Here is a 288358-nt window from a genome sequence, read left to right on the forward strand (position 1 = left end):
TTGAAAGCATCCTTTCAACTCCAAACTTCCAAAACCCTCATGTCCCTCTCCATGACTTCACCGACCCCTAGGTCGTCCACGACTTCTTCGCCTTCCACTTTTCCCCCCATCAACCTGAGTGCTTTGCCAATAAATGAATCTTTGACTTCAGTTTTCCTCTTTAGCTCGAAATATCCGATCCAGTCCCTAATTAGGCAAATTACGAGTAATATTAAAAAAGGGCAGCAGTCTTCAGAGCCTGGCGACCGAAGACCTTTAAAAGAGCGTCTTGCGATTTATTATGAGTGGGACTATTTTATACTCAATTTGGAACCAAGTCTGTCTGTTTGTAGTGACTCTACCACCGGTTCAGAAAGCAGATTCTACCGAAGCCAGCAATAAACTGAGCAGTTGCTCTTTTCCAACATAATTTTACAGATTAACAAACGTAATAGGGTAACGTAGAAACGTAAATCGTATTAGGGTTAGGAACACCAGAAAAACGAGATTGGTTTGTATGTCATAAACGGCAGGATTCAGAAGCTATCATTTGTATAAAACATGGCTAGATAATTTTAACCGTACATTATATTAACATTTTTATAAGAATACTATGTTACTGGAGTTTTTGCTATTGCTTATGTTTCATTGGAGGCAAACGTTAGTACCCTAAAATTACTTCTTTGATATAATTACTTAATAAAAGTTAAGTTTACATATGCTTTTATCTCGTTACAAACGTAGCTAGCTGTACACAGGATATAAATACATATTTATGTTACATACAAAACTATTTTATTTATATCTTTATCTTATTCAAAATTACAGAAATATGCCGTTATAATAAAATAAATTTCGACGCATAAAGTCGTATGTTATATCAATAAAAAAATACAGACATGAAAGTGTTGATAAGATATCCAAAAGATATATAAATTCAAGAGATTATATATATTCCAATGTGTTGGAATTATGACCCGACTAAAAGAAATATGAAAATCGAAGGAGACTAATAATTTTAAAATATATTAACACCATTTAAATTCATAATTAAATATTTTTTTTTAGTTTTTTACGATTTTATGCGTCAAGGAATAAAAACCATTTCGCCGTTGAAATGTCTTAAAGTAGAACAAGATAAATTATAAAGGTAACATATTACGAAATATTTAAGTTTGTAAAACACATTGTACATAAAGGCACAAATAATTTAAGTACCTAAGTAAGTTTAATCAAAAACTTATTTTATTTTATCTAATCTAAATGATACATACTCGTTTATTAAAATATAATATGTAAGTTACATTTACATTTAAGTAATTGATCATTTATTTATAACATTTAAATACGGAACAATTTACAATTGTTCGAACTCTCCTGGATTCTCGATTTAAATGAAAGCTCTTATTTGCTATAAGACTTGCATGTATTCTTATAATGAACATGTTGTCTACATCGGAAACTAGGACCCTTATTTGTTATGACATTTAAAACATAATACACTCTTTACTCACTCTAAGATTGCTAACATAGAAAATTGTACACGTATATTTTCATATACGTGCACTTTATTATTTTTAATACCAATTGGATACTCTAAATAACTCTTATTAACAATGTTTAATATAAAGGAACTATAAAGCTATTGCCATAATCCAATTTTTTTTTCTGTCTACTGTCAATAAAATTGTATCCCTAAGCTAATCTTGAACGTTTCTGAACGCAGCTACCATTAGTCACGTCAAATGTATATTTTGGATATGGAGGGTAGAGGTAAGGAGAGTCTTCTTATATGGGAGCAAAGTTGAAAAAGTGTCCAGTTGTATGCGCTAAATAACAGTTCAAAAATCCTCCACAATGGCGCTGGTGGATGCACAGGGTATATCCACCCTATACCCAGGGTATGAATGTAGCAATCGTAGATGAATTGAAGTATGCCGAGTTAAAAAATTTAATGTCATTATCGACTAAAGTAGTTAATTATTGAGAATTTCAACAACTTACGTTGTACAAAATATTGTGGTAAATATAACCTTACTTCCTTGTTTATTTTTCAAGCCTACTCTAACAATATTTATATTTGGCGCTTCTTTTAAGAGTTACCTTGATGCAAATGTGGCGCCATCCTAATTTAATACATTTTGACGACACTTTTTCATATACACAGATGATCCTCCTTACCTCTACCCTCCATAATTTTGGACGTTTGTAGTCCTTATTTTTTTTTTTAATCAAATGAAAATTGTTATGTGCTCACTGACGTCTGCATGTGCTACAAAAAGCACATAAAATAGATTAAATATGTAGGAATATGTAGGAACTCCTTTTTATAGGTCAAAGAAATACTCTATTTCTATTTTTAAAAGCTGGTACTTGTAAACAAAACCTATAGGTAATCTATGACAACAAAATTGATTGATTTAGTATGAAGGTTGATGTTTGGGAGTTAAAAAGTGCATTTCATATTAAAGCCAAAAAAAAGGGCCCATGTTTTGAAAGCACGCAAATATTTTTGGCACGCTAACGTATATTTTATCTAAATTCGTCTGAACTACATCTAACACCATAATAAATTCTTTTCTACAATTAACTATGTACATAGGAACAACTGTATTTTTGCGTGCGATTGATTCTTGTTTTAGACGAAACATTTATTTAGTTGTGTGAACTTAAAGTAAGAGGCTTTTGAATAACAATAGAAAGTTTGAATAAGACTGTAAAATGGATTTTTGAATCCAGACTTCAAAAATAATGTGGCCTTTAATGGGCATAATATGATTGTATATTTTTCTTGCATTTTGACATTTGTGTACAGTTTCTAATGATAATCGTACTGAAAAAGATAGATATTATTATTATAAAGTAAAAATTACTATACTATTCAAAATGTAAGTCGTACATAAATGTAACTGCTCCATATTTAACAAAACGTTCGTCTGCTCAAATAAAATTTGCATTACACCCATATGATACTTTGGAGCTATATGAAATTTATTTAAGAATCCAATTTATTTTAATGTTTTTACATTGATTACTACAACGGTAAGTAAAAATACTAAGTAATCATCCTCTAGGGGTGTGTAGTACCAACGTGCCGCGTTTTTGAAGTAGCCGACGCCTTTCATAACAATTTGAGCAAACGAACTATACCGATAAAAGTTTTCCAGTTTACGTCAACTGTCTGTTTTTAAGTACTTTATTGACAAAAGTAGAAAAGATTTCCGAAGTTTTTTTTTACAAATCTACCAATGTAAGGCAAGAATATGGTTTTCAAGCTGGTCCAATATCGCACACCAACGCTGTCCTGTCTATGCTGGCATACTCTTTCCCAGACCGGGGCCTGGTGACGTGCCTGTCAGCGGAAACATCGCAGGAGCTAAAAGATGACACTGACAGTGACTCCATGTAGTCCGAAGTGTCCGAAGCCCCGGAGGACGTGCTCTTGTTCGTCATCTGGCTGTGACGCGCCGTTGTATCGGTTTCACCTGGAATAAATGATATTTTTAAACTGTGACCCCGTGAAAACAACGTTACAACTCTCTTTATTTATATACACCTTACAGGACGTTTTTGTACGAAAAAAGCGAGGGTTCCAGATGCGCCCTGTGTCTTCCTGTCTCATATATATAGGACGTGAAAATGGTAGACATAATTATTTCGTGGCGCGCATTTTTGCCCTAGAAAATGACAGCAAAGTTCGACCGAACGAAAGATAAAATCGGTGAGAGGACTCACATGTATAACGGTGGTAAATGACGACGCAGTTATAAAAATGAATGACGTGATAAATCGGAATGGATAACCAGTTTGTAAGCTCATAGATGATGACTGATGTCCAGACTTAGAATAATTCTTCGATATTGAGCTCTATTAAAACGGCATCTTGATTTTAAGCAAAACTAAAAAAATATGCTTTGTCCACTTACCAATTCTTTTCTTCCTTCTTGTCAACGTGTCAACGTCACAGGAATTTGATTTGGCCATAATAGCAACTTCTTCGAACTGGAATGACAAGTTTTTCAAAGGGTCAGACGAATTGGACTTTATAAATGGCCCATGCACTGGGGTCAAAGTATTCCTGAATAGTTTGCTTTTATGCTTCTTACACGATTTGGCATTGGTGATGGGCATTTCGAATTCATTGAAATCTCCCTTATGATGCTTGAGAGATCCCGTCGATACTCCAGAATCATTCGAACTTGAGGAATCTCTATTTTTATCAGATTTACTCGGAACGCTCGACGATCTACGAATTTTTACTACATCTTTAAACTTAGCAACGAAAATGTTATCTGTCTTTGGTTCTGGCGATTTGAAAACTTTCTCCTTCTCAAATCCATCTGGAGTATTATTCCTCACTGGTATACCCTCATTAATGCAATCGTTTTTGCATGTTCTCCTTATGACTGTCGGCGTAAAGCAAACTCTATTATTCAAACTGTAATCATCATCATGTCTCTTAGTAAAGTCCGCTGAACTTGAGCGCCTCGTGCTTATAGTGTTATCTGTATCAGAATGTTGCGTAGGATCTGATACGTGACTAATTCGACTGATGTTATCGGAAAAGTTTTTGCTGTTACTAGACAGACTGCTTTCTAGCGCCTCCATATGCATATAGTTCATATGATCGTTACAACATTCAGTTGAAGGGTGGACGGTATTTGTCGTTGCTGTGGATATATCGTCATCGTGTTCCGGTATATCTTCCAAAGCATCGAGTTCTTCTTGACTGAAACCGGCACTACGTAAAATACGTAATGAACTTTCAAATTCTTCTAAAGTGGCTCGGTCTATATTAGCGTAATTGCTTAAATCTATCTGGGGTTTAATAGATGTCGGGGTAACGTTAACGTAGTTGGAGTGTTCGGTGTCATTGTTAACAGTAGTATCACATGTGTTGTTGTTCTCGTGAGTTTGGTTATCGTCATTTTTGGTTTCGTTCATTGAGCAGTCACATTGCTGCAAAAGACATTTCAGTTTCTTTGGTGTGTCATATAAACTTGCTGCGTCTGGGTGCTGATCTACTGGATGTTCCTATAAATAAGAATAAGTGTATAAGTATTGAACCCCCTTTTTTAGTTCACTACGAGACAGCCTTTCTACACCACCTAGTAGTAAAGTAACGGTGAGAAAATTCTTATATTATTCCCGCAGGGGATCGAACCCTGGATCTTCCACTTACAAGGCCTAGACCATCAGGGTCCCCTAGCACCTTGGGATCCCAACGTGCATCAAAGCTTCACCCACGCCACTTCAGCTTCGCGTCTCGTTGAGCTACGTCGGTAACTCTAGTTCTTCTACGATTCTCTTCATTTCTGATTTGATCACGTAAAGAAAATGTGAGCGAAACTTTCTCTATCGCTCAACTGTACACAGCCATTTAAATTAAAAAAAAATTATGACAGAAAATTTGGACACATTTATTTACTGCAAAACATTTACCTGTATTAAAGGCATCGGTGTCTTTGGCACGTCATAATTCTCATAAGGTCCATTAAACGTTTTCTTCCTGCAGCAGCAGGGTTTGGGTTGTTGCCAGCACTGGCAAGTGTTGCCAGTCTTAACTGGCACGGTAGGCGTGCAGCATGCTACCGGGCTAGCACGTTTCGAGTCGAAGCTCTTGTCAAGAAGACATGCGCTTCGAGGCACTGAGTACTCGGACGCACTCCCACTGGATCTGGAGTAGATGGACGCTCGATCTGAATCCGAGCGCTTCTCTAATATGTTTTCCATCGTCCAGACTGGAGACATGAGTGACCCGGGCGTGTGCATTGTTGACGACCTGGGAATAATTCATGAATGCATTTTTACTGAGCGCCACAATATGCATAAAATCTAAATAGAATAATACATGTATTAACTTGTGTTACTGATTCTGAAGCATTTAAATCTCTAAACTAAACCAATATTTATATATCTAGCAGTATCTTTTTCGTGTTAAAAATTACCTTTAAAATCTGTAAATATTTGTCATTGTAAAAACCTGTCAATTTCGTTTATTTAAAAGATTTGCGTCGCACAAAATTTCTATCATTTACAACACATTTCGGTTGTTGGGTGATAAGATTCAAAACTACTTTGTTAATCTGACGAGTTATTCTGATACTTTTAATTTGTGTGATAATTCGGCAGAAAATGTTAGCATACCTAGTTAGATTACTAATTTTCCCAATGCAGCTTGAACACCTCGGCAAGGATGTGGGTCTTCTAAATTTGTCCTCGTTACTGTCGAGGCTGGAGTCGAGGTCGGACAAGCAGTGCATGGTCTGACTGGCCGGGGCGCCCCAGGATGGCGAGACCGACCTCATCGACTGGTGGAAACAGTCGTCCATGCAGGAGCTGGTGTCAGAGAATCTCTTGTCGAGAACTGTAACAAGATGGTAACATTAATTCATCATCAACTGTCTTATTATACGCGTGGTGAATACTGTATTCTGATCAGCCGTCACCACCCGGTATGCAGGTATGCACAATAATACTTGAGAGGCTTAAGAGGTTTATTATTTACTGTCTCTGAGACTTATCTATGAAACCTATAGTTTTTGATTAAACCATTGTCATAGTTTTTACTGAAATAAATAAGATACAACCATAACAACACATGCAAAATTAAAATCAAGTGACTCCTGTGACTTTATTAGATACGCGTCGCGTAGCGTAGGTACTATGCCCGTGTCGGTCTTTTATCTTCAACAGGGTTGTCATAAGTAAACATTTATAATTAGTTTGTATGCAAAAATCAATATGCTTGTTTTGATTTAATATTTTTACATTCCTTATGAAATATACTTATGCACCCTTCCACAATATTTCGTTAATTCCGTTATACGTTGTATATACTGACCATTGAAGTATAAATAAAATAAAATTAATATTTATACATACATATAATTGTCGTCGTTTTGTTATACTTTTCTTTTTGTTCTACGTACTTTTTGTGGTGTGCAATAAAAGTATATTCATTATTCATTCATTCATATAATTCCAATTAGAAAACACATAATAATAATTACAAAATAACATTAATTTTTACAATAAATATAAGACGGCTAATATTAACTACGCCGTAAACTGTTCACTTATGGGCATGGTACCCAAAATGCTGGCGCTATTGCCCCTTTGAATTGCCGTTGGGCTAAATAAGCGCCAGCTCTTGGGTCAACAGACGACTAGACCAATTTTTGGGACGAGATGCTAATAAAATTTTTTCGTGTCCGAAGACCATCGGCCCAGTCTCAAACGCAAGCGCCGCAATAACGTTCTGTACCTTTTTAATGTATTCGGAGTATCTATCCGGATTTAAGAAATTGGACGAGTAAACCTCCGTGCCTCGCAGAGCACGTTTAGTCGTCGGTCTGGGTTATAACTAAATGTGATAATAGTCATTGAAGCCCATCATCCCGCATTGTAGCTATGCTTTAAACCATCATATGCGTTAATAAAATAGTGGTAGTTATTTTATGTGTGCATTTTCTTTTATATGGAATTGTACATTAAAGTTGACTCCCCCATGGGCCCGCCGCTCGTTTTCATATTAATGATTCGCATAAATAAAATTGACATGTCTGTCTGTGGTTTCGAAATAACTTCCCCCGTTTATAGCGCTCGATTATTTGAACGATAGCAAGACCAAATAACTAGTTTTAAATTTGTTTGTCTGTAGGGGATTATACAAGGAGTTGCATATGCTACTTTTTATTCTTTAAATCCATTCTTAAGGGGATGAGATGAATTGAAGAGAAGATTACCAGTTATCAGAGAAGAATAAACATATTTACCTTAGCTTCAAGGAACATGGACACAAAGTTACTAGTAATCTAGTAATACTTCTGTACGCCTACATTTTAGTTCGAGGTATCGCAAAGTGAGATTTCATCGCAAGTAAACTCTAAAATTTTATTTGAACAATAAAAGATACTAATTTGGTTTTTGTTTCATGATTTTCGTTTTTATTTTTTCATTTCACTACAGGTTAGTCTTTGTGTAAAGTGATGAAGCAGTTGAAGATGGTAGTGTGCTAAACTGTTAGGGAGTATGGAAGTCATATTCCCCTTATCGGTTTCTACGCGACATCGCATCGGAAAACTAAATCGCTTAGCGGCACGTCTTTGTAGGTAGGGTGGTTACTAGCCACGGCTAAAGCCTCCATCCAGACCAGACCAGAGAAAATCCAAACATAATAAATTCCCAAATTGCCCTCGTCGGGAATTGAACCCGGGACCTAGTACTTAAATTGTCGAAAAAAAATAGTGCCTATAGTGTAATGTACGGCTTATACTCTTAGTATAAGTATTATTTATTTTTTAAATACATATTTTTTTTTGGTTCCATTTACCTGATCCACTCCTGGAGGCGACACTAAGCCTTGAATGTGCTTCATGACTGTAGATGTTCAGGAGCTCCGTCAGTTCCCTACCCCCCTCAGCTGCGAAGATGAACAGGCCTTCTCCTTTACCACATCTCGATCCACCTTCAACACAGAACCTCTTGTCCACCATTCCGAACCTCCTGTGGACAAAGGAAATCTATATTATACTAGCGGACCCCAGCGCCATCTGACGGGCTAATTTGTGAATATAAACAATCCAGGGTGCCACCCAAACGTATACCAAAAAATTCATTCAAATCGGTCAAGCCGTCTAGGAGGAGTTCAGTGACATACACACGCACACAAGAAATATATATATATAAGATATAGCCTAGTCGGTAGGCTTCGGCTCCAGGTCATTAGGGAATTTTCTAAATAAGCTTAGAAAAAAAAATTATCATCATATCACGTATCAGGTTGTAGTCCACCACGCTCTCCCAGTGCGGATTGGTGGACAGCCCACGCATTTGAGAACATTATAAGAACTCACAGGCATGCAGGTTTCTTCGCGATGTTGTCCTGCACCGTTGAAGCAAGTTGCGTGCTAGAATTTGAACTCAGCCGCAGTAAAGTGGGGCCCAAGTCCTATCAGCATCAAAAGTGCCACCTATGGGCCTACTTGAATAAAATATATTTTTGACTTTGAATTTAACCACTTTAACAACACTAGGCTATCACCGCTTCTTTTAAAATTCTAATGTGTATTGGACAGAAGCAGGCGTTACTTTGCGGAAATCCCTAATATATTATGAAAATTAAGCTAAAATTGCTATACTCCGCGAACAGCAGGAGAATCTGTATGGTCAGTGGCGTGCATAGAGGGTATGCACAGGGTATGCAGATGATATAAAATGAAGAAAATCTATGTACCGAGTTATAAATACTTAAGGGTAGGCTTTTAATAACTCTTACAATGCCTATCCTTAAGTTTGTTATAACTTGTACAGGAGGTTTTCTTTATTTCATATCATCTGCATACCCTGTGCATACCCTCTATGCACGCCACTGTGTATGGTGTTATTTATAAATACTTCAATCCTTATACTCCACACCAAACAGATCCTCGGCAATGTACCCTCTACGCACGTTTCGCTCCGAAACCGGAGCATCCTCAGGAGATGTTGACTTTACAATTATTCATTGTACATTGCCGAGGATCTGTTTGGTGTGCAGTATACGGATTGAAGAAATTATAAATTACACCATACAGATTCTCCTGCTGTTCGCGGAGTATAGCAAATTTAGCTTAATTTTCATTCTAATGTGTAGTTAAAAATAATTTAAGTCTAAAAATTTGTGATGAAAATCGACTAATATCTCTCTGTGACTGTTCTTTATAAAAATAATTGGATTTCATCCCTGGATCCATTAAGCGAATTGCTTTTTATTTTCTAAATTGGCCCGTCGACATTAAGTGAGATAGACCACCCGTATGCCAGTAACAAGTAATTAATTTACTGTAGTAGCTCTTAATGAGTAATTGTTTTAACTGCTTCTATGATTGATGGTGACTGATTGTAGATAAACACATTGTTGTTTATTGTCATTAATATATCTTAGGCGGACGCTTCAAATATCAGGAGAAATTCTAGGAGAGACCATGTTCGCAATATTCATTTTTAATTTTTGTTTTTTTTTCTCTAGCTTGTCACGATCATTATATAATTAAACTAAATGTAGTATTTGATATTAAGAAAAAACATTTTATCAAATGAAATTATTAAAATAATCAAATAAGTACAACCTACTTGTATTTTAATTTGATAAATATCGAACTCGAGTAACTTCTATTAAATGAGATTATATAAGTTCGTATTTGTATTCCAATTTGATAAACATCTAAATAATTTTATCAAATAAAATTATTTCTCCTAGGTTTAAAGCAAAGTAATAAATAATAAATAAATAAATATACTACGACAATACACACACCGCCATCTAGCCCCAATGTAAGCGTAGCTTGTGTTATGGGTACTAAGACAACTGATGAATATTTATTTATGAATAATATACATAAATACTTAGAATATACATATAAACACTCAGCCACTGACAAACATTCATGCTCATCACACAAACATTTTCCAGTTGTGGGAATCGAACCCAAAAGTTCAATTATCCTTCGACATATGAATAGCTTTCTTTAATATTTAGTAATGTATGTTAGTTAACGATATCCTTTCGTGGTTAAATTAGTTTATCAAAATGTTTCCCCGTTTTTTTTGCTATACATTTTTTAATAGTCGTTAAGAAAAAAAACTTCCTTTAATTTATTACTATTTAATAATGAAAACAATGTTGTTCGTGAAAACGAAATGAAGATTTGTTTGACAAATAACGAAATATCATTTTATCAAATGAAAAATACAAACTGCGAGCAAACAATAGTGTTCTAAATTTAATTTCCTTCTCGCAAAGCTGCTCGGATAAGGGAAATTGTTTGACCGCGATGGAATTTCATTTCCGACGATATCTCTGCGCGCCGGTATCTCCAGGATGCCTGATATTCCAGCCGTGGGAGCGTCTTATTGTAGACGCTGAATTGCTAGAACTGTCGTCAGATAAAAAATCGAAAAGACAAAAGAAATGTGAAAAAATAAAATGAGATGAGATATTCTTTTTATATAATAATAAAAATAAACGAAAACCTTCGCAGGGCATGCAAGGATCACGTCCCACAAAGTGTCGCCCTATGTCCAGCAACCTGAGGTGTCAGTGTTAAGCCCACATCAGCCACCATGCCCCACAGGAATATTGCTTGGCTGCAATAAACATGGCAGTAGTTTGTCAAAAGCTCGCCTGCTTCTAAGATGTTGCAAGAGAGCGGGTGACGAAACTATTTTGTATAAACAACACAAATCGCGCACTTTATTAGTAGTACATACATTATTAATAATGGCGCGCGATTTTTTTTTTATATACGACACTTCGTTTCTTTTTATTGAATATTTATTTGTACCGTAAATTATTTAATTAAGTCTTAAAAATGGAGGACGAGGACGAGGACGTTTTAGATTTTATTTAGTTTTTAAATAGTTTATTTTAGGTTATAGTTATGTATTAATAAAAATTATATTTTAGATTAAAAAAAAAAAAAAACAAAAAAAATTAGAACCTTATTTTTAATTAAAGATTATTGGTAGTCTTAAAAATTATAAAAGACAATTTTATATTGATGATGTTCTTATTTATATCTAATATATTTGTTTTATAAATATTACCTCAAATAAACTATGTAAAACTAAATAAAATCTAAAACGTCTTCGGAACCACCGCAACGAGGCACAGTTCCTAATTCGTTGGCCAAGGTAACTAACTCGCTCTAGGATCACCGGTAGACTCGATAACCCTTTTCGATAATTCTTTGAAAAGAGCTCGTGCCTCCGGACCCCACGATCCCAAAGTCTCTACTCCAAAAGGCACAAAAATGAAGCTGCTATCCACGTTTTCATATTTACGCCTCTTGGCCTTTTCGGCACAAAAATGAAGCTGCTATCCACGTTTTCATATTTACGCCTCTTGGCCTTTTCGGCACAAAAATTAAGCTGCTATCCACGTTTTCATATTTACGCCTCTTGGCTTTTTCGGCACAAAAATGAAGCTGCTATCCACGTTTTCATATTTACGCCTCTTGGCCTTTTCGGCACTGGTACGCACCGACGTGCGTACCATTGCCGAAAAGGCCTGACGACGTGACCTGGATGTGTGATGCAGCTGGGGTATCGACATTGATGATTGATTTGAAAATATCCGAATAACTTTATCGATCGATCTCTGTTTATCATTTGTACTTAATTTTTATTACTTGTAATTAATTTAAATGTGACTAATGTGAATAGTTATTTATTGTTGAATATTGTTAGGATAATTAAGGACAAATTTTTGCACGCCAAGCTTGGCAGGATATGTGACACTTATAAAAATTAATGAACACCTACGTAAACATATTGCATGTATCATATTCAAGGAAATTAAAAAATGTATTGATTGATTGATCACATTTCTAAGCTCTCAATTTTACGAAATGTTCCACGTTTCGAACTATCCGATTCTCCTAAATATTCGGTTTGAATTTCAAATCAAATTATTCCATACGATTCGACCCGCTTTAACAACTATAAAAAAAAAACTATTTTCAGTACCGAAAATGCTTTGCATTACATGTTGTCCTTTTGGATCCGGCGGAAATAAACGATTAATATTACTATCCATTAAACTAAACAATTTGTTTACAGCTTGCACTATCTAGTTAACAGATATCCTTGCGTCCTTGTCCCCAGACTTGCTGAGTGTGTTCCGTATGAAACCTGAACCCGGCGGCCTGACTCCAGCCTTCCTGCCTTTTTCCTTTTACAAAATGAAAATTGAGCCATATCGAGACCTCGTACTTTAAATGGGTATCGCCTTTTGTGAATTTAATATTGTCTTCCATACCGCGCTGTCACTTGACACACAGAAAATATGATTCGTTTAGTTTCATGATTTCAAACGTTCAAGCATAGAGGGGTCGTCCCCTGTGGGTATTTGGTGGTTATTAATATTCATAAAAGGGTTCATAGTTTTTTTTTAATATTTTTTTTGGTACTAGTTTTCTTATAATATTCTTAATATACTAAAATTTTTATTTTTGAAAAACATTGATTCACTTCACAACATGCGGGTATCGCTACTTGATACCGTAGCCCATGTATCGAATGAGTGTCGCTTACATATTTCTAACTTATTCTATTTACTTAATATAACTTACTCTGCTTATATTTCTAATTTATTCTATTTACTTAATATAACTTACTCTGCTTACTTGAATAATATAAGGGTTTATCATGTTATAAGAGATCTTACGGTGGACCTCAACCGTGGATAATTTATATAAGGGTACTTGGAAAAGGGGCACTTATCCGATTGGGTATTAAAGTATCTACAAAACTTATGTTTCAAAACTATTAACTGAGATCGATACTTCTAGAGATACAAGTGTACAAAGATGTGAAAATTACGCCGTGACAACCATATCATAAGCTTTTCATTTGAGGTCGAATAGGGTCACCGGATTAATAGGGCAATAGCAAAAAGGTTATGGTCCTTGACATACGTGCATACGCACACACACACTCATACACACACACACACACGGACACACACACACACACACACATCCGTATATGTTCCGAAGCTCAGGCTAACCACTAGACGAAAGAGGTAGTAAAAACCTGTTATATCATAGAAGAGGTGTCTAACTTTTTCCTAATACCCCTTAAAATGTAAGATTGTTTATGGCTCGCCATAAAGTCTAAAACCGGCATCATAGGACAGTTCCGCTCGTAAAACGTCCGTTTATATCCGCGTTACGACTTTTCTCCAAAACCGAAGTAAGTATCACGTCCGATGTGTACATCGGAGACATTAGCCCTTTTAGCGTTCCGTAGCAAAACAAAAAAAAATTTCATGGCAATAATATACACTACTTAGTCGGGAGCAGGATTCGGCCGTGGCTAGCGACAAAGAGATGTTTAAATATAACTGCCTAACCTTTTTCAGGCGGTAACCATTACCATACCATTTTTGACAGCATTAACCCTTTTCAACAGGTGAGATTTGTTTTATTTTATATAACTACAAATTAGCCCTTGACAGTTACCTGGTAGTATAGCAGTTATATTTAACCCGGACCCCTAATCGGTTTCATCGCTTAGCGGCACGTCTTACGTCACGAATAAATTCCCAGATCTTCCCTGCCGGGAATCGAACCCGAGTCCTCTAACTGCGTCATGGAGGTCGACAAAAATATGTTGAGTTGTTATACAATATTATATCCGCGATAAAAAGGATCCTACGTCCTGTTACAGGCTGTATGAGTCAAATTCAATTAAGATTACATGTTTTTGAACATTATAACATACGTAGGAAATAAACAGACCCTTTCGTATTTATAACACTAGTGTTGATGTGTAGTAGTTCTTTTTAAATTTCAATGAATTCAGCACAATACATAATGTAACATATGTACACGCAGTTAGGGCGCAGCCATTTTTTTTAAATTAATTAATTTTATGAATTTCAAAACATAAGTAACAATAATAATAATACATATAATACGACAATACACATCGCCATCTAGCCCCAAAGTAAGCGTAGCTTGTGTTATGGGTACTAAGGTGACCGATGAATATTTTTAAGAATAACATACACAAACATTTTTCAGCTGTGGGAATCGAACCCACGGCCTTGAACTCATAAAGTAGAGTCGCTGCCCACTGCGCCAATCGGCCGTCCAACACCTCATATAATAGGGAAACCGATTTTATTGGGGATGCTCAGAATAAAAAAAAAACATTTACGGAATAAAAGCATTGCTCTAGAAGGTATTTTTTTAACATTTGGACGTGCACGATGTGCATGGATTAAGCACAAATATAACGACGTTATATAAATTACGATAAAAGAAAAAGTGTTGAGTTTACTACATCATTTTAATAAGGTATCAACGCCTTTTTAATGATAATTAAAAGGTGTAAGACTATTTAAAACGAGTGTTCTCTGTGCACTGCTAATTGCGAGCGCTAACGCTCAAATAAAAACAGCAAGAATTAATGACACTCTTTGTTCCCGGAAATAATTGGCTTTTCATTTGACCGCTGTTTATGGTTCTGTTAGCACCACTTCCTCGAGTTGCGGTTAATTGGTTTAAGGCGGAAGCGGCGGCCATTTGAGACTATTATAATAAAAAGTTCGTAGGTACTTTTATAGTGAATCCGTGCGTTCCTGGAGCCTTCCAGTTATATGCTGACCGTGGCTTTTTTTTTATACAGAGAAAATGTCTGACACATACCACTCCGTTGGGGGATACGGAGTAGTTATTTATTTATACTCTTTTATTATGTGGGACTTGCACCCACTAAAAACTGTCCCTAGATAGACCTATAAGTGAGAGCACGGGATTCACTTGCGTATTCACCGCACTCTCGCCAAGGTTTTGACCCCCCAATGCATGGCGGTGACCGTGGCTACCCGGAGAGTTCTTATGAAGAGGAATCCCACATAACTCCATATCTCCCCTAGGAAGTCGTGTATATCCTGAGTAACTTTAACCCGTTACAAAAAAAACAACTTGTATTGTTCTATTTTTTAAATTCTTCTACTCACGTTTCGCTCCAAATCCAGAGATGACCCATCTTTAGGACATGTTGACTTTACAATGAATAATTGTTAAGTGAAATAATTATTCATTGTAATATCAAGAGATGTCAAAGAGATGTCTCTTGAGTAGTAGAGTGCGTAGAGGGTACATTGCCGAGAATCTGTTTGGTGTGTAGTATAAGGATTGAAGAAATTATAAATTATACCATACAGATTCTCTTACTTTTCGCGGAGTATAGCAAATTAAGATTAATTTTCATAATATATCACGGATTTCCGCAAAGTCGTAACTTTGCGGAAATCCGCTTCTAACCAATATTGAATTCGCGGAGAATAGCAAATTAAGATTAATTTTCATAATATATCACGGATTTCCGCAAAGTCGTAACTTTGCGGATATCCGCTTCTAACCAATATTGAATTCGCGGAGAATAGCAAATTAAGATTAATTTTCATAATATATCATGGATTTCCGCAAAGTAACGCCTGCTGATAACCAATATTTAATTCTTATAGGCACCCTTGGAATATTGGCCATTAGTTTAGTAATGTGGAAAGGAAATCCATACTATGTACACACAAAATCACACACAAACACACACACACGCGCGCACACACACAAACATAAACACACCATAAACACCAAGACTACGTTCACCAGACACTCAATCGTTTTATTTTTATTTTATCTTGTTTTTGCTATGGAAGAGTAAGGCCTCCTGACACAGGTATTTTGATGCTTACTGGGAGGTCTTCACAACATGTATCATTTACAATGTAAGAAACGAAATAAACGATTTTTTTTTACGAATAATTAAACGCCAGTTCGAGAAACACTACTAAAGTGGAGTGGTTTTTGATGCTTTAATAGTAGTAGTGTATACGGTTTCCGTATGGTCTTAATTCTGTGATAGTTCCAATTTTGGATCAGCAGTCGGTTCATTTATATTTATTGCGATGTTAATTAAAAGGTGTGAGGGAATTTAAACAGGTGTTCGCAGTGTGAAGCATCTACGCTCTTAGCGAGTACAAAAATTAAAAAAGCAAGAATTAATGACACTCTTTGTTACCAGCAAATAATTGGCTTCATTTGACCGCTGTTTATGGCATTTTACGCGCCACTTACCAACGTTGCGGTAAATTCGTTTAATACAGAAGCGGCAGCTATTTGAGACTTTTATAATGAAGCGGAAGTGTTACCTACCAGGCTACCAGCGCGATTTCAGTTTTTATGAAAAAAAAAAAAAATTGGTTTGTAGGTGATAATTTGTAGGTACCCATATTATCGTGAAGGGGAAAACAGAAAATCGAAAAGCATTTCAGATCTTTTACGATGCAAAGCGCTTTGTAAGCGTACGTGGTATATCACGTAGTAATGCAGATCATTACGGTGCCCCGTCGTTCGATAGTAAAAATGTGAGGGGAGAACTAGATTTGGCCGATTGGGCAGCGACCCTGCTTTCTGAGTACGAGCCCGTAAGTTCGATTCCCACAACTGGAAAACGTTTGTGTGATAAACATTAATGTTTTTCAGTGTATTGGTGTTTATATGCATATTATTCATAAAATTTTTCATCGGTCATCTTAGCACCCGCTTACTTTGGAGTTACGAGTAGATAGCGATGTGTGTACAATACACACATCGCTATATAGCGTGGTTTATTCATTTATTTATTTATATCTTATAGAATACCGTAAGGCAGGCAAAAAATTTGTATACAATATGTACGAAGGACTGAAACTGATTTGAATTTTTTGGTTGTTTTACCTATGTTGCTTCTTAATCTGTTTTGTGAGTTAAATTAAAAAAAAAAAAAAAAAAGTTTAATTTAAAGGTTAGTATTCGTGGATAAGACATCTCTGACAGTAGGTACCATCTCCATTTCTCCACAATCTTAAGGGCTGTTTCATCAATCACGTCACGTACAACTTTTATTAAGGGCCATCTTATGAATAACGAACGCCATCGCTTTTAATCATCGCTTTAATGTGGCAGGAGTGACACCCTTGTTTGGTAACCAGCGTTATTACTACCGGGCTGTGCTGGGACTTATTACTTCTTTTTTTTTTTAAGTTATACTTCTTTAGCGGCGTTGGGAAATCACGGGAGTGAAATTAAACGATGTAACGAAACGCGCCCGCACATAATTACACGATTTTAACAGCATGAAGGTAGTTGCGAAACCGAGTGAGATTTGAATACATCGTCCGCCAGCTCGCTTTTTACGATGCGCGCGCACACAGTAAAAAAAAAACCGGCATGTGATAAATGAGATAAATAGATAATAAAACTTCCAATGTATTAAATAGCTTTTTTTCTATTGTCAGTGTCGTTTTCTCTATAAACGTAGTATAAGGCGTAAGATATAATTCTTAAACAGCGGCAACCGCACCCTTCAGACCGGAACACAGCATTGCAACAATGCTGCTTAGCGGCAATATTTTTTTTTTTTTAAATAAGCATGGCGATAGTGCTTCCCCGGACGAGCCCTATCACAAAAAGCCTTACTACTGCTACCTATCTTGTCTAACTTAAACCTATCTTCCATATTTCATATAGGTATATACAGGGTTTAATAAAAATACTAGAAAGCTGTCGCACTTGTTGTTACTATCATAGGAAATAACAACTTTTGTTCTACGACTTTTCAAAATTCATATTAATTTATTTCATAATAAAAAAAAATCACGTTATTTCTGTAAAGTGACATTACACTGTGAAATCAAATACATGTTCCTGCTAAACCGCAGCGAGCACGCACGATAGAGTTGTGGTCCGCGCGCTGTAGCCGATCTTACATTACAGAGTAGTAACAAACAGAGTATCTATGTTTAAATATTGAATATTTTAAAAACTTTCGAGTTAAAAAAAAATCGTAGAATAGTAGTTAGTTTTAATGTAAACAGACAGAGTGCAGAGAGCTTTTTTATTTAATCCTGTATAACTATCGAAAAATGTGGGATGTCCCAAGATCGATAACATTCAGAAATAATAAATTCCCTAATTGCACCTGGCGGGAACCGGACCCGGGACCTCCCGCTTTAAGCACAGCACTCACGGCTGCGCAGACTAGAATTAAAATGTATACTGTGTGTAAAAGTTTTTAAGAAAGTCTTTCATATTTGTTACTGGTTGACTAAAAACTTCATAAGATCGCGAAGAGCATAACACCGATACGAGGTAAGATATGGGGCTCGTTATGGAAGTCACAATCAGCCAATGTGTACACCGCTTAACGTTAAGGCGCGTCCTCGAGCGAAATAATCTTGAGCATTTATTACCTCTCTGCTCTCTACATAGCTAGGAAAACTACCTTTTTATATCTCTAGCTCTTTAGTGCTAGAATTATAGAGAGTACATCTTTAGGAACACGTCATTAATAGTGCCGACCTATGTGTCGATTGCTGCTTGGTGGTAGAAATAAGCAAGGCGCTACTAACTGTCGGGTAGGCAGTGCTTTTTTGCATGTGTGTGCGCAGTGACCCAGCTTTATGGTCATCGTAAACCGAACGCCGCAGATCACGGACGTCCGCGTCTTCAATCGTAAAGTGCACAATAAAATCTATAAAACCGCGACACCAAGTGGGTCAACTGATATTATTTTAAGGCTGCGCCACCCACGCCATTTTTCAACAGAAACGTGATGACTCTGCTATTTATTGGGTAAGAGTCTAAACTAAGCTACGCTTTGGTGTTTAATCTCTTAACATTATAAAAGTTTATTTATAACTAAATTGGCGGATCTTAACGAAGTGTTCTCGTCTTCAACAGGGAAGATTATGTAACGGAGCACTAATTATGCACCTGTCCTTTTATTTCTGTTACGAACATGTTGATAGTCAATACATAGTATATAAACAAAAGTACCTCATAGAATCTCTACAACATAGATTAAAATACAAACAAGGGTAATTTCGCAACTAGTATAATATTTACAAAAAAAGATCACTTATTGACGATTATCGCTAGCACATAAACACCTACTGCACCGTGATAGTTTGGAATTTGTAAAAAGTAAAATTAATGTAATAATCTTCAGGGGTAAAAAAATTGAAAATGTTGATGGGCTAATAAATTATTAGATATTAATTACAATTTGAACAGAAGGATAAAATTAAGACTTAATACTTAGTTACAGAATTTATACTTTTAAAATTGACTGTAGTATTAATTGGTATGGAAAAACTTAGCAATAACTATTCTTAGTTTGCCTGATAAAAAAATTATTATCTTACCCATTTTAGATCTAAATATCGCGCGTCTCGCTATCAAGTTTGCTTCTCGTAGAAGTCGTAAATGGGAGATTCAGTAACTCTATTTCCAACCGCTCTAACTAAAGACTATAATAGAATGGCCAGCGTACTCTTAAGGCTTCTTTAACAATTACGACCACATTTTTTATTACTCTACCCAAATAGTAAAACATTTTTGCTATTTGGGTAAAGTAAAGTTTGAAATGATTGTATATGGGTTTATTTACGAAATTTTTATATGGGAGAACAACGTTTGCCTGGTCAGCAATTTAAAAAAAATGGGTAACAGTTTTTAGTAATATCTCAACAACTTATTACCTGCTTGTAAACTATAGCTTATATAATATATATGAGTATAACTTTAACATCAAAAACGAATGCAATTCTAGTTCTTGCCTGCGACTTTGATGCGTAAACCGGTGCGATTCTAAGTCTGCTTAACTATCCTATGAAAAACCACAATGTCGATTGCTTGCTCTGCGAAAAACTATATAAAGTAGAAAGGCTACAATCTATCTCTGTGCTAGATTTCATCCCAATCTGTTCAGCCGTTCTGACGTTTAATAAATTACATCATAAATATATATACATAACAATACTTAAAGGCCAAGGCTGTGGGCTCGATTCGTACAACTGGAAAATGTTTGTGTAAACATGAATGCTTTTCAGTGTCTGGGTGTTTATCTGTATATTATAAGTATTTATGTGTATAATTTTTATTAATACATAACTATAACCTAAAATAAACTATTTAAAAACTAAATAAAATCTAAAACGTCCTCGAAACAACCGCAGCGAGGCACAGTTCCCAAGATGCTGGCAGCATTGCCCCTTTGAATGGCCAAACTAATTCGTGGCCTGGGTAACTGCCCGCTCTAGGATCACCGGTAGAATTGATAACCCTTTTCGATAATTCTTTGAAAAGGGCTCTTGCCTCCGGATTTATGTGTATTAATTGTAAAAATATTCATCAGTCATCTCGGTACCCATAACACAAGCTACGCTTTCTTTGGGGCAAGATGGCGATGTGTGTATTGTCGTAGTATATTTATTATATCCAACTGTCGCATTTATATCTAATATTAGTACAGAAATACGTATTTATAGATTGCCAAAGATCTCTCTTCTGTTATGTAGCAGAGCAATATTGTGAGTAAACAGGAGTTCATAGTTTACTATCGATTTATGAGCGTACCTCATCTGTATTTCCAAAGCGGTGCAGTCTGAGCAATTTCGCGTGCACTGAACTTTATTGAAAAACTTTATAGCGGGCAAATCTCAAGGGCAAATATTTCCATGGATAATGGTATTTTCCCTAGTGGGTTTTTTAATAAAGCAGGTAGGTCTATTCTTTTTTTAAACGCTTTATATTTGCTTCACTTGTATGTTTGTTTGTAACCGCGTCCTTATTTTATTTACACAACTAGCTGACCCGCGCAACTTTGTCTGCACCTAGAAAAAAACCTAGAAACTAATTGCAGCGCTACCTACCAGGTTGACCTGTTTTATTTCCAAACTATGTTATTCGCGGCCGTACGTGTTATTCTATACCCGTCGCAACTTCTAAGCGATTGATTCAATTTGAATATTTTAAAACTGAATTTGCAGGTATATAATCAAACTTAATATTTATATTACTTTTTATTTCTTTCGCATTTATAATATTAGTATATAGTATACAATTTCAAATAAAAAAAGAATTATAAAAATTCGTCGAAATTTGATAAAAATTGATAAAAATTTCATCCCATTTCCTAGAGGAAACTTATTGTTTATCGGGATAAAAAGTATCCTATATGTTGACCCGGTATATCAGCTACCACTATACCAAATTTTATTTAAATTCATTTAGTACTTTTCACGTGATGCCCGGACAGACAGACAAAAGTTAAATAAAAATCTGTTTTGGACTCAGTGTTGATTATAAAGCATCCCCGGTCAAAATTTTCAAAATACATTAAATGTACAGAAATCTTTCAGTTACAGTTTTATTTAAAGTATAGATTAAATATCACTTGCGACGTCGTGAAGAACCTGCATGCCTAAGAGTTCTCCATAATGTTTTCAACGGCGTGTGAAGTCCACTAATCCGTACTTGGCCAGTGTGGTGAACTACGGCCTAAAACCTTGTAATTCTGAGAGACACCCGTGTCGTGTAGTGGGCCGGTAAGAATGAATGAATTAATACACTTTTATTGAATTGACGGCCAATTGGTGCAGTAGGTAGCGACCCTGCTTTGGTCAAAATTTAATATAAAATAGTTGGATTTTAATTTATTCTAATTTTAATTCTAGATTTTAATTCATTACTGGTTTTTTTTCTCTATTTATTTGTTTTTAAAATCTGTCTTTTATATTTATTTTATGTTAACCTCTCAATTTTCTATATGGGTTCCCGACGTGAATATTTTTTTTTTATTAAAACCGTAGGTTCGATTCCTACAACTGGAAAATATTTGTGTGATAAACATGAATGTTTCACAGTGTCTGTGTGTTTTATCTGTATATTATAAGTATTTATGTGTATTATTAAAATAGATTAAAAGTGTGCCAAATAAACATATTGTAGCACGTGTACCTACTCGCACAGAACACTCTCAAATCGCTCTTGAATCTATTTTTATCGATTTGCTTACTTTTTTGTAAATAAATAACTTTCTCCTTTCAACTTTTTTTTGTATCTAATCAACATTTCTATTATTCGAAAGTATTGCTTTCCCTTCAGCTTAATGGAAAAAGGTGTTATACATAAATACAACCGGGAGTGGTGATAGCACAGTGAGTAGGACTTCGACTTCACTCTCCGAGCCGAGTTCGAATGGTGTAGGAAAACATCGTGAGGAAACCTGCATACCGGAGAGTTCTCCATAATGATTTCAAGGGCGCGTGAAGTCCACCAATCCGCACTGGGCCAGCGTGGTGGACTACCACCTTAAACCCTTCTTATTGTGCCCTGTAGCTCACTACAATATTATATATATTACTAGCGGATCCCAGCGCCATCTGTCGGGCTGATTTGTGAATCTAAACCATCCAGGGTGCCACCCAAACCCATACCATAAAATTCATTCAAAACGGTCCAGCCATCTAGGAGGAGTTCAGTGACATACACACGCACCCAAGAAATATATATATATATTAATATTATATAGGACTCTTCGTTAATGGGTGGACATGATAATGATGGACTATATATTTTTTTTTAATTCCACTGCAAATTAGCCCTTGACTGCAATCTCAGCTGGTGGTAAGTGATGATGCAGTCTAAAATGGGGCGGGCTAAACTAATACGCGACATCGCACCGGAACACTAAATCGCATAGCGGCACGTCTTTGTCGGTAGGGTGGTAACTAGCCACGGCCTAAGCCTCCCAAACCAGACCAGAGAAAATTGGGAAATTGCCTGCAGGGAATCGAACCCGGGCCCTCCTACTTAAATTCACAGCGCTCATCGCTACGCCAGGAAGGTCGTCAGAATATGGTATGTGGGTTTGATTCTGAAAATGGATGATACGAAAAGTAAATAAAAAAGTAGCGTCTTGCGTGGTAATCCATAGACACAGATCTATGCCGTCGAAGTAGGCATATCAAATTGAAATCGAGTACAATTAGATAAAAACTCGCAGATGAATTCCTAATGGCTTCAATTCGGAATAATCTTTTCATTCCGTTGAAAGTTAAGAGATACTTTTAAGAAAGGTTAATTGCTGGAGTATAAAAAGATAAAAAATTAAGCTCTCTCAAATCTTTTGCGTTCCAAGTTCTCAACTTTTCCATCGGATTGAATTTAGGTACGTACTTGAAGTCGAATCTCAAATATTTAACTTTGTGCCGGGATATCTTTTGAGATATTTCATTGAAGATTTCTTTATAATTGGCTTCGATATCGTCCGCTTATTATTTGAACAAGATTTCTTTAATTTTTATAGATTCTATATTTTGTTTGTTGCCCACAATTTTGTCCACGTGGAATTTGTTTTCTACTTTGACTTAAAGATTCATCATATCAACCCATTACCGGCCCACTACGGGGAACGTGTCTTCTCCCACACAATGGAGGGGTTAAGGCCGTAGTCCACCACCCTGGCCCAGTGTGGATTGGTGGACTTAATACGCCTTTTAGAATGTCATGGAAAACTCTCAGGCACGCAGGTTTCCTCACGATGTTTTCCTTCACCGTTGAAGCAAGTGATTTTGATTTACTTGAACTTAGAAAAGTTAGAGGTGCGTGCTGGGATTCAATCGCGGTCCCACGAAAGTGAAGTCGAAGTCCTACTCACTGGGTTATCACCAGTGGCGGATTTGCCCTAAGGCCCAGTAGAACCGGGCCTAGGGCGGCCATATGTTAAGGGCGGCAAATCGTGCAAAAAAAAAACACTGATGGAAAATTTTACTGGACAAATAAGTATCTAGTCTGTAACGATGTTGCTGAGAAAAGGGCTGCACATGCCGGTGCCTAGAGCAGCTAGGACTACAAATCCGCCACTGGTTATCACCGGTTCCAATGACTAAAAGAGTGCTCGATTGTTATAATTATATCTATAACAATCAAGCAATCTATCTATCTTTAATATCTATACTATATGTATAATAAATAAATATACTACGACAAATGACAATACACACAACGCCATCTAGCCCCAAAGTAAGCGTAGCTTGTGTTATGGGTACGAAATAGTTTTTAAAGAATAATGTACATAAACACTTATAATATAAATATAAACACCCAGACATTGAAAAACATCAAATGTACGCATCAAAAGTGCCACCTGTGGGCCTACTTGAATAAAGATATTTTTGACTTTGACTTTTGACTTCAGTCATTTTCATCACACAAACATTTTCCAGTTGTGGGAATCGAACCCATGTACTCAGAAAGCAGGGTCGCTGTCCAATGCGTCAATCGACCGCCATTATTTATTTGCTGTCAAATAAATAGAAATATTTAACATAACACAAAAGCCCCCTATCCTACAGGTTTGCGAAAATTAAGTGCGATTAAAAGTAGCAACCGTGATGGATGAGTTACGGGTGGCTTGCTACGCGCTGGGGAATGTCACGCCGAATGAGCATTCAACGGGAAATGTCCGGGTTCGTTACCTTTTAAAAACCTTAACTACTAAAAATTAGCAATTTATTCTTTATATTTAATTATTGGATAGAAGCAGGCGTTACTTTGCGGAAATCCATGATATATAATGAAAATTTTTAAAATGAGAATATTTTTAAAATGAGTGCAAAATTTATTTTAAAATCAGTAAAGATTAATTCACTTTCACTGATATGGTCTGTTAGCTCAGTTAAGCTGTGTTTGTATTATATCAGCCTTTGATTGACTTAACCATCCTGCATATAATAATATAACAGGACAGTCAATACAATTATAGTTACACAATAATTAAACAGTAGTTCAATATAGGATATGGATATGTCTCCGTAGTATCAACTGCTCCAATATAAAAGGCAAACATAGGAAGACAGCTGCTGCATGTTATATTATGAGCTCATAGAAACCTTTAAAAATTAATCAAAAAGATTTTAGATAAAAACAAATAATATAAACGGAGAGTGCTAAAAATTCTTAACATGAGTGTTGTATATTTATCAAATCAAATCTTGCGACCTGCGACTCTTTATAAATTGAAAGGAAACGTACAATTATTTTTTGAGGAACTGTAGGTATTTTTTATATGGTAAATGAAAATATGAGTCTTGAAAGATAGACACCGAATAACATATAAAAGAGATTCAATATGTAATGTCGCTTAGGACCATGAATTGTGAACTATTTGCAAATCACCTTTATGCAGCAGTGGACGTCTGTGAAGCAATTTATTGCCACTTGTGTTGAATATTAACATTGTGATGTTTGGAATCATAAAAAAAAGCTTTTATTCCAATAATAAGTGCAATATATGTTATACAAAATATTTGGGTATTCACGTCACATTGGCATATCCATAAGCCACGTTTTAGCGCCGATCTTATTAAAAATTTATTAATTTCACCCCAAAACTGTGTATGTATCAATGATCGATGTACCATGCTTAAATCCATTAAATTCCGCTTATTACTAAAGCAACCTATTATAAAAACATGATATGAAACATGATGACGAATATCTAAAATCAAAGGCTTAAATTATTGTATTTCTAGGTTTATATTTTGGTTTACTTTACATTATTTAATTTAAGGTTGACATTGTAATTTAATTTCATAATTTTTGATACCTTAATATTCTGACATTTTGTATAAATTGGAAAAATAATTTTATAATTAAGGTGTTATTATAATTTGCATGCCATAGAATGGCAGATTGTAGCACGTAACTTGTTATGTTTTAGTATAAGATCAAATTTGTTAACCTGCAATCACGCAAATAAAGATTTGAATTTGAATTTGAATTTGATAATTAAACAGTAGTTAAATTTATAACTACTTTATGGTGGTCCCATGTAGGTATATAGTAGAAACAATGAGTTTGATATCAAAGTGAAACATAAGCTGGCAGTTGCGCTTATTTCCAATAGCTCATTAGAGCGTTGAATAAAGGTAAAATTATAAAAATAAATTCTGAGACAAGATTTGAGTTATGAGTGAATACTATTCTCATAATAAGTGACCTGATGTCAATATTTATGTATTAGTGAACAGTCGACAATATGTACAGGATTTCAAGATTATTTACATATGTAATGGTAATAAAAAAAAATACATAATGAATAGATTTCTGTAGAACAACCTATTAGTTCAAAATAAAAAGCAATCTTATATTATTTATCAGAGGCAATTTCATTAAAATGTTAACTAAGTGGTATTTTAACTACATAAAACGCACATTACTTCGAAAAGTTAACTGTAGCGTGCTGGGATTCGAACTCGGCTCCCCGAAAATGAAGACGAGCTCCTACCCACAGCGCTATCACCGCTTCAAAGAAATAGTATAAATAAATACAGATTAAATAATGAAGTTAGTATGGTAAACCATCCTAATCTACAGCGTAGAGTTTCTTTCAGCTTCAATCTGAAATTTTGGATTGATTATTAATTTCTTGCGATAGTTTCCTTTAATTAATCCAATCAAAGTTAAGACAGTTAATGTTAATTACACGGCAGTTACTTAGTTAATCGATATCTGCGGTACAATCTATTGGTTAAATATCAAAGGCAAACATTGGCGAGTAGTTGCTCGTATTATTTCCCATAGGCGAGCTCATTAGAGCGTTTGTTTAGTTAAGGTATAGCTGTAGGCTCCGCCAAATCGAGGCTGTGGTGCAAGTCATAAACGCAGAGGCGTGCACTTCATACATGCACAAAAGCACTGCCTACCCGGCAACTTTTATATTACTCGTATAGGAGGATATTTTTTTCCACTTTAAGCCATATTTCTGCTTTATGCCTACACTGGTCAAAAGCCCTGTACACGCCACTGTATATACGTCTGTTTTAATGTACTGTACCTACATGTACTGAATCCGATTACATTTCTATAGCACCAATCTTACTATATTTAAAAAAGATTTTCACTAGTACAATAAAATTCATATATACCGTTTTTTTAATAAAAAACTCAGCTATAAATTTGGCAGCTTTCGTATGCATTCTATTATTTCTACATTTCCCTGGTCTGGTCTGGTGGGAGACTGACAAAGACGCGCAGCGATTAAGCGTTCCGGTACGATGTTGCGTAGAAACCGATTAGGGGTATTACTACCATACTATATTGCAGTCAAGGGCTATCAGGTAACAGAATAAAAAACTATACATTTGTTTCAATCTTACACTCATAGCCAAACGTTCTAATGCCTAACAGATTTCGAACTAAAAGGTGTTTTAAATAAGTTGATTGACTATATAACTTCTGTTTAGTTACCTATCATTAACTATGTAAATAATAAATGATTGAAGTTATGAAAGCACACCTCTTCTCTATGTTTTTTCCTTTTGCATCTTTGGTTGCCTGGAAGAAATCGCTATGTAGCGAAAAGGCCACCAAATTGTACTCTCTTGCTCTATGTGTATATCTTTGTAACTACTTGTTTCTTTGGTGTACAATAAAAGTGTATTCATTCATTTATTCACACTTAATCAATCTATAAATTCGATATATACCAACTTTGGACTGTTCACCTAAACACAAATCTGTAAACTTTTATAAATGTTTTATTGCATTCGGCCCTGGGACCAAAAGCTATATAGTACAAGCTGAATGTTTGTTATCAAAATTCAAAATCAACATTTTATTTTAAAACGCTACTGCTGATGGCTTGGACAACTGTCGGTCTGTAAATGCCTGTAATCCTGAGGGACTGGTGGTAGGCACGCGTGCTTGCCCTAATAATGAAATTAGCCCCGACGGCTGCTTTAAACGTCCAGCCTTTATCTGCACTTGGTCCCTCGGGATTGGGTTATACATAAACATACTCGTATATTTATTACAGCAATCACTACTACAGCATTTTTCCCGTTATTATAAATAAATAAATATGCTACGAAAATACACACATCGCCATCTAGCCCCAATGTAAGCGTAGCTTGTGTTATGGGTACTAAGATGACAGATGAATATTTCAATGAATCATCATCATTATCATTATACCAATCCATAACCGGCCTACTACAGGGCACGGGTCTCATCCCATAATGAGAAGGCCGTAGTCTACCACCCTGGCCCAGTACAGATTGGTGGACTTTAGAACATTATGGAGAACTCTCAGGTATGCAGGTTTCCACACGATGTTTCCCTTCACCGTTGAAGCAAGTGATATTTCAATTGCTTGGAACGCACATAACTTAGAAAGTTAGAGGTAGGTGCCGGGATTCGAACTCGCTCCCCCGAAAGTGAAGTCGAAGTCCTGTTCACTGGGCTATCTCCGCTACTTTTTCTTTTTTTGTAAAGCACGCATTGACTTGCAATGTTAGCAAACCTCTTATCATGTAATAGTCTTTAATGCATGTAAGTGAATATTTTTCTTATGAAAACAATACAATTTCTTAAACCGCCAGTGTAAATTACCGATAAAAACATCCAACTTACATAACACTTACAACTTAAACATTAAAAAAAATACACTTTCAGTCTTATATCTCGTGAAACTCACAGCCGATATTCCTCGATACATTTTCAAAGGACACGTTAATGAGTAACGTCGCAGAGGCCTGATGGATGGCATCGTGACCGGCTGCTCGACGCTCGTTATCGACGTTTATAGCGCCATTAAGCTTTTACCTATACCTGCTTATACAAGGATAGTGGAGAGAGAGTAGTATCATAGATTAAGTATAGTCATTGCTTAGTGCAGGGCTTCCTGGGCGCTACGGCTGCTTCTGTGTTTAATAGTTTTTGTGCAGCGATGTCACGGGCTTGTCCCACACTCGGAAAAATTGTGTGGAGTACACCAAGCTCCGCCATCCAACTGTTGGGGTAGTTATTTTTCCTTTTTTTTTAGTTTTTTACTTAGAGGAAGTACCGGTATAAATTTGTAATTGAATAAGACTAAAACAACCAAAATACTCACTAATATACGTAATATTATATATTATTATTTTTAATAAATAAGACATTATTTACGAGTATGTTTGTTATGGGTAGCTTTGTAACTATTTTATATTGAAAAAGATTTAGTGAATCGTGTAAAATAGATAATCATGTAGTCAGAAATATGTTCAAGGATATTATATGTATATTTTTTGCTGAAAAACTACATAGTTACAAAGCAAGCAAGCTAAGACCGATGAATACCATTGTTCCTAGCAAGTAAGTGGGCTGTCGATTTTTGTCAAACTCATACGAAAAAGTCGGTTCGCAAGCCAGCTCTTCGAAACACTTAGTTTCAGTACGCAAAAATGCTAGTCCCCACTTTCTATCGACCGCAAAAAAAAAAACATCCGTAACAAAGGCCCGACACCACTCGACGTCAAGCTATGACGGCTACGGGTGCGCCGGCAAACACTGGCCGACATGATTTATGGACAGGCCCTCGAAATCGACGACAAATTGTCGGTGAGTTGGCGTAAGGACCCATTGGACGGTCACGGCGCCCTTGATGGAAAGGTAAGTGGAGAGCTATAGCTGTACATATTATAAGTAATGCACCCTCTGTAACATAAGGGCTTATAATAATAATAATATAACAATTTATTATGAATGCTAGCTTTATTAAACATCTAATTTTAAGGCTGTAACATAAACTTTACTTTATTTTAATTATTAATTATTTATCATTGTTTTTTTTTCAACATTAATATAAGTGTTATAATTATATTTATAAAATAAACAATGTATGACGATCATAAGTTCTGTAACTTTAGCCTAAACTGAATAAAGATTTGATTGATTGATTGATTTGTATGCTACTTATAAAATTTAAGAAAAAATTCAAAATTAATTTATTTCTAGTAGGACTAATTTATAAGCACTTCTGAAACATCAAGTCAGTCTGTTTGTAGCGACTCTACCACCGGTTCGGAAAGCAGATTCATCTGAGAAGAGCCGGCAAGAAACTTGGCAGATTGCTCTTTTCCAACATCATTTTATAGTTTAACAATCTTTAGAATTTTTCTGTGAGAGATAAGAGCGGTGTGGCCTGCTTTCTAGCAGCCTTGTCGTTAAGGAATTCATCAATCGTGTAGTAACCACGATTGGTTAAATGTGTTTTAACATATTTTTTAAACTTAGGTAAAGGTAAATCTAATATTACCTTCGGTATCATGTTATAAAAGCATATACCCATCCCCATAAAGGATTTCAGTACTTTTCTCAGACGATATGCAGATATCACTAATTTATGTCCGTTTCTAGTAAGTCGACTGTTTATATCGACTTTTTGTTTATAATTACTTATGTTGTGTTTATAAGATTATATTATGTTGTATTACATTTACTTTGGAGGATCTTTAAGCTTCCAGAGTGCGCGAGCCTCACAACCTCATTCTAAGGGCTGTGCGTAAATTCTGCACGTCATGCAACCTTATTGCTAAATCACCGATATTTTTTTCTCTATTACCTATTACAATCTAGCCTATTTACTTTACTAATGACTACCTTATTTTTAACTTAAACTTCTACTTATAAATAGTAACAACTAAGATACAGTCCAATGGCTTAACTCAGTCTCTAACTATGCTATTTTAACGGCGTTCGCGTCGGTAGTTCGTTGCCTACTCACTATCGGCTGAGGCCAATGGGCATATGTGTACAACCAGTACACTCGTAAAGCGAGCTCTGCCATTGGCTAGACCAGATTTAGAGTAATGGTAGGAAAGAATGGAGTGAAGTAAGTTTGAGTGAGTGGTAAGAACGGATTGTATACACGTAGCGTACAATACGAGTAGTTAGAGGCCACTGATATGAATATATTTTATTGACAAGTGTTGCAGTAATTTTATAAAGTGGGTAAATATTTAAACATTTGATAACTATAAATTCATATTTTCAAGATATTTTATTAAATTGATCAGGGTTTTTACAAATACGCAAATAATTATTTATTAGTTCATAGTTACCTTTAAGGAACAATTAAAATTATATTTGATTAATACCCAATGTTCATGACAAGGAATTGGTGGGTATTTTGATATAAATACGACTGCATTACGATACACTGCAGTCCTACGTGGACTCGAACGATGCAAAGATACCTCCCGGTGTCTTAGTCATTTATCACAAGGGATCGACCTGTTTAGTATGTTCCTCGAGTGAGTAAAAGTAGACAAATAGCAGTAGAGAAGCTAGTCGCTTCCTCGCTGGCGGTAGAACAAGTGCCTTAGGGGAAGGTCGTTTCGAATAGGGGGAGTTGTTAATCTTCATACACTTTTGATTTATACGGCCTCCTAAATTTATAATCCTCATGGTATATTTATCTGAAGCGGAAGTTCAGATAAGTTGACCCTAATTCCACCCCGCGGCCTAAATCCATCCCCTAGCGCGTATCCTCCGAAATTATTTGAATTATCTTCACAACTTTTGAAAATTTGGTGAGACGGCGTCTTAATCTTTCCGAGTTTATGACTGCATACAGACGATCCAACTTGCACAACACCTACGAACCCAAGTACGATAGAGGCCTAATATATTTCCCTCGAGATTTTGTACTAATATCTAAAGATGCACAGTAACAAAACTTTGTTAAAAATTAGTAGGTAGGTAATTGTTAAGTCTCTATTAATTGCTATACTCCGCGAAAAGCAGGAGAATCTGTATGGTGTAATTTATAATTTCTTAATCCTTATACTCCACACTAAACCGATCTTCGGCAATGTATCCTCTACGCACGTTTCGCTTCGAAACCGGAGCATTCGCAGGAGATGTTGTCTTAACAATGAATTATTGTTGTTCGTTTTTAACAATTATTATTTTTTAAGAACAAACAACAATTATTATTATGAAGCAATTACGCTTTATTTTCATAGTATATTATGGATTTCCGCAAAGTAACGCCTGCCTCTATTCAATATCACGAATATTTTTTTGCATTTTATGAGATGATGATAACACGTGTTCTCAGAAAACTTAATGTAAAGTATTAGGATTCAAAACATGCCCAGCAAAATCTATACATACTACATTTAGTTTGCTGTCATGGCATTGGTTATTTAACGGCGGCGTGCAAAAAAGTATGTTCGTCTGCGTATACAGAAGTTGGTTACAGGTTGGCAAGTCTGTAGATGCTAATAGTAACTTTACTTTCCAGGCAATCCCGATAAAGTCAGCCAATGCAGTTGGTTCGTCTGTAAACAGCATATTAAGGGCCGCATGCTTGTGATGTGTTTATAACTTTGTTTCCGGGAAAACATTTTACATTTCCTTTATAAAATTGAAAAAGTTACTTTTGATGCAAGGTATTTTCGGAATCTTTAATTTCCGTACGGAATACGTTAATTTCGTTATAATAATAAGGAGTAAGTTTCATTGTCGATTATGAAACTGAGAGTGGAATTTGGAAATCCCAAAAAAGTTAGGAACACAGCTATTTATGAATGCTGTTTTGCAGCAGAAATAAGCATGGCGGTAGCACTTTTACCTCCCCGCAAGAGCTCTTTCACAAACAGTTCTAATACTATGGACGGCCGATTGGCGCAGTTTGCAGCGACCCTGCTTTCTGAGTCCAAAGCCGTGGGTTTGATTCCTACAACTGGAAAATGTTTGTGTGATGAGCATGAATGTTTTTCAGTGTCTGGGTGTTTTTATGTATATTATAAGTATTTATGTATATAATTCATAAAAATATTCATCAGCTATCTTAGTACCCATATCACAAGCTACGCTTACTTTGGGGCTAGATGGCGGTGTGTGTATTGTCGTAGTATATTTATTATTATTATTATTACAATAAAACAGAAAACAAAAAACATACACGTCCAGTGTACAGTGGCGTGCACGTCATACATGCACAAAAGCACTGCATACCCTAACATTGATATATAACTCGTAAAGGAGGAGCAGTTGTGCCGTTTTGTGCAATTTTCCTTGTGTATGCATACCCTGGTAAGAAACCCAGTGCACGCCACTGCCAGTGTAATAATATTAAATTAGCTAATTCAGGTTTTTGAACGTCGAAAAGTGAAAATTTAGTTATATATGTATCTATAAATATAGTAATATGTTCATTTTATTATCCTGCGACCAGTCCTAGACTATGAGCAGATGTGTTCATAGATATTTTAATTCTTAGGAGAGACTGGTTTAGCATTTATTTAGGTCTAGAATATTTTTTCTTTTAAACCGGCTGAGACAATTTGGTACTGTTAGTTGAACTGCCAGCTGCTTAGGATGGTGCCTAAGTCGTATTTGGTTTTTACTACAAAACTGTTGCACTTCTTCTTTTACGTTCCTGATCCTCAGATGCTCATGGATCTCGAGTCTTCAGCTCTTTGGATTATTTTGATGTTGGAATCGCAGGTGGAGTTGGACCCCAATGGGTATGAGTTAGCAAAATATATAATGAATAAGTGTTATTCTTAAGAATAATAAATCAGAACACAAAATAATACACGTTCATTGTAATAATATTAAATTAGCTAATTCAGATTTTCAAAGTCGAGAAGTGAAAATTTCACCGAAGTATGTACACCGGAGGGCAAATAAGTTATAAATGTAATGAAAAGCAAATTGTAATAAAGAACAGAAAACTAGCCCAATTTAACAATTCAAACAATAAGACCGCGCTCCAGGAACGAATCCTGAGGCCGGAGGGCAGATCAAATTAGGGTAAGACCAGGGTAACGACACGTAGCTCGACAAAAAGTTGTATATTAGTTAGTATATACAATAATAATAAATATGTTATATATTTTCAAATTATTTATGTATTAGTATGTACAAGTGGTTATAGCCCAGTGGGTAGCTCTAACTTTATTAAGTTATGTGCGTTTTAAGTATCACTTGCTTCAACGGTACAGAAAAACATCGTGAGGAAACCTGTATGCCCAAGAGTTCTACGTTGTTCTCAAAGGTGTGTGGAGTCTACCAATCCGCACTGGGCCAGCGTGGTGGACTACGACCTTAACCCCTTCTTATTCTGGGAGTAGGCCCGTGCCCTGTAGTGCGCTGGTAATGGGTTGATATGATTACGACGATGATGATGATGTAGAATCTTATTATTATTAACAAATATTGTGTATGTATCATAAATTATATTGTACTTATATTTGAACTATATAATAAAAATTAACTCACATCTTGGGGTGGCTAAAAGAAATCTCTTATAGAGATAAGCTTTTTTCCGTATACGCTATTTATTAATTATATTAGATTTTAAGAGTATGCCTGCCGCATATGGAGTCCTGCGTATCAAGTTTATACAAATTAAATAGAAAGTATTATAGTCAAAGTAAAATTATCAGATTCTTTAAACAAAAATGTCACCTTCCTATAACTTCTTTTGAAAAAAAACATGTTTAGATTTACACCTTGTGCCCCTTTATATTTGTAGAAACATTGCCGATGTATGTTTTTTATTGTTTTATAGGATTAACAGATACGGAATTACTTACTTTATTGTACTCTGACTCACGAATAACTAAACATAAAAAGATTCTACAGATTCAACTATTTTATTATCCGTGCTCCCTTGCCTTCTTAATTCTGTTTATAATGACCCTGCCATTGACATCTTTTATGAATAGTGTACGTCACAACATATTAGATAAACTTTCGCATGTTAGGTAAACTTAACTTTTAGGTATAGTTTGCTGAGTTTTTGCTGAGTTCTGCCAGTTACCCTTTTTTACATCGACTGATATTGGTTTAGAGTCAACTAATTTATAAACTAAATTGTACTGACAGCTTTGGGTTTTCCAATTGTAGAAAAAATAAAATTAAACGAGCCTATGTTTGTTTTGTTAACACAAATTTGGATGAGCAAAGCTAAAGTAAATGTAAAGGAAAATATATTGTAATAAAGAAAATAAAACTAGTCTAATTTCGCAATTCAAACAATAGACCGCATTTCAGGTAGAAGCCTAGAGGCCGGAGGGCAGATCAAATTAGAGTAAGAACAGAGTAGCGATATGTCGCGCGACAAAATACGAAATTAAATGCGTACAGCATTTTCAAATACAGGCTGGTGAGGTAGACCGGCCTTATTATCTTTGGTATTACTTCATCATCCTCAGCCTAAAAAAGCCTTTCTCTCGCATAAGAGATAGATAGATAGAGATAGAGCATTTAAGCAACGTGGAGAGTCCTAACCCCTTCTTCCCCGCTAAAGCAAGTGATATCAAATTGCTTAAAATGCAGATAGCTCCAAAACGTATCTTACCATCAATGGCCTATTACAGTCCACTGCTGTACTTAAGGCAACTCCCAAAGGGTTGGTGATCGCATTGTAGTAGTAGCGCAAATTACGCTGCTGCCTACCCACGGAAAGAGGACGGGTGGTCACAATTGTATTCTGGTCTTCCGTCACCACACGGCCAAGGCGTCATCTCACGGCCAACAAGTGCTTACACTAAGTCCATTTTAAAATGACACTGTCACTATTACAAATATCTGCAGGGTAAAATGATAATATGTCTCTAGTTTGGCCACACACTAAGGCTGTACTCGAGGAGAAACCCCTGAGGCCTGAGGGTAGATGAAATTATAAGTCTTGAGCGCAAAAAGCGGACGAAATACTAAACGGCGAACTAGAACAAGGGTCGTCAACGTTTTTGAGGTTAAATGCCGTATAATAGTAGTTTACGCGTTTACTCTTTAGAAAAAAAAGTGAACTTATTTACTCCGCTTAACCACCAACTAGGTAGTCAATTCGGTTGTTTTTTTATGTAGGTATGTTCGGGCATAACTCCGTCGTTTATAGATGGATTTGCAAAATTATTTTTGCTCGAAAGGGGTTAATTCCGAAGTAATCCCATTTCAATTTCGTATAGATCTGATGAAGAGTTTCGGTGACAGGTAATGGAACGCTTAAAAAAAATTACAGTAATTCAACCGCGATTGCTGCTATTCGATTAATACGTATTGTAGCGCGTGCAGAAGTTTTCAGTTTATCAGGGTTCACCAACATTTTCTATTGAAGCAAGCCGTAGTTGCTAGTTTATTTGCGACTGAAAGCTAGTTTTAACACATAGTATTCAAGCTTAATTTATACAAAAATGATTTTAATTTATTGATTTTGTTATAACATTTGTTTTACTACTAGGGTTCCGTGTAACCGATGAAAGCGTGATAATTTGGTTCAAGTTTTATCAATAGGAGGTTCGGAACCCTAAAACTACAAATTCTAACGATTAAAACGACGACAAGGATCAACATTACAATATAGAGTTTAAACGTGGTTTCTGAGTCCAAGGCCGTGGGTTTGATTATACTAAAATGTTTGCGTGATGAAAATGAATGTTTTTCAATATCTGGATGTTTATTTGTATATTCTAAGTCATCTTAAGCTACGCGTACTTTAGGCGAAGATGGCGATGTGTGTATTGTCAAAGTCTATATATTTATTATGCTAGTCGAGCTGGTGAGAATGAAGTCAAGGGGTTAGCTAGTAGTGGAATAAAAAGCACAAAGATAAACATTGGTTTATCAGCGACCAAATAATAATTGGCTTACGAAATTCATCGTCAGGACAACCCTGGACGGCCCAGCCGGCAAAGTGTGGAGAGAAAAAAATGTGCCGAAAGCGTAATATCGCCCGGAACGAGTCTTTTAACTGGGAATTTCAGCACCGTTGGTAGAACGCTTAGAGCAAAAACTCTATGTAACTAATTAAAACTTTCAACGGCACGCCGGTTACTGTATTAATATTACATAGTTTGAGTGGGATAAGCGGCCACTTGCCGAGGGATTTGGATTTAATAAATGTGTTATATCCAGTAAGGTAGGCGCATTTGTGAGAACTAGTTGAACCGCCTAATTATTTATTGATACAAAATATAACATACTAGCTGTACTTTGCCACGCTTCGCTGTTGCACATTGTGATTGAATGGTTGACAAAGAAAGATAAAAACAACCCTTGATCCGTATTATATACCATGCTAAAATTTCAGCTCGATCGGTGCAGAACTTTTTGAGTTTTTGAAGCGTACACAAACCAACATAACATTTTTATAAATATAGATTTAAACCTTTGTGGGGCTGAGTATATGCTTTTATAACATCGAAAGTTATATTAGATTTACCATTACATTAGTTTAAAGAATGTATAAAAAGACATTTAATACATCGAGGTTACTATACTATTGATTATTTTTTTAGTGACAAGGTTGCCTGGAAGCAAGCTGCACCGCTTTCATCTCACACAAGATAGAATAATGTTCGTTTAACTGTAAAATGATGTTGGAAGAGAGCAACTGTTGAGTTTCTTGCCAGCTTCTTTTCGGTAAAATCTGCCTTCCGAACCGGTGGACGAGTCAGAGAAGTGCTTATAGTAGGCATACTTGAAATAAATAAATTTTGAATTTGGATTATAGGTTCTTCGCATCTTTAAGTTTTGTCGACTTGTCAGGGTACCTACTGCACATTCCTCATAAACGACAGATTAGGTACTTTAATACTGAAATAAAACGAAACAACAGTCATCATGCTCGCAATGCAGATGCAAGAAAACGTGTAAAGGCCGATTGGCGCAGTTGGCAGCGACCCTGCTTTCTGTGTCCAAGGCCCTGGGTTCGATTCCCACAACTGGACAATATGTAGAAACATAACATTATGTAGAACTCTCAGGCATGCAGGTTACCTCACGATGTTTTCCTTCACCGTTAAGTGACATTTTAATTACTTAAAACACACATAACTTATATAAGTCAGAGGTGCGTGCTGGGATTCGAAGTCGGCTCTCCGAAAGTGAATTCCAACTGGGCTACCACCGCTTCATTGCTTCACCGTTTTATATGAACTAAAAATGATTTTTTTTATTTCAGGCAGCGGTCGGGAAACTTTAATACAAATTTAAAAAAAAATACGCTTCTTAGTGCCCAAAGACCAAAATGTTACCAAATATTTCGTGTTTCCAGTGATGACTTTATATTAGAGTTACCGACATGTTGAGCTGTGTCGGTTACTTTAATTCTTTGTGCTACAGATCTCCCCACTTCTAATTGATTACGGAGAGATTCTTCAAGCAAAGCTCTTGCAATTGACCGCGAGTGACTTTGAGCCTTTTCGGAGGATGCCGCGGTTTGACCTTGCCTGTATATCCCCAAAACAAGGTCGCTTATTAGGGCCCCTTTTCACGAAATCTAGGAATCACCTTAATCGGAGGCCTAGTTTTAGGTGATTCCTAGAGAAAATAAACGTTTTACGAACTACGGCTTAGTCTCAAGTTACGACGAAAAGTAAGTGAAAACCGGCATAAGGCTAATGAGAAAACAAAGGAAATATAGAGTATTTTATAATAGGAATCAATGTTTGCAAACAATAAACGGTGGATCTTTACCTCCCGGCTGGAAGTGGCGTACAATTTGAATGTCAAAGAACATTCGTGATGACGCGAAAAGTGGGTCAAAGTGAGAACGCGAACAAGTGCTGGCACCCTTAGTCCGAGATTGCAGTACTCGAAAGCGTCGATGGTTAGCTTGTATCGAAACAGTATTCATTATCATCATAAATTATCTTCAACATACGATTATATGTATATAAAGTTGATATTTACTCTGACTCGTTGTATAAGTTCAGAGATAAGATATTTTTATCATGGACCAATTGACCCTTATTTGCTGTACCTTGATTTATTTTTTAGTGTGTGAGATATGTTGTTATTATATTCTCATTCACGATACCTTTTGTTTCATGTTATGGTGTTATTGTATATTTTCATATACTTTTAAGAAAACATTAAATAGAATAGTTAAAATTTTAAAAACGGTTGTATTAGTGTAAGTGTTTGTAAGTAAACCTGATAAATAAATAAAAAATAAATAAATAAAAAAAAAAATCAATTGCCAAGTGTTAGTTTCGCAAGAACTCTTAAATGGCTCGACCGAAGTTAAATAGTTTTATGTTTCGTTCACTTCAATACTGAGTGGTTCAGAAAAACGGAATTGCGGGAAACCCAAAGGAACAGACCAAAAACCGAAAAAATTGAAAGTGGTATTTTTTTATGCGATTACTGTAATTGGATAGTGTTCGGATTTATGATCGCTTATGAATAGTTATCGTCATCATCATCATATCAACTCATTACCGACCCACTACAGGGCTCTCCTCTATAATGAGAAGGGGTTAAGGCCCTAGTCCACCACGCTGGCCCAGTGCGGATTGGTGGATCCCACACGCCTTTGAAAAATTATAATTGAATAGTTACAATCAATGAAAATTGGGATGATACAAAGTCTCATTATCATCACTTCAACCGATTGAAGTCCATGCTGGACTTAGGACTTTTGTAGGGAGTTCCAAAATCCACGGTCCTAGGCCGCTTGTTTCCAGTGGGTCCTAGCGAATCGTTTGATGCCGTCTGTCCACCTCGTTGGGGCCGACCAACGCTGCGTTTACATAGTCTATAATAAACAAACTAACAAAAGTGTTCGCAGTACTAAGGCTCCAGTCCTTAGCGCCTAATTAATACTTTAAAAGTGAAGTAATGTGGTGCGAGATTTCTTAGTAAATAGATTTTGTTTCTTTCTTATCTCTAAAATACATTTACTGGTAGAACCCGCAGCGAAAACTTTGAGTTATTATTTTGTACTGATGAATACGGTACAGTTGGATGGGATATAGGTATGATAATTCAGAAATCGAAAAGCAAACCATCTTAGCAAATGGTTTTCGTACTAAAGGTACCTACTGTAGTCAAATGAAATATTGATGCTGTTTTTAGAGAAAGTCGATTTGGAAGATTAGGGGCCCTCGACAATGGAGATCGACCGCTTTCGGTGCGGTTTAATCTCATAAAGGGTTATCCCATGCATATGTTTTTGCGCTTTGATGTTGAGGGTGGACCCATAAGGGTAAAGTATATGGAAAAGAAGGTGAAAGCGGTTGGATGTATTATACGTTTTGAGGATATTTTCGCTATTGCCCGCGTTTTTGTACGCGTTGCTTTGTTTTGTAGAAAAAAATACCATCCACGCGCCGTCTGTGATCTCGTAGGGCTTTCTTAAAAAATGGGGCATAACTACAGAATAAAGAACATACAGAAACCGTGTACCTAAATGACTCATATTAACTAAAAACCACTCCGTTTTAAATTGGTTTCTCGAACAAACGGTCCGTCACTTCATACCATTTAGCAGTTGACAGTAATTTTACCTCTAATGTTCTAAGCATTAAATGGGAAAATGGGAAAAAAATTATGACCTTGGGTGTAAAGTGAGACGTGCGTTAGGCGTTTTCTCTGTTATCTTTCTATTGGTAAAAGATAGGTAAAATCGGTCCAGTACTTTCAGAGCCTATTAGGTCCCCCCTGAAAATCTCGCAGAAAATATATGAACTTTCTTGAAAAATTATGGCGGGCTAGGTATGTCAGTATTAATTATATAGGGCCGTCTAAAGAAATTTTCATAAAACAACCGAAAAGATCTGACCTGAAAAATCTCACTTGCCAGACCAGAATCTGGGTACGCGGATGAGTATAGATATTGACATACCTCAACAACTTGATGTCCCAAAGCGCCAGCACTTCGGGAGGTCGGGAGGCGCAGAGTGCAAGTCTGGGTCCACACGCATGGAGCCTCACTGGGCCCGCCTTTATGTTGGTGCTGCTTGGCGCTGATATAATGACCGCTGCGAATTCCTTACTGCTGCCCAGGTTGTGCTGCATCTATAAAAAGAAAATCAGTAGCCTTACTACAAGATTTCGTAGTTTGCAAATGTTTCATTTTATAATAATTTGTCGTTTTCTTTTATTAAACTCAATACCATCAAAGTAAAATGGGCCTAACGTTACTCATTTTAGAGTATCAAATCGGGTACATACTTCTGACTTTTATTTTGCTAACTCGAAATATCAATAATATGCATTAAACTGTGATGTTTCATTCGCTAATAATTGTTTACAAATTTGACCAAATTCATTGAATTTTGTACAAAATACTCAAAACCTAGGTATAACCTAAACCTTGAATTACGTATTGTAATCTATATATTATATATATTTTTTAATATTAGGATATATCTTATCGTATATCTATCTTTTCGAATATCTTTGCATTTTTAATTTGAGCAATTAAAACATCACTTGCTTTGGCGGCGAAGGAAAACGTTGTGAGGAAACCTTCAAGCCGGCGAATTCTCCATAACTTTCTTAAAGGCGTGAGAAGTTTTCGATCCGCATTAGGCGGCCTCAACTTTATCATTCTGGGAGGAAAACCCCATGACCTGTAGTGAGCCGGTAATGGGTGTAGTGGGCCAGTAATGGGTGTAGTGGGCCGGTAATGGGTGTAGTGGGCCGGTAATGGGTGAAGTGGGACGGTAATGGGTGTAGTGGGCCGGTAATGGGTGTAGTGGGCCGGTAATGGGTGTAGTGGGCCGGTAATGGGTGCAGTGGGCCGGTAATGGGTGCAGTGGGCCGGTAATGTGTAGTGGCCCGGTAATGGGTGTAGTGGGCCGGTAATGGGTGTAGTGGGCCGGTAATGGGTGTAGTGGGCCGGTAATGGGTGTAGTGGGCCGGTAATGGGTGTAGTGGCCCGGTAATGGGTGCAGTGGGCCGGTAATGTGTGCAGTGGCTCGGTAATGGGTGTAGTGGCCCGGTAATGGGTGTAGTGGCCCGGTAATGGGTGTAGTGGGCCGGTAATGGGTGTAGTGGGCCGGTAATGGGTGTAGTGGGCCGGTAATGGGTGTAGTGGGCCGGTAATGGGTGTAGTGGCCCGGTAATGGGTCGATGATGATGATGATGAGAATTCCATTACGATGTCTCGTAAAAACCGATTAGGAGTAGGTATGGGTAATCCCGCTACTTTTAGACTGCCAGATGAGATTGCAGTCAACGGTAGCTAAATTTTTTTGGCCATTTTCTGAGACTACTGTCCTAAACCCCAAATCTAACTTCTCTTCTTCTTTTCTTGGGACTTTATACGTGAACAGAGCACAAATATCTCGCCTATGTCAAAGTAAACAACTGTGAACCAAAATCGCCTTGCTGTAGTGATAACGGATTGATAATTATGACGGAGCAGTCAAATTTGACTCTTACAAATAATACGCGGACGACATAATAAAACATTAGTCAGAGTGACGATAATATACCTTCACTCGCCACTGTATGAGGATTTCCCTGGTGTCGAAAGCGAGTACTGGTACCACATCTTCGCAAAGTATAGCCAGGGTGTTGGACTCCTTGTCGACGGTGAAGCCGGATTCGAAGCCCAGATACTGTTGGAGGGACAGAGACGCTTTCGTCTGCCCATTCTTATGCCGCTCCTTCAGGTCTTTGTAGAGCTGGAGGTGGACGCAATCTGGAGACAAAGAATACTTAGTCAAAACAGTGCTCTGCCAAATACCGTAAAAACTTGTTCAATCACACTTCACCCGCGTTTGATACCCGAATCCTTTCGAGTCCCGATCGATGCGCTGGGTCATTCAGTGGAACTGGAAGTGACAAGTCAATCAGTGAGTATTTTCAGGCCGATTCTGTATCTCAGTCTCAAATTAAGCTAGCCACTGTAGAAAGTTGCCACCAAAGAACCTGTTAAACCTATATTTTGCATTCTGCAACCTAAGTTTCCAACTGAGTTCATTTGAACTCGGTGGGCAGATACAATTGCGTTATGTATTTGAAGGCAACTTACAATTATGGCTATCTACATTCGGTGTCAAAGAATAGCCATGGTTCAGAAACCATGTTGTGTTTGGAAACTTCACTTAAAATAATTCAACAAATCGAATAAACCTCTTAATCTATGATATATTATTATTTTGCATTGAAGCGGTGATAGCCAAGTGGGTAGGAGCTCGACATCACTTTCGGGGGGCCGAGTTCGAGTCCCAGCACGCACCTCCAACTTTTCTAAGTTATGAACATTTAAAGTAATTAAAATATCACTTGCTTCAGCGGTGAAGGAAAAAATCGTGAGGAAACCTGCATGTCTGAGAGTTGTACATAATGTTCTCAGAGGTGTGTGGAGTCCACTAGTCCGCACTGCGCCAGCTTGGTGGACTACGGCCTTAACCCCTTCTTATTTTGGAAGGAGGTTTTTATGATGATGATGATGATGATGATGATGATGATGATGATGATGATGATGATGATGATGATGATGATACTATTGTCACACGAGTGACTAACAACGAGCTTATTGATATTTCGTTGGCTGCTAAAGTAGTACTACATTATAAATCAATGGACACTACTACACACAATTTAAATTTAACAAAGCAAACGGGGAATCACAAAGCCCCGAATAGAAATTACATTCGAAATTCAAACACGCTGATTAGAGCCGACGAGAGCCGAACACAGACGAGTCACGTCGCGCCAATTAGAAAACGGTTCGGAATTAATTTGAAAATGGAACGCTCGATTTTGATGTAGTGGATGTCATGTCGCCCTTGTTAACTCTATTAAGCAAACTTCAGTCTTGTTCGCTGTCTTTTAAAGTTCAGATTTTACTAACTTCAGGAAGATAATAGATAGAAAACAGAATGTCTCTTACAAAATGCTGTTTATGTAAAATATACTTTGTATATTATGCATAAAGTTTAAAATTGAATGTTGGTAACGAATTGTAATTAGTAAATGTGTCCTAAAGATTCATGTCTTTTCCGGTAGTTCATATCTTAATATTTTCGATAATAGGTATATGTATTTGACAGTTAATATTACGATTCCGCTTTTGTAAGGAAAGGTACTTATATTTTTTTAATTGAATGTATCTAGACATTAGGTACACAGATTTATCTGTGTTCGTTGGTTGTTGGCCGAATTGGGTGATTTACATTGAGTGGGACAGGATATTTAACTAATTTCAAGAATTTTAAATAAAATTATAATTTGGAAATTAATTTCTTTCGTGGAGACCGAGTTTGAGCCCCGACACGCTCAATTGGCTTTTCTGAGTTAGGTGCGTTTTTATTTTTCCGCTTACAATATTAATATGGCAGTAAATAATAAAGCTTCTTGTCATTTCTTTTTCCGGGAAACGTCCTTGAGCTTGAATTAGGGTACTTTTATTAATTATATTTAAATTTTGTTCTTGAGTAACATTCTCTGTTAAAAGACATTTTGACGATTCAAGAGAGCTTTACAAAGTTTACTTAGGTAAAAATGGAATGTTCTCAATTTTAATAAAGTTTATTTAGGTTGTAGTTCAACTCGCATGGGCGAACCCAGGTTTTGGGGAGCTGGGGAAGTGTATGCCTTGAGTGCTAACTTTTCAAACAACCGTTCACGGGACACTGTGCTAGGTGCCAGTGGCGTGCATAGAGGATATGCACAGGGTATGCAAATAATACAAAATGAAGAAAATCTCCAGTACGAGTTATAAATAAAACTGCGCTGTGGGCAAGCGCTAAAGTCGCCAGCCGCCGCTGTGGCGATGATGGTCAAATTTAACTTAACAATTATTTAACTACCTGCCTAGTAGGAACATGTGTGGCACTAAACATCATATAATATTTCATGTAGGTCTCTTTGTGAAGTATGATGAAACCAGTGACGTGCATAGCGGGTATGCACAGGGTATGCAAATGATATAAAATGAAGAAAATCTCCATTACGAGTCATAAAAAACTAAAGAATAAGCATTGTAAGATTGATAAAAAACCCACCCTTAAGTTTTAATAACTCGTACTGGAGGTTTTCTTTATTTTATTATTTTATATACCCTCCACGCAACTGGATGAAACAGCCGCAGACGTACGTTTATTTTATATATATTATTCTTTTTTGTGTATTAATAATATGTATGTATGTTTTTAGAACTTTGCGCACCGATTCATGTGCGTCAATTCCTCATAACGGTTGCCACTTAGAAATCACTATGAGTGATAAGGCCGCTTCGGTCACACAAATTTGATTGACGTTCTCACCTTCTGATCTGAAAATCAGACTTGTCCCCTAGGCCACAAGCTGGGTACGCCCATGTCAACTCATAAGACCAATGCGCCCTGGAACTCTTTATGTAAACTGTTTATTAATATTAATCCTTAACCGCATTCCTTCAACTAAACCGGCACGAACAACTTGAATATTAACTACACAAAGTTTCCCAACTCCCATTCCGTATTCAGCGGTCGCGGACTTCGACTCCGACTAAGTTGGCACGACGGAATGATTTGGGGCAATTCGCAAAATTGTCACGTTTGTATCAACTAGGAGGAGTCTGCAAGGACCTTGAGGCGGGACGGTATTTAATATGCATAATCTATATATATTTTTGTCTCTTACTTAACATTGTTAGAGGGTCAATAGATAGTCCGGAATTACTTACTAAGTTAGATTTTATTGTACCCTCACGGTTACCTAGGCATAAAAAGATTCTGCACGTACCCTTAACTAAAACTAAGAATAGATTTAATTACTTTGTAATCCGTGTCTCTCGCCTTCTTAATTCTGTTTACAATGACCCCGAAATTGACTTATTTTATGGTAATATGAACAGTGTACGTCGCAACTTAGTAGATAAACTGTTGCATCCTAGGTAAACTTAATATTTAGTTATAGTTTGCTGCGTTTTGCTGGGTTCTATCAGGTACCCTTGTTTATATAAGACTTATCTGTGGAAACCTGTTATTAGTTTTAAGTCAACCAATTTGTTAACTATTTAGAATCTACAACTGTTGGTTTTCTAATAAAAGAAAAATAAAATAAAATAAACGTGATAGCATATAGTTTAGGACCTCAACATCACCACAGTAAATATATTATGAGCTAAAGCAGTATGGATTTTTCTTTTTTTTTTTCCTCTGCAAGATAGACCGCTACAATCTAAGGCTAAGATGAGGGGCTCATTTGTAAGTGAATAAAAAAAAATCGGGGGAATCAACTTTGTCATAAACCTATAACTTTGCCTTCCAGCAATCCTACACTAAATATATATAACAAAGCCAATAAATATGCTTGAATCAAGGCTTTGCGAGATCTTAGTTTATACTCGTATCTAGGTAAATTCGCAAACTAATATATCAGCTTAAAGAGCATGATTTAAACTGACGCTAACTGGCCATCTACTAAACGGAATTACACGAACTTTTAGAAGATACATACAAAGTTGAGCGGCCTCACTTAAGTTACCAGTTACTAAGGTGGAATGATTTGGGGCGATTCGCAAAATTGTCACGTATGTCCGAAATAGCGGACGTGACTCTGAAAAGACCTTGGGATGGGACAAATTGTGAGATATTTCTTGGCGAATGCACAAAATAATATATCAGCTTTAAGAGTCATGGCCTATCATTTAAACTATGCTTTGACAACAAACTTTTATGCCAACTTGCTCGTTTATTTTTGATTCGGTTTTTTTTCTAATTATTAACTGTCCACGCAGAAGTTTGTGGAAGACCATCGCACATAAACTGAAATAGTTTATGGGCACAGAAATGCTGCTTAGTGCCAGAAATAACTAAAAGTATGACAGACGAGCTCTGTTACAGGAAGATCTGCTTCTATTTATTTTCTTACTAGCGTCTGCTAGCGTGGACTTCAGAATTTTGTCTAAAGCTTCGCTCGTTAACAATTTTCAATTTTCCCACATAAACTACTTAAGGAATCGGGATATATTGTAGCCCATATTCTTTTTCATGTCAGAGGCTAAATACGAGCCAAATTTCATCCAAATCCGTTCAGCGGTTTTTGCGTGATTGAGTAAAAAACATCCACATTTTCACATTTATAATATACTAGCGTACCCAGCCCGCTTCGCCGGGCTAGATTTTGCTTTATTTTATTTAAACAATAAACTTACATCATTAAATTTTTAATTTAAGTCTCATCATATATTAAATCATTTATTTCTCTCCGTATTCATTCTCTTCTATTCTCTTCTCGAGCGGGTGAAGATCATTATCTACACCCATGTACACCCAACAATAGAATATCATCATAGCAAATAAAAGCTGTATTTGACAGTTCAAAAATAGTAGTGCTCCGATCGTCACCAAACTTTATTCGCCAGGTCAATCCGGAGATTCCCTGAAAGTTTCATTGAAATCGGTCCAGCCGTTTCGGAGCCTATACGGAACATACCCACACAGTTTCTCTTTTATACATATATATATAGAGGTATATATAGTAGAATTTATTCACTTCATGGCACCCCAAAAAAAACGGCATACAAAAGGGGGACTTATTGCTAAAACATTTTCTACCAGCCAACCTTCGGACGTGCGAGAAAAACGAGTGATACTACTTAAGATTCTAAATTAATTTCTCCATCAATCATACAACTTTCAATGAGACTTTGACTGCGTTTTAACCTCATCATCATCATCAGTTCCGAAATCCACGGTCCTAGGCCACTTGTTTTCAGCGGCTCCCAGCGACTCGCTTGATGTCGTCGGTCCCCCTCTTTGGGAGTCGACCAACGCTGCGGGGTTGCCATTCCAGAACCTTGGGACCCCAATGTTCATCCGTTCTCCGAGCTATGTGCCGCCCTGTTGCCACTTGAGCTTTGCGACTTTACTGTAACGGTAACTGTGGTTCTTCTACGAACCTGCATATTTATGATTCAATCTAGAGATACTCCCAGCATAGCTCTCTCCATCTCAGGCTTAGTGACTTATCGAATCGTATATATAAAAATACTTTTACGTTTTTACAAACGACATTTATTCTTCACTTAACAGTAGGGGATGTTTGTATTTCAAAAATAAGTATACTGTAAATTCCTTTCCCGACAGTAGCTTCATATTGCACGTAACGCGCCCGTTTCTTTTTAATCCCCGACGCAAAACGACGGAGTGCTACAAGTTTGTCGTGTCTGTGCGTGTGTGTGTATGCTTGTGGCATCGCTTTCGAACAAATGAATCAATTTTGATTATGTTTTGTTTGTTTAATTAGTCCAGAGTGTTCTTAGCTATGGATGATGGAAATCGATCCAATATGACGCCACCGCAATATGGCGGATTACATTCTTTTTCACAACTCCCTCAATATTGGTATCCATTTATCACATGAAAGGGCAAGACTATATAGTAGGATGATGGACACTGTATTGAAAGCTGTTTTTTAATTAGATTTTTTTTAATAACTTTCATTTATCATAAAGATTTCTATCCCTAATGTCCCGACGTGCGTTAAGAAGATTCGATTCAACAAAGATATTTTTCGAGTAGCTTCATATCACAGGAAACGCACCCGTTTCCTTTGAACTTATTACTTGTTCGCATGTTTAACGAGCCCCGAGGAATATACAATTTGTCCTTTACTGAGTTCTTGACGATTTCCATTCGTAAACATATTTGTGAAAGTTTGATTTTAAAACGCTTTAAGCTATTTTCATTACCATTCTGCCTCACTGCTGAGTAGGTACAACCTTTCACTTTTATAGAGTATAGGGATTTAGAACTTCCCTTCACGACTCTCTCAAGATCCTTTAAACTGCACAAAAGTAGGTTGGCGGGCTATACGATTATTATCCACTTAAGTGATAACAAACGGTGGCCACGACATAGCAATTAGCATGCTCTCGTCTAAAACCATACTAATTTCCTAAATATGGTGTCGGAATTTCTTTATTGAAAAAACCTTAATAATTTAAAATCTAACCATTTTTTGCCTAAACAGAGGCTGCTTTGAGGCCTTGAAATCATGGTCTGTAGTCGGACATATTAATGGTGCAAAGCACATTCTACATGCCTAACAGGGCAAATATGAATTTTATAGTAATTGAAAATAAAACAAACCAAACCGATTTGGTTTTTCAACATGCTATGTATCAGTGGCGTGCATAGAGGGCGTGCAGAGAGTATGCACAGGGTATGCAGTTTTTATAAAATGAAGAAAATTTCCAGTACGAGCTATAAATCCTTAAAAGTAGGCTTTTTATAACTCTTACAAAGCCTATATCTTAAGTTTTTTATAAGTGGAAGTTTTCTTTGTTTATATCATCTGCATACCCTGTGCATATCTTCTATGCAGGCCACTGCTATGTACTAGTTTTATAGTATAAAGGTGAAATTTAACTACGTACCGACTAGACTTATCGTAACGCGTTAATGCATTTTCGACGTCAGTATGGCAGTACACGACCCGTAGTTAAGATTAAAATTCCACAGGCCACAGGGTGGGATTTTCCCCGACACTTTACTCGGTAACTTATAAATAATGTAAAAGTGAAGGTTACTGCAAAGCGCGCGCGTTTGTTGCAGTCTTTTACGCCGGTATGTTTACAATCTAAGCAATACGTACGGGTGCAAAGTCGACAGCATTTGGGTGAATTGACACAGGTATTAAATTGTGTTTTATGAAAGGAAACGAAAGGAAAGGTCGATGCTTTATGTTCATAGGGGCGTCCCATAAAGGATTCATATTTCGGAAGTAGGTGCGGAGCCCTCTTCGATAGGCATGTTATTGAACTGTGACAAACTCACAGATTTCAAAAAATATTTATGTTGAAATACTCATTCTCAGCCAATTAACGTCCCACAGTTGGGCATAGAGCTCCTCTAGAAAAGGAGAGAGGAATAAAGGTTATAAGTATTTCCGGGCCAGTTCCTTAAAGTAGAAGAGCTTCGGCGATTCTTATCACGTGAAGGTGATAATCATCACCACCATTTTATACTTAACGAACCAAATAAACAGCCCACTTATTTCCCCTGCAATCTTACCTGGTGGTGAGTGATGATGCAGTCTAAGATGGTAGCGGGCTAACCTGTTAGGGAGTATGGTAGTCATACCCCTAATCGATTTCTTCACCGGAACTCTAAATCGCTTAGCGGCACGTCTTTGTTGGGTGGTAACTAGCCACGGCCGAAGCCTCCCACCAGACCAGACCAGTGACAATTCAGAAATTAAGAATTCCCAAATTGCCCCTGCCGCGAATCAAACCCTGGACCTCCTACTTAAATTCACAGCGGTCACCGTTGCGCCAGGGAGGTCCTCACCTTACGTGAAGTGGTAAACAATCGCATACCAGAGAACATTTCTCAGACCATGCAAGGAAAACGTCCTATAAAGTGGCCCGACAGGTAATACCTGAAAGGTATTTGTCAAGTCTAATGTGCCTTTACTAACACTGTTTTTCTAAATGCTGCTTGACGGCAGAAATAAGCATGGCGCAAGCTATTACTTCCCCGGACGAGCCCCGTCACAAAATGCTCTACAAGTTCTATAACTCTATCACACAAGCCAAAAACACCAATTAATCGAACTCCAGGTTGGCTCAGAGAATCATAGCCCGTTGATATTGTGAAAGAGCCTTAAGCATCTTTATATTCCTCAAATCCTTATTCAACCGATCGGAGTACTCGGTAAATAAATAAAACACATCCTCTCACAAAAACACTCGAATAAATCCCTACAAAAGCAAATAACTTCATTTAAGCATCTCTTACTGAAAATCCCAAACAAAAAGCCTATGTACATTGACATGTATCAAGGACCAGCCGGACATTATTGACGTTGGATTGAAGTTGATTATTTCATTTTCTTTCAAGGATTCTTTCTTTTATTTTTATTTGTATAGTGATAATTGACGGACAAAGCATGTCATATGCTTTGTCCGTCCCCCGTTTGTAAGTGGTAACCGTCGTATATAAGCAGAACAACAAGTAAGTCGGTGAGTGAGAATGAAACTACCGTATAGCTCCGTAGCTAGTTTATTACTGCCAACTGACATTATTTTTCCGATGGACACTTGCCGATAACCACCTGAGGGGTTGCTACGGCGTCGATGGGGGAGTGGGGCGAGCACGATAGCTCGCCATGAGAAGAGCCCCAGTGCTCGACGACATCGTGGAGGAGAATGGGGGACGTCGGACCGAGGGTGCCTCCTGCGAGGGCTCGGACCTCGGCTAGGTTCGACGTTTATCTGAGTGTTGGTGGACTTTTGGACTAATCATTGTTTAATCCGAACGCCCCCGTGACCGTGGTATGGAACCATGTCCGCATGACGTCAGAAATAGGGCCCTCGTCTTAACCGGTGAAGACGCTGTGTTTTTTGCGAGTGAGTGTTGTTGGGACACGTTGTCTGTAGTTATTTTATCGTCAGGGTCGTCAAGGACATGCTTCGGACGTCGCCGCTTGGGCTCTGCCAACTGACACCAATGACAAGCATTATATACATTAGCAACACTTGGCAGGGTATGCGAGGAACACGTCCCACAAAATGACGCCCTGTGTCCATCACCATTAGGCGTAGGTATTAAACCTCATGTACCTGTAATTACACCGGTCAAGACACTCCTCAGACCCGGAACACAACAATGCTGCTTAGTGTTTTGTGAGTGGTTGCATTTTTCACAACTTAAGCCTTTTTAACCCTTTTGACGTGACAACGTCTTATAAATTGGTTTGCCGGGTGACACTTCAAGAAACTGCGTTACGCTCCGCTCACGTTATGCGCTCACAATGAGAGCGAGTGAGAGGCACGCGCCCGCCTAAGAGCGAGAGAGACAGAGATAAAAAGTGAAAGGCACTCGTCCCTTTGTAGTAAACGCTGTTTCATTGTACGCAAATGTATTGCAAGTTATTGTATGTATATTTGTTTATAAATACGTATGTATATGTAAAGGTAAAAATAAAATTTTGTTAATATGAAATTCAGTGCGAGATTCTTTGTATAAATTAATGTTTTAAATATAATTCTTTGTGTAAATAAATGTTTTAAATTGTTACTATTATTTCATCCTTCTTCCTACTATACGAATGAATATTCACATTAAAATTATTTTACCACTCAAAGTCGTTGTCACGTAAAACTTTCGCCCGTATACCGACTTTACAGGCAACCAATTTTTTAGAAAGGGCCGTGCCCTGTAGTGGACCGGTAATGGGTTGATACGACGATGATGAAGCCCTGTTTTTTTAACACTAAACTTTTGACGACCTCCCTGGCGCATTGGTGAGTGCTGTGAATTTAAGTTGCAATTTGGGGATTTAAAATTTCTGAATTTACTCTGGTCTGGTCTGGTGGGAGGCTTTGGCCGTGGCTAGTTACCACCCTACCGACAAAGACGTGCCGTTAAGCGATTTAGTGTTCCGGTGCGATGTCGCGTAGAAACCGATTAGGAGTATGACTAAAATTCTCGCTAACAGATTGGTCCGCTACCCTCAGTGCATCACTTACCACCAAGATATCCAGAAAGATGAGGATTCAAATAACTCCGACTCTTTGTTTTCAATAAAAAAAATATGTATATGACATGCTAAAAGGAAAACCGCCAAACTGAGAACCCTAATTTGGTTTTTAAAGTCGATTAAAAAGTTCAACATGACGTATTTTTAATCGATTTCAGTTCAATTACTCTCGTCAAGTAGAGTATATATTTTAATTATATGGTTAGTAGTTGTGATACTATGGAGAAAGCAACCTCAGTCTTCTTCTTTTTCTTCTTTCTTCTAGGCTTGTCTCCTTACTTGGTGGGCAGGAACCTTCTGTTGTACGTTGAACGCCGGAGCACCGTATTTCTATATATATATATCTATGCCTATGTTACTATTTTTCATACACAACTCATGCTAAGCGTTTGTGAATAAACTATAAAGCAACCTTCTTTAAAGGTGTACAACAATTCCCACTCATTCGTTTAAGAATATCATCACACGAATGTACTCGTTTTCATTGAAAAGATAAAGGTGAAAATTCTGCACACGTATTTGTGCTACTGAAGTGGTGGCCGTTATCTGAGAGAAATCCTCGGGGAAGCCGTTTTGTTTTTTCCAAAGGTCCGTTAAATACATAAGTTATGGACCCAGTGGCCATATTTGGGGACTTTTTACGGTAAACTACGTGCTTAGCTTTTTTGCTATATTTTGGTTATTTTCGGAAAATATTACGCAGCATTTATTTTTCCTTCGTACGGTTTTCGTGACTTTTTTAGCGAGCTTTGATAAGCTGTAATAGTTTCAAAATGTTGGGTATGAATTGCTCTAACTTCACGGCTCAACATTAACTAGACTGTGAGATAGATGGTGATAACAAAAAAAATACCTGGCTAAGTTTGTTGTATGCTCTCAGAGCGCTTTTAGAACCCTCCTAGCTTTAGTTTTAAGTTAACCATCACTAACATTAGTGTAACATGTTGTATGAACGCTTCATAAGTGCCTGTAATAAGGTCTACATGAATAAAACATTTTTGAATTTGAATTTATTAATTTAAAACCAAAAGTAACATATTAATACCTACAGAAATGCCACTTAAAAAAATATACACGTATATTGAAGTCGGGTCATTGTACGATCCTTTGCTCTATATGTCCTCTAACTTCAAAACACTAGGTCCTTTTTTTACTTGCCTTTCAAAGCGGATGTATATTTTTTAGATACGTATTTGTTTTTGGCCACAGACTTTGAAATTTGTAACTCCATACAAGACCTATGTCCAGCAGTGGACGTTCATCGATGATATGATGGTGATGGTATCCGTACTTATATTATAAACGCGATAGTGTGCGTCTGTATGTTTGTTACCTATGTTTGACTTAACCGCTAAACCGATCTAGATAAAAATCGGCACAAATGTAGCTTGCATTCAGGAGTTCGATGTAATACTTAACTCGAAAACCTGCTGAATAAATTACTAGTGGGATTTAAAAAATTAGGGTTAGCTACCTGTGTTAGGCTTTTGAAATTTTGCATTATATTGACATCCTGGGGACGGTCCCAGGAAAATAAAGGGAGTTTTCAAAAAACCCAAAATAAACGCCGACGAAGAAGTTATCGTGTAAGAACCCTCTCTCGACTAAAATGTAATTCCAAAAAACTACATGGGAACGTATATGTAGGAACAAATAATGTATTTCCCTATATCCGAGTAGCTTTGTCAGCGCAGAGCTAACCTGGTTTGCGATAGGGTTGCTACTCAATACTTACAATCTATATTTCATTATGAAAACCAACAATTTTTGTTTTTATGTTTATAAGGAATAGTTATGCGCAGATCAGTTTAGACCAGGGCGCGTTTGAAACCCTCGTAGCTTTAAGTTTAAGTTGGCGAACGAAGTTAACACCATCCCCTTACAATTATATGAACATATGTGTAATGTGTATGAACGCGTAATTGCCTGTGATAGGACTACATGAATAAAGAATTTTTGAGATTGATTTTTGAATTTGAAACCCTCTTAACGTAGCATTAGGGCAACAAAAAAAACTGCTGCTGGGCCTTCTGGAATAAAAGAATATCTAAGATAAAATTTACAGATCTTCATGGGTTTTATCCAAAGTACTAAAAAAATGAAAATATTGAAAGTGACACAACCCTAACGCGGGGCGATTTGATATTTTTTCCGCGTTACCCTCCAATTTACGGCTTAACTCTGCACCCAGTTGTCGAATGCTTTGTGTCGAATTTTGGGCATTTTTTCGCCTTGTGTTTTCTTCGCTGAGTTTTCTGACGGCGCCTTTATTAAGTTAAACGGCCGCAGGTAGATTTGACTGGGAAAGATTTGTGATTCGTGGAACGGGGTACTATATTGTGCCGCCAATGTGTGCGCCTGGGTTAACGACGTACAAACATTAATGTGGGTAAAGATTTTAAACTAAGAATTTCGTGGTTAATCAACAATTAAAAAAAAATAGTTCAATGGGTACATACTACGATATTATTATGGGATTTCTTGATATTTCGACCAAGTTGCATGGATCGTGGTCACGACGGGACGGGACGACGGGTCAGTCCCGTCCCGTCGTACATACCACGATAATCGAAATATCGAATGTGAGTCTAACAAATTTATACAAAACTCCTTTGATTTAAGTAACTACTAGCGGATCACTCTGGCATGCAGGTTTCCTCATGATATTTTTCTTCACCGTTTAAAGCAAGCTATTTAAATTGCTTAAATTGAAAAACGCACGTAACTCCGCATAAAAGCGACAACAAATCAATTGTGTATATCAATATTTGTCTCCTCAAAATTAATAAATCGATACTATAACTCATTCGGCTCGTAAATTATTTACAAACAGACCGATTTGAGCAATAAAAAATAGTAATTACTCAACTGTAAATGCCTTTCGCAACGCTGGCACGCACTTATCCATCGACGCGTGAAACTAACTGGTGGACAACCGTGACATTATTTGACTGTCTAATGGACAATAATATTGACAAAGTTATCTTATTGTTTACTAGTTTATAAAACTAAAGAGGTTTTTTTTTACTTGAACGCGATTATCTCAGTAACTACTGGTCGGATTAGAAAAATCCTTCAGTATTGGATAGCCCATTTATCATGGAAGGCCAATAAGGCATAGCACCAATGAAGAATATTTCAAAATCGAGTTTTATTCCTGAAATGTACGAACGGGCCAAGTAGGTGGGAAAAGTTAAATATGATTGTATTTGGGTGGGTAAAATTAATATGACTTTTATATTTTTTATATTGCCCGACAAAGTCCCAAAAGGCAAGTGATATGAATGTTTGTCAATATTATACAACGTGTAAATGAAAGCCGAAATATTACTTACAGGCTTTAGAGCTACATTATGTACTGCCTCTGAGACTTATCCTCTCTAAAACCAAAAACCTGAGTTTTTGATTAAACCACTGCCATAGTTTTTACTAAATGAAATCAGATACAGCCCTAACATCACATGCAAAATGAAAATCAAATGTTCAAAAAAATCACTTTATTTAGTACGTGTCGCGTAGCGTAGGTACTATGCGCGTGTCGGTCTTTTATCTTTACTAGGGTTGTCACAAGTAAATACTTAGAATGTTTTGAATTCGTTTGTATTTAAAAATTAATATGCTCCTTTTGATTTCATATTTTTATAGGATGATTCCTTATGATATATATTATGCACCCTTCAACAGTATTTTGTAATTCTGTTAAACTTACTATCGGGTGACATTGCAGTCAAAGGCTAACGTATAGTAGAATAAAAAAACTTGTTTTCAGAAGCACAAGGTTAAAATACCATTTGACGGCCCATTGGCGCAGTTTGCAGCGACCCTGCTTTCTGAGTCAAAGGCCGTGGGTTCGATTCAAATGACTGGAAAATGTTTGTGTGATGAACATGAATGTTTTTCAGTGTCTGGGTGTTTATTTGTATATTTTAAGTATTTTATGTATATTATTTATAAAAATATTCATCAGTCATCGTAGTACCCATAACACAAGCTACGCTTACTTTGGGCTAGATGGCGATGTGTTTATTGTCGTAGTATATTTATTTATTATTTATTTATTTATTTACAATCTAATTCCAGGCTTGTATTGACCAAATCAAAAACACAAGATCCCGGTCTAATCACATCAAAAAAAGCAAACCAAAGTCTAATTAAAACCGAAAGAGTTTGTACACGACGATCAAATTAAAAAATAAACGTCTTGCAGCGTCGTCCGTGGTAATTAAGTGAGTTAAACTCAATTTTAGTGGCGAGGGATAAAGTAGACGTGCCAGGGGCTTAGCTATTTATGGACTGCGGCTAGACCTAGACTTATTTACTTGGCCCCAGTGGCGTGCATAGAGGGTATGCAGACGATATAAAATGAAGAAGTATCCAATACGAGTTATAAAAGGTTTATAATAGGCATTGTAAGAGTTATAAAAAGCCTACCCTCAAGTATTTATAACTAATACTGGAGATTTTCTTCATTTTATATAATCTGCATACTCTGTGCATACCCTCTATGCACACCGCTGCTTGGCCCCCGAATATATGCTACTAGATATTTGGAACGAGAGCTTTTTGTGACAGAGCTAGTCCGGGGAAGTACTATCGCCATGCTTATTTCTGCCGCTAAGCAGCATTGTTGCAATGTTCTGGTTTGAAGTGCGTAGTTGCCGGTGTATATAGTCTTAACACCTACGCCTCATATAACTGCACACAGGGCGACATGTTGCAGGACGTGCTCCTTGCATGCCCTGTGAAGTGTAAAGCGATAGGGCCGCCAAATTGTAAATTATACCTTATTGTGCTATTGTATTTGTATCTCTGTGAATTTTCTCTGTGGTGTACAATATTGTATTCATCCATTAATTCCTACATTCATTCATGCAGGTTTCATTATGATGTTTTCCGTCACTGTGAAAGCAAGTGATCTTTAATTGCTCAATCGGCACTTCATTCCTAAAAGTTAGTGCGTGACGCGAATTAAATTGGGTCCCCGTAAAAGAGAAGCGAAATACTAAAAACTAGGCTTATATAGCTTCATAAATGTATGTCAATCAAGTCATAACTGTGTCATCGTCATAATTATTGCAAACATACTATGGTAGTCAGAGCTATAGACAACAAAGTTGTTAAGGAATTTTTTTATCTCATTCACAGAATTAGCCACATACAGAACCCTTTCAGCCATTTTTTCATGCAGTGCATTGTGTCCAAAAAAGCAAAAACGCTCAACACAAAACTCATTTCACAGTGTTGAAATGTTACTAGCTCACAAACTTTTCACATTTTTCTCATTTTATAGTAAACGTTTAGAACATTAGAGGTAAAATTGTTACTGTCAACTGCAAATGGAGTGAAGTAACTAATCGCCTGTTCGAGTAACACTACCAAAGTGGAGTGGTTTTTATGCTTCAATATTAATCGTGTACCTAATTCCATAGAATTAAGAACATACAGAAACCGTTTCCGTGGAATTGGGTCCCTGTGAAATGGAATGGAAGTACTAACCACTAGATTTACACATCTTCATAAATGTATGTATGTCAATCAAGTCATAACTTTTTCAACGTCACAATTGCCGCGAACATATGGTAGCCAGAGCTCTAGACAACAAACCTGTTAAGGAAAAATTAAATCTCATTATTTTCCTATCTGATTTCCGTGGTATAAACAAACGGACGTACTGTCCACCGATGCCGATACCAGATAACAATCACAGCAGTCGTTAAAACCAACACATGTCGCCTTCGCCTCGTTATAATAGTCGTTATCGGCGCGGCCACGTCACGTCACACGTGTTGTGGAAACTCACCGTGTTTTCTTTATTTACATGGGAATAGAACGGACGGACAGCAGCGACCTCTGTGCTCCCACTAAGCACCCATTTACTGCGATCACCAATACGTCCGTCTAGCTTGATGATGCTTTTATCGATTTATTATAGTAAACAATTTTCATAAACGTAGTGATTTTATACTATCTCTAAAGTCACATGAGTCATACTTCTTTGGCGCGACGCACGCAATGTGTTGATTGGCGAGGCGTATCTAAGATGGCGATTGCGGTTTGTTTGGATGGCAACTGCGGTTGGTTTGTCAGAGCCATTAGAATTTAACGAAATTCTCCATAATCCGAATTGTACGGATATATGTTGTCGACTCGAAATCAATATTTTTTATGTCTTATCTAAGGTTTCTATCGAGTCTACCGTACCCCTTGACGAAATTATTAATATACATAAACTGAATAATTTTCATTCGTAATAAATTATGGAACATTTCATTGGATTGGTTATTAATTTACTTATTTATTGTAATAAATAATGTTATTGTATAATGTGTATGTAGTGTTTATTCTTATCTAATTGCACATTTAATTAATGTTATTTTTTTTTTTATAATTTTGCAAATTTAAATTTAAATTTTCCCCATTTTACTGTAGGAGAGGTAAAATAATTACTGTCAACTGCTGAATGAAATAAAGTGACTAACGACCTGTTCGAGAAACAATACTAAAGTAGAGTGATTTTATATGCTTCAATATTAGTGTGTACACGATTTCTGTATGTTCTTAACTCTGTTGTCCTACTATTATAAGTAGGGTTAGTTCTATATATGCATTATATTTTCATATAATTTAAGTAAGTATTCTTAAAATACTTTATATTATTACAGGCCATCAAATTGGGCACTACAGTCATGATGGGAGCTACTGTTTTATGTCATTTATATTTTACGCTTCCAATTTCACAACAACGAAGTATTTATTCTAGGTGGCTAATGACTTTAAATGTTCTTTGACTTAATTCACTCGATCTCTAAACCTTGACCTCGTAGCGGCTTCATTTGCATACAATGTGGTCAGGGTTCAGGCGACGCTTGTTGTGACGGACCCACTTATCAACTCTGCTTACTTTGCATAACTTGAAACCACGATACTATAAATGCACTTAATTTTTCTCTAAATCGATACCAAGATTACAGAATTAAGAATACACAGACAACGTATACACGACTAATATTAAAGCATTATTAACCACTCCACTAAAGTAGTGTTTCTCCAACTATTCGAGAAGTACAGGTAATAGAGGTTACAGGTTGACTATGATACGATGTTACCAGTTGCCAAGCTAAAGTGGCACATGGTCCGGAGAACCGATGGAGGTTGGCGTTCTAAGGTGCTGGAAAGAAACCTCGCAGTTAAACGCAGCGTTGGTCGACCCACAACGAGGTTTGACACCTAACTAGACGCTGGAAACCGTTTGAAACAAGCGGTGCAAGATCAAAGACTTTGAAATTGACGTAAATCTATTTTCTGGGTGATGATCGATGATAAGTTAAAAATTAAATAAAAAAAAATCACCTCAGTGAGACGAAGTTTAACTCAGAGGTTTTCTGTTCCTTCATCCTAGCAATACGTACGAAGTCGCGAGTAGATATTAACTAGAGATACTGAATAATGAATGGGTCGTTACATAAAGACGTTATCCAATAGGGCGCGATGACGTGGCTATTAGGTTCCCGTTACTCGGCGGTTTACGATCCACGGAATCTATTATTTTATTAGATAACTCCATTCACGGAGGAATTAGGGGATAACGCCTCGGATTAATTTCGTAAATACATAAATAAGGTATATTATGAAAGTTAAGCTTAATTTGCTATACTCCGCGAAAAGGAGAATCTGTATGGTGTAATTTACACTTTCTTCAATCCTTATACTCCACACCAAACAGATCTTCGTCAATGTACCCACGCATGCACGTTTCGCTCCAAAACCGGAGCATCCTCAGGAGATCTTGAATTTACAATGAGTAATTGTTAAGATAAATAAGGTAGTTTTGTTTAATAAGAGATGTCAGGTCATCAGGCAGCTCGCTCTCTTTTCCTTCATCGACACTGACACGGTGGCAACTAGTGGTATGTGCCACAAGTTGCCATCATTTCGTTTGCGGTGCCTACCAATCTGGCAAAATAATTCCCGAGATGACACCATTGCGATGATGCCTTTTGGGCGTTGCATAAGGAAGACACCATATGTTCTTAGGAGATACCAGAACTTCCCAATAAGTGCCGAGGATGACTGAAGGGGTTCCAGTGGGTACAATCGTAAATCGTAATCGTAGCCCATCCTGCTTCTTAGGAAGTTGGGTTATCTAACTAGGAGATTACCCACCCGTAATAAAAAAAAATGAATGCAAGGTCGGGTGCTTGAGTGTTGTAATATCCTTGAGTGATGTTTTCCTTCACCGTTGAAACAAGTGATATTTTATCAAAACGCACAAAAATAAGAAAAGTTAGAGGTGCGTGCTGGGAGTCGAGCTCCTATCCAATGAGCTATCACGGCATCCGAAAAAACTTTCAAGCTTTCATAATAGTTTAAATTGCTGCCAATCTTGAAGAGCACCAAAACGCAAAATTAAGTGTTACTGTGATATAAACTACTGTCCATTGTACCTCGCTAATCGGCAGCTATCTCGCCATCTCGGTAACTATGGCCACCTTAGCTGGGTCATTGACCCGGCGCGTGACAGGTGTTTTGCATGTAAGTGTATGGGTTGAGGAGGTATGACTCATGCGTAGAGCGCGCTAGGACTTTACTCGCTTCGCCATCTCCAGTGACCTCTTGTTATTGCTTTTTATATTTATATGCAAGCGGTAATAGCCCAGTGGTTTGAACATCGGCTTCACTTTTGGAGGGCCGAGTTCAAATCCCAGCACGCACCACTTACTTTTCAAGTTACGAATGTGTGTGTGAGCGATTTAAATATCACTTACTTCAACGGTGAAGGCAATCCTCGTTAGAATACCTATGCATGCCTGAGAGTTCTATATTCGTCGGCCCATTGGCGCAGTTTGCAGCGACCCTGCTTTCTGAGTCAAAGGCCGTGGGTTCGATTCCCACGACTGGAAAATGTTTGTGTGATGAACATGAATGTTTTTCAGTTTCTGGGTGTCTATCTATATATTATAAGTATTTTATGTATATTATTCATAAAAATATTCATCAGTCATTGTAGTTCCCTTATCACAAGCTACGCTTACTTTGGGGCTTGATGGCGATGTGTGTATTGTCGTAGTATATTTATTATTATTTATTAATGTTCTCAAAGGCGTGTGGAGTCTACTAATCTGGTGGTAGTCTCATGGTTTGGACATCGGCTTCACTTTCGGGGAGCCGAATTCGAATTGGGATTCGAAAACGCTCATAATTTACCTTTTAATTTATGAGCGTTTTAAGCTATTTAAATATGGATTGCTACTACTGTAAGGAAAACATCACAAGGCAACCGGCATGCCTGAGAGTTCTCTACAATGTTATCAAAAGCGTGTGGTGTACACAATACATGTATATACATGTATTATAATATTAACGAATACTTTTGTGACCTTTCTTAGTTAGTATCTAAAGTTTAAAATTTTAAGTGTTATAGTAATTAGTAATATAAACTCTAAATATGTAAGAAAATTGCACGCCAGAAAGTGGCAAACTGTTGGAACTGTTCCCACTTACAACACCAAAAATATGTTACACACACAGTTAAAGCATTAAAAATGTATTCTATTGTATTCTATTCTACACCAGTCCGCACTAGGCCAGCGTGGTGAATTACGGCCTAAAACCCTTCTCAGTGTGGGAGGAGACAGGTGCCCTATGGTGGGACGGTAACGGGTTGATATGACGATGATGATTGCTTTTTAATATGGTTCAAACTCATATAATATTATAGAGAACTCTCAGGCATGCAGGTTCCCTTACGATATTTTCCTCTCCGTTGAACAAAGTGATATTGAAATCGCTTACATACATACTCGTAACTTAGAAAAGTAAGTGGTGAGTGCTGGGATTTGAACTCGGCCCTCCAAAAGTGAAGCCGAATTCCTAAACACTAGGCTATCACCGCTTTGCGAGGCGAATAGAAGATAAATATTTTAGTATTTGGAAATATGGCTGCCCTAGTCACTGGACCAATAACAATATAACGATGAGTGACGTCACGGTCATTAAGCTAGGGCCACACTAATAACGCAATGGCAACAAATAATTAATCTCCCCGCTAATAATGGGGGTGTAATACATCATTTTTATTGCTTCCATACCGCGCCGCGATAATAATGGGATATTATCATGGGATATCGATCTGTGATGAATCGGCCATTAATGACTTTGTTGCTTTTTGCACTTACAGGTTGTGTCTGTTTGAACTTTCGTTTATTACTCTTTATTCTAGACACTCCTGGTACCGTGCAGCGGTGTTCACTTCATACAGGCACAAAAGCACTGCCTATATCTTATAACTGTACACAAACGACTGCCTTGAAATTTTTGTATAGCTCGTGTAGAAGGAAGACTCTTCTATTTTCGTCGAGCTTCTATCCACTGCGCGTGGTACAGGTCGACTTCATTTTTGGGAGGCTGAGTTCGTATCCCAGCACCTCTGTTTTTTCGAAGTTATGTGCGTTTTAAGTAATTAAAAATATCACTTGCTTCGACGGTGAATGAAAACATGATAAGGAAACCTGCGTGCCTGAGAGTTCTACATAATGTTCTCAAAGGTATGCGGGGTCCAATCCGCACTGGGCCAGCGTGGTGGACTACGGCCCTAACCCCTTCTCATTGTGGGAGGAGACCCGTGCCTATAGTGGACCGGTAATGGGTCGATATGATGATGAATATTATTATAGTAAGATTTCCTCCACGAAAACATAAAGAAAAAAAGTATTTCCGGACAATGAAGTAGACGTCTACGTGAACAAGTGTAAAGCTACAATTCACCACAATTACGATCACCTTGAGCTAAATGAATGAATATCATTATAAATGAGTGCAACGCTCGTCAATTAAACGTATCAAACAGACAGACGTGCCTTTAAAGCGAAGCTGGCCGCCCACCAGCCTTTAATTGATCGTAATTAATTTGCACCGATCCGGTTACCATTGTTGAATTATGATCTGTAAAACAAAATGACATCTGTTTTTAACTGACTTAAAAAAACCGAGGATATTCTCAATACAACTGTCAGCAGGCGTTATTTTTCGGAATTCCATGATTTATTATGAAAATTAAACTTAATTTGCTATACTCCGCGAAAAGCAGGAGAATCTGCATGGTGCAATTTATAATTTCTTCAAACATTATCCTCCACACCAAACATATCGCGGCAATGCACCCTGCATTGCCGCGATATGTTTGGTTGAATACCAAAGAAGGCTCTTCTCAGACGTAGCTTTAGATTTAAGTTGGCGATCGAAGTTATCACCATCCCCTGACAATTATGTAACAAATATGTATGAACGCTTCATAAGTGACTGTGATAGGCCTACATGAATAAAGAAATATTGAATTTGAATTTGCATTTTGCACACGACTTAAAGCTGGTTTTTTTGTTCGTTTCCATTTTTTCTGAAAACTATTGGTAGCGGACATTGGAATGCACTTCATACATGAACAAAAGCACTGCCTAAACCCTATACCTCCCACTTGTAAGTCCAGCGCTGACTACTGCACCAGGGATCTTGACATAATAAATGGAAGAAAAGGGTGGGTATCGAAATCTGTTGGACCACTTATAAGACAGCGCTTCCCACTCCGCCTTGGAAGGGATAACAAGGATGTTGAACAAAATGTGAATTCCTTCATATAGGTACGGCGCGACCACTAACCGCAGAGTGTTAAACGAAACCAAGCGTGTGTAGCAAAAGTGTGGTCGGGTGTACGAGGAAGGTATTTCGGCATATACAAAGGCCTCAAACTAGCTTGGTCGGTTTTAATGGCGAGGAAATACTTGTAAATTAGAACACAAGGCTGCAGCTTTACGAAATACCTTTTTTTTTTTTTTTTCAAAAGATAAAATAAATATATAAATATACTACGACAATTCACACATCGCCATCTAGCCCCAAAGTAAGCGTAGCTTGTGTTATGGGTACTAAGATAGCTGTTGAATATTTTTATGAATATAATACACATAAATACTAATAATATACAGATAAACACCCAGACACTGAAAAACAGTCAAGTTCATCACACACACATTTTTCAGTTGTGGGAATCGAACCCACGGCCTAGGACTCAGAAAGCAGGGTCGCTGCCCACTGCGCCAGTCGGGCGTCAAACATAATGAGTTAATAGGTGCTTAATGAAATACTAGTGTTTTCTCCAGTGTCGCGCACTTTGTTTCTTACCAGGGTATGCATACAGCAGGATAATTGCATAAAACGACAAAAATCCTCCTCTTATACTAGTTATAATTTTTTTTTGGGTAGGCAGTGCTTTCGTGCACGTATGAAGTGCACGCCACTGGTTGTCTCTACGAAATGATATGAAAATACACTTTACTGTACACCAAAAAATAACAGAATAGATACCAAGAATTGCAATGAGCAAATATAACGTAGATAGGCGGCCTTATCGCTTAATAGCGATAGCTGCCAGGCAGCCTAGCAAAAGACCGCAGAATTAAGAACATACAGAACCCTCATTCAGCCATTTTTGCATGTCTCGAAACACATTGTGTCCGAAAACAGTGATAACGTCCAGCGCACGTCTCACTTCTCACAATATAAGTAACAAATGAAACGACTGTTAGAAAAATGTACACTACATCGAAAGACAGGGGCTGTTTAAATTTTTAATTTATATATAATAAATGTTGGCGCATGGGTAGTGACCCTGCTTTCTGAGTCCAAGGCAGTTGGTTCGATTCTCACAACTGGAAAATGTTTCTGTTATGAACATGAATGTATTCCGGTGTTTATCTGTATATTATTAGTATTTTTAAACATTCATAATTTATTTATAAGTTAACTTAGTACCCATAACACAAGCTGCGCTACTTTGGGGCTAGATGGCGATGTTTGTAATGTCGTAACATAAAAATCGTAACACAAAGATTAAAGCTACTAAAAATTACACAGTCCAGTTTTTCCTTGTTATAACAAGTCAAGTTTAATATTAACAAATAAAGTTTGGTTTTCAAAAGCGCAATATGTAGGCCAAGTTATTAGTCTACCTTTTTTAATAAAAGCCTCGAGGCGCACTACTGTGTTAATGATCACAATTTGGCATGTTTCCTAGAGGCTACACTCTGAAGCTGGTATGCAAAACTTTATGAGGAAGACTTGGCACTTCCGAGCTGCTTGCCATTAAGAGAGACAATGCACGGGTTGTTTTGGCACCACGCCTTTATGTGGTCCTGGTATTATTGGGTTCTGGAGTAAGTAGATAGGTTATACAGGAGTGTTTAGAACCCTCATATGGGTTTTAAGTTAACGCACCCGCTAACGTAAAGCTACAGTAATACAACTAAAGTTTAACAAATGTAAAAGATTTATATACAACTAGCTGTTGCCCGCGACTTCGTCTGCGCTTGATTTTGTTTTTTGATGTGGCATTAAATTCAGTTGTAGATCTAAAAAAAATTAAAGTATTCAGTATCGCTAAGCCTTAAATGAGGGGTTTGCTGCTGTCCCCTGAGGAGTTCTGTCCTCTATCTCTAACCACAGTTTGGGCGTGTAGGTGAAGTTAGCAGAGCATTTGCCAGCAGATCAAAAATAAAACGGAGTTCTCTTCGCATGCAGCTGAGTTCTAGAGTTCCTGATGATTTTTACGAATAGTTCTGGCGTTTTTACCCCCAAAAAAAGGGTGTCAAAAAATGATCTGCTAACTTCCGATAGCAGATCATTTTCGAGCAAATTAAAATTTGATGCTTGTTCTGGACGCATGCAGCTTAGATCTATAGTTCCTGATACTTTTTAATAATAGTTCTGTCGTAAATACTGAAAAAAAAATTCTAAAAGACAATAACCCTAAACATCCTATCGTACACAAAGACCTTTGAATAAAACATTTTTTAGACCCGTACTCTCTCGAAACTCTTTTCTTTCTCACACATCAGTATATAAACTATAATAAAAAAATATTAAAGTTCTTATAAATCAAGTTTCAGAGTCACCACAACAAACATGAAAATTTATTTTCTTAAATAATTACATAAAATAATACAAAACATTTGTTTTTGAAGACCCTACCTATTAAAGGGGTAAGAACTCTTTTGTTTCTGTTGAAGCATCATAACGCCTGAAACATAACATAAAACCAAGCCTCAAACACTATTATTCGAGACTGCATATCAGACGTCAATATTTTAAAACCAAAAGAATTATATGAGGAATTTTTTTTTTGAAAACCCTTTAAACCTCACAGCTGAGAACTCTTAAATTTCTGATAGAACGCTACTTACACTCTAACATAATTAAAATTCAAGCATAGAACACTCGTACTTTAGACTGCATATCACACGTCAATAATTTAATATCGATAAATTAGATTGCTTGAGTTGTATTTTTTTTAAGAGACCCATCCTACAGCCTAGAACTCTTTAATTTTCGATAGATCACTACTTACACTAAAACATAATTAAAATTGAAGCCTAGAACACTCGTACTTTAGACTGCATATCACACGTCAATATTTTAATGTCTAAAAAATTAAATAACAGAAAGTTTATTTTTTTTTGGCAACCCTATAGACCACACAGCCGCGAACTCTTTAATTACTGATAGAACACTTCTTACACTATATCACAATTGAAATTCAAGCCTAGAACACACGTACTTTAGACTGCATATCACACGTCAATATTTTAATATCAAATAAATTACATAACAGAAAGTTTAATTATTTTTGGCAACCCTATATTCCACACAGCCTAGAACTCTTTAATTTTTGATAAAACACTACTAACACTAAAACACAATTAAAATTCAAGTCTAGAACACTCGTACTTTAGACTGCATATCACACGTCAATATTTAAATTTCAGAAAAAATTTATTACTTGAGTTGTATTTTTTTTTCGAAACCCTTGACATACCACAGCCTAGAACTCTTTTGTTTCCGATAGAACACTACTAACAATATAACATAATTAAAATTCAAGCCTAGAACACTCGTACTTTAGACTGCATATCACACGTCAATATTTTAATATCGAAAAAATTACATAAGAGAAAGTTTAATTATTTTTGGCAACCCTATATTCCACACAGCCTAGAACTCCTTAAATTCCGATAGAACACTACTAACACTATAATATAGTTAAAATTCAAGTCTAGAACACTCGTACTTTAGACTGCATATCACACGTCAATATTTTAATATCGAAAAATTAGATTACTTGGTTTGTATTTTTTTTAAGAAACCCATCCTACAGCCTAGAACTCTTTTGTTTCCGATAGAACACTACTTACACTAAAACATAATTAAAATTGAAGCCTAGAACACTCGTACTTTAGACTGCATATCACACGTAAATATTTTAATGTCTAAAAAATTAAATAACAGAAAGTATAATTTTTTTTGGCAACCCTATAGACCACACAGCCTAGAACTCTTTAATTTTTGATAAACCACTTCTTACACTATGACACAATTAAAAATAAGGCCTAGAACACTCGTACTTTAGACTGCATATCACACGTCAATATTTTATTATCGAAAAAATTACATAACAGAAAGTTTAATTATTTTTGGCAACCCTATATTCCACACAGCCTAGAACTCTTTTGTTTCCGATAGAACACTACTAACACTATAACATAATTAAAATTCAAGCCTAGAACACTCGTAATTTAGACTGCATATCACACGTCAATATTTTAATATCGAATAAATTAAATAACAGAAATTATAATTTTTTTTGGCAACCCTATAGACCACAAAGCCGAGAACTCTTTTATTACTGATAGAACACTTCTTACACTATATCACAATTGAAATTCAAGCCTAGAACACACGTACTTTAGACTGCATATCACACGTCAATATTTTAATATCGAAAAAATTACATAACAGAAAGTTTAATTATTTTTGGCAACCCTATATTCCACACAGCCTAGAACTCTTTTGTTTCCGATAGAACACTACTAACACTATAACATAATTAAAATTCAAGCCTAGAACACTCGTACTTTAGACTGCATATCACACGTCAATATTTTAATATCGAATAAATTAAATAACAGAAAGTATAATTTTTTTTGGCAACCCTATAAGACCACACAGCCGAGAACTCTTTAATTACTGATAGAACACTTCTTACACTATATCACAATTAAAATTCAAGCCTAGAATACACGTACTTTAGACTGCATATCACACGTCAATATTTTAATATCGAAAAAATTACATAACAGAAAGTTTAATTATTTTTGGCAACCCTAAATTCCACACAGCCTAGAACTCTTTTGTTTCCGATAGAACACTACTAACACTATAATATAATTAAAATTCAAGCCTAGAACACTCGTACTTTAGACTGCATATCACACGTCAATATTTTAATATCAAAAATTAGATTACTTGGTTTGTATTTTTTTAGGAAACCCATCCTACAGCCTAGAACTCTTTTGTTTCGGATAGAACACTACTTACACTATAACATAATTAAAATTTAAGCCTAGAACACTCGTACTTTAGACTGCACATCACACGTCAATAATTTAATATCGAAAAAATTACATAACAGAAAGTTTAATTATTTTTGGCAACCCTATATTCCACACAGCCTAGAACTCTTTTGTTTCCGATAGAACACTACTAACACTATAACATAATTAAAATTCAAGCCTAGAACACTCGTACTTTGACTCGTATTTTAGACTGCATATCACACGTCAATATTATAAGGATGAAAAAATTTGACATTAGGAAGTTTAATTTTTGTCAACAACCCATAACAACCCACAGCCTAGAACTCTTTAGTTTCGAATTACATACATAACATTTTCATACGTCACACAAAATATTTTTTTTTATTTTGGATTTCTACGATTGTTTTACCAAATGTGATACAAAGTTCGTCTTAAGAACATAACATTTAAAAACTATAAACATAATTAAACTTTCTCTTATGTAATTTTTTCGATATTAAAATATTGACGTGTGATATGCAGTCTAAAGTACGAGTGTTCTAGGCTTGAATTTTAATAATGTTATAGTTTTAGTAGTGTTCTATCGGAAACAAAAGAGTTCTAGGCTGTGGTATGTCAAGGGTTTCTAAAAAAAAAATACAAGTCAAGTAGTAATTTTTTTCTGAAATTTAAATATTGACGTGTGATATGCAGTCTAAAGTACGAGTGTTCTAGGCTTGAATTTTAATTATGTTATAGTGTTAGTAGTGTTCTATCGGAAACAAAAGAGTACTAGGCTGTAGGATGGGTTTCTTAAAAAAAATACAAACCAAGTAATCTAATTTTTCGATATTAAAATATTGACGTGTGATATGCAGTCTAAAGTACGAGTGTTCTAGACTTGAATTTTAATTGTATTATAGTGTAAGAAGTGTTCTATCAGTAATTAAAGAGTTCTAGGCTGTGTGGTCTATAGGGTTGCCAAAAATAATTATACTTTCTGTTATTTAATTTTTTCGATATTAAAATATTGACGTGTGATATGCAGTCTAAAGTACGAGTGTTCTAGGCTTGAATTTTAATTATGTTATAGTGTTAGTAGTGTTTTATCAAAAATTAAAGAGTTCTAGGCTGTGTGGAATATAGGGTTGCCAAAAATAATTAAACTGTCTGTTATGTAATTTTTTCGATATTAAAATATTGACGTGTGATATGCAGTCTAAAGTACGAGTGTTCTAGGCTTGAATTTTAATTATGTTATAGTGTTAGTAGTGTTCTATCGGAAACAAAAGAGTTCTAGGCTGTGGTATGTCAAGGGTTTCGAAAAAAAAATACAACTCAAGTAATATTTATTTATTTATTTTATTTATTTAAACTCTTTATTTGTACACCACTACACAGTTAGGAAAATAAAGGACGAATAGAGAGAAACACAAAAAAACTGGAGTAGAATACAAAAGGCGGCCTTATCGCTAAAAAGCGATCTCTGCCAGGCAACATTAAGATTAGGAGACAACAAGAGCGAACACAAATAAAATTTTTCTGAAATTTAAATATTGACGTGTGATATGCAGTCTAAAGTACGAGTGTTCTAGACTTGAATTTTAATTGTGTTGTAGTGTTAGTAGTGTTTTATCAAAAATTAAAGAGTTCTAGGCTGTGTGGAATATAGGGTTGCCAAAAATAATTAAACTTTCTGTTATGTAATTTATTCGATATTAAAATATTAACGTGTGATATGCAGTCTAAAGTACGTGTGTTCTAGGCTTGAATTTCAATTGTAATATAGTGTAAAAAGTGTTCTATCAGTAATTAAAGAGTTCTCGGCTGTGTGGTCTATAGGGTTGCCAAAAAAAATATACTTTCTGTTATTTAATTTTTTAGACATTAAAATATTGACGTGTGATATGCAGTCTAAAGTACGAGTGTTCTAGGCTTCAATTTCAATTATGTTTTAGTGTTAGTAGTGATCTATCGGAATTTAAAGAGTTCTAGGCTGTGTGGAATATAGGGTTGCCAAAAATAATTAAACTTTCTGTTATGTAATTTTTTCGATATTAAAATATTGACGTGTGATATGCAGTCTAAAGTACGAGTGTTCTAGGCTTGAATTTCAATTGTGATATAGTGTAAGAAGTGTTCTATCAGTAATTAAAGAGTTCTAGGCTGTGAGGAATATAGGGTTGCCAAAAATAATTAAACTTTCTGTTATGTAATTTATTCGATATTAAAATATTGACGTGTGATATGCAGTCTAAAGTACGTGTGTTCTAGGCTTGAATTTCAATTGTGATATAGTGAAAGAAGTTTTCTTTCAGTAATTAAAGAGTTCTCGGCTGTGTGGTCTATAGGGTTGCCAAAAAAAATTATACTTTCTGTTATTTAATTTTTTAGACATTAGAATATTGACGTGTGATATGCAGTCTAAAGTACGAGTGTTCTAGGCTTGAATTTTAATTATGTTATAGTGTTAGTAGTGTTCTATCGGAAACAAAAGAGTTCTAGGCTGTGTGGAATATAGGGTTGCCAAAAATAATTAAACTTTCTGTTATGTAATTTTTTCGATATTAAAATATTGACGTGTGATATGCAGTCTAAAGTACGAGTGTTCTAGGCTTGAATTTCAATTGTGATATAGTGTAAGAAGTGTTCTATCAGTAATTAAAGAGTTCTCGGCTGTGTGGTCTATAGGGTTGCCAAAAATAAATATACTTTCTGTTATTTAATTTTTTAGACATGAAAATATTGACGTGTGATATGCAGTCTAAAGTACGAGTGTTCTAGGCTTCAATTTTAATTATGTTTTAGTGTTAGTAGTGATCTATCGGAATTAAAAGAGTTCTAGGCTGTAGGATGGGTTTCCTAAAAAAATACAACTCAAGCAATCAAATTTTTCAATATTAAAATATTGACGTGTGATATGCAGTCTAAAGTACGAGTGTTCTAGGCTTGAATTTTAATTATGTTATAGTGTTAGTAGTGTTCTATCGGAAACAAAAGAGTTCTAGGCTGTAGGATGGGTTTCTTAAAAAAAATACAAACAGAGTAATCTAATTTTTCGATATTAAAATATTGACGTGTGATATGCAGTCTAAAGTACGTGTGTTCTAGGCTTGAATTTTAATTGTGATATAGTGTAAGAAGTGTTCTATCAGTAATTAAAGAGTTCTCGGCTGTGTGGTCTATAGGGTTGCCAAAAAAAATTATACTTTCTGTTATTTAATTTTTTAGACATTAAAATATTGACGTGTGATATGCAGTCTAAAGTACGAGTGTTCTAGGCTTCAATTTCAATTATGTTTTAGTGTTAGTAGTGATTTATCGGAATTTAAAGAGCTCTAGGCTGTAGGATGGGTTTCTTAAAAAAATACAACTCAAGCAATCAAATTTTTCGATATTAAAATATTGACGTGTGATATGCAGTCTAAAGTACGAGTGTTCTAGGCTTGTATTTTAATTATGTTATAGTGTTAGTAGTGTTCTATTGGAAACAAAAGAGTTCTAGGCTGTGTGGAATATAGTGTTGCCAAAAATAATTAAACTGTCTGTTATGTAATTTTTTCGATATTTAAATATTGACGAGTAATATGTAGTCTAAAGTACGAGTGTTCTAGGCTTGAATTTTAATTATGTTATAGTGTTAGTAGTGTTCTATTGGAAACAAAAGAGTTCTAGGCTGTGGTATGTCAAGGGTTTCTAAAAAAAAATACAACTCAAGTAATAAAATTTTTCTGAAATTTAAATATTGACGTGTGATATGCAGTCTAAAGTACGAGTGTTCTAGGCTTGAATTTTAATGGTGATATAGTGTAAGAAGTGGTTTATCAAAAATTAAAGAGTTCTAGGCTGTGTGGTCTATAGGGTTGCCAAAAAAAATTATACTTTCTATTATTTAATTTTTTAGACATTAAAATATTTACGTGTGATATGCAGTCTAAAGTACGAGTGTTCTAGGCTTCAATTTTAATTATGTTTTAGTGTAAGTAGTGATCTATCGAAAATTAAAGAGTTCTAGGCTGTAGGATGGGTCTCTTAAAAAAAATACAACTCAAGCAATCTAATTTATCGATATTAAATTATTGACGTGTGATATGCAGTCTAAAGTACGAGTGTTCTAGGCCTTATTTTTAATTGTGTCATAGTGTAAGAAGTGGTTTATCAAAAATTAAAGAGTTCTAGGCTGTGTGGTCTATAGGGTTGCCAAAAAAAATTATACTTTCTGTTATTTAATTTTTTAGACATTAAAATATTTACGTGTGATATGCAGTCTAAAGTACGAGTGTTCTAGGCTTCAATTTTAATTATGTTTTAGTGTAAGTAGTGTTCTATCGGAAACAAAAGAGTTCTAGGCTGTAGGATGGGTTTCTTAAAAAAAATACAACTCAAGCAATCTAATTTATCGATATTAAATTATTGACGTGTGATATGCAGTCTAAAGTACGAGTGTTCTAGGCCTTATTTTTAATTGTGTCATAGTGTAAGAAGTGGTTTATCAAAAATTAAAGAGTTCTAGGCTGTGTGGTCTATAGGGTTGCCAAAAAAAATTATACTTTCTGTTATTTAATTTTTTAGACATTAAAATATTTACGTGTGATATGCAGTCTAAAGTACGAGTGTTCTAGGCTTGAATTTTAATTATGTTAGAGTGTAAGAAGTGTTCTATCAGTAATTAAAGAGTTCTAGGCTGTGTGGTCTATAGGGTTGCCAAAAATAATTATACTTTCTGTTATTTAATTTTTTCGATATTAAGATATTGACGTGTGATATGCAGTCTAAAGTACGAGTGTTCTAGGCTTGAATTTTAATTGTGTTATAGTGTAAGAAGTGTTTTATCAAAAATTAAAGATTTCTAGGCTGTGTGGTCTATAGGGTTGCCAAAAAAAAATATACTTTCTGTTATTTAATTTTTTAGACATTAAAATATTGACGTGTGATATGCAGTCTAAAGTACGTGTGTTCTAGGCTTGAATTTTAATTATGTTAGAGTGTAAGAAGTGTTCTATCAGTAATTAAAGAGTTCTAGGCTGTGTGGAATATAGTCTTGCCAAAAATAATTAAACTGTCTGTTATGTAATTTTTTCGATATTTAAATATTGACGAGTAATATGCAGTCTAAAGTACGAGTGTTCTAGGCTTGAATTTTAATTATGTTATAGTGTTAGTAGTGTTCTTTTGGAAACAAAAGAGTTCTAGGCTGTGGTATGTCAAGGGTTTCTAAAAAAAAATACAACTCAAGTAATAAATTTTTTCTGAAATTTAAATATTGACGTGTGATATGCAGTCTAAAGTACGAGTGTTCTAGGCTTGAATTTTAATGGTGATATAGTGTAAGAAGTGGTTTATCAAAAATTAAAGAGTTCTAGGCTGTGTGGTCTATAGGGTTGCCAAAAAAATTTATACTTTCTATTATTTAATTTTTTAGACATTAAAATATTTACGTGTGATATGCAGTCTAAAGTACGAGTGTTCTAGGCTTGAATTTTAATTATGTTATAGTGTTAGTAGTGTTCTATCGGAAACAAAAGAGTTCTAGGCTGTGTGGAATATAGGGTTGCCAAAAATAATTAAACTTTCTGTTATGTAATTTTTTCGATATTAAAATATTGACGTGTGATATGCAGTCTGTAGGGTCTTCAAAAACAAATGTTTTGTATTATTTTATGTAATTATTTAAGAAAATAAATTTTCATGTTTGTTGTGGTGACTCTGAAACTTGATTTATAAGAACTTTAATATTTTTTTATTATAGTTTATATACTGATGTGTGAGAAAGAAAAGAGTTTCGAGAGAGTACGGGTCTAAAAAATGTTTTATTCAAAGGTCTTTGTGTACGATAGGATGTTTAGGGTTATTGTCTTTTAGAATTTTTTTTTCAGTATTTACGACAGAACTATTATTAAAAAGTATCAGGAACTATAGATCTAAGCTGCATGCGTCCAGAACAAGCATCAAATTTTAATTTGCTCGAAAATGATCTGCTATCGGAAGTTAGCAGATCATTTTTTGACACCCTTTTTTTGGGGGTAAAAACGCCAGAACTATTCGTAAAAATCATCAGGAACTCTAGAACTCAGCTGCATGCGAAGAGAACTCCGTTTTATTTTTGATCTGCTGGCAAATGCTCTGCTAACTTCACCTACACAGTTTGGGCAAAATTAAACACATATTATATAGTACAAAAATAATTATTTAAATCGGTTATAATTTGTCGGAGTTATTGTGTAAAATCGTCAAACAGTCATCCCCTCTCCCAAAGGAACCGAGCTTAATATCGGGATAAAAAGTATCCTGTATTACTTTTAACACTTCCAAGAATATGTGCACAAAGTTTTATGAGGATCGGCTAAGTAGTTTTTGACATTTTGATTCATCGTTAAAGCAAGTGATATATATATTTTTTAATTAAAACACATAGCATATAACACCGTAAAGTAAAAGGTGCGTGCTGGGGAAACGAGGTCCCCTTGAAATGAAGCTGAAGTCCTAACCTTAATCTATAACCGCGTATATAAAGCTCACAACCGTTTAGTCAGAAATATGCCCAAGAATAGCATATATGTCTTTCGCTGCGAATTCCAACTCCATTTAGCAGCACCCAAATGAATGGCCTTGGGCATTGTACTGAAAACCCAGGTCCTATTTCCTCTATGGCTAAACTATTATAGGGACCAGTTTACTGGATGCGTGGATCAATTTTTGGGACACCAAGTTAATATTATGTGTTTCATGTGCGATGTCCAAGGTCAAACACGCATGCGCAGCTTTAACGTTGTTTTTACTCATAACTCCATATTTTTGTAGTCTATTTATCGTTCGTTTGGTTTCTTTCTTTGTTTATTTTGGCCCTTTTGTTTTATTACACTTTTTTTAGTATTAAATAAATAATAAATATTCTACGACAGTACACACATCGCCATCTAGCCCAAAAGTAAGCGTAGCTTGTGTTATGGGTACTAAGATAGCTGATTAATATTTTATTATGAAAATAATACACATAAATACTTATAATATACAGATAAACACCCAGACACTGAAAAACATTCCTGTTCATCACACAAACATTTTCCAGCTGTGGGAATCGAACCCACGGCCCTTGACTCAGAAAGCAGGGTAGCTGCCCACTGCGCCAATCGGCCGTCATTCATGTACTTTTTCAATAACATATACTGGAACAAAGTACAACATCCTGTATGCACGCGGGCCGTCAGTCGAGGCCGGTTATGCACTTCGGGCGCGTTCAATAGGTATGGCGAGCGCACGAACGTTTACCTAGTTCCTCGCCTTATTAATGAATTACCCACTGATGTACGAGACAATATTAATCCTCGTAATATTAAGAAAAAACTGAAGTCCTTCTTTTTAAGTAACTTGTGATCATTTTTATACACAACATGGTAAACTGGCAATAATGTTCTGTAGTAACGTACCTAGATTTAATTCTCTGTTAGCATATATTACAAACCTGCGTGGTTTTCTGATGCTAGCTATAAGTATTTTTTATTTTTTTTGGAAACTTTATGTAATAAATAATAATAATAATAATGTGCGATGTCCAAGGTCAAACACGCATGCGCAGCTTTAACGTAGTTTTTACTCATAACACCATATTTTTGTAGTCTATTTATCGTTCGTTTGGTTTCTTTCTTTTGTTTATATTGGCCCTTTTGTTTTATTACACTCATTTTAGTATTGTGTGGTGTTTGTATTCCAATACATGCACGCTGCATTTCCTTGGCATCATATAGGTCCTTTATAAAACAAATTTTCAGTATTTCACAAATAATGCAAAACAGATATGAGTAGGCAGCCCTTGGACCATAAAAATGCCAAATTGCTTCGCTAAGTTTTTTTTTATTGTTTCTTATGTTGTTTTTGTGTTTTGTTTAAGGTAAATACTTGTGGTTAATAAAGGCTTTATTTACTTTATTATCATCAATCCATTACCGACCCACTACAGAGCACGGGTCTCCTCCTACAATGAGAAAGGGTTAAGACCGTAGTCCATCACACAGGCCCTGTTTTTACTTATCTGCATAAATAAAAATATGCATGCAAACAAATAAAAGGCAGCATCTATATTGCCAATATATTAAAGCTAATTAGGTTGTTTTTAATTTTCGATTGAGCGCGCAAATCTCGAAATCTACCAGTAGGATTGGAAAAATCTTTTTTTGTTTAATTGCCTAATTCTTAAGGCACGTTATGAACATCTCACCACCACGAAACGATAACGCGATAAGTGGTAGCGCGGGCAGGCGAGGCGACGTGGTGGGTTTGTTTTTATTTCGATGAAAGTTTGTATGGCATAAAATTGCTTATATTACGTTGATTGCGGACGAAGTCGCAAGCAATAACTTGTTATTTATATTTGCATACAAAGTAACTGGTCAGGTTAGCGTACAAGCTACTGGATCGATGATTTCTACTCGGATCTAGACTGCGGTTCGTGGCGCGGTTAAATATAACCGCACTAACGCATGTGGCTGGAGAAATTGCGTACACGCTGTAATGGAGCCTGTGAGCCACGAACAGCGTGTTGCGCATATATTACATTGCACATCGATTTTGACTAGCTCTTTTACGCGACTTTGTTTGAGTTTGTTACGGTTAAAAATCTGGCGGTTACATTTCCTTTCCCGGATTAATAAGTATCCTATATATTCATGTATGCAGGCTCCAGGATGCAAACCATCTCTGTGCTAAATTTAGTTTTTTTTTTTTATTACGGAGATCGGGCTGCGGCGTCTGCTGTACTACAGCTGTTGACAGCGGGTTGGCGCAGTGGGTCTGCAGCAATGTTTTTCAGTGTCTGTGTGTTTATAAGTATTTATGTGTATTATATTCATAAAAATATTCATCGGCTGTCTTAGTACCGATAACACAAACTACGCTTACTTTGGGGCTAGATGGCGGTGTGTGTCTATCTATCTATATCTATCTACTATCATCTACAGCAAGCCTGATCTGAATTCGAGACAGACCACCCTATGACCTTATCTCGAATTCAGATACGGGGATTTTGAAAGCGAAGCGAGCACCGAGATTTTACTAAGGTAAACTGAGATCGGTTTACAAGTAATTACAAATCAAAATGTTTCAACTCAACCCAATAATATTATCAAACAAGTAATTTCGTAACTTAAAACAATCACCAAACACGCAATATCCTAAATGTACAATTGCTTAATACATCATTACTTGTCACTGCAACATGTGTCTTAACAACTTGTGATAAAGGCGAGGATAGCCAGATGAACTGTACAAATACATCTCAACCCTTGACATTGTATTATGTGTCTTATCTATTTGTGATACAGACTAGTATGGAGAGATGTGTAAAATATGGATTGTATGAACACATCCCAACTCTTGAAATTGCAATATGTGTCTTATTGCGCTGTGATAAAGACGAAGGTGCTGAGATGTGTTAAAGATGATGTACACTTGCTAGCACGAAGAGACTCCATTAAATTCAATTGGCCTGCAAGCGAGTCTATATGGATGGTGTTATGCAATAACGAGTCGAGTGAAGCATTTTTTAACGGATCTTTAAACGACATCAGTTATCTATTTGAACGATTCATAAGTGCATGTGATAGGCAACATACAGGAATGAACAATATTTTATTTGATTTATATTGAGCCCAGTGGGTAGGACCTCGACTTCAATTCGAGGGCCGAGTTCGACGTTAAAGGAAAACATCGTGAGAAAACCTGTATGTCTTAGAGTGCTACATAATATTCTCAACGGTCTGTGGAGTCCACCACCAACGCACTGGGCCAGCGTTGTGGCCTACGGCCTTAACCCCTTCTCACTGTGTATGTTCATATGTTTGTATATATGTATGGAATATATTTTATATTTTTGTACATATCTTTAATATGTTATGTTTAGTATATACTATGCTTTATGTTTTTTTTATGTTAATTTAGTTCTAAATCCTAATATTTAACTATGTTTGTTGTACCACCTACTTATTTCTTATAACATTTTCTTCTATGCCTTTGGTTGCCTGGAAGAGATCGCTATTTAGCGATAAAGCCGCCAAATTGTACGTTCTACCTTATTGTGCTGTTGTATTTGTATCTCTGTAAATTTTCTCTGTGGTGTACAATAAAAGTGTTTTCATTCATTCATTCATTCATTCACTGTAGGAGCAGACCCGTGAGTTGTAGTGGGCCGGTAATGGGTTGATATGATACATAAAATAAAGTTGACTAATGGTTCGAATAGCAAAAATCGTTTCTATATAACATCACGCTACGACCAAAAGTAGAAATCAATTCCTTTTGAGAGCTTCAGATACGTGCGATGCTTACACGGTTAAATTTACGACAGTACAATCTACGACGGAATTGTTCATATTCCAAAACTCTAAAAACAGTTAGCGTACATAAGTCAACTTTTAAATATAAGCATATGATCATGCACGAACAAGTCGCGGGGGACCGACATTGCAGCTTGCAATTCAAGTTAATCTCACAAAAGTCAAGGTCATAGTTAAAGTATTTTTAAATTAGGCATAAGAAAGAAAATAAAATCATGTCTGCCAATGTTAAATTTATCGACAAACATAATCTCAAAATATAATTTAGTTTTAACCATTTTATAAAATTACAGCAAATTAGTTAAGTGACGGTTAAGATTTTAGAAGATACATCGGATTGCCTTAGGTCACTAAGCGGCTAAAGTGCTGGTTGGAAAAGTTCACACGCTTTTGAGAACATTGTGGAGAACTATCAGGCATAAGGGTTTCCTTCACAGTTGAAGTAAGTGATAATAAATTGCTTAAAACGCACATACCTCCAAAAAGATGATAAGTGCAAGCTGGGGTTTAAACACGGCCCCCCGAAGTTCTAACCTCAAGGTATTAACCTTATGGTATTCATATCCCCTCCCACATCAGCTCACCGCTTCGTTTGAGAGATCGCGACACATAAAACACGCATCAAGAAAGTTGAAAAGAGAAAGATGGCAGAATTTTTATTCAAGCGTTTTTTTAAACCACTTTTACACTTGGAAATATCAGTTTTATAAATTTAAAATGCATTTCGCTGGTGTTCTCAGACTCATGCCGCGATTGCCAAAGAATCGCAAGTACAAAATGTACAAAGTGTTCTATGTCCTTTTTGTGGTGTGCAATAAAAGTATATTCATTCATTCATACAAATCCTGTCGTTTCATAATTTTTTATATGTATGTATTTTAAATTTATAAAGATTTTAGAGTCACTACAAACAGCTATGAGAGACATGACGATGAAGTATCACGGATATTGCAGGGCTTCTTTTTGAATTTTGTTTTTTTAATTTAAATAGTATTCTATATATTCTTAGCACTAGCACCGGATAGTTTAACTCCCTTTAGGTCGTGTTGCATGAAACCTTCTCACGGGAGATCAAAGTGGTTGTCAATAAACATGTAGTGTGTCCCATGTGAATGGAGGCTGTTTGACTTCGCCGCATAATTAATTTACGAGGCGGATGATTTGTTTCAATTTGTAACCGACTGAGATTTTCGTACCGTGCGAAGAAGCGACTACAATTAAAGCTGGACGCACATCTAACACACGTACCATCTGTACGTTTATAAATGTGCGTCAAGCCCTTTTCCAAGTACGCGGTAGACATTATAGTGTTCAAGTGTGTGCAACACATGTGCACTCTCTGTTCCCTCTTTGTCACAGTCTGATAATTCTGGTACGGACTAAAAGAGTGAGGTAACAGGACTGGTACTAAGAATAACCCAGTTCGGGGCTGCCATTCCCGCACCTTGGGACCCCAACGACCAACCTTTCTCCGAACTAACTGCCCGGCCTATTGCCACTTCAGCTTCACGACTCGTTGAGCTATGTCGGTAACTCTAGTACTTCTACGAATCTCCACATTTCTGATTTTATCGCTAAGAGATACTCCGAGCTTTCTCCATCGCCCGCTGAGTGACTCTGAGCCTACCTTTGAGGCCCATAGTTACCGATTATGTCAGGTCATTACTTACTTAACAAGAATAACCCAATACGATAATATTTAGTTGCCCGACCCGGGGATCGAACTATGGCCCTTGTGATCTGCAGGTCCAGTTGAATTGGTTAGCAACGGCCATTACAGATACGGCCATCAACGTCTCGCTAAATGTAGAATGTTAAATTGTAAATTACTTGTAAGCTGTTGTAAATAACTGATATTCTGTTTGCCTGCCTGGCGTAATGGTGATAGAGACATTATAGGCAGACTTGTCTTTTCAACTATTTGAACGTCAAAGTAAAATGAACCTTAACTATTCTGCAGTATTTGGGTTACTACAGTGAGTTCGCTAAATACAGTATATGAGGGTTTTTTTTAATGATATACTAGCGTACTCAGCCCGCTTCTAGATTTTGCTTTATTTTATTTAAACAATAAACTTACATCATTAAATTTTTAATTTAAGTCTCATAATATATCAAATCATTTATTTCTCTCCGTATTCATTATCTTCTCGAGCGGATGAAGATCATTATCTACACCCATGTACACCCAACAATAGCATATTCATCATAGTAAATAAAAGCTGTATTTGACAGTTTGACAGTTCAAAAATAGGAGTGCTCCGATCGTCACCAAACTTGACAGGATTACTTGCCAGGTCAATCCGGAGATTCCCTGAAAGTTTCATTGAAATCGGTCCAGCCGTTTCGGAGCCTATACGGAACATACCCACACACTTTCTCTTTTATAGAAAGAAAGAAAGAAAGAAAAATCGTATTTATTATCACACATTTGTGTAAAATGTTACATTTGTGAAATAAAATAATTGTTAAAGTATAAAAATAAAAAAAAAAAAAATGTGTGACAAAGGAGCTGGCTCAGTATAGCTGCAAACTAAAACGCGCAGCACTGGTTTTCAGCCAGCCCCATTATCTTCGTCGTCACTGAATCCTCGCAACTAAACAATAACAAAATAATCATAAAAAAGAACAATAACATAGAATATAATATATAAACAAACAAAAGATATTTTTCATTAAAACAAACTTATTTACATCGAGAAATACAAAATCATCAAAGAGGTAAATAATAAACAAAATTAAAAATTATGAAATTAATAAACAAATTAACAAACTTCATATATATACATATATAGATGGAGTTTAAACAGTTGAATTAGTTTATTCTATTGTCTATAATATTCAATGCATCCAAAAACCCATCTGCTAAGGTTTCGCAGAGGAGCTATGTGCATGGTCTTAGTTCGACGCGAATTCTTTAGTCATTTACACTTTCATTAGTGCATGTGCAAGTAACAACGTACGTACCAAAGCACGTGGACAAACAAAATAAGCCAGAAATGGACACAGTTTAAACACCAGTGTCTGAAACGCTGATCATTATTCAAATTAGCAAACCGATCTTTAGTTGTCCCTTGAATATTTAGTTTTTTCATACCTAAATTGCGTTTGCGTTGTTAGCTTGGAATTTTGATAGCGTCATTATATTTTGATCGCGATGCATAAAGATGAATAAAATCTCGTATTGTTGATATCGCGAATGCGACTGATAATCTGTGTTACTCAAAGAACATTTTTTTTTAAATAGATATAGATAGAGATCTTAATACCATGTTGGGTTGGACTCATACTTTGTCGTTACAGACGACAAGATAAACTGCTACCTTGTATCAGAAGCATTCAAAACACAGTAATTAATACATATATATTCTTTCATCGAGCAAAAACAATTGTCCAATAGATATGGCAAAAAAAAAATGAGATATTACGGTCTTAGGTGGTTTGGAAAGTTATCACAAGTTGATGCAAGGCCTATAAGATAGAAATTATAGCTATTTAGGTAAATCGTTAATTTTATTAAACTTTCAGAAACTGGGGGTTAGTGTTTTTTCGTATTGATCGTGGGTTTATGGCGGCGCCGGCGGCACCGGACAGTCTGTATATTCCCTTTGGAACCATTCAAAAAGGAACGCGGAGTCTCAACTACAGGAAGACGTGTCATTCGCAAGGTTTACCTTAATCAAAGTACTAGACCGCAGGGTCAAATAAAAATACAGGGAGTAATAGAAGTGTATGTCTATTGCTTTTGAGAATTATGACCTAAGATCCGAAGACCACGATAATCTGTGTGACACGTTTGATAAATGATAACTATTGCAAGTATTTTTACCTATTATATCTTCCAAATATGAACGGTAATGAAAATTCAGTATCATTACACAAATAATTCAGTAATCATCATGAGTTTAAAGATAAATGTGCTATGATTTAAAAGCATTTATACAAATTATTGTCTTGTTGGTCTAATAGTTAACATGTTCACCACTTTGTTCGAGTTTCGAGTCGGACTTGAAATCGTAATGGGTTTTCTGTAAAGGACGATTTCAGACAGTACCAGTCTGGAATCGCTTCAATCGGACGTAAACCCGCTAATCCGAATTCACAGCAGCAATGTGATTTAACTTCTGAATTCCTCTCACCCGTGGAAGAGGGAACCAGAGGTTTTATAAATAGTGGATTACATCAGCAGTGGGATAATTAAACTGTGGGTGATGATGATAACGGGTACATTCCCACGGATCACCCAGAAGGCTCTATCCGCTCGCAGACGCGTTACTCGCCAGAGATACGGTTTTACGACAGTTTGGCTGCGAAACGATGAAAAAACTGCTGTGCTTTGAATTTACTTTCATTTGCATATTTTTTGGAGTCACTGAACCCAGGACATATTTGTTTAATGGGCCGAGCGATTTTCGGTTCGAGAAAAGAGCTCCATTATAAGTCATATGAAAAACAAATAAGTTTGTAATAGTTATTTATGCAACTGATGTTTGTTTGTCACATGGGTGTTAAAATACCTAATTATCGATAGTGCATACAAGACTTTATCTACGCTATACTATAAATTCTCAATAAAAGATTCTGAAACAGTTAGCTTACTTCAAAGGTAAAAGCAGTAAGTTCTTAGTGACTTCGCGGCGATCTGAAAGTGAAATGCGCGTGAATGGCAATGTTATTTAATGTTCGAGCTATTTGGTTAGTAAAGTTAAATGAATGTTTTTTTTAAATACTTAGGGATGTGCCAGCATTTGAAGGTTTTGCTATACCATCCATTATATGATTAAGAAATCTCTGTACTTGTCTAGAGATTCAATGAATGTTAAGCTGAATTGGCTGTACTCCGCGAAAAGCAGGAAAATCTGTACGGTGTAATTTATAATTTCATCAATCCTTATACTCACACCAAATAGATTTTTTCGGAAATGTACTCTCATAGTTTTATTTGAAACTTTGGTCTACACATTTTTTAAGGAAAGCACTCGATACGAAATAGTTATTGCTAGGCAAGTAGAGTTTGAAGGATTTATTAATATGAATTCTACTTTTCCGCCCTCAACAATATTGTCTACTGTCCATCAGATGTAAGCATAAACTTAGCTTTAGTTAACTCCATTAATATAACTTTAAATCACTTTTATTATTAAAGATAAACTTGCTTTAGTCATGTCATAATAAAATATATAATATTAACCCCCCCGCTACCGAGCCCACAATTATGTCCTAATATATCATTGAGGCTAATTTTTAACCCGTGCCTGCCGTAATAATTCCATCCTAAGCTATTAATATGACCATATTTCTCGTGTGGGGTGACATATTTTTATTGGAGCATCGTTCAAACCAGTTAGGTTTACCATTTATGTCTATTCCGGATGTAAGATAATTCAAAACTTCAAAATTCATTTATTTCAAATATAACTACTTTATGAGCACTTTTGAAGCACTTTTCAAGTATGTCTGTTTGTTGTCCCTGTTCCATTGGTTCGGAAAGCAGATTCTACCGAGAAGAGCCGGCAAGAAACTCAGTAGTTGCTCTTTTCCAACATCAACAACATTATAAAACATCAGAAATTCTAATTAATCAAGTTCAAGAAATTCTCTCTTCAGGTATTTAAATTCCAAGTTATTCAAAGGAATGTCTTAATTATTTATTTATTAATAAAATCAGTGAGAATAAAATGGTTTGGTTATTTCATTTATGTTATTAAATTACATCTCCTTTGCGTTGCCTCTACAAAGTGAATGCAAATGATCCATTGAGAGGTTAAGGCGTGAACGCGTAACAATTGCAAACTATCATCAGGTTGAATTTATACAATTTGCGCTTATAATATTAAATAACATAATATTTAATAGGTTTATAACATATACCATATGTTAATTAATTAAAATGGAAAACGAACATTATCAATTTGGTTAACGAATACGTTACGCATGTTATTCACAGCTCTTCTCTAGCTTTAGTCCCACTTTTCCAACATCAACCATGGTGCGCCTACAAAAACAGTAAATAGTTTTTGTGACAAGAAAATATACACTTAAAATGTTATGAATAATGTTATCTAGTTTGGAAGTTGTACAGAGACGCTCTTTTTTGTTTTGTGAGTTACACTTGCCTTGGGAATACTTTCACATAACAAAGGGAATTGAACACTTTCATTCACCGTATTTGTTTTTTGACTGAGAGAATAAAAGAAGACATTTTTATTCATTCCCATTAATATTATAGTGATCAGAAACAGAGGGGTGATGACCCTTTTTTTTTTTTTTTTTTGGTTTGGTGGAAAAGCTTTATTGCTACCTCCCCTGGGCAGGTGGACTCCCCGTTCTAAAGGGGTATACCCAAACTAAAAACCACCACGGCATGTCCCTCATGTTGGCCCGGAACCCGTTGTATACCTCCCGGACGTCTACCAACCACCCCAACCGATTGTTGGGGCTCCCGCGCTAACGAGGAGGGGATCAGGACAGCTTCAACCCCACCCCAGACCTTAGAGAGGATTGTGTAGTGACGGGTAGCTAGGGAGGGGTGATGGCCTAGAGGTTAGAGCTACAGCCTCCCTCCCGATGAGACCGTGATGAATCCTCCGCACGCACCTCCAACTTTACTGAGTTACGTGCGTTTTTAATTAAAAGCATTCAAAATTCTAATTCCTTTAACGGTAAAAAACCTTACTTATTTTAAGCTCCGTTGGATACTTTGCTGGCCTACACACATTCAATGACAGGAAGAAAACTATGACGGTTGGTATCGAGAAGGGACAATAATAATTCCTATCTCGATGACAGTCCTAGCTACTGCTGTAGTAGTACTGTATTTAGTTATACGTTAAAGAAACCCCATATTCATATCTTACAACGTTGAATCGTTTAAATATCTAATTACAGCAATGCTTCTACTTTTATACGGCTCAGGTACCGTTTACAATGTTGACAACAAAACGAACCAATAATAATATTTTACTTTATTAGTTTCCGGTAAGTTATTTCACATAATATATTGTTATTATTATATTTGGAAAACATTAATTATTTACACAAGTATTATTACGAATTATATAAAGCAAAATAGAACTATTAAAGCAATTCTATATAAATGAATCTTGTAGTGACGTCACAACATGTTTATGGCGTCGCGTAGGTATCAGCCAGGGAGAGCAACCGCTAACACGTATTTGCATCATCTCTTACCATGATAGTTATTTATTTATATATTTAGAATACTTTATTTCACAAACTTAGAAACAATACAAGAACCACACAAGAAAACAAAGAAATAAGTAAAATAAAAACAATTTAAAAAAAAATATTGTAAAAAAGTTACATACTGTTGTGTGCAAAGGCCGCCTTATTGCAAAAGCAATCTCTTACAGACAACCCTTGGTGAAAGTAATAAGCGAAAACATGAAAGAGGGACAGTGAAAACATTGAAACATACACAGACAAGAAAAAATATATATATATATTTATACTACATACTATATAACACTAGCTGACCCGTGCAACTTCGTCTGCATCAAATCGGTTATTACGGGAAAACACGAATAAAATGACATTTTCTAAAAATGAATCCTAGCTAGATCGATTTATCGCCCCCGAAACCCCCTGTATACTAAATTTCATGAAAATCGTTGGAGCCGATTCCGAGATTCCAATTATATATCTTAATATATATAAATCTCCTGTCACGATGTTTGTCCGCGATGGACTCCTAAACTACTTAACCGATTTTAAATTAAATTGGCACACCGTGAGCAGTCTGGTCCAACTTAAGAGATAGGATAGCTTGGATCTTTAATTATAGTCGCAATTTTATTTTATTGCAAATTATTTGTCTATAATTAATTGACAGTCACGTGTTATATATATATAGATATATATACTACTATACTCATTTAAGGCTTAGCGATACTGAATACTTTAAAAACAAAATCAAACGCAGACAAAGTCGCGGGAAACAGCTAGTGTATTATATATACAAGAATTGCTCGCTTAAAGATATAAGATACACATATAAGAATTAATAAAAATAATAATTAAATATAATAAAATAAACATATATGTATTTATAAGTACATATAATAAACAAATGTGTGTACCTCATAGAAATACAATGTTATTTAGTGGAAAAAATAAAGCAAAGTCTACAAGCAACTTGTCTGTATACAAAACCACATTTGTACATAAATATAAACGCGTAATAGGTAATTTTAGTGTCCCTCAGGTGTACTTGCGTGGACTCTCCGCGGGCTAATTAGTACAAAGAAAACCCTTAATTAACGACGCGTGTAACTGCTTCTGCCTAAGATTAATCACCGGCAGTCGGCTCATATTAATTTGAATGATGTTTCGGGTGGAATTTATGTAAGTACGTTTAATAAATAGGCATAAACCAATCATAATTGGTTTAGTGAGTACAATAATTGTATACATATAATAAACCTGCTGATCCGAATTGCAGCGCTACCAACCAGGTCCAGTTTTATTGACGGCCCATTGGCGCAGTTTGCAGCGACCCGGCTTTCTGAGTCAAAGGCCGTGGGTTCAATTCCCACTATTAGAAAATGTTTGTGTGATGAGCATGAATGGTTTTCAGTGTCTGGGTGTTTATATGTTTTTTCTAAGTATTTATGTATATTATTCATAAAAATATTCATCAGGCATTTTAGTACCCATAACACAAGCTACGCTTACTTTGGGGCTAGATGGCGATGTGTGTATTATCTTAGTATATTTATTTATATTTATTTATTATATTTATTTCCAAACTATGTTGTTCGCGGCCGGGCGGCCCGCTGCATTTTTCTTGCTTTTTGCGTTTACTATACCCGTCGCAACTTCAGGTTCAATTTTTATAATTTAAAAAGTAATTTGCAGGTATATAATAAATATTTATTATAATGTATTTCCTGCAGGAAAATTATTGTTTATCGGGATAAAAAGTATCCTATATGTTGACCCGGAATACCAGCCACCCCCGATCAAAATTTTCAAAATACATATATTAAATGTACCTACATAAAGTTTCCAGTTACAGTTTTATTATAAGTATAGATGTAGCTTAATGATACAGAACACGAATGTATGATTGACAATTTTTTTTTATTTCACTATAAGTTAGCCCTTGACTGCAATATCACCTGGTAAGTGATGATACAGTCTAAGACGGTAGCGGGCTAACCTGTTTGGGAGTATGGTAGCCATACCGCTAATCGGTTTCTACGCGACATCGCACCGGAACACTACATCGCTTAGCGGCATGTCTTTGTCGGTAGGGTGTTAACTAGCCACGGCCAAAGCCTCCCACCAGACTAGAATCAACCCATTACCGGCCCACTACAGGGCAAGGGTCTCCTCCGTGGTTTAGGCCGTAGTCCACCACGCTGCCCAGTGCGGACTAGTGGACTTCACACACCTTTGAGAAAATTATGGAGAACTCTCAGGCATGTAGGTTTCCTCACGATGTTTTCCTTCACCGTTGAAGCAAGTGATATTTTTAAGTAAATTAACAGCTAGGAACAAATGTATAAATTAAAAATTCATATTATATGCCTTTTTATCAGTCTTATAGCGACTGTAGAATCATTGCAGTTTCGATATACTTTTCTAAGGTCCATATTACAATAAGACTCTATAAACAAGACTTACCCATTACTTTTTTTTAATAATTATATGCTATTACTACAAAAATACCATCGAGTAGCCGCGTGGCCTAGGTCAAGCCCAACCAAAAATCCTGGCTACGCAACCGTGCATCTATTGATAAAAATAAATTATAAAAAATAAAGCTGAGAGCCAGTAAATGTGATCACCATTTTTACAGACAGACAGTAAGTCCGGCCATCGATACTGCGCCGCATTACTGATGGTCTGCGGGCGGAAGCGTACGTTCGCGCCAATATAGCGTTATGTTGATTTATTACTGTCTGCCGAGGGTTTACACCAGACTTATGGGATGGTCTGCGAGCTTACATTGATTTTCGTGGCGACTTAATTGATGGATATACTGTGAACGCTACACTGCGTATCTTTTTACAGATTTGACAATGATAAAATCAAAAATAAAAATTCATTTTTGAACGTAGGCCTACTTTATAAGCACTTTTGTAACCAGTTCGGAAAGCAGATTCTACCAAGAAGAGCCGGCAAGAAACTCAAAGTTGCTTCCAACATCAACATTTACAATCATTTTTGTATCTTGCGGGAGATGAAAGCCAAGCTGGCTGATTCCAATCTACCTTGCCATTAAGAAATACATCAAATGTATAAGTAACCTTGCTGTATTAGATGTATTTTTACACATTTTTTAAATGTATGCATTGGTAGGTCCAGAATTATATTAGGAATCATGTTGTAAAAGGTTATACTCAACCCCAGATATTTAATTTATTTGTTACTTTATATTTTGTGACTTTTCTGGAGACGGTACTTAGCATCGTAAATGGCGACAATGGATGTTTTATAACTAAAAAGTATAAAAAGAAGTTCGACACATAATAAAAAAATGTAATCAGCCATCTTTTGGTGGCGGCCATCTTGGATTTGAAATTTGTCATAGTGTATGGAATTCTACTAGTCACTCTCTTTCTTTACTACCCCTTCTATTGAGAGAGTTGTGAAAATCGGCTATCTTGGGCCGATTTTTAACAAATATTGCTAAGAACACTCACGACTAAATCCCTTTTCAAACAAAAAAAAATCAAAGTCGGTTTATCCGTTAGTGAGCTACGATGCCACAGATAGAGACACACACAAACACGTCAAACTTATAACATCTCGTCATTCTTGGGTCGGGGGTTAAAAAACAACAACGGAAGACCAAACTAATGGGTTGGGCTTTTAAGCTCCTTAAATTGTTTTTACAGTGAATATGCTGGTAAATTTATTTAAGGTAATTTAATTGGTTTCACGTAATAATCCTTCATTATAGCAATAATATCAAGGTTTTTAAATAAATTCAAGGTTTAAAATGTGTGTTTAATAATTATCTCACACGTTTCACTTTTAACTGGCACATTAAACCGATATCGAGTGGTTTAATTAGGCAACATCTATGACCCAATAACTCCGTTTGATCGCTTCATAAACACAAACATAAGTGTTAAACATATTACCAAACCAGACGCGATAATCTCATTTGGGATGCAAATGTTTGTTTTTGATTTCATTACTCATAAACTGTTTTGATGATTTCGATATATTTTTCCTCACGCTGTTTTCTTTCACCGTTGAAGCAAATTATATTATTATTTTGACGACCTCCCTGGCGCAACTCTGAGCGCTATGAATTAAAACAGGAGGTCCCGGGTTCGAATTTGGGAATTTATAATTTCTGAATATTCTCTGGTCTGGTGGGAGGCTTTGGCCGTGGCTAGTTATCACCCTAGCGACAAAGACGTGCCGCTAAGCGATTATGTTCCGGTGCGATGTCGCGTAGAAACCAATTTGGGGTATGACTACCATACCCCCTAACAGTTTAGCCCGCTAACATCTTAAACTGCATCATCACTTGCCACCAGCAGGGCTAGTACAGACAGAAGACAAAAATTATATCCCCTGACAGGGGATATAATTAACGTGTCCGTAGCAAGTGCTAAAGCACGAGAACTTGGAATAGGAGAAGTTCACCCCCGTTTATTGTTACACATATATTATTTGGATATTATTTCCACTTGTGCGCCAATGCTCTGAGAGTTGATAAAGCTGTGGGAGACACATTTTTATCTTTTCCCCGGGTACATAATTGTCTCCTGCCCATACTAGCCGTGCTGGTGAGATTGCATTAAAGAGTTAACTTCTAGTAGAATAAAAAAAAACTGCTACAATAAAAAACGCACATAGCTCTGAAAATCCGATAGAGGTGCGTGTTGGGGATCAAACTCGGTTCCGGAAGGGCGACCGAAGCTCTAAGTAACGCTCCATAATAATATAACACAAAAGTAGGTAGGTTTTTGGCCTATATACATTTTACTATGAGCGTGTGTTCATAAGTTCGGGAACATAATCCGGCGTATCGCAGCTCGGCTCAACGCGTGTTTGTTCATATCGAAGGGCAAACATTTTTCCTACACTCGCGATATAAGGTTCAATAGCCGATTGGTAAATACGCATACGTACAGTATGTAGATTGTAGATATATATTATGGGTCTACTACTAGCTATTGCCCGGTTCGACAGCGTTTTCCATAAATATTACAGTGAGTGTGCTCAGGAACTTCAGAATCTAGTTCCTCCTACCCCGTTCTACCACAGAACAGCGAGACACCGTGAGCGGTGGCATCCTTATGTGCAGTGGCGTGCACTGGGTTTCTTACCAGGGTATGCATACAGTAGGAAAAATGCATACAATGCCAAAAATCCTCCTCCTAACGAGGAGGATCAATTTTAGGGTAGGTAGTGCTTTTATGCATCTATGAAGTGCACGCCACTGTGTGGCGTTATGTGGTTGGTATTCCATCAAAACGCACGAATTTTATCCACGTTTCTGATACGTACCTAGACAAGCGTGCCTACTAACTTACTAATATTATAAATGTGAAAGTGTGGATGATTGTTACTCCATCACGCAAGAACGGCAGAACGGATTTGGATGAAACTTGGCATGCATGTAGCCTTTATCATGGAAAAGAACATAGGCTACCTTTTATCTAGATTCCTTAAGATGTTCCCGAGGGAAAATTGAAATTGTTTACGAGCTAAGCCGCGGGCAGTCAGTCAGTGTGCATATCACCTATGCTATGGAAAAGGACATGTTTTTTCTATACGAATCTCTCAAATAGTTGGTATGATTAATTGTTAACGAAAATAAGCTTTAGGCCCAATTCTGAAGACCACGCAGACAAAGTCGAGGGCGGAAGCTAGTTTCTCATAAAAGCTATCACCACTTGACCCATTTCCATTTGATTGTTTCTAAATGACCACGTAAGAAAAGGATAAAAATGGAAATCTACATAAAGCTGGGAGTGTCACTAATGTACCGATCACGGGGTAACGAGGCTTCGGGGAGAGCGGCGCTTTTGTGAGGGGTTGACCCGCACCCTCAAGTATGGTCCAAGAATAAAAAACGAGAAAGTGGCGGTTATAATACAAACAATCTCTATAATAAATAATTTTAATTTTTTTGTTTGGGTTTAGCCGTGGCTAGTTAACACTCTACCGACAAAGACGTGATAAGGCCGCCTTTGTTACACAAATTTAATTGACTTGTACCTTTGTTCTCTTTTTTTTTTTTTTGTGTGCAATAAATTATTTTTGATTGATTGATTGACGTGCCGCTAAGCGATTTAGCGCTTGGGTACGATGACACGACATCGTACCCAAGCTAAACCTAACCAACCTAACCGATGGAATGGTATGGAATTAATTGGATAGAAGGATGCGTTACTTTCCGGAAATCCATGATATATTATAAAAATTAATCTCAATTTGCTATACTCCGTATAGCTACATTGCGGAAGAACTTTTTGGTGTGGAGTATAAGGATTGAAGAAATTATAAATTACACCATACAGATTCTCCAGTTTTTCGTGGAGTATAGCAAATTAAGCTTAAATTTCATAATATATGTATGGAATAAATATAACTGTCATACTCGTAACAAGGTAACCTGCATCGTCACTTACCAGCAGGTGAGATTGTAGTCAATGTTTTACTACAAGGTAGCCCACCTTGTGAGGAATAAAGAGTAAAGAAAAATGAAGATGAAGAGGTCGTTTGGTAGAACGCGCTAATCTCAGGAAATTCTGGTTCGAATTGGAAAGAATAAGAAAAAAGGAGTACCCAACACAAAAAGTGTGTTGGGTACTCTATTTATCGAGTAAGTTGTTTAATTCTCGAATAACGCTCGTCGTTTATAACTCGTCCCACAGAGGGATCCACGGTGAAAATAAAATGTCCAGAGCATTAAACCTGAAAATTCGTGCACACCTGTGTTTGGGACGTGCGGGCCAACGCCGCTAAACCGTGGGGAAAAACGAACCAACGCCAAAGGAGGCCAGTCTTTACAAGCACTCGTCACACTCGAATACATTGCATAGATATATAGATTAATATAGGTACACTTATTGCACCAATTCAACAGAAATAAAACAAATGAAATACGATAATAAATTTAAACAAACACCGAACAAAGTCTTCTTTAGCGTTTGCGCTTTTTTTTGTTTTTAAAGCATCGCGTAGGAACAGTTTATTTTCAGTTTTTCTACGGGATGAGTGCCATTCAATTAAGGTGTTGTTGTAGAGATACTTTTAATTTGCGTATTTTTGTAAAAAAAATAGGGTGCTGTTTTTAAAAGGAACTTTTTCAATTAAGTGTATCTCTAAAAATAACTGTTTTGCTTAAGCTCGCGATAAATTAAAAAACAACGTACGATTGGAATAAATTAAATAGTATTTTACTGCAATTTAAATACTCTTTATGATAAAACTATTTATTTGAATAAGAATTAATACTTCAATACTAATGTAACACACTTTTTTTTCTACCAGCGATTTAATAAAATTTAAGAACACAAAAGCTGACATTGCGGTTTAATTATGATAGTTAGATATATTCTCCCTTGGACTTTTTTGTAGGTAATAATGAGTACTTTAATCATTTGGTACATCATTTTTATGTAGTACCAATAGTTTTCTCAGTGCACACCAAGTAATTAATTTTATAGACAAAATTTTGCTACTTTGCGTTAAATTATTGCAATTTTATGAAGTGTCTCCTTCCGTGGGCCTTAAGATTCTTTTGCCGTGGCTAGTTTCCACCCTACTGACAAAGACGTGCCGCTAAGCGATTTAAGGTTCCGGTGCGATGTCACGAAAAACCGATTATGGATATTACTACCATTCTCCTAAACAGGTTAGCCAGTTTCTATCTTAAACTGCATCGTTATAATTTGTCTGGATTAACACCAAGCTGACCTGATCCACAAAATAAAAGTCGCGCAACGCGCTATGGAGCGAGCTATGTATGGGAGTCTCTCTTCGGGATAGAATTCGCAACGACGAAATCCGTAGAAGAACCAAGGTCACCGATATAGCTCAAAGGATAAGCAAGTTGAAGTTGCAGTGGGCGGGTCATGTCTGTCGTAGGACCGATGGCATTTGGGCAGACGTGTTCTGGAATAGAGACTACGAATCGGTAAGCGCAGTGTGGGACGACCTCCAGCCCGCTGGACAGATGACCTTAAAAAGGTGGCTGGTAGCGGCTCGATGAGAAAGGCAGAAGACCGTGTGTGGTGGCGCGCGTTCTTGGAAAGGCCTATGTTCAGCAGTGGACACTTGTGGGTTGTTGATGAACACCGAGCTTACTAAGAAGTACGAAGCACCCACTAGGCCAGATCAGCGAAAATTTAGAAATAATAATTCCCAAATTGTCACAGCCAGGATCGAACCCAAGACCTACCCCTTAAAAAGAATACTATACTACTAAGGTAGTAAGAACTGTGGAACTTAGGAACTGTGCCTCGCTGCGGTGGTTTCGAGGACGTTTTAGATTTTATTTAGTTTTTAAATAGTTTATTTTAGGTTATAGTTATGTATTAATAAAAATTATATTTTAGAGATAATCAAATAAATAATTAACTTGTCATTATAAGCATATAAAATAAGATCATACTAAGGTAGTTAGTTGGTTTGATATGAAAACACTGCCAACATACACAGTGTATCTAAAAGTACACACAAATTACCATTTTGACTTTGAAATCTGTTAGAAACTACCAGGGACACAGTCTTCAGACACTAAGCCTCAGCTCCACCTGTCGAAACTTCCTCGGTATTGAAATAGTCTTACCAAATAAAATTACCATAATCTCTACAAAGGGGCGTGAAGTTCCCGAAGTTTGCGACGGTTTCTACTTCGCGGAAAATCGGCGCGATTAATTCCCCTCCCTCTTCGTGGAAGGTTAAGATACTAAATTAATATCTAATTTGAAGGGTTGAGCAACCCCGATTTTAATTAAGAGGAATAAGGAGGCAAGAGATTGTTTTCATCTGTGTCAGTTGTAGATGCGACTTTAGTTATTAATGTTCGTCAACATTAAATATGTTAACACTCTTGCCTTCCTTTGTTTTGTTTTAATTGCACAGATTAAAAATTAAATTAATGCCTGGAGGCATTTTCTAACCATTAGTAATGTAGGTAATAGGGTTTTAATAATTATGAGTAGATAGAGAATACCTAAAAGGAAAGATGACAAAAGAAAATGAATTTAAAGATATGTAAGATTTGAGTAAAGTGAAGAAACACAGTAACACATACATAAAAACCAATACGAAGGAAATATAAAAAAAAAAAAAAACACCTATAGTACCCCTTAGGGACTATATATTGGGGCGTTTTTTTTTTAGAAAGAACTGGCGTACCCAGCCCGCTTCGCCAGGCTAGATTTGGCTTTATTTTATTTAAACAATAAACTTACATCATTAAATTTTTAATTTAAGTCTCATAATATATTAAATCATTTATTTCTCTCCGTATTCATTCTCTTCTATTCTCTTCTCGAGCAGGTGAACATCATTATCTACACCCATGTACACCCAACAATAGAATATCATCATAGTAAATAAAAGCTGTATTTGACAGTTTGACAGTTCAAAAATAAGAGTGCTCCGATCGTCACCAAACTTCACACGATTACTCGCCAGGTCAATCCGGAGATTCCCTGAAAGTTCCATTAAAATCGGTCCAGCCGTTTCGGAGCCTATACGGAGCCCACACACTTTCTCTTTTATATATATATATATATATAGATGTATTAATATTTGTTTGTCGTTAGTATAATACTTATCCGTGTCTATACCTCTATGCCAATGCATAATGATCTAAGGGATCGGTTTATTATTTTTTCAAAATGACGATCATTACCTGAAACAAATAAAAGAAAAATAAGTATGTACATCATAGACAAAACATATAACATATAGTAATTAAAATAATAATAAAATGTATTCGATCGGTCGGTCGGATCGGTGGACTTCGAACACCTTTGTGAACATTATGGAAAACTCTCACGTATGCATGTTTCCTCAGGATTTTTTCATTCACCGTTGAAGCTACTGGTATTATAATTGCACATAACTTAGAAAAGTTAGAGGTGCGTGCTGGGATTAAACCCCCCCCCCCCCCCCGCTCCCCCCATCCGAAAGTGAAGTCGAAGTCCTACCCACTGGGCTGTCCAATTTCCTTAAAGTAATGTAAAGGTTAGGTAAGTAAGCAAGCGGTGATAGCGCAGTATGTGAAAGCTCGAGTTCACTTTCGGAAGGCCATGTTCGAATCTCGGCACGCACCTCTAACTTACCTTAGTAATGTGTGTTTTAAGTTCACTTGCCGTTTCAAATATCACTTGCTTCAAAGGTGCAGGAAAACATCGTGAGGAAACCTGAATGCCTGAGAGTTTTACATAATGTTCTCAAAGACGTGTGGAATCTACCAATCCACACTGGGCGCCCGTGGTGGACTGCGACCCTAACCCCCTCTCATTGTAGGAGGAGACCCGTGCTCTGTAGTGGGCCGGTAATGGGTTGATATGATGATGATGAAATAAAAATATATATACTAGCGGACCCCATCGACATCTGTCGGGCTGATTTGTGAATTTAAACCATCAAGGGTGCCACCCAAACGCATACCAAAAAATTCATTCAAATCGGTCCAGCCGTTTAGGAGGAGTTCAGTAACATACACACGCACACAAGAAATATATATATAAAGATATATACTGCGACAATATATCTAGTATAGAAAATACATCGCCATCTAGCCCCAAAGTAAGCTTGTGTCATGGGGTACGTACTAAGATGACTGATGAATATTTTTATGAATAATATAAATTAATACATCAGACACTGAAAAACATTGATGTTCATCTCATAAACATTTTCCAGTTGTGGGAATCGAACCCACGGCCTCGGACTCATAAAGCAGGATCGCTGCCCGCTGCGCCAATCGGTCGTCAAAGTTGAAAGTAAGGTTAGGTGTAAGGTTTTAATTGTTAATCGGTTAAAAAGGGAAAATGATAAAGTTGTTTCATTCCCGCTGGCCACGTAAACGGCATCAAGTACCCACCGCCAACGCCCCCGCCACCTTTTAAAAAGGAATAAATTACGCGCGTCGCATGGCGGCACTCCCGCAATGACAAGCAATTTTTCTTATCACGACTAAGCTACCCTCCGAAATATTCCCCAAACATAGACGCGGAAAAACTGTAGACAGTTGAGAACCTATTTTAAATATTAAAAAACTATTTGAAGCGGTGATAGCCCACTTCGACTTTATTTTCGAGCAGAGTTCAAATCGCAGTACGTACATTGCACTATACATTGTATCGGTATTAGATACAAATCGCACATATTGTATCACGCGTTTTATAATGAAATAGTTTTTTACTTCGGGGGAGTTCGAATCCCAGTATGCACCTCTAACTTTTCAAAGTTACGAGCGTTTTAAGCAATTAAAATAACACGCTTTTCACTGGAGGAATTATATTGACTGCTCTCCTCAGACATGCAGATTTCCTCACGATGACAATATATTTTTACTAGATATATTTTTCATAATGTTCTCAGACGTGTGTGGGGTCCACCAATCCGCACTGGGCCAGCTTGGTGGGCTACGGCCTTAGCCCCTTCACGTTGTATGGGGAGATCCGTGCCCGTGATGATGACCAAAAACTTGCGTAGAAAAAAAAACCGTAGAAAAATTTATGTTATGTTTATAGTGTAATAGTACTGTTTGTTTCCCTTGAAAAGCCAATAAATAAATAAAACTAACGGTCCCTGCCGTGTTATTAATAACCGAAAAAAAAACACACATATACATATTCGTGGGCCTGTCGCCTACAAGACTTCAAAATTTAACAAGAAAAGAGAAACCATTATTTTTCTACAATCCTGATGAGTCGCTCTATGCAATTCTTAGTCTGTGTTTTATCACGGCTAAGCGGCCTTCGATGAATTTCGGTGGAAACGTTTCCCAAACGTCAATCGGGGCTTTCCCGCCATTTCTCACTGACAGCTACCGGATGGAGGAAACTTTTTTAAATAAAGTGCAAGATGTAAATTGAGGCGTGCGACATCCGGATATAGGGGATACCATTTTTTAGCGTGCGAGTCAATATCAATATTCTTTAATTTATTATTTTCTTATAATTTAAATAAAAGTAGATTGCGCAACGTTTTTGTTTTTAAAATAAATATAAGATGACTGGTGAATATTTTTTTGAATTAAATACATAAATATTTATGATATACATTTAAACACCCAGACACTGAAAATATACATGTTCATCACTCAAGCATTATCCAGTTGTGGAAATCGAACCCCCATGGCCTTGGACTCAGAAAGCAGGGTCGCTGCCCACCGCGGCAAGTCATTTTATCCTAAATAATATCCTATAAGTAGATACGTATATTATGTGTCTTTGACTTTTATATTTTTGTACAGTTAATTTTGCTACATGAAACGTCATTCCAATTGCTTAATACGTTTTACGAAACTTTTACTGGGACTATAAAAAATCCAAATAAATTTTCTTTTCATTATTTCTATCAGATTCTGGTATATCAATAAACACTTTTACGTAAAAGAGCATAAAAAGCAACATAGATTCCTTTTAAAAGGAGCATAATCCAAACAATACTAAAAAATATAATTAAACACTTAAGGAAGATTGAGATATGAAAATCTGGAGAGCTTTATAAAAATAAATTAAAAAACCTTCTTTAATTCCTCACAAAGAAAACGTAGCATTGATTTTAATCATTTACATAAGTACGGCTTTACATGGACTATAAAAAAAAAATTGATTTCCTAACAGAACAAAGATCGTGTTCTTAATAACAAAAATCAAGTCACACGAAATCATAAGATTGTACCCACTATACTATACTACGTACTACACTGTATAATTCTACTATACGTTATGCTAAGCGTCAATAGTCTTGCGCAATACGTCACGAGCATGTCGAAGTCATAAGTAACGCGAACCCATAGGTTATTCCCCCACCAACAATCGCTAAAAAAGTTTTTACCTTTAAAAAACGCATTAAATAACGTAGAAAACATAAGCAGGTATCGTGTTCAGTTAATTTTCCGGAACAATGCAGCACGGGGAAGTTTTGACGGGTCGCGTTTTATTCCAAAGCGCAATATCCATATCGATGTTAAAAGGGAAAGTCAATATCGCCTGTATTATACACGTAACCCAGCACGCGAGGGTGTCAAATGAGGAATTATTAACTATTATTATCTGTTTTTAAAATCGTTTTATGATGTAGCATGCAAGAACTAAGTTTGCTTGTTGCATTATACTATAATTAATTGCTTACAAGCTATATCAAATAGTCTATGAACGGACTTTCTAACAAAAAAATTGGTTGTCTGTAAAGTCGGCTTACTGACGATAGTTGAACGTGACAACGTCGTAAGAAAATACTGATGGAATGGTTGCATTTTTCAAAAGAAAATTTTAATTTTATTTGTTTGATAGATATTATCGTTGCTATAAACAATTGACACCACATTCACTTTTCACTGCACTTCATCCTTGCCGAAAACATGTAAATGTATTATTGCATAGAAGCTGTCCACGCGGACGCATCGCTCACTCAAGTAGGAGAGAGACAGATGTCGAACGCGGAGGCCGACTGTGCCTCTTTGTCGCTCGTTCCGCGCTCTCGCTTGCACTTCAAGCCTTCACGCACTTGAATGGAACGCCTCAGAGCGAGGTAACGCCGTATGTGTCATGTTTCTTCGTGCGTGCAGCCGGTTCCATTGAATTATAAGACGTTGTCACGTCAAAATGTTTTTTTCTACGTCTGATCGTGTATTGCAGGGGTTTCCAACCTTAAAAGCATCGTTGAACCTACAAGTTAAGATTTTATTTCACGGCGCCCGCCTAATAATCTAGCTAGTTAAAGTGGATAGGTACTTGTGAGTTAGGCTTATAGCATATGGACGGACTTTCTAACAAAATGTGTTTTTTTTGTATGTCTGATAGGAAAGGGCAGGGGCCCCAAACCTTGTAAAGCCGCGCAATTACAAGTTAAGATTTTTGTCACCCTAATCTAGCTAGTTAAAGTAGATATGTGGGTTATCAGTTAGGCAGATAAGCGCAAAAAATAACATTACCTTTATGGCTGAGCCCGGTGATCTGCACACAATTTAAAGTGTGGGACAAGCCGTTACACTTACACCGCTGTACAAAGACATAGAAAGATTTTGTAGGAGCGCCTCGCGGTGCTTTACTTTGTACGGCGCCCAGGTTGGCAACCCCTGGACTAGCGGTTAAAACTTCGGCCACCGTTTCGAAAGGACCTAGTTCTTTCTCCGGCACAAACCTTTAACTTTTCACAATCATGTTCATTTTTAATTCAAACAATAATAAATATACTACGACAATACAAACATCGCCATCTAGCCCCAAAGTTAGAGTAGCTTGTGGATGATTGATGAATACTTTTAACTTATATGCAGCTCAACCACAGCAGCGAAGTTGGAGAAATTTAGCACACACATAGCTTATATCTTAAAACTGGGCATAGAATGCTTTTGTTCTCGCAAAAGCAACAAATCAAATCAAATCAAATCGTTTATTTGCAGATTGGTATTACATTGTTGGTAGGTACACAAAATATAGGGACAAACAATCCGCCTTAGATGGCATGCAAAAAATATATATGATCGTACAATAATTCCTACTTACTATAATAATACTATCCTAAGTCAATCCACATTATTAAAATAAGAATAAACTTTAAGACTGATATTGATACAAAATTACAAATATCTAATCAATTCATGTCAAATTATAATCACTGTAAATGTTAAACCTATAATATTGTGTCTGTTAAATATTCTTGGATGGTATAATAACATTTCCCAATAAATAATTTTTTTATCTTATCTTTAAAATCTACAACATTTATATATCTATATTAATAGATAACGTTTTAAAATTGGATAAAAAAAAAAGTTTTACTCGATCGATTCCCCCGTTCGGAAGGCGATAGATAAAAAAACAAATGCGCGTTCTTTTACAAGATTTCCGTTAATCGTGACAGAAATACCATACGTATAAAAATGTGGTAATTCGATCGCGGCGCGTACGAATCGCGCTAATTCGTGCGCGGCAAGATCAAACGGCGCGGACCAATTATTTTGTCGGTGCGTACGCGCCGCTAAACGCTCCACTTGCAATGAGCGGGGTTCAAGGCACAGGCGGAAGAGGTTTGACTGCTTTAACAAGATGCAATCTTAGCCAGTAAGACTTGGGTTACATATTGTGCAAGATAGAAGAATTATTCTAAATGTTGATGTTGGAAAAGCGCAACTGATGATTTTCTTGCCGGCATCTCTTCGGGAGAATTTATTTTCCGAAAAAGAAGAATGAGGGTGGAAGAATCTCCACAGTCATACTTGACGTTTCAGAAGTACTTATACATAGCCCTACTTGAATTAAATGACTTTTGAATATTTTTGAATTATGTTACGTCGTTGCTAAGAATAGTTTTCACGACGACAATTCACGCGCAAATCAAGTGTCTAGAAACTCAGACATTTGATTTGGGAATTGCTTTAACAACAGTCTACAACACCAGAGCGTGTTGCACACGGTTCTTCGCCATTCTCATATAGCTGCTTCCATCCACCTTCTTACTGTCATTCGCCCAGCGTCGCGCTGTTGTTTACACTACGTTTACCGATTCGCGGTCCCCAGTCTAGAACGCCTCTACTCCAACGGCCATCGGTCCTACGACAGATACGACCCACTGCCATGTCACCTTGATAACCCTTTGGTTCCTCCCTTCGGTATTCCAACGGATCATAGCTCTCATCTTTCATGCTTTTATTTTTAATACCAAGCGATTATTTAACCGATTTTTAGTAGTGGTTCGTGACAGAGCTCGTCCGGGGAAGTACTAGCAGCATAGTTGTATTCCAGTCTGCAGGGCGTAGCGGTTCAATTAAATACACATGAGAATTCGTGGTAGTAGAACTTTTTGTGACAGAGTTCGTGCTTATTTCTGCCGCTAAGCAGCATTGTTGCAATGTTGTGTTCCGGTATTTGGGACGTGAGGCGTGGGGCTTAACACCTACAAATTGATGGACGCAGGCGGCATTTTGCAGGACTTGTCCCTCGTTTACCGTGCGAAGTTTTGCTCTGTTTATAGGCCATGGGTCTTTACTTACAATCATCTTGGTCCGACAATTTAAATAAAAAAAAAAGATTCTAAACTTATCAGTAACTTCTCAACTGTAAATGTTCTTGGACCACAAGCGATTTTTTGGTAATCGACAGTCTAAGGCCGATGTCGCAACATTTTCGTTAAGCTTGTGGAATTCCTCTTGTGAAATATTGTTTTTTTTTTAAACATCGCGTCTCTATTCTTTGTGCAGTTTGTGCAGATAAGTATCTCGAGTTACCGATCTACGCGACCGTTACCGACTTCCTGTAACACTTTGCAATACCAAGAGTGCTCGATCGGAAATTTATAGAAACTTTGTGTATGACTGGGCCTCGAAAGTTAAATCAAGATTTGTACTCTGAATCGGTGGATTGATAACAAAACCTCACTTCTACCTACCCTACTGGCGTGCACTTCATAAATGCGTAAAGCACTGCCTACCCAATTTTTTTTCTTTGTTTGATAATTAATAATTGATGGACCAAGCAGATAGCCCACCTGATGGAAAGTGGAAAACCATCGCCTATAAACGGGGCAACAGAAAACTACTTGATAGAAGCAGGCGTTACTTTGCGGAAATCCATAATATATTATGAAAATTAAGCTTAATTTGCTATACGCCGCGAACAGCAGGAGAATCTGTAATACCACCGAATCTGTAATGTACCCTCCACGCACGTTATGCTCAGAAACCGGAGTATCACCAGGAGACGTTGACTTTACAATGAATAATTGTTAACTTTAACAATTATTCATTCAATACCTTACGTAAGGTCAAGGTACATTGCCGAGGATCTGTTTGGTGTTGAGTATACGGATTGAAGAAATTATAAATTACACCATACAGAATCTCCTGTTGGTCGCGGTGTGTAGCAAATTAAGCTTAATTTTCAAAATATAACAGAGAACATATCCTGCAAAGTGCTGATCTGTGTCTATGAACCTGAGGCGTAGGTGTTAAGCCTCATATGCCTGAAATTACACCGGCAACCATAACCTTCAGACCGGAACACAGCATTATAAAATAATATAACTCGTATCGGATTTCATGTAATTTTCTTTCTTCCTGCTTACCCTGATCAAAAACTATATGGACGCCACTGCTTCTAAAAATCAATATATCTTATATCTTTAAACGAGCAATTCTTGTATATATAAATATATATAAATGGAATCTCGGAATCGGCTCTAACGATTTTCATGAAATTTAGTATACAGGGGGTTTCGGGGGCGATAAATCGATCTAGCTAGGATTCATTTTTATAAATTGTCATTATATTCGTGTTTTATCGATAAATATATAGAATATATATATATATATATATATATCTAATTAGAATGTCGTAATCGACTCCAACGATTTTCAGTAAATTTAGTATACAGGGGGTTTCGGGGGCGATAAATTGATCAAGCTAGGATTCGTTTATATTGGAATCTCGGATTTATATTGGACATACGACTATTTTTTTAAGTCGACTCATTCGCGGACGAAGTCGCGCAGGTCCGCTAGTAGTATTAAACAATGTAGCTTCCGAATGTCTGTCTGACGTCTGTCCCTATAAATTCCTAGATCTATTAAACTACGCAACGGATTTTGATGCGTTTTTTTTTTGAATAAAAAAACGCTCTAATTACTCAAATATTTTTATTTTAGGGATTCAAGGCAATTTTTACAAAACTTTATAATAATTACATTGTTTAACATTTGGTAATGCTTAGGAAGCCAAGAAACTGCTATTATTAATGCGAGTGAGTATGTCGGTTTCACGCAACAACTAACGCGTTAATAACGTTAGTAAAGAAGCAAGGAAATAAGGATACAAAATAAGGATACAGTTCACGCGTTCAGGCACATTTAAAGATACATTAATTTTGAAGCTTCGTTTCTAAAGTACATAATTTAAAAAAAGAAACTGAAACGCATAATGAAAGACATTCGTCAGAGTGAGAGTCAAGGTTTCCAACCCCCATGGGATTTAAAAATAACAGCATCCCCCCACAGCTGACGGCGACAATAACTTTAATGATCCAACACTTGGCTATTCTAAGATAATTACTTTGTAACGGTTCTTGAGCTATTTTAAACACTTTTACTGTTTTAAGCGGTGATAGTCTAGTGGTAAGAGCTTTGGCTTCTCTTCGGGGGGGGACTGAATTCGATCCCCGGAGTATTACTAACTTTTCAGAGTTATGTGCGTTTTATTTATGCAATTAAATATCACTTGCTTTAATAAAACTTGCACGTCTGAGTTTTCCAAAACGTTCATAAAATCACCACGCTGCTCTAATGTTGGCTTGACTATAGTCATAAGGGAGTTATAATAACCGGGACTGACGCGACATATTTACGTGCTCTACAAGGCACGTGTGGCATCGCTGGTTTCCTATATCCAGAAAAAAACACAGTACCTAGCAATTTTAGCCCGACGTTGTGTGTGTGTTTTTTTTCTGTTTTTTTTTTAAATCAAGTTAGCCCTTGATTGCAATCTCACCTGGTTAACCGATAATACTCCCGTATGGTAGTCATACCCCTTAATCGGTCACTAAGCGACATCGCACCGGAACACTGAATCGCTTAGCGGCACGTTTTTGTCGGTAGGGTAACTAGCCACGGCCAAAGCCTCCCACCAGACCAGACCAGAGAAAATTCAGAAATTATAAATTCCCAAATGGCCCCTGCCGGGAATCGAACACAAGACCTCCTACTTAAATTAACAGCGATCACCGTTGCGCCAGAGAGGTCGTAAAAATGATCCATAGTTAAACATGCTAGGTAATCTTTAGACCAACAAGGCACTAATTTCGTCAGTTAGTTTAGTTTAATTATTTTAGGTTACATTTAAGTTTCCACGCCGTTTTTTTTGTAGTAATTTGTCTGAAAGTATTTATGCCGTAATTACCTACTCGTACTGCAAATATCCTACCGGTACCTCTCCAATAAGCGTTATATAAAATATATATATAGTTTTCGATATTTGTAGGTACGTAACGTACGTCTGTGTTATTTGTTTTAGTTACGCGTATAATGAACAATGCAATGCACAGGGGTCAGATTTCATGAGTCGTGGTAACGTATGACCACGTTATCAAAGCTCGATAAGGGTTTGCGCATAATGGCTATTTTTTAGTTCGCTTTACATCAGTTTAGTCGCTATGCTATTTTTTAAATCTATCCAATCTGACAGATGGATAGATTTAAAAATAGGGTATATGACAGAAGGGTAATTTTTAACTCGCCAAATAGTGTTCAACACTAAAAAATGATTAATTGATGTACTAATTTACCTATGTAACCATTATTATCTATATATATATATATATATATATAAAAGAGAAAGTATGTGGGTATGTTCCATATAGGCTGGACCTATTTCAATGAAACTTTCAGGGAAGGTAGACCTGGCGAGTAATCCTGTAAAGTTTGGTGACGATCGGAGAACTCCTATTTTTGAACTGTCAAACTGTCAAATACAGCTTTTATAAAAAATTTAATGATGCAAGTTTAAATAAAATAAAGCAAAATCTAGCCCGGCAAAGCGGGCTAAGTACGCTAGTATACTATAAACCTATATACCACTTGTTTATTTACAACTTACTAACGTTCGAGGGAAGCTGGGAGTTATAATATTTTATCAATTTTTTTTTCAAATTATTTTGATAAACATTTTTCTTATAATACAAAATACGAAAAAAAACAACTGTCAAATTTGACGTTTTGATAGTTGTTATTACATATGTATTTGTTTTTTGTTTTGATATATTAGAATTGTTTTCAGAGACATAGAATCTATCAAATTTATTCTTTAGCCAGATTATCTACTATTTAAATTTAAGTCATTACTTTTTGTATACCTATAGAGAGAGAGAGAGAATGAGACTTAGTTTTGTCACTTGATATCTCTGTTAGCAATGAGGTTTTAGTTGCCTCTAAACTGCACTCCTGAAGGTATCTGTACCTTAAATATCACAAAGCAAGATATAGCTTGACTGGAAAATCTACTTGTGTTTAGAAAGCTTCAGTATAGTTAGACTTGCAGTTCAAATACAGCCTGTTAGCATGTAACAGTTGATATATTTGCGGTGAAGTTTGTATTTAGCAGTAAGTACCCAGTTCTAGTTAGCAAGACCACATGAGCTTACAGGCTCATTCTGCCATACACGTCTATTTCTAGACAAGGAAACATTGACTCAAGTGTTTGATATATAGGGTTGTCAACCCAGTTACAAAAATAAATGTTTTTATCTATGTTCATTTGTTCTGCCGTGTGGTGACAGCAGATCAAAACATCCACCAGCCCAGTTTTTATCCATGGGTGTCGTACGAGGCGGCTAAGGGTGTATTAGAGCGAAACGAAACGGTTATGGTGACAGTTGACATTGACTACTGTCACTAACACGATAATCGTGCCGTGTAATTGTATTAAAAAGCTATATTAAGTAATAAACAAAATATATTAAAAATAAAATAATATGATACCGACCTATTTAACTTAGAAACTTTCTCACTCCTTTTTCCTCCAAATAAGGGAATAATTTACGTATGAATGCTTCATGAGCCTGTGTGAAACATTTCCAAAAATAAGATTTGACTATATCTAATAGATTCTTTCAAATTGAAAGATTATTCAGTATAGAAGTGCAGTTACCGAGTTTCTTCACGTCGTTCGGAGATCTGGAATCTTCTTTAAGAGCAGGTGTTACAAACATAGACATGACCGTGTATAAAAATGCCAGTTGTTTTTAGGGTTCCAAAGGGTAAAACAGGATCATATTTCTATGACTCCGCAGTCCGTCCGTCTGTCTGTCCGCCTATCACCAGACAGTATGTGCTAGTTAGGCAGTTGAAGTTTTCACAGATGATATATTTGTGTTGCCGCTATAACAACACATACCTACTAAAAACCGGAATAAAATAAATATTTTAGGGGCCTCCCATGCAATAAACACACTCTCTCTCTCTGCCTTTACTCGGATGTTAATCTTTTTTTGTCAAAAAAGAAACGACATCGAACTAAAAAGCAAGAAATAAATATTTTCTGCATCATTTTGAAGCCGGCCAAGTATAATGTAGCTAACTACATTATACTTGGCACCGGCTTATCTAGTATTTTTTTACATTTGACTTGACAACGACTTAAATAATTGGCAGAGTAATCGCGTAACAAATATATAAAAAAATAAACATACATTCGAAGTGAGAACCTCCTCCTTTTTGAAAATGGGTGAATTATTGACAACCCTGACCCCAAAGGAACAGCAAGTTCCTCTCAGCCTCGATTTAGACTGAACAAAACTATCTGCGAATAACACTCGTTAGTCAATATTGTGCATTAACATTCAAGTTTGAACTTTAATAGATTGTTTTAAGACACATTATATATTTCCCGTTTCGAGTCTGGGATCGGAAACATCATTCCTCTTAAAATTCCTTTGACGATCATTTTATTTTGTCTGTAACATACTATTAATAAGTTGCATCATTATTGGCTTAATATTTTCAACTGTCTTTCTAAAGGAGATTATCAATTAAACGTGAATATATTTTATTGAAGCGTGAATAGTTCAGCGGGTAGGACTTCGACTTCACTTTCGGGGGGCCGAGTTCGAATCCCAGCACGCACCTCTAACCCCGTTCAAATCAATTAAAATATCACTTGCTTCAACGGTGAAGGAAAATAAATAAATAAATATACTACGACAATACCTAGCCCCAAAGTAAGCGTAGCTTGTGTTATGGGTACTAAGATAGCTGATGAATATTTCTAGGAATATAATACACAGAATTACTTATAATATACAGATAAACACCTAGACACTGAAAAACATTCATATTCATCACACAAACATTTTCCAGTTGTGGGAATCGAACCCACGGCCACGACTCAGAAAGCAGGTTGGCTGCCCACTGCGCCAGTCGGCTGTCAAAATATCGAAAGGAAACCTGTATGCCCGAGAGTGCTCCATAATGTTCTTAAAGGCGTGTGAAGTCCACCAACCCGCACTGGGCCAGCTTGGTGGACTACGGCCTTAACCCCTTTCTCATTGTGGAAGGAGGCCCTGTAGTGGGCCGGTAATGAGTCGATATTATAATGATGAAGATGATATTTTTTTAAATCTTCATATCTCCGTAAATAAAAACCTTTTTTAATATACACTAGCGTACCCAGCCCGCTTCGCCGGGCTAGATTTTGCTTTATTTTATTTAAACAATAAACTTACATCATTTAATTTTTAATATAAGTCTCATAATATATTAAATCATTTATTTCTCTCCGTCTTCATTCTCTTCTATACTCTTCTCGAGCGGGTGAAGATCATTATCTACACACATGTACAATGTCCCATCAATAGAATATCATCATAGTAAATAAAAGCTGTATTTGACAGTATGACAGTTCAAAACTAGGAGTACTCCGATCGTCACCAAACTTTACAGGATTACTCGCCAGGTCAATCCGGAGGTTCCCTGAAAGTTTCATTGAATCGGTCCAGCCGTTTCGGAGCCTATACGGAACATACTCACAAACTTTCTCTTTTATATACATACGAGTATATAGATAAATTAGCAGACATGGGATTAGTTTGACGGCAGTAAAATACGAACTTAATAAATATTTTGAAAAATTACAGGCTTGTATAATAATAAAAAACACATTAACATAATAAAAACATTCTTAACTCTCCTCTTTGGGGGTAGAATGAAAATGAGATCCTTTGTGAGTACACCTATAGGATGTTCAAGAATATACTCTGAAAATTTCTACGTTCAATCAATCTTTAAAAAAATGGCGTGAAGTCTTGACTTTTTGATCTTTAATAAACGTGACAAATCCTAGTATAGGTTATACAATTCAGCTAAACAACAGGGTAAATGCACCTAAAACCGGGTACGAGCGTCTTGCAAATGCATTTGTCTTGTTCAGGAATTAGCAGACTACAGACGCGTCTCGACAATGAAACTTTCTAGACTAAAACTTTGCTTTGCCAAAGTGATACTTGAATCGGCTGGAATGATCTAACTTGGAGAAATTATGGTAATCTATCGAGTCACGATTTAGTTCTGTGAATTGTTGTAAGGAAATAATAGAACTATCAGCTAAATTGTAGGGGCCTTACAAACAAACGTGATATAATGACAATAGTTAAGGTATAAGTGTTATATCACGCTCTCACATTTGAAAGGTGCTGTCAAGTGGGGAAAACACTGCATACTATTTCGAAGTTAAATCTTCTTATACTAAGAAGAATGCGGCAAGAAAATCAGCACTAACTATTTTTAACTGGCAGTTTTTAATAATTATTCAATTTAAAAGAATAATTCTGGAAGTGGGAAGATTGGACGTGACGCTACATCGTCGACAATTAAGGTTAAAACCACCGTTAGAGATTAATCTTTACGCAATAATCTACATGAGTTTAGAAAGTTCTATTTATAGTTGTCAATTAATTGCTTTTATTGTTTCACTTTTAAATACGTTTTTTAATTGTGCATTATAAAATCAACACCTCATCCTATAGCTTCAAAGACAAACTAAAAATTTCTTTATTCTAATTGCCTAATGTAGAAGGTAAATGCGAACCAAATTTTTCTATTGCGAATCGGAGCGAATCGTGCTTAAAGAGCGTGTTGCGTATAAATACATTTAAAAAATACACCGTACAGATTTGTCTGGTTGTAGCTGGTAACGGAAAGCAAACTACATTGTTCAAATACTCAAACAAAATTCTAATAACTCTGAAAGGAACTGAGTCAAATTCTGCACCGTACTGTCAGAACTTCCCAGACTATGAATTTCTAGGTCCGACTTCCTAACTTGCAAAGCAAAGTTGAATATTTGAATCGGTCTAAAATATTAGGTACAACATGGCTGCTATGCGAGATTGTGATAATATATTATCGCACTCAGATTTCCTGCCTGACAACAGAACATTTTATTACATTTGTATTTAAAATAATAATAGAGCTGCTGCCCGCGTCTTCGTTCGCGTTTGTATTTGTTTTTAAAGCGAAAAACTTTCATAGAGAGTTGTGTGTCCAATTAATTTACGTGTAGTTCTACAGATATTTGTTTTGTATTTTTTTTTAATGAGCGTTTGACTGCAATCACACGTGATGGTAAGTTATGATGCAGCCTAAGTCGGAGCGCGCTTGCCTAGAAGATGCCTATTCTCTCTTGAATTGAAGGTACTCATATTGTAGGCACTGGGGAAAATGGAAGCTGGAAGGGCATTCCAGATCCTAACGGTGCGGATCAGAAACGAAGATGTGAAGCGCTTCGTACGCGTCCCCGGTATATCGACCACGTAGGGATGCAGACCCTTACGGTACCTCGCGGTTCGATGGTAAAAAGGCGAGGGGGGAACTAGATCAAATAGTTCTTGAGGACCTTAATTTTATTAAACTCGCGATAATTTCCTTATTAAATGTCCAATTGGAATGAATTCCATAAAAAGCATTTTAGTGCTATATAAATACCCTGATACCGGTGATAGAACTATTAGTATGAGTAAAAATCCATACTGCGATACTAATGTAGCCAACTTTTGTTCCTACCAACGATCTAATAAAATTTCAGAACACAAAAGTTGCTATTGCGACTTAACTTTGATAGTCAGATATATTCAGACGGTCGATTGGCGCAGTCGGCAGCCACCCTGCTTTCTGAGTCCAAGGCCGTGGGTTCGATTCCCACAACTGGAAAATGTTTGTGTGATGAACATGAATGTTTTTCAGTGTCTGGGTGTTTATATATATATTAGTATTAATGTACACTATTCATAAAAATATTATCTTAGTACCCATAACACAGGCTACGCTTGCTTTTCGACTAGATGGCGGTGTGTGTCTTGTCGTAGTATATTTATTTATTTGTTATTCGCTCGCAGAATTTTTTGTGGGAAATATAAAGTATAAAGTACTTATCACGTAGTATATCATCTTTATGTGGCACCAATAGTTTTCTAACAAAAATTTTGCTACTTTAGGTTACATTATTGCAGTTGGCATAAGGACCTATAATTTAAAAAAAAAATATAGCATTTATTACTTGGTGATAGTTGTAGTTTATCTTGCTAAGAAATGGTTACTAATTTTATACTGGGTCAATAATTAAGCTATTAGGTATTGGCTTATTGATTCTAGATACTTTATATTATAAATGTGTTAGTGTCTCTATTGGTTTGTTACCTATGTTCCGCTCAAATACTGCATTGATCTAGTTGAAATTTTACACATATACTGCTTGAATCGCGGAGATTGATATGGGATACTTTAAACCCGGGTATCCGGGATAGGTGCCCGCGGGATTTCAAAACCTTTACGTCTACCTGCCTATGTCTTTGCACGGTTTCACAGCTAAACACATATTGAAATACTTCACAAAGATTGCTTCTTTGCTAGATCTGATATAAGATATACTTCATTTTATATTATCTGCACCCTGTGCATACCCTCTATGCATGCCACTGATGAGTATATTTCATAAGGAATCATCCTGTAAAAATATTAAAGCAAAAGAAGCAAATTCGTTTTCCATACAAACGAATTCAAAAAATCTAAGTGTTTACATATGACAACCCTATTGAAGATAAAAGACCGACACGCGCATAGTAACTACGCTACGAGTCACTTGATTCCTAATAAATTTTAATTTCGCATTTCACGTTGAGGCTGTATCCGATTTCTTTCAGTAAAAACTTTAGCAGTGGTTTACACAAAATTATTAGGTTTTCGGTTTCACAGATAAATCTTAGAGACAGTACATAATGGTAACTAAAGCCTGAGAAGTATTTTTTCGGTTTTCATTTACACGTTGTATATACGAACAAAATGAGGTGAGCGCGCCAAATGTTGGTCATAAAGCATTTCCGGCCGATCAACGGCAGTATCGCCCCGGCACAGGCGGAGCAGCGGAGCGGGTAGATAGGGCGGGATAGCATCCTTCAGTGTTTAGCGTAATGGTTTACGATGTTTCTTGATGGAAAGAGTGACTTTTTTACATTATCTCCTTTTTTTATTCCACTACAAGTTAGCCCTTGACCTCGTCGACCTCCTGGCCACGCTGTTAGCGTTGTTTTAAGTGGGAGATCCGGGGGGGCAATATGGGAATTGAATTATAAATTACCAAATTGCAATTGAATTTGGAACTTTCCAAGGTCTAGGCTTCGGCCGTGGCTGGTTACCAACCTGCTGACAAAGACGTGCCGCTAAGCGATTTATCGGTTCTAACCACTAGACTATTATCAGTGGCGTGCATAGAGGGTATGCACAGGGTATGCAGATGATATAAAATGATGAAAATATCCAGTATGAATTATAAAAAGCCTACCCTTAAGTATTTAAATAAATAAATAAATAAATAACTACGACAATACACACATCGCCACCGAGCCCCAAAGTAAGCGTAGCTTGTGTTATGGGTACTAAGATGACTGATGAATATTTTTATGAATTATATATACATAAATACTTAGAAAATACATATAAACACCCAGACACTGAAAAACACTTAATGCTCATTACACAAACATTTTCCAGTTGTGGGAATCGAACGGCCACGGCCTTGGACTCAGAAAGCAGGGTCGCTGCCCACTGCGCCAGTCGGCCGTCATTTATAACTCGTACTGGAGATTTTCTTCACTTTATACCGTGCATACCCTGTATGCACGCCACTGACTATCAGCGATACGTACCTACATATTATAACAAAAATGGCCATCGGTGACCCTAACCTATATAGAAAGGATGGCATTTCCTCTATTTACAATAAAATTTTCCGCGCATCAATACCAAAAGAAGAAAGAAATCCAAAAACCATTGTATTTGTTTGAATATCCCATGAATAGCCTCGCGCCATGACCAATGGGTATACAAAAGAAACTGACTTTTGCTAATACCGGCTCGCCATTGAAGTTAGGCTTTTGTTCTTTTGCAGTTTCGGGCATAAATCTTAGTAAATTGTTATTATGTTAACCTTTATGGGTCGACCTGATGTCTCTTTGAAAGTTTTCTCTGTTAAGTATCTTGAACGAGTCGAATTGAGACATCATTCATTTTTGAAAGTTAACAAACGTTCGGATTATGTGTAGCTATTAGATAAAACTGGATCGAATAACTCATCAAGGGCAAAAAGTGAGAAAGCAAGCTCGAGAAAGCAACTTTGAGGCTCGATCCCCGGCGTGGAAATTTTATGTTTTTTTCCATAGTCTGGTGGGAGGTTATCCGCGGTCACTAGCCAGTGACAAAAGGCAAAAAAAAATAAAAAATACATCCAATCGGTCCAGCCATTTATGAGTTTTTATGTAAGGAAAAATTTTGATTATGATACCTGTTTTCATACGCTTACATGAATAGACCGTATTTTTAAAGTTTAAAAGTATATAGTTTCACACTCCTACAAATGGCAAGGCAAGGCAAGGTTATAGCCAAAGCCAATCCGCACGTAGAGTGGCAAAGGCAGCGGAAATAAAATTTCAAATCGGTCTAGCCATTTTGGAGATTTTAAGAAAGAATAAATTCATTATGTACATTTTCTAGTAAGCGTAGAAATAAAAGGTATTTTATACAGTATTAAAGTGTGCAGTTTCATACGTCTAAAAACCGTAGGCACGGAGTGGATCCTACGGCAAAGGCTCAATAAAAAAAACAACCAATCGGTCCGACCATTTTCGAGTTTTTAAGCAAAAAAAATAAGTATCAAATTATACAGTTTCAGACGCCTACAAATCCGTAGTGGGCTTAAGGCAGCTATCATCTCAGCTGTGACGAAGTTTCAAGCGAAATATGAAATACAGTTTTAGAAAGCCAATGGAAATGTTAGTTTAGTACGTTCCGCTACCTAGTTTGTTAACTTATATGAGAAGCAGTATCCTTTGAAATGCTAATGTCTCAGCACTTGTAGCTATTGTATATACGTGTCCCGAAAAATGAACGCTGAATATCTGCACTGTATACTAAAAAAAAAAATATTAGGTATACCTATGCTATATAAGCGGTGACAGCCTAGTAGTTAGAGCTTCGGCCTCCCTTTCAATGGGACCCACCAATCCACATTTGAACAGCGTGGTCAAATTTTCAAATTCTTTGCGCTCGGATGCGCTCAGTTGTGGGTCGCTAATAGACAGGATAACCACAAAAGAAGTAAATCACAATAGTTAATCATCAATACTATCCACCTAAATAATGTCCCAGTGTTACAGGAAAAATATACCTATAATAATTAATTTAATATTAATAAAAATAATTTCATTTATTTCATTCTACAATACTGTACAGCTAATGACTTTACAAACTAGCTTACCTAGCTAGATTTTATCTGTGTTACGGATAACCACCCAATTTCCCTGGATTTTAATTTTATTTCCCTGGATTGAAATTATTTCATTATTAGCTGTTTTTTCCTCTAAACTTGTTCACTATCTATAAATTTCAAATGAAAACAAAAGTTATGAAAATTTTTCTTGTTTTTTTTTTTTTAATTAAACTCTGATTTGAAGTTTTTTTTATCATTATATGATTTATGGAACAAGCAGATAGTAAATGGAAATCTATCGCCTAAAAACAGAGGAACACAACCCTAAAAGTACCGCCCGGTATTCATTGACGTCACGCCTACATGTATTGCTTTATGTGCCGTGCTTAAGTACACCGGAACCGTGCTCTTTAGACCGTAACACAGCAAAGCTGCTTGGCGGCAGAAATAAGCATGGCGGTAGTACTAAGTATGATTGAGAATCGATATCCTTTTCGCAAGTAGTAGCCAACTGCGCAGTATCACCATCATCACTCCTTTAACGTGGCACCTATTACACAATGTACAGAGATGTAGGACAGTCGTGTTTATTGTTTTACGTTCGCGTCCGAGGCTGTCTCATGCAAATCGCGTCCTAGATACAAGTCCTACACTATCTAGGATCTAGATTTTATGTCATTTGTCTTATATGAGGTAAAAGCAAAGTAATTAATAATAAGGGATTTAATTTAATAAGGTAATAATAATATTCAAAGCACCAACAACAGAATCACATATAATAGGTACATTGACATATGATAATAGCCTAAGTTATGAGATAAACTTTCTATTGCATGTTTACTATTTCGATTTTCTAAATTTTATTTATTTCTTTACTTTTTTTTTTTTTGGATGTTTAATATTTACTTGGGATTAAATGGCTTATTTATTTATTTTTATTTTTTATGAGATACACATATGATTCAACTAAAAATTGTTTAATAATTATTCTAGTCGACGCTAAATGAAGACGGACACTAACATGAAAAGAAAATGTAAAAAAGAAATAAAAATTTATATACATAATTATACAAAAGTAAAAAACTAAAGTAATCTTTCTTCCTTTTTAAATACTAAAATTAATTAGTATTTAAAAAAAAAGGATGATACACTAAACAATCAAAATCTGACTAACCAAGTATATTTAGTAGCTTGTTTTTGAAGTTGGGCAGTTTGTCTTTTTTGGTCTGGTGGGAGGCTTTGGCCGTGGCTAGTTACCATCCTATCGACAGAGACGTGCCGCTAAGCGATTTAGTGTTCCGGTACGATGTCGCGTAGAAACCGATTAGAGGTATACTCCCTAACAGGTTAGCCCGCTACCATCATAGACTGCATAATCACTTACCACCAGTTAAGATTGCAGTCAAGGACTAACTGATATCTGCATATCGTCTGCGAAAGGTGCAGAACTCCTTTGTGGGGTTGAGCTTTTACAACATGATTCCTAAGGAAATTCTTGACCTACCTATGCATACATTTTAAAATTGTGTAAAAACATATTTAATACAGCGAGGTTACTATACATTTGATGAATTCCTAAATGGTAAGGTAGATTAGAAGCAGCCAGCCTCGCTCTCATCTCCCGCAAGATAGAAAAATGATTGTAAATGTTGATGTTGGAAAAGGGCAACTACTGAGTTTCTTGCCGGCTCTTCTTGGTAGAATCTGCTTTCCGAACCGGTGGTAGAGTCACTACAAACATAAATACTTGACGTTTCAAAGGTGCTTATAAAGTAGGCCTACTTGAAATAAATGAATTTGAATTTTAACTTGTAGCGAAATATAAAAAAAAGGAGAGATAGGAGATACATCTCGGGGTAAGAACATCTAGAAGATCGCCTTAATTAATCAGTCTTAATTAAGAGTACTTATGTGATTTTTAGTGATAGCCTTAGATATTGCAGTTAAGGACTAACTTGTAGTGAAATATTAAAAAAAAATGGAGGGATAGGAGATACGATACATCTCGGGGTAAGAACATTTTGAAGACCGCCTTGATTTATCAGTTTTAATTAAGAGTACTTTTTAGTGATAGCCTAGTGTTAAGACTTCAGAATTTTCGTTCCTTTGGGGGACTGAGTTCAAACCCTAGCACGCACAATTAACTTTTCAGAGCTTTATACGATTTAAACATTTAAATTGCGGATCACTTTGCGGACTTCACACGCCCTTGAGAACGTAATGGTTATATAGGTTTGTTTCCTCCCGATGTTTTCCTCCACCGTTATGGTAAGGTGCCGGGAATCGAACTCGGTCCCTCCGAAAAGTAGCAGAAGCTTTAACCACTATGCTATAACCGCTAAACTTCAGCCACTTGGTAGTACAATATCTACAAATTCTGATGTTCATCGGGCAAATTTTCAAGCATACTTGTCTTTTATTAATACTATAAAGCCAAACAGCTTATTTCTAAATAGCATTTTAAAAAAACATCATACATTCATGACGGTATTTTTAAAGAGAAGATAGCCGCCGGTTTTATACATCACGTTTTGACTGATCACTGGCGCAGTGGGCAGTGACCCTGCATTCTGAGTCCATGGCCGTGGGTTCGATTCCCACAACTGGAAAATGTTTGTGTGATGAACATGAATTAGAAAAGGAGATTAATCTGTATATTTTAAGGATTTATGTATAATTATAATCATAGAAACATTCATCAGTCATCTTAGTACCCATAACACAAGCTACGCTACTTTGGGGCTAGATGGCGATGTGTGTATTGTCGTTGTATATTTATTTATTTATTGATTCGCTTTGTCTTGTATAAAATAGAAAAGATGATTGTCAGATTAAGTCAGCTTAAATTTGTTCTGGAGTATTTTTGTCAACGATATAAAAGGTCTGTCAAAAAGACATAATCTTTTAATGATAGCGATGATATCTTTTGATGTGAGTACGGTGGAAGAGTAGGTCTGGCGGAACCGTTTGCCGTGCGTCGTATTGGATATCAAAGTGGTCGGAACACGGAGTTGGATGGGAAATAATAAGGTTGGTTTTAGATGAAATATCTTGACATCAAATTTTATACCGATACCAGATTTTGTCCACGGCTTCGCTCATATTATGTTCGATTTTCAAACTCCTATTTTATCCCTTAAGTGATTTATTTTAAGAATTATTTTCTTAGCTGTCGCGTACGTTATAATAGCTTTGTGTTTGCAAAATTTCAACCGAATCCTTGAAATCCGAAGGTTGAACATCTAGAAGACCGCCTTGATTTATCAGTCTTAATTAGGACTTCAGAATTTTCGTGCCTTTGGGGGAACTGAGTTAAAAAAAGATAAGTACATGTACTTTTTGTGTACATATTTCGTGTTTTCAATATTCTGTTTTATTGTTTTCAATAAAAATAAGTTAATTAAAAGAAAGCGACGTTGCATGTTCGCGCATCACAGTTGCCAGGCATGCAACGTCGCAAAGCGAAAACGTAATTCATCAGTAGATTTTACTTCTCACATTTTTCTCATACCAGGCGCCTTCTATATGAAAATCGATTCTTAAGGAGTAAACTCCAATAAAGCTTAATTTGAACAAAGTTATCAAAAGTTTATTTTAAATTATTTAAAGTATATTTTATCTGATGTTGTAAATGTTTAATGTAAGTAATAGTTAGCGGTTACATTTTACTGTTTATACATGCATGTATTATAATAAAGGTTCAATGCCCTTACAGGTAGCATAACATGTATATCATGTAAAGTTACTAACTTGTTAATTCATAGCAAAGTAAGTTAACCAATCATGCAAATAAAGCAATATAAAAACTATTTAAATATTTAAATGAATTAACGAATGAATGTACTTTTATTGTACACCACAAAAAACACGTGAAACAGAAAAGCAATTACACTTTGGCGCCGTTATCGCTACATAGCGATCTCTTCCAGGCAACCAATGGCGAATCAAAACAAATACAGAAAGTAACAAAAAAAATACACATAATATATATAAATATACCATAGAAAAAGATTTCATTATAAAAATAAATATATATTAAACAATACTGATAAATAAATAAATATGTAACTACCAATGTATGTAAATATTTAAATACTGTTTGAAGAGACCAGTGCCGGACAGGCCAAAAAGCGCAAATATGAAAACTTTGATAGCAGTTTAATTTTTGTGCCTTTTGGAGGAGAGACTTTGGGATCGTTGTGATCGGAGAGTCGAGCTCTTTTTAACGAATTGTCAAAAATAGTTATCGAGTCTATCGGTGATTCTTATGCTGGTACTTAAAGAATTAATTTAGCCATTCAAATAGGCCATGCTGCCAGCATCCTAGGCACAATGCCTCGCTACGGTTTTGATTTTATTTAGTTTAATTACGGTATATAGGTTATGTAAGGTTATTTTTGTGAAATAAAAACAGTTAATAAAATTTGTTTAGTAAGTTAGTAGTTATGTCTCACCAGATGTTTCCACATGTACATATACCTAGGACACACGATCCAGTTAGGTAGGTCCAATTTTGAGAAAGAGTCCGTAGTCGGAAAGGGTCGGTAACTCTGGTTCTTACCAGAGTTACCGACATAGCTCAGCGAGTTGCAAAGCTGAAGTGGAAATGGGCGAGGGTGGGTTCCAAGGTGTTGGAATGGCGACCCCGCACAGGTAAACGCAGTGTTGGTCGGCGCCCAACGAGGTGGATGGACGACATCAAACGATTCGCTGGGAGCCGCTGGAAACAAGCAGCCCAGGACCGTGGATTTCGGAACTCTCTACAAAAGACCTATGTCCAGCAGTGGACTTCAAACGGTTGAAGTGATGCGATGTTTCCAAAGAAACTTAATAAATTGTTCAGAGATGTTACGGACTAAAACAAAAGATTCAAATATAGACTCACGGCCCATTTAACTGTGAGTAACCCCTTAACTAAAAATAGTTAATAGTTAAACTAACAGCTACAGTAAGTGTCGGTAATCGTAACGTAAACAAAACACGTTTTTTTAACGTAAACAGTTAAGTACTGTCAGATGTTTCCGTTGATGAAGTACGTGTCAACAGGTTCACTTAAACTGGTGTTAAAATGTGTTTGTTTACGGCGATGTATCTCCTAAATTAGGGGTAGTCTGTGATGGCAAGAAGTCCAAAATATCCAGGAGACAGTCCTCAAAAAAAGTTTTTAAGTTATAGAAGAAGAAGAAGGAAGATTCTGCCGAGGTTTACCCGTAAAGTAAAGTAGCAGTTTGTGATAAATTATCTACGAGTATAATGTCTGAAAAGTATCCATTGCATGGTTTATGGAATATTTATATTTTCTGTATACTTTGAAAAATATTTTATAATATTCTCAAAAGCGTGTGGTTTAAAGGTGAAGATAACTTTGGTTTACCGTCGACATAACAAGCGGGTAGGTACACGAATTTTAAAACCTTCGCTCCATTCTTCTTTAGAAGTCAGTTGAAAAATTTAAATGACACTGACCTATAACGTGTCAATAAAGTAAACGAAATATTGTTGAATTAGATTAGTGTCTGCCCGATAGTAGTTTACCTTTCTTGGCATTGACTACCTTGCCCTTAATCCTTATTGGCACTTGGTCCACACCGCTGTCCTTTTTTATCGCTTTCAAAAATTCTTTTACTCGTAGAAACGTAATAATGCGAAGTTGGTATCCAACGAAGTTGTTAAATCAATCAGTCAACCATTTTATTTTTATTGTTTTAATAAATAAAGAATCTAGTAGATGGCCCAGCTGAAGTGAAAAGCTTATAAACTGAATACCACTGAGTTTCTTGCCGGCTCTTCTCAGTGGAATCTGCCTTCCAAACCGGTGGTAGAGTCACTGTAAACAGACTGACTTGACGTTTCAAAAGTGCTTAAGGCCTACTCGAAATAAATGAATTTTGAAGTTTGAATTTCACACTTTCATTTTAGTACCCATAACACAAGCTACGCATAGTGTGGTGGTAGTTGTGGGAATCGAACCCACGGCCTTGAACTCAGAAAGCAGGGTCGCTGCCCGATGCGCCACTCGGCTGTCCATACAAATACGCATAACATAACCTGGCATACAAGTTATTATGCAACCTGCTTTTGCCTTTGCTCAAAAGTTCGATTTTCATTCAAATTTCAAACGCTTGGTTTGCCACTCTAGGGGATGAATTTTCAAAACTCCTTTCTTAGTGGCGCCTACGTTATTATAGCTATCTGTAAGCCAAAATTTCAGCCAAAGCTTTGAGCTGTGTGATACAAGTCATTCCCTGATAGTTTTAAGGTAACGGATTTAGTTATCACCATCATCTCCCTCAAAAGTTTGAAATTATTTAAAGTGCCTACCTCGGTTTATTTGAATAAATTAAAATTTAATTTGATTTGATTTTAGTGATTGATAAGCGTATCTGTCCCACTGCTTGGCACTGGCGTGTAAAATGGGTTTTAAGCCCACCACGCTGCTCTAATGTGAAATGGTGCGATTAAGCGATTAGAATAACAAGTGAGTGGAATTAACCGGTATTGACTTCACATGTTCATTCCATGACTCCGGGCTGGTACTGGGATTTTTTGAACGGGAATCCAAACTTATTTCTGGGTTGACCCGGAAATCGAAACCAGGGCCTTGGGATGCTAACCACTAGTTCAACGGGGCGGTTAAATCATTGATTAATTAATTAAAATACATTTAACATGAATCTCAGAGATGCGAAGAGTGGGACGGTTCCACGAATGCAGGCTGTAAGAATAAATTGGTCTTTACATTTAAAAGTGTCATTCTTCATTGAAACACGTTTAAACATGTTTTTTTTTAATTCCTCTTCCAGGTGGCTGATACATTTTGGGTTTATTTACGTTGTGTTAATTTAAGGTGCTATAGACGCAGAATAAACAAAAAATGTAGACGGAGGGATCGCACACAAAGCGTGTTCTTTATAATGAAGGAAGTTGTTTGTGTGGAATCACAGAGTTATCTTATCTTCGTCAGCGTCAATCTATTAATTTATTATTACAACTATACCGTTCTAAAACGGTGAGGTGCGGTAAACGAAGCGGTGATAGCGCAGTGGGTAGGAGCTCGACTTCAATTTCGGGTGGCCGAGTTCGAATCCTAACACGCACCTATAACTTTTCTAAGTTATGTGCGTTTTAAGTACCTAATTAAAATATAATTTGCTTCGAAGGTGAAAGACAACATCGTGAGGAAACCGGCTTGCCGGAGAGTTCTACATAATGTTCTCACCAATCCTTGTGGGAGGAGACCCGTGATCTGTAGTGGGCCGGTAATGGGTCGATATGATGTTACCGCTCATTTGATGATAAGTGATGATGCCGCCTGAGATGGTAGCGGGAATAACCTGTCAAGGTTTACCAGTTAAATTAAACTCATAGCAATAATCAGCGATTTACATTTAACTACATTAAAATTTAACTGCCTAACTATAGATACAGCCTGGACAGACAGACAGATAGTCAGACAGACGGACTGTGGAGTGTTAGTGTTAGGATCCCGCTTCTCCTTTTGGGTACGGAAACCTAAAAATATAGAACGTTCTGTCTATCTTTTCCCCCTTAACTGTGTTTAAAATATTAAAATGTATGCCGAGACAAGTTTCCGTCGACAGGTGGGGCTGGCGTGCTTGCGCTCAGTAATTTTGTGTGTTCAATTAAAATACTTTCGTCCATGTATGTGATAACCGATAACAGTGCACTTCAATTAAAATATCTTCCAAGTTCCAAGTGATACTTCCTGTTGTTAGGAATTTGTGTTCTACTTCCTTTTTAAAAACCGACGCAAAACGCGGGGCTTTGAATGCTGTCTTGTGCGCGCACGTGTTTGTGTGTGTGTGTTATATTAAACCCATCCCCCAATCGTTTCGAATACTTTTTATCCTTCTGCTATTTAAAACCCGAAACCGATTACGGGGATATTTTGCATAGTATTTTTTATTTAAAACATACCTACCTACTTTAAATAACTACAATTTTTTTATATCGTGATTTTTACTGAATTTAAGAAAGCGGTTTAAGTAACATAATAAATATTAGTCGCTGTGAAAAACTAACTAGATTTCATTATTAGTTTAAATTCTTTCAACCTATTCCCGACGCAGCGTTGGTCGACCCTCAACCAGATGGGCAGACGACATCAAACGTGTCGCGGGGAGCCGCTGGATACAAGCGGCCCAGTATCCTGGAGTTTGTAACGCCCTACAAAATACCTATGTCCAGCAGTGGACGTCAATCTGTTGATGTAATGTTGATGATAAGTTCCTTAACCGAAGATGTTAAGGATAGTTAGCCAGCAATCCTTTGCGTAACGCTATGGTATCAAATGACGCGTTGCATATCTGATGAGCCAGTGCAATACAGTGCTGCGGATAATGGCGGTGGGGTTGTTATCGCGATTTATCGCCGTATATGCCGCCGCGGAATTGCGCATTTGGTATAACATAACTGATCTGATCAAAGTATCTGTAGGAGTGAAGGATCATTTTGACGACCTGGAATGGTGAGCATTTACGTATTACACAACTTATATTATCTGATTAAAGTACTTGAACGAAACGAAAACTTGACGACCTTCCTGGTGCAGTGGAGAGAGCTGTGGAGGTCCCGGGTTCGATCCTGGCGGAATTTATAATTTGCGAATTTCCTCCGCGAAAAGCAGGAGAATCTGTGTGGTGTAATTTATAATTTCTTCAATCCTTATCCTCCACACCAAACAGATCTTCGGTAATGTACCCTCTACGCACACTTCGCTCCGAAACCATAGCGAAACAACCATTAAGACAACAATTATTCATTGTAAAGTCAACATCTCCTGAGGATGCTCCGGAGCGAAACGTGCGTAGAGGGTTTCTTGCTTTTCACTGAGTATAGCAAATTAAGCTTATTTTTCATAATATATCATGGATTTCCGCAAAGTAACGCTTGCTTCTACCCACCATTTATCATTCGTATAAATTATATTTTTGTCGGTAGGGTAGTAAGTAGCCACGGCCGAAGCCTCCCATGAGACCAGAAAACATTGGGAAATTATAAATTACCAAATTGGTCCTGCGGGGATTCAAACCCGGTACCTCCAACCTAAAACCACAGTGCTTACCGCTGTGCCGTGGAAGACGTACCGCAAAGCGATTTAGCGTTCCTGTACTATGATACATAGAAACTTTAAATTAGGGGTATGTATGGTTTTCATATAACAGCCATACCCCTAACAGGTGAGCCCACTACCACCTTAGGCTGCATTCTAATTAACCAGCAGGTGAGATTGCAATCAATGGCTAACTTGTAATGGAATTTAAAAAATGATTCTTACTCGGCAAACCAGAAAGTGTTAAAAATGTATGTTTTACCATATATGCCTACAGGCTACATAAAAACCTGCTCCAAAACGATACGCATCGGATGCAACTGGACCAGTACGTACAGAATACAGATTACAATCCGATACGGACAGATGCTGCGGACAGCTGCTATATCGCGCGGTTAGCTGACTGACAGATCACCTTGCTTCTTTTTACCGTATACTACCTACCTACTAGGTACCCGAATGGCCGAGTTTTGCTTCCATTTAATGAAATTTATTTAAAAAAATGAAGAAAAATATTAGTCTGGGCTCGAATCGGGTCTGCTGGTTTTTTTGAAAAAAAGGGGGATAGTAATCGTCTGGGCTCAAACCCCCCCAGGGTCCCCTGGACCCATTTCCCACCTGAGCTATTATAACTCGTATCTACATTCGTATTCTAATGATATTGTAGCAGTTTTTCATTACTTGAAAACACGAGTAAAACGACGTTTTGTAAAAAAATAATTTGACGCCCCCGAAACCCTCCTCAATCTGAATCCGAGATTCAGTACAGATATGTACGAGTATATTCATAAAATACAAGAATTTCTCATTTTATCATCATCATCATCCCATCAACCGGCCCACTACAGAGCACGGGACTCCCCACACAATGAGGAGGGGTTAAGGCCGTAGTCCACACACGTTTGAGAACATTATGTAGAACTTTCAGGTACCTATGCTGGTTTCCTAACGATTCTTTCCTTCATTGTTAAAGCAAGTTATATTTTAATTACTTAAAACGCACATAACTTAGAAAAGTTAGAAGTGCGTGCTGGGATTCGAACTCGGCCCCCGAAAGGGAAGTCTAGCTCCTGCCCATTGCGCCGCTATTTCTAGTGTAATGATTTATAAAAAAAAAAACTTGTCTTCCAAAAAGGCGGTTTCCCTCGTCCATACTAAACACTTTCAAAGTTAGAACACCCATATGTAGTCAACTTTACTATTGAGTGTTGTTTAACTTTAACTTTAAAATTCGACATCTCAAAGGGATGTTAGAATAACAAACATGGCCTTAACTGAGCTCAGATAAAATGTGTAATACAAGGAACAAAGTTGAAATTGCACTCAATACGACAACCTGTCAACCTTATCGCAACGGAATTGAGTTTAGAATAGCATAAAATTTACTTTGTCAACTACTTACCTTTTGATGTTTATTTGTTATTCATACAATGGGAATTCCGATCTTTAACCTATTGAAATAAGAATTAAAATCGTTTGAATTATTAGTTTTTCAGGTAGTTAATACGAGTAGAATAGATTTGTTTGAAGTATGTAATTTTGAAATTGGTTTCGAGGGGTTTTGTTGCTTTGTACACTGTTATAGATAATAGATATGCTTGTATTGTATTTGGGGTAATATAATTGAATTAAACTAGTGGTTTGGCTCAAACTTAAAGCTCACTTTTCGAATGTGAGAACAATCACGTCTTCAGCTTGACACAGGCGACTCTTGTAGAATACCATGGTGCCATCATACTGTGCAGTACTGTACAATGCAGTTTCGTGGGCTATTAAGAATTCGTATCATTTGAATTATATTTAACTAACTACTGCCTCCAAACTTGTCCAGGGTTACTGATTCCATCAAAACTAAGTTTAATTTGCTATACTCCGCACGTACGTTTCTCTCCGAAACCGGAGCATCATCAGAAGACGTTGACTTTACAATGAATAATTGTTAATTGTTAAGCATTGTAAAGTCAACATCTCCTGATGATGCTCCGTGAGAAACGTGCGTAGAGGGTATATTGCCGAAGATCTGTTTGCTGTGGAGTATAAGGATTGAAGAAATTATAAATTACACCACACAGATTCTCCTGCTTTTCGCGGAGTATAGCAAATTAAGCTTAGTTTTGATAATATATCATGGATTTCCGCAAAGTAACGCCTGCTTCTATCCAATATTTACTGATTCCACCCATATTAATTTCCACGCAAGCGCGTTCTAACTTAGACCTCACCATTGCTTTTCATCAAGCATTACAGTCGTCAAGCTCAAGTCAGTATTAAAAAAACATAATTGAACGAAAGCCTTTCACCCGTTTAAACAGTGCCAACCCTACGGAAAAGGCGTTCTAACATCCCTACTTCCCTATCCCTATCCCTATCCCTACTAATATTATAAATGTCAATGTAAGTTAGTTTGTTACGCTTTTACGCAAAAACTACTCAACCGATCCTCATGAAACTTTGTACACATATTCTTGGAAGTGTTAGAAGTAATATAGGATACTTTTTATACCAACATTAAGCTCGGTCCCTTTTTGAGAGTGGATAAAAGTGCTTGACGATTTTACACGATAACTCCGACAAATTATAACCGATTTTAATAAATATTTTTGTACTATAGAGGTTATAGTATGTGTTTTATTTTGCTAAAACTGTGGTTGGAGATAGAGCACAGAACTCCTCAGCGGACAGCAGCAAACCCCTCATTTAAGGCTTAGCGATAATGAATACTTTAAATTTTTTTGGAACTACAACTCTATTTAATGTCACATCTAAAAACAAAATTAAACGCAGATGAAGTCGCGGGCAACAACTTGTAATAATTTAACATCTCAGTTAAACAGTCAACACTTACAGTGTAATATTACAGAGTTATTTTATACGATTTGTAACTTGATCGCGCGGCGAGGAGTAGCTGAGTGTGTACAATGTACATGTTATGAACTAGTCACAGAGATTAATAAACTAGCAAGTATGGCGACCTCTTTAGCGCAGTGGTTAAACTATATGGATTTATAAGTCGGAGGTATGTATACTTACTGTAATGGAGTATTTCGTAAGTCCAAATTCGAAATTCATTTATTTCAAGTAGGCCTAATATAAGCACTTTTGAAATAGCAAGTATGTCTGTTTGTAATGACTCACCCCCGATTCAGAAGGCAGATTCTACCGAGAAGAAGCCGGCAAGAAACTCAGCAGTTGCTCTTTTCCAACATAATATTACAATTTAACATTCATCGTTATATCTTGTGTGAGATGTCCATGATAGCATATGTACGTTTAAACTGGTATTTTTATAGTTATTATGTGAATGCAGTATGTATGTTCATGTAAGAATGTTATGTCCGTGTGGTGACGGAAGATCAGAATACAGCTGTCACCAACCCGCCTCTTCCTGCGGGCGTCGTACGAGGCGATTAAGAGAATATAAGTGCTCTGCTCTTGTGTACAACCTAACCCTTAAGTCTGTGCTTTTTTTTTCCCGTATCGGTATCGTTAGGAAACCTGCATAACTGAGAGATTTTGTTTTTTTTTTTTTTACTAAAACCGCCAAAGTAATCGTAGCTTGTGTTATGGGTACTAAGATAGCTGATGAATACAATACACATAAATACTCATATCAAGATAAACACGCAGACACTGAAACTAATTCACGTTCATCACACAAACATTTTCCAGTTGTGCGGATCGAACCCACGGCCTTTTACTAAGAAAGCAGGGTCACTGTCCACTGCGCCAGCCGGCCGTCAATTCTCTATAATGTTCTCAAAGGCGTGAGGAGTCCATCAATCCGCACTGGGCCAGCGGGTTGGACTACAGCCCAAACCCTTGGGCTGCCCGATGCCCTGTGCCGGAAGTAGGTTGATAATGAAGAACGATATATAAATTCAGTACTCTGGTCTGAAATTCAGAAATTTTGAATTCCGAAATAGACGCCGCCGGCGATCGTACCTGAGATCTCCCACTAATAAGACAGAGCTCACCACTGCGTCAGAGAGGCTGTCATACTCAAAATAACTCGCCTTTAACGACGACCGTATGCACTCACCCTAAGTTTTAATAGAAAGCGACAAGTTATTTTCGTTCTTCTGAACGGGAATCCATTCTTTACCGTCGTTTTGTTATTTGTGCATTTTTTTTTATATTATTATTGTATCGCCATAGTTATGTCAAAGTGTTTGTAACGGAACTGGCCTTTGTGGGTTATTTAATCCAGTTTTTGTGACATTCTTTTGTATCTATACTTTTTATTTTTATTTATAGAAAAAAAACTGTTTTCTATAGTTATGGTGTCACGGTATTCCGTGTCGTGTATAGTCATAAGTCAATCATTTTTCGTTTATAGTTGTTTTATTTTACCTAGCGAGTTTTTTTTTTGTGACGATTATTATTTCATGTTAATATATTATAACCGGGATCGATATCTTAACGTGCTTTCAGAGACACATATTTATTTTATTTTATTTAACTCTTTATTTGTACACCACTATAAAGTTAGGAAATAAAAGAGGAATAGAAATACAAAGACGGAAATATAATACATAAGACGGCTTATCCCTTAGTAGCGATCTCTGCCAGTCAACCTTACGATTAGGAAAATATGAGCGAGAGCGGTCAGCAGTGGCGTGCACTTCATACATGCACAAAAGCACTGCATACCTTAAAATTGAAATATAGCCCGTATAAGAGGAGGATTTTTCCATTTTATGCAATTTTCCTGCTGTATGCATACCCTGGTAAGAAACCCAGTGCACGCCACTGGCGGTCAGGTGGTGTACAATTATAATAAACCCTACATTAAATACTAACTCAATGCTGGTACTCAAAATTCTTAAAAGCAAAACCCGAACCCAACTATTCTTGGTCAGACCCGGGAATTGGACCCTGGAGCTCGTGAGCCTCCAACTACGGTTCAACTTCGTTGCTATAGTGACCCACGCCGCGATTCTTTCATACGAACGTTACAAAGAACCGAAGACGGCCGATTGGCGCTTGCAGCGATCCTGCTTTCTGAGTCCAAGGCCGTGGGTTCGATTCCCACAACTGGAAAATGTTCGTGTGATGAGCATGAATGTTTTTCAGTGTCTGGGTGTTTATATGTATATTCTAAGTATTTATGTATTTTTTTTATAAAAATATTCAACAGTCATCTTAGTACCCATAAAACAAGCTACGCTTACTTTGGGGCTAGATGGCGATGTGTGTATTGTCGTAATATATTTATTATTATTATTATTTATTAAAGAAAACAAGGATTTGCATCTTTTAAAATACAGTTCTTGTTATTCAAGTTAAACTAACGAGATAGCCGGGAAGTGGTAAAAAGCGATTAAAGGTTCAATTTGTTTGCGACACAAAAACACAGCACCTGTCGCCTGCGATAAACGTGTCTCATGCATAGGGAAGACGGAACTTATCGATATCGATGTTTTTCTACATACAATAAAACAAACAGTGGCGGGCATAGAGGGTATGCACAGGGTATGCAGATGATATAAAATGAAGAAAATCTCCAGTACGAGTTATAGGACTACTTATAGGATACTAGGATACTTAAGACTTAAGGATAGGCATTGTAAGATCTATAAAAAAACCTTCCCTTAAGTATATATTACTTATACTGGAGACTTTCTTCATTTTATATTATCTGCATACCCTGTGCATACCCTCTATGCACGCAACTGAAAACAAAGTAGGTTTTCGCGTCTGTCTGTTTATCCTCTAACTTCTAGACCTAGTTTGTTACAATCATTGAGACACTTACTTGGTTATATGGTCTATGCATTCTAGCTAAATAGGTACCAAATTTTAACACATACGCTTTTGCGGTAGAGCTGGGTAATGATAACAAATTAACTAAAAATAAAAACACTTTCACCTTTTTAATATCACCAGTTACCCGCCCTGGCTTCGCTCGGGTATACGGGTAACTTTCGCATGTATAATAAGTAACTACTAGCTGTTGCCCGCTTCATCCGCTCTTTTAGAAATCCCGTGAAAATCGTACATTTTTCCGGTAGGAAAAGAAGTGTATGTGATCTAGGGTACCTATAATACGTTCAGTAATTTTGGCGTGCAAGAGTTACAAACATCCATCCGTCTATCCATTCGTCCATCCAGTGGCGTGCATAGAGGGTATACACAGGGTATGTAGATGATATAAAATCTCCAGTCCGAGTTATAAAAAACGTAATAGTTATTAAGACTACCCTTAAGTATTTAGAACTCGTACTCGAGAATTTCTTCGTTTTATATCATTTGCATAAGCTGTGCATACCTTCAATGCACGCCACTGTGTCCATCCATATAAACTTTTGCATTTATAACATCGAGAGGATAGCATAGGTAGTAAGATTACAACGATAAAGATTTTTTTGTTTATTTATAGTATTGTTTAATGCATAAATACGTTATATCATCTTAGTCTATTGTCGTGGAGAAGGATTCAAATTCATTTTATCTATTCAACATCCACAATTTGTCCCCGTCAAATAATCGTTTAACAAAATAAGTCCATCGATCACACACGTCGCTACGTCACTAGCCACTTTATCATTTCGAGTTTCCGTGTGCAAATGTGAGTCAGCGAGAACGTGAAAACCTTGCCTTTTTAAATTTGAAACTAAAACTTTATTTCGTTTTCGGCTATTAATATTATAGTTTTAGGCAACTGAATAATAGAATTGGAAAAATACGAAACCTACTTGCGCGTGTTATTATCACGTTGTTAAAAATTAGCAGTGTGAAAAATGTGTCTTAAATTGTAGTTCAATATATCGACTCAGTTGCATGGATCCTGGCCACGACGGGACTGCGGAGGTACGAGTTTTTTTTTAATATATACTACGACAACGCACACTTCGCCATCTAGCCCCAAAGTAAGCGTAGTATTATGGGTACTGAGATGACTGATGGATATTTTTTTGAATAATATACATAAATACTTATAATATACATATAAACATCCAGACACTGAAAAACATTCATGCTCATCACACAGACATTTTCCAGTTGTGGGAATCGAACCCACGGCCTTGGACTCAGAAAGCAGGGTCGCTGAAAACTGCGCCAATCGGCTGTCGTTGTTAAGTTGAATGTCACGGGCAGAATCTGACTACCCGCTTTCGTGATCATTTTGTTTGTGTTTCACGAATTGTTCGACACTACACTGACAACGTCACTTTTAAATTGAGAAGCGGTACCATGCTTTTTTGGTTTGCATAATTCTACCAGTGGATTCCAAACACTTGCTATTTTAAAACCGTCCTTACGATTGAAGTTTTTCTGCTTCGGAATTTCAATCGTTTCACGAACTAGTCTTGGAATATAGTGACGGTCGGTGGAGAGAACTTTAGGGTCATGTAGCTATATCCAGTCTTCAAAAATGTGTGTTAACTTTTGTCATTATAGTATTGTTAAAGCAACCTATATATATTGAAAAATGTTATGTGATGTTACCATATCTTATTGAAAAATGTTAATATTCCGCAGATGAGTACTTTGCTGATACTTTAGGCCTAAATGAAATTCATTATAATAATATAGCATCGGACATAAAATTTACATGTAATTTAATTAATTGAATTGAATATGATTTTAATGTTTTTATAGCCTAACGGGCTACAACATTGTTCTGTATAATTTTTGTAACATCTATAATTTCACATGTTTTTTGCAAATAAATGGTTATGATTATGATAGGTTTGTTTGGATGCGCTTATCTCTGGAACAAACAGTCTCATTTCTTTTTTTAGCCCCCGGCGCAAAACGACGGGCTGTTATAAGATTGACGAGTTTGTGTTTTTGTGTGTATCTAATATCATGCCACAGAAAGAATTCTGTGGCATGTCATTTCCCGAACGGATGGACCGATGTTAATCTTTTTTTTTAAAGGTGTATAAGTCGGGAGTTTTCTTAGCTGCGTTTGGTAGAAATCGGTCCAAGATGGCCGCTGCCACAAAATGGCGTACTTATTACATAATATTTTTCATAACTCCCTCAATATTATAACTCGTTGACGAAGAATCATTTCAAAGTCAAGACACTTCGAATAGGTAAGTTATAAAAGCGAAATATACTCAAGACAATGAACATAAATTACTCTGGTAATACGAAGCATAGACAATGAGAATAAACAATGTTCCTTACTACGCAGATAATAAAGTTTATTATACGTAATTAATTTATAAGTTTTATTGTTTCAAAGTGAAGGTTACAAAGGTTTTATATCCGCTCTGGTTGTTTCGCTGATTGCTTAGATACTAGAAGGTCTTTTGGCTGTAAAAAATATAACGGTCTAAAAACTCTGTTTTGCGTGGCAGGTAATTTAAGTAGACTTTTAACTTTTTTATTTCTTGTCTAGTCTTTTCTTGGTTTTACCTGGAAAGTGTTTCATACATTTTTGTTATCGACATTGATTGGCATTAGTGGCGTGCATAGAGGGTATGTATACACAGGGTATGCAGATATAAAAAGAAGAAACGAGTTATAAATACTCAAGGGTAGGCTTTCTATAACTTTTACAATGTCTATCCTTAAGTTTTTATAACTCTACATACCCTGTGCATACCTTCTATGCACGCCACTGGATAGACGATTGGATAGATGGATGGATGTTTGTAACTCTTACACGCAAAAATTACTGAACGTATTATAGGTACCCTAGATCAACACACACGCTTCTTTTTCTACCGGAGAAATGTACGATTTTCACGAGATTTCTAAAAGAGCGGATGAAGTGGGCAACAGGTAGTAGTTATTATACATGCGAAAGTTACCCGTATACCCGAGCGAAGCCAGGGCGGGTAACTGGTTTGCATCACTGTAACATTGAAAAATGGCGAGAGGTTACATGACATTATATCATATAACATTAACCGTTTATGATTTTCATCATTAACTAGGCTCATGAACTGCATGGCGCTACATCCACCTTATTTTAAAGCTCGAATTCGTCTGCCCTTTAACAGCAAGCCGGCGCGGCGAGCTCCCTGGCGCAGCGGTGAGTGCTGTGTTTTTAAACGGGCGGTCTCGGGTTTGATTCCCGGCGGGTTAGTTTGAGAACTTTTAAATTTTCTTTGGTCTGGTCTAGTGGGAGGCTTCGTCCGTGACTAGTTATCACCCTACCGACTCAAACGATTTAGCGTTCCTGTTGTTGGTATGGGTTATATTAACTGCCATAATCCCTTACAGGTTAGCCCGCTACCGTCTTTACCATCAGGTGAAATCGCAGTCTGGAACATCTGCTTGGCCTGTAATTGTTACTAAAACAGTGGCGAATATAATGTGACCTATTGGAGTTATTGCCTCGTTGGTCTAATTGTAAGCATGTTTATCTACGGATCCCTGACCTCTGTGGTAGGGAAACCTGTGTTGCAGCGGGTAGTTCCTTCCAGAGAGTAAGCAAAAGATTAGGTCAGCGCTTAAGATTTTTTTTTACAAACAAACAGAGTTTTGAATCTTCTTCTTCTTTCGCCTGGCTTGACAGAGTTTTACATAAAATAATAATAATTGTGTGTATGTGTGTCCCTCGGAGAGCACATTAAGCCGTCCGCCCCGATTATTATTACTAAGTTGTGACAATAGTTGTTAAAGCCCACCAAGCAGGATTGGAGCAGCGTGGTGGCTCTAAAACCGCCTCTCCTACGAGAGCAGGCTTGTACCGAACGTTAACAGGATGATTAAGTATTATTAGTGTTATATTTATCTTATAGTTACGGACAATTCGTATGCCAGATGGACAAAGGAGCGATTTATAAGCGGTCACTGCTCTGTGCTCGAAACTCAAGCAGTCAGCAGTAAAATTAGCTTCCTATCTAACAAATTACATTACACTGGCAGTTAGCGAATGGCATTAACGAACTTGAAATACTTGGATCTATACATAAATCACAATATCTCAATCGTGTAAAGGACGAACAAAAATCTGTAGGGCTAGCATACGCACCACGGGAAAATTATCACTATCCATTATCTCATCTAGAAAAATAAGGGATTATTATGTCGTGGCAGTATGTTTGGTTAAGCTTAATTGAATAACAAAAGAGAGGCCATAGATCAAACATTCCACAGAAAACAATCAGTACGTACACGTTTGACAGATTTATAGAGCAAAAATAACCTATTCGCTGGCACCTCGGTACTCACTCACGGATTCCCCAGCACTGATGTCACTGCTTCTTGGTAAACGCACCTATTTGCAACAAAGATTATTTCTATTCTCGTAGATGTGACACCGCATAATTTACAATGTTTGGTTTTTTATCTGTTTGAATAATTTATAATGTTTGATTTTTTATCTGTTCGAAAAAAGGTGTTCTCAGCGGTGGCGTTGTCACGCTTTGTTGACTGAATAGTATACATAGATAAGTTCTATTTTTGTAGATGTGTCATGCGACACATATCGTTTCGTATCTTTCGGTTTTTATCTGCTAAAAAAGGTGTTTAGAGTTTGCTTAGTGGATAGCCATTTATATATGTTAATATGATATGTGCATATGATAGATAGTTAATTGAATAATGACTTACTGAAGACATAAAAATCTGTATAAGAGGTGTATTTTAGAATTGAAACTAACGTGAGTAATGTTTTAATCGTGTGATAGACAGTAAGAAAGGGTCACAGTTTTATTCAACAATTTATTTGCTACCTATATATGTATAGTTTCAATGTCGGCCAATTTTTCGATACATCGAAATGGTTTTGTTTTTAAAAACGTCTAAAATTGTTTGAATTTCTTTTTTGTATCTTAGTTTATGCTTTTTTAAGTATTTCCTAGGCTATTTTCACGCTCAATTTCAATAAATGAGTTGTCATAGGCCAGTTTGGGCATCAAAGAATTAGTAATGGCAGATATGAATGAATGAATGAATGACTTTGTTAAAATGGCGGTAAAGCGTAAATTCACAGCTTGCATAGGCACAATTTAGACAATAAATTGCACCTAATCTATGTCAAGTATCTATTTCAATCCGCACGGCGAAATGTCAAGAACAAGTTGATTATAAATTCAAACGATCTTATATATTTTAAACGGTTCTTTGTTTAAGAATTATCATCTTCGTTTATGACCTAACTAGCTGTTGCCCGCGGCTTCGTCTTCGTTTGGTTTTTGTTTTTTGATGTGGCATTACTTTTAGTTGTAGATCTAAAAAAAATTAAAATATTCAGTATCGCTAAGCCTTAAATAAGGGGTTTGCTGCTGTCCTCTATATCTAACCACACTATGGGCAAAATTAAACACATATTGTAACCTCTATAGTACAAAAATAATCATTTAAATCGGTTATAATTTGTCGGAGTTATGGTGTAAAATCGGCAAACACTGATCCCCTCTCCCAAAGGAACCGAGCTTAATGTCGGGATAAAAAGTATCCTATATTACTTCTAACACTTCCAAGAATATGTGTACAAAGTTTCATGAGAATCGGTGAGGTAGTTTTTGCGTGAAAGCGGAACAAACAAACTTACATTGACATTTATAATATTATAGTTAGTAGGGTAGTAGGGATAGTAGGGATAGGCATTAAAAACGCACTGCTGGGCACACCACCTTGTTGGTCTACCTAGAAACTCATGTCCACTGGGTGTGGACATGAGCTTCTAGGTTCGATGCTCGGGTCTGATAAAAAGATACACGCTAGATAGATAAACGCTTTATTTCACACAAATAAATCGGAATAAAACACAACTGAGATCCAATAATAAATTTATAAATACATTGGTATGCAAAGGCGGCCTTATTGCTAAAGCAATCTCTTCAAGACAACTCTTGAGGAAAATAACCTATGATTATAACGGTAGCGGCTCGAAATAAATTATATACTGAATACAAACATTTTAAACGTACTTTTATTAATATTTACTAATAAATAATATATAGATATGCATATGTATATTTTTATATATGTGTATATATACAAATATGTATATGTGTACATATATATACTTTAAAGACATTTTTTTTTTGCGATTCGGAGCTTCCCGGAGTGGTCCCGGTTATTATCATTTCATGATCATCATCATATCAACCTACTATAGGACTCGGGTCTCCTCCCACAAAGAGAAGGGGTTAATACAGTTTTGGGGTTAATGCCGAAGTCCTCTGGCCCAGTGCGGATTGGTGAACTCCACATAGCTTTGAGAATATTATGTAGAACTCTCAGGCATGCAGGTTTCCTTACGACGTTTTCCCTCGCCGTCGAAGCAAGTGATATTTTGATTACTTAAAACGCATATAACTAAGAAAGGTTAGAGGTGCGTGCTGGGATTCGAACTCGGCCCTCCGAAAGTGCAGTCGAGCTCCTACCCACCGCGCTATCAACGCTTTATCATATAAAAGCTATCATAACCATAGCTATAACGTGGACAAGACTTTGATTTCATTATGTTCGAATCGTAACACACACTACAACGTCAAACGAAGAACTGGCACTACTTGTTTAAAGGTGTATTGTTTGACAGACACGTGACCACGAGACAGATTTTTGACGGCCGACTGGCGCAGTGGGATGCGACCCTGCTTTCTGAGTCCATGGCCGTGGGTTCGATTCCCACTACCGGAACATGCTTGTGTGATGAACAATGAACATGAATGTTTTTCAGTGTCTGGGTGTATTAAGTATTTATGTATATCATACATAAAACTATTCATCAGTCATCTAACAGTACCCATAACACAAGCTACGCTTACTTTGGGGCTAGATGGCGATGTGTGCATTTTCGTAGTATATTTATTATTATTATTTTTTCTATCATTTATTCTTTTTAATTTTTTTTTTAATTCTTAACAATGCTTAAAAAAAATGAAAAACTCTATTAAAAGGCTTCGATAGGTCGCTAAAAGGTCGAAGCTTTTCGCGAGAAGACCATTGACTGAAACGACGATCGGAACAATAACTGTCGACTCAACATTCCACATAGCGGTAATCGATTTGGCATCTTAGTACCCATACCACAAGCTACGCTTACTTTGGGGCTAGATGGCGATATGTGTATTGTTGTAGTATATTTATTTATTTATTTATTTAATCTAATTATTATTAATATTATTAGAATGCATAGTAATAAAAAAAATTAATGCCGTTAAAAGCCCTATACAATCTACGTCATAAGTATTTACGTATCACGCTTAACCGCCATTGTGTCATCCAATAAAAAAATATAATTAACTACCGTGATAGATCATCCGTCCGGGAAAATTGCTTTTCACGAAAGAAAGAAAGAAACATATTAAAGAAGAAAAACATTTCGTGTAGGCATGAGGAGATGAAAAACTATACCCGTTACTATTGTTAAATGGATAATGCGAGTTATTTGCAGTATATACACGTAAGCTCGGCCCTCAAAAGCTGCGGAATTGGGTCCGAAATTATCTTTTATCTTTCAGTGCATTAATAAGTTGCAGTTGTTGAGTTTTCTTTACATATAAAAAAATTGGAGTGTCTGTTTGTCATATTGAAAAAACCGTCTTTAATATTGAAAACACCAAAATATATTGGCTCCAAAATGGCTAGACCGATTTTGACGGGGCTTTTATTGGCAGGTAGCTGATGTAAGAAGAAGTAACTAAGGCTGCGTTTATTTTATAAAAATTAAGGACACCTAAACAAAACTTAATTTAAAAACTACACTACGTGAAGCAAAACTTTGCACCCATTTTTACGAAAATTGCGCGGACGGAGGAGTATGAAATTTCCCATCCTTATGGTTTAAGGCATTTTTTGTAATTATGCATAAAAGTACATTAAATAAATAAAACAAAATTACACACACCAACATGTACTTTACACACACACAAATATACATACTCTTTTTAAGTAAATAGATAAATAAACTACGATAATAGGAACACACATCGGCATCTAGCTCCAAAGTAAGCGTAGCTTTTGTTAAGGGTACTAAGAAAGCTGAATATTTTTATGAATATAATACACATAAACACTTATAATAAACAGATAGATACCCCGGCACTTAAAAACATCCATGTTCATCACACAAACATTTTCCAGTTGTTTTTATAAGATACTAGCGGTCCCTCGCGATTTCTTCTGCTTATCAGTCAACCTTAAAAGATAGACATATGTTGTCGCGGATTTTTTTTTAGAACTTTTAAAGGGGTACAACTTTGTGATACATGATTTAACGAAACTTTAACCGTTTGTGCAGCGCACGCGGCGGAAGCTTTGAAAAGGAAAAAAAAACCCCGATTTTGAACCATTCTTCATTGGTCATATGCTCCTATTGGTCTTAATGTGATGATATATAGCCTTTCTAGATAAATGGGCTATCCAGTAGTTTCTGAGATCATCGCGCTCAAGTAAACAGACTCTTCAGATTTAAATATTAGTAGCAGACGAAATTAATCTTTTATCTAAAGATTATATTATTGGATTAGAATGATTTTTAACTTGGGGCGCCATTATAAATTAGTAACCAACAAACACACACTAAATTACAATCTCCAATCTTAAACCTAGCGTGCCGATCCGTCGCGAATAGGCGAACTGTCATGCCATCCGCAATTCTATCCGTCCGTAAAGTCGGTAATAGCTCACGAGCACCGTGGGAACTGGGTATAGCGTTTATTCTGCAGAATACCGTTGTAGCTAGGCTTCACAATACTTTGTCGCAATAAAATCAAGGACTAGGTTTCTATTTAGCCGTTTGCCGGCCAATTGGCGTATTGGGCAGCGACCCTGCTTTCTGAGTCCAAGGCTGTGGATTCGATTTACACAACTGGGAAATGTTTGCGTGATAAACATGAATGTTGTTCAGTGTCTGGTTGTTTATCTGTATATTAAAAGTATTTATGTATCATCAGTCATCTTTCTCTTTTTCTCAGACCCATAACACAAGCTATGTTTACTTTGGGACTAGATGGCGCTGTGTTTTGTCGTTGTATACTTTTTTACGGTTAGAGCTTCTTTTATTTTGACACGCACCACAAGTTTTCGGACTAATGTGTGTTTTAATTTGAGTTAAATATCACTTGATTTAACGGTGAAAAGGAGATATCGTGAGGAAACCTGCATGCCTGAAAGTTCTCTATAACATTCACAAAGGTGTGTGAAAAAGGGTATGGCAAGTCCATATTATTAGGTCTCAATAATGTCTCTCTATCAGAGATAATAGAGTGAACTCAATAACTATTTGATAGACAAACTAGGTAGTATAGACTGGTATAGATAGTATGGGACTTTCCAAACTTTTTCATTTTCAGCCAATAACATAAACAAAATTTATAGAAAATGACTTAATAAGAATTAAGATATCTCCATTACTGAAGCCGGTATATTACAATAACGTACTTGAGTAATTACTTTATTATTGCCAGTTCGTTTATGAATTTCTTTTTTTAAGCCACTAGTAGACGGCCCAACATGGTTGGTGATGATTTAGCCAACTCTGTTCGGGGCGAAATTGTAACGTTAAAAACCGCTAAAGCCGCGAAAGTCTACACAACGTCTCTCAAATACCGGTAATGGATGTTATATCACGTAACCGCCACGCGATTTGGTGTAAATGTTGCTATAAAAATATAGTTAAACCGATTAGACTGAAAGAGTGTTAGCGGTTACCAGACGGCGAAGCGAAACGTGTTAGATAGCGCATATATTTTGTAAGCTCTGTGTGGTGAGACAACATTAACTTTAAGAATAAGAATAACGATAGGCTTTTCTAAACATAAATGTCTATTGTATAATGTGCATCATGGATTTCAGAAAAAAAAGTCAAATAATCGATTTTTTTCCAACTAAGTTGGTACGTCTGTTAATAGAATTCCGAGCCGACCGGTTTAAGCCACTTAGCCTCAATCTGGATACATTTTATGTGCGTTAACTTTTACATTATTTAACGTTTCATGAATGAGTGTAAACGCATGACCACTTTCATTTCACATATGAATGTATTTTTTATATTCGGGAATAACAACACAATGGTGTATAAGTAAATAACAGGTATTTATGATAAAAGCAAGCGAGGTAAGTAATTAAAGTCGATACACGTAGCTTTCAAAAGTTACTGTTGACGAGATATTTTGATTATTATACTGCTTCAAAGAAGAAGCATACATATACAAAAACAAAGATAATATAAGAGTATAATAAAAAAAAAAACGGATAGGCAGTGCTTTTGTGCCCATATGAAGTGCACCCTACTGCCTGTGCTGTAAAACATTATTAGCCTTAGTATAATAATAATGAATTAATGATAAGACGACGCGGAAGATATTCCGTAAATAAAACATTAACGCATAAAGCAGCTAATGGGTGATTTGCAACTATAATTTAGTTATTAGTTCCTACCGTGTCGTTTAGGTCGTTTTCTAACTCGACCTGCTCACCTTGGTGCTACTAAGAACCGTGCGGTAATCTCCAATGACATCAGAAACAAATTTGTACAAATGCATATTAATATTATAAATATGAAAGTGGAGTCTGTCGGTAGGTTTGTTTTTTATTGGATTTTTACCTAATTTATTTCGGCTTATTTTGCAACCCGAAACTTATAATGTACCCGGGATAAAAAGTGTCCTTTACCCCGTCTCTGGCATGCGAGTTATCTGCCATATTTCGTTACGATTGGAGATTCTATTCTCCTGAATATAAGTCACAAATAAATATACAACGTGTAAATGAAAACCGAAATAATACTTTCCAGGCTTTAGGTACATTATCAGTTGTGTGCAAACCGGGTATGCACAGGGTCACCCGACTATTGACAGGCCTGAGAAGACGGCGTGCAGTGTAGCGTGGGCCTACCAAGTGGATTCGGCTGCAACCAGGCCATTAACGATACTCACTCATGGGTCTGTCGAGTAACAAACAGAGTTTTTAGTGGGTGCAAGAACTAAAACTTGCACCAACTAAAGCGTACCCCTCCGATTCCCCTAACGGAGTGGTACGCTTCAGGCATTTTCTCTGTATAATGGGTATGCACAGGGTATCCACTAAGCGGGCAGATAATAATATATAAAATGAAAAAATCTCCAGTACGAGTTATAAAAACTTAAGGATAGGCTTTGAAGAGTTATGAAAACCTTACCCTTAAGTTTTTATAACTCATACTGGATACCCTCTATGCACGTCACTGTACATTATGTAATGTCACTGAGACCTATCTGTGAAACCGAAACCTAATAGTTTTTTTAAGTAAACTACCGCCATAGTTTTTCCTGAAAGAAATCAAATACAGCTCTAACATCACATGCGAAATTAAAACATGTGACCCCTGGCACTTTATTAAGTACGCGTCGCGCAGCGTAGGTACTATGCGCGTGTCGGTCTTTTATCTTCAATAGGGTTGTCATAAGTAAAAACAAAGAATGTTCCGAATTCGTACTTCGAAAAATATGCTTATTTTTGGTTTAATATGTTTACAGGGTGATTCCTTATAAAATATACTTATGCATTCTTCAATATTATTTCGTAATTTTGCTACACGTTGTATATAAGGGCTCCTGGATAGAATCTCTATAGAGTAAGTACCTTGTTCATCCTCGTCTATGGGTGCTAAAAAATAAATTAAAAAATAGAAACAGAGACACGGATTCTTTAAGAACTCATTGGATAGAAAGTCGCACTATACACTGTTGTCCATAACTGATAGCTTTGTAGGTAATTTCCAAGATCGTATCTTAAATCTTAATTTGTACTTACCGTTAAATAAACAAAAGAGGATTCAAAAACAACATTGACAGTAACAAATAGTAAGCAATAAAATTAATGTGTACTACACTAAAATGTCTTTGAAGAGCCAACCGCCAAATATCCCATTACCATCTCTAAGTTTACCGTCGTTAGGTTCAAAATGCAATAGAAAACTTTATGTCACCCCTGACATGAGAAAACGTCAAATGTCATTCTAGACTTTACAGCACTCGAAATAAAGGTTATTTTATATCTGTATCTAAGATCTACCCCAAAGCTTAGCGCACGATTAATGTAACAGAAGGGTTCCGTAGTTTATGAGATAAGCAACCCTCAAATCCTTAAAAGGTGAAATCTTATAGGATGATTTTTAGCCGATTTTTTTAAAATCTGCACCAAAAGCTAAGCTCACCATGAACTCTAAAATAAAATTCAATATTTATAATTCATTTAGTTATTTCAAGTAGACTTAACCTATAAACAGTTTTAGAAGGACAAGTCTGTCTGTTTGTAGTGACTCTACCACCGGTTCGGAAAGCAGTTTCAAAAAAAGTCAGCAGTTGCTCTTTTCCCAACTCCCATGTGAAAAAATTATCAAGATGTGGTAGTAATTTCGGACTATTCTGGACTCCATTCTCTCCGATTAATTTCTGGCTACTATTACAATTAACCTCCGATTCGAAGTGTCTTCGGGAACCTGGGACTGACAACCTGTCTTATCATATTCATCATCAGATTATTCCAAATGCTCGAACCATAAAACGTAACAACATATTACAGAAATTAAGCTACGATAATAAATGTTTGTGTAAAGCAGTCGACAGATTAACTTGAAATTGCAACACAGTGTTACCTATTTATTTAAGAGAGTTCTTACATATTAAGTTCCAATGCGAGCAAGAATTTAATTAAAACCAGATTTTAGTCTTCATCAACATTGATTCACTGCTTTTCGCTTCTGTTTTTTATATTGAAAAAATAACTACATTTCGCTTAAGGGCTTCGCTCATGTGCCCTAATGTGACTTATATTCTCTATTTCAGCACTAGTCTGGTAATGTGTATTATATAGATGAACATACCTGCTACGGGCGACAGTTTCCGCATAACGCACCATCGCGATTTCCACTGGAACAAAAATTTAAATGAGATTTTACAGAGCTATAATTTACAGACCAAGCACTTGGGTCCACCTGATAGTAAGAGGAAAATAAATAAATATAATACGACAATACACGAATCGCCATCTGGCCTAAAGTAAGCGTAGCTTGTGTTATGGAAATTCAGATGGCTGATGAATATTTTTATGAATGATATATATAAACGCCAGTTGTGGGAATCGAAGCCACGGCCCTGAACACAGAAAGCAGTCCACAGAAAACTGCGCCAACCGGCTGACCAAATCATATAAATAGAGCAACAATTCGCAGGGCATGCACGAATCAAGTTCTATAAAATGCCAGTTAACCTGAGTAAGTGTTAAGCCTCATGAGCTTTTCTTCATAGTAATAATTAAGAGACCAAGCAGATGGCCTTTCTGATGGTAAGTGGAAAACCACCGCCTATAAACAGATCAAAACTTCGCAGGGCATGCGAGGTACACGTCCTACAAAGTGCAACCCTGTGTCCATGAAGAAGAGGATCAGGTGTTAAGCCACAAGTGCCTGTAATCACACCTAAAACACGCGATTGAAATAAGCAAGACTTATTAGTACTTCGTAGGTCAAGATCTAGGAACAAGGGATCCAGTTAGGTAGGTCCAATTTCGAGGAGGTGAACCGCCGAATCTTACTCGGATGGGCAGCGTTCCGGAAACTTCGAGATTAACAAAAAAAAAAACATTAATTTCAAGAAGGCCTAATTTATAAGCTTTTGAACTTTTAAAACGTCAAGTCATTCTGTTTGTAGTGACTCTACCGCCGGTTCGGAAGGCAGATTCCACTGAGAAGAGCCGGCAAGAAACTCAGAATCGTCCAAAATCCCTCAGTGCCTGAAGACCAAAGTCTTCGAACAGTGCGTGTTGCCAGTGATGACCCATGGTTCAGTAACATGGTCGCTAACTATGGGCCTCGTAAGGAGGCTCAGTCACTCAGCGGGCGATGGAGACAGCTATGCTCGGAGTATCTCCACGTGATCAAATCAGAAATGTGGAGATTCGTAGTTAGAGTCCAGATTTCGAAGTGGCAATGGGCGGGGCACATCGTTCGGAGAAAGGATGGACGTTGCGGTCCCAAGGTGCTGGAATGGCAGCCCCGCACTGGTAAGCGCAGCGTTAGTCGACCTCCAACGAGATGGACAGACGACATTTAGCGCGTCACAGGTAGCCGCTGGATTCAAACGTGGAAAAACCGTGGAATTTGGCAAGTGATATTTTAATTGCTTATAACGCATATAACACAACTTCAAAAAGTTAGAGTTGCTGCGTGCGTGATTCGAACTCGGCCCCCGGAAAGTGAAGCCGAAGTCCTAACCACTGGGCTATCACCGCTTCTATCTACTAGATGTCATTTATATTTTTTTTATACCCTTATCATTTATTGATTTTCATTTTTTTAAATTCTTAACAATGCTTACAAAAACAAAAAACACTATTAAAAATTTATAAGAAAAAAATAACCACCCTCCGCTTGCGGGGCTTTTGAATGCCCAAGCAACCGGCGGTCAGGGTTCCAGAGTGAGGAACCTCCTCACAATACGCGCCGTTTCAAGGACTACTGCCTTCTGTATCCGACCCTTGATCCAAATCTTAAGATGTTGGTCGAAGCTTTTCGCGAGAAGACCATTGACTGAAACGACGATCGGAACAATAACTGTCGACTCAACATAACTATTATAATTACTTATTTATAATTATTATTATTACTTCGATAATGTAAAGGCGTGATTGCAGTGAAGAGCTTTCTTGTGGTGGAATAAAAAAAAAAAGATTACCGTGGGACAGTAAGTATTCGTCAATTGTCAGTGTTACAATGTACATTACAATCAATTGCGATGCACGTAGCAGCCATTTGTAACGTCGCTGCACTGCACGATTCGTCCTTTTAACAACTGTTGCCTTTCAAATGACATCATTTTATCGGTTAGCGGAATGCATTATGCAACGAGTATCTAGGGGTATCTAGAAGGTATCTAGAGGCAAGGTATCAACAAGACAGAGAAAAAAGGGGAACAAGAAACCAGACGAAAAAAAAAGTTTAATTTAGTTGATACCGTTTATTACATTTACATACATTAGAGAGACCTTAATGTCTTAATAGTTAAGATATTGAAGTAGGTACACAGTCGTAGACTCTGCACAATGTAGAAGCTGCATAAAAAAATAAAAGAGCAACCAGAAATCAACCGACGCGACGGCCGACTGGCGCAGTGGGCAGCGACCCTGCTTTCCAAGTCCAAGTCCGTGAGTTCGATTCCCACAACTGGAAAATGTTTGTGTGACGAACAAGATTGTTTTTCAGTGTCTGGGTGTTTCTCTGTATATTATAAGTATTTATGTGTATATTCATAAAAATATTCAGCAGTTATCTTAGTATCCATAACACAAGCTACACTTACTTTGGGGCTAGATGGCGATGTATGTACAGTACAGACCTAAAACAGTATTTGATCCCAATGTCGAAGGAAAAAAGAAAGTAAAGCATTAAAAAATATATCTAGAGGCATTACAGAGTTATATATCCCTTACCCACAAATACGAGCTGCTAAGCGCTTAAGCGTTCCGGCACGAACGCGTAGGAACTGATTAGGGGTATGGTTTTAATATAACTGCCATACACCAAACTTCCACCATACTTGGAAGTAGTCCGTGGGTCGTAGTCGTGGGCCGTAGTCGTGGGCCGTAGTCCACCACGCAGACCATTGGGTCAGCGTGGTGAACTACGGCCTAAACCCGTAGGGAGAAGACTACTGCTCTAGTGTGCCGGTAATGGGTTGATATTACGACTACCTTACAGGTTAGCCCGCTACCGTCTCAGGTTGAGCGGTGGAAGCGTAGTGGTTATGAATTCGGTTTCCTTTTTGGGGGACCGAGTTCATCCCCGCCACGCACCTCTAACCATTCGGAGTAATGAGCGTTTTTGACAGTTAAATATCACTTCCTTCGGCATTGAAGGTGCCTTCTTACAAAAACGATGCAGATTAAGGATCTGACGCCTCGTTATTTCTTCGTAAAGGTGAAGGAGAAACTAAATCCAATAGTTGTTAGGATATTTCGGAAATATATATATACTTTTTTTTGAGCCTTAGTGGGACGTCTTTATACATAGAATAGTAATAAGCCACGGCCGAAGCCTACCGCCAGACCAGACCTGAGAAAATTTAAAAATTATAAAATCCCAAATTGCCCCTGCCGGAAGTCGAACCCGGGACCTCGTACTTAAATGTATAGCTCATAAATTTCAAGCAGTTTGATATGGTGGTTAAATTAAACCAATATCGGCTTCTACGCGACATCGTACCAGTCAACTAAATAATGTATATTTAGAGAATGCGGTATTTATGTCGAGTATGGGTATATAAAGCTATAAATAATTCACAGCTTATTGCTTTTCCGCGTGAATAAGATAAAGACTAGGTATGCGCGGACGCAACAAAACTCATATTACGTGTACGTAGGTATGTTACTATGTTACCCACGAGTAAACATGTGCCGCACGCGTGAAGGTTGCATTCATTTAACGGAGACTGTTTTACCTATCAGTTTGATTCTATCGATGGGTTCTTTTTTTTATTAATTTAGTTTTCTTACATTATCTTATTTTATATGCTTATAATTAACAGTTTCGTAAGATACAATTTTTGAAAAAAAAAGTAAAGCCCTGCTTCTGCGATTTGATACATCAGCCAGGCTGATCTTCCTATACACATAGATAAACTAAAACTATAAAATTTACACACTCATAATAATTATTACTAAAAATTTATAATCTACTAAGTAGTGTTGAATCGCTTGAGGTCACTCAGGATGGAGTTTACCATGTCGGTGTAAGAAAGCAAGGCAGATCTTTTTCGCAACAGAGAGCGCAGCTCATAGGGGGACACCCGAAGGTGCCCGCAAAGTAACTCATGGTCCAGGCGGAGTCTTCCGAAGCGGGGACATTCCCGAAATAGATGGTCAAGGATTGGCTGGTGGAGTTGTCACACGGGCACTTATCGTCAGTGGTGATGTGGAAGCGATGTAGGTAGTGTTTGTTGTATGCGTATCCAGTGAGAGCCTGCGTGAGCGTGAACGAGATGTCCGTGAGCTTGAAGAGCTCGCGAATCTAGGGTTGTTGGGTATAGAAAGAACTTCTGTCAGATAGCGGTGCTGATTCCTTTGGCGACATAGCACTAGACTAAACTATATTGACACCCGCAGGGCTAGCAAAATTTTTATCCCCCGATTATATCCACTGACAAGGGATATAATTAACGTGTCCACCTGCACGGCTAGCATAGCAGCAGACAATTTTATCCCCGGGAAAGGATATAAATTTATCTTCCCCCACAGCTTTATCAACTTGCTGAGCCCTGGCGCACAAGTGGAAATAATTTCCAAATAATAAATGTGTAATAATAAAATGGGGAAACTTCTCTCCGTATCCACCTGCTAAAGTACGGGAATATGGAATAGGTTAATATAAATAAAAAGAAATAAAATAGATATTTTAATATACGTAGGTACATAATATTGATGGTTGTAAAATATAAGTACATTGCACTTAAAAGTAACGAAAATATTATTTAAATTTTAAGAACAATGGATGGAGATAGGTAGACAAAATTGACATTGTTGTCACCATAGAATTCCTAAATTGGCAGACCTAAAAGCCAAAAAAGAAAAAGAAGAAGAACAATTCCTAAAAACAATACATGTCTTGCCTAGTTATTCAGACCATCAAAATTATGAGTATATTGCAGTATATTGCGCTAGGTACGCGTTATGTAGTATTATAAGCTGACCTACTGTTTGCGATTGGTATACTGACAGATACGCCATCATATTACTTCACAGTAAATACCTGATATAAAAGCTGTGACGTCACTACAAGTTTTACGGTATATTTTCTTGACAACATTGTAGACCATTATCGATTAGGATTACTTACTCACTTATTTATTATTATTACTATTTATTCTACCTACATAACAGGACACTTTTTTGCGTATAATGAAACACCTACAAAATGAAACGACAATACGAATGGGTACCAGGCAAGCATAATCATGAAACAAGCCGCAAACAAAACACGTGCAACGCAACGTGTCACGTGTCACCCCACTGCGGTCTGCAGCGCGATACTTGCGCGACTGTATCGCCGCCATCTTGTCTCAGTCGCCCCGCTCGGTTCAACTCGAACGCACGCCACTTTAGTAGCGGAAAAATCCTAATAAAAGCCACATTTCACGGCGGAAATATCAAATAATGAACAGTTCACCGATAGACGTCGACGAATTAATAAACGCTGTAAGAGCCCGACCGCCTTTGTACAGTAGAAATGAACGTTACGAGCCTGGACATAGGCACACGAAAAAGCGACTTTGGTTGGAGGTGTGTAAGGAGGTAAATCCGGGATTCAATGAGCTGTCTGCTACGGAAAAACGTGATTATGGTATGTACCTAAACAGTAAATATCATTATCGCTCTAAATTATGTCCTCTGCCTCATCTCTCTTATAGAGCTTAAACCCAACACGCTACTCTTATTTGTCATCCTAACCATAACGTACTACGACGTTAAATAGTTAACGATTATAATCAGCTGATAGTGTTATGACAGTAGGTTTATAACAAGATATTTTGCCCACAAGGTCAGTCACCCATCCAATTTTCGACTTGGGGCAACGTTTCTTAATTCAAATTGTACAGTAAATAGTCCATTCGCTTAGAAACTCCTTTGTGCCGTGCCGTCTTGGCCTGGGCCGCATTTTCTCAAAGGTGCGGCACGCGGCGCTGCCTAGCTGCGCTTCCAAAGGACGCCGCGTACGATGTACATACGCAGGAGAATTTGGCACTTTTTTTTCCTACTTGGGAGAAGAGTACGTTTTACTTTTGTTTATCTTCTCATTTTCATGTTTTTCATTTAAATTTTACTTTAACTTATCTTTATTATTTATTATAATTTAATTAGAATAAAATGAGAAACTTTAATTCTTACCGAACTACGAAAGAAGGAAGGTTATGTTTTTCGAGTACAGTATGTATGTATGTGTTTATTTCTTTCGCACGCCCTAGAGCCTAAAAGGCTTGTCTTAAGTTAATGTGAGTATTGTGAATAGTAGGATCTTGTTTGTGAGAGTGACACTGGGTATATTAAAATGTAAAAAAAAAACTTGATTTTTGCCGCAAAAAAATCTAAAAAAAAATTGTTTTTAAAATACATCAAAATAAAGATTTTTTAACAGTGATCACGAATACTTAATAAGTATATATATACTGGAGTTTGGAAATGGAAATGCTAAAAAATCACATCACACTTCACACTAATAAGATAATTAATGCTAAGGTATTGGTTTGTTACTTATTCAAGGTAAAACGTTTTGACGGGGTTTTTAGGGTAAAGTTCATTTCCATATGTAAAGAAAATAATAAAATATATATAGTTTTTTTTTTATTGTGTTTTTGTTTTATTTATTTTATTGTTCCCCTTATTATTGTATCGCCCTTGTTTCGCATATTTTAAAATCATAATCATCATATCAACCCATTAACGGCCCACCACACTGCACGGGTCTCCTCCCACAATGAGAAAAGTTGAAGTCGTAATCCACCACGCTGGTTTAAAAACATACTTCACATTATTTCAATAATGAAAAGATTATAAGACAAGTTAGAAAATATGGAGTTTGTAAACAAATATTTTCTTAATTTTAAATTATTATTCAACAAGCGTTTTTTTTTAAAACTCTTTTCAAAAACCAAAATGAAAGGAAAATATATACAATTAAATATCTTTTAAAGCCGGATTATTAAACACAATCTTTTGTTTTGGCTTTCAATTAAAATAACTAACAAATATGTTTAAGTTCGTAAAAAAATTACTCTCTGGGAAATTACAATAGCATCGTCAGTAAACATCAGCATTCCGAATAAAACTAAATTTAAAACTTCACTTCAAAGTCCATTGCTGCTTTTCCCTCGAAAACTTTACAACTTTTAGCTGTAAGTTGTTATTACTTCTAGAGTTCGCTCGGTTCTTTAAAAAGATTAAACTTCCCTCGACGAGCGATTGAATCGCTGGTGCCTTAATCTTGAGGTTATGTAATATGAGAAAGCATTGCTCATCCTAGTTGCCGTTCTTGCAACGGTTGAAAAAATTACAGGATCAGGGTCTCTGGTTTACAATTGTCTCTAAAATACACAATACCTCTTACAACGAATAAGGCCATGCCTAAATAAGTAACGCCTAATCTAAGAAGATTCCTAGGCATACATCAACCGTTCACCAATTGTTATCATCTAAGAATCGAATCGATTTTCTACAGACATCGCGTCGCCTATAGGCATTTCATTTAGACGATGCCTAGGTGTCCATAGTATTTGGTAGTTACAAATTTGACTTATGATAGAACGAGTGTGAAACAAACATTTTGAAGTACAGGATTCGCGACCCTTAAACGAGTTATATTAAGTACATCCTACTTCAGCAGGGTTTTAAATCCGAAAACGACTCATCTATTGCCAGTGGCGTGCACAGGGTTTGTGAGCAGGGTATGCATAAAGCAGGTACATGGCATAAAGTGGAAAAATTCCCCTCCAATACGAGTTATATAAGATAATTTGGGTATGCAGTGCTTTTGTGCATGTATGAAGTGCACGCCACTGTCTATTGCTATTGAGCAAATCTAGTACTAAGGCTACTGTAGATAATAATGTCTCACTGACTTGCAGTAAGTAACAAGTGACAGGAAAGTGTTTCGGGATTTCAGATCGCGAAGTTTATAAGCGCTGGCGGAGCCTTAGGACTTGCTTCACGAGAGAACTAGCTCTGCAGAGGAGGGAGAAGTTGGAGAAGTCTTCGAAAAGACGGAAGAGATACGAGCATTATGATGCTCTTAAGTTCATGCTTGCAGGTACGGTTACATTAAACGAAAAGGAAAATAAAATTTTAATGGAGGCTACGTATTATATAACCTGGTATGTGACGATGCAGCCTAAGGTGGAGCGCACATGCCTAGATGTCTAATTACTCTTGATTTGAAGGTACTCATATTATATGTGCAGTGGGCAGCTACCCTGCTTTCTGAGTCCTAGGCCGTGGGTACGATTCCCACAACTGGAAAATGTTTGTATGATGAACATGATTGTTTTTGAGTGTCTGGGTGTCTATATGTATATTATAAGTATTTATATGTATAATATTCATAAAAATATTCAACCGCTATCTTAGTACCCATAACACAAGCTACGCTTACATTGGGGCTAGATGGCGATGTGTGTATTGTCGTAGTATATTTATATTTATATTTTATATGTACTGGGGAAAATGGAAGCTGGAAAAGCATTCCAGATCTCTGCTGTAAGAATCAGATACGACGATGCACCGCGCTTCGTACGCGTCCACGATCAATTACTTAAGCAAGATGGTTAAAAAGGGGTTGTCATATTTTTAAGGGTGATACCCAGCCGTCCCCTTCTAAAAGTCTGGGTGGAAGGGGGGGATTTGTACTATTACTTCAAGTCAAATTGCAGAGTATACTTTTATTTATTTTATTTATTTATTTATTATTTATGTACCATAAATTGTGATTGTGAACATAAGATACATGAAGTGTACAAAGGAAAGCTTATCTCTATAAGAGATCTCTTCCAGCTACCCCAGGATGTGAGTAAGATGATTTAATTGTGGTATAGGTCAAATAAAGGTACAATATACTTCATAACTACTAAGTATATTTAATATATCTAAATAATAACAAAATTCTACATACTAATACAATAACATTTGAATAAACTATATATACAAAATACATAAAATAATATAATAAATATTTATATAATATAAATATAAATATATATCTATAATAAGTAAACAGTGATAAATATACTATGACAACGATAGATAATGCTCCTTTACATTGTGTTTTTACACACCGCAGAAAAAAAACAATATATATAATAATACATGGAGCAAGTAAAAACAGTACAATTTGGTGACCTTATCGGTGCATAATTATCCCTTCTAGGTAGGCTTGCCAGGTTCTCAAACCTAGCAGCTGGACAGACCAGCCAGTTTGGCCGGACATTAGGGTAAAAAAGCCGGATTGTACATTATTGAGAATTTTGTATCTCAGTAATAATAGGTACAAAAAAAGAAATGGATTCTAAAATTAAGCTTTTTGTTTATGACCAGTCTCACTCGACTCGACTGCGCTTGTCTTCATTTGCGAAATGTAAAAAGCCTAACAGAAACCGGGCGAGCCGGACACAGTTTATATTGGCCATCACGCAATCAAAAACCCTAACTGTGTCCGGCATTATCCGGACGTATGGCAACGCTCCTTCCAGGCAACTGAATTGCAGTTATTTAAAAAGAGTTAAAACAAATGTGATATCATCGCAGCGGTTATGACTTCGGAGAGCGGACTCCCTTTCGAGGGTACTTTATTACTTATATAATAAGCAGTAGGGAAATTGTTCCAGTAATTCTACTTGTAACGAAAAACTATTCAATTCTAGAATATGGCGACGATACCGGAAAATTGCAGGATGACACGATGGAGATACTACAGTATGATAGTGACGATGAATCAGCAGAGAACGGGGACGCAGAAGATATATCCTCCAGGAGCGACGCCGGGACTCTCAGACACATAAAATCCGAGGTCGAGAATTATCCGGAAACGGAAATATTCTTTGACACAAATAATCCTATTCAAGACTCTGCAGAAGAAAACGCGCACGATATGTTAGGGCACGTCTCAGTAAGACATGAAAGCGACAGTGACAAACTGTTCATGCTATCTCTAATACCGAGCTTCAGAAGAATAAACCCTAGAAAGAAGTTAGCTGCAAAGATAGAACTGATGAAAGTTATGCAAAGTTTTCAAGAAGATTAAGAACTCATTCTTTGTATGTGACCTTATATACCATGTGATTTTCATAAGGTACCTATACCCCAGTCAGTGGCGTGCACTCCATACATGCACAAAAGCACTGCCTACTCGAAAATGTATATATAACTCGTATAAGAGGATGATTTCTTCCGATTTATGCAATTTTCCTGCTTTATGCATACCCTGGTAAGAAATCCAGTGTACGCCACTGACCCCAGTTAATCTGTCCAAGAAAATTAAATTAATAGTTTGGTGCACCACCACATGACTTGATACCAACGTGTGCGGCGGTGGTATCAAGTCATTCAATTCACGCATCAGAAAAAAAATGGTATGGGTTCCTAATTAATCAGCTCTTTCCCAATTTCTTAATGCAGAAATAACGTTTTTTTTATTACTGGTTCAATATACTTATTTTTTTTAATGCCTAGAGTTTAATACTGTAGTTAGAAAAAATAAAATAAAATAAAATCTGTGTGTACCACTAAACGTACCCGCTTCGCTATGGCTGAGTTTAGTGCTGATTTGCATTCCCGTTGGAACTTAGGGATAAAAGATAATTTCAAACACTTTTATTATAGAAATGCAACGTTGTTTAAAATTTTTCCACAATAATTTTCATTTTGTTATATTATATAGATAGTACGTTACTTTAAATGTTTCAATCTACATTTCAGACATTTAAGGTTGAGCTGGATTACATAGTAAGTTATGTATGTTTTAATGGTTAAGAATAAGATATATATTTTTTTAGTAGAAGGTAGTAACAAGAAATAATGAATGAAATGTGAGGAGTAATTCAGTGAGAGACAGTGAAACTCCTAAAATGGTTGTACACAGTTGTAAAGCTTTATTTTAATAAAAGAAGTTTATACTAACATGCCGTATTATTTCCATCATTTTTAAAAGCTACCGCTAATGGAGTTGTTAAAAGACCTAAAATTAAGTAAACTCACTTGACAGAACCTACTGTACGAGACGTCGCGTATAGTAGAATTTCTGTTCCTGAGGAGTTGAATGTATTTTCGCGTTGTATTTTTACTCGTTTTGAAGGTATTTTAGAGAAAAGGAGAAGTTTTATCTTATTAAAACACGCTTTTTTTTTAAATTGTGAATACACGTTCACAGTCATGTACACGCATATCTATAAATTGGATATATATTAATATAACATATATATATATTACACATTTATTTATATATTTAACACGTATAGTATATAAATATTATATATATATACATATAGTACCAAATTTATATATTTTTTGTTTTGGCCACACCCTCACTCGTTCTTCTTGCACGTCCGAAGGTTGCCTGGTAGAAAATGCAGCATTTGGTCCGCCTTTGTAAACCGTTATTTGTGCAATAAAGCGAATAAATAAAACCTACTAAATTTCGAGTATTCTTGAAAAAACTTTGATACGAGTTTGAAAGTAGCCGTTATACTTTAAAAGTGTTTTCGTTTTATTGTTCTGATATAACCCTCTAAAAAGCTGTATGTTGGTGATGAAATAAGTAGGTAATGACTATTTAACGTTGTGCAATAAAAATTTGATAGCTCGAGACATGAAAAGCAAGTAGATTAACCAAGGCCAAGCTGTAGGGCTGCGATGCGCGGCATGAGATAATTCTAACTACCCATTTACTCATCTTATCTCATAGATATAACAAGAGAAAATGGTGGATATAAATATCTGGTTGAAAGACTTATGGTAGGTACTAGAAGAAGAAGAAGAAACACTTTATTGCACGTATAACATACAGGAAAAGGAACATTAAGGAGTGTACAGTGAACAATATAGACATGCGACGGCGACCTTATTGCTGCAAGCAATCTCTTACAGGGCGACCTTTGTAGAAAGGACTTGCAGCAAGAGAACGGGATAGTAGTAGTAGGTATTCTAATATAAATATTGTTAAAGTCCACTTTCTTTTAAATTTTTTCTTTAAATTGTTACAGTAAATTTATAAAGTGGGTAAATAATTAAACTATCAGATATTTTGTTAATAGATAGTTTTCAAGAAACAATTGAAATTATATTTGATTAACAACCAATGTTCATGGCATTGAGTTGGTGGGTATTTCGATATAAATACGACTGCATTATCGATACACTTCAGTCCAACATGGACTCGAACGATGCTAAGATACCTCCCGGTGTCTTAGTCGTTTATCAAGTCAGCTTGGTCAAAAAATCAAATCACCGAGAGTAAATTTAGCATTGGTAAATTAAATCGCGAATTTTTATTTATACTCAAATTAAAATTTACTTTATTTATGAAGGCCTATCACAGGCCAGGTTTATACATATATGTTTACGATATTGTAAGTGGATGTTGATAACTTCGTTCGCCAAATTAAACCTAAAGCTACGAGGGTTCCAAACGCGCCCTGGTCTAAGAAGAGCCCACAAAAAACTTAGCTGGATATTTTTTTTATCACCATCTCACAGTAAATTAATATTGAGCTATGAAGCGAAGTTAGAGCAATTCACACCCTAGCTTTTTTGTCGTTTAAGTAATCCTTAACATTGTAATATGATTTTTCTGTAAGCTAACGTTTTATATAAACTTTGAACTTAATCTAGATATCTCTTTTAAATCTTTTCTAATGCTAAAAAGGTTGGTGCCAAGTGAATAAAATACTCTGGCATAAGTTGATCGTTATAGGTATTTGTATAAATTGCGCAGCGCAGTTTGTGCAAAATAGCCGTATCCAACCTTTCTAATTCCGAACGCAATCCGTTACAAAAGAAGCGAGCGCATATCGCGCGATCCTATACGATTCATGTTGACTTTATACGGCACGACGCGGGTTCCTTTTTAGGGTTCCGCACCGTAATGGAAAGACGGAACTCCTATGGTGCTACGTGTTTCAGTCTGTCACGATTTCTTATTTCCTTAGCTTTTGCTAGTAGCTCCGTAGCTTTTTAACAAAATTGGGCATCCTTTGAAGTCGATAGCATTCTATCGACTTTAAAGTAGAATGCCCAATTTTGTCAATGCGTTTGCCCATTCATGAGTATTACGAACTCTTTGGTAAAATAGCGACATTAGTGTTATAGAAGCTTTGTGTATTGAACATATTGATATAGAACCTTTGTGTATTGAACGTTTTGAAGATTAGTGTTATAGAAGACCTCAATGGATGTACTCTGAAGCAAATTTAAATTCATTTTAAAAGTGTAGATAAAAACACTTGAAAAAAAATGTAAAAAATATTTACGGGCTAGAAATGCCATTATGATATTAACAATTGCATGGCTAGCATAGGCAGTGGACAAAAATGATATCCAACGACAGTAGATAAAATTGTCTATCTATCTAAATACAGCAACAGGGGAAAGGAGACGTTCGCGCGCCCATGTTCGAGGAGCAGATACAACCGTGGAAGAGAATATACATGAATGAAAATACATGATCGGTTCTACTACAGGGCTAGTACAGGTATTATACCCCCTGACAAGGGATACAATTTACGAGTCCACCAGAAAAAGCACGGCAACAGAGAATGGAAGAGTTTATCCCCGTTTATAACTAAACGAAAACCTGCAGGATATAAATTTTTGTCCTTTCCCCGTGCTGGACATGTTAGCCGTGCTGAAATAAAAATTCAAATTCTTTATTTGGAAAAAAATTGAAGTAACTTATATTAATGTCACTTCTTACATACGATAAATCGTATGGGCAATCTCGCGTCGCTTAGTGTAAAAACTGCAATTGTTTCGCTTTATTTGTTCTGGTATTGCAAATAGATTCGAACATTCGCTGTTCAAAGAAAATCTAAATTCGCATTCGCAAGTGACAGGAAAAGTTGCCTTTACGGACTCTATAAGCCCTGACTCATGAAGTTAGTTGCAAATCATTTATTATAAGGACACTTTGTATAATATTTTTGTAGTATTCAAGTTTTAGTGTAAAGTATGTTTAATTCATCATGTCAACAATTCAAACAAGTAATTGTAAAAGCGGTGATTGCGCATTGAGTAGGAGCTTAACTTCACTTTCGCGGGACCGAGTTCGAATCCCAGCACCCACCTCGAACTTTAAGTTATGTGCGTTTTAAGTAATTAAGATATCATTTGCTTCAACGGTGAAGGAAAACATCGTGAGGAAACCTGCATGCCTTTGAGTGCCACATAATGTTCTCAAAGGTGTGTCGAGTCCGACAATCCGGACTGGGTCAGCGTGGTGGACTACGGCCTTAACCCCTTCTCATTGTTGGAGGAAACCCGTGCTCTGTAGTGGGCCGGTCATGGCTTGATGTGAAGATGATGATAATGTTTAATTAACTAACACTTAAAAGTAATGGAAATATTGTTTACAAAATTAGAGAAGTATTACAAATTTACTTTAGAATTAAGTAGGTAGTTAATAATCATTTATTTTCTTCTTTCATTAAGGGTTGTCTGGAGAAGATCACTTAAAGCAATAAGACCGCCTTTGCGCATTTTTATTTTTCTTGTATTACTGTTTGCAATATTTATTATCTATATCCCTTAATTGTATGCAATAAAGAATTAATCTATATATCTATCTATCTATCTATACGGGATGTAGAACCGTGGCCTTCTAGCTAGGCGGTAGAGGTCGTTAACCTACGCCCATATTTGAAACCCGAGAAAAAGCTGATAAACTATACCCATATAGCAAAGTAATCCAAAATACGATAAAACGATGGGAACGGTAAACTTGGACAAAACTAGCTGTGACCTGTATTTATCTTTAGAATTAGCGTCAATTGACGATGCGGTGAAAACACAAAACGAGGTAATATTGGTAGGGCTGTCACACCCGTGAAACGGGCTAACTATGGGTCTCATAAGGCTAGGTGTATCTCTACTTGATCAAATCAGAAATGAGGAGATCCGTAGAAGAACCAGAGTTGCCGACATAGCTTAGTGTCGCGAAGTTGAAGTGGCAATGAGCGAGACGAATGACGTTGTGGTCCCAAGATACTGGAATTACCCGCACCGGTAAACGCAGCGTTGGAAGAAAGAATCCTGACGACGTGACGTGGATGGATGCCATTAAAGAAGTCGTAGGGCACCGCTGGACTTCCATTTTTTGACATGATGAATGATGTCACACTCAGGATTTTGTATTATTTTATGCCCAACAACATCGGCTTATTCAAGTCTTAACCTTGATACTGTATTTTAAGAATATCTTTTTGACTAGCATTCCGCACGTATTGTCCGGCGATTTGTGGCTATGTCTGCGCAATGTCCGCAACTTGCCGCTAGAAAAATACAGACTTAATGTAACCTTACTTGCGTTGCGTTAATTTTGTAAAGTCAGTAACTAATTCAAGTTTTGATGACTATAACGTGATATTTGCTACAAACATTAACTTAAATTGATTAGAATTTTTACAAATGTGGCCATAATACTTATTTAATTAATCAATTAACATTTCGATATGAAAACGTGTGCATTCGCAGTACACTTCCGACTTGTTTTGAGACTTAAACCACGCAAAGACATGTGTTGTCTAATCATAAAGTTGATGTCTATAGAAAAAAAAAAGGTTTTACCAACTCTAAGGTGATAACTATTGGTGAGCGGTTGATTTATACCTAGGAATCTCCTTAGATTAGTCGTTACATAACTAGGCATTGCCGTGTTCGTCGTGTATCACTTGACTTATACAGTAGGTAAACATAGTTGAATAAATGATTTTTAAATTGTGTATTTCATATACGCGCTCAGTTTTCTGGAGGTTTCGGAAGTAGCCGATTTATTACCGCCTATAAAGTATTCAACCGAATAACAAGATATGAAGCCGCCTACACTATTTGGATAATATTTCCTTCACAATTTGGCAGATTGTATTAGTTTTTCAGCATATTAATGGCAAGTGCGCCTAACTTAGACCACATGAATGGTATTTTCATACGCTATATATTATATAATATGTTTTATATATATATATATATATATATATATCACGCTTAAGTTAAGCTTTAGTCTTAAAAAAGAGGAATTTTGGTTATATTTGAAAGCGGAGCTAATATTTCCAGTAAAAATAACATATGACATAACAATTATTGGCAGCCCTAGGTCGGTCAGCAAACATTGCTTATCTGAAAACGGTCGGTTTGCTGGTTACTCAATCAGTTTCAAGGGCGAAACGGATCCGATAATTTTATGATGGGTTTATAACGTTTTCAACTAACTATTTTATTATTATATACCCCGCCCAGCTTCGCGCGGGTGTAATGCTATGAGTGATTAAATATATTATGAAGTATGATATACATTACTACAGGTTATATATCACATTATATCTTTGAATTTCTCGGCAATAACATGTATGTATAAAACATAATTTGCGTGGTGTATACATAAGTTACTCCGCGAAAAGCAGGAGAATCTGTATGGTGTAATTTATAATTTCTTCAATCTTTATACTCCACACCAAAAAGATCTATGAAAATTAAATACATATTATAACCTCTATAGTACAAAAATAAATATTTAATTCGGTTATAATTTGTCGGTGTAATGGTGTAAAATCGTCAAACACTTTCATCCCCTCTCCGACCGACCGAGCTTAATTTCGGGATAAAAAGTATCCTATATTACTTCTAACACTTTCAAAAATATGTGTACAAAGTTTCATGAGGATCGGTTAAGTAGTTTTTGCGTGAAAGCGTTACAAACAAACTTACATTGACATTTATAATATTAGTAGGGATGTATATGGTATGGTATACATATATTAATATTTGAACTTATCTTTTGAACGATGGTCTCTCATGCTATAAATATTTTTGGGATGCAGTTTACTTATTTAAAATAATTTAATTTATTGTAAGACTACCTGTTTCTCTCGTTCTTCGTCCCCGTTTATAACGGATTTTTACAAACCCCCGGGAACAGTTTGTTGGTACATTAAGTAGCCTATGTTTACTCTCCGTCCGTTTTCAACTCTGTGCCAACATTAAAGTCATATTCATTGCATAGTTAAGCTGTGAAGCAAGAACAAACATATAAAAACACAGTGGCATTTATAATATTTGCAGGTTAGGATTAAAGTTAAAACTAAAACTGGTTTGTACGTGTGAACTACCTGAGAAGAATAATAATGTGAACAATCAGCTCTGAGAATATAGTGTGGCAACGTTAATTTATGGTTAGGTAGTGACGTACTATTACAGAGCAATGAGTAGTTAGGTTCGACATTTGAATGACTATCTCTCGTGCTATAAATATTTTGAGTCTGCAGTTAACTTACTTAAATAATTAAGTTTATTTTAAGAATGGCTAGCCCGCGACTTCGTCTGCGTTGAAATATTGATTTTCCCGGAAATTAGAAGAAACCCCGAGAAATCATAAATCTATATCCAGCAGATTGTCAAAATCAGTTACATGATTTATAAGTTATCAGGTCACAATAAGACAAATACTTACTCTCAAGTTTGTATTATTAACTATCTAAACTCCTAAAAGTGCCCTTTCGCTACATACATATAGATTAAAGCCAAGAATATAATATATTAACCCTTGATTATCAAAATAGATTGTGCTACTAGGGCATAAAACCCATTTAATTACAGAGTTACACACTTTGCTTTGCACTTCGATTGCGAGGAAACTCTTCGACTTATAAAGTTCGATTCTTCGCCCAATATTTTAGTGAACGCCAAATTTGGTTTACTGACCGAGTTAAAAGCTGCTTTTCCATCCGTGTCATTTAATAAAATATAAATAAAATATTATTAATTAAATAAATTTCATTTTTCATTTATTCAGAATATAGGTAAGGGTACAGAATTGACACAATAAACATGGTGCCACGATAACTGTTGCAGTAGTATAAACTGTGTCGCAACAATTAACGCCCACCTCCAACAATAAATGTATAGTACAAATAAGACAAAAGTAGAACATAGTAAATGCCAATAAAAAAAAAGAGAATAAGAGTCAATTAAAATAATAAAAACACAAAAACAAATATATAATCTATTCTAATAATATAATCCCCAATAATGCACAAGTGCATAAAAATTAGTTTTCAGACTTCATAGCCTAAAGTAAGACTATGAGAGTTTGAGAAGTGACAGTTAATATATAGTTTTGTAGTTACCATCTACAACTGAGGAGTTTGGTTGCGAGAAGTACAATTAAATAGCAGTAATATCATCCTGGGAATACAGTTCTAACAACCATAAATAATACATTAATTGATGGTTAATTAACATTTATTACATGTTAACTACCCACTCTGTAGTTCAATCAGTAATAATTGTTGTTATTTATAGAGTAACTATGTACCTATCCTATGTGTATGGAAGAGTTCGCTATGTAGCGATAAGGCCGCCAAATTGTATACTTTGCTTACAATTTTTTATACGTTTAAAGTCAAAGTCAAAAATATCTTTATTCAAGTAGGCCTATAGGTGGCACTTTTAATGCGTACATAAGAATTACACGGTAGTGAGATGATGGCGATAACCACATTCGTAAACTTAAAACTAAAGCTACGAGGGTTTCAAACGCTTCCATGTCTAAGAAGAAGCCCACAGCAATGTGGTGTACAATAAAAGTGTATTCATTCATTCACGCATTCATTCATTCATTCATACCTAGGTATTATTTTCTTTACAGATATTGCAAAACAATTAGGCCAGGAACACATTAGAAGCGTCGCGGTAGCTTTACATTTGTATTAAGTACTATCTCCCTAGCACAGTGGCGCGGGCGAGCGCTGTGGTTTCATACTAAGTGGGGCGCCCAGGTTCAATCGCTAGTGCTTATCAAGAAACTTTGTAATTTTCTCCTATCTGGTCTCGTGGTAGCCTTCGGAAGTGGCTTGTTACCAAAGTCAAAGTCAGATGATTCTTTATTCTTTACACACAGAGCTACCCGACTAGCTACCCATCTAGCTACCCAACTAGCTACTTGCCTAACTACCCACCTATCTCGCCACCTAGCTACCAGCCTAGCTGCGCCCCTAACTACACACCTAGCTACCCACCAAAATACCGACCTACTTAAAACTAAATCGAACATTGTGTGAACCACACGATCAAATCAATGTAACATTCCAGAGGATAATTAAAATCAAACCAAATAATACCCTTTAACAAACTAGAGAGCTTTCCAGTCGCTCTTTACTAAAATAATTTGAAACTCAACGGTCTTATCTCAAAGGCTTTGAAATTAAAACCTTTGCCTTTGGCGTACAGCAATAAAACAAAGAGGATACTAATGAAATAACAACGTTCGATTAATAGTAACTTTTATAAAGCGGGTAAATAAACTTTTGATGACTATAGTTTATTAAATTGGTTAGGATTTTTACAAATGCGCTAATAATAATTATTTATTTAATAAATAGTTTTTAAGAAACAATTTAAATTTTATTCGATTAACAACCAATGTTCATGACATTGAGTTGGTGGGTATTTTGATATAAATACATTATCGATACACTTCAGTCCTACATGGACTCGAACGATGATAGATACCTCTTGGTGGTTTAGTCCGTATCACTAGATTCGCGATTGCCTACGTTTTAATGGAATCTGGTAGGGATTCTGACGTTTTCCCAGAGTGAAAAGTAACATGAAAATTTTATGTATGTTTATAAAAACATTTCTAAATCTAAGAAAAAATTTGACTCTAATAATTTGACATTAGAAGTGAGAATAAACTTGCAGTGAAATATACTAGGTTACATAAAATTCATAACTCGTTTAAAGAAAATTGCATGACATCTTGGCTGTCTCTTAAAATGTTCAAAGTGTAATAAACGTAAGGCTAAATCCTTCTATAGTATAACTACGGACTACGTTATCGAAAAAAAGCTTGGGACTAAATTATTACTCTAGCCAGGTTGCTAATCTAATAATTTTAAATGACAATGTTAGATGGTGATAACAAAAAGGAACACCCGGCTAAGTTTGTCGGACTTCTTGTTAGACCAGGACGCGTTTTGAAACCTCGCAGCTTTAGTTATAAGTTTACGAATATGGTAATCGCCATCATCACACTACCGCGTACACATTTTTAATGTAGGTACGCAGGTAGGTAGGTCGTATCATCCATGGGACTACTTGAATAAAGATATTTTTGACTTTGACTTTATCATTTATCTGTCCCGGATTCAAGTTATCAGTTAAGCTTTGAAGGCGGGCATAGGTAACAAAGGCTATTTTTAATCCTGCGGGAATGTCATCCGGGAATTTTTTCATTTATAACCGGTGGTTTTTTTTAGCCCATGTCTTAGAGCATTTAATTATATTTAAGTTACAACTACAACTACTTTAACTACAGCAAGACTGTAGTATACAGTATTAAAGTGTAGAAATAATTTTAAAATGTTAAAGAAAAATCACAGTTCTGAACGTGTATCAAACGACGTTTTTTAATACACTTGCGAAAAAGTGCAGGCCATAACAAATTTTAAGCGGCTTGAATAAACAGTAAATTGTAAAAGGGAAAAAGTAAAAAACACTAGTGCGAAAAATTCAACTTTCCTAACGATGTCAAGTTACAATAAGGTATTTTTAAGCAACTATATTTAAAACCATTTCATTTTATGTTCACTTACTTATAGAAACAATTGGGCGAATTTCAACCAGTCAAGGCGTTCTGTAGTGTTCATTATTGCTACCAAAAGCGAGTCTTGGTAGAATTTTAAGTGTCTACATTCGTGTAACGCTTACGTGCCTAGATTGCGAGTATTTGAGTAGCTTAGTTCAAAGAAGTATAGTTCCATGAACTGATCTCCTATCGGTGTGTGGCCTCTTTGTGTACTAGAAACACGTACATGGTTCGCCGGCTAATATTAGGTAATCATTTGATCCTGTATAAGGAAGAAGATTGTGTTTCTACCACACACAGTAGGTATACAGATCATTAACCTTTGTTTCGAATGCTTTTGAAGAGATTTTTATTTAGAATGTGATTTGAAACTGTGTGGAACGGATATTCGTCATGATAATGACAGAAGCACATATATGCATGGGAAAGAATGAGATAGAAATACTGTACACATTACGTTTTCTATTTCAATTACTACAGAAAAAATGAATTTGTAATATAATATATCAAATATTTAAGTTCGGTAAAAAATAATAAACCTTACATTTATCCGAATTGTAAATTAATCTGATTCCATCTTCAAATAACTTGTCATAAAATATATATGAACATTTGCGTATGTGTAGTGATATTTATATATATAATATAATTCTGTAAATATTATATGTATGAGTTACTTATGTATTATTACTAGATTGATTCCATAATTTGATCCTTTCATTAAGGATATGTTGGAGGGGATCACTTAAAGCGTTAAGACTATCTTTGCGCATTTTTATTAACTTGTTTTCTAGTTTTGTTATTTTTTTTTTAATTTATAATTTCTGCAATAAATAATTCATGTATCTATTTCATTTTGTCATATATTGTGTCATACGGATAGGGCATCAGACATGACATAAACGGGCATGTCTGTTTCTATCAGAATTATCCCGACTTCATTTGTAGAGTTCTCCTCTCCACGCTCCACCAGTGTACAGCGACTCCCTGTAGCTCGCATTATGTCGTCTGTCCAACCCTCTTGGTTCCAACGCTAGGTTTTCTATTCCCATCTATATTTACAAATTCCCAACGTCTTTCGCACGCTTTAACTAGTTTTTAAGTTCCTGTTAATGTTTTTTGTGTGTGCAATAACGAATTTTAATAAACAAACATCTACCAGTCTCCGAAACTATTGTTAGTAAATCTCTCTATAAAAATCGGCCACCGACTTACGCGTCGGCTACTTCAAAGACTCGGCGAAAAAACGCAAATAATTTGAGCGAACGAACTAAACGTATGCATATCTACCGCATGTTTAGATGTAACAATATGTATTCACTATTCAACATAATGTATGTCACGGATGTTCTGCGTGTTTGGGTACCTAATGCGGGCGCCTGTAGTTAGTCACTGGCCGCGGGCAGTACTTTGATCGATATCTATGCTAATATGATTCATTGGACTTCCTTTGATAGTGGCTTACTGTTGGCAAAACAATTACTGGTTTACTCGCTAAATCTATGAGAGCCTAGTACTTTTTTATGGTTATATTTGACGGGCCAAGCTGATGGCCCAATTGATGCTATAGAAACATCGCCTATAATCAGAGCTACACTTTGCCGGGCAAGGACGGACTATACATAAATAAATAAATATACTACGACAATACAATGCGTATGTCACAGCAAGTTTAAGATATGGTATAATATTTTGGGGTAATTCGTCTGATAGAGAGCGAATATTTAAATGTCAAAAGAAGTGTCTAAGAGCTATATGTCACTTGCGTCCCACAGATACGTGTAAACCGTATTTTGAGAAAATGAAAATACTAACTTGTCCTTGTTTGTATATTTATGAAGTTCTGATATTTATCAAAAAAAACAATCACTTGTTTACATATAGTGATAGCGAACGCAGGAAAAATAAATTATTGTATAAGCCACATTCATTATGGCGCCTAAAATATACAACAAATTGCCAGCGTCACTAGCCAACAGAAACATAAATCTTGTAGATTTTAAAGATAAGATAAAAAAATTACTTATTGGGAAATGTTATTATACCATCCAAGAATATTTAACAGACACAATATTATAGGTTTGACATTTACAGTGATTATAATTTGACATGAATAATAATATTTGTACTTTTGATATCACTCTTAAATTTTATTCTTATTTTAATAATATCGATTGATTTAAGATAGTATTATTATTGTATAATTATTGTACGATCATATATATTTTTTGCATGCCATCTAAGGCGGATTGTTTGTCCCTATGTTTTGTGTACCTACCAACAATGTAATACCAATCTGCAAATAAACGATTTGATTTGATATGATTTGATTTGAATACACACATCGCAATCTAGCCCCGCCTATAATTACAAAAAAAAAAAACATAAATCTATATTTATAAAAGAGAAAGTGTATGGGTATGTTCCGTATAGGCTCCAAACGGCTGGACCGATTAAACTTTCAGGGAATCTCCGGATTGACCTGGCGAGTAATTCTGCAAAGTTTGGTGACGCTCGGAGCACCCCTATTTTTGAACTGTCAAACTGTCAAATACAGCTTTTATTTACTATGATGGTATTCTATCTACACCCATGTACACCCAACATGGGTGTAGATAATGATCTTCACCCGCTCGAGAATAGAATAGAAGAGAATGAATACGGAGAGAAATAAATTGTTTGATATATTATGAGACTTAAATTAAAAATTTAATGATGTAAGTTTATTGTTTAGATAAAATAAACCAAAATCTAGCCCGGCGAAGCGGGCTGGGTACGCTAGTTATTCATTAAAATATTCATCAGTCATCTTAGTACCCATAACACACGTTACGCTTACTTTGGGGATAGATGGCGATGTGTATTTTCGTAGTATATTTATTTATTTATTTTCATTACCAGGTATGTCCTAGGAAACGGAGATTATCTGTAGACAATCCCTTAATCCCACGATTAGAAAAAAAAGAGTCCTTATTTCTGTGTACGAATCATATGAAGCAGGATGCCATAAGTCAAACCCAAGAAAATAATTTCATATCTAATAAATCTAAAAAATAAAAAATGTACTGCACGTTTATCACGCATCTACGAGTACGTGCACGTCACATAATATCTAATCATGTGACATATTTCTGTATATCGATACCGTATCAGACGTGATAGGCAAATATCAAGACATCATGAGTTATCTATACAGCATGCGGCAATGGACAATTAACCTTAGTACCTTAACATAAAGTTCATTTCGAAATGACTATCTCATCCAGATAAAATTGATTGTGATGTGAACAGTTTATTTGCTAGGTACTACCTATATACTATGAATACAGGTGTAAAGGATTGTGTACTCCACTTCTGTATAACGACCAAGTACTTGTAGGAATTGGTGTAAAATATATATTTGTTAATTTTAAATATATTCTAGATTAACAAAATATTACATATATGCTTATAAAATATTTTTAACCAGCAGAGTTTGAACCCACATCTCCCTGGCCATCGCGGCGTTTAATGTGCCATAGTTATCATACCAGCGACAATACCAAATACCCTTGAATATAGTAGACATATTATAAGCGACTGGTGATTTAATAGGAAACGTTACAGTTTCAACCTACTTTTTTTATCACGCTCATAACGCGACCTTATTCCACATATATAAGGCTCATAGTCCAAGAAATTCGTCACGCGTGTTTTATTTATTTCCCGATTAAGTAAATTTGTACCTCACTGCAAGTTATATGCATGAAGATGGACCGTTGTTAATTCAACCGGGTAGTCCAGATTATTTTTTGAATACCAACAAACGAAGTTTTTATGCGCCTTAAAATAGTACGCATTTTAGATAGAAATATATTTTGGACCGTCTTATTATTTATTATAAATTACCTTTTAATTTGATCAAATTATTCAAAATTCATGAGTTATATTTTAAATGCGATATTATTTCCTTCATTATATTTTCAAAATATTGGCTGGCTGTATGGTAGTTTAACTTGGCATGCGAAAAACAGACCATCGCGCCATTTTCTATAATTAATATTTTATGTTAATGTCACCGCTTTGTGGTTGGTTATTAATAATTTAAAAAGTCCTGTTTAATTTGGAAAGCCGAGCAACAAGATTTCACGCCGCCGGTTATAATAATCAAAGCAAGAATCGCGAGTGAATAACCTCTTGCCACCACAATTGTAGAAAAACCGCAAAAAGGTCAGTTACGTAGTTAGTTAGTTTTCTATACAATAGCTGGTGTCTGGGAGTGAGTACTTTGTTTTTGTGTTGGTGATAGGTGGTGAAGGGCTAATGGAGGTTCAACCCCCACCTAAACCCCCTGATCCGGGGGGAAATATGAATATTTCGGCAGAGCAGGTCGAGAGCCCACATTTTATACCTATGGACTCTGAATCTACCCACCGTGGCACTAAGCGAACTATTCCTTTAAATGACACTTATAAAACGGGTTCTCTCCCTAAAAAAACTATTACAGATCCTGGCTCAACAGCTCCCTCTATGCAATCTGTTTACCTGCATCCCTCTCTCTCTGATTGTCCAAAAAAATACTTTAATGATGATAAAGGCCCATATATAGTATACGTCTCGCGTGAAGTCGCTGACCCTTCAGCCGGCGCTTCTATGAGAGCAATTAAATTTGGTCAGTTTCTACACAAGAACAAAATCACGTCAGTACTCAATGATGGTGTGAAAAGTGTTGGAAGAAATAAAATATCAGTGGAGTTCTCATCTGGGCAGGCGGCCAATGAATTTATAGATAACCCTATACTTGATACTTCTAACTTTACAGCTTTTATCCCCACATTTAATATTACCCGTATGGGATTAGTAAGAGGAGTTCCCACTGATTGGCACCTGGATGAGTTTATTGACTCTCTAGAGCTCCCCGCAGGTTGTGGGGAGATTCTTAAAGCTCGTCGTCTTAATCGTAAGGTAACAACCGATAGCGTGGTGACCTGGATTCCAACACAGTCTGTCGTTCTGACTTTTAGAGGGCAAACCCTCCCACCCAAGATTTTTTCTTATCACACTTCTCTCCCTATCCATACTTACAGACTCCCTACTATCCAATGTTTAAATTGCTGTCGATTTGGGCACATCAAGGACCAATGTAGATCGAAACCGCGTTGTTTCAAATGCTCCCAACCCCACTCAGGTGAATCTTGTGAGATAGAAACTGAAAACTCGTCTTGCCTTCTGTGCTCTGGCAAACATATGGCCACAAACAAAAGCTGCCCAGAACACTCCCGGCAGCAATCAATAAAAATGTTAATGTCAGAGGAAAACTTATCGTATCAGGATGCCTCTGCTAGATTCCCTCCAGTGCGACGCTCTTATGCTGACATGACAAAAGAGTTATTCACTAAACCCACTTACTCCCCAGTCTTTTCTATTCCCAATTCTAATAGGGTACACTATCCCCAAACGCCAAGAAATTCTTACAGGCAAACAATTTTCCGTACTCCTCGTCCCAGGCTTCAACCAACAAAGGGCTACGATCGTCAAGCACACCATGACATCATCCGGAACTGCCGCACATCTTTTCCCAATGGTAGTGCTTTAAATATTGAGCACGACTACGCTTTGCCACCCGATGATAGTAGTATACCTTCCCTCACCAATTCATTAAAGAACATTCTTGAAAATATAAATCAACATCCCCTACCGCCCAACGTTGCACAAATTATTATCAAAATCGCATCTCTTCTCAACAATGGCGTCCATGGAGATAATTCAATGGAATAGTCAAAGTATACGCCGCAAAAAACATGAGCTTTTTCATATTATCAATGAACATAAACCCGCTGTACTTGCAATCTCTGAGACATGGCTCTTGCCGGATTCTCGCTTCAGAGTTCCAGGTTATGCTTGCCTTAGGGATGACAGAGATGATGGATATGCAGGTAGTGCCCTCTTTCTTAAGCGCTCTCTTGCATATACCTGTCTTACCTTACCGGCTCACTCACGTCAGTTTAACGCTGTGGCTGTGAGAGCACTTGAAGTATCTTTTCTATCAATTTATATCCCTCACCCTAATCATTCTATTATTTCTGAACTTAAATCAGTTATTTCTTCTCTTCCGCCTCCAATACTCGTGATGGGGGATTTCAACTCCCATCACACAATCTGGGGTTCCCACTTCTCAGATAACTTTTCGACTCTCTTGTTAGATATTCTGGATGAATTAAGTTTGTGTATACTCAATGACGGTTCTCCAACAAGGAGAGTATACCCTCACCAAAATCCTAAGTCTGCCGTCGATCTAACTCTCTGTTCTCCCTCTTTAGCATCTCTTACTTCCTGGAGAACTCTCCCAAGTTGCCATGGAAGTGATCATTTCCCAGTAACAATATCTATAGCCCAAAAAACTATTCCTCTGTTCAACCCCAATCCGCTCCTCAAACACAAACTTAACAGAGCGAACTGGTCTTCATTCGCAGCATCGGTTGATATTAAAATTGATAGTTTAACAGAATCTGTAGACGAAGAGAATATAGTGTTTTATTATGAGAACTTTATAAAAATTTTAAAAGATACAGCCGACGTCCACATACCTCTCAAAAGGGCTAAACGTGATTTTATATTATCCCCTCCTTGGTGGGACGAGGAGTGTACCAACATAATACATAAACGTAAAGATGCAGAAATGTCTTATAAGATCTCGATGACACACGAAAATTTCCTGGAATACCAACGAGCAGATGCTAAGGTCAAAAGGGTGACTTCCAAAAAGAAAAAAACAGGGTGGACAACTTTTTGTGAATCTTTGGATCCTCGATCCCCATCTACCCTGGTATGGGATAGAATGAAAAGATTCCGGCAATCGGTATCCTCCAACGACCCAACTTCAAACAACCCTGCCGTTTGGCTAGAGGCCTTTGCAGATAAACTTGCCCCTCCCTTTGTTCCTTGTGAAAACATTCATTCTTATCCTAGTTCACTGACTTCTTCAGATCCTATGGATGCTCCATTTAGTTTCTCCGAGCTACAGTGTGCTCTTTCAGACCTGAAGGACTCTTCCCCAGGGGAAGATGGGATCCCATATTCTTTCATTGTTAAGCTTAATGATAAAGCAAAAATCTGCTTTCTCAACATGTTAAACTGGTTTCTAAATACAGGAATCATCCCAGGACCTTGGAAAACTCAAATAATAATTCCCATAAGGAAACCCGGTAAAGACCCGTTAGATCCTAATTCGTATCGCCCCATCGCTCTTTCCTCCTCTTTGACTAAAATTATGGAGCATTTGATAAAAAACCGTCTTGAATGGATTTTGGAAAGCAAAGGGTTGCTTGCCAAATCCCAGTTTGGTTTTCGCAAGGGCCTTGGCACAACCGACAGCCTTGGTATCCTCTCTACAGATATTCAATTAGCCCTATCTAAGCGAGAGTACCTTGTGGGTGTATTCCTGGATATTTCAGCAGCTTATGATAACGTTCTTCTCCCGATACTCAGGCAAAAATTGCAACAGCTGAGCATCCCGCCGAGACTGACACAGATCATATTTAATCTGCTTTCATCCAGAACTATTCTGGTACGAACACATTCCCTAAATCTTTCCCCTAGAGTTGTTTGGAAAGGCTTACCTCAGGGTTCGGTTCTGAGCCCACTTCTCTACAATATCTATACCGTCGATCTCGAACTGTCAGTGGAGAGTTTTTGCAAAGTCTTGCAATATGCTGATGACATTGCTATTTACGCCAACGGCTCATCCGTGGATGAAATTTCTCCTCGCTTGAATTCGGCTTTGCATTATCTAAGTCAGTGGTTGTCAGATCATGGGCTTTCATTATCTATCGATAAGTGCAAGACCGTCATTTTTACTAGAAAAAGACAAATTCCAGTTCCAAATATCTTCTTTGATGATCATCGCATTGCACTTGCTCACAAAACCAAATTTCTCGGAGTAATTTTTGACTCTAGACTCAATGGCGTAGCTCACTCTGAACATATTATCCGTAAGTGTGAAAGCTCCCTAAACATCCTTAGAGCTCTATCAGGAGTCTGGTGGGGTGGTCATCCTTATACGCTAAAGCTCTTATATAATGCTATAGTCCGCAGCCATATGGACTACGGGCTGTTTATATTAGGTCCCTTAAATAAATCTGCCACAGAAAAACTCAACAAATTACAATTTAAATGCCTGAGGATTATCCTCGGTGCAATGAAATCTTCTCCCACCAATGTACTACAGGTTGAATGTGTTGACCCACCTATTCTTATACGTACGCAATATCTCAGTGATCGTTTTATTTGCAGGACTTTGCAACTCTCCTCCCATCCTCTCCTTGATTGCCTACAAAAACTGTCTTCTGTCCTAAGATCCGATCAAAATCTCCCCTGTCTTCTAATGAGTTACCGTAAGTTCACTCGTTTACCACATCCATTCCACTCTTCTCCTAAGCTTCCATTATACTCAACCCCCTTCCCAGGGCTGACCTACGTTCCACAGATTGAAAGTTTAGGATTAAGTAAAGATACGGTCGAAGCTGATGCTAAGTTTAACGAAATTTTCCAAAATAATTGGTCTGATTGCTTAGCGATATTCACAGATGCTTCAAAATTGTCTATTAACGGTTTTGTTGGTATAGCATGCTGGATCCCAAAGTATAAAATATGTCTACAATACAAGTGCCCCCCAGAAACATCGGTATTCACTGGAGAATCTATTGCTATTTTGGAAGCCATCCTTTTTATAGAGTCCCACAATATACAAAACTCCATTATATTGACTGACTCCTTAAGTTGCCTTCAAGCACTCAAAGGAAATCCTTTCCGTAGTAGAGCACTTGTTTCTTCAGTCTTCAAAATCCGGGAAACCTTATTCCTTTGCCATAAAAAAGGACTCTCTATCAAATTGGCTTGGATCCCCGGTCACACTGGAATTAAAGGAAATGAAAGAGCGGACGCTTTCGCAAAACTTGCTATTGAGTCAGGCTCCCTAACCCAATTTAAGAACCACACCCAAGATCTTTGCGCTCTTGCTAAAATTTATCTTTCTGACTCTTGGAAATCAAGTTGGAACCTATCAAATTCGGTCAAAGGTAAATACTACGCTACGTTGCAACCGGAAATCCCCCGTCGACCCTGGTTTTTCTATCACCGAAATATGGTTCGGTGGGTTGCCTCAACTATAACTCGTCTGCGGATCGGACACGCTTGCACTCCAGTACACTTAGCTAAATTAAGAATTAGAGATCACTCAATGTGTGAATGCGGTCTGGATGAAGGTTCAACCTCTCATATACTCTTCTCTTGCCCTAAACTCCTACATACACTTTATGATGTTCTTCCCCCCAAGATCCCTCGTCCTATAAGTGTACAATGTCTATTAATCCTTGTGTTTAGTCCGCATGTTAAATTCTTATGCAGATACATTAAACGTAACAACATTAAACTGTAAATACACTAATCTATTACATTCAGTACATTTTATGCATAACAACACATATATTTTTTGTCTATAATTTAAAAAAAAAGAAAAAAAAAAATATATATATATATATAAATATCTATAGTATATTGTAATGTTAGATATTAACAGTTACTAAAACGCTACCCTGCTATTGTTTTGCGAACTAAAATAGTCTCAAGACATTTTCACCATCCTCCTTTGTGTTTTCTTCAAGCTACCCACCCGTCATTGGCGAAGTAAACTGTGCCGTTCCGGCATGACAAAAAGCCATTAACTCAAAGAAGAAGAAGAAGTGTGATGAAAATCGTCGTATGAAACGCCTATCGTACATTGCTTATTACAGTCTCGGCTTCGTTGTCGCGCTCGCTTACAGCTCGCGCGCTTACCGCTTCGACTGTAAAATACAAGGTACCGTCCTTGTTACATAATATACTATTTCATAGGTTCATATTCCAGTGAGGCACTCAACAAGAGATAACATTTTGTTTTTTTTTTTATTTGTTTTATTTTATTGTTGCTCCAAGTGTTGGCGGGATAAAGAATAAGTAATAATTACCTTTTTTCCGTCGCGGAATTTCACAGTCCCTTCGATGATAGATGTGGCAGGACTCGAGTCCGCCATTTTCTTTTAGAACGTCAAGTGCCGCGGTCACAGCGCCACACCACCATCTTGGACTAGGCCATACTTCACTGCACTGCACTTTTCGACGCAATATCACTTTTTCGTTTGCGACTCACTCACTTAGTTAACTTTCACTTTAGGACACTTGTTGCACAACCTGTAACAAAAGAAAACGTTAATATTAGCAACATTGTAAACATTTAGTTCAGTAATCCAAGTAAGTTGAGAGATAATGGGTCTGGTATATCCGTAACAAAATTACAGATAATAAAAAAACCAATGATGCTAAAAGTAGGTACTGTAAGTGGTTATAAATGAAATGGGTTTTATGACTCGAATGGTATATATATATATATATATATATATGTAGATTGTAGAACTATCTACCATTCGTATAGGTTTTATAGTTCTACGTTAAGAACGTATACTATGCTAAATTAAACATCTAAATGGCATGAATGTCTGGTGTGCGACACTAACTGGGAAAACAATACAGAAAGAGCTAAGATTCATTCAGTATAAACACTTCGTAAAACTGCATTAAAATCTTACAAGCTAATGAAGGATTATGACCTATTTTCAGACTTTACTTATTTTTTACAAGCTTTTATTTAACTAGCAATTTTTGTACGTATTTAGTAAATTATGTATTTCAGGCGGAATCTTGCAACTCAATTTTGAAGCAGATATACCTACCGATTGAGCTGAAATTTAGTATTAATTAAGACAGGATACATGTGTGGCTGCTATTAAAAAAAAAATGGCAGAAAGGATGGCTCCGTACTAAATCAAAATCTTTTCTTTTACTTAACAAAATAGCATCATAACCCACGTTTGACGTTGGCTGTCAAATTTAAATTGAAAGGCGAAGTTGTCAAACTGGACTTGTCTCTTTGCCTAGAATATAGGATGTAGCGAGAGTCACAGTAAAGTACCGGACTTTTCCATTGATGTTTAAGTTTTAGCGAGCAAATATTTAAATTTTAAACACTAGTTAGGGACAAGAAATGTCGAATAACTTAAAAGCGAGTTTAAATTGAATAAGTTTCGAAGGGGCTTGATGAAAAACTTCGCTCTTTGCGCGGATGTCAAAGATATTTTTAATTATTATTCCTAACGACCTACCTAATAAAATGGCATGCGTATTAAATTCGTTGGAACAGTTACAGTAACTTTGTCAAGTGGGTAAATAATTAAACTCTTGAAAACTATAATTAGACTAGCGGTCCCTCGCGACTTCGTCCTCATACAAGTCAACCTTAAAAGATAGACAGATGCTGTCGCTGCCTTTTTTTTTTATTTTAAAGGGGAACAACTTCATCATACATGATTCTATCGAAACTTAAACCGTTTACGCAACGCGAGCAGCGGAAGCTCTCAAAAGGAAAAAACTCGATTTAGAAAAAATCTTCACTGGTGCTATGCTGCTATTGGTCTTTGCGTTATGATATACACACAAAGTAATATAAAGTAAGCCGACTTAGAATAAATTTTGCATCATTTGGCGGCATTATTTGAGTGGGTTCTACCACAGAACAGCGAGACACCGAGAGCGGTGGCATCCTTATGTGGTTAATATTCCATCAACACGCACGAAACGTTTTTTTATCTACGTTTCTGATACGTACCGCTAGGATGTGGAACGCGCTCCCGGCTACTGCGTTTCCTGCCACGTATAATTTGAGTACCTTCAAGGCTAGAGTAAATAGGCTTTTTCTAGGCAAGCGTGCTCCGACCTAGACCTCATCATTGCTTTCTAACGGGGATGATTGTCATCAAGCGCTGGCCTATCGTTAATAAAAAAAAAAGAAATTGTATGGTGGTAACTAACCAAAGTCTCTTACTAAACTAAAGGAAATTGTATACAATTTTACAATAAACTACCATCTTGGGGTATCTCCGAAAAAGTTCAAAGTTTGTGTTAAACGTAAGCTTATAGAAAAGTCCTATTAGGTATAGTATTAAGGACTACGTCAACGATAAAAATGCTTGGGTGTAAATTACTGCTCTAACCAGGTTGCTTCTTAAATAGTTTTAAGTGATGGTGATAACCAAAAAAAAACAACCGGCTAAGTTTGTTCTGGGCTGCTTCTTAGACTAGGGCTACTAAGCCACTAATCGACATGATTTTTGGCATAGAGTTAGTTAATATATACTAATATGCTACGACAATATATACATCACGATCTAGCCCCAAAGTAAGCGTTAGCTTGTGTTATGGGTACTAAGATGGCTGATGAATAATATACATAAATACTTATAGGATACATATAAACACCCAGATACTGAAAAATATTCATGTTCATCACACAAACATTTTCCAGTTGTGGGAATCGAACTCACGTGGGACTCAGAAATCAGGGTCGCTACCCAAGCCAATCGGCCGTCGTTGAAAGGACGGAGAGTAGCATAAATTACTTTTTACTTCTCTTCAGGAAAACTGAGCGGTTCCGAAGGGTTTTGTAAAAAAACGTAGTAAACGCGGACGAAGAAACGCTCGTATACTATGTCACTATACAGTACGCTCGTATACTATGTCACTATACAGTAAGTCGGGTCTAAACCCATGAATATTTAATCCTCAAACTCAAACCGTAAGTAAACGTGGGAGGGAGTCCAGAATTCATAATTCGGCTGAACATGGCAATGGCACTGCTAACTAGAGTTTTATGAAAACGTTTGCGAACTAATTTGTTATTCACAAGCACATTTTACGGTCCAGTACAATGGCGTTTTTGCTCGACTGCGCGAAACTGTGTGTGTTTTCAGAAACTACTGTAGTACCAATTTGTATATATTTTTAGGGTTCCGTACCCAAAGGTTGAAATAATAGACGTTATTACTAACTAAGCTGTCAGCTCGTCCGTCACCGTATAATAACAAATTATAATAAGCCATGTTTTAAATTTAAAGCTTATTATTTATTACCAGTTATTTTTCGTGTTTACTTCGTTTTGACTATGAAATTTTGATTATCTTTATATATATATATTTCTTGTGTGCGTGTGTATGTCACTGAACTCCTCCTAAACGGCTGGACCGAATTGAATGAATCTTTTGGAATGCCTTTGGGGGACACCCTGGATGGTTTAGATTCACAAATCAGCCCGACAGATGGCGCTGGGGTCCGCTAGTAATATATATAAAGATAAATAAGCAGAGATAGCTTTGTGGTTAGGACTGTGGCCTCACTTTCGGGGGAACGAGTTCGAAACACGGCACGCACCTGTAACTTCACTCAATCTATCTTTAATATATTTTGTAAACAAAACACTAAAAATATCGATGATAAATGGTGGGATTCGAATAACCTACTTTTTTTGTGCCGCGCGGCGTTCAGCCGGACTCGGACCCGAATGAAAATGTTCTTTTTGGGAATTTCATACACAGACCACGCATCGAGCAGTAAGAAAATGGCTGTCTGAGTGAAAACCTTTGCGCAGAAAGGATCGAAAAAAATAAAGGAGTGTTATAATGATATTCGTTTTGAGGTTTTAATGTTGGCAATAAGCTAACTGTTTCCGAATCTTTTTAAGAGGATTTAAAGCATGGGATTAGATAAATATATTTAAAAAGATATTATGTAGGCAAAGTTGGCGCCAAACAAAGCTATTATCCATGATAGCTTTAACGTCATAAACAGCGAAATTGCCTATTACACTGAGCGATTTTGTATCGCTTTTGCTAGGAAGCGATGTATTACGGACTGGCGAGCGATTCCATCTTCCGACACTTGGTTACAACTCAATTACTTAGTGGTAACGTGAACAAAGCGAAAAACAGCGATAGCCTGAATGAAGAGTGAATATGGTATGAAATGGAAAAACTCGTCTCCTTTATGTGACATACAAAAATTTTAGGGTAGGCAGTGCTTTTGTACTTGTATGATGTGCACGCCACTGTAGCCTAGTGGTTAGAGCTTTCGGGAGACTGGGTTCGATCCTTAGATGCACAACGCCTTTGAGAGCATGTGCGTTTTAAATTATATTTCTACCTACGTATTAAATTTCTACTATTAAAAACTAAATATTTAAAACACAATATTTAGTTTCAGAGATTAAAAAGTTTAAACATACAAAAAAAGCTGTTGAGCTTTATCACATTTATTAATTCCAGCTTGGAGGATTTTCAGGTACCTACAAAATTACAAAATTTAACTTAGTTTTTACTGAACAATATGTTTGTTAACCCCTACTAATATTATGAATGTGAATGTAAGTTTGTTTGTTACGCTTTCACGCAAAAACTACTTAACTGATCCTCATGAAACTTGGTATACATATTCTTGGAAGCGTTAGAAGTAATATAGGATACTTTTTATCCCGACATTAAGCTCGGTTCCTTTGGGAGAGGGGATGAAAGTGTTTGACGATTTTACACCATAACTCTGACAAATTATAACCGATTTAAATATTTTTTTTTGTACTATAGAGGTTATAATTTTGCCCACACTTTGTGTAGATATGAATGTGGTTGGAGATAGATGACAGAACTCCTCAGCGGACAGCAGCAAACCCCTCATTTAAGGCTTAGCGATACTGAATACTTTAATTTTTTTTAGAACTACAACTAAATTGAACGCCACATCATTTACAAAATCAAACGCAGACGAAGTCGCGGGGCTCAGCTAGTATAGAAATAAAACAAGTTTGGTTAAAAGAAGAGATTTTAATGGTGACACGAGAGTGAAAAAATAAATATAAATATAGGTAGTATGACAACAGACACATAGCCACGTAGCCCAAACTAAGTAGCTTATGTTATGGTACTAAGATGACTGATGAATATTTTTAGTAAGAAAATTCATAAATACTTAGAATGCTTTTGTATCGGAGCGAAACGTGCGTGGAGGGTATTTTGGATGGCCTTCGTGGTGCAGTATACAAAGATTATCTATTAATCTTTCTATACTGCACCACGCAGGCCATCCAAAAAAAATAAAGTGCACCGTGCAGATTTGCCTGGTTTTAGCAAATAAGACTTCATTTTCAGTGTTTATCATGAAATTCCGTAACATAACGGCGACGTAAATAGAGAAGTAGTATCTTTAAGTATCTCATATAAAAGGGAAGGTTACAGGCTTCACACAAATAAATAAATAATAAATAAATATACTACTACAATACACACATCGCCATATAGCCCCAAAGTAAACTACACTTATATGTGTTATGGGTACTAAGATGACTGATGAATATTTTTATGAGTTATATACATAAATACTTATAATATACGGATAAGACACTGAAAAACATTCATGATCATGAAACAAACGTTTTCCAGTTGTGGGAATCGAGCCTACAGCCTTGGGGTCAAAAAGCAGGGTCGCTGCCCACTTCGCCAGTCAGCCGTAAGAATGCTTCGGTGTCGGAGCGAAACGTGCGTGGAGGGTATTTTGGATGGCCTGCGTGGTGCAGTGTACACAGAGTAATGAATAATAAAATACACCGTGCAGATTTGCCTGGTTCTCGCGGATTATAGCAAATAAGGCTTAATTTTCATTGTATACCATAGAATTCTATACCGTAACGCCGAAGATAAGAGGTATCTTGAAGTATCTCGTATATTAAAGAAATTTATAGACTTCACAAAAATAATAATATCGCGTAAATAACCGCGAGGCACAGCCAGTAAATCACAATTCAAAACCTGACAAATGTGCAATAAAATTTTAAAAAGCCGACAAATGCCAGACGCGTGAATAAAATGTGTGCACCGTTTGATGTGCGTGCGGCTGGCGGAATATATTTCTGAAATTCATTTTATGTCATACCTCAGCAACAAAAAGGTCTAAACCGTGCAATCCCGTGTTATTGCACGATCTATTGTTTTATAATTTCTTAGGCACGCTTTTTGGTAGAGATTGCACCAAAATACGTTTAAAAAATAGATTATCAAAAGTTTTTGATGGTTTTTAATGAATGTTCAGTAACAGTAAGGTCCCTCGCGACTTCGTCTGCGTATAAGTCGACCTTATAAGATAGACATATGCGGTCGCAGACTTATTTTAATTTAGAACAATTAAAGGGGAACCAACTTTGTAGTATATGGTTTTATCGAAGCGTTAACCGTTTACGCAGCGAACGCAGCGGAAGTTCTACTAAAGATAAAAAAACCCGATTTTGAAGAAACATTGTTCATTGGTGATATGCTCCTATTGGTCTTAGCGTGATTATGTATTGAATATACTCGTATATAGCTTTTAGCCTTTCTCGATAAATGCCCTATCCCACACTGAAATAATTTCTCAAATCAGACCAGTAGTTCCTGAGATCATCGCGTTCATGTAACAAAAAAAAACCATACCAGCCAAACAGGCGTTTAGGGGTATGGCGAAGCCTCTCAGCAGACCAACATTTTATTTCGAAATGGTCACATTTAAATTTCATAAAGATCTCATCGGATCTTCAAAACGACATATGACAGCAAATCTACCGCGATTGACTCCATAGCATAAATATTATTTTTTTACGCATTCAAATAACATAACATCACGCCTGTACTCTCGTACAAAATTACTTACTTATTTGATACAACAATTATTTCAGAAATCGGTTTATTTTGTTCAAATTAATTCCATCTTGTATGTCATATTATCTCCGTAACAAAAAGGTCAACAGGTACCGTGTAACGAACCCGTGTTTTTGCACGAACTATTGTTTTATAAATCCTTCGATACGCGATTCATTCTAGTTTTTTTTATTAGAATCTAATAAATTTGTTATAACTTGTTATTTTAGTGATCTTTTAAGTAAGCATATAAGCGTTAAATGCATGTTGTGTTTACATATATTTGATTTTACAAAACATTTGTGTAACAAAGCTTATGTCAAAATCTATAAGTAGTAGGTATATTAGGTCAGTGATAGTAGGTAAACCATAAATGGTATAAAAGAACTCTTAATCGTGCGACTTTATCCGTAGCTGACTTAATTACTGGATAAGGGGCGAAATGATGCCGCTCCAAATATTGTCAAGGGGAATATGAAAGAATAGAGCTCTAATTTTTTTTTGTTTAAACGCGCTAATCTCTGTTCCTACCGCATTTTAAAGTTCTATTTTGCGTTCCAATTTTCAGTAAAACTGTTCAAATTTTTCCTCATAACAAGGTTAGCGGAAGACAATGGTATTTACGTTGACAAATAAAATGGCAAAATACGTTTATAAGGATTTATAAAAATTCTACTCCCAAATGGGTTAGAATGCGCTAACTTGGAGAAATCAGTCCGTTTGAAAAAAAACCTTTTGCGTAGTTGTTAATTCTTGAGCTACACAGACAGGAAAGTCGATGCGGTGGGTCAGAGTATATTGATCGACCCCCGACGAGGTGGACAGACGACATTAAGCGCGTCGCCAAAAAGACCTATGTCCAGCAGTGGACGTCTATCTGTTGATATGATGATGCTGATAAATTACTTTTATCAGGTAACAAGGCAAATTAAATACACATAAAATACTATACAATAGGAAGGGCTTTTTGTCTTGTTTCGCTATAAAGGCAGTCGTAAGTTAATATTATTATGTATAAAGATCCTAAGCTTTTCCGTCGATTACGCTAAATGAGCAACACTAAAGCGTCACAACTCATAAAACATTTTTTTCTAATCCCCCGATAGCCGCCCCATGTGGTCCATACGTTACGGATATTGAATATAAAAGCCCCGGAATGGCCCCCGCGGGCATAATATCCGATGGATTTTGTCCATGGATTTTATAAATATTAGATAGGCGATTTTAGATTTTTTTGGTATACAGGGTGTTTCATAATCAATTTTGTCTATAATATTTTTAAAGTCAGAAATGAGAATCTGATGATATCAGGCGAGTCGCTGGGCGCCGCTGGAGGCAAGCGGCCCAGGACCGTGGATTGTGGAACTCCCTACAAAAGACCTATGTCCAGCAGTGGACGTCCATTGGTAGAAACGATGATGAAAGATTGCCTCTATATACAAACACTTCTTCATAGTATTGTTTTAAATAATAAATATATTGCGCAATTCATCAGCGAATTGAGTAACTGTTCAACCATTACTCTACATCTGTTTATTCGAGCGTCGCATAAAAACTGTTCAACCAATTATAGGTTTTGTTAAAATCGAGGTGTTCCGAAGCCTAACTTTTATAATAGGATTTTTTATTAATAGAGTTATGAATAGTAATTGTTGGAAAGTATAATATTCAGTAAATTTTCGTCGTGAAAACTTTCATCCGCTATTCTATACTCACTACGCCACGTCGCCCACCATCCAATTCAGTCTCGCTAGTTGTTCTATCAGACTTTTTTTTCGTTCGTCTAGTCATATAGGTCTAAGCGTGATTTTAAATAGCCTGTAACCTTCTTCAAGAGTTGAGCTATCAAAAGCCAAAAAGATTTTAAAGCCAGAGAAAAGATTAGCGAACAAACAAAAAAACTCTAAGATTTGAAGCTTTAGAGTTATTTTGTTACAAAATGTAAAAATTATGGCAATGTTTACACATGAGTTTTTATTGTCTTTTAAAGGATTTTCTCATCTCATCTGTATCTTTGGAGTGGAGGAAGGTGGACTTCCTTTGGAAATCGGTTAAATCGACTTTTCATATTTCTGCTATTATCTTCACCCTGCTTGCCTTTTACCCCACTAAAACTTTATAAGGTTCTCATCAAAAAGACGAATTAAGTTATTTCAAATATCTCTAGCGAGTCATGACAATTAGTTTAGATTTGACGGAGACATGGAGTAAGATGAATGACCACCAAGAACTACAGCGTCTTGTGGTTGGTCATAAATTTACACGCCACCGCGGACTCGGTATGCTATATATATAAGTCAAATTCAGGCTAAGCTAGCTAGCTAAATAAACCTAGGCTAGCCTTAGCCTTAAAAGGTTGTTTCTAAATTATTGAAGCGTAATAACTAATTAATTTTTATTTCAAGCAATTTAAATATCACTTGCTAACGGTGAAGGAAAACATCGTGAGGAAGAGGCTGAAAGTTAATTATATTCTCAACGGCGTGTGAAGTCTACAAATCTACACTGGGCTAGCACGTGGTGGACTTTGACCTTACCCACTTCCAGTGGCGTGCACTTCATACATGCACAAAAGCACTGCCTACCCTAAAATTTATATAGAACTCGTATAGGAGGAGATTTTTTCCCTGCTGTATGCATACTCTGGTAAGAAACCCGGTGCACACCACTGCCCCCCTTCTCATTGTGGGAGGAGACCCGCATCCTGTAGTGGGCCGGTAATGGGTTGCTATGATGATGAATCACTAATTAGTCAAATGCACGACAATCTATATTATTTGACAGCCGAGTGGCGCAGTGGGCAGCGACCCTGCTTTCTGAGTCCAAGGTCTTGAAAATTGTTGTGCGATAAACATGAATGTTTTTCAGTGTTTGGGTGTTTATCTGTATATTATAAGTATTTATGTGTATTATATTCATAAAAAATATTCATCAGCTATCTTAGTACCCATAACACAAGCTACGCTTACTTTGGGGCTAGATGGCGATGTGTGTATTGTCGTAGTATATTTATTTATTTATCTTACTTCCTTTTAGCTGTTCCAAGTTTACAGCTATCTACAATGGTTACTTAGTTATTATTAATTCAACTAAGCTGGTCTGATTTGCATGTTAAGTAACCAATCAACGGAAAACGATAGGCACATGCGTGAGACATGCGTATACAGAATATGAAATTAATAAGCTAGGAAATATTATGACTAATCATCAGCCTACTACGTCTCACTGCACGAAAGGAAGAAATTGTATCTTCCCACAGCTTAAAGAAGCAGACACAACGGACCTGTTTTTAGATAATATACATTTTGTTGTCTGCGAAAAGTGCAGAACTCTTTTGTGGGGTTGATACACGCTTTTACAACATGATTTTTAAGGTAATTCTTGACCTACCAATACATTTAAAAAATGTGGAAAAACACATCTATACATTTATTTATTTAGGAAGCCAACGTTATATACAATGTATTAAAATTATTATAATGCTTATAATAATTTACAGTAATATTCTGAATTTTACATTGTATACACCACTTACAGGCTAACTCTGCATGCATCATGAAATATAGACGTTCTTCAATATACAGAACCCAAAATTTGATGAATTCCTTAATGACAAGGTAGATTGGAAGCTGCCAGCTTTGCTCAGAAAAATGATTGTAAATGTTGATGTTGGAAAAGAGCTACTGAGATTCTTGCCGGCTCTTCTCGGTAGAATCTGCTTTCCGAACCGGTGGTAGAGTCACTACAAACATACATACTTGACGGTTCAAAAGTGCTTATGAAGTAGGCCTACTTGAAATAAATGAATTTTGAATTTGAATTTGAATTTGTTCAAGCTCGTAAGTGGCTTAGACTCCTTGAAAAGATTCCATCAATTTCGGCACAGTGATACGATATGCTCGTTCAAATAGGAAGACAGATAAGATGAATATTTAAAAAGGGTGTTCGGGTTATAGTATCGTTCGTATAATCATATGAACGCGATAAGAAACATTCTATATTACAGTCTATCTGTAATATAGAATTTCGTCAATGTTATTTATTGGTATAGAAAATATACACGTATGGGAAAATAAGCAACTTTAGCAAACGCTTTTATATGTACACATGTAATGTCTGGTAGTACATGAACCATTTTGAACAATATAAATATCTCATAAGAGGGCTCAGAGTCACTCAGCGAGCGATGCAAAGAGCAAAGAGCTAGAAATGAGGAAATCCGTAGAAGAACTAATGTTACCGACATAGCTCAACAAGTCGCGAAGTTAAAGTGGCAATGGGCGGGACACATAGCTCGGAGAACCGATGGACGTTGAGTTTCCAAGGTGTTGGAGTGGCTACCCCGCACCGATAAACGCAGCGTTGGTCGACCCCCAACCAGATGAACAGACGACAACAAGCGAGTTGCGGGGAGCCGTACTACTGGATACAAGCGGCCCAGAATCGTGGATTTTGGAACGCCCAAAAAAAGTTCATGACGATGATATAAACAATAGCTGTAATTATTTATAAATAAGTTATAAAGCGAAGGAGTTTCTTTGTTTCCATATTTGAATGCACTAATCTGAAAAACTAGCCATCCGATTGGAAATCCTTTATAGGTTAAGAGATCGAATATCTCAAAGTATCAAAATCAAAGCCTAGGTATATATAGAGTCAACTTTCATCATCGTAACGTAAATCTTTTGTAAGGAGTTCAAAAAAGAAACCTCGCTGAAGGTCTCCCAACGCTGCGCTTAATACCGGTGTGGTCTTGCCATTCCAGCAACCGGGGACAACAAAATTATAGTTTCTTTGAGCTATATCTCCCGCCCATTGTTACGTCCGCTTTTAAACTAGTTACAGTAAAGTTTTAGTTTCGGACTTTGCTTTCATAAATAACATATCACGAGAGTGAAACTACTGGGCACAGCCATTTTCTACCATATAATATTAAAATCTCCATTTATTTAAAAAATAAAATTGCATTATAATTGGGTGCATTTTACATCATCCTGTACACAGGTTGTTATTAGTATTAATAAATATAAGGCAGGGGCGCACGATGTTTGCGAAAACGATATTTCGTTAAAATAATTAATAGAGGCCCCATTTTCGATTAGCTAGGGGTCCAACGACATATTTCATTATAGCGTGGGGTGTTAAATTAATTTCCTTAAGTGATATGAAAATTTAAGGGGTGCATTAATATAAATTGCATAGAGAAACGCATGCCAAATGTTGTTTTACGATTTTCTGACATTCTTTTGTTGAGCTATTTGTTTTTAGCAATCATGTGTTAGCGGTTGCCCACCTGGCTGTTACTACGCCATATTGACGCCACTGTGACGTCAATAGAAGATTCATTAATATAGGTTAATATAGTGCCCTTACATTGGGTCGGTAACGTTCCCACTTTTTTTTTTTGTACGATTGTGTGTAGCTGATTAACGTTAATGATTTTAAAAGCGTAACGCTGGCTTGTTGGCTAGCCTCGGAATGGGGCTCTGCCAGTTTTGTTTGAATTTGAACCCTAGGGCTCGAAGAAGTGAAGGGATCCTCGACCTGAGGGCGCCTCATGTGAGCCCGAACCTCGGCTTAGGCGACGATTGGAGTGAAAGGGTTAAGGATGGTGATTATCTTCACGCTTATAAGTGTGAGTGAGCCCACGTCCGGATGACGTCAGAAGTCGGGGACCTCGTCTTCGCCGGCGAAGACGCTGTGCAGAGGTTGATTGTGTGTTCTGATAGGGAGCATTGTCAGTAGTAATCTGATCGTCAGGGTCGTGAAGGATATGTTTAGGCCTCCTCTTGTTGAGAGTGGCGCTAAGGTTGGGTGAGTAAAAAGAAGCTGCAACTATGAGAGGGTTGGGATGTCGGATAGCGGTCCCTCGCGACTTCGTCCGCGTATAAGTCAACCTTAAAAGATATGCCGTCGTGGACTTTTTTCAAGTAAACAAAATCTTCAGTTTCTTTCAATTTCTCGACAAAAACCTAATCTTCCCCAGTGCCTGCAATATGAGTCCCTTAGAGTGAATAGGCATCTTCTAGGCACACGCGCTCCACCTTGGGTTGCATCATCACTTAACATCAGGTGTGATTGCAGTCAAGCGCTCATCTCTAAACAAACCAAGCCGGAGAAGTGCGGACTGGCATAAGCGTACTCAGCTTCCAGGCAAAGGGGGGGCATAGCATTTAGAGCTGAGCTGCCCTAACCACACCTCAATACGCCCATGCGGATTGGTATATTTGAGATTGAGACCTTTGCGAACGTTATAGAGAACTCGCAGGTATCCAGGTTTCGTCACCATGTTTTACTTCACTGTTAAATCAAGTAACGTTTTAAATTCCTTAAATTAAAAAAGCACATAACTCCGAAAAGTTGGAAATGCGTGCCGGGGCTCGAACTCGGCCTTGAGAAGCCGAAGCTTTAGCCACTAAGCTTAATGGTTAAAGCTGATATAGGGGTTTAGCTGTAGCATAGATATTTAGTTTTAAAACTCTTATTTCAATCAAAACACTTGTCAGAAATAAACTTAACACTATTTCAAGTTACTGAAAAACACTATAAATGCGACATGCCTTCTTTTGCTCTACAGCCCCTTACTTGAGTTTTGAAGTAAAACACGACTAAGAAAATGCAAATTCACAAGAACCGTGCAACACAGAAGCCCTTCAAATTCCGTCCAAAATGGCAGCTGCCTACCATCTGTCCAAGAAATCGATTAGAAATCGCTTCGAAGCTCCGGAATAATGGAGATATTGTGAATTTTGCACCCACTTTTACAGATAAGAAACGCAAAGGTATCGAGTGTCTTTTGTTATCTGTCTAACATCTGCCGTGGACAATAAATAGCGATAAAATAGAATAAAAGACAAGAGGTGTCACTCTACTCTCATAATGTATCAGTATCTTTTTAATTTTTGACGTTGATATAATTAATAAACTAAGGACGATGACTTTGATGTTGTTTATAATAAATAAATAAATAAATATACTACGACAATAGACACATCGCCATCTAGCCCCAAAGTAAGCGTAGCTTGTGTTATGGGTACTGAGATACCTGATGAATATTTTTTTATGAATATAATACACATAAATACTTATAATATACAGATAAACACCCAGACACTGAAAAACATTCATGTTCATCACACAAACACTCTCCAGTTGTGGGAATCGAACCCACGGCCTTGGATTCAGAAAGCAGGGTCGCTGCCCACTGCGCCACTCGGCCGTCTAAATTTCTTAAAATTAATCTTCTTTTCTATTCCTATACAAGCAAGCCCTTGACTGTAATCTCACCACGTGGTAAGTGATGATGCAGTCTAAGATGGTTGCGGGTTAACCTGTTAGTGAGTATGGCAGATATATTAAACTTATTAGGGGAACGTTAAACCACTTAGCGGCACTTCTTTGTCGGTAACTAGCCATGGCCGAAGCCTTCCACGATACCAGAGAAATTTCAGAAATTATAAATTCCTAAAATTTTCGGGAATCGAACCCCGAACCTCCAACTTAAAACCACAGCGTTCAATATATTGACGTGTAATAGGCTCTGTCAAAATTACCAACCTATTAATCGACCTCAGTGCGAAGAGCTTGTCTGGCCCTAGTCCAAAAGCTGGCCACGTGCGTATTCGTGGACTTCACACACCTTTGGGAGCGTTATGGAGAACTTTCCGAACGATGTTACAAGTTATATTAAATCCCTTAAAACACACATACGAGTAACTCACAAAAGCTAGAGGTGAGAACGAGCTGATGTCCACAAACTAATTTCGAAATCTTTCCTATTAGGCATTGATAACTTTTTCATTTAATTAGACCTTTAGACGTATTTCTTATTCAAAGTGCCTTTAAAGACAATAAATGCAAAAGCAATCCCTACTAATATAATAAATGTCACTGTAAGTTTGTTTGTTACGCTTTCACGCAAAAACTACTTAACTTACTACTTAGGATCGGTCCTCATGAAACTTTGTATTCTTGGAAGTGTTAGAAGTAATATAGGTACTTTTTATCCCGACATTAAGCTCGGTTCCTTTGGGAGAAGTGTTTGACGATTTTACACCATAACCGACAAATTATAACCGATTTAAATAATTATTTTTTGTACTATACTGGTAATACTATGTGTTTAATTTTGCCCAAACTGTAGTTCGAGATAGAGAAAAGAACTCCTCAGCGGACAGCAGCAAACCCCTCATTTAAGGCTTAGCGATACTGAATACTTAATTTTTTTTAGAACTGCTTCTAAATTTAATGCCACATGATAAAACTAAATCAAACGCAGACAAAGTCGCGGGTAACAGCTAGTCATTTATAAAATAAGGCTAGTAAATACGATATAGTTATTAAAAACGGCATGCATAAATAAATTGTCGTATTCGGGTGACATTTCTCATTTCTGGTTTAAGTCCGCATTAAATCCTGTAGCTACTTACTGCCTGTATTAAATAAAATTATAAGTAGATAACTAGTGGCAATTAAATTATTTACATTTAAATTAAGGTTTAAAATAAATTTTTAACTGTTAATAGATATAGTATATAATTAAACGTCGGTTTAAAATAAAGGTTTTCACAATCATCTGGTTTCGATTACTTCACTCAAACAGACTTACAAAACATGTATTTTATTTGCATCCCACCCTCACAAGATTTCAAGGCGAACCCCATGGGTAGGGTGACCATATTTGTATGAAAATGGTACGGTACTGAAGCAGAAACAGTCTTATAGTGTCCAGACAGGACAGGCCAAATACAAATATTTAATTATATGTGTAAAACTAAATTCCAATCTTTTTGCGATCACAAAAATATGTTAAATATTTTATATACAACGCGTAAAGGAATTAAGAAATACTGTTGAACGGTGTGATCACGATATTTCATAAGGAATCACTCTGTAAAAATATAAAATCAAGAGAAGCATATTTATGTTACCATAGAAACGAATTCAAAACATTCTTATTGTTTACTTATGACAAACCTATTGTAGATAATAGATTAGACGCGTACCTAATAAAGTGACAGAAGTCATTTGATTTTACATTTGCATGCGATGTTAGCGATGTATCTGATTTCTTTCAGTAAAAACTACAGCAATGTCTTACTGAAAAACTATAACCGTTTCGGTTTCACAAGTAAGTCTCAGATACAGGTAAAAATGTTAAAAATCCTCTAAATCCTTTGAAGTTTTATTTCGATTTTCCATTCCACATGATGGAATGAAAAATTAAGTGACGGACGATTGGCGCAGTGGGCAGCGACCCTGCTTTCTGAGCCAAGGCCGTGGGTTCGATTCCCACAACTGGACAATGTTTGTGTGATGAACATGAATGTTTTTCAGTGTCTGGGTGTTTATCTATGTATTATAAGTATTTATATACTTATATACTACGACAACGCACATATCGCCATCTAGCCCCAAAGTAAGCGTAGCTTGTGATACGGGTAGATTACTGATGAATATTTTTATGAATAATATACATAAATACTTATAATATACAAATAAACACCCAGACACGGAAAAATATTCATGCTCATTACCATAGTTTTAACAAAATTGTAACTATTTAACGTTAGTGGTTTTCTAAAAGTTGGAGACAAAGTAATTTTTGAATTTAAGCTCTATTATATTGGTCTTACCACAAATTTCAGAAATAAACAAATAAAGGTAGTCATCGGTCAAAACACTATCACATCACATTTGATTTAACACGAAAGATAAACATGTCGAGAAAGTCCGATAAATAGGAGGAAGCCTGGTTACACTCCTTGCGGTCAAAGACGGATCAGAAACACCTGTAGCTGTCTGTTTTTTTCTCTCTCTACTCGGTCATTGCTCCATATACCCGTCTCTTTCGCAAACCTTATGATGTCATGTACGTCCTTGGGTTTTCGACCATGTTTCGGCGAAGGCAAATGACCATAAAGTCGTAAAACATTTTTTGTTCGGACCTTTTTGCTCTTATTTTATAACATAAACACTAAACACACCATCCTTAAGATTTGTTACCACACTATCCGATACGACGTCTCAATACGCAAAATGTGCATGCCTACGCATTGTCTGGTGCCTACGCATTATTTGGTATTAAATAAGTACGTATTGTAAGAGATTTAAAATCAACTGTTGTTATTTTTAGATAAATTTAGTTTAGGTAGAAATGAGTTCAATTTTAGATATGGAGTAAACTAATCATTTGTCTGTTGTAATCGTAGAACTATGTTTTTTAACATGGAACCTTGAGAGAAAAATACGAAGATAAAGAGATGCTTTAAGCCCAGCGAATGAATATTTAAATATGTTAGCTGTTTAAGACCTTCTGGGTCTTATGAACAAAGGTGGCATAACTCCATTAGTTATGCAGTTTTTTTGTCACACTTCAACTAACAAGTACAACTAATACGTTTCAAATATCAGATCGTGAAAAAACACTATAACTTTTGGGAATTTATGTTACGTTTATTAAGGTAGTGATTAGTTTTATATTAGCTAGTAACATGAAAAATTATCTAGAGATTTAAAACTACTTGACTGCACTGGAGACGACACTAATATAAAGTTGAATATCGTATCGGATTATGTGGAAGAGCTTTGAGGCAAGATTAGCAGTTTTTGCGCATTACACAGCTGAGTGTTGAGATACATAATTAAGTGTTGGCTTGGAACCGGTTTTCAAAATTATGGCTGTAATAGCGTTTATTGCTTGTGAAATTACTTATTTTATTACGCGCAAGCCATAAGCGAATGACCGAGATTTCATCACTGTAATACTGATGATCGTTACAGTCTTTAACCATAACGGTAAATTATTTCTGGGAAACGATTTTCTTTTAATTTTCTCTGATTTATTACAAGTTTTAATTAAATATTTAGTAATGTATGGAAAAAATTCAATGCCTTAATTCTACGAATTGATGCGACGAATTTAACGAATTGAATCGAATCTGTGTGTGGTTCTTATTTAAAGGGCTAACCTGTTAGGGATATGGCAGTTATATGTGAAGCTGATGACTATAACATGAGTATATATTAATACTTAGTGTAGGCATTAGAGGTCAAACCAAGTGGTTTCTACGAGACAGGTCTTTGTCGGTAGGTTGGTAACTCGTCACCGCCGAAGCCTTCCATCAGACATCCCATGTCTATCTATTTGTTATTGGATTCTGAGCCAAACCATTATGTAAAAGAAAGCAACTCAACTTCTAGTAGACAACTAATTTAGGCACAATACATAAAAAGCATCACAGATCAAAAAAGTGTAGACAAAACTGTACTTCTGCTCAACAACAAAAAAAAAACCTACCGCATTCTAGGTACGTCCCAGTGACCACGCGTTATTCCATCTACCACCTGCTCATCCTGTCCATTATCTACTTGTCCCTTTCACTCTTATACATTTATGCATGTTTTTATATAGCTGTCTCTTGTAAACCAAAACTCTGACTTAAATTTTTGTTATTGTCTTCGACTGAGGTTCTTATTCTTTGTGCATCTTTGACCTTGGCTTTAATTTCGAGGAAAAAATTGTAAAGGTTACTTAGTTATGGAAAAGGATGGGTTTATTGTTTCTTTTTACTTTTTTTGAACAAAACTATTTTTTCTTAAGATTTTAGTAGGAAGGAACATTGGCATACCTTTTTGTAAAAGTTAATTTTTAACAGATGCAATAAACATGGCTTGACATTGTTCCACGTATTATCTGCACATGTGACAGCGTGTATGAAACCTACTAACTTGGATTGGCAGTCAAATTACTTGAAGGAAAATTAAAGATATCTAAAAAGCAAATTATTATTTCCTCCTAAAAACTCAGCCAATTATAGCTGTTGAGTTTGATTCAGCAAAGAAACTATCTTTTGAAGGCTTTGTTAGGTTTTGTTAGGTTACGGTTTTAATCGGTATAATTCTGATATAACTACTTTTATTGTCAAGCGGTAAAACCAGAAATAGAAATACGCACCATTCAATTTGAACTCAAAGATTAATTTCACAATCTCAGCACCCATACAAAAACCATAACATCCGCCATATGGTGTTTAATACGGATTGAATATTGGCCAAATGGTCCCACAAAAACGCCAAAAACATTTGCCACCCTACAAGTTAGAGCATAAAACACACTTTTACTTATCAACTTATGATTTTCTCTGGTTTTTTTTTACGGATGCTACGGTTATGCGTCCATAATTAATATGACCCGCCGTTTTGAATATGGCAACTCTCAAGTGAAGTAATTTTTTTACGGCCACTGACTTCTATTGTAACTATAGTATAAAAGAGATCAGTGCCTATGGCCTACCGCGTCGTGACTTTATTGATAAGAGCTAAATTAATCAGGTAGATTAAATTTTATTAAGCGTGAGTTTTAACTGGGATAAAGTAAACTACCTCGAGTTTACTTTATCCCAGTTTAAAAGAAAAAAAACTCTTAGGAAATAAATGTTAAAAATCTAACTTTTTGTTTAATTAGCTATAGTGCCCGACATACACACAAATCGATTTGATGTTTAATGATTCTTAATTATTTGTATTGAAAAATAAACAATATACTTACGTACTCATCATTTGTTTTAACTTGCCTTCTAATGTAAACAAAGTGAGATAAAATAAATTAAAACATACAGAATAAAAAGAGTTTTTCTGTATGTAAGTGTGTTTTTGCGAAGCTATCACAGCTAAGGCTAAGCCTTCGACTTCTCTTTCGGAGGGCCCACTTCAAATCTGAGCGCGTACCTTGAGCTTACACCCTTAAATTATACCCTGGATCAACACATGGACTACTTTTTATTGCAGAAATACTTACGGTGACGCAGGATTTATGAGAAACCAAAGAAACGCGGACGAAGCCGCGGGCAACAGCTGGTATTACATAAACGATTTTAAAAGGCAACATTATATTAATCGGTGTATTGGCTGGACGAAAGGTTCCGCATACTCGTCTTAAATGGAAAGCGGAAAATTAATGACATAGCAAAACCTGTAATATCTCGTAACAAGATATTATGTGTCAAGTGCGCTGTAGGTAGGTATGCCATACTTGTTTCGTATCTCGATCGTTTATTTTCTTAATATTTAGATGACTCGGTGAACTTCGTACCATATCCGACTTTCAGTAGAGTCGTTTACGAGTAAATGACTCTGTAACCGCTAAAGTAAAATGGACCTAATGCCACTTGTTTGAGAGGCCTATACTTTTGATTTTGTTCTGTAACGTTCCGTCAAAAGCCGGAGCGACAGAATTCTAAGCAAATTTGAGTTTTTAAAACATTAAAATAAGATCCATTTTACTCCGACATTCAAGTATTTCCATACTCGAAAACGAGTCCTGGATTGCGAGCGAGTAAATCTAGTACTAAGGCTACATAAAGTAATGAGTATTTAGGTGTAAATGTATCGTTCAACCTCAGTTTCGGACAATGCATTGTATCTAAGACAAAAAACAGCCGGCAAGAAACTTGTGTTACAGTAATTTTGTAAAGTGGGTAATAATTAAACTTATGATAACTATAACTTATCTACAACGTGTAACCTGTTTAAAGGTACATAATTATATTTAATAAAGAATCACTCTGTAAAAATATTAAATCAAAAGAATCATATTTATTTTTCCATACAAACGAATTCAAAACATTCTAAGTGTTTACTTTTGACAACCCTATTGAAAATAAAATACCATAGACGCGCATAGTACCTACCTATTCTACACGACGAGTACCTAATAGACACAGTAGTCAGTTTATTTTAATTTTGAATGTGATGTTAGGGCTGTATTTCTTTCAGTTAAAACTATGACAGTGGCTTACTCAAAAACTATTAGCGTTCCGGTTTCACAGATCAGTCCCAGAGACGGTAAGCAATGTACCTCTAAAGCCTAGGAAGTATTATTTTGGTTTACACGTGCAATACTAATATTAAGTATAAAAAGGAAAGATTTTTTCGTTTGTTTCTTAGTTTGTTTGTACCCAATACCCCAAGTAGGTACGTTACCGATTTAAACCAAAAGAAAGTTAAACTATCACAAAGTAACATAGGTTATAATTTATTTTCAAAAAGTTGGAGAACATTTAAATTCGTTTTAAGTCCTACCAAATGTTTATCGCAAGTTAAATATAAATAAAGGACTAAACCTACACAAAGCAGTACGTTTTCGAAATACACTTAATTGAATAAATTAATAGTATGTATATACTTACTCATTTATTGTATGTTATAGTATTTAAATATGTAAGTGTTGTTATTATATATATTAGTTTATTTTTATTTATTAATTATATTTTTTTACTTTTTATATTTTTGTGCACACTAGTTTATGTATTAGCATGTAGTTATTCGCATGTATGTATTTTAATATTTGTACCACCAGCAGTCTATTCTCCTCTTCTTTTTTTTCCCTAATTCTAAGGTTGCCGCCTTTTGTATTACTACTTCTTTCGATATGTTTCTGTTTTTGTTATATTTTAAATATGTTAATGTTGTGGTATACAAATAAAGAGTTTAATAAATAAATAAATTATTAATGAAAACTACACCTGATTATTTTTTACAAGAATAGGTACAAAACTTAACATATGCTTTAAAAACAATCCAAATGCAGAAGGAGTCGCGAGCAATAGCTGGTCATATACATTTCAGTACATTTGTGCTGTCTTGAGAATGCAATCACTTGGCATCCTCCTTAAGGTTAAGCGGTACTTTATGCCGTAACAGTTTCTCATATGCATGTGCAGCATGTCTAGGGGTTTCCAAACTTTGCTTAAAACAGTATTATTGAAATAAACAGTTTATATGTCACTTTCTGGACGCCCCAATAAGGATTAATTACAATTTTAAAGCAAACACCAATAACATCATAATAATAATGCTTTTAAACGATAATAGTACCGCCCCAGCACGTCTAGCAGATATGTTTCTTCAGGAAACGACAAAATGTTTACAATATATGTCTCCTGCTCAGTCTGTCTGCTGGTTCGATTGTGCACTGAGTATTATCTCCTGCTCCCATTTGTGGGATACCGCCAATTAGGTACCATATAGTTTTCGACGGACAATTGGCACAGCGGGCAGCCACCCTGCTTTCTGAGTCCAAGGCTGTAGGTTCGGCTCCCTCAACTGGATAATGTGTGTGTGACGGACCTGAATGTTATTACGTGTATTTGTATTTATCTGTATTCTGAATATTATAAGTGTTTCTGTATATTGTGCATAAAAATATTCATCAGTAATCTTAGTACCCAAAACACAAGCTACGCCTACTTTAGGGCCAGATGTGTGTGTATTGTCGTAGTATATTTATTTATTTTAATTCTATTATTCGTGAGGGAGGTTAGACAGTTGTTTCGTGGCTATATCATTTAACTAATATATAGCATTATAAGGTCGCGCCGCGCCAGGTCATTAAGATTGCGCAATATAACTAGATCAAAGTTCAGTTAACTCGTTGCTTATTAGGCTACGTGCATAATACAACATGCTATGAATTAACTATTTTATTTATCTCTTAAGTTTATTGTTGGATAATTAGTCAGCTAACCGATTGAAGTCCAGTTTAGTAGTTAATATACTACGACAACGCACACATCGCCATCTAGCCCCAAAGTAAGCGTAGCTTGTGTTATGGGTACTAAGATAGCTGATGAATATTTTTATGAATAATATACCTAAATACTTATAATATACATATAAACACCCAGCCACTGAAAAGCATTCATGCTCATCACACAAACATTTTCCAATAGTGGGAACCGAACCCACGGCCTTGGACTCAGAAAGCAGGGTCGCTGCCAACTGCGCCAATCGGCCGTCCATAGTATTAGTCAGTACTATTGGAACTGTTTGTGAAAGAGCTCTTGCGGGGAGGTAATAGTGTTACCGCCATGCTTATTTCTGCTGCAAAACAGCATTCTTGAATAGTTGTGTTCGGTAACTAACGTAAAATCAACCACGAGTAACTTGTTATCTGATTAATTTAATCATATTAACTAATCTATTAAAAAAATAATCGATTGATGCCAACAGTGTGTACGCTAACTTGTTCATAGCCCTTTAGAGACATGTGATAAACACAGAATTTAGAAAACACAGAACCCTTGTTTGGCCATTATTGCATGCAGTGCATTGCGTCCAAAAATAGTGAAAACGACTCGCGCACGGCTCACTTCACCCACGGAATGTTGCTAGCTCACAAACTTTTTCCCATTTTATGGAAAACGTTCCGTACCTGTTTGAGAAACACTACTAAAGTGGAGTGGTTGTTGATGCTTCATTAATAGTCGTGTTCATTGTATCTGTATGTTAATTCTGTAGTGATAAATTATTTCGTGTTCCTGGAAGTCGTCAGACGCGTCCGGATCCATACGCGCTGAATCCTCTTTACGCAAATGGTTCGCACCCGACGTGTCGCCAACGCGCTCCAGTTCTGCGCCCACCGTGCCGCGACCGATTGTAGTTATTTTCGTTTTGCCCCGTGGCCTAAACTCCGGGGTCAACCGGACATCGGCGTAGCAGACTCACTCTCGTGTCCAAACAGAGTGAGTCTGCAGTGCATACAATAATGTCTCAATGGGGATTCTGTATGTTCTTAATTCTGTGGTTAGTAGTATAGGTAGCTTTTACCTATCCAATTTAAAGAACTAATTTCCTCTGTAACCATTAAGATGTTCTGTACGTGGCTTAACCGAAATGCGACTTGGCAATGCGGCCAACTCGCACGAAAATTAGACACGACGATCACCATGCCACATTTTAGCGCCGCACTTTAAATTACGCCCAATGACCCGTTGAAAACGGCTTGGGAAATGTTCCTTTTCATATCACATTTTATCTTAATGCTTTAAAGAGTTATTTCTTGTACAAAAATGTAGTGTATTATATTACATTTTTTTTAATGCATCCGTAAAAAGATTGTATACATTAAAATGTATACAAGTGTAGTAAAAGATTGTATACATTAAAATGTATACAATCTTTTTTATTATATGAGTTTGTTTGTTTAGTATCAAAGAAAATATTTCCACAACGCTGTCCCAGTGCGGATTGGTGGACTCCGCACACCTTTGAGAACATTATGCGGAACTCTCAGGCATGTAGGTTCCTCGCGATGTTGTCCTTCACTTTTGAAGCAAGTAATATTTTAATTACTTAAAACGCACATGACTTAGATAAGTAAGAAGTGCGTGCTGGGATTCGAACTCGGCCCTCCGAAAGTGAAGTCGAGCTCCTACCCCGACTACCATGGACACTGCCCGACTTTGTGGTAAGCGTCTTGGTTTAGCTCAGTGAATTTTATATTTCGTACCGTGTTTTTTTTTTTATTATGTATAGACTAAGGTTTGGGCATGGATGAAGCAATCGCAAACACGTCTGTGAGCACACAGGGTCCCCCCGAAAACTAGCGCCGCAGTTCGCTGCGGCTTCGTGCTGAGACGGAACCCTGTTTGTCTACATGCTTTCTGTTTTTTTTGTTGTTAGATATATTTTTGCATACAATTGTAAGCAATTTTGTGGGTAAATTCAAATTCAAATCTTTGTTTGCGTGATTGCAAGTTAACAAATATGATCTTATAATAAAACATAACAAGTTTCGTGCTACAATCTTGGAAAATTTGAAAAATATTAAATTTCATTTACCCAATGCGTTATGACCGCGTCAAGATTTTTTAGTAGTAATTCAAATTCAAAATTCATTTATTTAAAGTAGGCCTAATATAAGTACTTTTGAAACGTCAAGTCTGTCTGTTTGTAGTGACTCACCGACACCGACACCGGTTCGGAAGGCAGATTCTACCGAGAAGAAGCCGGCAAGAAACTCAGCAGTTGCTCTTTTCCAACATCAAAAATTTACATTTTACATTTAACATTCATTTTTCTATCTTGTGAGAGATAAAAGCGGAGCCGGATGCTTCCAAGCAACCTTGTCATTAGATACATAGTAATAATTGGTATTGGTACCATACGGTAAGTGGTAAACCATGGCTTATAAACCGAGCAACACTTCACAGTGCAAGCAAGGAGCATCTACATCCTACAACATGCCGCCCTGTGCCCATCAATTTTAAGACGTAGGTGTGAAGCTTCACGTGCATGTTACCGGCAACCATTTTCGGACCGGAACACAGCATTGCAGAAATGCTGATTAGCGGCAGAAATAAGCACGGTTTGCCGGACGAGCTCTACCACTACCGAATTATTATGAATTCAAATAACTCAAATAACTGACAGTATTTTCAGTGGAACTTTTCACTTGGCAACCACGCCCTTCAGACCGGAACATAACAATGCTGATTGGCAGCAGAAATACTCGTAAGCACGGTTTGCCTGACGAGCTCTGTCACAAAGGTCCACTCCTTCTTCATTAGGATTTCGAATAACTTAAAAACGTCAAGCTCGTACCCGTATGTAACAGAACCTCGTAAGTAAGGAATATATTTTTCAAATTGTTTCGTTGAACTGACAGTATTTTCAGTGGAACTTTTCACTTCTAAAACTTACCGAATCTAAAATAGATCCAATTTTAATCTCCAAGGTTTTAAAAATAGATCCTTCAGCAAATGCATAGGATAAATGGTTGAATGCCAGGCTTTTAGCGATGTACGCGAGCATGCCCGGAAACTCTACGAAGTAGGTACTGACATGCTAAGTACCTCCGTCGCTGCTTGATGTAAACATGGCATTCCACTAGAGAAAATGGGGGATTCCTGTATTGATTTACTAGCGTTGCCTCGCGATTTCGTGCACGTATAAGTCAACCTTATAAGATAGACATGCTGTCGAGTACTTCTTTTAGAACTTTTAAGACAACTTTGTCAAACATGATTTTATCGAGACTTTAAGCGTTTAAAAAGCGCACGCAGCGGAAGTTCTGGATAGGAAAAAGAACCCCGTATTTGAAACATTCTTCATTGGCGCTATGCAAAACTGAAGAAGGATGCATAAGTATAAGGAATCAACCTGTAAAAATATTAATGCAAAATCAGAAGCATACCTATTTATTTTTTCATACAAATAAATTCAAAACATTCTTAGTGTTTACTTATGACAACCCTTACCCGATTAAAGATAAAATAACATAGACGCGCATTGTACCTACGCTACGCGACGAGTACCTAATAAAGAGACAGGATTCACTTGATTTTAATTTTGAATTTGATGTTAGGGCTGTATCTGATTTCTTTCACTAAAACTATATCAGTGTTTACACAAAAATTATCAGCGTTTTACGTTCACAGATCAGTCCCAGAGTCACTACATAATGTACCTGTACCGAATATAATAGAAACCTAAAATATAATAGAATAGAAACCTGCATGCCTGGGAGTTCTCCATTATGTTCTTAACCGCGACGTGTGAAGTATACCCATCCAAACTTGGCCAGCATGGTAAGTAAACAACAGGCTACACCCTTCTCACTCTGAGAGGACATCCGTGGCCTGTAGTGGGTCATAGGTTAAAGATGATGATGATGACTGCGAATGACGTAATCAGTACATACTCGTACGCGCCAGTTGAATAACTCTCTCTCTTTCTTATTTCTCTCGCAAATGCAAAGGAACGGGGAATGTCGGTCTCTTAGCCATGTTGGTATGCATACCAGGCTCACGATCGCGGGGGAAATTCAACCGCGTACTGACGTAGGCATTACTTGAATCTAGAATAGCGATGTTGAAAATGTGAATAAGGAAGCCTTGAATATCAAAATGTACGTGGAATACAGCTTGTATCCTGAAGATGGACGTTGGATATATACTTTTATTTATTATTTTATCGTCTTAGCGAAATTTGGAAAAGAGGACAGCCTACATTCTGGATTCGACTAGACAACTTTTAACTCCGGAAAACTAAAGGTTCACACGGAAAATAACAACCGAATAAATCGAGCAAAAAGTACATTCGTAACATAGCGGAAAAGTCTCGTGAATTAATCGAAGATTTATGCCCATTTTTCACTTGAACGTAGGCTTCACCAACTCTTAGAGGTGATAACTATTGGTGAAAGGTTGATGTAATACTACGAATCTCCTTAGATTAGGCGTTACTTATTTAGGAATTGCCTTGTTCGTCGATAATGATAACGGGCATTTTAGTAATTTAATAATAAATGCATTCAGTAAAAAGCCTGATGACCTATGCTTCTGAAACATGGTCGCTGACTATTGGCCTCGTAAGAAGGCTGAGAGTCACTCAGCGGGCGATGGAGAGAGCTAGCTCGGAGTATCTCTGTGTGATCAAATCAGAAATGAGGAGATCCGTAGAAGAACCAGAGTTACCGACATAGCTCAACGAATCGCAAAGCTGAAGTGGCAATGGGCGGGGCACATAGCTTGAAGAACGGATGGACGTTGGAGTCCCAAGGCTGGAATGGTGGCCCCGCATTGGTAAGCACAGTGTTGGTCGCCAATGCTGCGCTGACAGCGGACAGATGACATCAAGCGCGTCGCGGGGAGCCGCTGGACACAAGCGGCACAAAACCGTAGAATTTGGAACTCCCTTCAAAAGACCTATGTCCAGCAGTGGACGTCTATCGTTTGACATGATGATGAAAAAGCCTTTATTTCCACATTAAAACAGCTAGACACTTTAATTTTAACTATTTGTGCTGGTTCATAATTTCGTACTGTACAGAATTCCAGATAACAGGTCTTGGCTGCGCTCAAAGTACCTACTAGAGATATAATATACAAGCTCTTGGTGATCAGACAAAACACGAGCGTTGCCAAATCGCTCCAGTATTGCCTCTACAGCTCCTACAGCAGTCGTAATAATAATCTGGCAGGCAGTGCAACAATGCATTCATTGTCTCGCCGTAGTTTATATAGTTCTGGTTTTAAGGGGGGTAAGTGCTATCAAAAAGTACTATCAAAAATACCCTGGTATTACTACTGTATTACCACAGGAAAAAGTTTTTCCTGGGATAGTTAATATAAAGGACTGGCTGACCCGCGCAACTTGGTATGCACCAAATTGGTGATGAAAAAATATTTAATCCCTACTTAATATTATAAATGTCACTGTAAGTTTGTTTGTTACGCTTTCACGCAAAAACTACTCAAACGATCCTCATGAAACTTTTTACAAATATTCTTGGAAGTGTTAAAAGTAATATAGGATACTTTTTCCCGACATTAAGCTCGGTTCCTTGCGGAGAGGGGATAAAAGTGTTTCACGATTTTACACCATAACTCCGACAAATTATAACCGATTTAAATAAATATTTTTGTACGATAGAGGTTATAATGTGTGTTAAATTTTCTCCAAACTTTGTGTAGATCTGAATGTGGTTTGAGATAGAGGACAGAACTCCTCATTAAGGGCTTAGCGATACTGAATACTTTAATTTTTTTAGAACTACAACTAAATTGAATGCCACATCAAAATACAATATCAAACGCAGACAAAGTCGCTGGCAACAGCTAGTAATAAATAATTGTTATTACATATATAATTAAGATGTCCACCTGCTAAAGCAGGGGCACATGGAATAGGAGAAGTTTACCCCGATAAGTAACATCATCATCAAGTTTGGTTAATGCACGCCGAAGTTTCTTTATCAGTTACGTAATCCTTTATACTAAAGCTTTAAAGCCGGCAACTCATCGGTGGCCCCTCTGGTACTGCAGATGTTTATGGGCGGCGGTGATCACTTACCATCAGGTGACCCACTTACTCTTTTGCCCGCTATTAATATAAAAAAAAAAACATAGAAGAAATTTTCTATTAGCTTAATGCTTTTAACTTTTTATGATAAGAAACCAAGCGTTAGGTTTTTTTTGTTTTTTTTTTTTTTATAAATGAATATACTACGACAATACACACATCGCCACTTAGCCCCAAAGTAAGCTTAGCTTGTGTGTGTGGCAACTAAGATGACTGACGAATATTTTTATGAGTTATAAACATAAATACTTAGAATATACATATAAACACCCAGACACTGAAAAATATTCACGCTCATCACACAAACAGTTTCCAGTAGTGGGAATCGAACCCACGGCCTTGGACTCAGAAAGCAGGGTCGCTGCAAACTGCGCCAATCGGTCGTCAAAAGGTGCTTTATTGCAAAATTGTATTCAATTTCCACTAAATGAAACTTGCAGTGCAATATATAAGCCTAACATATTGCACTGTAAGTTTATTCTTACCCCTAATGTTTAATGAGGTACAAGTATTCAGGAAGGGATCAATTTTAGATTGTTGTACAAAAAATCTTGGTAAGTTAATAAACTTATCTCATCATCATCATCTCAACCAATTGACGTCCACTGCTGGACATAGGTCTTTTGTAGGGAGTTCCACAATGCACGGTCCTGGGCCGCTTGCCTCCAACGGCTCCCAGCTACTCGCCTGATGTCATCTGTCCACTTCGTTTGGGGCCGACCTACGCTGCGTTTACCGGTGCGGGGTCGCCATTCCAGCACTTTAAGACCCCAACGTCCATCGGTTCTCCGAGCTATGTGCCCCGCCCATTGCCACTTCAGCTTCGCAACTCGCTGAGCTATGTCGGTAACTCTAGTTCTTCTACGGATCTCCTCATTTCTGATTTGATCACGTAGAGACACTCCTAACATAGCTCTCTCCATCGCCCGCTGAGTGACTCTGAGCCTTCTTATGAGGCCCATAGTTAAACTATATAAACTTATCTGCCCACTATTATTTTAATAGATGCGCATAATAATATACATCGACACAAAAATGACGAAAAAATGCGGAATCTTCATATAAGCTTGGCCACTTTTGAAGGACAACGTCTGCACGTATCGCATTAAAATGTATGAGTTGGTAGCAAAAACTAGACGGGATAGATTTAGCTGACCGGTCCAAAGTCTAGGCTGGCTTGAATAGCATTTTAGATCTTATGACTCTAACAATAAAGTTTACTTTTGATATTTTAATGCCGAGTGATAGTAACGGAATAAAACGCGTTATTCGAACCACTAGCAAAAACTAATTATTAATTAAATGGTAAAAACCACAGAAATGCAGAATGGTGCGTCGCCGAGTGCCTAGTGAGTATGACACTGACTTCACTATCGGGGGGCCGAGTTCGAATCCCACAACACGCCTCTAATTTTTCTAAGTTATGTGTGTTTTAAGCAATTAAAATATCACTTGCTTCAATTGTGAATGCATAGTGAGGATACCAAAGGCGTGTGGAGTCCAGCAATCCGCACTGGGCTAGCGTGGTGGACTACCCCTTCTTATTGTGGGAGGTGACCCGTGTCTTCTAGTGGGCCGGTAATGGATTGATAGGATGAGCCACAGAGATTATTAACTGTTTGTTTAGCCAAATACGGCTAGGCAAAGTAATGCGTAATACACAAACAAAACATCATAAACCCGCTTCGCAGCAGCATGGTGGGTCTATGCTCTAGATACCGCTCAGCTATAAGAGACCTGTGTCCATCAGTGGTTATTGAAATTTATTTATTTATTAAGGACACTAACAATATGTAACATATAAATAGGTACCATATACAGTAAAAGTCCCGGAACATATAAAATAAGAAGAAAGTTTAAAATTATTTACAAAATCCTTAAAACATTACTTGCTGGAGAAAGCTTATTAAAAAATAAATGACTTCCTAAATGAGAATATTTAATATTGACAATAATAAGTCCGCCTCTCAATCTGGTTACAGCGCCCTCACAGGGTTCCATTTCAAATGTAAACATTAGATTGACATTCATTTTTGAAAATATGTATATGTTTGTGTATATACCATTCCATAAGTAATGGAATTGTAATTTAATAAATAAATAAATAAACTTGTACAATATTCTATACATTCACTTATATATATGTATGTCGATAACAAGTGACTATGACATTCACAAAAAAAAAAAATTAATGACATGTAAACGCAATAATAATAATCAAAAGGCAGGAAGGAAAAGGTGTTATGTACGTTATATCTATGTTAAGGGTGGGCTTACCTACAACCGATAGGTAAGGTAAGTTACGATAAGCAAAATTAACTCATTGAAATAACAAAGTATTCAAATATGACCCTTATTACTTTAAACAATGAGTAGTTAATTAGATAAAATAGCTTATAGTTAAAACTCCCGGATGTTAGAGTAATTACAATGTATTTGATGAACAAAACGGTAATTGGGATCATTAGAAGCGGGACACGCTTCGCCATTAGCGATAATAATGATTTGACGTCAAAATGACGCTTTGTACCAGAAAAATTAAAAAAAAATTAATGGGATATTATATATGTAACAAGCGAATGAAAAATGATATGTCAGCTAATACTTAACGAAACGGCAATTAAAATTAAAAATGCGAAAAGGCCAATAGAAATACTGAGTGGGCGAATCTTATATCAAATGAGCGACTATAAAATCCGAAGCGATAAAAATGCTCCTGAAAAGTGTAGTCTCGTTGTCCCCTTATTAAAGTTAGTTTATACATATTCACGGGCACTTTGGCTTGAGGTGCTGGCTTTCATGTTTTGTTGTCGCCACAACACATTCGCTCGCTTAGTATTTTAGTAAGCCATACTCAGTTATTACGTTCACTTTAGTTCACACAAATTTTCACTTGATTAAATATTACCCATTTCTAAAGTATAATAATATCTACCATTGCAAGGCCCATTCGTGTAATCTAGTGGTAAGTTATGATGCAGTCTAAGTTGGTAATGGGCTAACTTGTTAGGGGGTAATTACGTATATTAAACCCATACCCCTAATCTGATAAACTCGACATCGTTCCGGACCACTAAATCGCTTCGCGGCACGTCTTTGTCGTTAGAGACAAGACCAGAGAAAATTCAAAAATTATAAATTCACAAAATTCCTCTGCCGAGAACCGACCCTGATACCTCTTACTTAAAACCACAGCGCTCACTCGTGCTGCGTGTGACAAAACTATATACAAGTGAACATAGTTTTAAGGCTCTTCATAACTTATTCCCAACGAATTTCAACTTGCAGTACGTGAATACAAAGGGAGTTTAAAAATAACTTGAAATACGAAACTAAAATAACATCCTAGTGCATTCCTAATGGAGTATTGGACACACAAAAAACGATGGTAAACGATTTATGTTTATCTGTTTTGACACCCTTCGAGATATACTTATGAATACCTCCTTGGCGCAGTGGTGAGCGGTGGGAGGTCGCAATTACAATACCCGGCGGAGGCGATTTTTTTTTTTTTATATATCGAGGAGGAAAATCCTCATGGATACCAGTAAATAACATGACTTCACCAATAATTATAAAGTGACCAGCGGACTAAACCCCCTCCCCTCGACTATACTTTCCGTTACTACACTAAGTATTCCATCAGAAAGGCAGCTGTTTAATTCAGGCTTCGACGTTCTCTGCCTGTCCCATTCGTCATATTCCTGAGTTGTCATAATGAGCTTTACCAATTGAGCAACTTTGCCCCATTCATCCTTATTCGTAAGCATTCTGGGTATAAAGTTTGTAGGCGTTAAATTGCCTTTCATTTCCTAAAGTCATATTTCAGGTATTTTATAAATAAATAAATAAACTACGACAATACACACATCGCCATCTAGCCCCAAAGTAAGCGTAGCTTGTTATGGGTACTAAGGAGACTGATGAATATTTTTATGAATAAAATACATAAATACTTATAATATACATATAAACACCCAGACACTGAAAAACATTCATGCTCATCACACAACAATTTCGCAGTTGTGGGAATGGAACCCACTTACTTCAAGAACTTAGTTATGTAAAAGTTAGAAGTGTGTGCTGGTATTTGAACTCGGCCCCCCGACAGTGAAGTCAAGGTCCTACCCACTGGGCTATCACCGCTTAAGGTTAAGGTTCTCGTAGTGAAATAAAAATAAATCTAATCTTAACTATGCGTAACCAACTAATCATATCCAAACCAAATACATAATTAAAAGATTAAAAAAAAACGATTACCTACTGGCTATAACTAACAATCATTCGGTGAAATTGTAGTCAAGTCCGTTTCGGTCATTCGTGAGCCGTTGTGAAAGTCCAAATTACTCAATAACGAGTAACAATTAAACTGCAATACAACCGAATGTCTCTGATAAATGATCGGTATTAATGTGAGCTGAAAAACTCGTCTACTTGCCATCGTACGAGAGTGTAAGGATACGATCCTTACAATCTGACAAAGTACTGGACCACTTGGGCTTCATGCTAAACTTGACTTATAGTAATCTTTACTAATATAATATCTGTCTATATTTGTTATAATAAGGAATATTAAAATTTTCATATATTTATGAAAACAAACTCGTTTCTTCGTATTTCCTAAGGCGAAGAAACGGGTTTGATAAGATCTCCTTTGCACGCCCCATTTTCTATTCTGTTTATTCTGTATTTTAGATTTTTACTAAAATGTTTGTGTGCAATAAAGTTTTCAATCAAACAAACAAACAAATCTAAGTATATAAAAGAGAAAGTGTGTGGATATGTTCCGTATAGGCTCCGAAACGGCTGGACCGATTTCAATGAAACTTTCAAGAATTCTCCGGATTGACCTGGCGAGTAATCCTGTAAAGTTTGGTGACGATCGGAGCACTCCTATTTTTGAACTGTCAAACTGTCAAAGCTTTTATTTACTATGATGATATTCTATTGTAGGTCGTACATGGGTGTAGATAATGATCTTCACCCGCTCGAGAAGAGAATAGAAGAGAATGAATACGGAGAGAAATAAATGATTTAATATATTATGAGACTTCAATTAAAAATTTAATGACGTAAGTTCATTGTTTAAATCTAGCCCAGCGAAGCGGGCTGGGTACGCTAGTTATTCATAAAAGATTTTTTTTAATAAATGAAGGATCAAGAACATGGCTTATCTGATGGTAAATGGAAAACCATTGCCTTTAAATAGAACAAGAGTTCGCAGGTGCTGCGAGGAACACGTTCTGCAAAGTGCCGCCCTGTATTCATCAACCTTAGGCGTTAAGCCGCCTGTTCCTTTAATTGCACCGCACACAACAAATATACAGAACGAATTCAGCCACATTCACGTAACAAACCACAGATAAAGGTAAACGTCATAAACTTATATTTATAGATAGACTAGGTACTTATGATGCCGCAGACAATTATTATTATCTAAAAGAGACCGTGCTCGTCTTCTCGCTCTCTCTGCTAAGGAGTCCGGCTACTGGCTACATGCTCTCCCTTCAACTAACCTGGGCACTATCGGCCGCACCACACCACTCTGTCGGTGGTATCTTGATAGCAGTTTCATTTTTGTGAAACTTTTGGAGTAGAGACTTTGGGACCGTGGGGGTTTCGAAGACGTTTTAGATTTTATTTAGTTTAACATAGTTTATTTTAGGTTATATTTATAAAACAAATGTGAAAGAAAGAAATAATGATTATCATAAAAATAAACATTTTACTGTATTATAACTATCTGATTTTGTCTACTCCTAGACGTGTACTCGGTGGTATAATCGTAGTAATTAGCAAAAGATACGTACGCCATACAGCCATACGTGCCGGCACGCCATTTTTATTGACAATAATTAATAATAAACCTCCGTGCGATTACAACTCGAATTAATGATAATTGGTACAGCATTTGGGATTTATTAGCGAAAATACTAGAAATAGCCGAAGAAGTCGTAGTTTTATTATGGCCACACATGTTTGTAAAGTTTCGATTGAATGAGAGGCGACCAAAGGTTTGTTATTGATGCTAATTTTATGGTTTTAGGGTTCCGTTACCAAATGGTAGCCGATGGGGGGCAGAGTCTGAACTGAGAACTTTCAGAGTTATGTGTGTTTTAAGCAAATAAATATACCTCTCTTTAAAGGTGAAGTAATGCCTGAAAGTTTTCCATAATGTTCTCAAGGGTGAGGTCCACCTATCCGCGCTTTGCTGGCGTGGTGGGCTACGGCCTACACCCTTCTTTTTCTGAGAGGAGACTCGTGCCCTGTAGTGGGTCGGTAATGGGTTAAAAATGATAATGGTGAAACAATGAGTGTTAAGGGCCCGATTGCCAATATTTCGTTTTGACTGCGTCTTTCACAGGAAGCTACGGATTCAGTCCTAATAGGTATAAGCTATTTACACAGATTAAACCAGAGAACTGCTGCGCGTTTTGCAAACTTTTCCAACAAGTTGAAAACTTGTCATCTTCATCCAAACGATAAGTTATGAAAATTAAGCTTAATTTGCAATACTCCGCGAAAAGCAGGAGAATCTGTATGGTGGAATTTATAATTTCTTCAATCCTAATACTCCACACCAAACAGATCTTCAGCAATGTACCCTCTACGCACGTTTCGCTCCGAAACCGGAGCATCCTCCGGAGATGTTGACTTTACAATTATTCATTGTAAAGTCTTATAATATATCATGGATTTCCGCAAAGTAACCCTGCTACTATCTAATATTTAAACGATGAGTCGCTATGACAGTTGTCAACTCATTACATATTTGTATGGGGATAAAAGATGGTGGCCAACTAGCAACTGTTGGTGTTAGAGAATCGGGCAGCTGGTGGACTGTTGAGCACACAACGAGAAACAGTTGCGTACAAGGTTCTGCAAGGGTAGGCAGAAAGCAGAAAGATGGCGTAAAATGTAAAAATCATCCTATTATTCTTGGAAAAAATTAGAGATGGCAGTGCTTTAATGCGTGCATGAAGAGCACTGGACACAAGGGATTGAGGATCCTGAATATCTCTAAAAGACGTCTATATCCATATTAAAGTAGTAAACGTCCCTTAGTTGAGACGACAAAGACAGCAATCAGTACAACGACGACGGTCACGACGTCTACAACGACTACAACTTCCACGACAAGATGATCACACAATCACTTTTGCAGTAATGTGGTTTTGCGGCTTCAAGTAATTTTATATTGAATTGCCATGTCTTATAGTCTCAGGTGTCTTCAACCTTTTTTACATGATTTGTCTTTGTATGTAAAACCGCAAGATTGTCTTGTATTCTTGTCTATGTTTAGCCACAATGCTACAATAACTATTATTTTTATCTTATACAAAGTTACAAAATTTTATGATTGCTTTGTTTTACAACCTTATTGTAGACACAAATTGTTAAGAAAAATAGCTCTCTATGCCAATTCTTTATATTTTGTGGTTACAGTTCAGGATTTATGCTATTTTCCTCCCAACTATTTAGTAGGTACCTATTTACTGTAGATTCTAGCAGAAGTTATAAAATATTAGTGTTTAAAAAACCAGCTACCCTCGTGACTTATAGCCGTATCTAAAAACTCATCGAATAAGTAAAGAAAAAAATAGAATAAGAATCGATTTTGTGAAAAAACAAAAACACACTTGTGAGTTCATTAAACTTAATCGCAGGGTGTTAATTCAATGCCGTCTCCTTTTTTGGCGCCCTTAAACCGCTCGCTACGCTCGGGGGTGTCCCTAAAATACCTTGTTTCGGTTAGAATTTTTCCACTAACATTTGACCTGCTTTACCAATCTATTATTGACTAACAGATAAACTAATGTGAACTTATAACACCCGTCTTATTTTCGTGTATTTTAAATACATTTCCTAACTTTATCTTTAGGAAAAATAAGTTAATTCTAATTACAAATCAGATAAAAATAGATAAAATGAATCAATTTCAAGGACCTCACGTAACAACACAAGTAAAGAATTATCGAAGCTATGAGTAAAAAATGTATGAAGAAAGGAATTGCGTCAGAAAGACGTTTTTACCGGTATTCAGTTGTTTGCCAAGGTTTCTTGGCAATAGGATTCTTTAGGTTTAACATTTTATTTGCTTAGAATAAATACTTATCATATTCTCAATTCATTACAATTTTTTTTAATTCCACTACAAAATGACGGCCGACTGGCGTAGTGGGCAGCGACCCTGCTTTCTGAGTCTAAGGCCGTGGGTCCGATTTCCACAACTGGTAAATGTTTGTGTGATGAGCATGAATATTTTTCAGTGTCTGGGTGTTTATATGTATATTCTAAGTATTTATGTACTCGTATATTATTCAAAAAAATATTCATCAGTCATCTTAGTACCCATAACACAAGCTACGCTTACTTTGTGGCTAGATGGCGATGTGTTTATTATCGTATTCTTTTTATTTATTATTATTTTTTTATTTATTTAAAAAAATAGTACAAGTTAGTCCTTGACTGCAATCTCACCTGCTGGTGAAATAATGATGCAGTCTTAAAGAATAACGGGCTAATCTGTTATCGGTATGGCAGTTAAACCGATACCTCTAAATAGGTTCGCGTATCGGAACGCCAAATCGCTTAGCGACATGTCTTTGTCTGTAGAGTAAGTAGTCACGGACGAAGCTTCTCACCAGACCAGAACACGAAATTCAGAAACTATAAATACCCAACTAGCCCCTGCGGGTGACCTAACCTGGGACCTTATACATAAAACCACGGCGCTAGCCACTGCGCCAGGGACCTCGGTTTACAACCGATCTTTAGATAAGTACAGTTAGCTGGTATCTTGAAGAAGGAAAGGAAGACAATTTTTCTTTCCTTCCTTTACTTCACTGATGGCGCAACGGTGAGCCTTGTAAATTTAAGCAGGAGGTACAAGGGTTCGATTACCGACAGGGGCAATTCGGGAATTTATAATGATTAATTTTTTCTGGTCTGGTCTGGTATGGTGGGAGGCTTTGGCCGTGGCTAGTTACCACCCGACAACCGACAAAGTTACCGACAAAGACGTATCGCTTAGCGATTAAGTGTTCCGGTGGGATGTCGCGTAAAAACCCATTAGGCGTATTACTACCATACGTCCTAACAGGTTAGCCCGTTCTTAGACTGCATCATCACTTACAACCAGGCGAGATTGTAGTCAAGGGCTAATTTGTAGAGGAATAAAAAAAAAAACTTAAATTGTGGGTAGGTATGCTTATGGAGGTATTTCAAAACGGCTAAAAATAATGGGCGCCACGCTTAAACACACATTGAAATACAAGACGCGTGTGAGTTCGTAAAATTGGTGTTCTCTTTTTACGTTCCCGAACTTGATTTAGTAGTTTTTCTCTTTTTTTAATACATTGGCGTTTCTGAACGCTTCATTTTAAATTTAGAGTGCAAATGTTTTTAATTTATCGAAAGATAATACGTGGATATACTTACTATAAAGTAAACAACATTTTATCATGAAAGTACCTTTTGATATATTGCCGTGGTATATAATGGTTCTAAATCGGTCGTATATAAATTCATAAATCGTAGTTGAGGTTTTTTTTTTCTTTGGTCTATTTTTTAACGATCGAGGGTTTTTTTTTTTTTTTTATATATATGGAGGAGGAAAATCCTCATGGATACCACTAACTGGCATGCGCGACTTCACCTATAATTATGAAGTGACCTGCGGACTAAAAACCTCCTTCATCCTCCACTGTACTTTCCGGTATTACACTAAGTATTCCATCAGAAAGGCAGCTGTTTAATTCAGGCTTCGGTGTTCTGCCTATCCCATTCGTCATCTTCTCGAGTTTTCATAATGAGCTTTACCAATTTAGCAACTTTTTCCCATTCATCCTTATTCGCAAGCATTCTGGGTATAAAGTTTTTAGGCGTTAACTTGCTTCCTTTTCCTAAAGTCATATTTCTTTCTCGTTCAAACATACGGCACTCAAAGATGGCATGCTGTGGAGTATCATTTTCGCCACAATAGGGGCACTCGTCACTTATGGCTTTACCTATGGTATGCAGGTACGTGTTGAAGACACCATGCCCACTCAAAACCTGTGTTAGCCATCTGTCTACTTCTCCATGTTTGCGTTCCATCCACTCTTTAAGGTTCGGTATAAGTTCCCTGGTCCATGCTCCTTTTCCACGGCTTCTCCATTCTGCCTCCCATTCTATCAACGTTCTTCTTCTTTCCTCTTCAGGTGTATTTTTGTCTTTTCTGTATCTTCTGGTACGTTCCAAAGCCAGTCGCTCTATGGGTATTAGTCCAGCTATTACCTGCACGGCTTCTAAAGAGATAGTTCTATAGGCACCACATATTCTTATGGCAAGCAGCCTCTGAATTCTTGTCAGCATTTTTTTATACTTATCCATCTTTAATGTGTTTACCCATATTGGTGCACCATATAACATAACAGAGTGGGCCACTGATGCCAGTAATTTTCTCTTACTCGCACGTGGTCCACCTCGCCGAGGCATCAGCCGGCCCAACGCTGCAGTTAGGCGTTCTGCCTTGCCCGACACCTCTTTAATAAAATTTATTGAACTTCAGACATCTGTCAAACCATATACCCAGGTACTTTAGTTTTTCTCCAGGTCTAACTTCTACGCCGTCTACTAGAAATGAGATTGGGCCATACCTTTTTTTTCCGCTAAGCATAATGGCTTCAGTCTTTTCGGGTCGAACGATCGAGGGTTAGTATCCAATCATTAAAACATTTCCGTTAATAACAAAAATTATGACATCAAACGCTAAGCTCTAACTAAGCTAACTATAGCTATCTATAGCTTTAAGAACATTATAATAACTAGAAATTCCCTATTCTTTAATTACTCTTTTGGCGCTAACCAAAAAACATGAATTTTGGATTAAGCCACTTCAATTGTAAAAGGTGCGTTGTTATGTGAAAAAAAAAAACTTCACGTTAGGCTCCCCGCACAGAGTTAATATGATTTCAGAATAAAATAAAATATTTTATTTGTTCAAATAGGCACATAATTATATAGGATTATAATTAAAAAATAGAATTAAAATTACTTCAAACAAATAAATATTCCTATAATATCAAAGAATAGTTTAATGAAATTTATGATTTTTGAGATTATACGCGTAGGTAAAGAAATTCTTTTCCTTTGAAGTTTTTAAAGAAAATTTCTTATTTTTGATCACTTTTGATGCGTTGATTACATACAAAATCTGTGCATAGCAGTGAGTAGTGATGGCGATAGCTACATTCGATAACTTAAAACTAAGGCTACGAGGGTTCCAAACGCGCTCTGGTCTAAAAAGAATGCCACAACAAACTTAGCCGGGTGTTCTTTTTGTTATTACCGTCTCACATTGTCATTTGAAAATATTTAAGAAGCAACCTTGTTAGAGCAATTGCACACCCAAGCTTTTTTATCGTTCAGTAATCAAGAATATTGTTGATAATATTTACCAGTGTGCGAGAGAGAGCCTTAAGGTAACGTCATGAAAACCCACAAAATTCCGATAACCACGTTACAACGAAAAAAACAAAAACAGAAAACATTTTTTTTTTTTTAATTCTTTATTTATTCGGGACTTTTCTTAACAATAAGAATGTCAGCCCCATCGAACCCTTTACGAAAATTGATACTTCCTTTCTCTTATCTTAACTTAAAATCTAATAGCATTCTGGCTACCTCTGAATAAGATGCCGCTAGGATACTTTGCCAAATCATCATAAATATTTATTTTAAATTTACATACTAATTGTTCCCTCATTGGTCTATTCCGAACACACTTCCCCAACAAATGCAAGACATCTTCGTCTATATTACAAATTTCACACTTAGGTGAACTGACCCTTTTCATAAGATATCCAAATTTGTTTAGATAGAACATGTCCAGCACGCAGTCTCAATGCCATCACAACTTGTTGGCGCTTCAATCTTACCACGCAGAACCACGGGACACGAGGAAAACATTCTTAAAAGTACAAAATATCAACTTGAAATTCGACGCTAATCGCTCTTATCGAGGCTTCATCGAGGCTTTGTAGGAATAAGTTTATTCTTTAAGGCAATAATGGCCGTACCGAAACTTGTCCGGACTTGCGTGCCTTAGCTTTTTTGCATCTCAAACCGGTCCTAGGTAATAAAACGGCAGTTCTCTAGACTTCGAGTCGATCTCTCTGACATAGGGTTGCCACCTGGGTCGATTATTTTTTGTTGCGAAATTCCTGACCGCAAAATGACCGACGTCCTATCATGTATGACATTCAGATCGTTACTATAATTAAATCATATAATATATATACAAGCTGACCCGCGCAACTTCGTCTGCATCAAATATAATTAAAACAATTTTTAGCATTTCTTTACCCGTCGTAACGTCTAAACGATAGGTCCAATTTGAATAATTTAAAGAGGAATTTGCAGGTACATAATCAATTTTAACTATAAAACCATTTTTTTTTTTGGATAAAGATTTGATAGGAACGTCACCATCTTAAGATTGTACCCGTGTTTTGATTGACAAATTATAACAAAAAGCGGGTGCCTCAACAGTCAGACATTTAGCCTCCCGGACTTTTTTTAAGTAATAATGATTATAACTTAAAAAACGTCTTTATTAAGGTTGCCTGGCAGAGATCGCTATTAAGCGATAAGGCCGCCTTTTGTATTACTACTTCTTTCGATATGTTTCTGTTTTTGTTATATTTTAAATATGTTAATGTTGTGGTATACAAATAAAGAGTTTAATAAATGATTACTTTAAACATGTCCATCGATCCATACATACATAAATAACAACGCGTAGTCCGAGCAATCGTTTATTTCAAAACGGCTAGTTACACACAATTCGTTTTAAGATTAACATTCATTATCAAATTACCCACATATTTATATATAGTATATATATACTACATTATCGCCCCCTTTTTGTAAATAAATCTTATATATATAAATAGCTACTACATTCGCTTATCTTAACAACTAACTAGTTACTTATTTTATCATAGCCAAAACAAACTGGTGACCGTCGGTCACGTTTATTCGGAACGGTTGACGTTACAATACTGGGCAAAACGGGGCCTACTTGAAATAAATTAATTTAGAATTTGAATTCGAATTTTTATCACAAGAGAATAAACGGTTTCCACGGGCTTTGCAAGAAACCGTAATAAACGCGGACGTCGTACGCGGGCAACCGCTATATTTTTACGGTTATTCATTACGGTTGGCAACCCTGCACTGTAATGAGTTTTTTTAATCCCTCTTACAGTACAGGTACTAGGTACTTAGTTTTTTTATCGCCTTACATTATCCGTATTCATGAATGGGGAATTCTGTCTTCTATCCTACAGTAAATATTGTACGAGAAATGCACAAACGATCGTAGTGTCAGGCTGTTTGTCATCCTCAATCTATTGAAGGCCCACTGCACAACCAGCATGGCCAGGAGACATTTTTATCCCCGGGTAAAGGAAAAAATGGTATCATCGTCCACAGTTTTATCAACTCCCCGAGCAGTAACTCACGTGTGGAAATAATGTACAAATAATAAAGAAAAAAAGCGGTGATAGCTTCGGTTAGTAAGGCTTCGGCTTTCCTTTCGTGGAGACCGAGTTTGAGTCCCGGCACGCAACACTTACTTTTCGGAGTTATGTGCGTTTTTAATTTAAGCAATTTAAATATCACTTGTTTTAAACGGTGAAGGAAAACATCGTGAGGAAACCTGCATGCCTGAGAGTTCTCCATAATGTTCATCGGCGTGTGAAGTAGACTTCCAATCTTCACTGGGCCAGCGAAGTCGGCCTAAACCCTTCTCATTCTAAGAGGTGACGCGTGCCCCGTTGTGGGCCGGTAAAAGATTGATGATGATAAATAAAGAGAGAAACCCCATATTCATATCATAAAGCGTTTAATCTTCAGTAGGTATAATATTTTTTAGTATCTCTAATTGCAGCATAACACGTTATAAACTCAAACATCAAACTATCTGAACTTATAGTTATCTCTAATTTTAAACAGATAATTTCTGTCGGTACTCCTCTGTACCTCTTTTATCCCGCTATTAAATATGACCTTCCTTTTTGATCTCTATTATATAACAGATAATTTCTGTCTGTACTCCTCTGTACCTCTTTTATCCCGCTATTAAATATGACCTTCCTTTTTGATCTCTATTATTTAATAGATAATTTCTGTCGGTACTCCTCTGTACCTCTTTTATCCCGCTATTTAATATGACCATCGTTTTTGATCTGGGTTCAAGTTATTTTGAATTTTCACTCCAACTTATACCGACCACAGATAAAAGCATAATTTAATCAGTCTGAACGAAGATAAAACCTTTTTTTTAACCAATTGACACACAATGGTAGATTAGCTAACAGTCATTATAAACGTGGGTAAACTTCCCCGATTCCCTGTTTAGGCAGGCGGCCATGTAAATTTTATCCCTTGTCATGGGATATAATTTTTTATCGGCTGTTGCACTCCCGCTGTAAGCTGGGCACAGGTTTCTTCTCTCATAGGTGGAGGGGAATTAAAGCATTGACCCACACAGCTGCTGCAATACTGGTTAGTGGGCTTAAACGATTACTATTACAACATGTCCCGAGATAAAAACTGGGTCAAACAGCTTAAAGTTTTTTCCGAGGCACATGGGTTGTCAATGCCATTTTCCAAAAACCAGGCCGATACTGAAAATGTCTGTACAACAAAACCAAGTAACCAGAGAATCGGACCCAGACCTCGTGATCCCAAGCATGCTAAAGACTAGACCTACGGGGTTAAGGGAACGAAGCTAGTTTAGTAAAGGGATTATCCGAAAATAGATGTGTTTTTAAGGGTTTAATTAAAATTGGAGGTCACATTAAAGATACCACCAAGAGCCCACCAACCCGAAGCCTTTCTAGCAATGGGACGTTAATAGACTGCGGATGATTAAAAATACTTAAGTTTCGTGGTTACCGAGCTTATGTGTGAATATAATGTATTTGTACATCATTTTGAAATAAGATCATTTAGACTAGGAAAAAAAATTTTAGAAGTTATGCAATATACTATTACAGACTCAAATATTATCTCATAGAACGTGATTTTTCATTTTAGCTGGAAAACACGTCTCAACTATCAATGTAACTTTTCTATGTAGATATCTATATTTTTTTAGTTTTAATATTTTCGGAGTCACTTGCGTTTTAAGCATCTCGACTTTGAAGACCTCCGGGGCGCAAATGTGAGCACTGTGAATTTAAGTAGGGGGTCCCAGGTTGGATTCACGGCAGGGGAAATTTGGTCTGGTCTGGAGGCTTTGGCCGTGGCTAGTAACAACCTTAACGACAAATAGGTGCCGCTTAGTGATTTAGTGTTCTGGTGCGATGTCGCGTAAAAACCGGTACTTAACAGGTACTGGTCGCCAGGTGAGATTGCAGTCAAGGGCTAACTTGTAGTGGAATAAAAAAAGAAAAGAAAAGAAAAAAAAAACAATTAAATATCACTTGTTACAACGTTGAAGGAAAACACCGCGAGGAATCCTGCATGCCTAAGAGTTCTCCAAATTGGTCTCAAGGGCGTCTACCCATCAACGCTTGGCCAGCGTTGTGGACTACGGCCTACTCCCTTCTCAGAATGCATTCCAAGGCTTAAAATATAGTAGGAATAAAGAAGCAATCTCTCTCTCTCTCTGGTAGTTCCTTCATCACTGAAGATCGTGGTCCTGGTGAGATCTCAACATCGCGTTGGTAAACTGTCTCCATCGGCTTCTGTTGGAGGCCATTTTGGCGATTTGATAGAAGCGGTCGGAATTTGATTTTTTCAACTGGTCTGCCCATCTTGTTGGGGACCGGCCTCTAGGTCTTTTGCCTTCGGTGTTGCCCGCAAAGAAGCGATCTAACGTACCAAGAAATTATTTCTTAAAAATATGAAGTGTAAGTTAATTAAGTGTGAGGTAAGTTTTTAATTGTAAATTACTTAAACAAGAACATTCCTAATTCGCGGTCAAATTTTGGGTGACCCCATGTAAATATAAAAAAAAATACGAGTCACGTTTAGTATATTTACAAGTTAACAAAATAAAATCAACATACGAGTACGACTTACGTTTTGGCATGTTAAGTTACTTAGCATAAATCAAACGGGTAAACAGGTAGGAAGGAAAAAGAGTCTGAGGTCATAATTGTTTTCTTTGGAAGTGAGATACTGGTATTTCCCGGATCGGTAGGTTATTTACTTTTTAACCGACTTCTTTCAAAAAGGAGCAGATTATCAGTACTGGTGTTTTTTATGTAAGTAAGTTCGGACACAATTCTGTCATTTATAGGGAGACTTGAAAAATACCTTTTTCTGTTTAATATAGATCTGATGACGAGTTTCTGTAATTTTTTTATGGAACTCTTATTAAAATGACAGCACACCAATCGCGCATAAATATGCATTATATTGTAACTAGCTTCTGCCCGTGACTAAGTCTGCGTGGATTTCAGAATTGGGTCTAAAGCTCCGATCGTTAACAATTTTTAATCTTACCACGGGAACTATTTGAGAGATCGGTATAGAAAGAACATGTATGTCCTTTTAATAGAATAGGTGACATGGATACTTAATTTCAAAGCTGTCTGCCCGCGGCTAACTCGTAAACAATTTTAAATTTTCCTCGGGAACTTCTTTAGGAATCGGGATAAAAGGTAGCCTTTGTTCTTTTCCACGTCAAAGACTACATGCATGCCAAATTTCATCCAAATCCGTTCTGCCGTTTTTGCGTGAATGAGTTACTATCAACCAACCTTTAACATTTTTAATATTGTATATTAGTAGGATTATAACCTTAAATACATTTCATACAACATCAATAAATCGTTAATTAAATGCAATAATAAATAATCAATCCAAATTTCAAATGGAACCATAAAGCTACCAAACGTTAATAAGAAATCTAAACAGTCGATACGTGGAACGTGAGTTTGAATGATTTATTCCTAGAATATGTTTCAATGTAGGTAACAGACCTATTCTAAATTGATCTTTATTCTTTAGCCTGCAAGGCCCGTTTTAGTTTAGTTAGCTACATAGTATAGGGCTGTCACCATAGACTTGTTTATTTTTTCTTAATGATTATAGATTTGGTATTCTTAAGGTTAATATTTAACAGATACTTAATTGAACTTTAAGATGTTGGCGTGTACTAATTCCACTTCACTTTAATAAAGATTTATTGCGTTTTCCGACAGTTAGTGTAGTAGAATTTTGTACGTAATTTTAACTAAGTGGTTAGGAGCATATTTAGGTAAAATCTGATTCAGTAGTATAAATGTATAGTATAGTAAAAGCTCTAGATTTTAAATACCCAAGAGTGGGATTCTGAACTGCATCTTTATTATTATCGACATCGGATTCATCATCATCATCATCATCATCATCATCATCATCATCATCAGCCTATCAATGTTAGTGCATAGACAATCATCCCTCATCAAAGAGGTAGTTTGAGAACATGGACCCACATTTATGCATGTTGGGGATTTTAGCGATTATCATCTAATAATAACTCACTGTTTAAGAGGTAAGTACTCTGTGGCACGGAAGTGAAAAATTACAATATGAAAAATAAAATATTACCTGGCACTAAAAATTCTAAACAAATAAACTCAATACCTAACGGTGATTGCTCCAATCGAGTTGGCGAACTCAGGACTTTATGATCTGTAGTCGAATATGCAAGACCAATGAATGAGGGATCTTCCCAAGTCGATAAGAAATTATTATTGGCAGCCCTAATTGCGTACCTATTTCTAGATACACCAGTTCGCGGAAAGGCGTTTGGTTGGTGGGTATTAAGGAGTACGCTTGGCAATCCGTCGCAAGCGAAATCACAAGCGACGTAAGCGATTTTAAGTGTATGCCCAAATACCTACATCATTACCTCATTGTCCATACATTATTAAGCAAAATTCATAACATTGGGTTTAATTCCTCACTGCTATAAAGTTAATTTATTATTCTAATTATTAATTATTTTGTGAATTGTATTGAGCAAAATTTAGAAGTGATATTTATCGTAACGCAAGCCCGGCTTTTCGACTTCTATATTTCCAATGGCAATTTAGGTACTCTTTACGCACGTTTCGCTCCGATACCGGAGCATCCTCAGGAGATGTTGACCTTAAAATGAAAAGAATATACAAGTATATTACATAATAGTTATATCATGGAATACTGTATGGAAAGTCATGGAAAGTAACGCCTGCTTCTGTCCAATACTATCAAGTAGGTAATCTGCTTGGTTCGTCAATTATTAAGACTAAATTTTTTTTTAGTAAAGATTCTATACACTTCGGTCAAATCGCAGGGACTGATTGTGCGTGTGTACGGCAGTTTTGGATCGCTAAGATCTGCTTGCAATCGATCCCTGCGTAATTCTTATCAATAGCACAGTAAATGTATATAAAAGTAGTATAAAGGGGGTAAGGCCGTAGCCGGACTCCACACACCTTTGAGAACATTAAGGAGAACTCCCAGGCATGCCAGTTTCCTCAGATTGTTTTCCTTCATCGTTGAAGCAAGTAATATTTATTTGCTTTAAACGCACATAACTTATAGAAGTACGTTAACAATAATTCATTCATCTTCACAATTATTCATTGTAATTGTAACATTAAAAACCTTATAAATTACTCATTATATATTTTGAATATCAAATTTAACTTGATATTCATAATATATCATGGATTTCCGCAAAGTAACGCCTGTTTCAATCCAATACTTCTCCCACGGCGGCACGGAGTGCGGCAGAAGTTAGCATGGTGGGTAGTACCCTCAGGAGTCTGTGATTTAACTGGTCCCACACCCTTCAGACTGAAAGCCAGCTATGCTACTTAGCGGCAGAAGTAAGCATGATGGATAGTACCTACTTCCCCTAACGAGCTCGGTCGGCTCCGTAACGATAAGTTCTACTACTGCTGGCATTACTGGAAAATTCCTGAAGATTTGCTGGAAAGTTCCGTTTCAAATTAAGGACCACATGACCCGTAGTCAAACGTGCTAAGAACTAGACCAACGAGGCAGTCGCCGTGTAATGCGTACGAGTGGCAACATGTATCGGTGTCCACCGCGAAGGTTCTGCGGTCGCATGGCAAGTCAACGTTATCAATAGCCCGCTCCCGCTTTTTTTTTTATATGTATATAGACGAGCGCTTGCTTGCAATCACACCTGATGGTGGTGATGATCCGATGATGCAGCCTAAGGTGGAGCGCGCTTATCAAGAAGACATTCCGATTCGCCGATACAATCACTGATAAAATTGAAAATGGTAAAATTAAAAAAAAAAAAAAAATATGTAGACCTTATCACAGGCACTTATGAAGCGTTCATACATTTAACATGTAACACTAATGTTAGATATGGAGAAATCGTGTGCTGAGTAGCAGGGATCATTCTTAAGATCTGGCTTGTGTTATGATGTCAGGATAAATAGGTTGCTGAATAGCTAGTTTTCTTTAAAACTGACATTTGTTATGATTACATAATAAAATGGTGGCTAAGTAGCTAGGGTTATACTTTAAATCTGTCCTCTGTTACTATTACAGGTTAAAGAGTTGCCGAGTAGCTGGAATAATTCTATAGAACTAAGATTTGTTGTGATTACAGGATAAATCGGTAACTGTGTAGCTGTTTTTATTCGCCACAACTCTGTTGCCGAGTAGCTGGAGTTATTCTTAAGAAATGTCGTTTTATGATTACAGGATAAATCGGCCGCTGAGTAGCTGGTTTCATTCTAAAGAACTCGGTTACTGAGTGCTGGGATTAATCTTTAGAATTATCATGTTTTATGATTACAGGATAAATCGGTAACTCAGTAGCTGGTTTTATTCGCCACAACTCTGTTGCCGAGTAGCTGAAATTATTATTTAGAACTGTCATGTTTTATGATTACAGGATAAATCGGTCGCTGAGTAGCTGGTTTTTTTCGCTAGAACCCTTTTGATTAGTAGCTGGGATTATTCTATAGAACTCGGTTACTGAGTGCAGGGATTATTCTTTAAAACGGACGTTTGTTATGATTACAGGATAAATATGTTGTTATGTAGCTGGGATTGTTCTTTAGAACTGTCATGTTTTATGATTACAGGATAAATCGGTCGCTGAGTAGCTGGTTTTACTCGTTCAAACTCGGTTGCTGAGTTTAGGGATTATTCTTTAAAACATGTTTGTTATGATTAAAGGATAAATAGGTTGCTATGTAGCTGGGATTATTCTTTAGAACTGTATTGAAGGTAACTCAACATGACCTTATGTACATGCTCCATGCTAATGAAAGTAAAACACCATTTACATACAGGTGCCCGCAAGGTTGCAGCGTCAATGTCAATTAACTGCCTATTTTCTATTCAGCCGGAACTCTGGCCTTTACCACTGCGGCTCCATTACCTTTACTTGAAAACCAGTTTCCAAATGCCGAATAAGTTGGGCAATATGATTTTCAAATGCTAAACTCAGTATCATGCTTAAGGTATATACTATACTAATATATCTATACAACTAAATATTATTCAATCGTTTGCTATGCTCTTTTATTTGCCAGTCGGGTTACTGCACCTGGCCTTTGATCTTTTAGCGTTCATTTTGCAGTGTAACTCAGGGTGGTCCTAGAATGTTTTTCAAATAGTTTTAATTTGATTTAGTCCATTACACATTACATTTTGACGGCCGATTGGCGCAGTTTGCAGCAACCCTGCTTTCTGAGCCCAGGGCCGTGGGTTCGATTCCCACTACTGGAAAATGTTTGTGTGATGAGCATGAATGTTTGTCAGTGTCTGGGTGTTTATATGTATGCTCTAAGTATTTATGTATATTATAAATAAAAATATTCATCAGTCGTCTTAGTACCCATAACACAAGCTACGCTTACTTTGGGGCTAGATGGGGGTGTGTATATTGTCGTAGTATATTTATTTATATAAAAAAATGTTTAAAGGATTGTGTATATCATAATTTCGGACATTTAAAATAGTAAAGTTTATTTTCCATTACCAAGCTATCGTAGTTGAACAATATACGAGTAGGTATATAAAGATTGACAAGTAGCAGGTTTTCTACTGGATGGATGGATTGACTACGAGGATTGAATACTAAGAACTCTTATAATAAATTGACGGCCGTGGATTCGATGCCCGCAGCTGGAAAATGTTTGTGTGATGAACATGAATGTTTTTCAGTGTCTGGGCGTTTATCTGTGTTTTATGAGTATTAATGTATATTATTTATAGAAATGTTCATCAGTCATCTTATTACCAATAACACAAGCTACGCTTACTTTGGGGCTAGGTGACGGTGTGTGTATTGTCGAAATATATTTATTTATTTATCTTATAGCGTTACAGTAATTTTAAAAAGTGGGTAAACAATTAAACTTTGGATAACTATCATTTGATTTATGCTAGATATTTTAACAAACGTGCTGATAATTATTGTTATTTAATTAATAAATAGTTTTGAAGAAACTCAGAAAGCAGGGTCGCTGCCCACTGCGCCAATCGGCCGTCAATATGCTGTGAAGGGAGGTTTTTCATCTAAAAAAGCAGGTAGCTACCTCAGGAACAATATTGTACCTACGATTAAAGAGCTGGTAAAAGCGACCGCCGACATTGAATTCTTGCGTCGTAGAATAAATCAACTGTCTAGACTACTGGCTTGCAATAACAGCACTACGTTTTTTCACGTCTCCGACGCGCAAATATCGAAACATTTGTCGCGTGGGAAAACGTAAAAATATAACGCTAACGTAAACTTGACCCACTCTATTTACGTACTGTCCTATATTTTATTTGCGTAAATTCGTAATCGTAGTATATTATAGTAAGTCTTAGTGCAAGTAAAGATCATTTCGAAGCGTTCCAGATCTGGGTATAGAAACGTATGCTAAGGATATCTTGGACAGTCCGTGTACGGAATTGAACGGTGCTGCAGAAATGGGTATGGTTCCAGATAGCGTTACCAGGCGTCCGGATAAGTCGGACATAGTTAGGCTTTTGAATTGCGTGTCCGGCCAAAAAAAACCGTGTCCGGCTATTGTTGAGCTTTTTAAGATGATAAATGTTTATAGATGATATTTTTTGACTGATTAATAGTAAAGTACTTAGACTGAGTTTGCATTCGATTTTTTTTTATATTTCATACGAAGGGTATCCAGGCAAATTTACTCAAACGTCCGGCTTTTTTACCCAAATGTTCAGCCTAACTAGCTGATCTGCCCGGCTAATAGGTTTGGCGACCTGGCAGTGGCGTTTACTTCAAACATGCGCAAAAGCTCTGCCTACCCTAATTTTTTTTTCATATAACATATATATAGTGAGAGGATTTTTCTACTTCACACCATTATCTTGCTTTATATGCCTACCCTAGTCGAAACAACTGTGCACGCCACTGCGACCTGGCAACCCTAGTTCCAGAGGTACTCATGACAATAATTAAAAGAAGAAAATTAGAATATTTTGTGATGCGGAACACCAAAAAGTATGAACTTCTTCAACTTATCATAGGGTAAAGTGGTAGGCAGAAGAATGCCTGGCCTCAGAAGAATATAATGGCTCGAAAACCTACGACAATGGTTTGGAAAGAGCACCAAGGCATTATTTAGAACAGCGGAGTCCAAAGTAGAGATAGCCAACGATTGCCAACGGAAGTGAGAAGAGAGAATTGAGTGTATCTCTAAGTACCTACTCTTTTTTTTCTTCTTCCTGGGGACTGGTGCCGAATCTTTCGAAACAAATCATACAACGAACAGGTCTGAAAGTAGTAGGACTGTTACACGTTATCCCTTACAAACTACTATCTCCCCGGCGCATTGGTGAGTGTGAGGTCCCAGGTTCGATCCTTGGCAGGTGCAATTACGGAATTTATAATTTATATCTCTGGTCTGGTCTGGTCTGGTGGGGACTTCGACCGTGGATAGTTACCACCCTATCGACAAAGACGTGCTGCATATCTATTTAGTGTTCCCGTACGATGTCGCGTAGAAACCGATTACCTATTATGGGTGTAATACCATACCCTTGACAGATAAAACTGTATCATTACTCATCAGCAGGTGAGATTGCAGTAAAGGGCTAAACTTGTAGTGCAATAATAAATAAATATAGTATGGCAATACACACACCGCCATTTAGCCCCAAACTAAGCGTAGCTTGTGTTATGGGCACTAAGATGACAGATGAATATTTTTTTATGAATAATATACATAAATAATTTACATATAAACACTCACAAACTGAAAAACAATCATGTTAATCACAGAAACATTTTCCAGCTGTCGGAATCGAACCCACGGCCTTGCACTCAGAAAGCAGGGTAGCTGCCCACTGCGCCTATCGGCCGTCGAAATATAAAAAAGGAGAGCACCGTTTTTATACATGTCAATTTAGTTTCGCTTAGAGATTTACTTATTGCACTAGTAGGTACCTAGATAGTTCCTCTCCTCGGGCATAATTTGAAGCAACGACCATTCGGATTTCATGTCCCTCCCGAAATCAATGAGCTATTGAGGATTCTCCGTTCAGTAAAGTAAAATTTATGTTCCATGGCCGAGCACCGGATATTGGAAAAGCATTTGGTATAATATTATGGGTACCTTTAGGAATGTATTTTTTATTACAGTGATTTCCATCAGCTTTCTAATCAACACATTTTGAATATTTCTATTCCAATGGAAATGATAATACTACATGCCTACCCATTGATATCACATCTCGTCGAATCCTGGACCCGGGATCCTAAGGTTAACATTGAAACTAGGTAAGTAACTACTAGACCAACGAGGTTAGGTTAAAAATGTGTATTTTATAACTATGTATGTATATTATTCATAAATATTTTCCTCTGTCTTCTTAGTACCCATAACACAAGCTACGCTTACTTTGGGGCTAGATGGCGATGTGTGTATTGTCGTAGTATATTTATTTATTTATTTAAAAATCATCAGGAAGGTATAATGTTCTATGCCCAACAATGAAGATTTAAAAAAACACCTACTATTTAACAAATGTCTAAGCTCAATTAAATTATCAATTCTAAAACTATCCTGTTATACAAATAACAAAAAAGAAAACAAAGGGATGGAATTATTTTCGTTTTTTCAATTTAGTTTAGTTTCGAGATTAGTGTCCGAAAAATCAAAAACCACTCCACTTAATAGTGTTTCTCGAACCCTCGACACTTGACAGTAATTATTTTACCTCTGGTGTTTCAAACGTTTACCATAAAATGGGGAAAATGGGAAAGTTTGTGAGCTAGCAACATTGCGCGAGTGTGAAGTGAGACGTGCGAAGGGCATTTTCACTGTTTTTTGGACACAATGCACTGCATGCATTAATGGATGAATGAGGGTTCTATACGTTCTTAATTCTTTGGGTTCTACCATTAAACGCGTATTGTGGCTTATTCATAACAGCTTATATATATATATACTAGCGTACCCCAGCGCCATCTGTCGGGCTGATTTGTGAATCTAAACCATCCAGGGTGCCACCCAAACGCATACAAAAAAAAACATTCAAATCGGTCCAGCCGTTTAGGAGGAGTTCAGTGACATACACACGCACACAAGAAATATATATATAAAGATGTATTATATAAAAATAATAAGGAAGGTAGCTTTTTCGAACCATATTACCTACCCATGTTAATAATATTATTAACCATGGTACCTAGGTAGTCTGGGTATTTTTTGGTACGCATTTCTCTGAATAGTGACGCAACAAAATAAAGAAGAAAGTAGCCAAATTTTGCAATTTTGAACCTTCTGAATAAAAAGATAAAATTATTTGTTTTATCAATAGGTTAACATCCTTAGGTTACAAAGCCTTTAGCCTGTAAAGTACAAATTTTGGGAATTGTGATTAAATTAGAATAATATCATAGATTATAGGTTTAAAATTAATAACGGGAGCGACCTAATCAAAAAGTGATAAAGCCCCTAGCCCCCATACATAATAATAAAGATCTACGATTTACATTAGGTTTTAATTAACGATACGTTACGTTAGAAAGCTATGATCAGGTCTAGGTTGGAGCACGCTTGCCTAGAAAAAGCTTATTCACTCTTGCCTTGAAAGAACTCAAGTTATACGTACCTAACTACTAGTAGGTAGGAATGATCTTGAAAAAAATATTAAAACGTAACTATAGTTAGTTACCATTCTAACTGAAGGATGTTAAAAGCTGAAGCTAACTAGGTACCTGTACAATAGTCTGATATAAAACCTATTAATAATAATAATATAAAATAAGGAAATAATCTAAAAGGCTTTTTGTCATTATGATACATTATTACCTACAGTTAACGCGGGCAAAGGCCTAAACCAGAGATCATTTCAATATATTTCAGCAGTCATTGGCACTTAGGTAGTACTTGGGTACAAAAAATAGTAAAATATAGTATAATAGTTTGAACAGGTGAATCAATTTGACGTCAACAACCTTGCTAAGTATAAATTAATGAAGTACCTACAAGATGCGGGTGGATTGTTTAGCATCGACTATACTTTGAGATAGATACCATCAACTTCAGGTATGATAAAATATTCTGTTTACAAGCAAGCACAATGTCATTATAACACATAATTGCAGTCTAATCAAACAAAATAATCTTTATCAAAGCCTAATCAACCACAAAGCGATAAGAAAAACCACCTACCGTGAAAATCCCAACGAATAGGTTTTTTTTTCACTTCGCAAAAATTCCAATAAAGCACAAGTATTTCAATATTTTATTATCACACGTAAAAACTGTTATTTGTACACAACACAGACACACTCATCCGTTCGAAATTACTTTCACGAATAATCTTTGAAAATTGTTTATAACAAATTTTCACGAAAGTTATCACGCGAATTTGAAATGCAACACGACACAACCGCCCCACACGACGGTCTTTCGTGGACTGACGCGCGCGGGAAAGAGAAAGGTCAAATCAAACTCCATTGAATGGAAAGGAATAAATGGTAAGTGTGAAGGAGACGGAGATATGTATGAAGTTAGTGAAGTAAGTGTACGGGGAATTGACCACATGGCACGCATTTTGTTTTATGCCCAATGATTGCACAAATTGTTGGCGCGTTTTTATTAAGAGCCACGTGTTTCAATAATGTTGTTAAATAGCTAAAGAACTTCAGAAAGACTTGGGTGGAGTGTTTTTTTTTGTTTTTAGAAGCACCTTTCGATACTTAACGGTTTTAAAGGACTGCCTTCAAACAAAACAAATCGGATAATGGTGCTTTATTTATTATTAGAAATGTGACGTTACATTTCAAATTTGGAATGTCCTGCCTACATTCTGTTGTTATAATTTGTTGTTTGGCGAGTAAGCAAAGGTTCTTACATAGCATATCTACCTACAGGGTAGGTTTGAAATATATTAAATGATTTGGCTGGTATCATTGAATAAATAATAAATAATATTGTGACCAGATGTGAGAGGTAGGTAGCTAACTAGCCGCGGCGGAAGACCCCCGCATGTCTACTCTGCTTCTCACAATGTTATCTGTAGAAAAGTAAAACATTACCCAGTAGAAAAGAATAAAAAAAAACTAAATAAAACGCGGACGAAGTCGCAAGCAACTAAGTAGTTTAAAATACAACAGAAAATGTATGCAGAGCCTTGTTATCGCTTTGACCCCATTTTTTTTTTGTAATCAACGTCTAAGATTGTTCCCTCTTTTCTCTGAAACGTTGCAATAAGCTCGGCTAAATTGGCAATTGTTTCGCAAATTATGCAAAAGGGATAACATTTTTTTGGGTTCCGCGTGCAGATTAATTGAAATCTCTTTGTTTCGGCATTAGTTTTGCACACGGCTTCGGCCGCGTTTACAACATCGCGTGTTGGTAGGTAATGTAGGATACTGTTTTTAAGGTTCCTTCACGAAGGTTGCTAACGGGACATTTTTTTTTTATTATTGTACAACCAGCTGCTTGCCCTGCTTTCTGAGACCAAGGCCGTGGGTTCGATTCCCACAACTGGAATATGTTTGTGTGCTGGACATTAATGTTTTTCAGTGTCTGGGTGTTTATATGTATATTATAAGTATTTGTGTATATTATTCATAAATATATTCATCAGTTATCTTAGTACCCATAACACAAGCTACGCTTACTTTGGGACTAGATGGCGGTGTGTGTATTGTCGTAGTATATGTATTTATTATTTATTTATTTATTTTTAATCTCCAGTATGAGTTATGAATACTTGAGGGTAGGCTTTTTTCAACTCTTACTGGAGATTTTCTTAATTTTGTATCATCTGCATACCCTGTGCATACCCTCTATGCACGCCGCTGGCGGTAGTACTTCCCCGGACGAGCTCTGCACAAAAATCTCTACTACTACTGTTTAAAACATGGGATACCATAAAATATACCCGTACGGAACCTAATACGAAAAACGCTACTCGCTCTTGGTAATTTTCAAATATTATTTCTAGCGGATAATTTATTCGGGGATAATTTTGTAAAAACGAAATGGATTTAATAAACTTCTCAACAAAGGCCTACGATATTATAATCAAATCGGAATTTTGAATAGACATTTTTTGTAACTCAAGCGATAATCGAATACGGTACTGTCATGATTTTAAATATATTATTAAGTTTGTCTGGTTTCAAATATATTAAGATGTTATTGTAATTATAAATAATTAAGTAGGTAAGTAGTTTGATTAAAAATATTTGTATATTGACTTTTAAAAATAAAAAGATTTCGTCTGAGTTCGCGTGGTCTGTTCGGTATTCATTCGGGTCAGTGCTGGGGAGGGGATTTGAGAGACCGAGCGGAGAACGCGATGTTCGAAGCGGCTTCCTTATTTTTAAAACACTTTGATTGGAACTTCGGAACCGAGAGGTGGTGTTCAAGAGTTGTATATTCATTTAGCTTGTCTGTAAAGTGAACTAAAATATATATTATTTACTGGTATTGGATACGGTGTTTTCATTTTAGTACCTATCTTTTGCAGTCGTCATGTCAACGCAAAGTGAAACATCTTTGTGTTAGGTTTATAAAACCGATATGAAATAGGATTGCCCAGCAGTTAGATTAGGATTAGAATGTTGAACGGCATACGGTTTTGTATAATGATGGTAAATTACTCTAGTTCAACTAAGGTTACATATTTTATTTTATTTTATTGATGTGAAACATCTTTAGGCGGAGGGCAAACCTGATAATAGCGATTTTTTTTAATTTTTCTTGATCTATTATTGTTATTAGAGCAAAATTAATCGGTAACCCATCCACCATTAAAGAGATAAAAGATAGATAAAATATTTTTGAAGTGAAAACTTCTTTAGCGGCGTTGAGCACTTTTTCTGTAATGGGTATAAAATCTTAAACTCGCGTCAGGACACGTGACCTGATCGAAAAAGCGTAAGACGGATGGAGAGTAGACAGCTATCCCCTCTCTACGGCGCGGCGAAAATGTATGCCTGGGCCTACTGTTTCGCACTGATAACTTGAGTGGAGATTTCAACATAAACTTCGCAGACGATAAAAATCAACTATTAATTGAATTTTTAAATAATGAATTTGGTTTAACTATGTCGAATGATCGCAATCTTAGCACAACAAAATACAAAACTACTATTGATGCGGTCTTTATTAGACATTTAAATAGGTTCGAATCAAAACTGTTCGTTTCTTACTTCAGCTACCATAAACCTATCGTATCAGTTTTAGAGATTGGCGATGATAGTTCTGGTAATGATGATGGTGAAAAAGTCGTTGAAATTATGGATGAAAGTTGATTTTTCGGAGAGATAAACTTTTTAATGTAAAATAATTGTAATAGTTTTAAAGTGTTAAATTTTTAATGTAATATAAATTGTCATGTTTGTGTACGATAGCGCAATAAATGAATATTGTATTCTACCACATAAACGGCTCAGAATCGTGGAACTTGGAACTCCCTACAAAAGACCTATGTCCAGCAGTGGACGTCTATCGGTTGATGTGATGATGATGACATAAATGATAGTACTTTTATACTGATAAAGCAATTGGTGCAAAATTATTCCCTAACCATTCCAAAATACCAAACATGCTCAACGTTAATTAATAATCAAGTTTTCACTTCTGCCGGCACTCCCGGAGTGCAACCCGTCTTTTTTTTTTTTTATTCAGTGTGCCCGTCTCTCGAAATGCAAGTTCTAATTATTATTTAAAACAGGTCATCAAAAAGTAACAGCTAACGCCCTCTACCATCTAGTAGCTTAATGTTTTCTGTGGAATTTGTTAGGTTACGCCATAGGTTTTTTACATTTGGGTCTAGATGGTGCTGTAGTAATTAGTAAAAAATCTTATTTTTTATAGTGAAAATTGGAATAATCTTTTCAGATTAGTGTATTGTCATCGGTCCTCGATTTGTCTACAAAGTTTGAAAGAAATCTGACCGTTTAAAGTGGGTCAAAATCGCGCCCAAAGAAGTCGGTTACAAACAAACATACAAACATACAGGTGAAGCTAATAAAAAGCGTGTAAAAAATGAATATTAATTTTGTCATAAAACAGTAGTTATTAACCGACTTACAAAAAGGAGTGGTTATCCATTTGGTTGTATTTTTTTTATTTATTGAATAAATAAATTTGTAATGATTTATCTTTTCACTATGCAATATCTGCAATAACTTACAGAAAACAATTTCGATGTTTCACATCTGCCAGGCGTCCCGTGACGGCTCACACGATTTTTTTTTTGTACTTATTTAAAAATATAATTGTACGCCCGGCTGTGGGTATACTGTTTTGAATACTTTTCTAGGACTTGTCAACTGCCTTACTATGTTTAAACAGTGAACAATAAAATTCTATTGTATTATATTCTACGGACGTTTAGGAAGAAAACATATAATGCTACAGAAATAAGAAAAACAAGCGGTCAAGTCGAAAGTAAAAACTAAAATTACTGTGTAAGTACGTGAAGTGTGGTAGTGGCAGATTTTTTTTTTATTACACTACTAGTTAGCCCTTTACTGCTCTCAACTGGTGGTAAGTGATGATGCAGTCCACGATGACAGCGGGCTAACCTGTTAGGCAGTTACACATAACCCATGCCCCTTTACCCCTAATTGGTTTCTACGCGATATCGTACTGGAACGCGGCACGTCTTTGTCGGTAAGGTGGTAACTAGGGCTCCCACCAGACCAGAAAAGAGAATATTCATCAGTCGACCCATTACCGGCCAACTATTGCCACTGCGCCAATCTGACGGCCGATTGGCGCAGTGGGCAGCGACCCTGCTTTCTGTGCCGTGGGTTCGATTCCCACAACTGGACAATGTTTGTGTGATGAACATGAATGTTTTTCAGTGTCTGGGTGTTTATCTATATATTGTAAGTATTTACGTATATTATTCATAATATAATTAATTATCAGTCATCTTAGTACCTACCCATTACACAAGCTACGCTTACTTTGGGGCTAGATGGCGATTAGTGTATTGTCGTAGTATATTTATTTATTTAGTATAACTACAGAGCACGGATCTCCTCCCACATTGTGAATTGGCTAAGGACGTATTCCATCACTCTGGCCCAGTGCGGGTTGATTGACTCCACACGCAGTGGCGTGCACTTCATACATGTACAAAAGCACTGCCTACCCTAAAATTTATATACAGCTCGTATAGGAGGAAGATTTTGCCGTTTTATGCAATTTTCCTACTGTATGCATACCCTGGTAGGAAATCCAGTGTACGCCACTGTCCACACAAAACAACATTAAAAACTCCTTCACCGTTCAAGCAAGTGATATTAAAATTGCTTAAAACGCACATAACTTATAGATATAGATGCTGGAATTAGAACTCGGTCCCCCGAAAGTCAAATCGAAGTCCTTACCACTGGGCTATCACCGCTTCAAATCGCTTTTATATCTGTCCGATGTAAAATGGAAGCCATTTGCTTGTCCCTTTTGCATATTCCTCGGAGGTAGCAAATCTACACAGTAGAAAGGTGAGTTAACCGCTGAAAGATCGAAAAGTAGGCAATTCGTATACTTTACACTGTACAGAAGGGTGACCACCACCCTATCTGTACTAAGGACTACTTGTTTTAATATTTTAATTCATGTAAATCCGAAAGGAACTATGATAATCCAAACTGACGATTGACCGATTTGAAAGCCCCTGCAGCAGCAGCGACCCTGTTTTCTGAGTCGTGTGTTCGATACCCACGACTGGAAAATGTTTGTGTGAGGAACATGAATGTTTTGATGTGAAACATGTATAGGCGGAGGGTAAACCTGATTGTTGGCGTGGCGACTCGTCGCTACGATATATGATTGAATTATTGTATTTCGTATTTAATAATAAAAATGAATATTAATTTTGTAATAAACAATCATTATTAACCGACTTACAGAAAGGAGAGGTTATAAATAAATAAATAATTTATACACTACGACACATACACATCGCCATCTAGCCCCAAAGTAAGCGAAGCTTGTGTTATGTGTACTGAGATGACTGATGAATATTTTATGAATAATATACATAATTACTTATAATATACATTTAAACACCCGGACACTGAAAAACATTCATGCTTATCACACAAACATTTTCCAGGAATTATTCCAGTAATCCAAACGGTTTTTATGAGATTCTTAAAAAACCGTAATAAAAGACGCGGACATATAGAATAATAAAAAAAAATATTGTTAGCTTAATTAAACCTTTACACTCAAACTGGAAATCAACTCTAACTAAAAATAAGCCAAAAAACGACATATTGAAACATTTATTAATATTTTTAGTTGATGTAGCGTTTTTTCACATTACGCATTTCACATTTTTCGAAAATGCTTTTATGAATAGCTAGCTATATTAATTTCCAGACAGTTTCCAAATTGACCGGGGAATAATGGAAACTAAATTATGTTTGTTAAGGCTGAATTTATACTGTGATTGTAGCGATTAAGTGTTTACGTTAAATACTGACGCATCGTCACTAACGTGTATGTAATAAAATATAAGCAGAAATTTATTGTTCGCATTTGTTTATATACATTTTTGTTTAAATTTTAACAGTGTAAATTATAAAAGAAAAACCAAAAAACACTGTTAAAATTTTACAAAAAAAATCCACTACTCCGCTTGCGGGGCTTTCGAGTACCCAACCAACCGGCGGTCAGGGCTCTTCTTCTTTCTTCTTCTTTTCCTGGGCCTGTCTCCGTACTTGGTCGGCCTGAACCATCCGTTGTTCGTGTGGCCGCTGATTCGGTCAGGGCTCTAAAGTGAGGACCCTCCTCACAATACGAGTCGTTTGAAGATTTACTGCCCTCTGTATACGACCCTTGACCAACCCAACCAAGCGAAAGCTTCTTGTTTATTTATTAGTATTACCCCTTCTCGTTGTGGGAGAAGACCCGTGCCCTGCAGTGGGCCGGTAATGGGTTGATAAGATGATTATGATGGCTACCTATTATTAAGCTAGTTTTTGAGAATGTTCCGGGTTTCCCTGTACGTATGGTCACACCACTACGAAGGTTATGATACAAAAAATCTGGATATTATGCGAGAGGTCGTTCCGCAAACTTGGAAAAAGTTTAATGTCAGTTTTTATTCTTTGGATTCCTTTGGAGATGTAGCTTTTTATCTTTTCTTTTATATTTCTGCATTTAAAGAGGAATGATAATGAAATAATACTACATGTAGAAAAGGTTCGAAGGTTATCAGTCTAATTAGTTAACTTATTTTATTTTTTAGTTAACTTATCTTCTTCTTTACATGTCTGTTATTTCTAATATAATCACAAATTATTTTCTGTTTTTATATCTACTCTCGTTTTTATCTTTATTTCTTGTTATAGAAGAGCGGTGTCTTCTGACGTAGGGGTAGTAATACTACCCTTGAAAGCTCCATTAGCGTTTACAGTAATTTTACCCAAAAAAAACCATTCTTTTTGGTTTTTTTTTAGTCATTCTCATTTCCTAGCTTATTGGAGAGAGAGGTCTATAGTCAGTGGCGTGCATTTCATACATACACAAAAGCACTGCATACCCTGCCATTTTTGGGAATTCATAAAGAAGAACGATGATATGCCATCTTCCTTCTGTATGCATACTCTGGTTTATAACCCTGTGCATGCCACTGTATAGAGTTCACCATCAATGGCGGTGCTACCATAGAAGCCGAAAAGTCGGGCATGCGTTCGAATAAACAATCGTTTAATATCTGTTTTAAATTTTGCTCAATAATGTACGGACAAAGAGTATACTCTTTGTCTACGTTACTGCAAGCACGACGTTACTCCTGCAGGACAGAATCTGTGGTAGCAATCAGCGGAAACGATAGAATAACGTCTGTGGTTATGATGGTTTCCATTTACCGTGACCCACAAAAAAATTACCCCTTTTCTAAGTAGCCTTGTTTAACCTCCCATTACCGGGCCACTATGGGGCACGGGTCTCCTCTCAGAATGAGAAGGGCTTACGTCTTGGCCCACCACCACGCCAACTCCGGATTGATACGTCAAGACATTATGGAGAACTCTCAGGCAAGCAGGTTTCCTCACGATGTTTTCCTCCAACGTTAAATCAAGTGATATTTTAATTGCTTCAATAAAAAATGGGCGCTAACTAAGATCGAACTTAGTCCCCGAAAGTAAGGCCGTAAGTAAGTAATTTCCATCGCCGCTAGTATATAACAAATGTTTATTATCTCTAAGTAAGCACAATGAGCATATATTTCATCGTAATCTAGAAAGTGCTTCTAAATCACGCCATACTATTGTATGGCGAAAGTTGCATTGGATTTTGTGAAGGCTTTTGTAATTTAAAGCTCATTAACATCGCTTTCTAAACCCAAACGCGATATAACACTGAGTCAAAGCTGTAAATCTAGCTATTAAGTTTTTATCTTCGATGTTTTTACACTCGCTACGCAACAAAACCGGGGTTTTATAAATTTTGACTTGCCTATGTGTATGTGTGGGTGAGTGTGTTTAAGTGAGAAGGTGCGTGTGTGTCTATATGTGTGTGTGTGTGTGTGGTTATGTGTGTACGTGTGTGTGTGCGTTTTTGTGCGTTCCCGAACGGATGAACCGATTGTTTTGTTTGATAGGTGCATTAGTCGGCAGTGTTCTTAGCTATGTTGGATGAAGATCGGTCAAATATAAGAACAGTCCAGAATATCCCCATTACTGCTTATATTGAAAGTCGGGAATGTATTAAATTTAAAATTTCTATATTATATGGACATCCCACGGCACAAAGCATATACTTTTACACTTCCATCAAATATTGACATTTACGAAGACGAAAAACTATAAAACTATTCTATGTTTAGCGGGCGAGTTCATGAGGCTACGGGTTCGATTCCAAACAACTGTAAAATGTTTGTGTGGTGAGCGAGAATGATTTTCAGTGCGTTTATCTGTATATTATAAGTATTTATGTATATTATTAATAAAAATATTCATCAGGCATCTTAGTACCTACCCATAAAACAAGCTACGCTTACTTTGGGGCTAGATGGCCATGTGTGTACTGTCGTAGTATATTTATTGTTTATATATATTTATGCTAGCTTTTGCTAGAGATATATGGTATCCATACAAATGTGCCATGTGAATACGGCAAATCGGAATATAATTTTGTCAACCCAGCTTCCTGCGGTTTTCGTACGAGGCGACCAAGAGAATAGGTATAACGGAAAACGGGTCGCAAGATAGTGTTAAGTTTTTACTTCGATGTTTTTTAACATTTAATATTGCGAAAACTATTCTTTGCTAACTATTTCGGATTAATTGGTGACCGTTCATCAAATGTGGGGGCAGAGTTTAAATCCCAGCACGCATGTAGCGGTCTCCAAATTATAGAACTAGACGGCGCTACAAAAATCCTGCATCGCGCTAGCGAAGTGTTCGCGAAGAATGCCTATGTATACAACTTCCGAAAATGAATGTACGGAGTTTCCACCCGATGTCGTCGAGCCCTGGGGCTCTTCTCATGGCGAGCTTTCGCGCTCGCCCCACTCCCCCAGTGACGCCGTAGCAACCCCTCAGGTGGTTATCGGCAAGTGTCCACCCGAAAATCGAAAATTGAATGTTCGGACCTCGGTCCCCGAATACGATCACCCGCTCGGAGGAAGATCTTCCTATTGTTACGGTCGAGCATATCACCAAAGCTCCCGCAGCACCTCTTACTTTTCAGTTATGTGTAAACAATTAAAATATCACTTGCTTCAACGTTGAAGGAAAACATCGTGAGGAAACCTGCATGACTGCGAGTTCTCCATAACGTTCTCAAAGATGTGTGGAGTCTACCAATTCGCACTGGGCCAGCGTGGTGGACTACGCCCTTAACCCCTTCTCATTGTGGGAGGAGACCCGTGCCCTGTAGTGGGCCGATGATGGGTTGATATGATGAACCTACAGGAAACCTTTTTAACGACGCAGCCGCAAGCGTATAGATTTATGAGAAGAGGTCCGAAAAGTCGACTTTGGAAATAATAAAGAAATTTTGAAATATGCAGAAAAGAGCTGCACGGTCCATATATAAACCGAATCCCTACGTGGAAAATTTAATGAAATAGGCATACTTACTGGTGTTACCTGGTACAAGGTGTCAACTGAAAATCAGCGCTGTATGCTCACTGGCGCATGCAGCACAATGCTGAGCTGGCACCTTTTTTCTAGGTTGTGCCACACATAACATATGTGGTGTTGTGAATATTGTAATGTGTGGCGCAATGTAAAAAATATTTTATTTTTCTTTTTCTTTTTCTTTCTTTCTCTACTGTAGCTTCCCAATAAATTTATAACAATATAGTATTTGTAAGACGAAGGCCACTCGAAATTGACATCTGAATATTGCCCACGGAAAGTGATTTATTGGATTCAATATATACTTAATGCTTTTATAATATGCTTCCTAAAGTAATTCTGGACCTACCAGTGCATAATTTTATACAATGTGCATAAACATTTAATAAATGTTGGTTACTGTACAATTGATGAATTTCTTAACGACAAGGCTGCTTGGAACCAGGCTCCGCTCTAATATCTCATAAAATAGAAAATTCTAAAGGCTGTAAACTGTAAAATTATATTGAAAAAGAGCAATCTGCTGAGTTTCTTGCCGGCTCATCTCGGTCTTTCAGATTGCAGATTTGCCTTCCGACGCGGCGGTAGAGTCACTACAAACAGACTAACTTGACGTTTCAAAAGTGCTTATAAACTAGGTCTACTTAAAATAAATGTTTTTTTTAATTAACAGTATCAAATCACTTTGCAAACTGTTCCTTCAAACTCTCCCACATGGAGGCAACCTGAGAGAGAGTTAAAAGAAAAAGTTGAAACTAAAACATTTTCCCATTTCCTCCATTCCCAATTTCCAATGGCGCATAAACAAAGCATCGTTATTCCCGATCGATCCCCCAGGAGCCAGTGGGTGCAAATGCATTCGCAGCGACCGTAAAGACGGAGGTGTAAGCGGTGGTGAAAACGTAGCGCTTCGCAAGTCAAGTAACGCTCAAAAGCACAAGCAAAAAGCCTTGCACTTACTCACTGAATTCCAGATTGAGGTTACATAACGTATCAAATAGCGTGTAAAAGAAATTGGTTGAATTGGGTAGATTGTTCAACAAGAGGTAAAATAAAATAAAGTAAAAATTAAAAATCCCTTTTAGTTCTTGTAACTTACATTTACATACGTAAGCTAGTTTGATGTTAGTATTTTAGTTTTCGTTTACTTAAATTTATTGTTAGTTTATTACAAGAACACCAGATCTGGTAAAGGACTCCTCCAACGAAGTCCAGTTTTCCCTTTCTTTTGCTATTCGAGCTCAGTTTGGGCCGGCAATTTTTTTGATCTCATTCTCCCACCGTGGCAATGGTCTACCTCTCCCTTTTGCCTTGTGGGCCTTTCCACAGAGTTGCTCTTACGGTCCACCTCTGGTCTGTAAGCCTCGCTATATGACAAGTCCATTTCGGAAAACTTCGGTTTTAGTGCATAGCTCAAGGCATTTTGCATGCTTTTGTTGTAAATCTTATTTTTGTATGGCATACTTTATCAAGTTTTTTTTATCTTGAGCATGCTGCGTTCTAATTTCTGACGTTATAAATGCGAAAGTTTGTAAGTATGCATAGGTGAATGGATGTTTGTTACTCTTTCACGCAAAAACTACTGTACCAATTTGACTGAATTTTGGAATGGAGATAGATACCCTGGATCAACACATGGACTGCTTTTTATCCCGGACAATTGTACGGTTCCCGCAGGATTTGTAAAAAACCGAAAAACCGTAAACGAAGACGCGGGCAACAGTGTGTGAGTTTAACACTCAGTTAAATTCTCGCGGGATAATTTAAAAAAGCTGTGATGCTCATGTACTTCTACAGCTACGAAATTTCAGCTAGCGAAAGCTAATCCTTAAGACTGTCCGCCTTTTTTACTTTCCAGCCCAGAAAAATAATCACGCGTGTGTAAAAAATTTACAAAACGAATATAGAAGCTTCACGTATTAGCCATTTCACGTATTATGACGTAACAGATGATAAAAAGTGCAGGTATATATAAAAAAATATCGGGTTTCTTGCTAATGTTGCGGCCACATGATAACATAACACACATTTCTCATTTACGAGCTTTTTCTCTTATTTTTATTATTAGTTGTTGTAGTCAATAAAGCCTAATAATTTTAACTACTTCCTTCATTTAACCTAATTACTGTTACATTTTTGATATTGTGAAATATTCATACACCAACTAGTAGAATGTACTGAATTCTATTTAATATAATAAAAACTCTATGTGCCTACATTCTTGTGAATAAATTATTATTATTATTATTAATAATAATAATAGGCTTTTTTTAAAGCTTCGACCAACATCTTAATAAGCTTTCGCTTGGTTGTTGGATCAAGGGTCGGATAAAGAAGGTATATTCCTTGAAACGGCGCGTATTGTGAGGAGGTTCCTCACTCTGGAGCCCTGACCGCCGGTTGCTTGGGCATTCAAAAGCCCCGCAAGCGGAGGGTGGGTGTTTTTTTTTTTACAAAATTTTAATAGTGTTCTATATTTTTATATGTTTATTTTATATTTTTTATATTTTTTTATATATTTTTTTTTCTTGCCTGTGTATGTCCCTCTTGTTTTCTATTATTACTTTCGCCAAGGGTTGTCTGTAAGAGATTGCTTTTGTAATAAGGCCGCCTTTGCACACAACTGTATTTAATTTTTTTATTAATATTTTTTATTTAAATTGTTTTTAATTTGACTTATTTTTTTTGTTTTCTTGTGTGTTTCTTGTATTGTTTCTAAGTTTGTGCAATAAAGTATTCTAAATAAATACATTTTTTTAAGCATTGTTAAGAATTTAAAAAAAAAATGAAAAAGAAGGAATGATAGAAATAAAAATAGGCTTTTTAATAATAATAGACCTTATGGGAGAGGAAGCGAGACGCGTACAAGTTCCCCACGTACGTCAGTTGCCGCTCCGCTCATCACTGTACACACCCGCAACGCTCAAGTACGTACGCCTTTGTTGTAATACGCTACGTGCCAACCGCGCTGGTCATTGTTCTTTGAAGATCGCCGTGAAATTAGTGATGTTGCCAGTAAGGGCCACGGACTACACTCGACGGCGGGACGAAGTTGCTTTGTGCTAAGACCATCGGAACTTCGACGAGTTGCTTCGTTAGAGCAACTTGAGACAATCTTTGGACATCTATGGATACCTTTGTCTAGATTCCTAAGTTTGTTGTAAGCTTCTTGTTAGACCAGGTCTCTCTGCTATTACAACTATATGTCGGCGGGCGTTGGTATATAGATTATTTCGATGCAGATCACAGCCTGGGTACGATCTCCGGGTCGGACCAATGAATATCTATTTATTTCTTTGGAATCTAATAAAAATATCTATTTCTTTGGAAAATAATTTTAACAACCTCCCTGCCGCAACGGAGCGCTGTGAATTTAAGTAGGAGCTCCCAGGTTCGATTCCCGGCAGGCGAAGTCAATTTGGGAAGGCTTTGGTCGTGGCTAGTTACCACCCTACCGACAAAGACGTGCCGCTAAGCGATTTAGTGTTCCGGTGCAATGTCGCGCGCAAACCGATTAGTGGTATATGACTACCATTCTTCCTAACATGTTAGGCCATCTTAGACTGCATCATCACTTACCACTAGGTGAGATTGCAGTCAAGGGTTAACTTGTAGTGGAATGAAAAAAAATTATAACAATTTAGTCTTCTTTTAAAAATACTCAATGACGTTACGTTCAAGTCAATGCGTTGATACGTTGCTGCGTGAAAGTAGTAAAAACCAACAAGCACACTCTCGCATTTATAATATTAGTAGGGATTTAATCTATAATTAAACTATTGAACCGTTCGTGAAGAGGGGGTCTTTCACACTTTATTATAAACCATAACAAACCATATGTTACCGGACACGCGCACAAAATATCAAACAAGGGTGGGGTTTAATTAGGGTACCGCATTGTATTTAACAATTTATTACCCCACGGAACACCTGGGGCCTGATAAATTGCGCTATAATCAGCCTAATGATTGACTTAACGATTGCTTCGTGTTATGATGACCGTGAAATTTGATATGTACGTATATATCGCACCCTAGGCGATAAATTTGTAAAAGTATAATAGGTACAAACTAGTGATGTAATGAATATTCGCTTTCGCATACGTATATGCAAATATTGCCATATTTAGTGCGGACATTAGAGAACATTTTGCCACAAAATACTTATTATTATTTATTTTTTCCACTACAATTTAGCCCTTTACTGCAAGCCTTACGTCGTGGTGAATGGTGATAGTCTCAGATGGTAGCGGGCTAACCTATTAGGTATATGGCAGTTATATTTAAACCCGAACCCCCAATCTGTTTCTACTTGGTATCGTACCGGAACGCTATATCGCTTGGACAAGTGGCTTCTCCGTCAGTGGGGTTATAACTAGCCAAGGCCACAGCCTTAAGCTAGACCAGAGTAAGATCCGAAATTATAAATTCCCAATTTTTTTTCCCCCGGGGATGGAATTGATGGTTGTAATTTCAAACAAAATGTACATTCGCAACGACAAAGAGTTATTTGAAAGTCAACATAATAACTTGAAATCCAGAATGAATTATAATCTTGTCAATACGTTCAAACTTAAGTTGTGGCAGCCTAATAAACCAAAAATAAGTTACTTGTTTTATTTCAAGACTACAGATAACTATAGCTTCAAATAAATAAAAAAACTATACAAGTTATTATAGGGATAAAAACGCCAACTTAAAAGTAAACTACTGTTACGTTATCTACAAGCTAGGCGAGGCGTCCCGCCCTTTCTCAACGCCTCGCACCGGATATGCGCCCGCGCAAGTCAACTCACAAAAATAGAAAAAAAGTTCACACTGCATTAACATCGATCAGTATTTCGAAATATATAGATCATTGCACTAACACATCCCCCTTTTATATTTGGGACTCCATTGTAAATAGCCACGTGGGTGTGGTGGTTAGGATGTTTTAATAGAGATCCTGAGGTCATGGGATTGGAATCCCGATTCAATACTCGAAAACGAGCCCACGATTTTTTGTGGTGGGATTTAACGTTCCGGTAAGATGTCGCGTGGATACCGATTTCGCTATAGTCCGCTACCATTACTTAACAACAGGTGAGATTGCAGCCAAGCTTGTAGTAAAATAAATAAAAAAAAAACCTTCGCATCCACCTCCGCTTGCATCTCTCACAAGATGAATGTTAAAATGTAAAATGTAAATTGTTGATGCTGGAAAAGAGCAACTGCTGAGTTTCTTGCCGGCTTCTTCTTGGTAGAATCGGCCTTCCGAACCGGCCGTAGAGTCACTATAAACAGACAGACTTGACGTTTCAAAAGTGCTTATAGCAGGCCTACTTTAAAAAAATGAGTTTTGAAGACTCATGTACCTGTAATGACAATAATAAATAATAAAAAATGCTTTTAATTCAGGCAAAATACCAATATGACAAACATTAAAACGAACTGTTAAGATAAGCAAATAAAGACAACGATATTATAATTTAAACCAAATTAAAATTGCAATTAAATAAATATAAATAATAATAAAATTTCAAAACTAAATAAATATCTAACTACAGTTATAAATTTCAAAACCTTATAAAGGCTTACACCGTCAATGCAATGCTGGTTAGCGGCAAAAATAAGCATAGGTACTTCCCCGGACGAGCTGTGCACAAAAAGATCCAATACTACTATAATATCTATCAAATAAGTGGGCGCTAACACACACGATCGCAGCGCAGCCAGTGGTTAAACCTATCTAAATTTATGAAAAATTGTAGGGAGAATTAAGTACCGAATTCAAAATTACGAAGACCCCCGTTAAAAACCTAGGTCAAAGTATCTATGGGCTTGCTATTCCGCAACGCCTCATAAAATATACGGGGCTTATACAAACAAACAGAAGACAAATCAATAAAAAAAAAAACTAACAATAAAGGGTATTGGTAAATAATTATGTCACACCCTCGCCCTAGCGAAGGCGAGCGAATTATTGCAGCACGTGGCGTTTTGTTTTTGTCTGTTTGCACGTCGCTTCATGCGTGACGTGCGGTATAAGGCGGCGTTTAGATCGGACGCATATTACCCCGTAATCAAGACTAGTTAGAAAGGGGGTAAGATTCTGATACCCCTATCATCATCATCATCGTAATATCAACTTATCGACATCTTTGACTGGACATCGACCTTTTCCTAATTCCAAGGTCTTGTGCCGCTGATATCCAGCCACAAGCACCTTGAAATCTTAGCGTCAATCGGTTCCATGAGCTCTTTGGCCCACCCGTTGCCATAAAAGCAATCGTGATTCGTTGAGTTGATACTTTGGTTCTTCTACGGTTTTGCTCATTTCCTGATCACGCAGAGAAACTTCGAGAGTAGCTCTATTGCCCGGGAAGTGACTCTGAGCTTTCTTATGATACCTATAGTTAATTATCACGGTTAAAAGCTAAAAGCATACCTGGCAACGTTCACTCTTCTAAGTCGTATGACAACTTTTTACTGGGTTCTTTTGGTCTATTCACTGTTACAAAAATAGCTTCAGCAAAGTTTTCATGAAAATTTTAATTTCAATTCATTCAGCACAATACATAATGTTACATTTATAATCATCATCATCTTAACAACCCATTATCCACCCACTACTGGGCACGGGTCTCCTCCCACCACGAGAAGGGGATAAGGCCGTAGTCCACCATACTGGCCCAGTGCGGATTGGTGGACTTCACACACCTTTGAGAACATTATGGAGATTCTCAGGTTTGCAGGTTTCCTCACGATATTTTCCTTCACCTTCAACGGTGATATATTAATTGCTTAAAATGCACATAACTTAGAAAAGTTAGATGTGCGTGCCGGAATTCAAACTCGCCTCCTCGAAAGTGAAGTCGCTTTACATTTATAATACATATTAAATAAAATCAATTATATAAAGTAACGCATGTAGGAATAACCAGTTTAGGCGCAGCCATTTTTAATTAAATGATTGATGAATTTTTAAAACACAAGTAAGCTTGTTTGGTAGAGAAACCGATTTTATTGGGGATGCTCAATAGTAAAAAAAAATTTAATCAAAGCATTGCTCTATGAGGTAAAATGCAATGATATTCAGATCGCGATCTAGCCCCAAAGTAAGCGTAGCTTGTGTTATGGGTACTAAGAGAGCTGCTGTTGAATATTTTTATGAATATATATATACATAAATACTTATAATATACATTATACATACAAACACCCAGACACTGAAAAACATTCATGCTCATCACACAAACATTTTCCAGTTGTGGGAATCGAACCCACGGCCTTGGACTCAGAAAGCAGGGTCGCTGCAAACTGTGCCAATCGGCCGTCAGCATAAAACAACCGCATTATAATCGGTCCATCCGCTTGGGAGATAGGACGACACAAATATAAAGACAAATGAAGCGGTTAAAACTACCAAAAGTCGCAAGTATGACCACAAGTTTATTCATTATATAGCAAAATAATAATATCCAATCTCGAATACCATCCAGAGTATCGAGTGCTCCCGAAAAGGTTTGGGAGTTCTGAGTAAATGCCACCCCATAAACAAACACGACCTACCAGGAGATTAGGAAATGTAGCAGTAGTATTCAGTGCTAAAATAATATCACGATACATTGGATATGATGAAACAAGGCCTATTACTCTGTATTGGCAGATCTTTAAATCAATAGGTAGCTACCAAAGAAATCCTAATAACAAGATACTTGAAATTACCTGTAGCACTGTAAGTATAGAAAACACTTGTCGCCAAACAATGGGTCCGAGCGGCCGTACCCACGCACGCGCGCTGGGAATAATACATTTCTGTTTTCCTAACGGCGTACACTAGTTTTTTTAGAGCGTAAGAAGCAATGAAGTTTAAAAATAACAATAAAGTCAATAAATGTTAAAAATGTTTTGTTAAAACTCGAGTGCTCTGAGTCTCGTTCGCGACGACAAAGTGACACGTACATAACATTTCTTCATAAGCGTCTTATTGTTAAGATTACTGTGCAGGTACCACAGTAATCTTATGAAAAAAGAAAAACATTTGTGTAAATATGTACTCGTTAGAAGTTATACTTCTTTGGCGTAACAAGATAAAAATCTTTTCAAAAATTTTATCTTTTCCCTCATTCTACGTTTGTACAAAACACGACACGAACAATAGAAAAAAGGTATTGTATGAATTATTGAAAGTCAACTGTCAAACCTTTTTTAGAAAAACTAAAATGTTGACTAAAGCTAACTTCATGGTGTCGGTTTTTTGCGACGGTGGGCGCGCGCATCGTAAAAATTTACTCTGACCATTTCTCCCTAACGCGCCAAAAGAAGTATAACTTCGAAACCTTTATTAAAAATTATAAATATAAGATTACAGTAGTCATAACGGAGAACGGCCAGCAGCTTGCTCTGTCCTACTCCTACCATCTGCTGTGATTACCAACCAGTTTGCCCAGCGTTGGGACTATGGGCAAAACGTAAACGTTGGGAGGGGCCGTTAGTAACGGCTATGATATAGAAGAGCTGTTGTGATGTTTTTTAACTTATAATTACAATTACATGTTAATAATTACTGTTTTTGTAATAATTAATATGTATGTATATTCTTAGAGTTTTGCGCACTGCTATAAGGATTCTTATGTGAGCCAATTCGTCATAATGGTTGCCTGGAAGAAATCACTATAAGTGATAAGGCAGCCTTTGTAACACAAATTTAATTGTACCTTTGTTGTTTTTGTCTCTTTTATTAATTTTTTTCTTGTTTGCAATAAAGAATTTTTGATTGATTGATTGATTAATTTTATTACAACATCAATATCTCCTGAGGACGCTCCCGTTTCGGAGTAAAACGTGCGTAGAGAGTACATTTCCGAAAATCTGTTTGGTTTGGAGTATAAGGATTGAAGAAATTAAACCATACAGATTCTCCTGCTTCTCACGGAGTATCAGACTAAGCTTCATTTTCATAATATATAGAAGCAATCACTAGCTATAACTATAGCTGCTTTTTGTATTCATTTAGTTACCAGAACTACATTCATGGCCGCAGTGGCGTACACTTCATACATGCACAAAAGCACTGCCTACCCTATAATTTTTTTATAACTAGTAAAGGGTAAAATTTTCAATTTTATGCCATTTTCCTTCTTTATGCATACCCTGGTAAAAACCCTGTGCACGCCACTGCATGGCCGTGTGCTGACGGCAGATCAGACTACAGTTGTCACCAAACCTTTTCCTGCGGGTCTTCGTACGAGGCGACTAAGGGAACGTAACGGATAACCGGAAGCAGCGTCTATAAATTGCGATCACTAAGCCACCTTCCCAGCGTGGTGATTATAGACTCTACCTAGGTGAGGCTTTTAGAGGCTATAATGATGACTACGGTTTCAAAAGGTTGTCTGGAAGAGATAGCTTAAAGCGATAAGACCGTCTTTGCGGATTGTGTTTTTACTGTTCCTCGTCAATTTATTTATATAGTCTCTTTTTTTTCTCTGTAATTCGTGCGTTAAAAACTTTATCTATCAATCTATCTACATTCAAATGCAATCAGACAGTTTCCAATAGCTCACACAAAATTATCGCTAAACCACATGTGGCTGTTAAAATAATTAGTTTGTTTAGCAAATTGAACACGTCTGCAAAATAGAATATTTGGATGCGACCCAATAATTATGAATATTTATTTCAATCACGTAATTAGGGTAATAATTAGCCTAGTACTTTTCTACTCCGCAAAAAACGGTTGTGAGGTTTTATTTTTCCAAAACAGACACAACACAGAATTCGAGGAACCAAAATACCTAGATCGAAACTGCAATGTTTCCTACGCTACGGTCGCTATAAGACTGATGTGAAAACATATACTAATTTTCGCCAGCGACGGTAGGAGAGCCGTAGCTTAATTGGTGAAAGCGCTCAGGCCACGATTGCCCGAGAGTCGCAGGTTCAAATCCTGTCGGTTCCGAAAATTTTTATATGCATTTTAAATTTATAAAATTGATAATTCCTCCAAGTGTAGGTAAAAATACTGATAAAAAATTGTAAAAAAATACCTAGAGTTAAGACCTAACTGCTAAGTCCACTTAAAAAAGGTATTTTATCTTAATGTACCTAATTGAATGAGGAAGGAGACATAACATCATGAATGCTATTTTTCTTATCATCATCATCATATAAAACCCTTACCGGTCCACTACAGGGCACGGGTCTCCCCCCACAATTTTCAAGCTAGAATTTTTATGTGTTGGAAAGTTTATTAATCGGCTTAAATGTACATAACATCCCGCGACGACAAATAGCTACCACGACCCCGATACGATCATCAATGAGAAATGTTGCAAAAAAAAAAAATACTTTAGTGTAGGTCACACACTATTGTTAAAACAAGATTTTAACTAAATGTTTATCAATTAATACGAAATAGGGGGAAGATGTCCTAACTATTATTGCCCGCCAATCTATCTTGTCAAACTCGCATCACCCGCCATAGATCCTATACTTTTCTTTTATAGTCTAGTAAACGCCATTATTCTATTTTCAAAACACTACCAATGAGTATACAAACTATGGTTTGTTGATATATAATCGGGTTTATCATAGATAAAGTGCTGTAATTCGAAAACGACGGAAACATGTAGTGAGTATGAAAGTTCCTTTTTAAAAGTTCTAAAAAACAGTCCGCGACAGCATATGATTTTTAATGTTGACTCATACACGCGAGGGACCGCTAGTAGTATAAATAAAGTCGTTTTCCAGCGACGGATTCCTCATTTCTGATTTGATCACGTAGAGATACTCCTAGCATAGCTCTCTCCATCACCCGCTGAGTGACTCTGAGCCTTCTTATGAGGCCCATAGTTAGCGACCATGTCTCAGTTTTGTAAGATGCTTATATTAATTAGGCGAGTTTTCCATCGTTCGTAGCATCGTTTTTGATAAAGAAATTTAAACTGTGTATGTTTTTAACTCACTATAAACATTTTATTGAAAATCAACTGAAATTCTAGTACAATGCATTATGTGCGAAGGTATTTTTATAAGAATGATATGTCAAAATAATGATTTAAAAAAACAAGAAAAAAACGCGAGCGAAGTCGCGTGCAACACCTAGTTAAAAATAAATTGAGTAGGTAGCTACTATGTTATTTCTTGCCATGAACGTGTAGTTTTATGTACCTATTTGTCAGACAAACATCATATTCATGTATTCATCCATTCATACAATATCCACTCTGAATAATAAAAGCTCGAGCATTTCACAGGGGACAGCTTACTTTGATAGCAATCGATTTTACCACGATTTGAATTTACATTGAAAACGGCGTACGTCATTATGTTAATACGAGGTCGTACTGCGCGTGGAATACGCTATGAGCCGGGGTCTGTCATCAACTATTATTGCGAGACCTGTACTCGTCTGCTTTAACCTGAGGCTACTCTTTAAAAAATGCTTTAATAATATATATATTTAAAATTATATAAATATATTTAAATATATCTATATATATTATCTATATATATATATATATATATATATATATAATACTTTCAATGACGTGTTCCAGTAGACAAGACACACTCACACACAGACAAATACGCTAAACTTATATTTGTGTTTATAAAGCTAAGCGATTTAGTGTTCCGGTACGATGTCGCGTAGATACCGATTAGGGGTATGATAACCATACTCCCTCACAGATTGGCCCGCCTACTATCTACACTGATTGCATCATCACTCACCAGGTGAGATTACAGTCAAGGGCTAACCTGTAGTGGAATAAAGAAAAAAAACCTTCAATAATTGCCTTCTTTTAATTTGTAACCACTAAATACCAGAAACGAAAAGTGTGATATGAAATAGAGTGTGACAATACTGTTACCCAATATTGACATCAGATGACGCTCTTTATATTCAAAACAAATCGCAGTTAACAACATTCATGCGATCGGATACTGAGACATAGGTAGAAAATCTAGGGACCCAGATCTGAAGCAATCTTAATTGGAGATTAGTTTCAACACCCTCAATTTAAATGTTTACTATTTGTAACAAATAAAACCACAACAAAGAATAATTTTGTTAAATAGTTTGGATCGGTACGAATAGATACGTTTCCAATCCAAATAACAATATCCTCAAGGATTAGTGAAAGACAGGACATATAACCGACCATTTGTTTATTTCTCCTTTATCGAATAGCCAAATGGTCGGCCATAAATTTATGTGTCGTTAGTATTAGTGCGTTGGACGATTTACGAGATAAAGTTACGTTCTCCTATAGCCCTTAACTGTACTGCAACTGACGTTAACGACTTACGCTTGGCCAAAGTCTCACCTGATGTAATGTGAGGTGACCTAAGTTTAAACTCTATCTAGTCGTATGAGTCTAAGTATCTACATGTCTTTATTTCCTAGCTAGGTTTAATTGATAAGGAAGTATTCTTTCTTCTCTCCTTATTTCAAGGCCCTGAATATGAACCACAGAAAACTCTGAGGCGTTTTTGTACCTTGCACAGTTTTATTTTAAACAATTAGTAATATTATTCGCCAAGGAACTTTGGTTGTTCTGTAACTTCATCAGGAAATTTCTTAGCATCTGTATTTTGGACGCGCTTTGCTAATTATGTTATTTTAGAGCGGTAAAAAATAAATAAAGAATCTTTGAAAAGTATAAGTATGGCTCACAAATAGTTAAATCATCTACATTTAGTGAAAAGCGACAAGGCCGCCTTTTGTATACTGCTTCTATCTTTGTTTTTTTTAATTTCTTTTTCCGTTTTGTTTCAACTTGTAGTGTGCAAATAAAGATTATAAATAAATAAAACCCTAAACAAAGGGTTCTCAAGGGGAGGAGGTTCTCAATTCGACTGAATGTTTTTTTTTGTATATTTGCTATGCCAAACTCCGCGAAGTGTACACCGATTTTTATGATTAGTTTTTTGTTTTGTATGTCATCCTTCCATTCCCATTTCATTTTGGTGAAAATCTATTGGGGGATCCTTGAAAAATCGAGGACACTCTTCAAATGTTTTAGGAATACCTACAGCGACGTAGTAGGCGTGATCGCGCAGTGGGTAGGAGCTTGACTTCATTTTCGGGGGGCCTAGTTCGAATACCAGCAACTCTAACTTTTCTATATTATGTGCGTCTTAAGTAATTAAAAATATCATTCGCTTCGACGGTGAAGAAAAACATAGTGAGGAAACCTGCCTGAAAGTTGTACATAATGTTCTCAAAGGTATGTAGAGTCCACCAATCCGCACTGGGCCAGCGTGGTGGACAACCGTCTTCACCCCTTCTCATTGTGGGAGGACACCCGTGCTCTGTGGGCCGGTAGTGGGTCGATATGATGATTATGATGATTTTGACATTTTCTTTTGAAAAGTACCATTTACCGCCAAATTGTACGTTCTACCTTATTGTGCTGTTGTATTTGTATCTCTGTTTATTTTATCTGTGGTGTACAATAAAAGTGTATTCATTCATTCATTCATTCATTTAGTCAAGTTTAACTGATAACGGAGACCACAAAATAATAAGTATTACACTAGTTGCGCTTGCGATTATAAGAAGAACTCCGGGAGAACTCCTTAACCATTAACACCCCGGCATCGCAATATTTTTTAGAAGGTTATGAGCAGTTTACATTTGACTATTATAACATATAGAGAGCAAAGCAAGCATTCTACTTAGCAATGACTTAAAAGTGTTGTAGAAAATATTTATTCGTTGCTTTTTAGTTATTTTACAAAATCAAAAAAAATGTGTACACAAAATCTGTGAACTGAATTGGCAAGTGTGAAAAGGATAGAACTACTTAAAGACCTTAATTAGGGATTTGTATCCAAAAGCAACCAATACAATTGCCACCAATAAAATTTATTTTGATTTAATATTTACCTCAAGGTATTGCTGTCCTCTTATATTTGTAACGGTATTCCTAAATGCCGGTTTCGAAAGATTGAATCTATAAATTTTGGGTATTGCGTAAGTCGGGACAGAAGGCAACCCGGCGTCGTAAATCGCCCGAAGCGCTAATATTGACGATGCGGGAATTTATAGCTTGTATTGGGCAAACAATTTGGAGACCCAAGACGTAAATATGTCTTCCTACGATCTCAATCAATCAAGTTGACTTAGCTGATCGGAAAGTATCGAGGCTGTTTCACTTTGAAACGTTAAAAGTGAAACAACCTCGATATAACGTTATATAAACTAGACTGCTGGTAAGTTATGATGCACTCTAAGATGGCAACGGGCTAACCTAGGTATGCGGAACACTAAATCGCTTAGCGATAAGGATCAAATACTTTAATAAGGTCAAAACCTCCCACCAAAATCGAGAGAAAATTCTTAACATTCCATGGATCGAACCTTGGAACTTCAATGTTGGGAGGTTGTCAAAAATGCCTAATGGCAGCACAAGCTATCTTCAAACACGTTTTCATAATGTTGTAATATTTCCTACTGGAACGCCCGACCGCAATTTAGAGTCCCTCATGGCGAGAAATTAATGAATCAATATTACTTGGAGCCCTGCCAGTAATAGGACGTCTATTGGTTAGTGAGAAAAATTTCACAGTAAACCCGACTGGATGTTAACATAAAACTTTTTCCATGGAATTTAATCGCGGCATATTTTAGCTTTTTGCAGCCAGCCTCGATGCTTTGAAGGGTTGTTACGCGGCGCCATAGGATAGTCAGTTATAACATATAGACATTGTGGTCTTAAAAGTGTCTTTCCTGTACGACGTCGCGCAGTAACCGAATTTATAGATGAATACACTTTTATTGCACACCAAACTAACGTACAGTAAAAGTAATGTAATACGAAACTGCTTATACAATATGGTAGCCGTATCGCTATATAGCGTTGTCATCTATACTACCAATAGCGTGAAAATCACAAGTATGGAAGTGAGGTCAGTTAGGTTAGGTTCACACGTAAAAATATAAATATATACTGATTAGGTGTTTGGGTTTAATATAACTTCCGCACCCCTACTAGGTTACTGACGTATATTAATAATTTACTTACATTATTTACTCAGTCCCTTTATTTATTAAGTATAGAACATACTTACGCCCTTCATTTACTTATAAGTGCATAAGTTAGATACATTATATACTTACCCATAGATGTAATTATACTTACTCACTTTATTTACTAAAGTGCATTAGTTAGTTACATTAAATAGTTATTCTATTTACTTAAGCGTTTTGTTTACTTACGTAAATTATTTACTTAAACACATTATTTACTTACTTTCTTTACAAAAAGCTTAGACTACTACAAGAAATTCCTTGCGAAGTACCCTTGATACTTGTATTCCGCTCAATCATCTATATATATAAAAGAGAAAGTGTATGGGTATGTTCCGTGTAGGCTTCGAAACGGCTGGACCGATTTCAATGAAACTTTCAGGGAATCTCCGGATTGACCTGGCAAGTCATCCTGTAAAGTTTGGTGACGACTTTTGAACTGTCAAACTACGATGATATTCAATTGTTGGGTGTTTATGAATGCGACTGAAACTGCAAATGTGTTGCGCAATAGACCGCTGGTTAGCTATCGAAATTTGTATCGGGATGGGCTTTACATCGATCGGAATTTTTTAATTAAATCCGATTTTAGCACATTTTTATCTGTCTGTTGAAAACGGTGAGACCTATTTGACACAGCGTTGTCGATATCTCTGGCTAAGCAAAGTTGACGAAGTTCGTTGACCAAGGACATATCTTTTTTGCATAGTGGTAATTCAGGTAAATAACTTTTTTTTTTTTAATAATAATAATTGAAATGGACAAGCAGATGGCAGATGTTAAGTGGAAAACCATCGACTTTAAACAAAGCTTTAACACTTCATAGGGCATGCTAGGAGCACGTCAAAGTCACAAGTCAAAGTCAAAAATAACTTTATTCCCTTGATGCGTACATTGCATGAGAAATGTGTACACGGTAGTAAGGTAATGGCGATAAACATTTTCGTTAACTTACAACTAAAGCTACGAGGGTTCCAAACGCGTCTTAATCTAAGAAGAAGCTCACAAAAAACTTAGCCGTCCTGCAACATGCCGTCCATCAATTTCAGGCGTAAGTGTTAAGCGTCACGCACCTGTAATCACACCGGCAACCAAGCACTTCAAATCGGTACACAGCATTGCTACGATGCTGCTTGGCTGCAGAAATAAGCATGGCGAAAGTACTTCTCCGGACGAGCTCTGTCACAAATATCTCTTCTACTACGATCCGAGGGTGACATAATAATAGTGGGTGGGGTATTGCCTGTAGAGATCAGAGAGCTAGTGGCTTATGAAGTGAAGATGAACGTAATCGACATATTAATTATTTGGAAATTTCAGCTGTATTTATTAGTCTAAAAATATTGTTCAAAGAACTGTTTGACACCCAGACCCTAAGGTAATTTTGGACCTACCAATGCATAAGTTTAAAGAATATGTTAAAACACATTTATTACAGCGAGGGTATTATACAATTGATGAATTTCTTAATGACAAGGTTGCTTGGAAGCATCCGGCTCCGCTTTCATCTCTCACAAGATAGAAAAATGAATTTTGAAATGTAAAATGTAAATTGTTAATGTTGGAAAAAAGCAACTGCTGAGTTTCTTGCCGGCTTCTTCTCGGTAGAATCTGCCTTCCGAACCGGTGGTAGAGTCACTACACACAGACAGACTTGACGTTTCAAAAGTGCTTATATTAGGCCTACTTGAAATAAATGAATTTTGAATTTTGAATTTTAGATCCTGCTTCGCATTGATAATACCACGGCGATTTCATACGTTAATCGAATGGGAGGTATTCAGTTTCCACATTTGACAGATGTCACAAAACAGCTTTGGTAATGGTGTGAAAACAGAAAATAGTTTGTTTTCGCTTTTTATATATTAGTAACATAAATAACAAATATAATATAATAATTTATAATTTCAGTGGACTCCACTGAAACCATCCCTATCGTGATATCTTCGAAAGGTTTAATCCCAGTTAGCCTAGCACACCATCTAAGGCGGGTGGGGTTCCGTGGCAGCTCACCCGCAGCCAAGATGCAGAAAGTGGTGTGGTGGACTCGGCTAGGATAGTCCGCCGCTTTCTTAATCTGTCGCCCTGACTCCCTGCCGTCTGGTCTCCCAGCCGTCTGGTCTCCCAGCCGTCTGGTCTCCCATCCCGGCGCAAATACATATTTATTTATGTAAAAATTATGTATTAATGTCTATGTATCTAAGTAAGTATATTAATGTTGTTTTGGCTTACTATATATATTTATCTTGGGCGTGAGTTAGTTCCGATAATAATAATAATAGTCTTTTTTGAAAAATCTTACAAAATATAATAATATGAAAGTTATCCTAATCTAAAGTTAGTAAATAATAAGTTTAAATATTAAATAGTTCCGCAATGGCCTAGAGCTTGCCACACCTTCCTATCCATCCTCTTACAGGTAACACCAGCCATCTTTTTGGAGTAAAACTTCTTTAGGCGCGACTAGGAGTAACTCAGATTTTTTTCTGATTGAAGTAACGCTTACATCAGACGTCTGTGTAGTTTCCGCTATTGAAAAATAAAAATCTGTATTGGTCTTAAGTATATGTCATATACTCAACGCTTTTTGACTTATACGCCAGCTAGCGGCAAATATCATAATCAATCAGGATTATTTATATATATTTTCAAACGATTGAGACATTCTATAATGTTCAATGACAAGGTTATATTGACATGTGCTGATCTAACCTTCAATTTTCTACTCTCAATTAACAAATGAATATATTTATAAAATACTAGTTGTACCCTGCCACGCTTCGCTGTGGCACATTGTGATTTAATGGTTGTGAAAAATAGATAAAAACAATCCTTGATGCGTATATATCATGCTAAAATTGTTGTAGAGTATTTTTATATATATATATATATATATATAAAAATGTTATGTTGGTTTGTGTACGCTTCAAAAACTCAAAAAGTTCTGCAATGATCGGGCTACAATTATAGCATGATATATACGCATCAATATACATATATATATATATATATATATATGTGTTTAAGAACTAAAGATGTCCCTCCTTCTTCCAGAGGCAACCAGTATTATTTTGAAATTATAGATAGTTGCAATCATTGACTGCAAATCTTACATAGACTCTTCCGCACTTAAAGTTTTAGAAGTAGTACCTATTAAAGCATTTTGGGGTCATGCTTGTTATAAAATATGAATGTGATATCAATGCATTTTAAATAGAATATAAAATAAAATAGTGAATATTACATAAAATGGCGAAGTCCCAGGAACATTTTACTCTTCCTAATACAATAAATAATAATAAAAATTTTACTTCAATCGCGCGTAAAGGTTACACGCACACACTTTTTTTTTTAATATGACGCTGCCTGCCTTTCTTTCTTTTATTTTGTCTGCGACACCATTCGGTTATATCCTTAGCCCAGTGGCGTGCACTCCATACATGCACAAAAGCACTGCCTACCCTAAAATTAATATTCATATAGCTCGTATAGGAGGAGGATTTTTGCCGTTTACCGCTCTGTGCATACCCTGGTAAGAAACCCAGTGCACTTCACTAGGTTAGCTTAGCCAATTTTTCTTTACGACGGGGGCGACAGTTAGTTATTTAATAAAGACATAATTTGGACTATTTTCAAATTGGGTTAAGGAGCATCAATATGTGCGTGAATATTGGTCAATACCGCATGTAGTAACAGCTGTCGCCATGGGGGTGATGGGTGACGGGTTTTTGTGCCAACTAAGCCCACATGCATTCGAGCCGAAAATTAGTTCGCTCCATGTTTATTTATTTTAGAATTTGACAACGTTAAATTGTGAAAGAAAAACATATTACTAGCCGCGCCCCGCTGTGTTACCCGTGGTGCATTAGTAGATTGGTTTCTTTATTTATACATAAGACTCACCAGCAATTTATTGTTACAACATTCATAAAACGTTCGTTTCATTCATTTCGTATGGAATTAAAAAAACTAATTTATATTGTTTTCATCAGTCAGTCTTAGTTAGTCAAGTTTCAGTTTACTAGTCCCCTAAACTTTACGAACAATCGAATCGTTTTCGCAACTTTAACGGCGCTAGACTAAACGTGAAACGTTTTTTTTTGAAGTGACACTTCTTTAGAATCGTTGTGATTTCAAACTGGATGAAACGAAAAAATAAGTGCATTGTCACACAAACACTTAAACGTATAGGACAGAGTGAGATAGAAATCACTATAAATTTTTTTACCAATTCTAGTTACCATGGAAACTAAATAATAAACCTTTAGACGGCAGATTGGCGCAGTGGGCAGCGACCCTGCTTACTGAGTCAAAGGCCGTGGGTTCGATTCCCACAAATGTTTGTGTGATGAACATGAATGTTTTTCAGTGTCTGGATGTTTATATGCATATTATAAGTATTTATGTACAAAAAAATATTAATAAAAATATTCATCAGTCATCTTAGTTACCATAACACAAGCTACGCTTACTTTGAGGCTAGATGGCGATGTGTGTATTGTCGTAGTATATTTATTTATTTATTACATTTATCCTAATAGTTCTGATACTCCACATCCACCTCAATCTCTCGTAGGCTGCTTTCCAGAAGTTACACTTCTGCCATGTGTGAATAAATTGTACAAGATTCTTTTCTCTAGGAATCACCGAAATTACTAGCCATCTGATTGCGGCGATTCCTAGGTTTAGTGAAAACGGGCATAACGTTTTAAAGCTATATCATGTTATAGTTTACTAACAGCGTCTTGTAAAGAGGCTCACTAGATGGAACTGGTTTGAAAGAAAACATAATGATTATTAATAAAAACGATTTAAAGTAATGGCCATTGAATTCTTGGCACAGATAATATAGACTGTAAATAATGAAAACATGAAATTATATTAATTTGAAACAAAAAAGTGGTTTTCTCTTCGATTATATGTTTTTATAACATTCGATCGGTTAAACGATTTCTAAAGAAAAATATGCGATATCAAAAGAACTTACTGTCTGTCATCATATAGTAGTACTAGCTTTTGCCTGAGTTCTTCGTCCACGTTTATTACGTTTTTTTACAAATCCCGAGGGAGGCTTTTATTTTCCTGGGATAAAAAGTACCCAGTGTAACTTTCCGTCCTTTTAAAGACGATTCGTTGCTCAGTTAGGGCGTAAAGTGAGGACAAACAAGCAAACACACAATCGCATTTAGGGTTAGAATTCAACCACTTGTAACGACGGTTAAATTCAAACCTCCAAAGTCGTACACCCATCCAGTGAAATCACCCTTCTGACTTCTGATAATCTGCGATCAGTAAAAGCCATCATAACCTAACTTATAACCGCTAAAATGCAGGTTTGTCTATTGAATTCACCAAATTGTGAGGTATTAATAAGTGATTAAAAATTAAACCTTAATGATATAGGTTTCATACCATCTTGTCGTCTCCAATATCTTGCGAAGCCAAAATGATTTAGTTATGATCTTTATAGAAGTTTTTATTATTTAAAGTTTTATGTGAAGTATAGAAGAATAGAGCATGCTACGATAGGGCTAACATATTTTTGCAACATAAAAGCCCTTTAAACAATAAGAATAAAAACAATAAACTTAAGAATTGTAAGTATCTTATTGAAATCGTGTCGTATCGGTTTAGTTTGTTTGTCGTTAAGTGTAAAGTTTACCTTGAGATATCTAGACAGGAATGCCGTTAGTCTGTCCAAGCGTCCAGTTAGCGATAGGCCCAGGAAATGGGCGGTGCTCATCTCGGAGTAGTTTCACCTGTGGCGCCAGCTTGGAAACCGCGTGCCATATATTGGTAACTAACTGGTGAGGTATAAGGCATGTTGTGTATTCGCGGGTAAAGTTGTTTGCAGTTTTTTTGTGAGTGTTTGTTTTGTAGGAGCTTTGGACGTCCTCTCTGGCACAGTGGTGATGTGATTTTATAAGTATACGTTGATGAAAATACTTTAAAAAGTATTTTTTTTTTATATGTCTATGAAGAAAATAAATGTATCCTACTAATATTATAAAGGTCAATGTAAGTTTGTTTGTTACGCTTTCACGCAAAAACTAATTAACCGATCCCCATGAAACTATGTACACATATTCTTGGAAGTGTTAGAAGTAATATAGGATACGTTTTATCCCGACATTAAGCTCGGTTCCTTTGGGAAAGGGGATGAAAGTGTTTGACGATTTTACACCTTAACTCCGAAAAATTATAACCGATTTAAATAATTATTTTTGTACTGTAGAGGTTATAAAATGTGTTTAATTTTGCCCAAACTGTGTAGATTTGATGAATGTGGTTGGAGATAGAGGGCAAAACTCCTCAGCGGACAGCAGCAAACCCCTCATTTAAGGCTTAGCGATACTAAATACTTTATTTTTTTTTAGAACTACAACTAAATTGAATGCCACATCAAAAAACAAAATCAAACGCAGACGAATTCGCGGGCAACAGCTTGTATTAAATAAACAGTCATTTTCTGGTGAAAATTCGTACTATTATATTTTTTTATCATATCATATTTAGTTCCTGTTATAATCTGTACTTTTGTGCCTATTACTTGTACAAAATAATTTCGATGTTTCACATCTGCCAGGCGTCACGTAACGGCTCACAAAATTTTTTCACCTACCAGATAGGCCATCTGCTACGTCCGTCAATTACCTATTACTTAAAAAAAAGATCAAAGCATTCGCTAAATTGACAAGATGTAGAACGAGCCTAACGTTCGAAATTGAAAATATATGTCAATGTCGAGGTACCCGTTGGTTACAAATAGCTACAAATGCATTAGCATTAAAACTGGATTTCTGAATCAATTTAAAAGTGAGAAAGTGCGATTTTAAGTGCTGTTACATTAAGTGCTTGATTTATTCGTTCACAAAATATAAAGTAAAAGTAAGAATGAACAAGAAACAGAATTTTAATTTAGAAAAATGTATGTAGGTGAACGATAAAGATCTTTTACATAGAAGCAGAGGTTTCTTTTCGAATATCCATGATCATCAATATTCAAAATAATTCAAAAAAATAATGCTTTTCGCACTGCTAAACATAGGTATTTTGTAGGAAATTCAAAATACCACGGTTTTATGCACCTTGCGCCCAGCAGCTTCCTGCGACGGGCTTTATGTCGTCTGTCCACCTCGATGGGGGTCGACCAACGCTGCGGGGTTGCCATTCCAGCACCTTGGTACCTCCATCCGGTCCTCGAGCTATGTGCCCCCCCGCCCATTGCAACTTCAGCTTCGCGACTCGTTGAACTATGTCGGTAACTCTGATTCTTCTACGGATCTACTCATTTCTGATTTGATCACATCGAGATACTCCGAGCATAGCTTTCTCCATGCTCCATAATATAATATGAAAATTAAGCTTAATTTGCTATACTCTGCGAAAAGCATTATACTTAATAATTATTCATTGTAAAGTAAACATCTCCTGAGAATATTTATTTATTTATACTCTTTATTTGCACACAAATAAAAATACAGAAAAAGAATAAAAGAAAACACAGACAGAAGAAGTATACAAAAGGCGGCCTTATCGCTTTGTAGCGATCTCTTCCAGGCAACCTTAGGATAAGGAAAACAAAAGGATAACATACTGCAGGTTGTGCATATTAAAAAAAATACATACTAATAACTACATACTAATACTTAAACTAGATTACACAAATAAAATAATACATAATATATTAAATATTAAAAAATAAAAAATAATAGTAAACTAATATATACTATAACATATCAAAAATACATAACCAACAGTAAATACTATTTCAAGTCGTCTTCAATGTAAAATATAGTGGTTTTTGACAGCTTTCTTAAAAATACAAAGTGACTTAGAATACTTAGCGTGTCGGAGCGAAACAATCGTAGAGGGTACATTGTTAAAGATCTGTTTGGTGTGGAGTATAAAGATTGAAGAAATAATAAATTATACCATACAGATTCTCCTGCTTTTCGCGGAGTATGGCAAATTAGGCTTAATTTTTCTAAGAAACGGACTTAATCCGAATTGCGGAAGTGTTTAGGTATATTGGGCCTTATAGGGCTTTGCAAAGAAATGTGGCATCAAAACGGAAATGTTATCCTTCATTGTCACGTTCTTTCCCCTACGAATTATATAAATAAATATATTATAATAATATAAAAATAACACTCCCTACTAACTACTAAAAAGCAGAATTAAAATCTGTTCATCCGTTCGGAAAACACGATGCCACAGACAGACACACACAGACGCGTCATATTAATAAGACCGCGTCGTTTTTGCGCGGGGGTTAAAAATAACATCACCCAACAGGTGAACGTAGCAGTTTTAATTTATTATCTAACGTTCTCCCGTCACGGAAGTTATAACTACATAATATTCGCATTTGAGATTCACCCTTGCTTAAATTAATTTCGCTGACCTGGTTTAATGAATTTGTTAATTAGACTCATGGCAAAGAGCAGGGGTGGATAACCTTTACAAAAAAATTATAATCTTCATTTAATTTTTAAATATTTGATAGCATTACTAAGGGTGTGTTTTTCTAGGCCTTTAGTAGGGAGTTCAAAAATCAACGGTCCTGGGCCGCTCGTCTCCATCGGCTCCCAGCTTTGATTTTGTCAGAAACACGTTTGATTTCGTCTCTCCATCTCGTTGGAGGCCGACCGACGCCGCATAATATATGTGCTGATTATTTTTTTTCACCATTAAAAATATAAGTTACCTGTGTTTTCATACTTTATTATACTATACCTACTATCCTACTAATATTATAAATGTAAATGTGTGGATGTTTGTTACTCACTTACGCAAAAACGGCTGAATGGATTTGGATTAAATTTGGCATGCATGTAGCCTTTGACATCGAAAAGAGCATAGGCCACCTTTTATTCCGATTCCTGTTCTTTCTATAGCATGTTTTCTGTACCTATGCTATGGAAAAGGAAATGTTCGTTCTATACCGATGTCTCAAATAGTTCCCGTGGTAAGGTTAAAAATTGCTAACGAACGAAGCTTAGAAAAAATTGTTAACGAACGAAGCTTTAGAAAAAATTCTGAAGTCCACACAGATGAAAACGCGGGAAGATGCTAGTTAAAAATATGCTATTACATCAATAGAATTTTTCTTATTAGGTAAATAAGAATAACCTCTATTCGATTTCTTAGTACCTACTCACTGTATTATAATTTACTATCACGACCGCAGACAGGCGTGAATCCTGAGCACTATACGAGTAACTAATTAAAAGACAGGCTTTGATTAGCATTAAAGAAACTGATTATGTAGCTACGGAAAATCTGTATGAACGAATGAATGTAGGCACTTTTATTGTAATTACGTCACAGTTTTTTTTAATAATAATAATGATAATAAGTTTAATAAAAGTTAGACAGTAAATTAAACATAGTACAAAATAAAGCGAACATAAAGTAATGTGTATCATGAAACCCAAATACGATAATACTGCTATAGTGCAAGACTGAGTCGCAGTTATTATTGCCCATCTCTGGAGCGAAAACCATACACTTAAATGAAATCTAGTGAGTAGAAACCTTTTGAATTAGATTTAATTGAATGCATTGATGAACTCTAATTTTTATTTTTTCTTACATTATCATAAATACATCCATAAGAAATTAGAGAAATATAAATACAATAGAGCAAGTTAGATAAAGGGTACAATATGGTGGCTTTATCGCTACATAGGGATCGCTTCCAGGCAACCAAAGGCGTAAAAGGAAATAGCAAGGCAGGTAGCGCTATGAATTAAACATATACGCACATACAAAAAACATAATACAATCTCTAATTGTATATTATGCAAGTAAACAAAACTGTAGTGTCCTTAATCTGTGAATTTGAAACACAAATAGTTTGTCTATGGTTTTAATCGGGCTAATCTTACGATTTTTTTATTTGTACGTAATCTGTGGTTTTAAAATAATTGCTCTTTATTTTGGACTTCACAGACAAATATTTTGTCTATGGGTTTATCCGAGCTAATCTTTGAAACTTTTTTTTCTTTTTTATATTATTTTATAATTGTTTTGCTTTGTATTAGAAACTACGGAAAAAATCTATCTATGAAAGTTCCGCTAAAGTCGGTTCAAACGTTCTGCAGAATAGCCGATACAAGCAGCCAGCATGTACCTCTTTACTTTTTAAAGTTATATGCCGTTTTAAGTTACTAAAATTTCACTTGCTTTAATGGTGAAGGATAACATTGTGAGGAAACCTGCATGCCTGCCTCAACGAAATATATCTTACAGTTATGAAAATCTCTATGTAACTTGCTTGCTATCTAAACATGCGTGCCGTGGTTTGCCAACCCTGACTTTAACGAGTAATACAGAATAATTCTCCTTCAAATTGAGGAAATGATATGTTCATGATAAGCAGTAGGCGACTTCTTTTAACGGACACTGAATATAATTGTATACTGACGTACCCTGCCGAACATGTATTTAATTTGTTTTGTTTAGAGAGTATGGCAGTTATATTAAACCCATACCTCTTATCGGTTTCCACGCGACGCTACCGTAACGCTAAATCTATTAGCGTCACATTTTTGTCGGTAGCGTGGTAACTAGCCATGACCGAAGCCACATACCAGACCAGAGCAGAAAAATTCTAAAATTATAAATTCACAAAATGCCTCTGCGGGGTATAGAACCTGGTATCTCAATCTTTAAACCACAGCGCTCGCATCTGCGCCAGGAAGGTCGTCAAAATTTCTTGGAGCCATCCATAATGTTCTTGTATTTCTGAGAGTCCTCCGCAATGTTCTTTTATTTTTGGGAGTCCTCCGTAATGTTCTTTTATTTCTGGGAGTCCTCCGTAATGTTCTTGTATTTCTGAGAGTCCTCCATAATTTTTTTGTATTTCTGAGAGTCCTCCATAATGTTCTTGTATTTCTGAGAGTCCTCCATAATGTTCTTGTATTTCAGAGAGTCCTCCACAATGTTCTTTTATTTCTTGGAGTCCTCCATAATGTTTCCAAAGGCATGTGAAATCATCCAATCTGTACTTGCCGGCGTGGTGGACTACGGCCTATCCACTTCTCATTCTGTGTTCATTCTTCCCATTCATTCTTTAGTGAGCAGTGATAATGATTTTGAATTATTGATTGACAAAACAGCTGACCCACTTGATGGACAGTGGACAGCCATCACCTATGAACAGAGCAATACTTCGCAATGCATGCAAGAACCACGTCCTACAGAGTGCAACCCTGTGTTTATCAACCTGAGGGATAGGTGATAAGCATCATGAGCTAGAAGTTATACCAGCAACCACAATGAAAATTAAGTTTAATTTGCTTTGCTTCTTAGCGAAAAGCAGAAGAATCTGTATGGTGCAATTTATAATTTCTTCAATCTTTATTATATTCCACATTAAGCAGATCTTTAGCAATGACAACATCATGATCATATAAACCCATTACAGGCCCATTACAGGGCACGGGTCTCCTCCCACAGTGAGAAGGGGGTAAGGCCGTAAGCCCACCACGCTAGCCCATTGCGGATTGGTGGACTGACTGAATTACTACACAATGAATAATTTTGGGGACCAGTTAATAATTTTTCATTTTAAAGTTAAAATCTACCGATGATGCTCCGGTGTCGGAGCGAAACGTGCGTAGAGAGTACATTGCTGAAGATCTGTTTAGTGTGGAATAGATTCTCCTGCTTTTTGCGGAGTACAGCACATAAAGCATTTTTGTTAACCTTAACCTTGTATATCATGGAATTCCTTAACAGCAACCACACCCTCCGACGGGTATATACGTCGAAAAGCGTGGCATAAAAAGGTACTTCTCTGGACGAGCTTCTGTCACAAAAAATCCTACTACTCGTAAAAAATAACTTACCTGCATGCGAAATAGGAATACACGAAGCGAAACAAAAAAGGCTCAGCCTAAAACATACATTTCGTAATCCAGCCGACCGTGTTGAGCCAAAACTAGTTCACATCCTAACGACCACTCGAGGGCGTCCTAATTATGCGTCCTCCAACATTTTCTATGGGCCCTGTTCTATCTTAATCAAAGAACTATGAAATAAAGCGCGCTCTAATCAAAATCCTCTTAACCCATTTACTGCGAAAGGACACGGATGAAGGTACAAAGAGCCCTTGCGGATTGACCCGGTAAGATGGTGGAAGATACGATTTTGTAAAGGGGCGTAACGATAAAGGTAGGAAAATTAGCTAGTTATTTATGCTACGTTTTCGAGAATATCTTTACAATGTAATTCTAGATTCCTTGTTAAAGCTTAGATGGCAATACGTACTAACTACATTCACCTGCTAACTACTATCGTAATATAAACTATAATTTTAAAAATGACTGTTTGTATGATACAATTTGGCGTCCCAAAATTAAGATATATAATTCTGAAACACATCTTTAACGCATTAAAATAATACTGCTGGAAGTCATTGTAGTAACTATAGTAACGTACCTGAAATTAAAGGGCGAAGCGGTGACAGCTCAGTGGGTTGATTTGACTTAATTTTCGGGGGTTGGGTTCAAATCCCAGCAAACACCTCTAACTTTTCTAAGTTATGTGCGCTTTAAGTAATAAAAATATCAACGGTGAAGGAAAAAGGAAAACATCGTGAGGAAACCTGCATGCCTGAGAGTTCTACATAATGTCAATGCAAGGTGGAGTCCACCAATCCGCTCTAGTCCAGCGTGGTGGACTACGGCCTTAACCCCTTTACATGGTAGACGTCTGGGAAGTATACAACGGGTTCCCCGGACGTCTACTAAAGCCAACGAGAGGGACAAGGTTTTCAGTTTGGGCAAACGAGACCCATTACCTCTGTCCTGCTCAAAAGGACAGCGGTAGCCATAAAGCTTTTCCACCACGACAAAAAAAAAAAAAAGTTTCGTAAAGGGCATAATAGTTTAAAACAGTTACTTCAAAGAAACGATTACCTATTTTTATATATCTCTTTTACAGTTATGATATATGTAATAAGTATTTTTGGATTACGGATAGTGAAATACACCTCCTTAGCTAGATAAACGTAAAAACGTTTATTTTACTGAACAATTATGTGCCTACCTACAACTTCTCGTTCGTCTTACCCTAAACTTATACACTACAATATAATTGACTATTACCTCGCAGTTCTTCGGACATTCAAATAATGTAGCAGTAATTTCAGACCGGTTAACTCCACTCGGTTAGCTCTATATGGTGTAGTTTAGTTCCGCTCGGATTGATTTTGCGCTTATACGCGTTAGCGTTTCGAGGCTTCAAATTGCTACGGGTTATTTTGTGTGTGAAATATGGGCGGTACGGGGTTTTGTTGGGTCTGCTACTTTAATGCAGATCATTGTAGGATATGTACTATATTAATCCTTACAAGTACCAATTTAAATTGGGAAATCCATACATGTTGCGGCTTTTTAATTGTCGTGGTGGAAATCTTTATTCGGTTACTTTGGTGTAGATCATTGTAGGATTATTTGAGTCGACTGAAAAGCTTCTTACGCACGTAGCTTAAGGATTTTAAAAATGAAAGTAGCGAGTCCGTTTATTCGTATTAGCTGTGAAAAAACTTAAGATGCCCAAGCGATAAGTAATAATGAGTAAGATACAGGCTTGCCTAGAGTGGGTGCCAGCGAAATTGTATTTATATTTTAATTGTTAAAATGATAATAAATTTATTTTTATTTTCAATTTTTATTTTTCGTGCTAAGCCATACAATTACCACTCAAATTGGAGTTTTGAGTAGTACTTGTATAGCTAAGCCTTTGGGTAGGACGGAGATTATAAAATTCAAAAAATTCAAAATTCAAAATTCATTTATTTCAAGTAGGCCTAATACAAGCACTTTTTAAACGTCAAGTCTGTCCGTGTGTAGTGACTCTACCACCGGTTCGGAAGGCAGATTCTACCGAGAAGAAGCCGGCATGTATAGTCGGTCTCCCCTCCTCTGAAGGAGGGTATACCTGAACTAAAAACCACGGTATGTCCTTCTTGTTGGCTTTACGAGAATCATTGTATACTTCTCGGACGTCTTCCAAACGCCCCAGCCGAGTGAAGAGGTTTCCGCGTTTAAGAAGATCGGGACAGCTTTTCCCCTCCTCAGGCAGTTTCTGCCGCAAAGCAGCATTTCTCAATGCTGTGTTCCGGTCTGAACGTCGTGGTTACCGGTGTTATTACGGGCACATGAGGCTTAACACCTACGTTTCAGCTTGAAGGACACGAGCGGCATGTTGCAGGACGTTCTCTTTGCATGTCCTGTGAAGTTTTGCTTTTTTTAGGCGATGGTTTTCCACTTACCCTCAGGTAATAAATAATAAATAAATGATGACTGATGAATATTGTTATGAATAATATACATAAATACATACAATATACATATAAACACCGAGACACTGAAAAATAATCACGCAGATCACACAAACATTTTCCTGTAGTGGGAATCGAACCCACGGCCTGGGGCTCAGAAAGCAGGGGCGCTGCAAACTGCGCCAATGAGCAGTCAGAATAATCAGAATAATATACATAAATGCTTATTATATACAAATAAACACCCAGACACTGAAAAACATCCATAATAATCAAGGGCGGATCCAGCTTTGGCGCCAGGGGGGGGGTCACATAGTCGTGGTCAAGTCGAGAACTTATAATTTAATTTTGATTACAATAGATAGAAGTAAAAAGTAGGTATTTTATTAATGTACCTAAGTAATGTACTTAAATTTTTTTATTCTTTATTGTACACGTACATAATGCCATCTTCTCTTGAAGACATCCAGAGAAGTATTATCACTCACGGAATGAGGCCGCCAATTTATATTCCATAATCGTGGTGAATGATTTGCCATAACAGCTAGATGACGCAAAACTCCGCTAGAGTGAAGGGGTGGGTCCAACAAATGTGTAGTGCATAAATTAAGAATTTATAACTTAGTATAAACGTTATATACTCGTACCATAAAATATTAACAAAACAACATCATAATTTTAAAGTAGGTTTAGTATACTCGTATAAGTTCAATTGCCAAACAATAAGAAATAAAATAATTCAGAGAACTAACAAAAATAAAATTTAAGTTAAAACACACGCACTGGAATAATGAAAAAGTGACTACTTTCCATTTCTTGTAATTAGTGAATTTGCAGCATAAGTTTTAAGAATACTTATAAAGGTACACTTATAAACACATTAAAGGTAGAAATAGATTTTAGTTTTTTAACTTAGAACTATGGTATGATATGTTAAAGTTTAGTCGTTCCTGATTTCGATTGAGGTTAGGTCTAGTTAGACGTTACGTAGTCTAGATAATTCAAAGTTTCGTTGCGTTCATTCCCAAACTTTGCCACCATACAAAGTTATTATATTATATGGAATTAATAAAGTATTGAAGGTTTGTAGTTACATAAAATCTGTATGGTGACGAAATATATAAATAAAATCATTATGTTCAATTAGAGGTCCACCTGAGTCCTGGAACCAGCTCAGGGGGGGCTTATGACCCCCATGACCCCCCCTGGATCCGCCGTTGATAATAATTAAAAAAAAATAAGGTTACTACTGCGCCAATCGGCCGTTATAAATAATTTTTAGCAAAGACCGTTAAAACTGTCGAGAACATACCATTGAAGTTCTCTCACTGCAGCAAGCACAGAATGGGTAAAAAATTAGATTTTGAACTCAGGTCAATGATGACGAATTGGATTCCTGGACTACGCATTAAAAATAGTCAGTCAGCTAGAGTCAAAGGGTCCATTAATACTCATAGCATAGTATTTTTAAATGTATTTCCATGCAGATGTTAGAGATATGTCAGTCTTAAGTTTTTTTTTTAAATATTGTTTATTAGTGTTTTCACCTACACTTTGCGGAAATATCAATTCAATATTTTTTATACGTGCATATAAATAGTTCGTATATCCAACCTTTTTGAAATGCCATTCATGACTGTAAATATCACTGGTGACTTTAATAATGGTTCGATATACGAACTCGAGAAAAGAGGTTTTCTTTACATGCATATAAAAATTACGGAACTACCAGGAATAGAAACTGAGGCTCAAGCCACGATTGCCAGAGAGTCGCAGGTTCAAATCCTGTCGGTTCCGTAATTTTCATATGCATTTAAAAAAAATATATATTTAAGTTGTCTTAAAAAAGAAATCACGAGAAGTGAAAGTCTCTATCGACTGCGACGAAACTCGATAATGACAATTTTATCCTTCCCAAAGGCTGCTTAACTCTCCATAGATAGATTCACTTAACCCCAACCCGTTTGTAATTGAAGTGGGGAAAGGGTAATCCTACACCAGCCATTCAGATTCAAATGGTGCCTTTTATAATCGTTTGAACGTTTCCGATTGCGCTTAACCCTTTTTGATGTGACGTTGGCAGAAAAAGTTTTTAATTCATTCCATTTTAAATTAACGAAGGCTCTTAATATTTTTTACCATGACAGACGGCGAATACATGATATCATCGAAAATGTTATCACGTATATTATAAACTAGCCGTGCCCCGCGGTTTCACCCGCAAAAACTACAGACACAGCGTACTGCTATACCGTCTACAACTTTGCTCATATCTGCTAACTAACTTAAAGATTTTTACAGGTACAGTACTACCGATTGAATAGATAGCAATGCGATTTAATATATTGAAACAACGACTGAGATGTGCGCGACTTATATGTCTATTCTTGCTTTTTGAGCTTCAATCACCCATTTGAAAACTTCAATCACGTAAGCATTGCCAATCGCAAATGACCGTCCCGAGCTCTTAGGTAAGCGCGTTCAACAAACAAACAAAAAACTAACTTCTCAGATTAAATATTACCTAGTACCTACAGATTTTAACGGCCGACTGGCGCAGTGGGCAGCGACCCTGCTTTCTGAGTTCAAGGCCGTGGGTTCGATTCCCACAACTGGAAAATGTTTGTGTGATGAGCATTAAGTGTTTTTCAGTGTCTGGGTGTTTATACGTATTTTCTAAGTATTTATGTATATATAATTCATAAAAATATTCATCAGTCATCTTAGTACCCATAACACAAGCTACGCTTTCTTTGGGGCTAGGTGGCGATGTGTGTATTGTCGTAGTATATTTATTAATTTATTTATATTTATTATTATAATCGTGAAGTGTGATTTTATTTTATTACATGTTTTTGTTGAATTTGTTTTGACCAACAGATATAAACTGTTTTTGCTAGCGTAAACTATTATATTTGTTGTGTTCTTTGCCTTCAAATATATAGAATAAACTATTTTTAATAAAAGCATATTTGTAGTGACATCCTTGAGCAAAGTGACAGCCATACGAGCAATGTATACGTCAAACTGACAGCGAATGTCAAGCCGTTCTCTCACATGAACGAAAACAGTGTACGGACGTGTCGATGATAAGTTAATTAATTAAGTAAGTAAATGTATCTTTAAAAATATAGCAACCGAAGACTGGAAAGACTTTTAGATTACAACTTTAATACCATATTAACTATATATTCGACAGCCGATTGACGCAATGGGCAGCGACCCTGCTTTCTGAGTCCAAGGCTGTGGGTTCTATTCCCACAATGTATACTGGACAATGTTTGTGTTATGAACATGAATATTTTTCACTGTTTATCTGTATATAATAAGTGTTTATAAATATTCATTATTCATCAGTTATCTTAGTACCAATGTTTAACTACGATAGCTTCGTAATGAAAATATATTTACTATTTATTACGTCCGAAATTCTCATCTTTATTACTTAAAACGAAATTATTACAACACACACTTTTTAAAAAAATTTTCGACTTAATCTTTTTCCTTTTTTTCTTGACAAGGCAAATGTGGCTTTCACATTTCTAAAGATGTTTTACCAGCCATTTACAAAATAGGTTTTACTCTACATTATAAAATGATGTTGGAAAAGAGCAATCTGCTGAGTTTCTTGCCGGCTCTTCTCAGTGGAATCTGCCTTCCGAACCGGTGGTAGAGTCACTACAAACAGACTTGACGTTTCATAAGTGCTTATTAATTAAGCTTACTTGAAATAAATGAATTTTAAAATTTTGAATTTTGAATTAAACATTATTAAAAACCTAAGAATGCTAGTTAACAACCAATAACACAAGCTATGCTTACTTTGGGGCTAGAATGCGTTGTGTGAATTGTCGTAATATTTTTATTATGATAATTTTTTTGTCGCCAGTACTCCTAGGCACACGCCTATCAAACTATTTGGTTTCGAACAATGCGTCTACAACTCAATTGGAGTGCTATAGCGATCAAATATACAACCATTCACTATAGTTTATACAGATACGAGTGGAAACAGCTTTTATTATTTCCTGTTTTGATATACAGTGGCATTTGAGATATCATTATTAACTTAATGAGCAGATTTCCAAGAGAAGGTATGAATAAATTAATTAATTTCTATTGTTACCAAAACTAAGACAGAAAAAAAAAAACAAAAAAAAACACTGCTCGCAGACGGACCGCAGCATCCTCTGGGTTAATACTAAGTACGATATACTGTGATCACCAGCTCGTCTGTGCAGCGTGGGCTAACCCACCCGTTTAGTCCAGCAATGTACTGCAATTGGCTGTGATGATATATACAAACAGACAGCAAACCAAATTATGACTTATATAATCTGGAGCAGATAAAGGTCGTGGGTAGAAAAAAAAATAGTTTAACAGCCAAGCTTGGTCGTAACTAAATGTTATCTGTAAGGACAGGTTGAGTGCGCGGCGCCCCCATGTCGTGCGAGCACTCGTTAACACACGAGTGCCGAGTGAATACTGAATGGGAGCGAGGGCCACGACCTGGGCGCATAAGCGGCAGTTTAAGGAAAAACGGAAAGACAAAACAATCTAACAACTAACCTGTTTGAGTTGAAAATAATTAAATAATATTTATTTTCATTATATTAAATCCTTAACCCTAATTGTTTACTAACGGAGCGTTAAATAAATAAATAAATAATAAAGAAATAAATATATTACGACAATGCACACATCGCCATCTAGCCCCAAAGTAAGCGTAGCTTGTGTTATGGGTACTAAGATGACTGTTGAATATTTTTTATAAATAATATACATAAATACTTAGAATATACATATAAACACCCAGACACTGAAAAACATTCATGCTCATCACACGAACATTTTCCAGTTGTGGGAATCGAACCCACGGCCTTGGACTCAGAAAACAGGATCGCTGCAAACTGCGCCAAATGACTTAACGGCACTTCACATCACACCACGACCTCGTAGGCGTGCGGACCCGTTACTCCAATCGTCACCTGAGCCGAGGTTCGGCCTCAGATGACGCGCCCTCAGGCCAACGATCCCTTCGCTTCTTCGAAGTCTTCCTGGCAGAGCTCCATTCCGAGGCACGCCAACAAGCCGCTTACGCTGTTATATTATGAGGGTAAAATGGTTAAACTAAAACAATCCGGAAAAAAAAGCTTAAAGGCACGTCGCTAGGGTGGTAAGCCTCCCTGCAGAAGTGACCGGAGAAAATTCAGAAATTATGAATATTTAAATTTCCTCTGCCGGGGATCGAATCTTCTTTCTACTTTCAACATAACGAACCTCAGCGCTCACTACTGCGTCAAGAGGGGTCTGGACAAAAAAATAAAATAATAGTATGACAGCCAAGCTTGGTACCTAAAGATTACCTGTAAGGATGAGTGTACGGTGCCCCCACGTCTTACGAGCACTCGTTAACACACGAGTGCTGAGTGAATACTGAATGGTAGCGAGGGCCACGACCTTTCCCGCATCAGCGGCAGGTTAAAGAAAAGTGGGAAAACAAAAAAACGCTTTGCTGAAACAAAACTTGTGACTCTTTTTTCGTCGGACAACAGTGGCCCAGTTTATCTCCCAGGTTTTTCATTGGTAAAAAATACTAAGTATATTATATATTTTTTTATTAATAGTTTGGTGTATAAGAAGTATCCCATATATAGAATAAACGGTATTGTGCAGCGGCGAAATCAATTTAATTCGGTAACTGCGGTTATTTCATGTATCAGTAATTAATATTCGAATTAGCACTTAATTACTAAATTAGTATATGCAGAAAGTAATGATTTTATTTTTTTACTAGCTTTTAAGCGCGGCTTCGCTCGCGTTTCAATTTGAAAAACTTTGCAAGGATACTTGTTAATTTGCATAGAGATAGTTTATGAGTTACATATGCTACTTTTTATCCCGGAAAAAATGCAAGCAAGCGAGCAAAAAAGAAAGCAAGCAAGCGCGGGAGCGAACGCCAGCGTGAGCTTATCTTCACATAGGAACTTTGTTTTTTTTCGGGATAACAAGTAGCCCATGTTGGTTAATTCTAAAATACCTTAATTCATAGATGGCACTTTTGGTTTGGATAACCATATATAACCATAACCAAACGTTTATTATTTGGACATTATTACCACGTCTGCCCCAGTGCTCTCAGAGTTGATAAAGCTGTGGGAGAAGATAAATTTGTATCCTTTCCCCGAGGAGATAATTGTCTCCTGCCATTGCTAGCCTACCGGTGCGTTTGGAACCCTCGTAGCTTTAGTTTTGTTGTTAAGTTGAGGCGTAAAGAAAAGACAAACAAACACTTTTTCACATTTATAATATTAGTAAGCATTGAAACTGCATTTTAGCATTTTTTAATCCAAACTTTTATTTCACGTTCCAGGTTTTTTTTTTAATTTCTGGTCGTTCTGTCTGTTGTGATCGGTTTGAAATTTTGAATATACTAGGAACACATGAAACAGAAATGGACGCTAACTAAGGACCTCATAAGAAAGCTGCGGGTCACTCAGCGGGCGATGGAGATAGGTATATATTATGAAAATTAAGCTTAATTTGCCTTTAATAATCCGCGAAGTCTGATGTTAAGGCTGACTTAACACTTGTTCATTGTAAAGTCAAAATCTCCTGAGAATACTCCGGTTTCGGAGCAAAACGTGCGTTCATTGAATAAATTACACCACACAGATTTTCCTGCTTTTGGCGGAGAATAGCAAATTAAGCTTAATTTTCATATTTATAAACAAGATGCCAGAAACTTAATCTACTCTAGAATAAATACTTTTACTGATGCTAAGAACTTCGAACAGCGCGTGTGCCAGTGATGAGCTATGGCTCTGAGACATGGTCGCTAACTACGGACCTTATATGAAGGCTCAGCTCACTCAGCCGGCGATGGAGAAAGAAATGCTTGGAGTATCGCTACGTGATCAAATCTCCCTGGCGCAACGTTGAGCGCTGTGAATTAAAGCAGGAGTTCCCGGGTTCGTTAACAGCAGGGGCAATTTGGGAATTTATCATTTCTGAATTTTCTCTGGTCTGGTATGGTGGGAGGCTTTGGCCGTGGCTAGTTGCCATACCAACAAAGACATGCCGCTAAGCAAGTGTTCCGGTGCGATGTCGCGTAGTAACCTGTTAGGGGTATAATCATACTCCCTACCAGGTAAGCCCGCTACCGTCATAGACTGCATCATCACTTACCACCAGGTAAGATTGCTGTCAAGGGCTAACTTGTAGTGAAATATAAAAAAAAAAGAAGAAGATATTAACAAATGGTGTACAAAACGTCCCGTGTCTGTCATCCATAAACCTTTTTTTCCTCAGAAAAGGGAATTTTGTGGTTCTTTAAGTAATGGATCCGTGAATGAGGTGTCGATAATATACTTAAGTGTTGAAAGATAACCGCTGAGACGTCGCTTCGAATGGTGTAAAGTGATACATATGTTATCTCTGAGTCGTTCATTTAATGTTTGGATGTTAAAATGACGTTACTTAAAAGTACCTCATAATAACCGCTTTTGGTAGTTGTGTCGACAGTTAAATATTAAGTTTTTACAGGTTGCTTCCTAAATAGTTTGGCAATGTGAGATTGTGATAACAAAAAAAAAGTGTGTGTCAGCTCCGACGCACGACTGGAGTTTACTCCTTAAGTCCGATTGTCGAAACATACACAAAAAGAGTTTGTTTAACTGAATAAAGATTAATACCATATGAAAGGGTAAATAAAAATCCTGTGCAATTTATACACACGGGGGAAGTGAAACTTCTTAAAAGTAGTCTACGGGAGATTGAGGTGGATGTAGAGTATCTGAACTATTAGGATAAATGTAATGTTTATTATTTAGTTTCCATGGTAACTAGAATAGTTAAAAAAAATGTTTTATGTTTTCTATCTCACTCTGTCCTATACTCATTTACTGGTGAACTGTTGATGTATCATTAGGAATTTATTTAGATTAGGCGTTACGATTAGGCATTGACTTGTTAGAATTAATGCAAATAATGACAGTCAGTACATGTTTCAAAATTTAATGTACGTTCATAAAAACATTTCTAAATTTAAGAAAAAATGTGACTGCAATAATTTAAACATTAGAAGTAAGAATAAACTTACTGTGCAATATACTAGGTTACATAAAATTCATAATTCCTGTTTAGGAAATTCTACAATAAACTACCCATTGACATCTTGGAGATGTATCTTAAAAAGTTCAAAGTTTATATTAAACGTATGCTTATAGAAAAGTCCTATTCTACGTAATCGATAAAAAAGCTTGGGTGTGAATTATTCTAATAATTTTAAATGACATTGTGAGATGATGTAATAACAAAAAAAAACACCCGGCTAAGTTTGTTGTGGGCTTCTTCTTAGACCAGGACGCGTTTGGAACCCTCGTAGCTTTAGTTTTAATTTTACGAATGTGGTTATCGCCATCATCTCACTACCGTGTAATTCTTATGTACGCATCAAAAGTGCCACCTATCCACCACCTTCTTGAATAAAGATATTTTTGACCTTGACTTTGTAAGACTTTGTCGGTAGGCTGGCAGCTAGCCACGGCCGTCGCCACCCACCAGACCAGACCGAAGGTAATACAGGAATTATGAATTTCTAAATTGCTCTTGTCGGTCATTTAACTTGGAACCTCACATCTATAGCCACAAAGCTTACCGCCGTCTAAGCACAGGTAGATTATTTTTTATGGTTGTTCCTTTCTGTTCTCCTCCGACATGGTGGTCGGAGACTGTTCTAGGACTTACAGTTTAGCTTAGTAATTTGTATCCCAACTGCATTGATTAGTTTTTCTGCGTAGGTTCTTACCTATAACATATATTTTTACGTTGCATCTTATTACCTACATATTTTTCTTACTAATCACGACACACGATAGTGTGTCAGCCAAGGTCCAGCCAAGAAAAAGGAACTGGCGACGCAGCTACTACATTTACATTATAACTACAAAAATACCGATATAAATGTATATATATTAGAATAGATGTTTGTTATGTATTATTATAAACTTACATAATACTCTATTACATAGATAAGTAATAAGTTTTTAAGCGATATTTGAAAAGGTGAACAGACTCGGAATGACGTATTTCACAGGTAGTTCAGTCAATAACAGTCCGAAACAGTTTGACGGCGGTTCACCGTTCAACTGTTGTTTGGTAACGGCAGCTTGTGAGTTATCGGCAAAGTTTATGAGTTGTGGCAGCTTTGTTCTGTTTCGGATTGAAATAATAAATCCCGCTTCGCCTCCTAATGAATTTCGGGGCTACAAACATTTTGGGGCTAGAATTGTTTAGGGACTAAGTTTATAATTTATCGTGCTAACGTAACTTTGGTATTGCAGTTTGCTTACCTTTACCTACAGTGAGTTATTGCAATATTTTCGAATAGAAATCTGCACGTTTCGCATTGATATCTGCATATCGTCTGCGAAAGGTGCAGAACTCCTTTGTATAGTGTGTAGCATTTACAACATGATTCCTGAGGTAATTCGGGCATGGGCAAAACCAATGCTTACGTTACTACATTAAACAATGTGTAAAACACATACAACACATTTAATACAGCGATATATACATTTGATGAATCTTAAAGACATGGTAGATTGGAAGCTTTGAAAAATGATTGAAAATGTTGATGTTGGAAAAGAGCAACTACTGAGTTTCTTGTCGGCTCTTCTCGGTAGAATCTGCTTTCCGTGACGTTTCAAAATTGCTTATAAAGTAGGCCTATTTGAAATAAATTAACTTAAATTTTTGTCTTTTTCTTTTATTTTGAAAAATAATCTCGTCACCGAATGATAGGTGTGAGATTTTCTACCTACGTAACCTTACTACTACTTAACTTACTTAGCTAAGTATTATATTGTTTCGAAGGAGCGGTATGCGGAATGTAAACTAAGAGATGCGTGCCGAGGCTCAAACTCGTTCCCCCCGAAAAGGCGGCCGAAGTCCTAACCACTGGCCTATCAACGCATTCACAGCGCAACTGTCCTTTCACGGCCACGTTTGGGAAAAGTAATAATAATAATAATAACTTTATTTTATCAAAACGTATACATTTCATGAGTGTGGAGCCCTGTCTCCTGCGGTAGTTAAAACTGTGTTACAGGAGTCAGTGTCTTCCCTATATCTATGGTCTTCTTAACAAACGTTTGGCAATTTTACAGAGAAAATTATATAAAGGAAAAAAAAAGAAATAAATAAATGAAAAAAAAAAGAGAATTATATAAATTTTTGAGGCGGGTGCTTAGGTAGGTACATTTGATTTGTTTGTGGGTGTGCGCGTGTTTGTATGCGAGTGTGTGTGCGTGTTTATATGCGTGTGTGTTTGTGTTTAATTTGTAATTTGTTTTAATTAAATTAGTAGTAGTAAAAGTAAATACATACTTGGAAAGATTTGACGTTAGAAAATACTGTTTAATTAATTGAACACATTTTTGTATTACACTCGTGCATTATCCTGTACTTAGGCAGTGCATTACATGCATCAGGTCTAGTCTGCGCAAACTTTCACGTACGCGATTACGTTACCTGCATGCAGCGGACTTAGGGTTGTACAACTTTAATGAAATAAGATTTAATATGTGTATGTTTAAAGAATTATCGAAGAGAGTTATCGAGTCTACCGGTGATCCTAGATCGGGCACACCTTGGCCAACGAATTAGTTTGGCCATCCAAAGGGGCAATGCTGCCAGCATCTTAGGAACTGTGCCACGCTGCGGTGGTTTCGAAAACGTTTTAGATTTTATTTAGTTTTACATAGTTTATTTATATTTATAAAACAAATGTGAAAGAAATTAATAAATCATATTAAGGACTAAATAAAATTGATTGCGAATTTTATTAGTATAACATATGTTTAATATCATTATATGTTTAATTTAATATATAGGTATATTATAACTTTATATAAAATACACTTACACGACTGATGCCGAAAACTGTACCAATTTTCACACCTGATATGGTGCCCGACTTTTACCATGCAAATTTTCTATTTAAATTAAATTTATGGTAAGTTTAACGCGCTTTGATGTAAGGCTTCTCATATCTAATACATCCAAATCTGTTCGTGTAGATACAGAAGCATTTGGAAGTTATCGTGGAACAATTAAAGAAAAATACCTACAATATGAATGATACCTGAGAAACAATATATTTGAGGCAGTTGTTTATTTATTTATTTATTAGTTTTTAAGGGAAACGAACATTACTATTACACATAAGAGTAAAGCCGTATTATTATATAACATAAACCAATGAAATTTCCACAACTTAGTGTTTAATAGTAGCTTATTTGTTTTTTTACTTTGCTTATGTTGTTAAGGTGCGCCGTAAACTTTTCTCAAATCCGGCTTCAGTTCCAGAGATCAGTGCATTCAAACAACAAAAAAAAAACTTATCAGAAGATTGTAAGCAGGTATTTGCGTAGAAAAACATATGTTTGAGAAGATAATTGAATTTAGCTTAGTCTAATGGCGAAGTGTATTAATTTATTATAAAAAATTAAGTTTCCTATGTAAGTGACTCAGGTCTTTTTATGGGAATAAATGTCTGTAAACCTAACCTAAAAATAAAAATTACTTTTCTCTTGAGACTCTTGAGAACGCCACGACCTTTCCCGCATCAGCGGCAGGTTAAAGAAAAGTGGGAAAACAAAAAAACGCTTTGCTGAAACAAAACTTGTGACTCTTTTTTCGTCGGACAACAGTGGCCCAGTTTATCTCCCAGGTTTTTCATTGGTAAAAAATACTAAGTATATTATATATTTTTTTATTAATAGTTTGGTGTATAAGAAGTATCCCATATATAGAATAAACGGTATTGTGCAGCGGCGAAATCAATTTAATTCGGTAACTGCGGTTATTTCATGTATCAGTAATTAATATTCGAATTAGCACTTAATTACTAAATTAGTATATGCAGAAAGTAATGATTTTATTTTTTTACTAGCTTTTAAGCGCGGCTTCGCTCGCGTTTCAATTTGAAAAACTTTGCAAGGATACTTGTTAATTTGCATAGAGATAGTTTATGAGTTACATATGCTACTTTTTATCCCGGAAAAAATGCAAGCAAGCGAGCAAAAAAGAAAGCAAGCAAGCGCGGGAGCGAACGCCAGCGTGAGCTTATCTTCACATAGGAACTTTGTTTTTTTTCGGGATAACAAGTAGCCCATGTTGGTTAATTCTAAAATACCTTAATTCATAGATGGCACTTTTGGTTTGGATAACCATATATAACCATAACCAAACGTTTATTATTTGGACATTATTACCACGTCTGCCCCAGTGCTCTCAGAGTTGATAAAGCTGTGGGAGAAGATAAATTTGTATCCTTTCCCCGAGGAGATAATTGTCTCCTGCCATTGCTAGCCTACCGGTGCGTTTGGAACCCTCGTAGCTTTAGTTTTGTTGTTAAGTTGAGGCGTAAAGAAAAGACAAACAAACACTTTTTCACATTTATAATATTAGTAAGCATTGAAACTGCATTTTAGCATTTTTTAATCCAAACTTTTATTTCACGTTCCAGGTTTTTTTTTTAATTTCTGGTCGTTCTGTCTGTTGTGATCGGTTTGAAATTTTGAATATACTAGGAACACATGAAACAGAAATGGACGCTAACTAAGGACCTCATAAGAAAGCTGCGGGTCACTCAGCGGGCGATGGAGATAGGTATATATTATGAAAATTAAGCTTAATTTGCCTTTAATAATCCGCGAAGTCTGATGTTAAGGCTGACTTAACACTTGTTCATTGTAAAGTCAAAATCTCCTGAGAATACTCCGGTTTCGGAGCAAAACGTGCGTTTATTGAATAAATTACACCACACAGATTTTCCTGCTTTTGGCGGAGAATAGCAAATTAAGCTTAATTTTCATATTTATAAACAAGATGCCAGAAACTTAATCTACTCTAGAATAAATACTTTTACTGATGCTAAGAACTTCGAACAGCGCGTGTGCCAGTGATGAGCTATGGCTCTGAGACATGGTCGCTAACTACGGACCTTATATGAAGGCTCAGCTCACTCAGCCGGCGATGGAGAAAGAAATGCTTGGAGTATCGCTACGTGATCAAATCTCCCTGGCGCAACGTTGAGCGCTGTGAATTAAAGCAGGAGTTCCCGGGTTCGTTAACAGCAGGGGCAATTTGGGAATTTATCATTTCTGAATTTTCTCTGGTCTGGTATGGTGGGAGGCTTTGGCCGTGGCTAGTTGCCATACCAACAAAGACATGCCGCTAAGCAAGTGTTCCGGTGCGATGTCGCGTAGTAACCTGTTAGGGGTATAATCATACTCCCTACCAGGTAAGCCCGCTACCGTCATAGACTGCATCATCACTTACCACCAGGTAAGATTGCTGTCAAGGGCTAACTTGTAGTGAAATATAAAAAAAAAAGAAGAAGATATTAACAAATGGTGTACAAAACGTCCCGTGTCTGTCATCCATAAACCTTTTTTTCCTCAGAAAAGGGAATTTTGTGGTTCTTTAAGTAATGGATCCGTGAATGAGGTGTCGATAATATACTTAAGTGTTGAAAGATAACCGCTGAGACGTCGCTTCGAATGGTGTAAAGTGATACATATGTTATCTCTGAGTCGTTCATTTAATGTTTGGATGTTAAAATGACGTTACTTAAAAGTACCTCATAATAACCGCTTTTGGTAGTTGTGTCGACAGTTAAATATTAAGTTTTTACAGGTTGCTTCCTAAATAGTTTGGCAATGTGAGATTGTGATAACAAAAAAAAAGTGTGTGTCAGCTCCGACGCACGACTGGAGTTTACTCCTTAAGTCCGATTGTCGAAACATACACAAAAAGAGTTTGTTTAACTGAATAAAGATTAATACCATATGAAAGGGTAAATAAAAATCCTGTGCAATTTATACACACGGGGGAAGTGAAACTTCTTAAAAGTAGTCTACGGGAGATTGAGGTGGATGTAGAGTATCTGAACTATTAGGATAAATGTAATGTTTATTATTTAGTTTCCATGGTAACTAGAATAGTTAAAAAAAATGTTTTATGTTTTCTATCTCACTCTGTCCTATACTCATTTACTGGTGAACTGTTGATGTATCATTAGGAATTTATTTAGATTAGGCGTTACGATTAGGCATTGACTTGTTAGAATTAATGCAAATAATGACAGTCAGTACATGTTTCAAAATTTAATGTACGTTCATAAAAACATTTCTAAATTTAAGAAAAAATGTGACTGCAATAATTTAAACATTAGAAGTAAGAATAAACTTACTGTGCAATATACTAGGTTACATAAAATTCATAATTCCTGTTTAGGAAATTCTACAATAAACTACCCATTGACATCTTGGAGATGTATCTTAAAAAGTTCAAAGTTTATATTAAACGTATGCTTATAGAAAAGTCCTATTCTACGTAATCGATAAAAAAGCTTGGGTGTGAATTATTCTAATAATTTTAAATGACATTGTGAGATGATGTAATAACAAAAAAAAACACCCGGCTAAGTTTGTTGTGGGCTTCTTCTTAGACCAGGACGCGTTTGGAACCCTCGTAGCTTTAGTTTTAATTTTACGAATGTGGTTATCGCCATCATCTCACTACCGTGTAATTCTTATGTACGCATCAAAAGTGCCACCTATGGGCCTTCTTGAATAAAGATATTTTTGACCTTGACTTTGTAAGACTTTGTCGGTAGGCTGGCAGCTAGCCACGGCCGTCGCCACCCACCAGACCAGACCGAAGGTAATACAGGAATTATGAATTTCTAAATTGCTCTTGTCGGTCATTTAACTTGGAACCTCACATCTATAGCCACAAAGCTTACCGCCGTCTAAGCACAGGTAGATTATTTTTTATGGTTGTTCCTTTCTGTTCTCCTCCGACATGGTGGTCGGAGACTGTTCTAGGACTTACAGTTTAGCTTAGTAATTTGTATCCCAACTGCATTGATTAGTTTTTCTGCGTAGGTTCTTACCTATAACATATATTTTTACGTTGCATCTTATTACCTACATATTTTTCTTACTAATCACGACACACGATAGTGTGTCAGCCAAGGTCCAGCCAAGAAAAAGGAACTGGCGACGCAGCTACTACATTTACATTATAACTACAAAAATACCGATATAAATGTATATATATTAGAATAGATGTTTGTTATGTATTATTATAAACTTACATAATACTCTATTACATAGATAAGTAATAAGTTTTTAAGCGATATTTGAAAAGGTGAACAGACTCGGAATGACGTATTTCACAGGTAGTTCAGTCAATAACAGTCCGAAACAGTTTGACGGCGGTTCACCGTTCAACTGTTGTTTGGTAACGGCAGCTTGTGAGTTATCGGCAAAGTTTATGAGTTGTGGCAGCTTTGTTCTGTTTCGGATTGAAATAATAAATCCCGCTTCGCCTCCTAATGAATTTCGGGGCTACAAACATTTTGGGGCTAGAATTGTTTAGGGACTAAGTTTATAATTTATCGTGCTAACGTAACTTTGGTATTGCAGTTTGCTTACCTTTACCTACAGTGAGTTATTGCAATATTTTCGAATAGAAATCTGCACGTTTCGCATTGATATCTGCATATCGTCTGCGAAAGGTGCAGAACTCCTTTGTATAGTGTGTAGCATTTACAACATGATTCCTGAGGTAATTCGGGCATGGGCAAAACCAATGCTTACGTTACTACATTAAACAATGTGTAAAACACATACAACACATTTAATACAGCGATATATACATTTGATGAATCTTAAAGACATGGTAGATTGGAAGCTTTGAAAAATGATTGAAAATGTTGATGTTGGAAAAGAGCAACTACTGAGTTTCTTGTCGGCTCTTCTCGGTAGAATCTGCTTTCCGTGACGTTTCAAAATTGCTTATAAAGTAGGCCTATTTGAAATAAATTAACTTAAATTTTTGTCTTTTTCTTTTATTTTGAAAAATAATCTCGTCACCGAATGATAGGTGTGAGATTTTCTACCTACGTAACCTTACTACTACTTAACTTACTTAGCTAAGTATTATATTGTTTCGAAGGAGCGGTATGCGGAATGTAAACTAAGAGATGCGTGCCGAGGCTCAAACTCGTTCCCCCCGAAAAGGCGGCCGAAGTCCTAACCACTGGCCTATCAACGCATTCACAGCGCAACTGTCCTTTCACGGCCACGTTTGGGAAAAGTAATAATAATAATAATAACTTTATTTTATCAAAACGTATACATTTCATGAGTGTGGAGCCCTGTCTCCTGCGGTAGTTAAAACTGTGTTACAGGAGTCAGTGTCTTCCCTATATCTATGGTCTTCTTAACAAACGTTTGGCAATTTTACAGAGAAAATTATATAAAGGAAAAAAAAAGAAATAAATAAATGAAAAAAAAAAGAGAATTATATAAATTTTTGAGGCGGGTGCTTAGGTAGGTACATTTGATTTGTTTGTGGGTGTGCGCGTGTTTGTATGCGAGTGTGTGTGCGTGTTTATATGCGTGTGTGTTTGTGTTTAATTTGTAATTTGTTTTAATTAAATTAGTAGTAGTAAAAGTAAATACATACTTGGAAAGATTTGACGTTAGAAAATACTGTTTAATTAATTGAACACATTTTTGTATTACACTCGTGCATTATCCTGTACTTAGGCAGTGCATTACATGCATCAGGTCTAGTCTGCGCAAACTTTCACGTACGCGATTACGTTACCTGCATGCAGCGGACTTAGGGTTGTACAACTTTAATGAAATAAGATTTAATATGTGTATGTTTAAAGAATTATCGAAGAGAGTTATCGAGTCTACCGGTGATCCTAGATCGGGCACACCTTGGCCAACGAATTAGTTTGGCCATCCAAAGGGGCAATGCTGCCAGCATCTTAGGAACTGTGCCACGCTGCGGTGGTTTCGAAAACGTTTTAGATTTTATTTAGTTTTACATAGTTTATTTATATTTATAAAACAAATGTGAAAGAAATTAATAAATCATATTAAGGACTAAATAAAATTGATTGCGAATTTTATTAGTATAACATATGTTTAATATCATTATATGTTTAATTTAATATATAGGTATATTATAACTTTATATAAAATACACTTACACGACTGATGCCGAAAACTGTACCAATTTTCACACCTGATATGGTGCCCGACTTTTACCATGCAAATTTTCTATTTAAATTAAATTTATGGTAAGTTTAACGCGCTTTGATGTAAGGCTTCTCATATCTAATACATCCAAATCTGTTCGTGTAGATACAGAAGCATTTGGAAGTTATCGTGGAACAATTAAAGAAAAATACCTACAATATGAATGATACCTGAGAAACAATATATTTGAGGCAGTTGTTTATTTATTTATTTATTAGTTTTTAAGGGAAACGAACATTACTATTACACATAAGAGTAAAGCCGTATTATTATATAACATAAACCAATGAAATTTCCACAACTTAGTGTTTAATAGTAGCTTATTTGTTTTTTTACTTTGCTTATGTTGTTAAGGTGCGCCGTAAACTTTTCTCAAATCCGGCTTCAGTTCCAGAGATCAGTGCATTCAAACAACAAAAAAAAAACTTATCAGAAGATTGTAAGCAGGTATTTGCGTAGAAAAACATATGTTTGAGAAGATAATTGAATTTAGCTTAGTCTAATGGCGAAGTGTATTAATTTATTATAAAAAATTAAGTTTCCTATGTAAGTGACTCAGGTCTTTTTATGGGAATAAATGTCTGTAAACCTAACCTAAAAATAAAAATTACTTTTCTCTTGAGACTCTTGAGAAGTCTTCAAAAGAATTTATCTGCGGTGGCAACCCTGTCACCTCGTTGTCTAGTAAATTATCCATTCTGTGTGCACGTCAGCCTATCTGGATTAAGTCTGTAGGAAGCGGGCCACACGCGGCGCTGCACTGCACGTTTGTTTACAACTATTTTACTTTATATACTAAACAGTTTCGCGGATAGTTCAAATTTAATCAGATATATTATTTTTTGATTTAAAGCTATGCTGTGTGGTATTGGATTTAAGCTGGACTAACTTTGCGGAAATCCATGATCTTATCTATATATATAAAAGAAAGTCGTGTTAGTTACTTCACTTATAACTCAAGAACGGCTGAACCGATTTAGCTGAAAATTGGCAGGGAGGTAGTTTAGAGCCAGGAGAAGGACATAGGATACTTTTTATCCCGTTCGACATCATTCCCGTGTGACTTGACATGTAACGTCAGTCACTATAAAACGTGGTATAACAAAAAAGAATCAGACTTGGAATAACAAAATTGACGTATAATGACAGCTATGTAATGACGTATGGATGACTATTTGATATTTGTAAGAAATCAATAATATAACTATTTCTATTAAATAAATAATTAACATTATTGCCCAATTGCCCATTCGTATAAACAGTGAAGTGAACTATAAAACTCGGTATGGTTAAAAATTTAAGTTTTTAGGTGAAGTGAAGTTTAATTAATAATGCCGCGACCAAGACGATCGAATCTTTCCCGACAAAGCCGTGATGCAAGAAGAATACGAAATACTGCAAATGAAAGGACTGAAGAAGAACAAGAAATTGCACGTGAACAGCGCCGCGATAGTATGGCTCGACTTCGTGCTTCTCAATCACGAGAGCAAAGTGAAGCAGCCCGTGAAACAGCTCGGTTGGCAATGCAGAATCGTCGAGCGAACAACAGAGGTCAACAAATAGATAATTTGCGACGCAGAACAAGATATTTATCAAGTGCTGATTTGAATCGAGCAGCGTTTCAATACGATTGCAGCAATGATTACAGCTTGCATCCTAGCGTTTGCATTGGGCAAATGGACGTAGTTTGCGAGTATTGTGGTGCATTAAAGTTTTCCGGAGAAACGCCTGGATTATGCTGCCTTAATGGTAAAGTGAAATTGCCATTGTTGACTCCGCCACCTGAGCCATTGTATTCATTGCTTTGTGGCGAAACACAAGAATCACGCCACTTTCTTGCAAATACTCAAAAATACAATGGTTGTTTCCAGATGACGTCATTTGGGGCAGATATTATCGAAGAACGGGGATTTAATCCGACATTTAAGGTATTTATTTTTGTACTTATATAGAATGTAGTTAAAGAATAACTTACTTTATCTATTGGTACCTATGTAGTATATTTGCTAATTCTGAACTCTACTCTCCCACCGAAAAAAGTGTTTATAACCCAGTTAATACTGTCTGGTTTTTATTTTGTAGATACAAGGACAGATTCATCATCGAATTGGATCATTACTACCTTTCGAAGATACACAGAATAAATTTTTACAAATATATTTCATGGGCAACATGGAAGAACAACTTGATCGACGCCTAGAGATCAATGCAGGAATGAAGCGAGCAATTCTTCAAGACTTGCAGTGTCTGCTTCATGAACATCATGCGTTGGTCAGGTTGTTTAAGAGTGCTTTAGAGCGCATGCCAAGTGATGACTATAAAGTTGTTATCAAAGCAGATAAACGACCATCTGGAACACACGAAAGGACATTTAATGCTCCAACAGTAGACGAAGTTGCCATCCTGATTGTTGGTGAACAATTGGAAAAACGCGATATTGTGCTTACACGTCGCGATACTGGGCAACTGCAACAAATATCTGAAACTCATCGATCATATGACACATTGCAATACCCGCTGATGTTTTGGCAAGGAGAAGATGGATATTATTTTAATATTAAAATGAAAAATCCATTGAATGGTGAGTATCAGTATCATAATTTATTTCATTTATTTGTGAAAGACACTGATTTAAAATAATGCTTATTAAAAAAATGGTTAATGTCTGTATTGTTTGCCTTTAAAATTTGCCTTTGAAATGGTTAATTATCAAATTTTTAATTTCAGGTGAAGAAACTACAAAGAAAGTTAGCTCAATGAATTATTACGCATATCGTTTGATGATTCGTCAAAATGCTGACAACTATTTGCTGCGGTTTCGTCGATTGTTTCAGCAGTATTGCGTTGACATGTATGTAAAAATAGAAACGGAACGTTTAACATTCATTAGGTTGAACCAAGCCAAACTGCGTTCTGAGGAGTACATCCATTTACGTGATGCAGTTAATACTGAAGGAAATGCAGCTAATATTGGTCGATTAACTATTCTGCCGGCGACATACATTGGTAGTCCACGTCATATGCATGAATATGCACAAGATGCAATGACATATGTTCGTCATTACGGTCGGCCCGATCTCTTTATTACTTTTACCTGTAATCCAAAATGGATAGAAATTACTCAATTGCTGCTTCCCGGACAAACATCAAGTGATAGACACGACATCACAGCACGTATATTCAGGCAAAAAATTCGGTCCCTGATGAACTTTATTGTTAAACAACGCGTCTTTGGAGATACTCGATGCTGGATGTATTCAATCGAATGGCAAAAGCGAGGCCTGCCGCACGCACACATTCTTATTTGGTTAGTGGAAAGAATTCAGCCTGACCAAATAGATGATATCATATGTGCTGAGATTCCTGATTATGAAGTCGATCCAGACCTACATGATGTTGTTACTACTAATATGATTCATGGACCGTGTGGTGCCATCAATCCCCAATCACCTTGCATGGTCGATGGAAAGTGCTCTAAACGATATCCACGGAAATTAACGGCGGAGACTGTCACTGGCAATGATGGTTATCCGCTGTATCGGCGTCGATCACCAGATGACAACGGTCGAACTGTCACAACGAAAGTGAAAAGAATGGATTTCGTTGTCGACAACAGTTGGATTGTTCCATATTCGCCACTTATTTCTAAATCGTTCAAGACACATTGCAACGTTGAATACTGCAATTCAGTTAAGTCCATAAAATATATTTGCAAATATGTCACGAAAGGCAGTGATATGGCGGTTTTTGGATTGCAATCCTCGAATACCAACGATGAAATTTCACGCTATCAAGTTGGTCGTTATGTGAACTGTAATGAAGCGATTTGGCGTATATTCGCATTTCCCATTCACGAACGTCATCCTACTGTTACGCATTTGGCGGTGCATCTGGAGAATGGTCAACGAGTATATTTCACGGCTTCGAATGCTACGCAACGTGCTGAAACACCTCCAGCAACTACATTGACCAGTTTTTTTGCAATCTGCCAAAGCGATCAGTTTGCACGAACTTTGCTTTACTCGGAGATGCCACGTTATTATACTTGGAATGCTTCATCGAAGAATTTTCAAAGACGGAAGCAAGGCGATGCGGTTCCTGGGTATCCAGATGTGCGTTCTACTGATGCTCTTGGTCGTATGTATACAGTTCATCCAAAGAATAATGAATGTTTCTATTTGCGGTTGTTGCTGGTAAATGTGCGTGGGCCAACGTCATTTGAGTCACTACGAACTGTTAATGGTGTAATATTCCCAACATATCGTGCTGCATGTGAAGAATTGAAGTTATTAGAAAACGATAGTCATTGGGATACGACAATCGCTGAAGCCATTATCTGTGCATCTCCAAGTCAGATACGCACATTATTCGCTATCATAATTTCGACATGTTTTCCATCAAACCCATGTAACCTGTGGCACAAATACAAGGATAATATGTCAGAAGATATTTTACATCAAATTCGTGTCAGTTCCAGAAATCACGATATTGAGATGAATGAGGAGATACATAATCGTGCTTTACTCTTGATCGAAGATATGTGTTACCTCATGTGCGGTAATTTATTAATCAGGTTAGGAATGCCAGCACCATATCGTGAAATGAATGACGCATTTAATCGAGAATTGGAACGGGAACGTGAATATGATCACCAGGAATTAGATTTAGTAGTTCAAACGAATGTACCCCTGTTGAATTACCAACAAAAGAAAGTTTATGATACTTTAATGAAGGCAATCGATGATGAAAATGGTGGTTTATATTTCCTAGATGCCCCTGGTGGAACTGGCAAGACATTCCTCATGTCATTAGTTTTAGCAACTGTTCGGGCGAGATCTAACATAGCGGTTGCAGTTGCTTCTTCTGGAATAGCAGCCACATTGTTAGAACGATGCCGTACGGCTCATTCAGCATTCAAATTACCGTTAAATCTTCAAACTATTGAAGAACCAACGTGTAATATTGCAAAACACTCAGCAATGGCCAAAGTTTTAGCGGTATCGAAAATCATCATCTGGGACGAATGCACAATGGCGCATAAACGTGCATTAGAAGCACTTAACCGAACATTAAAAGATTTACGCAATGACTCGAGATGTTTTGGAGGAGCAATGATTTTACTTTCTGGTGATTTCCGCCAAATACTGCCAGTAATTCCAAGATCTACGGCTGCCGACGAAATAAACGCTTGCCTCAAATCGTCAAATCTATGGCGCCATGTGAAGAAACTGCAACTGACAACAAACATGAGAGTTGCATTGCTTAATGATACATCTGCTGAAGATTTCTCGGAGCAATTGCTGACTATCGGTAATGGTCAAGTACCTG

General features: G+C 36.6%; 2 protein-coding genes across 2 annotated transcripts; one reads left to right on the forward strand and one right to left on the reverse strand.

Moving 5' to 3' along the window:
* Positions 1-2149: 2149 nt before the first annotated feature.
* On the reverse strand, positions 2150-226913 carry LOC120630843. The gene is made up of 10 exons (XM_039900141.1): positions 226686-226913; positions 172801-173023; positions 142313-142358; positions 42368-42576; positions 40771-40943; positions 8315-8487; positions 6127-6346; positions 5422-5761; positions 3906-5013; positions 2150-3464 (listed from the first exon to the last, which is right to left on the reverse strand). The coding sequence occupies exons 2-10, from the start codon at positions 172864-172866 to the stop codon at positions 3250-3252; spliced, it is 2550 nt and encodes an 849-aa protein (XP_039756075.1). The 5' UTR covers positions 172867-173023; positions 226686-226913; the 3' UTR covers positions 2150-3249.
* Positions 147558-152393, forward strand: LOC120630844. Its single transcript, XM_039900143.1, has 3 exons — positions 147558-147820; positions 150137-150280; positions 151887-152393. Exons 1-3 carry the CDS (start codon positions 147634-147636, stop codon positions 152264-152266), a joined length of 711 nt encoding a protein of 236 aa, XP_039756077.1. The 5' UTR covers positions 147558-147633; the 3' UTR covers positions 152267-152393.
* Positions 226914-288358: the final 61445 nt, after the last annotated feature.

This window comes from Pararge aegeria, chromosome 17, assembly GCF_905163445.1.
Source record: "Pararge aegeria chromosome 17, ilParAegt1.1, whole genome shotgun sequence".
NCBI classification, from domain to species: domain Eukaryota; kingdom Metazoa; phylum Arthropoda; class Insecta; order Lepidoptera; family Nymphalidae; genus Pararge; species Pararge aegeria.

Bases quoted from the DNA above. Each gene is read 5' to 3' on its own strand.
- LOC120630844 (XM_039900143.1), top strand. From the start codon at position 147,634: ATGAACAGTTCACCGATAGACGTCGACGAATTAATAAACGCTGTAAGA. The intron at 147,821-150,136 runs GTATGTACCTAA...TCGGGATTTCAG, and splicing joins TACGGAAAAACGTGATTATG to ATCGCGAAGTTTATAAGCGC. The intron at 150,281-151,886 runs GTACGGTTACAT...ATTCAATTCTAG, and splicing joins TCTTAAGTTCATGCTTGCAG to AATATGGCGACGATACCGGA.
- LOC120630843 (XM_039900141.1), bottom strand. From the start codon at position 172,866: ATGGCGGACTCGAGTCCTGCCACATCTATCATCGAAGGGACTGTGAAA. The intron at 5,014-5,421 runs GTAAATGTTTTG...TCTTATTTATAG, and splicing joins CACCGATGCCTTTAATACAG to GAACATCCAGTAGATCAGCA. The intron at 3,465-3,905 runs GTAAGTGGACAA...CATTTATTCCAG, and splicing joins AAGAAGGAAGAAAAGAATTG to GTGAAACCGATACAACGGCG.